A 264415-nucleotide genomic window follows, 5' to 3' on the forward strand; every position below is an offset into this window, starting at 1 on the left:
TCCAGCTCGCTCCTCCTGAGGTAACACCACTGCCTGCAGGGTGGGGCAAGCCTTCTGAAGAGGGTACTGTGCAAAAAGGTTTTTAAAGAAACCCAAATCTCAAAGCAAACAAGTAGCATGAGATAAAGGACAATAAGAAGAGGCTAAATAGCATCGCTGTAGTTGAAGTTTTAAATGAACTCTGTTAAAAAGGAAAAAGGACTCATGGACATGGACAACAGTGTGGTGATTGCTGGGGGGAGGGGGCCTAAGGGGACTAAATGGAATGGAAAAAAATACGATAAAGATTAAATCAAAATAAAAAATAAAATAAACTAATGCTGTTGAGGTGGGAACGGTGAAGAATGACTGTAAGTCAATGTAGACCTGGTAGATGGGTAGAGTGAAATTTCTGGCCTTCCGTAATGGGTTAGTGAGTTTCTAAGACTGAAACAGAGAGCATCTAGTGATTCTTTTCAGCGGGCATTTCCTTTTAAGAGTTTAGTCACATGTCCTTTTGACAATAGTCCAGTTACCTTCTGTTCATGTGCTCCAAAGGTTCCTGGGCTTGCATTTGAAGAGTCTGCCAATGCAAAAGGGAAATCTGGAAACAGTTTGTCCTCTGAGACCCAGCATCTTCCAAGAACCTCTCTTCTCCCCTGCAACGTATGCAGGAGACATTTGGCACGACCTCTAGGAAGGCTTCAAAGCCAAGGGAGGCGCACAGATGCCCTGGAGAATGGGACCTAGGATGGTCAGTGCCAGAGGCTCCTTTGTGGAACTAAAATGCAGCACAACATAGCAGAGAAGATTCCGAGTGAGGTGGGGGGGGGGATTAACTGGAAAATAGAGAGGGGGGTAATCAGGACAGAAATATAGTGTGAGTTGCCCAGGGTCACCATTGCAACCCTCAGAAAAAGGAAGTCTTCAGGCTCCAGGGACGGCCCTTCCAATTGCCAAAATGTTACAGACTGAGCATCTTTGTCTTCCAAGGAGGACAAAACAAAGATCAAATAATGGAGGGGGTGGGGAGTGGGAATCCAGACTCCTTAGCTCATTGACCTTAACATTGCAAGTGGTTTGAAAGCTTTGTTGTATCACATAGTAATCAGTCTCTTGGCCTTTTAAAAATACATGTGTTGTTATTTTATATCTTAGAACTCTTAACCTCTCCCCATAGTTAATTAATAAGTCTTAATCCTCAGGTGTTTTGATTTAAAGTTCAAAGTGTTGGAAATAATCGTGGGACATGGTTAAGAGGGTGTTTGTCTAAAGCAAAGGCTCGGCACCCTGACTGCACCTTAAAATCACCTGGAGGGTTGTAAAATATTGATACCTAGAATCCACCCTCAGAAATTCTGATTTAATTGTTCTGGTTACAGGTTATCCATATTAATTTTAGAAGTTCCCAGGTGACTTGAAAGTGTAGTAGCAGTGGTAGGTCTCTGGTCATTGGGATCCTACTAATCCCTTCCTTATGACCATCCCTTCCTATGCGGTGCACAGAGGAGAAGACAAAACAAGTAACCTTTGCCAGGAGCTTCAGTCCCCAATCTCGCTGCAGCACTGCGGTGAGTGAGGTTGGACCTAACGGAGGTGCGGCCTTCTGTACGCACCTGAAGAGCCAAAGCCAAATGAAAAGCTCACTCTTCCTCTCTATCCCCAACTCCAACCCCAAGCCTCCGTTGTTACCACTCCAACAAGGGAGGCAGCCACACAGACATACTTTGCAACTCATATTTTCAACCAAGAAAGGATGAGTATCCCCAAACAGCAGGAAATACAAATCAGTAAGAAAAAGGCAACAACCCAATGGAAAAAACGAGAAAAGGATATAAACAGTTAATGAAAGAGAAGCCTCTAAGGACCAAGAAATACATGAAAAAAAATCCCCACCTTCTCCAGCAGTCAGGAAAATGCTAATTATAAGCATAAATGAGATAGATGCCATTTCATACTTACCAGAATGATTAAAATCCAAAAGTTCGGTAATACCAATAGTTAGCAAGGATGTCGAGCAGCAAGAACTCTGATACATTACCGATGGGGTGTAAATTCGCACAGCCACTTAGAAGAGCAATTTTGCCTTATCCTCTAGTGTAGAAGGTGTGCACACCCTCCAAGGACTCGATTTCCCCTGCAGGAACTTGCCGCCCGTGCAGAAGGTGTGCGTGGCAGCATTGTCTGTAACGTGAATGGGTTGGAAAGTTTCCATCCTCCAACGGTGGAACAGATCATCGTGGTATCATCATCATACAATGAAATAGCATACTCAGTTAAAGTGTACAAAAAACAACAGCTACGTTTCCAACAGATTAACCTAAAACACACTGTTGAATGAAAAGTGCAAGTTACAAAAGTCATTTTCAGTAAGATACCTTTTATGTAAAACACACAAACAAATATGTAGGATGATTGTAAAAACATGAGCAGGAAAAATGCATATGAACAATAAGAAAAGTTATTGCCTTTAGGAAGTTATTGCCTTTAGTCTGTTGAGACTGGGGAGGCATTTCAACTGCAACTAAAATGTTTTCCTTCCTCCCTTTTTGTTGTTTTTTATCTGAAGCAAATGTTGGTCAAGTGTTAACAACTTAAAAACCTGGTCATAGGGTATTGACCTACTGGGTATAGGTCAATGTGTGTCATTATATTTTTATCTTTACCTTATTGTTCATCTGAAATACTAATTAACTTTTTAAGAGAAAAAAAAGCCATGAGCACCTCCTTCTGTAGGTGCTTCGGTGTGTTCTCTGTCTGGCTGTAATACTGAGATGGCAAACAGCTGGGGCGGAGAAGCGTGCTGCTGGGGGCCGGGATGCACTTGCCAATGGGGCGCAGACTCCAGGGGTCCCAGGTGACCCCTGCACAGCCATCAATTACATCAGGCTCCTGTAGCATCATCAAATGTGCATTCAGTCAATTCACTTTGGACCATGGGAGAGATTTAATCTGATTCCAGAGGAACACACAAATCCTGCAGTGAAGGAATTTCTTTACTTATATGATTGGTGTTTTATTTGGGATAACTATTCGAGTTATATTTAAGCTACATTTGATGTGTTTCAAATGCTCGGGCCCCTATAAAAGATCAGGTTATGAGTCATTCACGAGCAAGTCAAGGGGAAATTGGAAGCAGCTGGGGAACCAGTGCTGTGGGGCGGTCTGATCTGATGGAGGAGGAAACCCAGCGTGGGGAGGCACTGGGCTTGTGCGAGCCTGCAGCTTTGTCGTTGCTGGAGCCTCCACCGGTCTCTTGAATCCCTGCCCAGTGTTTGGTGACCCCAGGCTGCCCCGGTGTTCCTTTTCACTGACAGGTGAAACATCCTCAGGGGAGAGAACTAAAAAAAGTTTAAGCTTTTTTGCCCATCTCTTTTTTCTCTCTGTGGTGTTGTTTTATCTCTATATTTAAAAATTACAGAAACTAAGCTATCTAGGTAACCAGTTTATTTGAGGAGCCTCAACCTGAAGAAGAAAATATAAGAAAACTGCTTTATATATTTTTTTAATAGTATGTTTGCATTACTCTTATTTTTAAAAAGATTTTATTTACTTATTTTTAGAGACAGGGGAAGGGAGAAAGAGAGAGAAACATCAATGTGTGGTTGCCTCTCGCACACCCCCCCACCAGGAACCTGGCCTGCAACCTAGGCATGTGCCCTGACTGGGAATTGAACCAGTGACCCTTTGGTTTGCCAGCCAGCTCTCAATCCACTGAGCCACACCAGCTAGGGCAGAAAATGGCTTTATATATTTTTTAAATCACCACTTTCAACTTTGTCTTGTCAAATCACCCTTTCCATCCCTTAGTGTCATTTTAGGCAGATTTGACATCTCCTAGGTCACTTTTAGTAAAAGAAAAATTTTATCCAAACAAATCTCATAAGGGATTCAAAGCTCTTCTCTCCTCCAGAGTAGGCTTGGAGTATGCCGTGTGTGTGTGTGTGTGTGTGTGTGTGTGTGTGTTGTGGGGGATGGGACCTGGCTCTGACACTGCCTGCACCTTGATTCTCAGGAAGTTGTGAGAGGCTTGGAGAGGGACAGGGGAGGCTTAATCTGCTTCTGTGGCTAGGTGGCTAGTGATCCTTTGTTGGGGATCAGAGTCGCGGGTATCACACTGTTTTGCTGTGATTCTCTCTCAAACTGGAGGCTTCTGGTTAGCCTCAGAGCTACCCAGAACCCATTTGGTGTCTGGGACAGTCAAAAATTGTGTCTCCAGGGAACTCTCTGGGGTGGTAGGAATGTTTTATACCTTATACCACTCCCCCTTAAGGCATCAACAGGAATAGTCCATGATCTTCAAGCCCCTCGAGGCCAAGGGGACTGCAGAGAGCACAGAGCTGGAGAACACCAGCTGCACGGGCATGGATTTTCCAGGCTGCCTTGCCATCCAAGCTCACAGGGGCACCGGGACCACTTAGCTGCGGGAAAGAGGTTGAGTTGCTCACAGACTCAGTGAAGGCCTTGCTTTTACCCGGAGGGGAATCTGTTTTATTTTATTTAACTAAGATGCCATTGAATTGAAAGAGGACAATTTGCCTGTAACTTCATCAGTGTTCTTAGTGGAGCTAGGGAAAGAAGGAAAAGGAACAAGGGGCCTTACCCATCCAGGTGGTGGTATCTAAAGGTGAGAGAGGAAGCATGCATTCAAATAGCCATTCTGTTTGGTTGCAGGGAGGAAGGAAAAGAGTGGAGGTAAGGAAGGCAAGCCTGTTGTAATCAAAGAACTGTTTTTAAAGAATAAAGGTCACCAGGAAGTTACTTCTGGAGACACAGTAGTCTCCTTATCTGGCCACATCCACTCTCTACAGCCTTTACCTACCCCTCCCCCCGACTCACTTCTTTTCTTAAATCAGACTTTTTAAAAAATATTGTGCACAAAGAAAGCAGTACCGTTGAAAATGTTGACTATTCACAACACTACATAAAGGGAACAGATTTTAAAAAACATCTAAATATACTTATTATTTTAGTCTCAAATACTACTTTAGATTTGTTTTAATTAAAAATCTTGACTCTTTTAAAAAATATATTTTGATTATGCTATTACAGTTGTCCCATTTCCCCCCCCTTCACTCCACTCCACCCTGCACACCCCCTCCCTCCCACATTCCCCCCCTATAGTTCATGTCCATGGGTCACACTTATAAGTTCTTTGGCTTCTACATTTCCTATACTATTCTTAACCTCCCCCTGTCTATTTTCTACCTACCATTTATGCTCCTTATTCTCTGTACCTTTCCCCCCTCTCTCCCCCTCCTACTCCCCTGCTGATAACCCTCCATGTGATCTCCATTTCTGTGGTTCTGTTCCTGTTCTAGTTGTTTGCTTAGTCTGCTTTTGTTTTTGTTTTAGGTGTGGTTGTTAATAACTGTGAGTTTGCTGTCATTTTTACTGTTCATATTTTTTATCTTCTTTTTCTTAGATAAATCCCTTTAACATTTCACATAATAAGGGCTTGGTGATGATGAACTCCTTTAACTTGACCTCATCTGAGAAGCACTTTATCTGCCCTTCCATTCTAAATGAAAGCTTTGCTGGATAGAGCAATCTTGGATGTAGGTCCTTGCCTGTCATGACTTGGAATACTTCTTTCCAGGCCCTTCTTGCCTGTAAGGTCTCTTTTGAGAAATCAGCTGACAGTCTTATGGGAACTCCTTTGTAGGTAATTGTGTCCTTTTCTCTTGCTGCTTTTAGGATTCTCTCCTAATATTTAATCTTGGGTAATGTAATTATGATGTGCCTTGGTGTGTTCCTCCTTGGGTCCAGCTTCTTTGGGACTCTCTGAGCTTCTCGGACTTCCTGGAAGTCTATTTCCTTTGCCAGATTAGGGAAGTTCTCCTTCATTATTTGCTCAAGTAAGTTTTCAATTTTTTGCTCTTCCTCTTCTCCTCTGGTACCCCTATAATTCGAATGTTGAAACATTTAAAGATGTCCTGGAGGTTCCTAAGCCTCTCCTCATTTTTCTGAATTCTTGTTTCTTCATTCTTTTCTGGTTGGATGTTTCTTTCTTCCTTCTGGTCCACACTGTTGATTTGAGTCCCAGTTTCCTTCGCATCACTATTGGTTCCCTGTACATTTTCCTTTGTTTCTCTTAGCATAGCCTTCATTTTTTCATCTAATTTGTGACCAAATTCAACCAATTCTGTGAGCTTCCTGATTACCAGTGTTTTGAACTGTGCATCTGATAGGTTGGCTATCTCTTCCTCGCTTAGTTGTATTTTTTCTGGAGCTTTGACCTGTTCTTTCATTTGGGCCTTTTTTTTTTTTTTTTCGTCTTGGTGCACCTGTTAGGTAAAGGGGCAGAGCCTTAGGTGTTCACCAGGGCCGGGTAACACTCGTTGCTGCGCTGTGACACTGTATGTGGGAGAGGGGCTGAGAGGGAGCAATGGCGTTTGCTCTATTCTCTGCCAGTTTTCAGTCACTCCCTTCGCTACCCACAAGCAAATTGGGCCCTTCTGGTGCTGCTTCCCGAGTGGGTAGGTTTGTGTACGTTCTGGGACCCTGTGGGTCTCTCCAACGACCTCTCCTGTGAGGCTGGGAGTTTCTCCCACTGCCTCCTCAACACCCCACTGATTGAGGTGTTTTCAATCAGTGGTTTGAGGCTTCATTTCCCCATGCTGGAACTCTGGGTTGTGCAGTCTGTCACCTGGTCCACCAGCTGCTGCCTCACCAGCCAGCTGCACCTTTGCCCACCCTGCTCTACAATCTGCCACTTCTCTGGGTCCACCAGCCACCACCCAGCTGCGAGTCCTCTCCATCCAGCTGCCAGTCTCCACCCCTCCTACCGGTCTGGATGAGTGTTTCTTCTTTATCTCCTTGGTTGTCAGACTTATATACAGCTCGATTTTCTGTCAGTTCTGGTTGTTTTTTGTTTTAAAATTGTTGTTGTCCTTCTTTTGGTTGTGCGAGGAGTTGCAGTGTGTCTACCTACACCTCCATCTTGGCCGGAAGTAGCTAAAATTCTATTTTTGATGTTAAAAATCTTGAACCTTAGAAGGGTGACCATATATATCTCTGGATAGAAATTGACTTGAACTATATAGATTTTGAAATAGCCCATGGAATATTTGGTTAAGCACTACAGTCTGTGTATTAATATTTTTATGTTGCTGAGATGTTCAATAACTGATACATGTTTTGTGCTCTGAAGATGTTTCCAGTTTGCATGGGTCAGAAATTAACGAACTGACATACAGTCAATACAAATAACACTTACACCTAGTAAATGTAGAGAGCCAGCGTTTGTTGAACATTGAAAACAATGATCTCAGAGTCGGTAATGCAGGATATCCAGACAGAAATTTTTGTTTCTTTATCGGGTCAACAAGATGCCTATCTTTTACTAATTAAATATATATATATATTTAACACATAAATATATATATATTTCCTCTTAGTTAAAATTTTCATGGCATTAATTTCCCTTTTAAATGAGCAGTCATTATTTACATTTTGTGTCATTTTTATTAATTAAAATTCCACTCCTTTAAAATATTATTATAAAAAATATATAATGGGTCTTGGGTTTCTATTCAAGTCGTTAGGAGCAACCTGGGTTGCAATCCAGAGAGGAAAGGATGAATCACAGTCATCTTCTCAGACAAGAAGCGCGTGGATCTGAAATATTTATAACAAGGGCAGGTCACAGGCAAGTGCACTTCAGGGGTGACTGTATGTATGCAATTAGCAGGATGCACGGCCTAATGATATATAGAAAAAGTGACAGTTGCAAATAGCATAAGCCTCTGTAGTTAAATATACATCTTCCAAATGTCTCTGAAACATTTCAGAATGTCTGTTGTTAGCAGTTATCACAGTATCGGCTCTAAAGAACTGCCATATCTCTTCTTAAAAGTGAGTGGCTGGTTCATTCTACACATCTGAATGTGACTCAAGGCTCTAGTTTCCCATTAGAGAAAATTATGGGGGTTGAAAAATATGAGAGGGTGATGGGAGGGAGAGAGACTGAGAGAAAGTGTTTGTTAAGAATTCTAGGAGGCTGCCCTGGCTGGTGTGGGTCAACGTCCCACACCAGTGGTTGGAACCAGTAGTTGGAACGTCCTCCCATAACCGAAAGGTTGAGGGTTCAATTCCCGGTCAGGGCACATACCTAGGTTATAGGTTCATCCCAGTCTGGGTTTGGAAGTGTGTGCTCCTAGGTCCTCGCATGGATCCCTGTTCTGGGTGTGTACCGAGGCTATCAATCAATGCTTCCCTTGCATCTATGTCTCTCTCTTCCTCTTTCCTTTCCTCTCACTCTCTAAAAAAGCAAATGAAAATGTCCTTGGGTGAGGATTTTAAAAAAAAAGAATCCTAGGAGGCCAATCAGAAATTCACCACTGGGCCCCCCAAGCTGCTGATCATGTGATGAGACTGGCCAATCATGGATCATGGCACATTGCCTCAGCTTACCCTTTGGAGGATTTACCAGAGACACCCTCTCTAGAGACACGGATTGTTGACGAGGGGTGCTGAATCTCTTTCCTCCGTAGGGAAACTGTGAAACTATGAAGATAACTCCCTGCTTTCATCTCCTGTGCGCATATCTCTGCTCCTCACTCCAAGGGATGTGGGTAAAGACCTAAAGGTCCTCTCCCCTGGAGCTGCTGTTACTGTTGCTACTAAAGGCCCCTCAAGGAAGCTCATTCCTTCCTCAGGACCATTCAATTGCCTTTAGCACTTTTATTCTACTCAACGTATCTATTCATTTTCTCGGTATCTTTTTAATAATTTGAATAATTTATGCTGGACTTTTATAGCCCCATCTCAGATTGTTTTTGTCATGTAATGTGAAAATGCTCTCCTTTTCCCGCCCTCAATTAATCTGGCTACTTGACCGTAAAGTACATTCAGTTTTCTGTCTGGAAACACTAGCAAGATACTCATGTTTCTGCAGTCTACCCAGCTGCCTTCTTCCCCTTAGGGTGGATGTGTCGTGTGTCAATTTAGCTAAGCTGGAACTACATTTCCCAGAATTCTGCTCCGTGCACCAATGGCTTGGGTCAGAAAAGAAATTTTGTTTGAGATTCAGAAGGCAGAAATGAGGCAGCCATATTCTTTTTGTGCTCAAAGGATGCTACTGGCATGGGGTGCAGATGCCATTCATGTCATTGCAGATCTGGTGGCTCCTCTGGTTGGTGTGAGCTCCTCCAGGTCCCACCAGATTTCCTATGTCAGTCTCTCTGGCTCTGAGGCCAGGTGCCCTCTTCTCCATGGGAGAGAGTCACCAGCTTATCCTGCGGGTCACCTGCCTCATAGACCTGGAGGCTTGTAGGTAGCTGAGAGTCCAACTGGAGGCCCAGACATCCTTTCAGTTTCTGCCTCATCCTCACACATGTGTCTTCGCTTCCCCCACTTCCTTCCCAACTGCCTGCCTGCAAACTTCAAGTTCCAGAGACTGTTTCATCAGCTCCCACAAGTGAGTAAGGTCAAATCCCTAAAATAAGTTCCTTATGGTATCACCCCTACAGACTGTGTTTCTCTGGTAAAACTCTGATGGATACATTAACTTGACTTGGTTGAGTCCACTTTGGCAAATAAAGGAAAAAGAATTCAGGCTACAACTGTTAAGGTCAAGGTTACCTGTCCCTTAGTCTCACCTGGATGGGGAACCACCAAGCACACTTAAACCATTTCTATTTCAGCCAAACACCTGGAATTTGAACCAAGAGTCATCTACTTTCCTTCTTGCGCTCAGAGCAGTTTAACGTTTTTCAGCAACTTGGCTTTAGATTCTCTGATGTGAACAACCCCTGGGTGGGTTAATGAGCACTGAGTGGCCAGGGCACAACCTTCACCTTTGGGAGTGCCCGCTGCCAGTCTTCCGTTAGAGCTGGGCAGTTCAGGGCCCACCAAGGCCCCCTGATCTGCCCAGTCAGGCTCCCCACAGTACAGGACATGTTAAGAAGAAGCCTTCTTAGGAAAAACAATAATCTTGTTGGCCAGCCAAGCAGTGAGAATTTATTTGACTCTTCTGCATGGGTGGGTCTGTTGATTTTAAAGGATATGTTTTAAATTACGAGAGCTGCCCAGAAGCCGCAAAACTACATTTTGGTTACATGCGTGTTTATGCCCAGAGTTGGTGAGACCTGGAAAACACTTTAGGAAATCTCGGCATTGTTCCCGTGGCTGAACTTTTCCTGAATATAATGCCTTTTTTTTTTTTCTTTTAACATGAGAGTTTCTTTTGGATCAGACTTAGGTATACGGGTCATGACTTGTACGAGATCTTAAATAACCCCAAACTTAGATGAATAAGAGCAGTTTCCAAACACAGCTGCCTGACAAAGGAGATTGCCAATGTTCTTTTTATGAGAGGAAGGAAAAGAGATTTTTAGAAATCTTTCTTTCCTCTGCAGTTTGTTTTTCACTCAATACAAGAATGAAGACTCAGGTTTTGTTGACTCCAAATAATCCATTCTTGAAGTAATTTTGGAGTGGTCTTACTACTTGTATCATCTTTCCACTTTAGCTAAATTATGCTGCACTCACTTTGCAGAGTTCATGCACGTGGGTGGTCATGTGACACAGTTTGGCCCAATAACACATAAACAGAAATCTCTTGAATTTTTCCGCTTTCCAGATTTTAAAACTACATATAGCTAATAGTGTGGCCTGTGCTCCCAGTCCCCTCTTCCTGCCTTGGATTGGAAATGATGGAGACATAGCCATCTTGTGATCGTGAGGAGTCGAGGGTGAAAACTGGTGCATTAAGGATGGAGCAACAGACATATAGAAAGAGAGACCAGGTGCCTGGTGGTAATGTCGATCAGCTGAGCTAGTGAAGCATCAGCCTGCTCCTGGGTTTTTTGTTATGTGGGAAAACGAAAACAAAATAGAAAGACATTTGTATAAGACACTTTGAAAAGGGTTTGCTGTTCCGTGAGGATAATTGGGATCTGACCTGAGAGCAAACCTGTTTCCCCAAGCAGCTTCAGGAGGGAACTTCATGAAGCAGGAAAGGGTGAAGGAGGCTCCTCATCCTGTCTCAGTCCCCACCCTGCAGCCAACTCGAGCATCCAAATCAACACCACTGACCACAGGGATGACACATGTTGTGGTCATTTCACCCCTGCCCCCCATCATTTAATGACACTGTGGGGCAGAGCCAACTTCTTCACTCTTACCACTTATGTGCTATTTAAAATCCACTCTCACGCCTATGTCAAGCCAAGGATTCCCCACCTCAATGACAATAATCACAGAGTCCATTCTCCTGGCTTTCCTGTTTAACCTAAGAGTCAGCTAACTTGCTGTGTCATTTGCCATTTAGAAAAAATAAGATAAGTTGAGAACTGTGTTTCTAATAAAGCGTCCATTTATAACAAGCTATTTTGTCACCAACTTCTGTAGCTTTTAGGCAATCAATTCCCTTCTCAGCAAACTCAATTACTCGTTATCATCTTCAAAACCAGATTTGTATTGAGGAGAGACGGAGGATGAGTTGAAGGGACTTCTGACACCAGATCAATAGAAGAATCACATTCTCACCCCCTGGGTAGCACAGCCGCAAACCCCAGGGAGCCCCACCTGACACAGTGTAGTACCATTCCACACTGAAGAATGACGTGAGAGGCTGTCAAGAGGAAGAAAACAACGCTGCATCATGCCCTAATTGGCTGCTTCCTAACACATACACACTAAAAAAGATGTCCAGATTCTTGTCTTATTTTAATCAGAAACATTAAATATTTTTTCTACCAAGGATATTAATAGATCCAGGGAACCTTACAACAAATAAGTACTTAATGTATTTTTGGTTTTTTACTCCCTTCTGTAAAAGTGTAACATTCATTAAACTCTTGTTTATCTATTGATTTTAGAGAGGGGGGGGGAGGGAAACATCAATTTGTTGTTCCATTTATTTACACTTTCATTGTTATTTCTTGTATGTTCCCTGACTGGAGATCGAATGGACAACCTTGGTGTATAGGGACGATGCTTTAACTAACTGAGCTACCCAGCCAGGGCTAAAGTGTGACGTTCTTTTAAATTAATTTGTACATTTGTTATGATGTTTCCTGTCACTGTGTGTTCCTATACACTTGGAATAGCTCTGCGTGCTAATGAATCTTATTTTTGTCTAGCTGTATCAATTAGAATGTGTATCAGTCAGCCCTGGCTGGTGTGGCTCCGTGGATTGAGTGCTGGCCTATGAACCAAAGGGTCGCCAGTTCGATTCCCAGTCAGAGGACATGCCTGGGTTGCAGGCCAGGTCCCCAGTAGGGAGCACATGAGAGGCAATCAAACATAGATGTTTTTCTCCCTCCCTTCCCCTCTGTCTAAAAATAAATAAATAACATCTTTAAAAATAAATTAAATCTTAAAAAAAAGAATATGTATCAGTTAGAATGCAAGTTGGTTCAGTGACTCAGAGATGTTGTCTAGTATTAAGGGTCTTTTCTATCATCCCACCCAGCCCTCCTCAGAGTGCTGGTGATATTGCCAGACGGTGGCCACAGCTTCCAGAATCAGTCCTTGTAAGAACAAAGTCAGAGCAAAAAGGCAAAGGCAAAAACGATTTTGTTCACGGTCCTCACTTCTTTATCAGGGAGGAAATATTTTGCAGCAGCGCTCCAAAGGCTGACCCTTGGGTTTCACTGTCTAGGAACCGTTCGCACGGAAAGCACCAGCCACAAAGGGGGCTGGAATATCCAGTTAAGCAGTTTCGACCTTTTGTGCGGGGGACTGGCAAAGAGGGAGGGTGTTGGGCACAGTTGTCAGGCACACCACGGCCATCTATCTCTGCCACAGAGAAACCACTGATTCCATATTTTTATTTCCTCTCTGTGTCCTTGTGTAATAAAACAAAAGATATATATCAAAACAACAATAGTGGTAAATATATTCAAATAGTACCTTCTTTTTGGGGAGGGTATTGTCTTCTACTCACTTTCCATTGTCCATATTCATAAATATTTTTACCTATTTTAAAATCTGATTTTGTTTTTCATTTAATATTACATCATAATCATTTTGTATATATTTTTCATAATTTTAATTTTTAGCGGAAAAGTAATTTTCATTAAGATTTACATATCACAACTTACTTAACTATTTCTCCATTATTGAACTCGTAAATGATTTTCCATATTTTGGCTAAAATAGGTTATACTACAGTAACACCTTTTTGCCTGTAAGTTTTTTCTGCCAGTAGATTATTTTAAGTGTAAAAAAGCTATGAATATTTTTATAGGAAAATATTGTCATAGTGTCATGCAACCAGAACACTGTCCTAGTTTAAAATGTTACTAGTGATGCACAGATTAGAAAGCCACCACCTCACTAGCATGGTGCCAATCATTCTGTAGGTGCTTCTCTTTTTATTTTTGTGGATTCACCAACTATAGCACGCTTCATTGTATATTATTTCTATTATTTTCCTTTATGCTGTCTGGGAGACCAAGGGACTAAGCCAGACGGGGTGGATCTTGTATGACCATAGTTGGGGCAAGAGAGTTTCTTACTCAGAGCTGAGTTAGTCTAAAATGTTAATAGTCATTTGAAAGGTATCTCCAAAGAATGAGAGAGATTTTTATATTCTCCCTATGTTTTTTATAACTATAAATTTAAAATGTATGCCTTTAATAATGAGCATACAGCAATCACAACCTGTTATCTTACTTTTAATGTGTTGATCTTTGATAGGACTGGCACAGGGGTGTGCGTAGAGAAAAGGGCCCCACAGGTCAACAGAATGTGGAGAGCCTAAGGCAGGACTGCAGAGGACCTGCAGCCCCGGCTTGGGGGTGCACAGAGATCGGAGCGTGCAGCAGCATGCTGATCCAGCAGACAGGATGCAGGAAACATGAGCTCCTGAAGCAAGGCAGAAGGAAGAACAGATCGTTCCTTTGATTGTTATTCCAAGGTGTTTTCTTATGTTACTGTTTCTTCCTGAGTGAATTATCTATTCATGTCCTAAAATGTGCATTTGTAACTATAACATTGATTTATTCATTCCTTGCACAAACGGTTATTGGGGACCTCCTGTGTACCAAGCATTGTTGTAAGCACTGGGTGCAGCATTAAACACAACAGACCAAGTCCTAAACCAGAAAGGAAGGTTACCCATTATGAAAAAATGAGAGAATGTGTGGGAGAAGGAGCCCCTCTCTCAAATAGCAGGTCAGAGACGGCGTCTCTGATGAGGTGACATTTGAATGGAACCTGGATGAAGTGGGGAAATGAGACATGCAGATACCTGGGGGAATGGTTTTCTAGACCGAGGGAAGAGAAGGTGAAGAGGGGCTACGGCACGAGCATACTGGACGTGCTGAAAAAAGGACAAGTCCAGTGTGGCTGGAGTGAGGGAGAGAAACCTGGAAGCAGGATCCCACAGGCTCTCACAGGCCAAGGTAAGAACCTGGGATTGTGTGCCCAGTATGAGGAAAGGTAGTTGGGTTTGCAACGACTTACATTTTAAAGGAATCACAGTTGCTGTTTGGAGAATAGATTGGCTGGGGATGTTGGAGGCAAGCATGAAAGCTGAGACCAGTTGCAGGTTATTGCGATAGTCTAGGTGAGAGGTGCCAGGGGTTTGGACTAAGGTAGAGATGATGGAGCTGGAGATCAGCTGTCAGATTCTGGGTAGCTTCTCAGGCTAAAGCTGACAGAATTTGCTGATGGATGAAATGTGGCATGTAAGGAGGGTGGGGAGGAATTTAGGATGACGCCTAGATTCTTGGCTAAGTGAATCTATAGTGCCTTTTACTGCATTTTGGAACACTGAGGGAGGGGCAGACTTGGAGGAGAAAATCAGAAGTTCAGATTTCTTAAGTCTGAGATTAGTTGTTCAAGTGAAGATGTTGAGCTGGCAGCTGAATATATTAGTCTGGAATTTAGAGCAGAGAGCTGGATTGGAGGTCTAATTTTAGAATCACCAGCGTATAGATAGTAGTTAGAGCCACAAGCCTGCATGAGATCACCGAGGGAGTGCGTGCAGGTGGAGAAGAGAAGAGGCCGTTTTTCAAGGGCAGATGGGGAAGATGAGGACGATCCAGCAAAGGTCATAAGGAGGAGTGGCCAGAGAGAGGGGAAGAAAACCTAGTGAGTCCAGGGTCCTGGAAGCCAGATGAGGACATTGTCCAAGCTCTGTTTCAATTAACCAAGTCAAATGCTACCAAAATGTCTAGCAAGATGAAGACTAAGAATTGATCTGCGATTATGTGCTTGGGAAACTCCCAAATGCCTAACGTGCATAAAAAGCCACTGAAAACAATCCCAGCAGCCATCTCTCCCTGGACTATTTCAAAGTGTGACATGGACAAGATGTAGACCCGTCTTTAAGGAAGGAAGGACCAGTCGGCCAGTAGCAGGAGCTTTCACAGTTGTAATTCCTTGTCATTACACCACATGATGTTTCTTTCCCTCTCTTCCTCCCTCCCCTCCCCTCTCTCTAAAAGTAAATAAATAAACAAATAAAATATTTAGAATTAGTTACAACAAAGCTCACGGTTAGAGAACAGAGTCTCCCACGTCCGCGCACTCGTTTCAGGTACCTGAAGCTCGTTCCTTTTAATCACCAAAACTTAATGGCAATCATTATCGTCGTCATTGTATTATTATTGCTCTTTTTTTTTTAGAAAAAATGGTTTATTTTAAAGCATATGTAAAACAGTCAAAGACAAATGTTCATACATAACCAAGAATGTTAAATATTTGAAAACTGTAAATCTTCTAAAAATGTGGTAGGTACTTTCAGAGAGCTAAATATTGCAAATTATCTTACCCTATGTCTTCTCTAAGACGAACAATATTTGATATGATGAAAAATACCAAGAAGACCCAACTAATTTCAATCCAAGTCACCCAATCAAGGTTTAACTTAAGTGCAAAAGTGAGAGTTTTGTCCAAGATCTGACACATGAAGCTTCCAGTTGAATTTCAGAAATGTTAACAAAGGTATCTTCCTTTTTTACCTGTGAATGTTTGGGTATTGCTGTATTGTTGGCTTATATCTACTACAGCTACTGATTTTAGGCTAGCCCAAGGGTCTTCAGGCGTGAATAACTTTCTAACTCATTAGACATTCTTTTTTTTTCTCTACCACACCCTGATGCGAAAGGTGTAGGTGTCCTTGGAGAACCCCGAGGTTGGTCTGCTGCTGCCCTGGGTAGTAGCCAAACTGCTGCCTGGACCCCGCATGGGACCTGTTGTAGGAGCTAGGGCAGTGGAGAGCTGAACCGGCCCCTGGGAAGCTGCTGGTGTCGCAGAGTGGCTGCTCCCATAGGGCCGACACTGGCCCATATGACTCCGTGTGATGTAGGCTCCCTTACCCGTTCCAAGAGGAGGACAACTGTGGTCCACCTCTGCCCGGGGTTCCCCAGAAGCTTCTCCAGCTACCACAACTTCCTACATCCAGGCCCCAGTAAGGAGGACTTGGGTAGTCAAAACTTCCGCAGGTACACATCTGGAGACAAAAACGAAGACCTCACTGCTGTGTCCCTGGAACTGTCCCATTATCACTCTTTTTTATAAAGATTTTATTTATTTACTCTTAGAGAGAGGGAAGGGGAGGGAGAAGGACAGGGAGAGAAACATCAATGTACAAGAGATATATGAATGGGTTGCCTTTGGCACACCCCCAACCAGGGGCCTGGCCCACAACGCAAGCACGTGCCGTGACTGGGAATCAAACCAGTGACTTTTTGGTTCACAGGCCAGTGATCAATCCACTGAGCCACACCAGCCGGGGCCCATTAGCACTCTTGATTAAAATCTTCTACTACTTATGATTAAAGCACTTCTCCTGCACAATATAGTTATTTTAGTCTAGAGGATTTGAAATCCTTAAAGTCAGCTTTTCGTGTCATTTCATTTTTTCACCAGCTGCTTTAAGCTTTGAGCAGTCCCTTTGACTTGTAAAGCAAGTGACAGTATTGTCAAATTGATCACTTGTTATTTTCTCAAAAGTCGGAAATCTAGGGAGTTAAGAACAGCAACAAACACACGATTCTGCATCTAAGAGCACCCAGGATAGCACGAGTACATCTATTATGCATTATGTACATATTACATATACGTGTACATTGTAAATGAATTACTACGGGGATTTCAGTGTACAACATAGATCTGAAACTCATGGAGAAGTAATTTTAAATGGGTGTGGTCTTTCCTTCAACAATTCAGAGTGTACTTGGAGCTCCTATATACTTACCTACTAAAATAATTTGTATTTCTATAGCATTTTTCCACACAGAAATTCTGAACATCACTTCATTAAACACCCAAATATTCCTATGAGAAATGAGGAATCAGATAGTATTATTCCTATTCTATGAATGAGAAAACTAACATCTCAACATGTTAATACAAGTTCTGTCTAGAAGTTGTCCCGCCATACACTATGACAAATAGAGACATTTATTGAAGAGAACATAAGATACAAGAAACATTGTACATGGGACACTGACACCTTAGTCCCCTTCAAAGTAGGCACCTTGGGACCTCACACAGTTCTCCCAATTGCCATCAGCTGCCCCGTCATATTTTCCTGAATCTCATCGATGGTCTGAAAGCTCTTCCCTTTCAGGGGCGATTTTAGTTTCGGGAAAAGCCAGAAGTCACTGGGCACCAAATCTGGGCTGTAGGGGAGCTAAATCACCTGGGCAATTTGATGTTTTGCCAAAAAAACTGCATGAGATGTGATGCATGAGTGGACACATTGTCATGATGAAGCTGCCAATCACCAGTTGCTCACAGCTGCGGGGCCTTGCACACTCCTCTGCGGTTTCTGCAGAGGAATGTTCAAGCTTAACACAAAATTTGATGCAGATTTGTTGCTCTACTCGCTCAGCCATTTTGAATGTGATGACCACACAGTACTCATGCTCCCTCAACAGCATCTACTGTCCCCCCAACTAGTACAGTGAAGTTGTCATTGTTCACGCATGAGCATTCCAGTCCCCTCTCCTTGGCTGCCAGGTTATATCAATGTTGTGCAAACGATTGTTATATTAACAATAGCTGGACTTTTTCTGGACAGACTCTGTATACTGAGAAGACCTATATGAACAGGAACAAGGTCCCTTTTTTCTCTCCTCCCTCTCACCAGGCAATCGTTTAGACTCATCCAGGAGTCTGAATTTAGCCCTCAGTATTTTCAGCTGTTTCCAGGAATAGAGCCTGCCAGAAAGTAAAGCCTGGTTCCTGAAGCTCATAAATCCACCCTCGACTTTTCCCATCACTAGTGACCACAGGCTTAGGCCCTGTCTGCCTCTAAGGTCATGTGGTTTTCGTTGCTACAACAACCATGTATCTATCACGTTTCTTTATTGAATGTAAACTGCCAGTCACTTACATTTTATCTAATCTTGTTAGAGCAACTGTGGTGTGCATCTCTAGGGAGTGGAGTAGCAAATAACAGAGCCACAAAGGATTCTTTCTTTTCCTATGTAGATTTTGGTGCTGTGAGTGACAGCAGATATTATTGGATGGTGGGCATGGGGCATGTTCTGGAGGAGTAGCTGACATCTGGATAATTACAGGGTGGTTGGGAGGATTAAAATGAAAGGAAGTAACACAAGTGAAGTGCTTACCAAAAGGTCTTGCTCAAAGAAAATGTTCAATAAATGTTAGCTGTTGTCATTATTAGTAGTATTTGTAGGTTAGCTGGTAGAAATTGGAAAAAGGTAATAATAGTAATCGTGGTTATTAAATTAGACTTACATCTCAGAAAAGGTTACAAGGTCATTATCATTTTCCCCATTCCACTGATGATAAAATGGCACACTTAGGGTTTGAGAAAGGTTTCTCCGATTTTAGCAAGTTCATTCATTCATTCATTCATTCATTCACAAATACTTACTTAGCTGCTGTGCACTGATCACTGAGCGAGGCAAAGAGGTGAACAAGGAAGAGCTGGCCCCTGCCTTCACAGGACCCGGAGTCCAGGGAGAAGTACAAATGGGCAAAACTCAAATGTCCTGATGTCCCAAAGCCCACCCTCATTCTTGCCTTGCCACTTTGAATGCAAATCTTTGCCCTCTTTTCATCCTCCCAAAGTAAATTCACCCTCTTAGGCCAGGGAGAAAAGGATATTTTACTGAAGAATGCCCAGGGGAGGGCTTATACTCCACAACACGCAGACTTCCCCTCCAAAGGTCCCCATTAGCATCTTTGTCCTCTCCACCACCAACCTCCCAGTACTGTGACAGGCTCCTGGCCCAGCGTGTGCCCTGCAGGGCACTGTATAGCTCTTCCTTCCTTATCAGACGACTTCAGTCTTACATCTCAGATGTCAAAGGCCCTCCTATTAATGAGAAATCTCCTCCCTGGAAGATGGCCCAGGGACTATAAATACATTTTTTTTTCTTCTGGTCCCATAGGTAAACAGGCAGATCTACTGGGGTGTGATCTCTTGTGTTAGAGGAGCACATAAGAGGGACTTTGAACCTGGACTTAGGGTAGCAGGGCAGGCGTCCTGGAAAAAGTGGTGTCTGAGGCATGGCGGACCGTGTGGTTGCCTCCTCAATGTCCATTGTCCAATTCTTGGTGACTACCCTGATGTGGTGGCGGAGGTTGGAGAGGGGGGACACCCAAACCTTCTACATGAAGCTCATGTGTTTTGGGGAGATATAATACTAACCCCCCAACTCAAGTCTAAGCTAACTAGCACAATTCCATCCACCCCCTCCTACACCCCCAGCCATAGCTACTGGCTCAGAGATGAGCAGTATTGGTTCAGAGGTGAACAAGATGTGGAAAAGAAAGAGGACCAGTAGAGGGGAAGGCCTGGAAAAGAAACACTAACATTTTTTTTTTAAGATTTTATTTATTTACCTTTTTTTAGAGAGGGGGGAAGGGAAGAAGAAAGACAGGGAGAAAAAGATAAATGTGTGAGAGAAATACCCATTGGTTGCCTCACACACCCCCAACTGGGGACCTGGCCAGCCACCTGGGCATGTGCCCTGACTGGGAATCGAACTGGAGACTTTTTGGTTCACAGCCAGTGCTCAATCCACTGAGCCACACCAGCCAGGACTCACTAACTTTTCTTTAATGAACAGGAGCCACTTTGGAACCATGAGGCGATAAGCATGAGGAAAGGCCAAGAAAATTTCAGAGTCTCCAGTCCCAACATCACTAAGACACTGAAACGATGCCAGAAGCTACTATATTAATCTATAGTAATCATTAATCTGCTTTTAAATTTTTCTGTACCTTATGACATTTTTGATATCTTAAAAATCTTGCTGGCCAGGGAGAGACTGCCCTCCCAGAGCTAGCCAGCCCCTAAAGATGGTAAACTACTACTCACTTGGGAAGTGAACTTCTCACAAAAAAGCCACCACCCCCTTTACCTAGCTGTCTCACACCAATAACTCCCCTGCCCTAAATCACATCAGGGCCAGGTACCAGACAACTGGAGACTGCCCTGCAGCCCAACACCCACCAGAACTAGTCAAACTAGCCAGTGCTAAAGTGTTCATTCACACTTACCTGCCTTTGCCTTTCCCTTGGAAACACCCATCAGGACGCTGCCTAGGTTTTCCCTAACTCCAGCTCTGACCACCATGTGACGCGTCTCCGGTGGTCCCACATGGCACGGCAGGCTCTCCTCAGTCAGGGCACGTAAGCACTAAATTCTTTTTCAGTGGCATTGATCTCTCCATGTTGTCACTGTCACCCTGTAAATTAAAACCCCACAGGTACACTTCAGGACAGCTACCGACCTCTGGAACTTCTTGTACAGTGAGAAGAATAGACCCCTATTTACTTAGCCGCTGGTATTTGGAGTCACACAGTCATAACTAATACAAGGCACATTTGACAAGAGGTATCGACTTAAAAAATAGCTAAGTGCTCCATACATTCCAAATGGACTAATGAGTTAATTTTTTATTATGAGAAGTGTACAGAATATTGAATAACAGATTTAGCGGATTTGTGAGGAAGAACTCTTTTTCCTTCAAACTTTATAGGGAATCATAAGGAAAGAGATAGGTAAATACATAAATTTTTCTTCTGTACAATAAAAAACAGTAAAACATAAGAAAACAAAACATAGAATATTAAAAAATATATCAAACATGACAGACTATGGGGTCATAAAAATATAAAAGGATTTTATTCAAATTTATTAGCTATATTTCTTTACTCTGATGTAAGAATGGGCCAAGAAAATGAACAAACAATGCCCCCAAGGACGAAAAGAAACAGTAAATAAACATCTGAGAAAATGTTCGGCCCTGGGAGTGATCAAAGAAATGCAAATTAAAGCAGCCCTGAAATGTCATTGGACACCTACTAAGTTAGCATTGTTTTAAAGGATGGGCGGGCAAGCTGACAGTGATATTGGCGCATTCATTCATTTCAGAGGGGGCTACAGATTAGTGCTACCTTTGAGAGAGCACTATGGCAAGCATGGAGAAACATCCCTGCCTTTTGACCCAGTTATTCTAGTTTTTGCAATTAACACCAAGGAGAATAGTTCAACAGAAGCAAAGGGACACACTCAGCACTGTTCTTCAGAGTCTTAGCAATTCAATGAAATTCAATTAACATATATTTCACACCTTCCACCTGCCAAGCAGAGGCAACAGGGAATCAGAAATTAAAAAGACACTGTATCTGACCTCAGGGGCCTCACAGTCTGACAGAGGAGTCAGAGAGGTAAATAAATATATCACAAAATGGTGCAGTAAGTCCAGCAATAAAAACACAGATGAAGCCAGATGAGCCAGATTTTGACGATGGGGGTGGGTGAGCAGAGAGCAGGCTGGCTGAGGGGACAAGGGGAACCTAAGAAGAAAAGGCACAGAGAGTTAAAATAGGGAGAGTGTGTAGTCCAGGACTGCAGGAATGGAGATTCCCGAAGGAATTTTGTGATAACTAAGATTTGTGGCAGAGGAGAAAGAGAGCTCTATCATAGCAAAAAATGGAACATTCTTAAATCACCAACATTGGAAAGATCACCTTATGAATTGTGATACGCAGAGGACCTTTATCCCACCATGAGAATGAAAATTATGGGAAGTGTATAAGACACTTTAAAATATTTACGATATGCAGGCAGGATACCTGGGGAGGAGCAGCTGGCCTTGACAAACCTAAGCATTGCTCCACAATTCGCCTTTGCTTTTTCTTTTCCTCAAAAACTTTTTATTGAACTATAATTCACATGCTATAAAGAGCACCCATTTAAAGTATACAGGTCAATGCTTTTAATATATTTACAAAATTGTGCAACAATACCGCTCTCTAATTCCAGAACATTTTCTACCCTTTGTCAGTCACGCCCCATTCCTCCCAGCCTCTGGCAACCAGTACTCTACCTCCTGTGCCTGTAAGACTTGCCTGCCCTCCACCTTGCCCTCTGAGAAGCCTTCCTAGTCCCTGCTGTCCTCCCCAGGCCTGCATAAGCAGGGGCGACAACTATTCAACGCTCTGGCCCCAGTGCAGATACCGGCCCTCCCCAGAGTGCACGTAACTGAACACGAGGCCACACCATCCTGCCAAAGGCTCAGAGATAACACAGGGAATTAAACACAGGCTCATGTAAAATATCTGCTATTAGAACAGGTAGCTTGCTCTGCAGGGCTCTCAAGGTCACCATTCTAACTTGAACCCCCTCCCTGAGGTGGGCACCGTCTTAGCTCCCACCTCCCAGCTTCCCCCCTTGATATCTAGAGCCAAGAGAGAGGGACCAGTGAAAACCGTCACCGTGAGAGTGCAAGGGCGGGGCAGGAAGCACACCTTCCTGGACTAACGCACGCACGCAAAGGAAATCTGGAGGTGCGTTTTCATTTTCCGCTCTGGCGCTCGCAGGAGGCGTGGTTAGTGTGGTGGCTTAGTCTCTGGCCGCCTTCACCAAGTTCGTTATCTTTCTTCCTCTCCAGCCTTATCTCCCGCAGGATACTGTGTTGTTTCTTTCCCAGGGACATTGAGTGTAAAAGCTACACTTCTCTGGAAATGACCACAGAAGAGTTTCCTTGCAATTTGCCTTTGCTGTGATTTCCTGACTAGCTAAGGAGGATGCTGCGCTTTTGCTGGTGAAGCTTGACCTTTCTGTCACCGCGCCACATCCTCTTTAGCGGTCTCGGTGGTTAGAAGAATCTACCTCACTCTTCACAAACTACAGCAGTGATTCATTGCCCTGTTTCTCCCAGTCTCCTGAATCACTGTGAAGTGAGAGAGGAAGAATTATAACGTTGTGTTGAAAGCTCAGCCACAGAGGCAGCCGGGTGATGTGTTAGGGGGAGCACTGAATATGTGGGTTTGGGCGTATCTCTCTGTTCTCAGTTCTCTCATTAATAAAGTGAGAGTTGGAATAGAAAAAGGCCCCAGAAGGTTCTAAGGGGAGGGGAGAAAAGGTCTGGGAGGGGAAGAGTGGGGACAAGAGGAGGCAAGAAAGGGAACAGATGTGGGCGAGAGAAGAAAGGAAAGAAGGGAAGGGGACTGGACAGGAGGGGATGCATGGACAGGAAGAGAAAAAAGGGGAAAGGAGGGGAGGAAACAGAAATAGGGAGGGACAGGAGGAGAGAAGAATGGCAAATTATTAAGAAAATGGAAAGAAGATGGGAAGAATGGAACTAACATTCCCGAAGTCCTATTAGATATCAATATTCAAAACCACCTACAAGGTAGGTACCAATATTGCTCTTTCACCAACGAAGACCTGAAGTTTCAGATTCTTCAGGACCCTCTCCTGCATGTGGAATAAGCAATAGCCCTCTTCCCCAAGGGCTTCTGATGCAGTTGGACAGGCTTTGAGACAAGCCAGGCTAAGTAATTTACTCAAAGTCTCATCCAGTTAATCACGGTGCTGAAATTCAGGCCCAGGCCTCTCCAGTTCTGAGACCTGTGTTCTTTCCACTCTACTGGGCTGAGAAAAGAAAACACAGAGAGAGATGGGGAAAGGTTTCAGTGTGGATGCCTCTTCTCCACTCATTTAGTAAAAATGGGCTAAGAGACCGTCTCAATCCACTGTCAAAAAAAAGGAGGAAGGAAAAAGTAGGCTGAGTTAAGTAAACTACTCAATTCAATAAGAGATTTAACGTAAAATCTCAGAGGCATTCTAGGTACAACAGACTTTTTCCATAATTAACGTGTCTCCCTCTGCACTGAGCTGGCAAAACTTTTACTGCCTTACTCATTAGTAAGGATCTAGATTCAACAATTATGTTTTTTATTTTATAGCATATTCATGATCTTCATAGCATTCATTCTTCTTTCTGACCCTTAATTATAACAATTATAATAGGTAGGAGTTCAAACTAAGATTTAGGAATAAAACCCCAGTTTGATTGCCCCACTGCCACCTATGAGCTATGTGACCTTAGGCTGGTTAATTAACCATCCCAAGCTTCAATCTTCTGTCCTCTAACACGGGGGTTTAAAAAACGTGTCTACCTCATAGGGTTGTGCTGAGCATCTAAAAAGAAAATACATGTCAAGTGTTACCCAGCACATAGTAAGTGCCCAAGAAATGCTAACCAATATTATTTTCATATCTATTGTCAGAAAAATGATCTGACATTTGGCAGAAAATAAGCGCAAGAGATCACTGCACCTTCTTTTAGTCCTGTGCCAGCCTTGATTTTTTATTTACTTTACAACCCTGTAGGCGCAGAGGCTAACCTGAAAACTTTTGCCTGGTGAATAAGCAAATAATTTCTGTCCGAGAGAGTAGATAAGTGCAAAGATTACAATTGTATTGTCCTGTTTAACATTAACCAGTTTTATTTATCTAACTTGGCAAGCTTATCATTTTCTTTAAATTAAATAACACACCCACAAGCACAGAGACACAGACACACAATCGCTAATGGTCTTTGGACCGGTTTTAACATCCTAATGTTCTCCTCAATAAATAAAATCTTTGACATATATTCATATTCTATTCACCTGAGAGATATGATTTTTACCCTTTTGAAAATTATACTTTAACATATTAGAAGCTAATATATCTATTTGAGGGGCTTTGAAATTCAAGGAGATTTTGTTTTGCTCAGAGTTTGGAGCAGAATTTGGTTTTCCCAAATTCCAGTCCAGTGTTTTTTGTTCTGCCTTATGCCTTCGCTCAAATGATGTACAGAGATAGAACAACAACAATAAAGACTATAATACAGAAGAATGTAAGTCCATACTCTGCAGCGGGCTTCAGCTGTTACCAGGCCATCTCCACAGCCACCGCTCCAGCGAAGAGCCATGTAAAAATGTGCTGCTTCTCTAAATGTTTTTCAAACCCATAGAGAAAAAAAAGGGCATGCTTTGAAGACAGCAATGGTCCAAAACAGGGGTGGGTGGAATGTCTGACTGTTCACTCATGTAGTTAATGGGGAATCATTTAATTTACTCTACACTGATTAGGTAGAGGGAGACTGGGTTGAATCTATCTTGGAATTTGAGCAGACCCAGCATCTCTGAAAACTTCATGTTCTCTTTTCTCCACTGGACCTTGATTTTCAAAATTTACTTGGGGATAGTAAATGCCTTGGGATGGTGAGGAGGGCAGAGGATGGGGATGGGGGCTGGTAGGAGGGAAGTTGGCAAACACAAAAACATAAGGAAGTAGTCGCTTTTCAGATTTGAGGTTCCAATAATCCCTAAGGATCCAGAATTTGAGCAAAGAACATAATCACTTTATTTTTACTTTGTCAAGTAAAGATATTAGGGGGAAAAGTTATTATCTACTGTCACCATCACCATAGTGTCATAAAAAAGGACATTTAATTTCAAAAGAGTAAAAAATATCTTAATTTCATGGTTTTAAAAGATCAAATTAACTTGGTTTTATGGAAACTTCCTATACTGACTTTATTTCTCCCATTGCACCAAGGTCCTTTGGAGATGACAACACCGACATTGTGGGGAACCATTGACTTACGTGACTGGTTCAAGGTCAATGAGCAATTACTGTCAAGTTTCCCAAGTCTGTACTCTCTAAATGTCTATGGCCAAGTAAAGCTCTCCAATAAAATTCCCCAGTAGGTTCATGTAATGTGTAGGTGAGTAGGTGACCTCAAAAACCTGGCATTAAAATGCTGCTTAGGATTTTTCCCATACACTAACTAATTATAAGAGTAGGCATATAAAAAAGGTAAGTTATCTGAAAGAAATAAGTGTGCGTTTGTGTATATGAGTGTGTACACATACAGTACTAAGGAAGAAACTGCTGGATCAAAGGAATTTTAATATCTAAATTGGTACATACTAATGATGACAACAGCTAGTGTCATGGTTATGTTACACGGAATACAAAGTAGAATTTCCTTTTATTCTACTGTGAATTAGTTTAAAAAGAAATATTTTAAAAACATAAGATAAAGGGCACGAATAACAGAGACAATTGAAAAAAAATGTTCAGTCTACTGGAGAAACCAAAAAACAAACCCAAGTGAGGCAGATGATATCAAGCGTTACTCACTTTCACTGCCGAACCAATTCATTCGGGAATGATACCCACACGAGAAGGAAAATATAATTCGAAAATGGAAATGTGAATAATTTCCTCAGATGACTTACTTCATAGGAAGAGGAAAGTGTGGTTACAGAGAATTGGCAGGATGCAAACGCCAGTGACTGGAAGCAAAGTTGTAAAGGGAGAAGGAGACGGTCTGGGCCCAGAGGGCATGAGCCAGCGGGTGTCTGATGAAGGACGGGGAGTGGCTGGGACCTGTGTCACAGTCCACGAGATGCCATTTTAAGAAATTATTAATTTAGGGCCCAGAGGGAGCATTGGGTGACTGTCGTCATACATGTGAGTGAGTAACAATAAGGACTAAGTGTTCTGCCATTTCACTGACCTACAGGTTCCTGCAGGGCAATAAACAGGGGCTCAGTGTCTGGCTCACCAGATAAACAACAATAATAAGAGGACTCATTATGGTTCCTATTCGGAGCTCTAGCTCTGCAGGGCACAACCACATAATCCACTCAAATCAAAAAATAAGAGAACTCAATTAGCAGTGCCCCCCCCCCTGCCTGCCCCCACTCCCTCAAATGAAGGAAAGGAGTAGAATTTTCTCCTGCTCACTCCCTAAGCCATGGGGGTGTCTCTTGAGCTTTTGAACAGCAGTAGGGAAATGAGGCTTGTTCAGTAAGTTGATACTGTGAACCAGAGATCCCCTGAAGAGCTCAAGTGGAAAATAATACTAGTGGCTAGATTTGACTTCCCAATAAGAGCAAAGTTATTTTTCCTACTTAGTTCTAATAGAAATTGCCATGTTTTAAATAATATTTGTGATTTAAAACACAGATCCAAAAATCTTACCTTTTGATGCAACAAGCAGTCAAGTTTTACCTGGTACTCAGGACAAGCAAATAAAGTTGGTGTCCAGCTTCTTGGGCCAGAGGCCATCCACCCAACATGCTCCTCCTGGGCATGTCTTGAAAACAAAAAGGCTCCCAGACCCTGCCATTTCCCTCGGTTATGGCAAGCAGAGGAAAATAAACCCAGTGATCCTGATTTATTTGAATTTTAATAAAAAGGTTGCAAAGAACCCCAAAGTTTTGCTACAAGATTCATCTCAGCAGAATACATGTCAGTCTTTGGAGCAATGGAATAAGACCATCTGCCGGTGTGTGGGATGGAGTGTTTCCCGGCAAAGAATGTATGTTTCTGCTCTATCGTCCTGTGAAGCGATTTCTCTTAGAACAAGAAATGGGAGGCAGAGAATGCTTTGAACTACAGAAAAGATGTAGGACCTAAGACCAACTAAGCCTGACTCTGAGGTGTGGAGAAGTGTAGAGTTGTTGTCCTAGCAGAGGAACTGCTAATATTATGTGGAAATGGTGAATGGTAACACCAAGTTTCTGATTTAGCAGGAATATGGGGGCTGAAAAGGCAGAAAAGGGGCCAGTGTCTCGAGATGCTGGACTGAGGCAGCAATTGTGGACCTGACTAGTCTAAGAGTGAACAGCCCATTTCCGAGGCCGGAGTGGAGATCCACAGGCAGTGGTCACGTGTAAGTCAGTTGAGTGGAGTGGCGATCACAGGAGGGTGATGACAGTAGCAGTAGCAGCAGCCAAGCAACAAAATTAGAAGGTTAGAGGAGAAGAACCCAAGGGACTTTCCTGCAGCTCCAATGAGAGGCATTCCAAGACACTCTCAGAAATAACTGACGGGACACCCTGACAGGAGCTGGTTTCCAGCAAGTAGCTGCATGCAGGCTCTCTGCTGCAGGGGTTCAGGTCTACCAAGGGAGAATTGCTATGTTGTTGTCACAGCTAGGGGGCCAGGGTACTCCCTTAGGTCACTCTTATTTCCATGTACATCAAACCTTCCACCCTGACACCTCAGCCTGAAAGGGGGGAGTCGTTCTGCATTCCCTGACCTACCACGTCTGATCCATCACAAAGTCGCTTAACGGGTCCTTTGATTTATTAATCCCTTGCCCTGGACTGAGCAAAAGAATGGCTTTAAGGACATTCTCGTTCCTCCTATACTTTTCATCAGCCAAATATGGGTGAAGAAAACTGAAAGATATAATCTTGTTGTCAGCCTCAATAAAGTGCATTTTGACATTTACTAAGATACTGCCTTTAGAATAAGGTACAACCTTTATATGTATTCCACAATTATGTGTATTCACAAAGAAAATAATAGAAAGCAAGTGCTTATCAGACAAATTTTTTCATTCATGCAAGTATAATAATAAAAATAGAACATTTTAATAATAAGTTATAGCCTCTGGTTTTAACTCTAATTTTAATCAAGGCTGAATCAAATATATTTGGGGTTTATATTAATTTTTTACAAATAGGTACTTTACATGACCTCATTTAGTAACTCTAGAAGGAAGTTATTATTTTTGTTAATTCACTAATTTATAGTTGAGGTAATGGAAATTTAGTATAGTAAAATATGTAGCTCAAGGTCACACCGCTAGTAAATGATAGGGCCAGGGTTTGAATTTATGTAGTCTGACTCCAGGGCCACTCTTAGACAAAATACTAAATTGGCACTTCCCTCTCCTTTACACTCCCACATTTAATTAATCTGCTAAATCTGCCTTTTTCTTATTTATTGACCTAACCCCTTCCTTCCAACCCAACTGGCCTGAGTTTGTTCAGGCTCTCAGACTCTTGCCTAGATTATTTCTTTAGCTTTCTCATTAGTCTCCTCGTGTCTAGTCCTGATTAGTCCTTGTTTCTAGTGCAAATCTGACAACGTCCCTCTCGTGTTTAAAACACTTTGAGCAGTAACATACAAATTAAAACCACAGTGCGAGTCCACTCCATCAGTCTGCTTAGGCTGCCATAACCAACACCACAGACTGGGGGGCGGGAACAACAGACATTAATTTTCTCACAGTCTGGAGGCTGGACATTCACCATCAAGGTGCCAGGGGGGTTGGTTTCCGGTGAGGAACCTCTTTCTGACCTGCAGATGGCTGTCTTCTCCCTGTGTCTTCACATGGCCTTTCCTCTGTGTGTGTGTGGAGAGGAGGGGGAAGAGAGATATGTCTCTTCCTCTTCTTATAGAGGGTGGAGCAAAAGTAGGTTTACAGTTGTCCATATGGAAAATTATAAGTTAATAAATAAGCATATAAGAATAAATTCTGTTTCAGGTACTTACAACCATAAACCTATTTTCGCCCCATCCTGTGTGGACACCAGTTCTATCAAATTAGGGCCTCACTTTCATGACCTCATTTAACTTTAGTAACTTCCATAAAGGTTCTAACTCCGAAAGCAGTCACAGTTAGGGTTAGGGCTTCAGCATGTGAATTCGAGGTGGTGGGCAGAGTTCAGTCCGTAGCAACCACACATGCACCGGAATGGCTAGATTGAAAAAGACCAACAATGCCAAGTGTTGGAAAGTGGAACAACTGGGATGTACTCATACACCGCAGCTCAGACTCTAAATGAGTCCAACAACTTTGTGAAACTGGCAGGATCCAGTAAACTTGAACATATACGTAGCTTATGGCCCAGAGATTCCACTCCTGGGTATTTTATCCAGTGGACATGCATACATACACTCACCAGAAGACATGTAAGCGCACAACTGCACTACTTGTGATAGCCTCAAACTGGAAAGAGCCCCAATGTTGATGGAAAGGGTAAATAAATCACGGCAAATTCGTACATAGATTATACAGCCACGAGATTGAATAAACCGGATCTCCACTTGATAGAATGGATGATGCTCAGAAACGCAATGCTTGTTGATGTAAGCCAGACACAAAAGAGCGCATACTTTGAAAATCCACTTAAATAATGTAAAAAGAAAAAGAAAAAAACAACAGGCAAAACGAAGCCAGGCCGGTGGTCCCCGTTGGAGAGGGGAGTAGCAACTGGAAGGGAACAAGGCTGGGCTTTAGGGGTTCTGGTTACGTTCTGATCTAGTTTCAGGCTATGCGGCTGTGTTCAGTTCATAAAAACTCATTAAGCTGAGTATTTATCATATGTGCACGTTTCTGCATATATTTTACACTTCAATAAAAGTTTTTCTTAAAAATGAAATATTTGGAAGACTCCATATCACCCCAGAATAAAGTCTCCATACTTCAGCCTGGCCAAAAGTCCTTGGTGACCCAGAGGTATCCCAGGCCAACCTTTCCAGCCCTATCCATACTACTCCTAGCCTAAACTCCACCCCAAATAAGCCATAGTCAATACCCACAACGCATCATGCTCTTTCACACTCTCCCCGTGCCTGATCACCCTTCCCATTTTATCCATTTCATCTACCTGGTTAACTCCTTTTCAAACTTTAAAAATCAGCTCAGGCTTTATACTCCACCAGGAAGTTTTCCCTCACCCACCCAACCCAGGCTGAGTCAGGAACCCCTGATTTTCATCCCTTAACGGTCTGTACTTATCGCCCTCAGCCCACTGCACTGTCTTTTTCTGTTTATAATCCATCTTCACTGCTGGACTGCGATGTGATGGGGGAAAAGACTGTGTCCTTTATCTCAGGGTACACAGCATTAAGTGCCCCCACACAGCAAATGTGCGGTGAACAGAAAATGAAGGAAGGAATTAATGAAATTGAGCTTACATCTTGATTTCGGTGTAGAATTTTTCTTTACTCATTCTCGCAAGAAGAATTTTGAAGAAAATGAATCTAATCTGGCCGCACAGACTAAGCTGGGCCCCAAAGTGAGTTTGCAATGACTGCTTTATTCCCCTTGAACACAAGTGTCAGAGAAAGAAAATGCACATTTCTTAAAATACATAATAGTAATATTTCCATTCTCTAAAGACTGTCCAACTACACAAAACGATTGCATTCCTCTGGAATATGGGTGAAGTGTTAATGTCCTTGCTTGGCTTGAAACTCAAGAAATTCCTCTAACATCTAGATTGGCCATGTATCTTGGTGGATCTGCCAAAAATTCCTCAGATATCCCAGTCTGGGATTTATGAACTGAGAGGTTTATGATATTTCAGAGTGTAGAATAGGCTATTGTTTTACATATTAGACAAGTCAAGTAAGTGCAGTGAGAGCTGTGTTTGGGCTTGAGGCCTGAAGTGAACTAAGTTGACAATAGTCATTTTCTATGCAAGTTCCAAATAGGCTTAAACCCGGTAAAGAGCTAAGCAGTGATCATATTGGATTCTCAACGATGTTTCTTCCTATTTCTGAGTTTGGGCTTTAGGTATGGCTCCATAATAGCCAGAAAAAGGTATTAATAGGGAGAGGTAGGTTGATAAGGAAATTGCCGTGATGATGATTTCTGGTAAATGAGGGTGAACTATTTTCAACCGAACAGCACAGATGTGAAACCTGACCTCAAACTGTTCATCGTTCAAAAAAGTTAAGGCAAAGGTAAAGAGGTAATATCCTATTTTAAATATGTGTACAACCTAGGTAGTGACTAGACCTACCTTTAGGGCACTTGCCCAGCTCCTGTTGGATTAGAACCTCTCACACACTCCATCCTAAAGATCCAACCTGCAGGCTTATTTGCACTGTCACTGATTCCAACCATCCTCCTGAGCCACAGCTGATTGGATCAGACACAGACACCTGACTTAAGCTGAGCCAATCAGATGCTCTCAGCTTGGAAGCTCAGAGTTAAGCCAGTGCTCCAAATGAGAGGAACTGTAGGGCTGCCTGCCCAGACATATGGGGTGGAAGGGAGTGGGGACACAGAGAAGAGTAGATGCAGGGATGAAGAAGAGATACAATAAACTATTGTGGCTGGACAGGGGGTTGCTGTTTCTGTGTCCACTCCTCTAGAGAGAGTTGATACATTCTCTGTCCAGGCCTGGCCTGCTCTTTATGACAAGAAAGAGCTGCTTTCTTGTTCATGTTTTGTTCGTGCTGCTTTGAGTGGGTTTCTCAGGTCCCAGGTCTGGGATACAAGGTCTGCCTTTACTCCTCTGGTGCCTTGGAAAAGGATGGAAGGTGTGACTGAGCCCAGCCCTTACCGCCCTGTCCCCTGGAGTTTCAACTTGGAATGCCAGGCGCGTGTGAGCTGTTGGGTAGTGGGGATGTTACGTGGTTAAGAAAGGAAGCATGACACCGTGTATGATGACAATACAAAATTAAGCCTGTGGAAAATTTTAATTTCGATAGCTAACACAGGAAATTGCATTTATGTATGGAAACTAAATTTAGAAGCCTAGGCAGATTGACAGGATCCCTCCTAAATCCGTGTAAATAGCCCATGCCAGGTGCCAGGAAGTAACAGCAGCAGCAAGGACTGGCTAGGCAGGCAGGCCCCTCGGCTGTCCTAGAGTCTGAAGGAAGAAAAGGGCCTTTTCTCTAGGCAAGTTATTTTTCAGAAGTCTTATCTTCTAGGTTAAGAGAGATTTGACAGTTTCTGTAAGAATAATTTTCAAGGCGGTTACTATTCTCTCCCTGCTTTGTGTCCATAAACAAGGAAAGGGTGTGGCTGTGACTTGGATTCACGCTGGGCAGGGCTCTGTTTCCCCGGCTGGCAGCCAAGAGTCAGGACCCAGTGGAAAAGCGGAAATGTGGGAGTGGGTGAGGGGAACTCTCTCAGGCTCCTTCCCCTCACCCACTGCAGCCCCCACCCTTAGGGCACCCTCCCTCCTGTGGTGTTCCTCTACCACTGGAAGTTCCTGTGCCATGAAAGCTGGGGTCAGAGGCAGAGGACATTAACAGTGGCTCAGCAGGGCAGGGACGTCGGGATTGGGCAGGCACGTTAGGCTCCTGGTACTACCAGCAATGCTGCTCTCAGACCCAGGAAGGAGGGTCCTTCCCCCGGGCCATGAGCCCGGGTGGGGTGTCCTACTGCGATCCTCCTTAGACCGTGCTCCACCCCATGGAGTGAAGGGTACATCTGGTCAAAGGAACATGCCTACCTGGCCCCTCTTTCCCCCTCAAGGCCAAGCTCCAGGTACTGAGACAACAGGATTCCCTGTGGTGGCCTGGAACATGCTTCCAGGACCTGTGCAGGCCTCTTCAAAAACATGCGCTCCCAAGGGTGTGTATTCTGTAGGTTTCAGGGTGGCGTAGGGGCAGCTGTCTGCAGACAGTATGAACAAGAGCTGGACGGTGCCTACTGGGGGACAGGTATCTGAGTTTCAGGGGTGGGAAGACAGGGCACTGGGCCAGGACTGGGCCAAGACTCTCTCTGCACCACCTCTTTCTGGCTTGGCACAAGGAGTCTGAAAATTCTAAATTTGAATCTGGCCTTCCAGGATGTAATAAAGGTTTATTTTTTCAAAGCAGGAGCAGTACATACCTTACTTACCTGTTAGCACAATGTACAACTTTTGCCATGGAATATGGGTCTATATTTGTACTATTGCTCTAGGGCCCCCAATGTGAGGGATGAGCCATGCCGCCATTTTAACACTGTGTGACCTTTGAGAAGTTAATTTAGGTCTCTGAGCCGCAGTTCCTTATTTGCAAAATGAAGGCAGTAACAGTGGCTGTTGTTGTGGAAATTGTAAATGTAATTAGTTCTATTATTTTCATGTGCTCTTTGGCAAATTGCTTAATCTCTGTGCCTCGGTTTTCTCCTATGCCCAGTGGGAGGGTACCAATAGTACCTGTCTTATGGGTACTTATCAACTAATGTAAGGGTTTTAGAACAGTGTCTGGAGCGTAGTAAATGCAATGTAAGTGCTAGCTGTTGTTGTTGTTACTGTTATTATTATCCACTGCCCACCACCACCACCTGGCCGTTTGGATTGAAGAGAACAGCATATGCAGTGTGTGGGTCACAATGAGACACAACTCAGCAACATTTCTCTGTTACTCTGAGATTTGCCTCATACTCCAGATTCATCCTGTGATTTCAAAATCCCTATGAGATTTCTTAGGAAGTATGAAGTCTGTCCCTGCTTCCAACTGCGACTGTTGCTTTGGCCAAGTGTAATCCGATGAATACAAACTAAGAGTCCTGTCCTGGGATAACCCTCATTCTTGTCTGTGAAGGGCTTTGAGATCCACTCAGAAAGGTGCAAAACAAATCTTAAATCTCTGGGCAGAGACGTGGCGGTGGCAGCAAGTGAGGAGTGGGGGACGGATGTTGGCCCTTCTCCTGAGATTTACCGATTGACATTCCTTGCTAGGGAAGAGTTTCTGCAGCCCTGTGTGTTGGCAGACTCAGGGCTGGGCTGGCTTTGAGAATTAACTTGAAACAGTTCATTTTGTAACTATCTAGTGAGGGCTGATCCTTCGTAAGAGACTTGCCCACATGGGAACCTATAAGCACAGAGAGCTGTAAAAGGGTTTCCCAACAGCAAGCCCTATTGCTTTCTGCTACACAACACTACCCCTGTGGATCAGCAGCTCTTGCTTCTGCTCAGCACCCAGGCCACTCACTCCCTGTTTGCTTCAGCCTTGTGAAGGATCAGCAACTTAGATACCAGAGCTCTCCATGGGAGTGCAACTTAAGAAGGGTGCCAGGGCGGCCATTAGCAAAGCATCAAGCTCCCAGCTCTTCACCTCCGGAGCATCCTCTCCTCCAGGACCCACTGCAGGCAGGTTCTTCCTACATCCCTGTGCTCTGTGACACATTTATCTTAGGAATGTTCTATTTCTTATTCATAGTAAGGTATGAATAACTATGAACAGCATACCCTCTTTCAAATGTTTTCATTTTAAAAAGGCTTAAGGATGCTCTAAGCCAAAGAAATAAGACTATTTCAGAAAGCAGACAGCAGTGGAGAGGGTTTTTTTCAGGGCGGCGGTTCTAGGCAATGGCTGGCCTATTCCAAAGTCCTTTCCACCTCTGAACCCACTTGTTCAGCCTAAATGCTTTTTTACTTGTGCTTTCAGTTATGATATTAGCAACTGACTCTATAAGTTCATTGGCATCACTGGGATTTGGGGCGGGTTGAACAGTTCCTCCCCAGAGCCTATGAGCAGTGACCACTAAATCCTTGTGGCCGCAGTTTCCATCAGGGGCTTTGCTTTGGAGTCCCCTTCTCTTTAGGCCAACAGCTTGGAGCTCTACGGAGAGTCAGGGTGTAGTGCCCTCACTATCTTTTACTTGTGTTTGTGGTTCTGACCATGTACATGTGACATCTAACAATGGGACCACTTTAATATATAGAAAAATGCTGGAGTGAGCAAAAGCAGTACCGTGGTGTTGCCCAATGAGGGGACCTGCTTTGATGGGCATGCGTGGTGCCTTTGTTTTTAAGATCACATTTGAGGCAGGGTGAAAATATGTAAGCTGGTTTGCATGCTATGTTGAACAAGCCCAGCAATAAATTATAAACATCCCTGTGACATTTCTTAAAGGAAAGAGTTCCTATGTGTGACTACTAACCACTGTTTCAGGAGTTAAACATCTGAGCTATTTAAATGCCTCCACAAAGTATGAAAAGGATACTGAGTAATCATTCCCAATCACTCAAATCAGAAGAATGGGGAGTGCATTTTTAACTGGTAGGGTGGTAGGGGAATGGGTAATCTGATTGTCAAAATTCAGTCAAAATCTGAAGCCATTAAAAGTTTTTAGATCTTTTCACCTTGCTGAGCATCATCATTCTCTTCTCTTAAGTGGAGAAAGTAGAGTTTGAAGTTGCCTCCAGCAGTGCCTCTGACCTGCCTGTCTTCAGAAGGGGGGTAAGGGAGATTGCCAATGGGGCCCCTCATTTTAAGTAGCAGATGAGTTTCTGAAAAAGCACGTGTGTGGAAACTGTATTTTAAGCCTGCCTAAAAAGGTTGCTGCAGGAAATTTTTGGTGACTTCCTTCAAAAAGTTCTTGTCTCTAGCCTCACATCATCTGATGGATTTTGACAGCCCAACTGAATCACCTATCCGTGGTTTTGTCTATGAAATACAGAGTGAGGCAAAAGTAGGTTTACAGTTAGTTGTTCGTGTGGAAAGTAATGCAATAGTTAATAAATAATAATGCAAGAATAAACTTTTTCATGTACTCATAACTGTAAACCTACTTTTGCCCCACCCTGAATATACTTGCTTTGCCATGTGCTTGTTAAATGAAAAAAGCATCAATAAAACCCTTTATCTTAAAAAAAAAAGTTTTTAGGAGATACATAATACCCCTTACAGATGATTAGCTAGGCTGAATATTCTTGTGGTACAATCACATCAATGCGTATTTGATCACTGGCTGTTGACAGTGCACTACAGAATGAGTAAGTCCAGGGTGTGGGGAAACCATTGTGTGTTCTGGGCGTGTCCATGAAGCTGCAGAAATACTTTTCTCAATGTTCTGTTTATGAAGCCTAGTTTGTTGGACAGCTGCTGGGGAGTCAAACCAAAGAATATGATAGCCACTATTTTCATCTGTAAGAGCTAATTTAAATAAATTTACCAGTGGTACAATAATCCATATTCTATGCCAGCTCCTCTTTGCCTAAAAGAAAACAGAGATATCTCTGTTTATTTCCCATGAAGAAAAAGTTTTCATTTGCCCTGAATGTACCTTTGTTTATTTACAGAGCTGTTTCCTGTTTTTTCTTATCAAAATATTTCAGCTGTAGCTTCACAAATTAAGTAGATATAGGAGCTTCCATCCCAACCAAGGCAGATGAGTGTGTTTAATCACAGTTCTGAAGCGGATCCACAATGTTAGCAAATGAGGCACTTAAAAAAAATAAAAATGAAAAATATTTGTATTCCAGTATCTCCTTTGGGAAAAATGCAGATGGAAAGAATAGCAATGGTGAAACAAAATTATATAACATAACAACCAAAAAGGTGCCATGTCACATTTCTGTTTCCCTTCAAATAAAGTGTATGTTATTTTTTCCTCTTTAAACACTTGTTAATGCTTGAGTTGGCAGCCTTATAAGCATAGGATAGATCATAGATTTCTGTCCCTTTAAGGGGACTACATATCTCTTCACAGTGCTATTACGTGTTGACTTCATAGTTTAACATTCAGAAAATATGTTTGTTTCCCTATTTCCTATTCCTTGGCTGTGCTGGGGGCTGAGCCTTGCATTTACCCTTACAGACCACTTACACGTGTGATCAAATTCTGAGGACATATATCTCAACTTGCTTCAGCAACATATGAAAATATTTTGTTACTAGAGACTGAATGTATCCCAATTTGCTGACAAATCCACCTCTGGGGTGTCAAAAGTTGGGGACTTCCCATTTCTTTCTATAGGGGAGTCAACAATATTGAACAAGAAAGGGTTATGTTACTTTTAGGCCACAGGAGTGAAGGCAGCACTTAGGGGAGGTAAGAGAGTTAATCATGCATCCTGAATTGAGCTGGTGGCAATGTAACTAGTGCATCGGTTAACTAATCTTTAATTTTTGTACCAGGCACAGAGCCAGCGCATCCAGTTAAATGGGAGAGATGATTAAGGAGAATGTTGCAAAAATGCTGAACATAATTCACTATCACCAAATTAGGCATCTCAGAAACTGACAATTTTGCTCATATGAAATGCAATGACATGATCCAAATTATGAAAAAAGGAATCCAACTTGGTTGGGATAGGAAAAACAAAACAAAAACAGAGAAACTTTGGTCTGCGAGTCATAGTTGTTTGGGAAGATTTCTAAAGATTGAATTTAGGTTCACAGTGCACTTAAGAGTGCCATGTGCAGGCTGCCAGTGAGCAGCCATGGACTTGAACGCAGCAGTTCAAGGAGGAAGAAAAGGAAGTGGACAGAGTCCACCTTGTGAAGATACCCTTCTTATCAGAGCTTCCTGAGACCTTCCAGAGTGATGGGTTCCAAACCATGTACAGTCATATGGGAGGGAAAAAAAAGATTTGGCCAGCTGTGGACATGGGCTTTAGTCATCTATAGCCTATTTCCAACTTCAAAACAATTGCCCAGAAGTTTAAGAATTTTACCTTAAAGCCTGTTAACACAGTTTACTTTTTGAAAGAAGTTTAAGAACCTTACCTTAAAGTATATTAATACAATTTATTTTTTGAAAGAAAATTACAACAGAGAAAATATTTTTTAAAACCATTTCCCAATTATACATACAATATACACATGTATGGGTGTGAATATATAACATAATTTTTATTTACACATATGGTTTTAAATCAAGTAGGTGCCCTGGCTCTATTCGCTATATGGAAAATTCAAAAAGAAGGATCTAAAATGCTTTTTTTTCTAAGTTAGGTATATTCTTTGGAACAGTTTCATAGGATGTTACTTAGGTGCTCCAATTAACTGGACAAACTATACATACAGGAAAGAAATGGCCAACTTCTTCAATATGGAGCTGAGTCTCACAAATCAATAAGAAAGAGACAATCCTACAGGAAAATAGCCATAGGATATATACAGATAGTTCATAAAAATGAAAAGACTAGGAAATAGACATACAACGATACATTAAACTTCAGTCTTGTTTAAAAATTCAAATGATGATGAGATAGCAATTTTCACTTCCAATTGCAAAGATCAAAAAGAGCGGTAACAGCAGGTTAAGATATGAGGAAACAGTCACTCTCATAACCTGTTGGTGAGCATATTAATGGATATGGTGTTTTGTGTTGGTAATTTTACAATATCAAAGTTGACTCAGAAATTTTACTTCCAGTTACGTAGCCCATAGAAACACTCACACAAGAACACAGAGACAAATGTACGTGGGTGGCGGGTACAACACTGTTCCTCGTAGCTGAAAACTGGATGGAGGGAGAGCTGACTCGGGGTGGTGAGTACACAATAAAATATGTAGATGATGTATCATAGAATTGTACACCTGAAGCCTATACAATTTTATTAACTAATGTCACCCCAATAAATTCAATTTTAAAGAATAGCTAAACACTGGACACAAACCACTACAAAGAATGAGGTAGATGTACATATACCCACATAGAACGTGTTCCAAGATATGGCAACAAGTATTAAAAAGAGCAAGTTACAAAAATGATATGGTTTCATTTTGTTATGTGCAGAGGAAAAAAATCTAATGGCACATACGCTAAAATGTAAATACTGCTTACAGCTTTAAGTGCATCTTGGAGCACTTTCCATGTGTACCTTACGTGTTTCTGCACTATCTGATTACATGTTAAAGGTAAAATAAAAGTGGTTTTAAAGAAATAATCGTACGGACCTCATTTAAGTAGTTGTCTTGCCAAATATGTTAAACCTAAATCTCAAAATGAGGAAACAATCACATATATCCAGATTTTGTGATATTCTACAAGATAACCAGCCTGGATTCCTTAAATGTATTGATATTATTTAAAAAAAAAGAGAGAGAGACTGTTCTAGATTAAAAATAACTAATGAGGCCACGCACCCCCCTGGCCTTACGGCGTCCTCACCATGACCCACGTAGGAGGCAGTCAGCTCCATTTCACCGACTTGGAAATGGGGTCCAGCACGGGGTTGGGGGTCGGTCTGCCCGACCCGCAACCCCAGGGCGCCCTGACTGGACCCAGCTGTATCACTCCCCTGCTTCCCTCCATAGGCAGACGTGTCATCAGCGTGATTGTCAAAAATTATGATTTCTTTTTAGATTTGTAGGAAGTAAAACATGCTTATACATTTTATAATCTTTTAAACATGCCTTCTCTCGTAATATCCTATTGTTAAGCTCATCCATTTGGTTGCACAAGCTACACTTGTTTATTTCCCCTGCCACACAGCACTCCGCTGGGTGAGTACTCCATAGCTGCCTCCTTCACCTCCAGGTCGAGGGGCACCCGGCTCTGCAAGTGAGCCTAGAGGTGTTCAGATGACTCCGCCACGTGGCTCTCGCTGCGCAGTGCATTGCCGGATCAGGCCGGATGCAAAGACCCACCTTGGGCCGGCCCTGCCAAGCCTGTTTCCAAAGGACTGGCAGCACCAATCTGCTCTCCCACCTGCTATAGACAAGCCATCTGATTGGTCCACACCCCTGTCAATGATTGGTCCATGTCTAGGTCTAGGCATGGGATGCCCACCTGGCCAGTGAGAAGGAGAGGGCTGCCCGGGAATGCTGGGAAATTCACTTAATTCCAGAAATGTCTTACCCTAACCAGAGCCGGGGTCTCCTCTGCATGCAGACTCAATGCTCCAGCCACGTTGTGACCACAGGAGGGCTGGGAAAAGCAGCGAGATAGACCTGGGTCCTAGGCTTCCATCATAGAGCCCCTAAATTAATCATCCCTGTAGCTGCCTTGCCTTTGGACTTGAGCTTATTACAGGAAACAGTGAATTTCCTCGTTTTCGTCATTCTGAGTTGAGCTTGCTATTCCTTTAATGCTTGCTATTACTTTCAGCTGTTGCTTTCAACTGCCTCCCAGTCTAGTTCTCCAGCAATTCCGGGGGTGACTCATTCTCCTCTTTAGCAAATCCTTTTTCTGCTTAAATCTGCCAGAACTGATTTCGGTTATTTACTGCTTAGCACCCGATGATACAGAGGAGAGTCTAAACTCAGGCCTGTCTGCCACGGAGCAAAGGTGCCGAGACAGTAACAAGGTAGTGTGTTTGGTGAGCGACATGAGAGAGAGGGTACAGCAGGGGCTGGAGCTCCAAGAGTTACCTGCTCCCTCCTGGTGGGAACATGAAAAGTCACAGCACAAGGACACACAGATGTCAGGTCTTGGAGGGGCTTGAATGCCAAACAGAAGAATGTTGACTTTATTCTTAGAGTCAGGAGATTTTGACCAAAAGACTCACTGAAATGTATATTTTAGGGGGTATATTTAGAGACCCTGGAGAGGGGACTCTGGCATCCTTTCAGCTCCTACTGTGGGCCAGCCAAGCCCCTACCCATCTCATCTAAACCACACAGCAACCCTCTGAGAGATTATTCTTTTTCCCAGATGAGATTATTTCTCCAGGAGACCGGGAAGGGAGTGCTCATAGCCCCCAAGCTGGTCAGGGGCATAGGTTTGAAAGGAACTGGCTCCCCGGGCTTATCCCACCAAAATTATCTGCGCTGCCCCAGATACTCCCAGGAAGGGAGGAGCCTCCAGACTGAGCAGCACAATGTTTCTGTAATTCTTCAAACCCAGCGACCCGGTCGCTCGCTTTAAGGCTGTCTCGTCTGGACTGCTGAGGTTGATATGTGATGTCTTTCTGTGCCACGTTAATTTAAATAAAGCCTTTTCCAGATGATGAAAAATAATTAATAACTAAAGAGAAATGACAACTAAGTGCAATTTGTGAGCCTTGATTGAAGCCTGAATGAATTTTTAAAAAATCATTATAAAGGATATTTTTTAGGATTGCCTTTTTAGGTAAATCTAGGTGAAAGAAGAGGATTTCTAGAATTATGTATTGGGAAACGCAAGTATAGGAAATGCCCCTTTCACTGAAATGTATTGTGTCCCTCCATGCTAGATGTTCCTATGGATATATTATCTCATTTAATTTTGGTTATTTATAGGAGAGGAAGGTGACTGACTATTGAAGCAAAAACTCTAATTAGTACTATGATTGCTGAGGGATACCAATATATTCAATTTTAGAATATCTTACCTGGCTTATCATGCCTGGATGCCAACTAGGATTCATCATTAAGCTGGGGAATTTCAAAACTGGAGGGTATCTTTGAGGTTACTTGGGATCGATCCTCATTATTTTTCAGATGAGCAAAAGAGACCTACATGGGGCGCGGTGGTGTACCCATGATCATTTAGAAGGAAAACTGCTTTTGGAAATCTTGCCTTCAAATTTAGTGCTCTCACAATAAAAGCATAAAGATTTATTTAACACTTGTTAAACATCAACAATAGACGAGGCAGAATGATGGTCTGCCTGGAGATGTTCCCTTTGCGCGGAAATAGGCTTAACATTTGAGGAGCAATTGCACGACAATCAGTCTCCAGGGGCAAAGAGCCTCCAACTCCTAGTGAATCATGCAGGCCGTCTGCTGAGTCCAAGCCGAACCAAGACATGCCCTTTGCTCGTCCTTTTTATTACATAAGAAAGCACTAGACGTTCAAGCCAACACATTTTTCTACCTAATATATATATATAATATATATAATATATATATTTATCTAATTATCTAATATATATATTTCTATCATATATATACTTATATATATATAAATGAATACAAAAAAGAATTGAGTGATTACGGAAGATGAATTACAAAAATCCTAAATCCTTTATTTATCCTCCTGATAAACATTTCCTTTGTAACACGCTCCCAGCAGGCCTTATCTCATCTGACATAATGATGGGAAGGAGATTAAATCATTTTTCCTTTATAAAATGTGTGTACCTCCTTCTTGACTGGACTGAGACTCCAGGCTCACATCCCGTATTTTATATTTCCCTCAGAGAATAATCTCCTGACCCACACCATGCATTTAAGGAAATCCAAAAGCCCCTCTCCCAGAACAATTTCCTGGACTGGCTCATGCTAACTCACCAGGGGCCAGCGGAATGTCCCAAATTGGTGCTTGTGAGGGTGTGACTGCTCCTTGTTGTGGGGCAGGTACTGGGGGCTAGGGCAGGCAAAGGGCTCTAAAGGGCACAGGGGGACACAAAGCTCCCTGGGTTAGAGGTCAGCACAAGTCTAAATAGCTGGAAGAACTGTACAGTGCCAAGTCAGGAGGCTATTGAGGTTGGGGTTGCTAAGTCAAGGGTTTAGGACTGAATGGAAATGCGCTATCGCACAGAAATGTCAGGGCCAGGCGAGAAGTTCTCTTGGAAAATAGCCCCAGGTTCCAGCTTGCCAGAGTGGCTCATCCTTTACGTGTTGGCAGGGCCTGGTGTCTTGAACTGGCTGACATGGCCAGAATCAGTGGACCTGGAAGAGCCACCGGTCAGTGAACAACGGCAAAGAGCACTGCGCCTGAGTTAGGGTCTGGAATGAAAACTGGATCCTCACATTCAAGGTCAGCAGGGTGTGAAGTCAGGGACAAACCTACTGTTGGTCCAATATCAAGTCTGACCAGGGAAGAACGAGAAAGCAAGTGTGAAACCAGGAAAAACAGGCAGCCCCGGGGGTCAGCGTTGGAGGTGTGTTCAGTGCTGGGGGTGGAGTGCTGAGCGACCAAAAAGTGGGCAATACAGCCACTCTTCTCTCTGTTTCTGCTGCTCTGAATGGGATGTATCTTACGCCATTGAAAGTACCACCAGCAGTGTTGTTTATTCTGTTTCCTTGCATTTAACGGAGAGTATGAAGGTGAAAGAAATGTGTTTATGGGGAAGAAGAGTATATTTGTGTTGATTGAAAGTTTGAGTTGATAGGAACACCAGAATTTCAAATATGCAGGCATTCCTGGTGGAATATGCTAGTGCCGAAGGAATGGGGGAATATGGCCAAAAAGACTGCCCTTGATCAGCCACACTGAGTTCTCCAACTGCCTAGGTGGTGATCCATGGGTCAGGTCAACACGAGCTCCTTAGAAAAACTCTGTGAGAATGCACACATTTTGAACGAGGCAGCCCAGGTACTGGGGAAGGAGCCCTAGGGCTGCTACAGAGCCTGCTCAGAGAGGTGGGGGTCCAGCCCACTTCTTTAGCCTAACTTCTGCCACAGTAGGTCAACTTCTGTTTATTTTCACACTCGGTTTCTATGGTTTTCTTTCATTTGGCTTTAGGTCACTTGAAAACCACCACCCCATACCGATAACCCTAGGTGCTGTTCATGCTCTCAGCTCTGTGTCGGATGCTCTTGATTTTTCATGTCACAGTTTGCATTCTCTCTGGAAACCCAGGTTTGTGTTAATGGCGAAAAGGAGAGAACAATATCGGGTAGAATTTAAGTGCTGAGTGATGTGGTAGGAGCTACAAGGGACTCATGATTGCAAGAAAAAAGGAGATTCCTGGGTTTGGGGGTAAGGGTGATGGCAAGGTCATGTCAAAAAGTAAAGAAATTTCTATGAAAAAAAGCACAGTATTTGAGCTGAACCTTTAAGGAGAGGATTTGAATGAGGGGGTGGGCATATCCCAACCTGATAGAACAGCATGGACACAGGTACAGAGATAGTAACTCTCAAGGCCAGTTTGGAAAATAGTAAATAGAGAAAACACATGGATGACTGACAGTGCTTCCCATTTTTCAAATGACTTACTCAGATTGTGTCCTGGGCAAGAACAGCTTCCTGTGGTTTATAAATAGGTCCCAGTTCTTTTAGGAGAACATAACACTGATGATCATTCATGGAATGTTTCATAAAGACTTCAGTTTTCCAAGGGTCAGGGGAAATGTATAAATGTGTAAGAAATGGTCCAACACATGAAACACCATTATTAATAAAACTTAGAACATCCCTGGCCAGTGTGGCTTGGTTGGTTGGAGCGTTGTTCCATAAACCAGAAGGTGCAAGTTCGATTTCCTGGTTGTGGCACATGCCTGGGTTGCCCCAGTCCGGACGCATATGTTTCTCTCTCCCTTCTTCTCTCCCTTGCTCTCTCTCTAAAAAAGCAATGAAAAAAAAAAGGTCCTCAGGTGAGGATTAAAAAATTATAAAAAGCAGTACAAAGTTTCTGTAGAAACTTGGTGTTTCCTCCAGGGACTTGTCTGTCTGTCTCATTCTCTCTCCTGGATTTGGTCCTGATCTACCGTCCCATGCGAAATCCCTAAAGCTTCAGATGACAAGTATCTCTGGAAATAAAAGAACAAGAATAGAAATTGGAAGGTTAAAAAAAAGAAAAAACAAGCACAAGAGATGAGGTCATTTGTCTGAGCTCACAGGGAGAGTGCTGCCAAAGTTAACAATTCAGGACACCCATCTCAGGTTTCCCTCCACCCAAGGTCTTGAATACCGAATTTTGACCCACCTCTGTAACCAAAAAGCCACCAAAATTGTACAGAGTCCCAGTTCCTGTGATTCCTAAGAAGAGAACCTTTTCACTGTTTCATCGGTTGGGGATCTCAATTACCTGTACTTGAGAAACGTTCCAGTGTTTCTCAAGCCATATGTACATGTTAACAAGCATAGGTTCGTGTTATATTGTGTCTAAGGAAGACATTTATACCAATAGCTAATCAGATTAGAGATGGATCTGTATTTTGTTGCAATTAGCATCATCCTCAATTTTCCTCTACGGTTCTATTTTCCAACCTGTTCCACTAGCATTTGCATCCCTACATATTGTTCATTGGGCCTAAGAGAGATGTGAATGAACACATCTTTTTATTTGTATTTTTCTTTCGAGTTCCTCTTACTATAGGCTTATGGCAAAAATAAACTGATAAATATCCTAAATATTCTACCTTCCAGTCATAATGCAATTGGTAAAAGAAGGACCCTGGGCTTTATACTAAAAAAACAAATTTTAATAACAGTAACAGCAGCGGCAAACTAATTTATTACAAAAAAATTCTTAGGAAAAAACGTCCAGTAGTCAATCCTATCCTATACCTGAAGAGATCACTGTCAACCAACTCCAAAACTACTAGATAAGTCTATTGTGATTCTGCATGTTTTTGCAAGAATTTGGAGGTATGTCCACCTCAGCTCTGTGAATGAGAATGAGCATTATTAAGGAGCCCTCTTGTTCTTACTGTTCTGCGTCATACGAAGCAGGGACAGTTTCAGGCTGGGAACCAGGAAACCTGGGCTCTGGTCGCAAGCCAACTACCCTGTAACCTTGGGCAAGTCGCTTCACAGGATCTTTGGTTTCCTCTTTCTTAAAAGAGTGGGTTGGATTAGATCAGCTCTAAAGCCTCTGTCATCTCTACCTTCCTGCAGGTCGAGTACATGCTTCTTGGGCAGCCATATACATGTGCATGGGATTGCAAGTGACTGCAAGGAACAAAGTCGGAGCCATAAAATCTCTGATCAGAAATCTTTGATTGCACTGCTTATAAAAGCAAAAGACCGAAATAACCCAAATATATAAAGTGCGGTAAACAGTGGAATACTTTGCAGCTGGAACAAAGAAGAAGGAGGTGGAGGAGGAGGAAGCTTACATTCTATGATAAGGAAAGATCTCTAGGATGTGTTGCGGGCAAAAAAATAAATAAATAAAAGCAGGTTCAGAACTGTTTGTGGTATGCTACCTATTGTATAATAAAGGGAGAGAAGCAATAAGAGAATATATATTTGATTTTGTTTATGTGTCTAAGGAGCCACTGGGCAGGTACCCTGGAAGAATACATAAGAAATTTTAAGAAGTGTTTACCTATAGGGAATTGGGGTGAGGTATGGGGTGATGGGCACTGGGTGAGAATGAGAATTTCAATGCAAACCTTTTAGTACTGTTTTGATTTTTAAATCAATATGTGAATATATTTAATGGCCTACTCAAAGGAAAATGCTAAAATTGGAGTGAAACCTCTGATTGTGACAATGAGTATTTTTCACAAGAAAAAAAGTTTATCTTGCTTGTTTTCAGTTTTCAGTGGACCTAGGAAAGAACTAAGGAGTAGATTTACTAATTTATTGCTGCAGCTTTGTACTGGGGTATGAATCCCTGTGGCACACTTGCCATTGGAAAGGTGAAATCTTGGCAGCTAAGATGCTCCCAACGTTTTCTACTGAGGCCAGCCACACTGATTCTCCAGCTCATGCCATCTGATGCAGGCAGCTCAGAGACCAGAGGCCTCCACCCACCTGGGCTGGAGCTGGTGATCCTGTGAAAGTCGAAGGGCTACGGTATCAGCACCCCTGTTCTTTCTGGAGAATCTGGGAGAATTTGGTTGACAAAAAGGGGAGGGTCAGTCTAGCAAATTCTCATATCCTCTTGGAGGGCAAATTAACAGAGAAACACGACTGGAGAAAGCTCTGATCTTCTCGTAAGGATGGTGAAAGAGAGGAGCGCCTACATCACTGTAACATGCAATTCAGAGAAAGCTTTCAGATAGTTTTCCTAACCTTCCCATAGGATCTACTCCTCAGATCCCATAAATCTTCCCACCAAATGGGTGAAATACCAGGTTCTTCTCAAATTCAGTTAGCCTACCACCTTAAGAAACTTAGGTCTATACATATTTTTTGTTCCTACCACAGAGTCCCAAAGCAATGAGAAATCCAGTGCATGATTTTCTCAGCTTGCTGTGGTCCAAGGTCCTCTTTGGAGAGAATCCTGAGCGTGTAAATTACTTGCAGCTGAGACAGGCCCAAACTTAATCAGCATGAATTGCATCAAACCCCAGCACTCCTGCTTGGCTGCTCCTGGGAAGGCCTCAGAAGGGCTTTTCAAAAGCAGTCCTCATAAAAACAAATACCCCACCTCTACCCCCATCTCCTGTCCCCTTCAAAAAACAAATAACAATACGGCTCTGTTCACCAAACACAGGGGGATTTTCTGTTTAAAGTATTTTTTTCTTATTCCATATTGGCAGCACTTATTAAGGAGCGGATGACTTTCATGTTGGGTGAACTTTGAAACATAAGCACAAAGGAATCCAGGTGTTTAAAACTTTTTAAAACTTAGCTACATCCTTACAGCCTTCACCTAAAAATATCTTTTTAAAGTTTTATTAAAACTATTCCAGGTTTGTTTTTTTTTTAAGTCTGCCTTTGGCCACATATCTTGAGTATCTTATGTTTGCTTTAAAAGCTAGTCCTACTTTCCTTTTCAAGCTTTTGGAAACAGCTTTGGTGTCCTGGGTTTGAAATCAGTTTTTATCCCTTATTAGCTGTCAGACCTCAGGCGACCGACACAGCCTCTTGGTGCCTCGGTTTCCTCACTGGTAAAATGGGATTCATGTTGTAAGCACCACAAAGATTAGCTGTGAGGACTAAATGAGTACAGTAAATCCTCACTTCAGGACACTGACGCCCTCTTGGAACTGTGGCTACCATGACTTGAAATGAAACCAATTTTACTGTAGGCTAATTGCCGTAAACAGTAGTTAAGTTCATCAACATTATAATGAAGTGACATCGAATGAGACGATGTTATTTAAGGACCTGCTGGACAGGTGAAGTGTTTAGCAGAGTGCCTAGAGATAGATATGAGTAGTGAAAATAGTAATATTAAAACGATTACAATGATTATACCTCGTATCTTGTGTAGTGGAAATTCTTATTAACTGAAATTTAGCAAGCATTTCTTCATTTTTGTGATTCTTTAAGGGCTCCGATCTCAGTCTTAAATAAAGGCTTATGATTAAAATTTAAACCTTGCTTGCTCTAGCCCACGCATAAACGAAAGCCCAAGAGAAAAAACCAGCCTGCCAACCATGAGAAGTAAACAAGAATTTCATTGCCTCCATGGCAAATGTTCAGATGGTGTTAGTATTTTTGTCATCCTCTGAGAATGACATGTAACATTTATGCTGTGACCCTGCATCCCCACTCCTGCGACATCCACGGGCATGGAATGGGAAATGATATGTTGTACCAGCATTAGAAGTATGACAAGGGGGCAAGATCTAACCACTCAACCCAGACTGAAGGCTTTCTGCTCAGACCAGCTACATGTTAAACTTTCCTCTTGGGGAAGTGATTTTTCTTTTTCTCATTGTTCCTCACCCATCAGCCTATGAATTTCTGCAATTTCTTGAATGAATTCTAGGCATGACTCTGGCCCACTTCTGGAATCCTTTACATAGGCTAGCAAACTATGTCAAACTGGGAGGTTGGGGGTGGTAGGTAGTTTATCTTGAGGCAATGATAATCTGTCATTGCCAAGGTCATCTTCGGACTTCCAAAAGAATGACACTAGTCATGAAAATATGAGCCGTGCCTGCCTTCTGCTCACAGAAATGCACCACGGCTTCCTATCCACAGAGACCAAGGCCATTGTGATGGAGGCACTATGGGGAGCCTGGAAGTGGGAAATGACCTCACACTGGAGTCTTGCTCAGTGGCACATTCCAAATTCTAGTTGCTTTTCTTCAGTTTTCCTGAATAGTGAGGACTCCTGTTACTGAGGCTCCGGTGACAGTGTCTGGAATAAAGTTGTCCAATAGGAATACGTGAGCCACATGTATAATTTTTAAATTTTGCAATAGTAATATTTGAAAAAATTAAAATACATGGTAAAATTAATTTCAAAAATAGGTTTTATTTAATCCATTATATCCAAGATAGTATCATTGCAACATGTAAGTGATATTTTAAAAAGTGAGATATTTTACATTCCTTGTTTTAAACTAAGTCTTTGAATCTGGTTATGTATGTAGATTTTATAAAATTCACAGTTAAAACAAGTAGATTCAAAAACCCAAGTTGTTCTAAACATACTTAAAAGTTTTCTAATAGCTGAACCAATAATCAACTTTTAAATCGAAATTAAGTAAAGTTAATCCTCTTCCCTTCCTTTTCACCCAGCCCCTGGCACCCACCAATCTGTTGTCTCTCTCTATGGATTTACCTGTTGTGGATATTGTACATAAATAGAATCATGTAATGTGTGACCTCTGGTGTCTGGCTTTTTCTCATTATGCTAAGTGTATGTATGCTAAGTATACTACCGTGAGCGTACCATGTACAAATACACTGCAGTACACATCAGTGCTTGATTCCTTTTATGGCTGCACAGTATTGCATTCTATGGATATACCACACATTTTGTTGATCAATGTGACCATTGATGAACATTAGAGTTGTTTGCACCCTTTGCCTATTGTGAATAGTGCTACTATGAACATTCGTGTACAAGAGTATTTGTGTACCTGTTTTGAATTCCTTTGGACATATAGCTAGGAGTGGAATTGCTGGATCATGTGATAATTCTATATTTAACTTTTCGAGGGACTACCAAACTATTTCCCACAGCAGCTGCACCACTTTACATTCCCACCAGCATGTACCAGATTCTCACCATACTTGTTATTTTCCACCCCACCCCACCCCGTTTATTGAGATATAAGTGACATACAGCTTAAGGTATACAGCATAATGACCTGTGTACATCATGAAATGATTACACAGTAAGTTTAGTTACTATCTAGCATCTCATATGGAATAAAATAAATTTTTTCTTTGTGATGAGAGCTCTTAGGATTTACTCTTAACTACTTTCATATAAGCCCACAGCAGTGTTAACTACTGTTACCATGTTGTATCTTACATCCCTACCACTTACTCACAACTTCAGTATAGTACCTTCTGACCGTCTTTACCGAATCCCTTATCCCCACTGCAAATCTGGTCTCTTCCATTTAAAAAAATAATTGAACTATTATTGTGGGTATGAAGTGGTATCTCATAGTGGTTTTGATTTGCATTTCCCTAATGACTAATGACAGTGAACATATTTTTATGTGCTTGGTGGCCATTTGCATATCTTCTTTAGAGAAAATTTTATTCAACTCTCTTGCTCATTTTTGAATTGAGCTGTCTTTTTGCTGTTGAGTGTAGGAGTTATTTATTCTGAATACTAGACCCTTATCAAATGTATGATTTGCAAACATTTTCTCTTATTCTGTAGATTACCTTTTCACTTTCTTGATAATGTTTTTTAAGGAACAAAAGTTTTAAATTTGATGGTGTCCAATTTTTCTATCTTTTGTTGTTGTTTCTCATGCTTTGGTGTCATATCTAACAATTCATTGCCTAATCCTCAAAGCACATTTCAAAAGAAAAATGACAGCTTTATATCTGGAAAAAGACATACTTTGAAATTTTACTTTACTTGAAACTTATAAATCTATATTAACCAGCTAATCAGTTGATAAACAAAGTGTTTCTTTGAACTTATTTACTGAGTGAAAGGACAGTTCTTTTTTGCACAAGCCACAGCATTCTGATACATAATTTTTTTTTTCTTTTAAGTTGATTAAGAACTTAGAGACACTTGCAAAGCAACCTGGACGCAAAATATTTCAAGGTTTTTATGATTTGCATCCCTCTCTACTTTTTTTTAAAAAAGACTTTATTAGTTTTAGAGAGAGAGTGGAAGGGAGGGAAAGAGGGAAACATCAATGTGTGGTTGTCTCCCATGCACCCCCCACTGGAGACCTGGCCAACAACCCAGCAATGTGCCCTGACTAGGAATCGAACTGCCAACCCTGCGATTTCCAGGTTGGCGCTCAATCCACTGAGCCACACCAGCCAGGGCTGATGGCAATATTTTTAGCCTTCAGTCAGACATTTCAAGAACATGCAACTTAGTTTTCACAGAAAGAACTCTCCTTTTACACTCATAATTAATTGGTTTATGTAATGCTTAATTATAGTAAGTACACTTATAACAAGTAAAACTGGAATAAACAAATTTGGGAACCAACATACCTGACTTGGTAGATACATACCACAACTAAAGTAAGCCAGGATATACAGGTGTAGCAGAGTATAGCCTTGGGGAGTGTGTTCTGTGTGCCATGGACGTCGGTCAATATGCTTACAACACAGAGGGAGTGAACACTGTATAACCAACAAGTGGGCTAAGTGAAGAAGCATTAGGAAGAGTGCATCTACTCTATTTTTCTAAAGGTCTAAACTCAGAATTATTTTAAGAATTTTTAAAAAGTTGTGATAACATATACATAACATAAAACTTACCGTTTTAACCATTTTAAGTGTACAGCCAATTGCATTAAGTGCATTGTTGTGCACCCATCACCACCATCCATCACCGGAACTTCTTTCATCGTGCAAACAGAATTACTTTTTAATAACTAAGACGCAATGCCCAGAGACACAGTTTTGATACGCCAGCTTCTAAACAAATGTCTCTGGCTTTTAGTAGCTGTGTAACTAAACTTGGGCAACTCATCTGACCCATCGGGGTCTGTTTCCTCATCTATAAAATCAGGTTAATATGTATCCCACAGAACTGACAGAAGGAAAAATATTATATTTGCTAAAGCACTTTGAAAACCGGATAGCATTTTATAGTTGCTACTTCTGATCATTATTAACAGGTTCTTTATATCTGCAGTTTGAAGGTCCTTTATATCTGCAAAGATTTTGTAGTAAAGTACTATTTCTATGGGAAACAAAGCCATATATAATTGCATGCTTTAAAAGATGGAGAGAAGTATGTTACAGACATGAGAGTTTAGTTCCATTAAATCAACCTTGAGTCTACTTTAAGGATAATAAACTTCAGCAAAGCTGCTTCTGAGATATTGGAGAACAATCCTTTTGAGTCACCATCATTACTAAGGCTTTTTATCTTTTCTAGATTCTTGCCTTCCACAGAGATATATGTCTTCTCCAATAATCTCTCCAGAGTTAGAATGTCTTTTCTTTGACCTGTTACTTTTCTTTCTGTTCCGTGGTACACTGGGCTCTCCTGGATGACGATTTTTTTCCACCAAAAGGTAAGCATTTGAAATTGTGAGCAGGTATTTATAGTGAAACTCTGAATCCTCGTCTTTCACATTTTTGGAATACTGAACTGCCACTTCACTTGAGTACCTAGCTAAGGCTGTGTGGGCCCTTGCCTGTTGAAGGCAAAATTTTAAAAGTATGTGTGAGTGGAATGGGGTAGGGGAGGTGACTCATCCATCAAATGAATATTTATTCAAGTACTGTTATCTGTGATAAAAGCAGCACTTAGAAGTCACCATTTCAGAGTAGCACTGGGAAAATGTAAACAAGGGCATTTCCCAGTACCGTCATTGTTTTCTTTGGTATTTCATTAACATTGTGGGTGGGGAGGTGCTGGGGGCCAGGCCCCCAAATAAGTGAAAACAACTGTCCTTCCTAGTGATTTCCAGTGTTACCTAATGAGGGCAGCCACTTACATGCTGGCTCTGTTCAAGTCAATTCCACAAAAATTTTTCGAGCACTTCCTAAGTGCCTGCTACGTGCGGTACACAAAGAGCCCTGCCAGAGTTCACCTGGCTGTGTTAATCAACCTGAGAAAAATGTTCAAATTATTTGCCTTCCTCATTTTTTTCATATATATCAAATGTAAACACTGGTACAAACATTCAAACTGATAAAGAAGGCCTAAGAGGAAGAATCATCTTCCTGCATTGGTGATATAATTTAATTTAGTTTTACTTTTAAATTTTCATTTAAAAATACAGAAAGATGTAAACCCAGCAAGCCTCCGTTCCATTGATTTGAGATGTAAGCACGATCTAAACTTCGACTTTTATTTTCGTTTTTTATTCAGGCGTTGAGGGTCAGATCTTTAGGGGAAAGGCCTTGGGGCTTTCAACCAAGGGCCCTCTTCCCTCTGAAGCTGACAGTGACACCCCACTGGGCACCTACTCAGCAGGCAGAAAGTCAGTTTCTCCAGACTCTGCTTTCTAAAGAGCATTTCTAGCAGTGGTCATGACCAGACACCATCTTTTCTCCCCAGCAGTGTTGGTTCCATAATTTCTACATAGCTTGGGGGATTGATGGGGTGGGCCAGATGGTTGAGAAGGGGCGCTGGCCCATGAGGAAAACGTCCGGTGTCATCTCCTGGTATCTGGGTAAGGGGAGAACTCAAACCCTCAAGCCTTCGGCACCTCCACTGCAGCCGGGGCGTCCCCTCGCGAGGAGTGGCTCAGGAAGAGCACCCGCTGCAGCTGAAAGTGAGCGTTTGGGCCTGACGCAGGAGTTGGACGGACCACTTGTAGCATCTGTTCCCAGCTATCCCGAGGGAAGTGGTGGGAAAAAGCACTCACAAAAGAGATCTTGACTTCGCCGAGGAACAGCCCTCCTCCCCTCGTCTCCCAAGGTTTCCCACGGAGGGGACACCATCGCTCTTCATCAGGTGGGACAAAACTTACCAGGCACCACCACCTAGATCTAAACCAAAAAATCAAATGACGCTCTAATACCTCCCTCAACATTCTCTCCATCGCCTTCCAAACGTAAACGTCGCGGGCGAAGAGGCTGCACAAACCACGTAGAAAATTAGGCTGCCCCTTTCCACGGCGATAATCGAATTAGCCTCAAATTAAACGTGAAATTGCCCTTCGCCGGCTGGGCTGTGGGGACAAAGCCCCCATTGTCCTTTTGCCGGGGTAGCGGAGGCGGCGGTGCCCACCCTGTACAAGCTAGCCCGGCCGGTCCCCGCGGCACGGGCGAGGTGGGCGCTGAGCTGGGGAGAGCGTGGACGCGCCCGAGGTTCGGCTCGCTAGCGGAGCAGGCGCCGGGTGGGCGGCTGCGGGGTTCCGAGCAGACGCCGAGAGCAAGGAACAGGGAGGAACCGAGGGAGGGGGAAGCGGAGGAGAGAAGAGGGTGGAGGGTGCGCGCGAGAGAGCGAGTGCGCGCGCGCGCTCCCTCTCCCCGCCCCTCGCCCTCTCCTGGACTGCTCCCTCCCCTCCTTCCTCCGCCCAGCGCTCCAGCCCAGCCCCCGGAATCAGTGCAGCTGTTGCCGTGCAGGCTGCAGATTCCTCCAGTCCCTCCCTCGGCCGCCTCTCCGCCCGGAGCGAGCGCGCAGCCCCGCGCAGCAGCGCCCACCGGTCCCGTCCTGTGAGCCCCGGCCCCAGCCGCGGACAGCCCCGCGGAGTCGCCTCCTGGCCCACCCGCCTGGCAGCCGAGGAGCGGGAGGAGGACGGGACCCCGGCGCCCCCACCCCCCTATCCGCGGGAGGTAGGTAGGGGGCCTGAGGCAGGAAGATGCCAACTCATTGGGGCTGCCTCCCAGGCTGGCTCCTGGGCGCCTGGCGGGCGGGCGGCTGGGAGGAGGGGCGCGGGCCCAGGCCGGGAGAACGCCGCTGCCCCGCCGCTGCCCTGTGCCCGGGGAGTGGCGTGGGGGCGGGGAGGCTGCAGAGCCCGGGCAGGGGTGGCGCGGGGATCCCGGGTCTCCTGTACTTATTAGTACTCGGGTTTTGCGGGTCAGGGGCGGCAGGCCCCGCGAGAGACAGCCGCAGACCCACGGTTTGCAGCGCGGCAGCCCAGCCCCATCCCTGGCGCAGCGGCGCCAATTCCTCCTCCCTGCCTCCGCCGCCCTGTCCATCCAGCCGGACTCAGCGGCCCCTGGCGCGGGGGTGGGGCGGAGTGGGCAGCGGCGAGGTTGTATTTTCGGGTGCCCTCCTTCTACTTCTGCTGGTGGGAGCGGAGGCGGCGTTGACAGGATCGGCTCTGAGCCTAACGGTACGGAGGATGCGGCCAGGCGTGGTCCCGGCTGCGCGGTGCAGCAGCTGAACCCGAGGCGGCGGCCCTGCGCTACCCCCCCCCGCCCCCCCAACGCCTATCCTCGCGCCCGCTCCCCCCTCCACGCCCGCCCTCCCTCGGTCCCCACTCTCCTAGGGTTGGGCGTGAGCCGCTTGCGGGCGCAGAACCTCCGCTGCGCCCGCCCTTCAGCTCCTGCTACCCTCTCTTCAACAGGTTTGTACCAGCGCGGGGACCCTTCGGCCCTGTCCTTGGGGTGGTGGGCTGGGAGCTCCGCTGGTCATCACCCTTCACACCACGCCCTTGACCCTCTTTTGGGGGGGGAGCCTTCCCTTTGTTTTTGTGATAGGAAAGATGCCTAGAGCCTGCCATCCAGATGGAGAGGGGGAGTGTTGTGGGGATCAGTACATAAATCATGTCCATTATTCTTCCAGGCAAAAGCCAGGCCAGATAGTGAGAAGGCGAGTGTGAGGGTGCTTTGGCGGAGGAGAAAAATGGATTCGGTGGGTTTATTTGGGCGGGGATATGCTTTTTTTTTTTTTTTTTTGGCAAGATGGATGGCTTACGGTGTCCTCTTCGTGATGCAGCACAATGCAGCAGTATCGCAGCCTCCCTGGGTTCTTGCTGGCGGGGCTTGGCACGGCTACTCGGCGCCTGCGGCCCCCGCCCGGCCCCACCCAGGCCCGGGGCTGCTCTTGGCCGAGGCTCGTAGCTGCTTCTACCTCGTTATGCTGCTTTATCTGTACCTGGCAGCTGGAGGACCAGGTCACCTAGCTCTGAAGGGGGACTCTTTTCTTTGGCGTGCTCTCTCCCGCCCTGCCCTTTGGGCTGTGCGTGGATGAAGGGGCGCCCTGCAGCGCTAATGCGGGCAGAGGGAGCCTGCCTGCAGCTGCGGACGGGAATCTGATCTCCTACCGAGGGACCTGAGCCGTAGGGAGGGGTTGGAGGAAGGACGCTGACCAGTGATGTGCGGAGCCAGTGGTGCAGTCAATATTGGAAGTCGCAGAGTCTTTCTGTGGGTCACCCGTAATTTTTAACCACAACCCAACTATCCATCGATTTCTTAATGTATTAGAAGTTGATGTTTATTGGAGCTTCAAAGCTATGACGTTACAGTACCTCTGTCTTTGGTTAATACTAAGAATATGAATTTTGCCTACAGGAAACCATCTTTTGAAATGAAATGATTAATCTATTTTAGTTCTTAGGTCCCCGAGACATTTCTAAAAATACAAACATTCAATAGGTTGTTTTAAAAGGAACTTATATTTTTGATGGATAGTTAATGATTAACCTGCTTTGCTTTGCTTTCATCGTTTGCTTTTTCTATAAATCAAATACAATTCCATATTTGGATGTTTTATTAGGGATTATTAGGTGAATGAATGTCAAGATTATTGGTGGATTGGTGTTCAGACTTTTATAGATTCAGATAGCCAAATTAGTCATGACTAATGGGCTTATGATGATAACCGACATTTATGTTTGTTTATATGTATCTTTTATATACATATCTTTTGCGGATGTGGCCTGGGAGGGGGGTGAGAAGGGCAGACCACCAAGGCCTCTGAGGCTGGTATCTGGTCAGAAGGAGATGGTTGCCAGTGGTCTCATCTATTTAGTCTGGGCTAGCATTCAGGGAAAGGCCCTTCTAAATGCCACTTCTACAGTTCATTTATTCAGTGTGAGATGGCAAATGAGATTCATGTCACCCTGGGCTCTTCTAAAGTGTATAGGTAAAAAAGGGAATTCAGTATGCTAGTGTACTGGACGGGAAGGGCACTGTTTCAGAGGCCAGGCGTGTCTACGTTTATTTTTTTTAATCTCTAGTGAATCCAGGTTGGTGGCATTTGATTTCATGGTGGCTCTGCAAAGTAGAACTGAGTGCAGATTATGTGGTTTATGTGCATTATTTAGAGTTTTAAAGGAGGGCCATTAAAATACAGAACTCTTTGGATCTGGGCGTCATTGTTGTGCTGGTTGTATAAAATAGTGTTGCATAGGGATGTTTGGGAGTGTTGTTCCCATGGGTTATCCAGACGTTTTGGATTTACCATGTTGTAAGAAAATATCCTGTGTTGATGTCACAGGAGGTTTAGCTGTTCCGACTTAAACACCAGGTGCAGAATTCTGTTAGGTTAAGCTCTTTGTAATTTCGTCATCTCTGGACTGACCAAAACTTTCATCTGAGAGAATGAAAAGTGTTGGGACAGTGAAGAAACTGCTGTCACTTGGTCGTCTCCTGTTGTGCAGGCTTTCTGTGAAGAGGATCTCTTGGGTGAGAATAGTAACAACTGTCTGAGGTGTTGTAGGAGCCAGAGAGAAAGACCTCACGCTCTGCTTGAGGCACGTCCCTGGCAGAAACTTGGCATTGACAGCGCTTCGTTGGAAGAGTTTGTTGGAGTGGTTATTTTGCCTTGCTGTATGGGAGTATGGCTTTACATGTGGAAGGGCCGCTTTGAGATGGGAGGATTTTACTGTTACTAAACAAGCATAGATACGATGAGCAGAAATTATTCGATGTGATTTTTGTTGAAATAAACTGTTCGTTTTAAGAGCATAGTCTTAGAATTTTAAAGCCATTTTTTTTTACATGCAGTAATGTGATGGTCCTTGAATTATACTGGGCACTGACCATCACCTGCTTTATAACAGGGCTCTAATTAATGTTCTATGGATTTCCTTATGGTAGTCCTGGTTTCTTTCTGAGAGACTATTGGAAACGTCAACCATTTTTCCATAAGGAAAAAGCCAGTACTTCCTCTGGAAGTGATACATCCGTAGGTCTATGGAAGTTAGTAAAACATCTCATGGATTTTTCTTACCAGTTTTCAGTCTTTGCTGTTTCTTAAACCACCTTTTCTTTGCAAAGACCTAGTTTAGTACTCTTGATTATTCTGATAACAATTGACCTGTGTCCATGTTCACATGTAGGAACAATATCATCAATCTCTTTACTTTGGTGAGTAAAATTAAACTATCCCAATGAGATACACCCATGCTTTTACTCTTAAACATCACTGGAAAAGGCATTTTCATAATGTCCCTTGCTGTCATAATGAGATTCGTGGACCACAGACATCAGGATCTCCTGGGAGTTTATTTTAAATCAGATTCTTAGAGGCCCCAACCCAGACCTAGCCAATCTTAATTTGCATTTTAACAAGACCCCTAAGTGATTTGTATGCACATTAAATTGAGAAACTGCTCTACTTCTTCATCTAAGGGACTTCTATATCGAAAAGTTCCTTCTTGTATCTTACTTTTTGTCTTTTCCTTTGCTCAAGTATCAACAGATTTTTCCCCTTCTGTCACTAAGCGGTATTGAAGAAAGTGATTCATCCACTGTAATTTATTTAACACAGAAAGACTTATGAAGTTCTTTAATATTTCAATGGAATAGTCCTATTAATAATAGCTTTTTAGACTAATCAGTTTTGGGGGTTCCTTTCTAAAGTTGATAAATAATTCCACACCCCGTCCCCAAAGGCACTGGTTTTGAGAGAGCAGAGCTGGAGTCCAGGAAGCCCAGGGTCCCCTCTGCTCCTTCTGCTCCCCTCATGTCTTATTCTCTGCCATCAGCTGTTTCTTAGAGTATATATTCAATATCCTGCCCTTCTGTTCCCTTCTTTTCCTAAAGTTGTTCTTTATTAGGTAATCTGTGCATACAGAATAATGCACATAAAAGATATATGACAGAATCACAAGTCAGTGGACACTCAAGCATCCATTACCTAGTTCAAGAAGAACCTTACCATGCATTCAGAGACCCCTAAGTGCCCCTCTGTCATCTTATCTGAAGCAACCACTGTCCTGAATTTTGTGCTTCTTGTCCTCTGCTCTTCTTGATAGGTTTTCCTTTTAAAAATGCTTAAATTTTGTATGTTTTTGAACTTCATGTAAATGAAATTATGTTTTATTTATTTTTCTGAGACGTACACTTTTAGATTAATATTATATCCCTGAAATTCATTCATTTTGTTGTTGTAGTTCATTCATTTCCACTGCCATTCATTTTCACTGCTGTATAGTATTCCACTATGGCTTATTTATTCCATCCACTGTAGATGGCCATTTTGTTTAATTCCAATTTTTTGCTGTTAGGAAAGGACTACTATGAGTGTTTCTTAATATGTCTCTTAGTACATGTGTGGAGATAGACACACACACACAAGTTCTCTGTCTTTCACTGTGCAATGAAATTTGCTGGATCATACGTGCATCATCAACCTTACTATATAATGCCAAACTTTTCCGAAGTGATTATACCAATTGTATTCCCACTAGTAGTAGGGTATCGTGTTGCTGTTGTTCTATAACCATGGCTGCAAGTCCATCGTTTACCAAACTTCAAAATGTCCATTTGTGAAGTCAGCTCATTGTGCTTCTTATTTGCAGTTTCCCTGATTGTTGAGGTTAAGTACTTGTTTACATTATTGGCCATTTGGTTTCCTTCTTTTGTGGAGGTCCCTGTTCAGTCTTTTGCCTGTTTGCCTTTTAGATTTTTTCCTTATTGATTTGTAGGAGTTCTTTATGTAGATTGCTTACTAATCCTGTGTGGATTATATGTGTTGCAAAACTTGCCTCCCAGTTTGAGTTTCTTTTTCTTATAAAGAAACTCTTTGTGGTTTCTTTTGATGAATAGTCATTCATAATTTCAGTAAGTTATAACTAGTTTTATCCTTTAAAGCTTGTGAGAATGATTTTGACATTGCAGAAAAATTTTGCTTAGTTTGGAAACAGCATGGATTTTGGAGTCAAACAAACCTGGGCTGAGTCCTGATGCTATTGTTGTGTACTAGACATGTGGCCAGAGCTAGGGCCTAGCATTGAGCTAGTTCATTACTCTCAGAACTACAGTTTCCTCATCGGTAAAATCGAATTAATCGTACTCATACAGTTGTGAGACAGCTGTGTGTAGTGCTAAGCATATGGTAGGTGTTCAGTCGATACCCTTTCCATTACTTTCTCTTTAGACTGCTTAAACTGTATAAGCCGCTGACCCCTTTTGAAATGCTTGTAAAAGTTACCTTACTTTATTTTTTAAAAGGTTGTATTACCAGTAGAATATGTATATTGATTAACACAGGCTGAATAAGACCACTTACCGGAAACCCTTTGTCAGTTCAGGTTCCTGTTCTTGAAAGTAGTGTTAATTACAGTTCTGTTTACTAAGAAGCATTTATACTAATGTTCTCTCGTTGCTGCTACTCTAAGATTACTTTGCAATATATATGTATATATAAATTTTTTGATCCAGTAAGTAAGTGTTGGCTACCTTCTCTTGCTAGGGCTTGAAGTTGAGCTAGGATGTAGGCTAAATTAAAGTTGAATAAAAATTAGTTCCTGAATCAAGGACTTTTTAATCTCCTGTATAGATTATACTCTGTGTATGTACACAGAAGATAAAAGGTCTTTTCTGACTGGACGTGTGACTTCCGGTCTCTGATCTAAGTTGAGAAAATGAAGATCCCGGGTGAAATCATGGTCGGGGTGAAACGTGGCTCGTGGGCACCGCCCCCTCGGCCCCCGCAGACTTGGAGAGGAGTCAGGGCACTCTTTTTCTGCAGAGCTGGGTAGCGCCTCAGTAACGTCCTCAGTAGTGTTGTAGGCAGTGACTGCCAATGGACCAGATTTGGCACTTAGATTTTAAGGGCCTGTTAACTTATAAAATTCTGTGATGGTAAGATATGTAAGTAATACAACACTTCAGCCATGTTCAAAATACAGTGGCACAGGAAGAAACTAGAAGCAAGGAGACAGAAAACAGGTGATTAGGGGGTCCAGACGTTAAGCGAGCAAGTTACGGTGGTGGCCATGGGAATGAGAGGGAGAGGGTGAGGAGAGATGGGAGGAAGGTTGTGAAGGCTCAGTCCCGGGCCACCTGTCTGTGGGGTGAATGGACGAGACCCAGGGTATCTCCATGGGGAGGAGGACATGAAGTGATAAAGGTGCCAAATTTGGACGATGACAAACAGCATGGTTGGCCATCGTGAGAGATACAGACAGGTTAAGGGGAACGGTGGATATTTGGTTGGGAAGAGAATCAGTTTGTATTCAAATACATTGTTTGAGGTTCTAGCAGAGCCCTTAATGGAGTTAGAGGAGACAGGTCAGGGCTAGCGTGGCTGATGGGAGGCCTCTGGATACGGGGTCCTGAGCTGTAGGCCCTGGCCGCGCGGCCGTGGGCAAACTGCCTTGGCTCCAGCATGCCTCAGTGTCTTCATCTGCATAATGGTGATAATGGTGCTGCCTAGCAAAGAGGATTTTATTAAAGTTTCAGTTAATCCACTGCCCACCACAGGACATTTTAATTACTGTTAAAGCTGGAAATTTTGCTTTGTCTCACTTTTCTGCTTTCTTTCAAATAAATAATTTGACTTTTTCAGAAAAGATACATTCCAGTAAACAATACTAATCTATTAGATATTTAATGCTAAACTCAGTCTGTATTAAACTTGTCCCTATGTGTCTTGTCAAAATACTGTAATATGAAAGGCAAACCTGAATAACATTTATTTTTAACAAATAAAAAAATAGTGAAACCCTAGTATGTGGGGAAAGGCTAGGGACAGATGGCTCATAAAAGAAGAAACCAGTAAGTATATTAAATTGTTCAAACTCACCAGTAATGCGAAACACAAATTAAAACAATTAGGTTAATTTTTCCACTTAAGCGGGTAGGTAGATAATTCTCTCTGGGACGCTGAGATAGGAGCTCTGCAGCACCTGTTGGAAGGATATTTGGATTAATACAAACTTAGTTTGAAAAGTTAGTGTGTGTGTATATCTATATACCTGTATACAGATATAGGTATATATCTGAAACCTTAAATGTTTATTCTTTTTGAACTGAAATCTCACTTGTAGCTTTGTAACATAAAGGAAGAATTAAAAATAAGGACAGAGGATTTTAAACAAGGATTTTCTTACCAATAATAATAGTGGAAAAGCAAATGGGGCATAATGAAATAAATTATGGCACAGGCACAGGATGGAATTCAATGTAGTGCTTAAAATCATGGTTTGGAAGAATACTACTGAAATGGGAAAATACTAACAATATAGTGTTCAGTGGAAGTAATCTCTATACAAAGCTGTATAATACTCTATAGCTCCTGTTTTGTTATATTAAATAAAAGACTGGAAGGAAATGTTAATGGTTTGCTTTGGATGGTGGGTCGATGGGTGATTTCCTTTCTTATATGAAAGGAAATTCCTGTGACTTAATGTTTTTCACTTTAAGTTTTGAAATATTTCATAGATACAGAAAATAATGTCATACAGTAAATAATGTCATAGACTTCCATGAGGACTATTTTTTTAACAGTCAAAAAGCAATCAACATATCATGTTAAATTTTTAAAAAGGAAAGAAAAAAAGCAAATCTGGCAAATTGTAGGTTGTTGTTAAGGAATAGTTTAAAATTCCAAAGGATTTGTCATATGTGTCCTCTGCACTAAGCTAAAAGCAGTGAGAAGATCATTGCCGGCATCCCAAGGGTGTGGGTCTGAGACAGAAGTAGAGCATGCAGGTGTACCGGAATGCGAACTTCACTTCCCACTCCCCTGGGCCGGCTTGAGAAGGGGGAAAGACCAGGACTGTAGTGTTTCCAAACCGCACACTTGTGTGGAGAGAGGAGTGGAATTCTGTGACATGCTTGTTCTCACTTGTGGGAACCCAGACTACTGCTGGAGCTAATTTTGTAACCATTGAGACCATCACGTTTTGTTAGAATTGGTCAGAAACTTGGGTAAAATTCCAAGTGAAAAATTTTAAGTTAAAATGACTGTAGATTTAGATAACTTCCAATTAATGGTTTTTCAGTATTTGATAATATTGTAGGCTAAGAGTGAGTGGAACAAAGTTTAAAGAAATACTTGCTTTTTGTATATGAAAGGAAATTATTATGTAATGTTATATATATTTGAAAATATGATACATATTGTCTGTTCTGTCTATCACAGAGGTAAGAGAGAGGTGTGTGTGAAGGGAGGGGAAGGGGGGCAAAGAGCTATTTTAAGGCTTTTCAAGTGGGAATATTATAGAGATAACATTTTGAAGGTGAATCCCAGGAATGAACTCTGCCCTTAGCTGGTGGGAGAAATGTTTGGAGGAAAATAGTACTTTGTGTTTTTATGGTCTAAGTCCCCAACTGTATTGGCACTTTATAAAATGTGTCCTGTAAAAATGAACTAATTTACTTCCGTGAATTTTGTATGTTTTCTGCTATGAGCTTTAAGCAGTGGATTGAAGAGGGTTCAGGATTAAGTCTGCTTTTGAGATATGAAAGTAAAATGTTAGTTTTAAGATTGCTCTAAGTATGTATGTTCAGTGCTTAATTTGTGTAATTAAATATGCCCATGCTTAGAAAGTTCATTAGCCTAACAGGTTATATCTCTGGGCGATGGGATTATGGAGAAGTCCTCATTTTATCTCCATATTTTTCAAACTTTTGGAAATGCTTAACAGTAAACTGTTGGTTTTTATCAAAAATATCCTAACATCATAACAAACGTTGTTTTAGCTGGTTAAGAACAAAGTAAAATGATTAATCAGCTAAATATACCTTCTGCTGTTCAAATTTTTTCTACCATAACTTTCTGAAAAGCAGAATTAACACCAAAGGCGTAAAGAACCCTGAAACGTTAAAAAGATTTTCCCATTTCTCAGTTAAGTGTGCATTTCGTTAGAGCCTTGCCTTTAGTTACTTCCGAGGAGTGTGGGAAGAGATGCAGGAACTGGGCCCCCAGGGAGCCTCTCAGAAACATCCTCGGAGAGATCAGCCTCTGCGGCTCCTGCCTTTGGCTGTGGATGAAGTTCTTGCTGTTCCCTGCTCTCGTGGGTGGCTGTTTCTGGGATAATTTTCGTCCTAGTGTGTTTGCCTCAAGGCCAAACCTAAATGGCTAAGGGCCGCATATTTTTCTGGAACGTTCTTCACCAGCTGTTCATCGTCTTTGGAGTAGGAAAATTCATGTTCGTATCATGGTTTAGGGCCTTGCAGAGGGGGCCTTTTATCTTGTTTATTTAAAGGAGAAGGAAAGCCTAGATTTTTCCCTAAAACAGAGCTTATTTATTTTGTTATGTGATGTTTAAACATTTCCCATTATATTTTTATAACCTGGAGCATAGAAGTACTTTTTTTAGTGAGAACAATAGTTTTAAAAGTTAAAAAATTTTTTTTACCTTTTTAGAATCCCTGAATTTTTGATAACCTGCTAATATATAGAGTGTATAGTTTTACTCTGAATGGTTTCTGAAGAATATAGATTTTCATAAAGGTATAAATTAGCATACATCATAACAAAACTTTTAAAAAGATTTAAATAATATTTTTATTACAGAAATAATAAATATATATTGTAGATCATATGGAAAATAAAAATGAACACAAAGAAGAAAGTTAAAATCACTAGGTAAATTCAGTGACCCTATAAACTTGCAGTTAACATCTTGGTGTTTATCCTTTAAACCTTTTTCTCTCTGCACATATTTGTTCATTGGACAAATAAGGGTCAATTCTCAAATCTCAGGCTGAAGATGTCAAGTTTTGACAGTCTAAAGAATCACTTGATGTTTATCACTCTTCAGTTTACACATGTAGTAGCTTGACAAACATAAAATTGGATTACTGGTCATATTTAGAGCTATGGAATAATAGCTCTAAAATAGCTGTCTTTAGTGGTGGCGATATATTTTTAAAAGATTTTATTTATCTTTAGAGCGGGGAAGGGAGGAAGAAAGAGAGGGAGGGAAACATCAATGTGTGTGGTTGCCTCTCGCACACCCCCTACTGGGGACCTGGCCTGCAACCCAAGCATGTGCTCTAGACTGGGAATCAAACCAGCGATCCTTTGGTTGAAAGGCTGGCACTCAGTCCACTGAGCCACACCAGTCAGGGCAGTGGTGGTGGTGTTAAAGAAAAATGTTGAAGAATCCAAAATCTGCTTATTATAGATAATTCTCTTTTTTGCGGGGGGGGGGGGCCTTTTACAGTGGAAAAATACCAAAAATGAAGTTCTCATTAGATAATGTGTACTTTCTGTTTTGTTTTGAAAGGAATTCCCATCAGAGTTGTCTTAATTCCCTTGAGAGACATCTCCGTATGCTCCTGACAACATCTGATTTTACTTTGGTCTTCAGATTTCAGTTTTTGAAACAGCTCCCCTATAACATGTCGCAAATGGAATGGATGTGGATATTATAATCTTGGTTTTAAATGTAATAAATTTTACTGGGCTGGGTTTGGTTAAAACTGTTGAAAGCATATACCAGAGCTCAACTTTGTATTAGCTGCAGTCTTTAAAATTATATCTTTGCAGCTAGGGTCTGTTTCAAGGAGAAAAAGCAATATACGTATTTGATTCTGCATGCCGATTCGCTATGCCCTGGGACCTCTGATGGATGGAGGTGACTCACTGGCATTTCTTTGTTGCCTTAATTCTAGTGTTTGGCTTCTTCCTGAGGAAGGTGTTAAGGTGGTTTGTTCATGTGCTGAGGGGAAGAGTGGAGAAATACCCTTTCGTTGAAGAGAAGGAAAGCCTTTTCAGCAATTTCTGTGAGGTAGTTTGTGGTTGTTAAAAGTCTTGTTTGGGGTGGTGGGCCCTGAACAAAAGTGGCAAATGACCTTCTTCCCGGGCTTAAACATTGAAGACCAGTGGCAGCTCCGTTCACAGGTTAGAGGGAAAATCTGAGCTGGGCTGGGTGTTGGATGGAGCAGGGTCGGGTGATAGATGGAGCAGGGTTGGGTGATGGAGCTCAGCTACACTCGTAGACTTGTCTGTCCAAACAAGGGGTTCTTCAGAGACTCCAGCCTGATGGGCACCATTCCCTTTGAGGGTGGCTGAAACCCATCAAGGGAAATGCTTGATGGTTAATGTGCCTGGGCTGTTTGAAGCCTGGAATAGGGATCTCAACATGACCTTCAGGCAGCAGCAGATGTCGGGCCTCGCCCTCCACGCTGCATCCAGCTGAGACTGTACGCCAGGTTAGGGGAGAGCAGGATCTGGAATGTGGCCTTATCCGGACCTCTGACTGCATGAGCACACCTGTCACTATTTTAGGAGGTGAGTGGGGTGGTCAGAGGTATCAGTCGGGTGACTTCTCTGAGAGGGGCCTGGTCCTTCTCACAGCGAGGCTGACAACTCTGTGCTGCCAGCTGTCCTTAAATACCCACCTTATCTTCTGGGGCGGAGTCGGGGGGCCCCGGGGTCCTGCAGCAAAGGGGTTTGTGCGCCATTCGAGCAGGAAAGAAACCAGCGTGCACCTCCTGTTTTATTCTCTACTTTACAGGTAGGTTGTTTTGTTTTTCTCTTTGCTTGTTTTTAAATCAACACCTACTGCCAAAGGAATTTCTGAGTTTCCCTGATAATAAAGGATGATTTGTCACTTTGAAAGGCTTATTTTGCTTTTGAAGTATGTGGTCCTGACATTAACACCACCTCTTTCATCCTAGTTCTAAAAATTGTGTTTGATTCATAAATTTGATTTATAATTAAGCTGAAAATTTAATTAGAGAGAAGACTAATTTATTGTCTTCTTCCCAAGGAAGATTATTCTTGTCTCTCAGTTGAAATATACATATATGTGTGTATGTGTGTGTGTGTGTGTACACATGGATATATATTTCTAGCTCAGCAGAATTATTTTGTTAGTGTATGTTTACACAAATATTTTACTTTAAATTATAGTATGTATTTCTGTTGGACTCCACCCTTGTTACAGAAAACTTAATCACATGAACTAAATTCTGTCTTTAGTGGGTCATACTTGAGAACCGCTCAGTCTTCTCAACTTTGCAAGTAGGTATTTAATGTAAAGAGTATATGGATGGCTGGCCTATCACTGGAATGTTGTGCAGCTGTGCAGAGCAGGAGGATCAAATGTGCTAATTAAATATTTTTTTAGCAAGAATGGAATGTAGCAGCATGTGGTTAACCATTCCAGTTTGTTTTTGAAGAGAATTTTTTTTGTGTGTCCCATATTAACAATTAGAGAGAACATTGGCTTTGAGGAGGATGCATTGCTATGTTAAATTGTTCTTTCACAGAGGTAATGGGATTCATTAAATACTAAGACTGTCCTTTAAAATGCACCCCGATTAATAATCTGCTTCAAAGTGTATGCAGTGGGGGCATGACTGGGGTTTGCCATCTCTAGCTGAGGTATCCCTCCGTAAAGGTGTGATGTTGCTTTTCCCCTCCGAATCAGTTGTCCCTCCGGAGCTGGTGAGCACTGCGCCTTTCTTCGGGCAGCGAGGCACGGTGTTTCCGTCCCAGTGGGAGCAGTGGTCATTGATACTTGTTTGGGGACCAATGTGGATCATTTGGACTAAGCTGCATCCACACAGATGTGGGTTTGATTTTTTTTTCTTTTTTAGCCAGGCATTATGTGGAGTGACCTGGTGGGAATAAATGGCAGGCTGGTTGTGTAATGTGGCAACATCTTACTTGTCTTAGAGATAAGTGGGATGTGATTCCAGCAAGGCTGTGCAAAAGAAGTTGGAATGTGTTGGAGAACTGCCAAGAGATTGGGAGCAAGCTGCATGACGAGCTCTAATGCAGCTTTGGCCTGCCTGAAAATAGCTATAGTTTAACAAAATTGCTTGAACTTGTCATTTCACGGAGGCAGAATTGCTCCTCTAAATGTATTACCAAGACAGAGAGTGAGTTGCTTTCCTCCTCAGTTTAGCAAGATTTATTTTAATTTGTTTATGCTTTTGTTCCAATGGTCTTAAAAAACCTTACCAACTGTGTGTAGGAAGCTACTTCTTTGCAACTTCTTATCTTGCATGGTTTCACGTGGACTGGTTAGTAATGCATCATCCCCAAGCTTCACACTGAGGTTCCCCTGCCCCGCCTGCTCCACCCACAAAATGTGCAGTTTTGTGGTTTGAGTAAAAGTTGGGTCCCCAAAGGTCTTTAAAAAGCCCTGTATTTTATCTGTTTGATGGTCTTCCGGATATGAATTACTGGTGTTTGAACACTAAAACATTGCAGAAGCAGAGGAAAAGGCGCTTTCTGGCTTCGTATTAAGTTCATTGGCCGTTTGTAATACTTTGATTCTTGTTTGTAATCGATTTATTTTCTAACTGGTCTCAATTTAAAAAAAATAGATAGGCTGGATTTTTAAGCCAGGATGATAAAGACAAGGGGTGGGAGTGCAGTCTTACCAGGGTTGGAGCCTGATGGTGTGACGTGTGGGGGTGGTGGGAGCGAGGGAGGGGGAGGTGGGGGCCGCTGGTGGGGATAATCCAAACAACTTGTTGGTTTGGGTGCTGTGAAGATGAGATTTTAAAAAGTACAGTATTTGGATTAGTGAGTGGAAACAAGAACAGATCTTATTATATTTAGATCTTAAATGTAATATGAAAACAGTGAGTAAACTTCATCTTGAGGGGTTTAAATACAAACCAAGTTCCTATTAAGAATTTCTTAAAAGATGATATGACCAGATATCTTAATTACCCTATAACAAAGTCCATTAGAAATTTAGACTTTAACTTTATAGCTTTTTAGAGTACCCCACAAATGGGCTTGTTTCTCTTATATCTTCAGATGTGTAATTCTGCATTTTGCTTTCTCATTTTTGGTATCTTAAATATATTTCAGAGCGTGTCCCCTTGAATAGAAACATTATTTCTGGTTATATGTAGGTGCTTTATTCAGAGATTTATAGTTTATAATTATTAGACCTTTGGTGAGTAGAGTTGAGGTTACTTTTTTTGGCATGTTTTGTACTATGTAAAAAACATTTTGTGTTTTAAAACATGAAAAAATATTTTGTGGAAAACATGGAGATACTTAGCTTCTTTAGATGCATTGATCTTTTTATTATTAGATGGTGGATAAATTCTCTATAGTATTGTTGATCGTTGGAAAATACCTTTATTGAGCCTAAGATTTTTAAATTTTTAAAATTATGTGTTTGCCTCCTCTTGTAGACATTCCCTGTTTTTTTAAACACACTCTTGGATAGCCAGAATGGTAAATTGAGTTCAAAAGATATGAATTATGGGCCAGAACTATCAGTTACCTTTTTATTTCACATACTGTTAATCTTATATGCTTGTATGGTCTTGCTTTTGGATAATTGTCACCTCAGGCTGTTCATTAATTTAGAGTATACATTCATTTAATTTTGCAAGAGCATTCAATCATTCACTGCAAGATAGGCAAACAGTAAAATATTTGAATATATCCCTTTTCTTGATTATTATCTGCATTAGAAAAATCATTCGTTTTAATTTTCCATATGCATATTGGATGCTGTCTCTCTTTGTATGCCTTGTATTGGCACACGCTCATGAGACTAGGAGCATACAAGCTTAGCATTTAAAATATACCAGATATAAAAATTAATGGAATTTGGTTATGTGTGTTGGGAAATGCACAGAAGAGACCCAGGGTTATAATCGGCTCTTTGTGAAGTGTGAAGGCAGATGGAAACATGACAGAAATCTGTGTAGAAGGCAGTGGACTGGACAGGTGAGGACCACATGGAAGTTCATGCCGGGGGTAGGTGGAGTAACGAGTTGGCTGATGAAATACTAGCCATCTTAGATGTTTGTGCAGCTGTTGTCAGCTAGCCAGAAATACATCAGACTTCTTGGGATGGTAAGAGCTTTGCTGTCTGCATAGGCTTATTAGCTAAAATAGTGCTTCAGACGCCTATGAAGATGTCTAGTATAATGTTATTATAATAGAAAAAATTAGTAATAACCCAGATGTCCATCACTGGTAAGTTAGAGGGAGGCATATGATAGAGGCAGTACAAATGTAGACTCAGGGACTCACTTTGTGACCTTGGGCAAGTCATTAACCCTTCACTGTCTCAGTCTCCTCATCTGTAAGACCGGGGCAGTCATAATACAGACCTTAGAGGGTTACTCTGAGGATTACATGAGTAAAGTGATTAATGCCTGGCAAAATTTGTAGTCATTACTATCTTGATAAAATAGTATTATTGAAAATTTTCTAATAACATAGGAAGGTTTTTAATTTAAGGGAAAAAAAAGGAGAGTACAAGATTATATAAATGATGTGATCAACTACATAGAAAAAACATACAAAGAAAAAGATAAGAAGGAAATACTCCAAATGTTAATTTTTGGGGGAGAGTGGTATTTTTTGTGATTTTTGTTTTTCTGTCAATGCTTTTCTTTTTCTTTAGTGAAGGGCTTCTCAGAGCCTTTATAAGCTTAATAGGCATTCTAGTAGAGAGAGTGATATATGGTATTTCTCACACTCATCTGATCTTGGAATTCTTTTCTTTTTTCCCATAGCCTCTCCTAGACCTGGAGTTTCATAGAGTGTGCTTTGGGATGCACTAGTCTAGTCTGTTCTTGTATGAAGGAAAAATATTAGCATTGCCTTTTAATTACATACTTCGGAAGGAAACTTTTTATTGTTTGTTAGAGGACTTGATTATTTGAAGAGATTGAGTTCTACTATTATGAATCAAATTGTAGGCAATACATTTTTTTTAATTTAGTCATTATTGGTTACACGCTTGTGTTGAATCCATAGGATTTTTCTTCATTTAGTTGCTTTTATGTCCTAAATTTACTGTTGAATTTACAGTTTACCTTACTGTAGAGTAAGGTAAATAAACAAACCTTGACCACACATCTTAGTGGTTATAAAAGATTAAATTAGTTTGAACAGATGGCCCAAACACATACAACTTTTTATTGACTTCAGCATTTTTTTGTTGAGTCTCCTGGACTTTCCATAACAAATGGGTATCTGGAAGTTTTGACACTATTGAAATGAGGACTCTGGTAAGAATCAGGGTTGCCCTGGCTGGTGTGGCACAGTGGACTGAGTGCTGGCCTTTGAACCAAAAGATCGCTGGTTGGATCCCAGTCAGGGCACCTGCCTGGGTTGTGGGCCAGGTCCCCAGTAGGGGGCGCACAAGAGGCAACCACACATTGATGTTTCTCTCCCTCTTCCTCCTTTCTCCTCTCTCTATAAATAAATAAAAATCTTTAAAAAAATTAAATTTAAAAAATGAGGAAGACAACTTTAGTCAAGAGGTATTACTTATTTCTCAGCAGGTTTTGGATTTATACATGGTATTTGTTGCCAGGGATTGGATGCCTACATATGTATCAAATCTCGGTATGGAAGTTTTCATTTAAATGTGGCTTTAAACTTGATGTAGTAAAGCTTTAGGTAAGAAGGATCTCCTGTTACATAACTATGCATGAGTATAACTTTAAAATGGAACTCCCCAGACCTGAGTTCATGCCATTTTTCTCTAGTGATGAATTCACTTTCTATGTGAAATCCAAGCTCTGAATTCATTTTCATTTTCTGTTTTGTTTTTTTTTCTTTGTGAATGATTAAAGGTGAGAAGGGCAGTTGCTGTTTCTTGACTCTGTTAAATCCATCAGTTAACTCAGCAATGCCCATTCTTCCCCTACCCCAATGTCATTGTGACGAGGGCCGGAGCGGGAGTAAACTGCATCGTGAGGGCCCCTGGTAAGGATTGGAGGCATTAGAAAATCTTCTCTAGACCGTGGTTTCCAGTCTTGTCCTATTTGTAGATTTAATATCATCATAGAAAAAGCGTTCATGACCCACCACAGAAACAAACATTAAAAAAGGTTTTTTTTCCCCACATGGCCTAGGGCGGACAGGAGTGAGACTCAATATATATTAAGAGGTGCCATTGTGCAAACGTGAGAACCATCACAGTTCACCACAGGGCTGCTCCCAAGCCCGGTCACATGACCGTTGCCTGTAGCAGGCCTCCCAGGTGTCTGATGACCTCAGACACTTGTGTTGGGTTTGAGCAATGGTAGCCTTGGTGTAAGTCTGCTTTCAAGAGAGAATTGTTTGTTTCCTCACCTTCAGGGTCTTGTAGTGCGGTCCCCTCATGGACCACCTTGCTGGACCGGCGAGGAAGCGGCCTTTAGGAAGGTTTGTGATAGAGCACTGTTTTCACATTGTAGGCTGCAGCTCATGGTCAGAGGATACATAGAATTCGAAGTTGTAGAGCTGGTGGGGCCCTGTAGACCTCACGGCATCCACACCATTGTATGGAGGAGAAGACAAGCTCAGAGAGGCCAGGTGAAGTCACACAGCCTCACACAGAGTTAAGGGCTGAAACCACCATGTTAAGTCAGTGAGTGTTGTTCAGAGCCATTGGCCGATATATAAGAACAGACAGTCTCCTTGTGACAGTTTTCAAAGGGCTGAGGCTTGAAAGGCATCTGAACCTCTGCTTATTTGGGCCATTTGTGATGCTTTTCAACATATGCAAGGTGAGCCTACAAGTTAGTGCTCTTTTTCTCTGTTTTCATGCTGTCAAACTAGCATTAATGATTATTGGGAAAATAGATCATGTTTTACCAAAGATTAAGGAAGAAGAAAAATAATTTTTTTTAATAGGGAAAGAAGTATGGAACTTAAAAATCAGCACATACTGCATGTCCACCTTTGTCTTTATAAAAATAGCAAACAACTGTGCCCTGGCTGCCCCAGCCAGGCTGAAAGGAAGGTGAAGGTCATTCCAAAATAGAAAAGGATCTGGTTAAATATTACTTTGATAAGTTGAATACGTTTAAAAATTTTCAGACCCAGGGATGTGGATATAGGCTGACTGAGGAATTCTCTCTGCCCACCTATGATGTGTGCTGTGTATTATCAGTGATTTAAAAGGGGACAAAGGACAGTTCTGAAAAACATGACCCTCTTTTACCCCCATCCCCCACCCCAAGGGATTTGTAACCATGTAGGAAATCTAGGATGTGATGGATAAAAGTAAAAAAAATAATCACATCTTTCAGTGGTTGGGCTCTGTTTCTGGAGCCACACTTCCTGGATCGACCCCTCCCTCTGCTAGTTACTCTTTGTGGGTCTTTGGTAATTGACGTATAATTTATCATCCAAACTGGGTAGTTTGTGGGGAGTGAAAGGGGATACTCTAAAGAACTGTACCAGGACAGCAGGTATAAACTGGGACCCTCTGAGGCAAAGCAGGCAATGTGGTCACCTGAGTCTTATCAAATTACCTAATCTCCGTCTCAGATTCTACTTGTTACGAGATGGGTATGATAATAGCACTCACTTCTTAGGGGATTAGGGTTAAGTGCAACAAGATATGTAAAGTGTTTGAATGTTGTTTGGTACATACCTGTTCCATAGAATTAGCTCTTTAAAAAACTATTATACCCTGGTTTCTCTTCAGATTGCATAAATCTTTCGCCTTTTACTAAAAAACCTTATTATTTAGGACACTTATTTCATGTAATAGCCACTTGTAAATTCCGTTACTTTCTGTTGTTGTCATATGATTTCTTGATTGCAAATTTTGCTTTTAATTTTATTGAATGAATAATAGCATTTACTAATGCTATTCTTCTTCCTTTCATGGTATTTACTCACCCTTAATCACTTGCTTTATTTGAGCCCTTTCCTCAGGTTCAGGCCCTGAAAGTAAAATTGACTTTTACTTTGTCAGCTGTGCATGTATCTGGCACTTAGTTACGTTCTTAGCATCCGTGGTCCAGAGAAGGGCGGGCTTTGGGGCACTTGACTATCAGGTGGTAGCTAATTAGTATCCACACTAGAGACCAGAGTTTTTACACTTGACCTCCAGCTACAGGGATTGTTAGAGGGTTGAATGAGTGGGAAGTGCCACAACTAGATCTCCTCCTTGACTTTCTCAAGTTCGGGTTTTCCCAGCATAGCAATATGTCTGGGTGCCAGATTAGGAAAAAACAAAGAAACCAGAATGCCCAGTTAAATTTGACTTTCAGATAAACAGCACATCTTCTTTAGTGAAAATATATCTTGCACAATATTTGGGGCACACGTATACCAAAAATTCGTTGTTTATCTGCAGCTGAGCTTTAGCTTAGCATTCTGTGTTTACTGATAACCCATTATGTAGTCTAAAGAGGTTTTTCACCCTCTTCAGTATAACCCATATTCAGACGTGTATACAAAAGTACAGTCCAGTTCCTGTGGTGGGTATTGTGTTAACTCTAAATTAAAGTGCATGGTTTTTACCCTTAATTGGAATGGACATTGGATAAGGTTTTACTGAGTAGCTGCTGCTGAGTCTCCACTAAGGCCAAGGTGAAAAGGAATTCAGTCTGGTTTGCCACAGCGGCAGGGATTACATCTGCACTGTGAGAACTTCTTGGCTGTGAGTACGGGTGCATTTAAACCACTTCTTTCTCCTTGGAGGGGAGTCCATTGGCTAAGGTGATTTATTGAAGTCTTGGGAGTTCTCAGTTTTGAGATTGAATTACTTTAGTAATAATCCGGGGCGAGGGAGTTTAATTTTGGATCATTTATATTTCACTTGTGAATGTAGAGGGAACGACTTTTATTGTTGTTAAGAGTGACCTTGAAGTATTCCCTCCATTAAAATCCCTTCTTCCTGTTTTTGACTTTCAGTGGTACCGCCTGGAAAACACTGGTGAATTTTTTGTATCAGCCTTGGAACTCTGTCAGCATTCATCCCGAAGGGCACTGCATGCCTCTGGGAAGTGGTGATTGGAAGATTAGGGCCTGTGGAAGCCTGAGTGTCTGTTGGCATTCTTTACACCCTGGGTGTCAGAGAAAGAGCGTCACCAGGGTAGTGATACACTTGGTGAAATTAGTCGCGGCAAGTGAAGGTTGAGATTGCGCTCACTGGAGAAGAGTGAGCCAGAGCTGGGTTTTGGACCAATACTGGCTTTATAACTGCTGCCATGTTAAAAGTTTGATGTTTGCAGTGGAAAGGCACAGGTTTCAGATTATCATTTGGAGAAAAATGTGCAGTGGTTAAGAGCTTACTATCAGGTACACATAGTGTGTGGGTGGATTAGCCAAGGGGGAAAAATCCAATTAGAGCCATTTGTTCAGAGTTCCACATTTGGAGGTGTCCTTTGTTAACTGATGGCTGCCCAGAACATAAATTCGTTGTATATAAAGATTCACACCAGCCAGGTTTTGGATGCTGAAAGTTACTTTGATAAACTTTTTCCCTCCCTCTTTTATGTTCATTTCTGACCTGTCTCCTATTCTCCTCATTGCTTCCTTTAGCGGCCCATTCTCTCTGGACGTGGTTTTGCTCCTGAAGAGATTTGTCATAGTGCCGTAGGACTGATGTGCCCGATGGGTGGAATGTTTGTCCTAATTGTTTACATGTCTTAGTATGTGTCTGGTTGGACAAGGATTGGCCGTTAATGGTACTTTTTTACATAAATTAGAGCAGTGATTCTCCGTCTTGGCATATTGGCATCCCCAAGGAGCTTGTGAAAATGCAGCTGTCTGGGCCCCACCCCCAGAAAATTTGATCTAATTACCTGGGGGTATTGAATGGGCACCGGGACTTTAAGAGCTCCCTACGTGATTCTAACGCATAGCCCAGTTTGCACGTTATCCTTTGTTCTGCTCTCAGAATTACGGCCTCTGCTGTCTGGCAGGGCAGCCATGAGCCCCGTGCAGCTACTTACATTTAAATTAGTTAAAGTTAACTAAAACTGAAAATTCAGGTCCTCAGTCACAGTAACCACATTTCAAATGCTATAGAAGGCTCACGGCTGCTGTCCTGGGCAGTGCAGGTATAGGCCGTTTCCTGCACGGCAGAAAGTTCTGTCGGGCGGCCTAGACTTACGCTGTCTGTGGGGCGTTAACCACAACAGGGCAGGAGCAGTGGACATTTGAGAAATTGACACAGGAAGGGCAGGTTTGGAATGGGGCTAATCCAACAGGACCTGCCAGTACTGAGTTACTGCATGTGTTTTTAGCAGCCTTTTTCTCAATGGTCTTTTGGCACCGGAAGCCCCGCGCAGTTGGTGCAATGGATTATGTGTCGTTGTGCTGAAAGGCACCGTTCAGAGCAGGCCGGCCTGAAGGGGTGTGGTGAGGACGGAGGGCAGGACGGCTTGAACTCTGAGGAGTCCAGGGCCAGGGAGGAGAGAGTGAGCTTCGTTCCCACAGAGCTGAGGAATGCCCTTCAGGAACTGACTGAAGCATGGATACTTGGGGTGAAACCAGGTGAAGCGGATTTTCTCTCTGCTGTTGCAGAAACACTTGCCTCAGTTGTTTTTGCCTCTCCTGGCTCATTTCTAGTGTGTGGCAGCGAAGGATGGGTGCTAGCACATATATACTTCCAGTGAAATAAAGTTCCACGTGGGCCCCCATGTGCTTGAGGGGTTGGGCAGGGAGGAGTTAAGAGAATAGGATCAAACTAAGTCATTTGTATTCAGACATATCTCATACAGATCCAAGTGGGGCAGGGTCATGGAAAAGAGAAAGGGGTAAATTAAGTTTGCTGAAGGATTTTCTAAATGGTGCCTTCTCGGGTGGGTCCTCAGTCCTCAGGCTGTCGTGAGGGGCAGTCCAGGCTGGACCCTCCAGGCTCCATGCTGAGCATCCTCTCTTTCATTTCCCTGGTCATGAGCATCTCCCCAGGGACAGATTCCTGTTGCTTTTCCTGGAGCTCACCAAAAGGAAAGGCCAGGTGTTGCTGGGCCCAGCGAGCGGATAAGAAGAACTCTCACAATGCGTAAATCAAAAGGATACAAGTAGTCCAGGGGTGAGAGTCACAATGGCTTCATTGGGCCTGTGAGTCACTTGAGTTTTTCCTATTTTGTCATTGTCTGCTGTTAATCCGGGGTGAAGTTTAAGTGCCTGTTGCTCATACCCTCACTTTGTTACACTTGTCAGGTAAGTGTTTTTGATGGGGTTGTATCTAAATATCTGTACTGACAAGTGATACCCACTCGCACCGCCTGCCTCCCCCCTGAGGAATGACTGATCAGGACCTCTCCCCAATTACTTCCACTCTGCTTTTGTTTTGTTTTTGTTTTTAATTAAGACAAATTTTTTACTGTATTTTTTTCCATTACCATTTAGTCCCCTTATACCTCCTTCCCACCCTCCACCCCCCCTTTTGACCGCTGGAGAAGAGGCATGCTTCTTTCCTTTCCCATTGTCAGTAATTTTTATATATTTTGTTAAATATTTTCTATTTTTTGAATTGTGTTTAGCGCTTTTATTTTGCCTGATATGTATTCTCTTCCCTCAAGCTCAGAGAGCTGATTAGGAAATGTTAACTTCTTTTAAAAATAGGAAAATAGAAGATTGGAAAGATGAAAAAGAAATGCGAAGAAGAAGAATAGGAAAGCAAGCATTGATTAATTAATGTCTTGTATTGTGTAGGAAGTCATCCTGGTAACTCTTGAGGGCAGCCCTCTATTGCTTATGGGTTTCGAAGGTCTTTATAGAATTGAATTTTAAATGGCAATTAATAAACTTACCTCTAAGCCCTTGAAAAATTGCATTCTCAAGTACTGTGTAACATTTCAAATAAATAGGTCTTGGTTCTTAACAGAGACTTCAATTACAGTTAAAACGAAAGCATGAGGTGGTACCCTAGTGCTTATCCCATTTGGGGGTTTCTAGGCATGTACATCAGACCATTTGAGGGGCTCTTAAAAAAAATTACAGGTTCTGGCCATATCACATCCCTATGGAATAGAATTTCCAGGCACCGGGCCCAGGAATCTATATTGAAAATTCTTAGGTGATTTTGGTGAGCAGCCAAGTTTAAGAACCACTGGACTTGTTAGCTTGCCTCAATTTGCAGATGAGGAAACTGAGGACTAGGGAAGTAACTGATTTCCTTGCAGTTAAAGGTAGCCTGAGGGAAGATTAGACCATGGACCTTTCTAAGGTCCCTTCCACCCCAGAGAATTTGTGACTCTGGTTACCTTAGATGGTTGTGACGTCTGACTCATATTGTAGTCTTTCTGAAATCTACTTCTTTGCATTTGATTTTTTATTTTTGGCAGTATGTTGAATTCTCTTTTTTTATTCCCGGAGTGCTGTTTCTTGCTTTATTATAAAAGGTGGCCTGTCACAGGTCCTGCATTGTCACACAGGCTGGGTGTGATGAGCTCTCGGACCCTTTCACTCAGATTTCAGCGTTGCAGCATCCCATCCTGGGGGCTCCTTTGTGATTTCCCGTTTCCTCCCTCCCCTCACCATTGAAAAAAAAAAGTTCTATTTCTTGATATATTTTTGGCTGCAAAATAACTCCAGATGGTATGTTTTGTATGGGGAAAAAAAAATCACAGAATTTTTTATACTTTTTCGTGGATTATTTCTCTATTTTCAATTTTAATGAAGTTATTACTCTCACAAAGGACCGTTTTGTAAAAAGCCTAATCACTGAACAAACACCCTTGTACACAATATTTAATTCCTTTGGCTAAAATTGAAGAGTATTGTGACTTTTATGTCATTACATCATTTGTTGCTCTCTTCCATCGTTAGCATCACGTGCTAAAATGACGATCCAATTTTCTAGAGATAGAAAATTAAGAAAAAGAACTGATGATACTTGGAGTTAGCATTGAGAAACAAGTGCTAAAAATGGGCTCAAAACAATGTAATTGAAAGTGCTTTGAAAAATACATGGCAATATACAGATGTAAGTTACTGGCTTTTTTGAAATCATAATTCTGGCTTGAGAACTGAAATGGCTTCAAATGATTAGGCGCTTTCACAAGGAGCATGCATACAGAATGTTTTGCATAATACTACTGAGTATGTGGATTATTTATAGAAAGTGTTCTTCACTTTGAAATGGTCTTTTCTCTGTGGTTTTTCTTATTTGGATTTTTCTGGATCAAAGAGAGAGGACCTACAATCTGTTCTTTGAGCCTGAATTGTTTTGCATCCTGGCTGTGTTTTCCTGAGAGTAGGAGAGCACCTAAGATTAATCATTCATGCTGATCTCCACAGAGCCACCCCAAGAATCTGTTTAATTTTGCGGGGGGAGTTGATGCTGCAGAGGATAGAAAACAACTTTTTGGACAGTTTATAAACAGATCTTTTTCTTCAGAAAGTATTCAAGGAGTCTAGTAGTGCTTCAACTCAGGTAGGGTCACAAAACGGAAAATAGGACATTTGAACAATCTTGCCACTGAAATGGTAATGAGAGTGTTCTTTGAAAAGGCAGTTTCTCCAGAAATTTCTGATTGGGAATAAGCACTTTAAAAATAACTGGATGCTTTGATTAGTCGACTACGTCTGGATTTTCGCTCAGGAGCAGATAACGCTGGCCAAGTTGGATAACTGTCTCAGGGGCGCGCGTGGGCGTGGAGCTCGGGTCAGAAAGGGGACTGCTTCGCCTTGCTGGGCTCTGCGCCGGCTCCAGGCAGTTCTGCCCTCACAGGGCGAGAGTTCAGAGGAGGAAGCGGGGAACCAGAGACAGGTTCTTGTCATGAGTAGTGTGAACTGCAGGCACAGAATGGGCGTGTTGTAGTGCCAGGAGGGATAGGCACAGTTCCCTGAAGGAGGATAATAATGCCTGAGCCACGACTCTTGAAGAATAAGCATTGTTAGGTGGAAAGATGAGGGTGTGGGAGAGTCCTGGGCTGAGGGAACAGCACGTGCAAAGTCATGGAGGGAGGAGAAAATAATGTGTTTGGGGGAAATGTTCTTTTTCAGCTGTTGTGGAGTGAAGCGGGCTGAGGCCAGGTGAAAAGTCTCCCAGGCCCTGAGAGGAGGTTCTACCCAAAAGATGAAGGGGGAGGGTGTTGAAAGATTCTAGGCAAGTTTGTGCGTTTTTCAAAGCTCACTAGAGCTCCAGTGTGGAAGAGAATGAATTTCCGGAAGGCAAAGTGGCACAGTGGGCACTGATTCAGTCAACACACTATGACGGACTTCATTTAGGTCTAGATTACAGTTGGTAATTTTTCTTTTTGAGAAATTGTTAATAAACTTGACAGGAAAAACCCAATTCCCAAGGCATCATAATCTGTCTCCAAATCCATATTCAATGGTTTTAAAGATTGCCCACATTATTAATAGGACTTTATAATTTTCAAGTATGTTATTTTTCAATTATTCTGTAATTTTGTAGAAAAAATTTTTATTATCAACTGGATATTATGATTTGAACTGTTGTGGTCAATACTCTTGGTGAAGAATTGATTGGTAATTATTGGTCATATTATGTAAGAATTATTTTTAGAGTAATGTTCCTGAACAGTTGCATGCGATGTAAAATTTTCATCATATTTTAAGTGCCTTATAGCCATGTACCATTTAAATTAATGCTTGTGAAATGTCTGTGGTTTGAAGAGTCATTTTTAAGTGATTTAATTCTTATTTCTCTCCCTTCTAAATCCAGATTTTCCTATTAGGCTTTGCTTATAAACCCTTAAAGAAACAAACACATTCAGCATTACTGGTGAACATAGTTCTTTGGATGTCTCCAGGGGAATAATGTGGTACTTTAAGAGCTTTAAAAAAAAAAAACCCTATACAGTATTTGTTTTGATGATACATTTTAATTTTAAAGAATAAATTCTAATTAAGAAAGTAATACATTAATTAATTTTCCTGTGAGTTCAGAGATAAGCCTTGTTAACACTTTGGTATATTTCTTCTTGGTCTTTTTTAGTCACATTTGCTCACATTCTAACACCACTCTTTTTATATAATTGTGTTCACTTTGTTACATAATGATTTGTATCCATTTTTGAAGAGTTTTTTTGAAAATGTTTTTCGCAGCTGTGTGAAGTACCCATACAGTCCACTATTACTGGACCTTTAGGCTGTCTTTAGGGGGGGTTTTGTTACTATAAAAAGTGCAGTGATGAGCATCGTTGCGTTCAAATTCTTACCTGTACTCACGGTTTTCCTGTAGATTCCTGAGAGGGGTGCAGCTGGATCTAAAGAGTTAATTGTTTAGCATCCGTTTCTAAGGCTGTGCATGACCATGACCTTCTTGCGGGTGTCTGACGACCCTTGTGTTGACCGACCTACTCCTGTGGCAGATGCCTTCAAACTTAAGCAAACTGGTAGCATTTGATACGGGATTTGGTTTTTGCTACTTAAAAGATTGGCTTCCGGAACATTTATGTAAATCACAGTAGTCTTCATGCCGAGGACACATGGACATGTGTCTTATGTCTCGAGCAGATACTCCCAGCCAACAGTAGAAATGTAATTGACTGCTGGGTGGATTTCCTTTCTTTAATGTGGCATAAGAATGAGATTAATTGGCTTGTATAAACTAGAGCAGAAAAGTTAATAGAAGTAATAAAAGCTGTCACTCTGTTAAGTTCTATGATGCTTTTAAACTCAGATTCTTTTAAAACTGTGTTTAGAAAATTGTACAGTTTAATGTGTCTACAGAATATTGAATATAGTATTAGCAGAAAATCTTATACTTTGAAGTTAAGTTAGAACCAGTGAGCATACCTCAATGTTTTCAGTTTTCTTATCATTTCTTCTATGGTCTGGATAGCTCTTACTTGTGTTTTCTATAAACAGTACGCTTTTATGTGCTTGGAATTAAATAGTTTATAAAGTTGGCGGGGGGGGGGAGGATCCCAGACTAAGTTCCAGGATAGAATATTTCCACCTAGAATTGCTTTTCTGGTTTTAGCTCATGTTATATTTACTGCTGTATTACTTCTTACACAGGAAGCTCTTTAAACCATACATCTTAGTTTTGGGTGCCGATAGGATGCCTGTCTAAGACACAGAAAGCTGCCCTGGCTGGTGTGGCTCAGTGGTTGAGTGCCCGCCTGAGAATCAAAGGATCGCCGGGTCAGTTTGCAGTCAGGGCACATGCCTGAGTTGCGGGCCAGGTCCCCAGTACAGGGCGCGTGAGAGGCAACCACACATTGATGTTTCTCTCCCTCTCTTTCTCCCTCCCTTCCCCTCTGTCTAAAAATAAATAAATAAAATCTTAAAAAAAAAGAAAGTTAATATAACTTCCCCAAAGTCACATGAACGGGTTACTGTCTTTTCTTGGAACACATACAAAGAAAAGGTCCTTCTTCAAGATTGATACAAGCACAACATCACGTTCTTCCTCACAATACCACTGTAGAGAATTAAAGAGAAAGAAGCAATTAGAAATAGCGCCATCCAAATTTTGAAAAGAATGAGGCGTAATGTTGGACAGTGGACAGAGCGCAGATTTTTATATAACTGTAATTAATATAGGCATGACTCATTTGGAGTTAACTTCAGATGTGAAGATTGGATTTTAAAAGTTACAGAGAGTGATTATTCACATTATAAAATGACTCATCCCTTATAAAAAGGACGTATTATCTTTCTGTGAAGAGGATAGTCCCCTGGTGAATTTGGGCACTTGTCTGCCCATTGTTTTTTGGTTTTAGTTGAATTAGAATGCCCTATGGTACAGTTTCTTGAAAAATTGTGGTATGACCCAAGTGTTCTACTCCTAGGCATTTACCCAAGAGAAATGAAAGCACGTGTCCCCACAAAAACTTGTGCACCCATCTCCGTAGCAGCTTTATTCGTAGTAGCCCCAAACCGGAAACAGCTCAGGTGTCCGTCCCAGGTGACTGGATAAATAAACTGTGTTATAGCCATCCAGTGGAATACTACTTAGCAATTGAAAAAAAATGCTCTATTGCTATATGCAACAACATGGGTGAATCTCTAAATAATTATGCTGAATGGAGAAACCAGACAGAAAAAGAGTTTGTACGAATGAGTCCATTTATACAGAAGATATGAACTAGTCTGGAGTGACGGAAAGCAGGTCCATGGTTGTTTGGGGTGGGGGATGGGGATGTGTTGGGCTCAGAGGAACGGACTGTATAGGGGCTGGAGGGAACTTTGGAGTGATGGGTATGCCTGTTTTCTTGATTGTGATGATGATTTCACTGCATGTACATAAGTCGAAACTTATCAAATTGTGTAATTTATATATGTGCACTTCATTATTATATATCAGCTATTCCCCAGTAAGTCCTCTTTCCGCCTGTCTACTGGCTCTGCTCCGCCACTCTCTCATATCCCATCCGGTCAGCTCACACTCAAGAACGTTGGCAGGGATGGGCCAACAGTGGTAGTCCAGTGCGCAGCTGCTGTGCCAGACAAATATGGGCACATGGTGCGGCGAAGGCCTCCTTCATGCAGGAGGGGAGCTGAGCTGTGGGTAAGAGGGGTATGTCCATGGGCGCACAGCGTCTGGGGACTGCAAGGGGCTCGAGCAGCCTGGAATGAGGGTGTGTGGGGGTTTGTGGCAGGGAATGAGAGGGGGGAAGGCAGGGGCCTTGTGTGGTTATCATATAGCTTAAAGCTTCATTTTGAAAGCCCTGGAGCATTGCTGCTGGCTGGTAAGCAGGGGAAAGACAGCTCAGGACCCTTGTCCATATCAGGGGAGGATGAGGAGGCAGGAATCCTAGGTTTGGAGCTCAAGGAGTCTTTATGAGGTGCTACTCCCATTCTGTCTCGCTGGAGAGAACCTTGTTATCCACGAGGGACCTGTCTTGCTGGACAGCTCTGCTCTGTCCAAGAAACCACATACCACATTGGAATCCCACCTGTGCAAGTACTTACAATTTCTCATTTCAAAAATAAAGTGTTCTTTGTAGAAACAAAGGAAAATACAGTTTTCTTAAGAAAAGTATAGAAATTTAAATTGCCTTTAATACCACTAACCAATGCTAACTACTTTGAACACTTTGGTATATATTTATTTCAGATAAATGTATGTTTTCAAACAAAAATAGAATCATAATATACATATTTTGTTACCTGCTGTTTCATCTGAGCATCTTACCATGTTTTACATGTACACATAAAATATGAGAATCCATATATCATGTATGTCATGATTTATTCAACTAAAGCTCCCTTTTTGATTTTTTGTTACAAAATTTTGTCATAATTTTTTTAATTCTGGGAAAGTCAGACTTTTATTAATAAAAGGGTAAATCAAAGAATGTACAATTTCTTCAAACATTTTTGTATGCATTACAGAAAAATAGTCTACTTGATATAACTAATAATATCTGGATATTATAACTAAACAAAAGGGAGGGATGTCCACTTCTAGAATTACACACGGGTACGTACAGTGGTTCTTTGTTTCCCAGTGATAATTATTTCATCTGTGCTGTTCACAAAAAGTAGCCACCAATGTGAACACTATTGTTTCAAAGGGAGAGTTCTTTCTTGTCAGATATAAGTATTGATAAATTAAAAAGTATAAACAATAGAAATAAGTTTAAAAAGTACAAAAATAATGTTTTTGAATATTCTGTGTATTGTTTTAAGCATTTGACATGTATTAACTCATTTAATTCTCAAAACAATTCTGTGAGATATAGATTTAATCATTATTCCTGTTCTGTAGATAAATAAACTGAAGCACTGAGAAGTTAGTAACTTAGGCAAATAAGTGATCAATTTAGATCATTCAAACATATTCAATAGCATGTCTCTAGTAAGCAAAGCTGTGCAGATTAAAGTAGCAGAGTTATAGCCCTGGCTGGTGTGACTCAGTGGATCGAGTGTGGCCTGTGAACCAAAGGGTTGCCAGTTCGATTCCCAATTAGTGCACATACCTGGGCTGCTGTCCAGGTCCCCAGTAGGGGACGCATGAGAGGCAACTACACATTGGTGTTTCTCTCCCTCTCTTTCTCCCTCTGTTCCCCTCTGTATAAAATTAAAATAAATAAAATCTTTTAAGAAAAATAAAGTAACAGAGTCATCACTTTGGAGACCTTTGGTTGTCATAATGCTTGGTGTCGGTCCGGGTACAGGGAAAACAGGCTCTCCCTGACAGTGCTGTGGGAGGGTCCATTTCTGTGGGGCAATGGGCTTCTATTCTAGAAATTTATCCTAAGAAAATAATGGTCAAGGTTATAGTGGTATGAGCACATTCAAGAAAATACTGAGTTAGCGATCAGCTGTGTGTCTAACAGAAGGGACTTGTTCAATAAATTACGGTATATCCATACTGTAGAGTATTGCTCTGCTCCCCAAAATGAAGACTGGGACAAGTTTATGGAAGTAGTTGTTCAGGAAGTGGTAAAAGGGGATAAACATGTAGCATGGAACATGAAGATCCGACCTCTGTACACACTCCGTGCTCCCGGTTGTGGGTGCTCGGCCCCTCACGCGGGGGCCAGCATACACTGCAATGCCAGACTTCCGTCTCTTGTCCCAGGATGCCTGTCCCTCGAAGGAGTCTCTGGAGTTTCCGTGGAGAACCCTCTGGGGTCCTCTGAAAATAAGTGTCATAAAAATATGCCTGGCTTAGAACAGGGAAAGAGGGAATGAACACATTTTGTTGTAGATCTTATGTTAACTTTATTTAACAAACGCAGAAATGGGATTTTACAGCTGGGGAGTCCAGGCACAGCCAAACTAGGACTTAGTGTTTTCCCGTCTTCCTCTAAGCCCATTTGAGTCCGTTCTTCCTTCTTCCCTTGAGACTTGCCCCACTCAGTGAGTTTTCCTCTTTACCTTTTTATTATCCTGCCCCTCCAGCTAGGACTTGACTGTTTTCCCCTCAAGTCTATTTGAATTCAGATGCCTTGAACAATAACTTGGTGTGTTACCCTTCTTAGGTAATTGAACTTTCCGAACTGCCTTTTCTCAAAGGTGTAACTATTTTGGAAACTGCAGAAATCATAATCCCCTCACCCTCCCTCCATGGCCGTTCTTCATGAATTCTCCAAGACATGGCATTTAAAGGCTGCCTTGATATCAAAAGCTTGTTTCTTGTGTTACAGAAAGAACCTTGTGCCTTGTGCTTTCTGCATTTTGAAAAATGTCTGCAAATATTTTGGGAACTAAATTTTTGGGAAGGGCTACCCTCTGGCTGAACTCTGTTCGCAAAATCCATAAATACAGGGTTTGAGCCTTCACAGCAGGACAGGTGCAAGTGCGCGCCAGCGACCTGACAGCCGGAGACCATTTCTGCTAACATCCTGCCAGGAGAGGAGTAGAGAATAACAAAGGGAAAAGCAAAGGTTCTGGTTGGCTTTCCTGTTGAGGACATCCATCAAACCGCTGTTGACTTGTTTTTATATATTTTTGCTTGAAGAGTGAGTGTGAGAGAGTCTCCACTGGAAAGACCTGTGTGTTATATTTTTATTAGAATGAGGGGATGGCGTTGGAGACGGGACTTCAGGGTCTGGAACTAAACCCAAGGCGAGAGGCAACAGCAGAGTATTGCCTCCGAGCACGGACCAGTGCTTGCTTCCAGTGGGTTTCGGTGACGACGGAAATGTTCTGTTAGGTCGCCTCCACGAGCCAGCCACAGATGGCTTCTGAGTGCATAGGGCTGGTGCACTGCAGGACTGAATGTTAAATTTTATTTAATTTTAATTCATTGCACTTAAATAGCCACAGGTGGCTCGTGGCAGCCATGTTGGACAGCCCAGGATAGGTCCTAAAACTGGACCACTTGGATTTAGAGCCGCATTTCACTAACTTCGCCCCGTTGACCTTAGGCAGGTTCCTTCACCACCCTGTGCCACAATTGTCTCGTCTGTGTAAAGTGCAAAACGTAATAGTGTCAACCCCAGAAAGGTTATTTTGAGGATCAAATAAGTTAATATTTGTAAAGGGCTTAGTCCTGGCACATAGAGCTATATCTGTTTGTTGAATAATGCAAATATATGTACATATATTTATAAAATTAATGTACATTAATTTGATTTGATTTGATGATTTTATTAGTGATTATTATTTAATTAATTTTATTTAATTATATATATTTATATGTATGTACATATATAAAAAATTAAAAAGTTAAAGCCAGATCCATGTTGTGTATTTTCTTTCAAGAAACTCATACATTAATCATCAATGCATTTTCCCTAAAATCCGTTAAATGCTGTGAAGATCAGAGAAGTCATTCAGTATTTACTGAGCCTTTACTCTGTGGCGAGTGCTCTGCTGTTGCTGGGGATAACATGTCATAGGGCCTAAGAGACTTGGTTCTGATCCCTCCTCCTCATAACGTAGGTAACTTCTGGCAGAGTTTTCTCATCTAATGTTTATGGACCTTTAGAACAGGAAGGGACTTGAGAAGTGGGGTAAATGTGCAGGTTTAGACCCAGGAACCCCCAGAAACTTTGTGCCTGCTCCTGGCCAGCCAGCTGGGACCTCAGCTTTCATCTCCTGACTATCAGCTCACGTTTCCCTTTGCACCTGTGGGCCAGGTGTGTCCTGAAGCGCTTTCTGCCCACTGTCTTGATGTAAGATCACCATTTGCAAAGGATCGATCTTTCAATTCTCGGGTGATGACGATGATCGTTCCCCTATATCGGGTCTTCCTTAAAAAATAGTGGCAATACTGGATAGTAGTTTTTTACTTTAGTTTTTATTCCCTGCTTAACTAAATAAAATTTGGGAACCCATATTGGTCCCTTCATTGTCTTTGTTTAACTTTACAGGTGCATGAGATTGAAAAGTCTGTGCTGGATGGTATCACTCCATTTGGTTGTGTAAACCTTTAAAAAATGGTATGAGCCCCAACACTTATGACGTACTGTAATTTTGAACCATAATTGACTTGACCAGAGATGGACCTAATGAAGGGAGGTGATTGGCTGGTTGTCTGTTGATTTGCTTTCAGCACCTGGTAAAAAGTGGAGGGAGGGGAAGAGAATCTGCCAGTTTGCTTTACATATGAAAAATATTAAAATGTCAGCAGGGCCCAGCCACTGACATAAGAAACATTGTTTAACGTTAAGTCTCTAAATGATGCCCTAAAAACACATTTGTAATTATCTAATTAAGTTAATAAAGGCTACAGGTAATGGAAATAAGATGGGAAGCATTTTCTGGCAGATGAAGCTTCAGGAACGTTCACATCTGCACATGATTATGAAGCCCCTGTTGTTACTTTGCTTTCTCCCTTCCTTAGTCCACATTTCTCACTCTGAACTAATAGTACATAACAATAAAACCCTGGATGTCAGCCAACACAGAGCTGTGGCTGACTTTCCAAGTGTTTGTGAAAGTTGGAAAAGCGATGCAGCTGTTAAACTGGGTACTTTCCAATGGAAGATATGTTTTCCAGATGAAAGCACACATGGTAATTGAAATGTAATCAGTGTTTTTGGCATTTTGGTAAAATAAGTTTTTTCACTTTTTGTTACGTTAATTGTTCATTCCTTAAGATTTGTTTTGTGCTTTTTAAAAAAGTTTACAGCCTATAATCAACTAAAAGTTAGGGAATGAGTGAATGTTTTAGGCGGTTTTTCATTTTGTTTTAAAAAAAAGTCTCATTTGTTAGCCAAAGACATTGTAAATAGCCACATAATTTTTAAGATATTTTATTGCAAGACTCATGTTCCAGGCAGTAGAGGGAAGAAAATCTAAATCCCAAATTCAGTGTCCAAATGTTAGAGCTGACTGGAAACCTCTGGATCCTTCAGGTGGGCTACAGCCTCAGTTCAAGTGTCCTCAGGGTCAGGCTGGCTGGAGATGCCGGTAATTTTGAAGGCTGTCCTACTCAATGAGGAACTCACCTTTTCCGTCCCCATCCACCACCCTAGTGTGGGTGGGAGGGTGTGTGCAGATGATTTCATTGATATTCGGGGTTTAGGAAGTTGACTTGTTTTAAACTAGAAGGGGCTCTAGTTAATCAGTAGTTCTCAACCCTTTTAAAAATCCTGATGCCCGCCTATACCTGAGCCTAATAAAGTCACAGTATCACCAGAAGTGATTACGATGTGTGGCCACAGCTTGGGAACCACTGCCCTAGTCCAGCCCTCTGTCTTTGCAGATGAGGAAACGTGTCCCAAGTTCCCCGCTGGCACTGACCTGAATGTGGGATCATAGGGAGGGATGTCAGTCTCTTTCCAGCTTCCTGGTGACCTTCTCCCTGGAGGCTGTGACCTGCCCTGTGGCGAGTTGGGTCAGGAGGCTGCAGAGAGCAGGACCTCAGGACTGCAGGATGCAGCATTATCTCCCTGACCCTTTCACCCAAGGAGAAGCTGTCCTTGGCTCCCCTCCCCCCCCACAGCTACTGCATTCCTCAGTGAGAGGAATGGTAAACTGCCTCAGGTACTCCCCTTCCCCCCAGATAGGTTTGTAATCAGCCAACTGAGATGGCAGCTTCCAGACCAGTTTCTGTTTATCACAAAAGAGCCTTTGAATAGATGGTCCACTTCTCCACATCTTAGAAGCCTCTTTCCCCCCTAAAAGGCAACAGCAGATACCATTTAGGCACGGCGTTTTTGCTGTAACTCACAGTTTCTAATGCTGAGTGTATGCATTGAGGATAACTTAAACGGATGAAGTGCTAATCGGCTGGACAGTTCGGGTATAGGTCTGTGGTATCCAGAAAGAGGGGTTGGACCATGCAGACCAGCCTTTGTGTATCAGAGGCCTTGTCTCAAATGCCCTCCTTTCCTGCACACTTCTGTGGCCATTCCTCAGCACTGCAGCTGTGCAGTGGAGGGCAGCCCCTGGAGGGTGTGAACTGGCTTGCCCGCACTGGGCACCTTTGGGACACTCCTCCTGGGGGATGAAGCCTCTGAGGACAGGAGAGCATAAAGAAGGGGGCTGGGGAGGTGTGGCAGGAGGAGGCCAAGATGTGGAGCAACTTGTGTGCACAGAGACTTTTCCTGAGGAAAGTCTGATTACATTTTTGGTAAGTTATTTTCAGCTCCCTGAAAATTTGTACTGCAGGTGATCATTAGCATATTTTGGGAAGTTGATAGAAAAACATTTGCCTTGTAAAAAGCAAGACTAGATTAAAAGGGCTTTGGTTCTTTTCCAGACCTGCCCTTTATTTTTGTAATATGACAGCATTTGTTTCCAAATGTAAAACTCAGAGGAATGAGGTCAGTTGGAGCGTTCACTCATCCCTTACCTAAAACACACACTGGCCTCTGAAATGACTCCTTTGCCCCTGCCTCCCCCTAGTGTGAGGCTACCTCTGACTGACAGGGATGCTCATGATTTTCTGCTTTATGGCCCAGAAGGCCTCACCCCTGCTATCATCTGGATTATTCTAGTCAGGAGCCAGTTACAAGGACCTAAGGAATGCAGACCAAACTGGGCAGCCAGCATCAGTTCAGCGCTTTGGGATGATCAGGCTGATACACTGGTTTGACTTAACCTGCCCACCTGCTCCCCTGTGAGGAGTTGGTTTACATCAGAGAATGCTGCTGCTGACGTCGCTGTCTATTTCTGCAACCGAGGCGCAGCAGAGATGGAAGATGCCTCCTACCATGTAGAGGAAGTGAAATAAATACCCACTTCAGAGAATGCATTTCAAGGCTGGCCTACGTATGCCTGCGTGACAGCTCCCTGCCTGCTTTTCCTGCAAGGTTCTGTGCCCGGAGAAAGATGAACAGGCTCGGCCTCGAGTCAGACAGAGTTGTGTTAATGAAAAATCTCTCTCAATGCAAAACCAAGGGCAAACTCTGGCTTTGCTGGTTTTTTATTTTTCCCAGTTCTAGAATGTACACTGAAAATGCAGGGCAGGGTCTCCTCATTTGTAAAGTCTGTTGAGCTGGTTGGCAGGAACGTTGTGGAACTTCTCAAGGAGTTTTCTGGAGAGTGTGAGTGGTGAGCAGTCTGGCTGAAGAGGGCTGGCGCTAGTTGGCTTTGTCCTCATTAGGAGTCAAGGAGTTGCTCTGTACAGACTCCGAGCCGACACAGCACCCGCTCACCTCCGGGGGGGGGAGTGCACTTGACACCACCGCCTTGCTCCCCCTGTGGTCACGAGGAAGGGAGAGAGCTGGCAGCCCTCTGGCACAGCAGTCACTCTGGAGTTTGTGCTAGGAGGGGTTTTAACAGCGAGGTACTACATTTGTAGTCTTCTCTTCTGGTCAGTGATCTCTAATTGTAAAAAAAAAATCCATTGCTGTGTGGATCTTACTCTATTAGCTTATTAATGAAAAAAAAAAAAGACACCTTTGGATCCTGGTCATCCAGTCTCACCTGCCCCCCACACTGGAGTCTCCATTCTCACATATTATACTCAGTTTCTTTGCGTACACCATTGGGGGAGACGAGACTGATTTTGGGGGAGCCCTGGAGAAGCCAGTGGCTGCCTTCCTGTTCTCGGAAGACTAGGCTCAGTGTGAGGGGTCTCTTTGCTCTCTTGGTTTGTGCTGTTGCAGTCAGAGCAAACTAAGGAGACCAGCCCCCTCCCTGTCATCCCCCTGCAGGCCCAGTGTGGGCAAAATGGTTTTAGAGAAATCTGTTTGACATGGGCTGCCTCCTCCTTCCCCTGGAGAATCTGAGGGATTAAGCAGAATTTAAAAGCGTCCAAGGCTGCGAGGCGGGAAATCGTCACAAGCATGCAAATGACCATCCTTGTAGGTCAGCATTTTGATCCATGCTGTCATCACTGGCTGCACAAACAGGTCTTTTTTTCCTAGTTTTTGAATGTACCAACTGTTTTTGAGCAACATGGCGATATCAAAAACATGCCCATCACCAAAAAGCAAAACCCCTCAGCTAATGGCGGAGAAACTACTAAATGCTTAACTCTTCATCATCCCGTTGCTGAGTGTGGACTCAGTACATGGCTTTCCCATCCTTTTCTGATGCTTCACATGTATCCAGTCACTTTACTGTTTTCAGAATGTTGGGTGCTGCCCTGATCTGCCTCAAGCAAATGGTGAGGTGAAGGCACTGTGGGAACTGCATTAAAACCAGCCATATAACAAGACAGCCACAGCTGGATGGTGCCTTGGTTATTGGATTTGGATTGTCACCTTCTATTCTTCCAAGTGTCCCCATCATTATGTCAGGAATAGCTGCAAAATGACTGATGCTGGTAGGTGCGCGTTGACTTCCAAGTGTGCTAGGTGGGATGGATGAGTTCGGACCCTCCATTAGAGGGGCAGACTGGTCAGGAGACCTCAGAAAAGTTTCTTAGGGAGAGTACTCAGAATGCAACCCCCCAAAGTGAAGGAACAAAGCGAGGCTTTCATTTAAGCAGTGTAAGCAAAGGATGTGTGAAGTAGGGGCTGTTTTATCTTTCTGACTTTCTTAAATAATAAAAAAAAACCTTTTTGCATTTTCACACCTATTTAAGTAACAGGAATGGATCCACCTTTTGCAAAGGACAAAATTCCAGACTCAGTATTTGTCTTTCACTGCCTGTCTTCTTTCGCTTAGCATAATGCTCTCCAGTTCCATCCGGGCTGGTGCAAAGGGTAGGAGCTCCTTCTTTCTTTCTGCTGCATAGTATTCCATTGTGTAAATGTACCGTAGTTTTTTGATCCACTCATTTGATCCTAGGAAGCACCTAGGTTGCTTCCAGTACTTGGCTGTTGTAAGTTGTGCTGCTATGAACATTGGGGTGCATAGGTTCTTTTGGATTGGTGTTTCAGGGTTCTTAGGATATAATCCTAGCAGTAGAATTGAACCTAATCAACAAAACAAACAAACAAGCAAAATATAACCAAAGACACTGAAATTGAGAACAGGCTGACAGTGACCAGAGGGGAGGGAATTTCAGGGGAAAGGGTGAAGGGTTTGTAGGAACAATTATAAAGGACACATGGACAATAATGGACAGGAGCGTTGGAAAGGGGAGGTAGGTAGGGTTGGGCTAGGGTGGGGGGAAGAGGCAGAAAACTGCACTTGAACAACAATAAAAAATAAATAAAAAAAAAAAAATCCCAGACTCGGTAATATGCCCTGGGTGGCAGAGTGTCACACCAGCATAGGCAGTATTTTCTAATTAAAAGCTTTTTTGAACGAATAGATGTTTTATTTGGTACCTTATATTTTAAAAAGTGTACAGTTGCCTAATAAAATAATTGTTTTGATACATGTCACCATCAAACTGCAAAAGCGGCTTTCAAAACTTTTTGCCCATTTTTTTAGTGGGGCTGTGAAACCCAATGAAAACGTTTATAAATATCTGCGGAAGAATACTTGTGTTTTAAAGAGGATGCAAATATTTTAATATGAAAACACCCCGACAAAGAGAAGTTATGATTAAAGTAATAGAGATTCAGTTCCAAATAGGAATGGAAAAGCCATTCCTTTGAAACATCCTCTGGACCCCATCGAAGAGAGAGCATCATGCATGCCTCGGGGACCAGGTTTTGAGTCCTGTAGTAAGTAGTACTGCACTGTGCTGATCTCAAGAATGGGAAACACTTTGCGGTTAACCGAATCATAGAGGCCTGTTAGTTGGAAGGGATCTTAGAATTCCTGCAGCCCAGCTTCCTACACAGTCCTTGGTCTCCTTTGAGGCTGCCCTGTCAAATGGTACTTCCCACCCTGCAGGAATCTCGGCAATACCGTGAACGCCCTGCTGTCTGGTCAGCCCTCTGCATTTTTGGAGAGCTCTGGTTGTTAGAAAGCTCCCATCTAACCCCGAGTCTCTCTGAATTTGTTGATCCCTGCCTGCCAAGGAGTCTGTGCCAGAGCCCACATGAGAACGCCTGAGGCTACTTTAAGATTGTTGCCGAGTGTCCCTTTAAGATTTTCCCTCTGTGAGGTCCTGGCTCCTGAGCTGGAAATCCCAGGTGTCTTATGGACTGGCTGCCCCCTTCTGGACACTCTTGGGTTGGTCATCACCCTGGATTTTCTAACATGGAAGCCATCTAGGACCACACTACCTTCTGCTGGCGCTTCTGCTTGAGCTTACCACATTTTCTTCGACTACTGGCAGTTTCCACCTTCTCTAACCTTGGGGGATTTAAAATCTGCATGTAGGACTACATGGGTTCTTGAACAGTTTTGACTCTCTTCTTGGTCCAGGGCCCTCTGCTGTGTGAAGTTTACTCTCTGAGGAGGTGAGGGACAGTCTTGCTGAGGATTGTGCTGGAACCTGCCCCACCCGCTTTCATCTCCCACTTAGCCCCTGTTTGTTGAGTAGGGCTGTTCAGCCAGCAATGAGCATTTGACTTGGGAAATTAGCCTCTGTGATTTAGAAATTTGAAGTTGCCATTTGAAGTTTTTCCTTTCTCAGTGAAGGAAGTTAAACATTCTAGTGTGGTAGATAGTTAAAAAAATAAAATGTAGATAATTCTTGATCATTGAGGGGTTTATTTCAATTTTTGTTTGTTTTAAACTATTTACAGGTTTCATTTGAACAAATTTACTAGTGAACAAACTGGAAATTTTTTTTCTTCTTCATATAGCAGATTTAGTAGGGAAGTGCTTATAATACCCTTGAAAGATGAGACATTTTTAAAACATAAGCTTTATTAATTAAATGTTTACTTCTTGTCTACTGTATGCTGGGCATTGTGTCTCAGGATACAATGATTAAAGAAAGAGAGAGAGAAATGCCTGGTTCATGAAGAATATCGGATATAAGGTGAGATAGCCATTTAACAGATAATCACACAGGCGATTATTTAAAACTGTTGGTACACGCCCCGAAGGGAGGATGCCAACAAGAGCACAGAACAGACAGCCCTGGGCTGAGCTGGCGGCTTCAAAAAAAATTAACTAGGGAAAGGTTGACCTGGTTCTCACTTACCTGTTGTTCCAATCTTTTTTTTTTAAAAGATTTTATTTATTTATTGTTGGAGAAAGGGGAAGAGAGGGAGAGGGAGAGAAACATTGACGTGTGAGAGAATCATCGATGGGTTGCCTCTCGCCCACTGTGTGACCTGGCCCACAATCCAGGTGTGTGCCCTGACTGGGAATCAAACTGGCGACCTTTCAATTTGTGGGCCAGCGCGAAACCCACTGAGCCACACCAGGGCTGTTGTTCCAATCTGTAAAAGCACAGATTGTTGAGAGATAGCAGCTCCACCACTAATGAGATTTAGAAAGCTTCCTTAATTACAGGATCCTTTTTGGGTTGGGTTTGGCATTAAATGTCACAAAAGACAGCATTGGAGTTCATGCTGACACCACTAAAATACCCAGCCACCACTGGGGTGCCCCCCCCCCCCGATTGTCTCTTTACAGAATCATGGAAGGCAACAGGATTTGTTTCTCTGCAGTTCTCTAAATTGCCCTACCATCCTGCTCATTCTTCACCGTGTTGCAGAGTTTGACCAAAAGGAAGAAAAAAAGTAACTTCTTTGAAAGCACTTGGAGGCAGGAAAACAAAGTGCATAGATATTTTGGGAAGCAGAAAATGGGTTTATTAATAACATATTTCAAGGAGATGAAAGTCCAGTCTCCATTTTGGTCAGGCAAAAAGTTCAAACATACATTTTCCAAAATCACATCACCAGGGAGCTTTTAAAGAATTCGGAGCGGTCTGGATGTTCTAGTTCTTCTTGTTCTTTGTAGCCTCTTTCCCCCTGTTTGGAGAACAAGGAATGTTGCTGGTTTCCTTTGCCCTTGAACCTGACTGAGGACTTCGCCAGCTAAGACCTGTTTTCGTTTTGAAGTAGTTAGAGCAGTCAAGTGGGAGCCAAGCCAATCTGAGTTGCAGCCGCTGTCGCTTTCTCCTGTGCCTGTTGTCTGAGAAGTCTGGTGAAGTGCTGGGTTGTGGCTGGTGGTAGACGTGCTTGGGTCACCCATGATGAATACATGCTCTTAGTTACGTATCAGAGAGATCTTCCGTGATTCTAAACCTCGGGCAGTATTTTAAACACTGGCTTATTTTGCTTCTATATCAGTGTTTAAACACAGGTTGGAGTAAAAGTAGGTTTGCGATTGTTTGTATGCAAAATAATATAATAATTAGTAACACCAGAATAAACTCTGTGTTTCATGTAATCACAACAGTAAACCTACTTTTGCCCTGCCTTGTATTATGGAAAGCCAAAGTGAATCCCCACGTTTATTTACTGTAGCTGACCTTTGTTTACCAAGCTTGGTATCAGCACTGTCGGAATCAGGCTTTTAAACGGTAATGTGCAGCATTCAAATGGATTCCAGTCTGATACATTGTTAAATTGTGTCTAAAACTTTTTTTCAAATTAATCGGGCTTAAACAAATTTTAGTAATAGAGGTTTGATTGTGTTAAAATGGTGATTGTTTGAATAGTTTTTCTGGAATTGACTTCACTTCTGTTCAAGTACCACAGGCCAACCTTTACTCATTTCGTTTATTTAAAAGGTTACAGATTTCTAAGTAAGTTTGGGAAACATTTACCAGGCATACAAAGGCGGAAGGCTTGCTGCTGAACTGTTATGTTAACCCAAGCGATTGCAGTTGTTTAAACTGCCCTGTGAGAAAATTTAATAGTATTTCAATCTTCAGAAATTTGAATATTATTAAAGGTGCCTAGGATTTAGGTCATTTTGCAAAGGGGAATAATTCTTAAAATATTACATATTAAGATAAGTATGTTTATATTTATCTCCAATGATATTATGAAATTAGTAATTGCTTCATTCTTGTCCAAATATGACCTGGCTTATTTGCAGTAACCGAACATTTCTTATAAAAGTTCATCCTTTGCTAAATGGGACTGAGTGAAGAGAAGGTTGCTCCTTATATAACAATACGAATTTTACTGGGGTCCAGGATACATACTATTTAGGCAGAAAGAAGCATTGTGTTTTAGAGTTAGATTGCTCTGGAATGACAGTGCTCCTACCACCTACCGTTTTATGTCACAACTGTTTTTGAGAAGCTGCTGTGCCTTCAGTGCGGGGCTGGTGATGCGAAGATGGACAGAACGGAGAAGATCCTGGTTCTCATGGGTGTGGGAGCCTCATTCATCATTTCATAAGCATTACTTTTCATTAGTTTTTTTAAATTATATTTTATTGACTATGCTATTAAAGTTGTCCTGATTTACTCCTTTCCTCCCTCCACCAAACACCCTCCATTCCCTCAGCCAACACCCCCTCCCCATTGTTCATGTCCATGGGTCATTCGTGTAAGTTATTGGCTACTGCACCTCCTATACTGTACTTTACATCCCCATGGCTATTCTGTAACTTCCTATTTGCACTTCTTAGTCCCCTCATCTCTTCACCCGTTCTCCCGTCTGGCATCCATTAAAATGCTCGCTGTATCCATGATTCTGTCTCTGTTTGCTCAGTTTGATTTTAGATTTAGTTGTTGATAGATATGTATTTATTGCCATTTTATTGTTCATAGTTTTGATCTTCTTTTTCTGAAATAAGTCCCTTTAACATTTCATATAATAATGGTTTGGTGATGATGAACTCCTTTAGTTTTTTCTTCTCCAGGAAGCTCCTTATCTGCCCTTGGATTCTAAATGATAGCTTTGCTGGCAGAGCAGTCTTGGCTGTAGGTCCCTGTTTTTCATGACTTTGAATGTTTCTTGCCAATCCCTTCTAGACTGCAAAGTTTCTTTTGAGAAATCAGCTGACAGTCTTATGGGAACTCCCTATAGGTGACTAACTGCTTTTCTCTTGATGCTTTTAAGATTCTTTATGTTTCACCTTTGGCATTTTGATTATGATGTGTCTTGGAGTGGGCCTCTTTGCATCCATCTTATTTGGGACTCTCTGTGCTTCCTGGACTTGCATGTCTGTTTCCTTCACCAAATTAGCAAAGTTTTCTTTCATTATTTTTTCAAATAGATTTCTAATTTCTTGCTCTTTCTCTTCTCCTCCTGGCACCCCTATGATGCGGAATGGTGGACCTATTGAAGTTGTCCCAGGGGCTGCTTACACTAACCACATATTTTGGGATTCTTTTTTCTTCTTGTAGTTCTGATCGGTTGGTTTTTGCTTCCTTATGTTATCATGTCATTGATTTGATTCTGGGCTTTATTCACTCTACTGTTTTTTTTCCTGTAAATTGTTCCTTACTTCAAGTAGTGTATCCTTTATTTCTGACTGGATCATTTTAATGCTTTTGAGGTCCTCACTAAGTTCCCTGAGCATCCTTAAAACCAATGCTTTGAACTCTGCATCTGATAGATTGCTTATCACCATTTTGTTTAGTTGTTTTTCTGGAGTTTTGATCTGTTCCTTCATTTGGGCCATGTTTCTTTGTCTCCTTGTTTTGGCAGCCTCCCTGTGTTTGTTTCTATGTATTAGGTAGAGTTGCTATGACTTGGTAGGGTGGCCTAATGTGGTAGGTGCCCTGTAGGGTCCTGTGGCACAGCCTCCCCTATCACCCAAGCTGGGTACTCAAGGTGTGCTCTTTGGGTGGGCTAAGTACACCCTCTTCTAGTTGAGCCTTGGTTGCTGTTGGCAGATCAATGGGAGGGATTCATCCAGGCCAGTCAGCTGCAGGGATTGGCTATACCACTGACTGCCAACCTCTGCCCTCTGTGGAGGATCAGGGCAGGGTACAGGGTCAGGGTGGTGGTGCTCCTATGTGGTCTGTAGCTGTCCACTGGGTGCACTGGCCCTGGGGTTTCCTGGGAGGTGCAGGCCAAGGTCAGACCCTACCTGTGTTTTGCCTGGGGCCACCCTACCTGAGTTATAAAGAATTTGAGATGGCTACTACTTGTGCTGGGCTAGGAGATTCCCAGGCAAAACCAAGTTGTGAATCTAGGCTGGCTACTGCTAGTGCTGTGCCTGGGGCTCACTGAGGCCAGCTGTGGCTTTGAGAGAATTTAGGAAGCTGTGTAGCAAGAGCCAACACCAGCCAGCCAACACCAGCCATTCATATGGAAAAGCACCTTGGGTGGGTCTGTAAATTGGGTGGGACTGTAAGTTGGGTGGGGCAGAGTCTCTGGGGATCTCCAAGGCCAGTGAGTGTTAGCTAGGTTGATGGAGTCTAAGATGTGACTCCAGCTTGCTGGCTCTGTGGGGAAGGGTTTAGAAAAGGGACAATTGGCCTCTCCTTGCCTTGATGCTAGGCACTTGAGTTCCTCCCTTTATGCCACTGGTGCCTTGTAAGCTGCAACCCCAGTGCTGGAGCTGAGAGGGAGTGAGTGTGAGTAGGTTAGTCCGTGTGTAGGTTCTTTAAGAGGAGCTTCTTGGGTCTCTAGCAGTTTCTTCCACTGACTCAGGTCCTGCTTGCTTTTACAGCCAGAAGTTGTGGGGACTCATCTTCTTGGCACTGGAACCCTGGACTGGGGGGGCCTGGTATGAGGCTGGGACTCCTCACTCTCAAGATATTCCTCCCAAATTTTTATCCTCCACACCCCATTCCGCATCTGTGCCTCTCCTACCAGTCTGGATGGATATGTTTCCTTAATTCTGTAGTTGAGATTTCCATTCAACTTGAGTTTTGATGGTTCAGAGTGTTGGTTGTTCTGTATTTTAGTTGTAATTTTGATGTGGTTGTATGAAAAGGTGAACCACATTTGCCTATGCCGCCATCTTGACTAGAAGTCACAATTTTTTTTTTTCCCACATGATCATTATTCCAGGTAGTTGAGATACACATTTTTACTTGATAGATATGTGGAAAATTTAGGCACTGGGCTGCTCTAGAAGTAAAAGTTAGCTTCCAAATAGAAAACACATCATTGTTCCTCTGTTGTTTAGGCACACATGATAACTGATTTATGCAATTTTACAAAAAATAAGGCATGGAAATGCCAAACTAACTGAAAATTCAGGATTGGCACTTTGGTAGCAGTACCAGTAGACCTATATTGTAAAGTATTTTTCAACTATCAGGAAGTAAGGCTAAGACCAAAATGGTTCTATGTAGTGGCTCAGAAACCCCACATTGGCCACAGGATCATGGTGTTAGGTGAATTGAGTTAATAATTACAAGTTTAATTTCTTTTCCCTCTAAGGAAAACAAAAACAAGGATGCCTTTAATCACCAGATAATCAGTGAAGATAGCCATATACTTAGAAATATTAAAAAAAAAATTTGATTCAAGGTAGATGATTTTGAGATTTATAGACAGACATTGGAAAAGCTTATCTTTCTCTCAAAATTAGTTCTCAAAGTAAACCTAGTTTTACAATATTTTAGGGCTTACAGATTTATATTTAGAATCTAGATTTTATCATGCAGGCTGGGAAAAGAAAAAAGACACTTGGTTAAAAATTTTAATGTGCAGCCCTGGCTGGTGTGGCTCAGTGGATTGAGTGCTGGCCTGAGAACCAAAGAGTCACTGGTTCGATTCCCAGTCAGGGCACATACCTGGGTTGCAGGCCAGGTCCCCAGTAAGGGGCTCAGGAGAGGCAACCACACATTGATGTCTCCTTCCTTCTCTTTCTTCTTCCCTTCCCCTCTAAAAATAAATAGATAAAATCTTTAAAAATTGTTTTAATGTACAAGTAGTGAGGTTAAATATATATGCAAAATATTAAGAATTTTTATTTAAAGCACTAAAATAATAAATCTGTTTATAATTTTGCTGTTCTTGGTGCAGTTTTCTCTGTAAAATAGAGGAAGTTCAGGGAGGTGCCATGTTGTTCCCCCTGCATTATACTCTTTCACGTTGTGGAAGTGTACTCTTGGTTATACTGTGTAATAAAAGTTCCTAAGCCGTTGAGATGGGTTCTTTTTAACAGATTGTTTTAAAATAAAATGAATTAGGGCCAGTATATTTTTCTCTAGTGAAATCTTTAAAAATAATTGATTTCCTTTATAGTAAGCATTAATTTTGCTCCTCCAAACAATAGAGCCTGGTGTAACCCGCCCATGTTAGAAAATAGTATTTATCCCCAGAGCTTCGTTGATGAAACTAGAACCAGCCTTTCAGTGGCATCTTCCTTCTGTGTAGGAAGGAGATTATTTCTGAATATTAGGAATGAAGGTGTCTTAGTTTATTTGGGATGCTATAAGAAAAAATACATACTTTCTGACTTAAGAGCCTTGAGTCCTTTAGATATTTTTCCTGATGTGGACCACCATTAAAGTTCTGTGCCTCAAAATCTAGGCTAAGCTATTCATTTAAAGCATGGGCTTTGCAGTCCTACAAATTGGTTAAAATCCTCTTGGCTTCCTGGTTTTCTTGCTGTGTCACCACGGAAAGCCTTCGTTTATTCGTATGTAGAATAAGGCTGAAATAACATCTACCTCAGAAGTTGCTGGGGAGCACGGAATGAAAAAGCAAGGAAAGCACCATGCCCACATAAAGTAAGCCAGCAAGAAAAGTAAGTTATTTATAACATCATTAGAGTTTTCTTTGTCAGATTCATCTCTGCACTGTAAAGTTAGATGGAGTTCTTATGGTTCTGGGTTCAGGGTGATGAAGATATTACAGATGTTTGGCTCAGCGGTATGAGTTGATTCAGTTGTTTAACCCTTAGGTAGGCCCCAGTTCCCACGTTTTATTAATTAAGGTAGAAAGCAAAATAAGTTGGTTGAAACCTCAAATATGGCAGTAAATCCTAATAAATGTAAATGGATTATATTTGCCAACTAAATGACAGAGACTCTTGGACTGAATTTTAAAAATAAGAGACATACCTAAAACAAAATGGCTCAAAGATGAAATAACAGGATGGAAAAAAATATACTAGGCCAATATTACTATCAATAAAAGTAGAATTAATGTGTGCATAGGGAGAAAACAGGATATTTTAAAATGTTAACAACCTGCCAAGAAGATAAAATAATTATGATTTTGTATATATCCAGAAAAATATAAGAAAAATCTGATAAATTCATGGTCACAGTGGGAGATTTTAACATATTCTGTCCCCGCTGAGTAAAACATACAAAAGTTAGTATAGAGTATTTGAAGACCATCTTTGTTAATGAGGTTTAATTATTAAATAAGTGCGTGCCCTTCCCTCTCAGAATGGTCTGAGCCTATGAATTTTGGTTGGTGTGTACAGCTGGGTCATCCTTTTTGTGCAGCCGAGGTTCCTGTAAAACTGCAAGTACCATGGGTAATTTTCAAAGTAAATGATACTGTTAAACAATAACCCTTGAGGCCCAAAGTTTTTTCTGAAGGAGAGGGGTTATTGAACCATATGCTAGCCGGAGAAAGGACCGGGTCCTGGGGTGTGAGCCCAAACCACCAGCAGCAGGGCTGGGTGGAAAAGATTGGCACGTCCTGGGATTGATGGGCCCTTTACACAAGTTTGGGGAAGAAACATGGAAGTCGTTTTGAGAGAATTTACCTTGGCTATAGGTGAGGGGGGTGGGAGGAGGTGAAGGGGGGCTAGCTCTGGCATCGCTGTGTAGTTGGTCAGGAAGAAGTGTTTGCTACTTTTGGATTGTTTTGGGGAAATAGTTAGGAAAGTTCACGTGGAGGCATCTGGCGGTTGGCTGTTCTTTAGATAAGAGCTGAAACAGTCATGCCTTGGTGCTCGTGAGCAGAGGACTTGGCGTGTTTAGGGCGGTGCTGGGGCCTTCTTGCGGAGCTGGCTCCATGAACCTGAGGAACAGTAGGCTAGACGAGTTTAGCCATCACTGGGGTTCTCGACAGAGTTTCTCACAGAGAGTCCTCTCTACGGGCTGTTTTATACATGCTGCAGGTGGTGCGGGGGGCGGGGGGCGCACCGCAAGCAGGGTGCACCTCTCCTGCTCTCTGGGGCTGTGTAGTTGGGAGGGTTGCCGCAGAACTCTAACAGGAATCTTCTGGAAATTCTCAGGCACACAGTTTGGTCCCTCAGAAGTCCCTGGACGGACTTCTTTTGTCTTGCATTGTACACCAGCAGTCCCGTGTATGGTTTTTCAAGTTTTTTATGAGCAAAGCGGGAGGGTTTTGAGTGTTTACAGGACACTGGGGTCTGTGATTTCTGCCAAAGTAATTGTTAGCATATGGTTTTCCTTCTTAAGAGAGAACTGGCAAATGTTAGTCACCTTTGTTATTTTTATTTAATTTATTTGAGCCTTTAATTAAGATTGGGTATTAACAAAGTGTGTGTTTGTACATGGGTATTTGTGTTCTCTATCTGTTGCTTTAATCTCGGAAATCTGATTAGCTCAGACAAAAAATAAATTCTTTCCATGAATAAAAACTAAAGAGGGAAACTTAAATTTTAGTAAGTACATGGAGAAGCACCTTATTGAATGTGTGTTCATGTTGGTTAGCAGCCTCATCTGAAAATGTCACCTCCTTGAGAGCACAGTGCTTGCCAGGTCCCAGGAGCTCAGAGGACTGTGTGTTTTGGGCTTTCGGACGGATGGGGATGGTACCAGAGTGGCAGCCTGAGTTGACATCTCTACTATGGTTTCACCTTCCAGCTCTCCAGCTCTCAGTCTTTCACCTGCCCAGCCAGCCTACAAATCAATGATTAGTAAGCACTTAATGTTTCTAGGCGCACCACTTGGAGTTGAAAGATATAAAGACAGTGTGATGACCCCAAGAGTCTGTGGCCTATCAACAGTAAGTAAATAGAAGTTTTATAATTATAAAACAATCTTATAATGATAAGTGAGAGGTCAGAAGTATAGAAAGTGGACTTCCTCTTACAGGGAGCACCTCTGCAGGCTAAGGTTGTCTAATTTACACCAGGTGGTGGTGAGTGGTCAGGGGTGGCTTCCTGGAGGAGTGGCTACCTCCCATTGGATTTGTAGGAAGAGTAGAGAGCTGTTCCCAGTAGGAGGATTAGAGGTGAAACCAGGGCATGACCTTTCCCGCAGGAGTTAGCTGGGGACAGGAATACTGAGCATAGGACAGGGCCCCTATGGACAGGGCTGGGCAGGGCCCCCTCGTGAAGGGTCTCATTTCTCTTCAAAGGGCTCTGCCCTAAGTCTGAAGGCATGGGGATTTACTAATCTGAAGGCACTGGCATTAGTGGGTTTTGGTCACAGGAACGAAATGATCAGAATTACATTTGAGAAAGGTCCCTCTGGTGGCAACATAGGGGAACGGAATAGAGTTTAAAACTAGCCCTCAGGCGCACAGTAAGAAACTGTTGCTTTAGCTAACTCAGTGGATTTTCAGGAGGTACAAGCAAAGATGGGGCCTAGATAGGGGAGAAATGAGGGTGCCCTTCAGTGAGGGAGTGACGGGGGAAACTGGGCTTGCAGTGAGGAAATAGGAGTGTAGTTTTAGACACCGACTTGATCATCCGCAGGAGACAGATGCACTGAGCTGTCTAGGGAGCAGGGGTCAGCCCAGCGTAGGAGCCAAAGACAGACGGGGGCGGGTAACGTCACCCAGGGAGTTTGTGGAGTAACAGAACAGGGCGGGGGAGGGAAGCTTGGACAGAAACTACAAAGACCAAAAACCTGGGCATTGGTCAATACCTGTGTGACATGGAAAATAGATTTGGGATCTCAGAAAGTGACAGAACAGATAAAGTGTTTTCTGTCTGGGCTTTGCCAGGGATTGACTTTCAGGATTTTAATCAATAAAGAGAAGAATAGAATGCTCCAGTTTCTTTCTTGATAGTTATGACCTTGTGGTATCATGTGCCAGGGCTGTAGGAACCTCTTTGCCTTGTAGGTCTAGGCTAATCCATTTCTGTCTTGGTTTGCCAGTTTGAAGAAATACAATTATTGTGTTCTGATTTAAGCAGAAAATGATAAAGCTTTTAGAATTTCTTTTTATTCTTTTGGAAAATTCTAGTTCATTATGACATAGGATTAAAGAAGAGAAATCTGGTGGACAAGGCTTGGCTTTTTTTTTTTTAAATCCTTGCCCAAGGGCATGCTTTTGATTTTAGAGAGAGAGGAAGGGAGAGAGAGAGAGAGGGAGAGAAACATTGATCTGTTGCCTCTTGTATATACCCCCACCAGGGACTGAACCCACAGCCTAGGCATGTGTCCTGACCAGGAATCAAACCCATGACCTTCTGGTTTATGGGACAACACTCCAACCAACTGAATCACACTGACCAGGGCAAGGCTTGCCTTTTTTTTTTTTTAAACGTATTTCTTATTTTTAGCCCTGGCTGGTGTAGCTCAGTGGATTGAGCACCGGCCTGTGAACCAAAGGGTCACTGGTTCAATTCCCAGTCGGGGCACATGCCTGGGTTGTGGGCCAAGACCCCAGTTGGGGGTGTGCTAGAGGCAACCACACATTGATGTTTCTCTTCCACTCTTTCTCTCTTCCCTTCTGTCTAAAAATAAATAAAATCTTTAAAAAAAAAGAAACATTTCCTATTTTTATATACACGTACACACACGCACAAGATGAAGAGCAGTGAAGGTAGATATGTACTTTTAACCATCTTCTTAAAACCAGTCCTCAAAAAACATCAATACCACCCATATCATATCCAGCATGCTACTGAATGTTATTCACTCAGGGATTATTTAATGAATTCCTGCCTTGATGGCCAAATGACTAGCAGATAGAATCCGGGCCGTCACTGAGCCAGTAGAGGCAACGGGAACGCTTCTCTGGGAGGGGAGGTTGGGTTGTTGCATGCCAATCTTACACAGTCCTTAAGCGTTCCTAATGGTGGGCCCACCAGGCAGAATCCCACGATGGCCAGCCCTCCTCACCTCTCTCCCCTGCTCATCATACAGCCATTTAAGAAGTATGGATTACTTCACTGGGCCTTGGGATGGACACATGGCTGATAGCACCTTGGGAAAACCTAGCCCTTTATAGATGACCTCCTGGCGACACTCACATGTGGGCTACAAACTGCCATCACGGCTGGCCAGCCCCTTGTTGAAATGGGTCAGAAGGTGGTGCTGTTGTGGCGTACTGGCTTTTCTGGGCTCCCCATGCCAGGGCACGCGCACCCACCCCTGCCTGTCCTTGACTCCGTCTGCTCCTTCACCCTCAGGTCACTCTGCTGTTGCTGCTGAACACCTGGCAGCAACCTTTCAGCACTACCCACGTGGGGATGTGACATGTTTTGCTTTGCCAGAGCCCTGAAAATGAAAAAATGTCTCCGATATCCAAATTCTTAAACACTTGAGTGAAGCAATCAGATAAAAGGAATATCTTAGAGCATCAACAATTCTTTCGTACACAGACTAATAAGAACTTTTGCTTCCCACTCTCCTCTTTGTTTTAAAGCACAATGGTGTTCAGAACACCATTAAAAAGAATTCTTAGGACAAAAACGTGTTTACTTTACCTGAAGGACTTGTTTTTAGCTCATGGAAAGGATTCACACCTGCTTCTTGAGATACTTGGGGAAACTGGTTGGTGATTTGGGGGCTAAATCAGTGGCAGGAAGAGATTCAGAGAGGGGGAAAGGATTGTAGCTGGACTTACTCAAGAGTCAGATGTGGTGAAGTCCCGGCACAGGTTGGTGGTTGCTGCTCTGGAGACCAAGGTGTGGCTTGTTCTCAGTGGTCAGCAGGTGGCACCAAATAGCTGAAACGAACCCGGAGCAACGTGGTTGCATTTCACCTTGGATTGGGTGAAATCTTACTTTCTGTGCTTTGAGGAATTTGGTACTAATAACACTTTCACATTTTCCCCTCCTAGAGATGACATTCTCCAAGGCAGAATTTTATGAAAGTCTTTGGTATTGATACAGTCAAGAAAATTAGGTATCTCCAAGTTCAAATGACAGTATCAATTTTGGGGGTGGGGGAGTGTTAAAACTGAAATGTTAAGAGCAATTATAAGCTCACTCCATAGAACATATTTAACTGGCTTAGGCTTCTGAATTTTTTTGTTTTTATAAAATCTTATAAATACATTGCTTATGTAGTTGTTAAAATTATTCTACTGATAAATTTATGTTGTTGGGACTGATTATGTCTGCCTGGTGAGAATCCAGGAATTTACTCCCACCCAGGATGTTTCTGTTTGAGTGAAGATGGGTGACGTGTTAGATGTGTGGCTCAGATGTAAGGTGGACACAGTGCCTCTTAGGAATATGTAGGACAGTGTGTGAGCATGTTCTTGGATAGCTGGTGGAAAAAAACAGCTAACGACAAAAGAGGAGGCAGTTCTATGTTTGTGCTGCCAGTAATTGTACTATTTAAGGTGCGGTTCATTTGTTTCAGCTTAATTCATTTACTCTGGGAACCTGGTTGCATGGTAGAACTTGAGAAAAGCTACATTTTAAGCACAGTAAGAGAAATGTTTCTTTTCAGCATATGTGGCTTTATTGTCTTTGCATGGTAGCCTGTGTGAAGGGAAAAAATCAGCTCAAGTGATCATTTTTTGGTTGCTGGGTGGTGGCCTGGTTTTATTAGTGCACTAGCTCTAGTGATTAGGCCTGCTAACTATTCTTGGAGCACAATGAGTGAATGAAGCTTTCACTAAGTGAGCTTCCAGGTACAAAATCTGATAATGAATCATTGAATCTTAAGATGGAGGACTGGGACAGGATTGGGTGGGACATCTTCCCACCAGTGAAAGGGTGGGGCATCTTTCTGCCCCCTCCCCTTCTTAACTTATCTGGATAGCATTGTATATAAAACATGCAGGAATGTAACTGCACCAGTAGGAATTAGGAGCTCATCTTTGCCTTCTAGTATGTTTTCTTTTTTATCCTCACCTGAGAACATTTTTTCATTGCCTGGAAGCAGTGGAGGGGGAGAGAAGGAGGGAGAGAGACAGACAGACAGATCAATGTGAGAGAGAAACATTGATTGGCTGCCTTCTCACAGGCGCCTTGGCTGGGAATTGAACCCATGACCTTTTGGTCTGCACAACAACACTCCAACCAAGTGAGCCACACCGGCCAGGGCTCCTAGAATGTGTTTTCCATGCAGCACCAGGATTGATCTTTTAAAAACACGCACCCAGTGGTATCAGTTATTAACTAAAAATCCTGCAGTGCCTTCCGTCACACTTAGGTTTCCAGAGCCCTTCGTGGTCTGGCCCCCAACCTTCCAACCTCATCTCCTTGGCTCTCCCCCTGCCCACCAGACTGTCTCCAGAGACACTGACCTCTTCATTTCTCCAACAAGCCATGCTGTTTCTCACCATAGGGCCTTTATATAAGCTGTTTCTTTTGCCTGGGATGCTATTCCTTTTGACCTGTTCCTTTTAAATAAACACCTACTCAGAGGCCTTCCCTAACCATCAGATCTAAAATGTGGTCTTACTGTATCATATCACTCCACTTTTCTTTTCTTTCAACTATCTTGCCTTGACTGGTGTCTTTTGTCTGGCTTCTCCTACTAAGACATAAGCTACACTAGAGTCTGGTCCTCATCTTGTTTACTGGTATCTCTAGCATCAGGCACAGGCTGAGCACTAAGTAAGTCCTCGGTACCTTCTGGTTCAGTGACTGCATAATAGCTCTATTGAAGGGAGAAACTATATTTAAAGCTAAATGTATTTCTCTTAATCCTCTGAGGATACTGTAATAAAGTGAAGACGGCAGTGGGCCAAAAGTTGAGGCCTAGGTTCTCGTTTACCATTTATCCCTGTAAAACACTGCGACCGGACTCCTGGGGAGTGGGCATCGGTATTGGTAGTAAGGCTTTAGGAAACACAACAGTCTAAATAATTGCAGTCCTTTTTTAATTGAGTATCCACTGCGCACTGGTACTGTCCTTGGTGGTGTACATTTACTGTCTCATTTAATCTCAGACACCAGGTTTCTAATGTATAGATGAAATGATCTGTTCTCTTAGGTAACATTTTACAAAATTCTAGGGGAAGCCGAAAGATTTTAGTTTATGGTGATATACAATAGAAATAAATGAGTTCATTCAGAAGCTCCAAGTAGCTGTTCATCCAGCTCTGATAAAACTTTCAAATTGCAAAACTTGAACCGTAGAAAGAAGGAAGAAACTCATCCTTTACTGGGCATCCATCATCTATTCAGTCCTCTCAGTAACCTATAGAGTATTGTTCCTCTTTGACGGTTGGGGAAACTGAGGCTCGGAGATGTTAAGTGTCTTGGCCAAGGGCACCCACTTGTTATGAGGCAGTGGTCCAGATACCTGTTCTTAACACGTGTGAATCATTTTATCTTCTACTCACCTTTATCCCAATAATTGTATGAGGACTCGACACACTTTAAATGATTAATTAGGTTTTTCCTTTTCTTTCTCATAGAACTCTAAGAAGGAGCTGATGTGGAGGAGGAGCAGCTGAGGTAGTTCAAGATGACGACCACAGTAGCCACAGACTATGACAACATTGAGATCCAGCAGCAGTACAGTGACGTCAACAACCGCTGGGACGTGGACGACTGGGACAATGAGAACAGCTCTGCCAGGCTTTTCGAGCGGTCCCGCATCAAGGCTCTGGCAGGTGAGGCTCCTTCCCGGCCCCCCGCTGAGGCCCAGGATGCGTTACAGTGTCCTTTAAAATCATCTCCCCTGCCTCCCTTGTAAGATCGGTTCACTTCTACCTAAACATGTCCCACAGGAGCGAGCTGGCCATGTTGTAGGGTGACCAGTTCCGTGTTTGGAGAACTGTCAACCCCTCAGGCCAAAATGATTCTGAGTAGAGCGATTTCGTACAGCATTTTAAAGAGAGCTGCCCTACGATTTAAAAAATTCGTATGTTTTTAATGCATCTTACATTTGAAAGTAACGAAGCACAGATAATTAACCAGTGTACTCAGTTGATCTGACCTCTCACAGTAAAGTACTTACGCCGAGTGCCCCGGGTTAGTCAGTATCACATGCAGGGGTTTTAAATATAAAACCCAGTAGCTTAATCTCGTGAGGGCACATTTAATGCTGTAACGGCAAGTGTGCCATCGATTTACTAAAATTAGCAGGAACACATCCTTCCTTTGTGATTCCTCGCTCCTTCGTTGCTGTTGAACACCTGGAACACACTTTGACCTCGGCCTTCATTGGGGTTGGGAGTGTTTTGCCCTGAAAACCTGGAGAAGTTTCTATCACGATGAAAACTCAGTGGTATTGAATGAATATATGTAAACCAAGGGTCAGGGTGGCGTTTATACAAGGCCTTGCATCTGTACTTCGAGATTTCAAATAAAATGGTGTCCAAATGAGAAAAGTAGGTTTATGGGTTTTTTCCCTGATAGCTTTAATTATGACAAATAAATTCTAGTCAGGACTTAAACAGGTAAGTTTACAGTTCATTGTGAATGTAGCTCCCTTTTTTGTTACCTTTACAGTATAATCTAATTATGAGACATGTGTAATTTAGACTTCTCTTGATTGTAAGCAAAAGGAAACCTTAACCCAAAGTGGTTTAAAGAACAAAGAGAATTTCTTGATCAAGTAGGAGACGAATTTTAAGCAAGACTTAGTTCTGGACTTAAATGGTGTGTTCAGGACCTAATTTCTTTCTCCTAGTTTTTGGCCTTACTTATCTAGTGTGGATTGATTCTCAGGCAGGCTCTGGGGACCCTGTGGTCCCACGCCAGCTGCCCCAGGTCCCAGATATGTCTGTCTGCCTGTAAGGACATTGGGCAGGAAAAAAGCACCTCTGCTTCACCGGCCTGATTGACCATGGCCTGATTGGGTCATGTGCCCCTCTCAGAATCTCGCTCCCACTGGAGTCAGAGAAGAGGATGTGCTAACTGACCTCAGCTAATTAGGATGCACTCCTGGAGTGTTGGAGGTTTTGCCGGGTTGGAGAGGGGTCAGTCCCACACTAACAGCTTGGCTAGAAAATTCAGAATAGAGCATGAAGGAGGAAGAAGGAAAAAGACCTTGGGGAGGCTTCCAACTAAATGCTGTAGGGAAATCATTCAGCTGCCTTAGGATAACTTGTTTCTTGAGTGGAGTGATTTAAAGGTTTTTCCTGAACTTGCCTCATTTGAGGGCATAAATGAATGATTAACCAGATAGTCCCGCTAGAATTGGAGCTTTATTTTCTAGCTTATTCATTAACATGTAAGCTTATGGAAACCATGATCCTGGCTTGAGTTAGTGGATTATTGATTTGTACTTTAATCTCTAACCTCTTTTTCTTGAATCTTCATTTGAACCTTTAGTCCAGTATGATATTGGTGACCAGTTATCATTGACCATGAGACATGTACTTTCTGGTCCCAGGCCACTATGTATTATCTCTGTTTTAAGGAGACTTTTACTTGCAAACTGCAGAGTAGTGTCTTGCTCTTTGTATCCATTCTTTTCTACAATTCCAGAGGAGATGTGCAGCTGTCCTTAGTATTGATCAGGTGTCTTTACACGTACTAGGAGATCTTCCCTTCTATGTTATCTAGGTCCCTGAACTATTATAGCTATGATAATAAATTGTAAGCACTTAATGTAGTACTACTTACTGCATGCCAGGCACTGTTCTACATGCATTGCATATATTAACAGTTAATCCCATAACAACCATATGAAGGAGATTGTTATTTCTGTCTACCGTGTGTAGATGAAACTGAGGTACAGAGACGGAATAGCTTGTGCAAGGTCATACTGCTAATAAATGGCTGAAGGCAGAGTGGCTCCAAAGTCTATACTATTTTTCTATATTCAATAAAACGCAAATGAATCAAAGCTCATTGGTGTAGAGTATTGGTAATGGGTAATGTAAACACGTTAAAAATTTTCATTTGAAGGCTCAGGAATGCATCCCGAGATCTAGAAGAAGTCACGTAACTACGACATGTTACTAAAAAGGAAATTTGCTGCTTCTAGGTTAAATGATGTTCAAAAAATACTGCTTTCAGGGAATTCAGACAGTTATCAGGAAAATCTTATCAAGAAGTTTATCATTTTATCAAATGAGTTCAAAAAATACTGCTTTCAGGGAATTCAGACAATTATCAGGAAAACCTTATCAAGAAGTTTATCATCTTATCATCTGACTTCCCAATTCTGTGGAACAGAAAAATCTCTGAGCTGTCTAAGAATTTTGTGTGCTGATAACAGGAATAATTTAACAGTCCAGCAGTGTCCAGAACTGTGGTTCTAGAACTTGAGCAGGCATCAGAATCACATGGAGGTCCTAAAGCATGGATTGCTGGGCTTACTCCCAGAGTCTGATTCAGTAAGTCGAGGGTGGAGCTTGATAATTCGCATTTTTTAAGATTTTTTAAAGATTTTATTTATTTATTTATTTATTTACTTTAGAGTTGGGGGGAGGGAGGGAGAAAGAGAGAGAGAAAAACATCAATGTGAGAGAGAGAACACAAGGATTGGTTCCCCGATCGGGGAACACATTTCCTCTTGAATGTGCCCCGACCAGGGACCAAACACCCAACCGAGGCATGTGGCCTGACCAGGAATTGAACCAGTGATCTTTTGCTTCAAAGAACAACACCCAAGCAACTGAGCCACACTGGTCAGGGCGATACTTTGCATTTTTAACAGATTCCCAGGTGATGCTGAGGTGGCTGGTCTGGGGAATCATGTTTGAGGCTGGTGTAGAGTATTGATAGTTGCCTGGTCTACTTCCCTGGATGCCTGAGACCATTTCTTCTGGACCCAGCTAAAGTCTAGGGAGAATTAACTCTCAAACACAACAGATTATCTTAAAGATACACTTTAATGTGGGGTGGTGTGGAAGTCTGGTACTGGATTTTGACAAAAGGGAAAAGCACCTTCCTGTCCCCCCCAGTAGAGAAGCAGTGTGTCGATAGGTTCGGCGTCAGGGAGCGCTGCTGGGAGGCTCCTGTTGCAAACGCACGTTCAGAAGTTTGAGTTCTCGTTAGGGCGGCAGGAATGTCCACGGCAAGTTTCCTGCCCCTCTCAGGTGCTCTGCATGTTTAGTCTTGTCTGGACTTCACTCTGCATTCTGAGGAGGTTTATAGGAGACATTAGCAAGAATCTGTCTTTCAGCAGCGTGGTGCATCTTGTGTTGGTATGTACCCATCACCTTGTCTTGTGTCCTTTACTCAGGGGCTTTAAATGCCTGTCTCTAAGGGAATAAGGTGAAGGAAACTACTTGCTACTTCATCTTCAGGAATCGCTTTTAACTCTGGTACATTAAGAAATAAGTTATTGTTCCTGGCACAGAGCTCCTAAAGCCCTTGGAATTTTCCTGAGTGTCTTTTGTTATTTATAAAGAGCCTCTTTCATCATACTTGGATTTATGCTAATGAGGCGACTTAGGGTGAGACTTCTCCCCCCACCCCAGGATGTGAGTGGACAGGACTGGTCACTGGAAACACCAAGTGGTTAGAAGGTGGGAGTTTTCAGCCCTGCCAACCAATCCGCAGAGGAGGCAGAGCTGAGATTGAGTTTAATCACCAATGGCCAATGATTTCATCAATCATGCCTACATAATGAAACTTCCATAAAAACCCGTAAGTGTGGCAAAGTTTGGAGAGCTGCTGGGTTGGGGACACATCCGTGTGCTGGGAGGGTGGCGTGCCCTGGGAGGGCTGGAAGTTCTGCCCCCTGCCATACCTCACCCTGTGCGCCTCTTCCAGTGGCTGTTCCTGAGTTGGCTATATACTTGATAATAACGGGGCAGGCATAAATAAAATGCAAGTTCCTGAGTTTTGTGTGTTGTTTTAGCACATTATGGAACCCGATGAAGGGTTTTCATGGGAACCCCTGAATTTATAGCCACTTAGTCAGAAGTACAGTGGTCTTGGACAGGCGGTGGCCTGGGACAGGCGACTGGCATCCGAAGTGGTTGCAGTCCTGTGGGACAGGGCCCCGTAACCTGTGGGGTTTGCCCTGGGTACTTAGCATCAGAATTGAATTTCAGGGCGCCCACGTGGTGTCAGAGCATCAGACTCAGTAAGATGTTTCCCAGGGAAGATGGCTTCTCTGGTATAGTGTGTAACATCCATGTTTTTTTAAAATGGAGAAATCAGGCCTGCAATTACTTGTCAAGTGCCAGTTTATCATCACAAAGATGAAAGAGTCTGGAGTTGGTTCACGTCCATTGCCCAGTGAGCTTTGAATCTTTGCATTCCTCTTAAACTTTTTTGTTTGAAAGTCTGACTCATATCTCAGTCACTCATCACCCCTCCTGCTCCCCAGCACTTGGAAACATCAGAGAGAAATTCCAAGTGGAATCACAGGGAACTCAATGCTCCCGTATTCAGAATCTACCTAGAGCCTCTCCTGGTGACATTTGAAAACACCAACTTCTTTTCAAAGTAGAGAAAAGCTTCATCTGAAAGCATTCCCCTCACACAAGCTGGGTGAAGAGGGAGTCTCAAGATTCCAGCCTGTAAACGTTCAAGAAATAGAATTGATATTGACGATTGCCACATGTTCAAATATTTTACATGGACGAGGCTGGGGAGATGCATACTTATGTCTAAACTTGATTGTCGACCATTTGCAGTTCAGAAGGAAGATACGAAGAACATTGGTCCATCCTGTGGAGTAGCAAAGAGATCACAGCAAGCTAATTCAGCCTGAGGCAAAGCGCTGGGGAGTGATGTTTATGCATTCTGTAAATGATTTCCCACATCGCATGATGGCAGACCCACATTCCTGACCTCTGACCCAGTTGCCTCAGTAGTGTAGGACACGTGTGGTCACGGCAAAGTGCATCAAGATAAGCTAGACTTTCGGGAAACCAGCATTTTATTGAAATAAAACTAAAACATAAAACTATTCTTTTCAAGAAATGTAGAAGGTAAATGTTTTCTTTTTTCAAGTGATGGGTAGTAGGTTATATTTTTGTGGAATCAACACAAATTAGGGGAAGTAGGAAAAGCAGACTTTTGAGAAGTGTAACATTTAGCTTGAAAATATGGTCGAAGTAACTAGAATTAATATTTTTCCATCAACACTCATAAACAATGAATTTTAAAAATTAGGATGATATAACCAAAATATTTAGTGTTTGTTTCTGAATAATAAAATTTTTTACTTCCAAAAACATAATGGCATATAAAGGTGGTAGGAGAAAGCTTATGTATGAAAGAGCATTTTAAAAAAGATAAATTAAAAATGAGATTACTTTTGGAGTTGTCACTCATCAACATTTATGAGCTAAAATTTAATGTAAGAACCTTTCTGCTAACCTGTGGACGTGGCAAAAAACAATTGACCTTGAGTTTACATGATTATGGGTACATCAAGGACAATTGATAGCCATAGGAAAATAAGATAAAAGCACTAATTGTATCTTTCACATTACATGTATACAGTAAATAACAATTATTTGTGGCTGTATTTATCGGCCAGACTTCCTTTTAAACATGGGCATTTATCTGAGTGACCAGAATTTTGGTGGAGCATTTAATCAGCTAACGCAGTAGTTTACTTTAAGTATCCAGATCTGTACTATCCAAGAGAAACATAATACTAACCCATTGTGATTCTAAGTTACATATTTCGGTTAATCAGATTATCCAAAATATTATCCAAAATATTATCCTATCACCCCATGTAATCAGTATAAACAGTTACTTAATGAGATTCTTTACATCTTTTCTACTGACTTTGGAACCCAGCATGTTACTACCCACATGTCGCGTGGTCAGTGGTCACATGTGGCCGGTGACGACCTATTCGGACGGGGCAACTCCAGTGCCTTCCCATGACTCTTTTATTGGCTAAAACTCCGTGGTTCTTGCCAAACAAATGGACTTTAAAATACTCATCAAGTATTTAGTCTTGGGTATACTTACGAAGCAGTAAAGTAGTAGGCCTTTTGGCTAAATGTGAATTTAAATTTGGATGAGTAATTCATCAACCGAGTAGTTATTTTAAAAACAAACCCTTCTTCTTCTCGTGCTTTCCAATAGTAAACTCTCATGAAATGGATGCCAGGTGGCAACAAAGACAGACGGAGCCTCCACAACATCTGTACTTTGCTCTTTCAGGTGAAAACTTCCACACTTGTCTCAAGCGCTGTTTTTGGATGCAGAAGACAATATTACACTGTTTAAAAATGCATGTTCCCAGGTCCCCCCAGCCTCAGAAGTCGAGATTCACTACTGTGGGAGGGAGCAAAGGAATCTCCCTCCCAAAACATTGTTGGTGCCCGTGATACACTGTGAGAGAGCTTTTCAGGGAGGAGGCCTAAGTACTCTCACTTAATACTCAAGTCCTATTACCTTTGAGCGTTCCCAGCAAAGTGAAAATTAACTCTTATCTCTCCTGTACGATATTAGCCTTGCCCTGGCTGGTGTGGTATAGTTGGTTGGGCGACGTCCCACAAACAAACTGAAAGGTCGCAGATTCTGTTCCCGGTCAGGGCACGTGCCTGGGTTGTAGGTTCGGTCCTTGGTTGGCAGTCAGTGTTTCTGTCTCTCTTTCTCCCTCCCTTCCCCACTCTCTCTAAAATCAAGAAGCATGTCCTTGGGGGAGGATATAAAAAATACATATATTTTGGTCTTGTCTTTCCCTCAGTGAGTCAGTCACAATTTATGTTTCAATATCTTGACACCCGAGCAGGTTTAATGTGCTGCCCAGACTGAGTACAGAGCTGCCTGCTGACTGGGGGGAACGCACCCTTCCTGTAAGCCCTGGCCTCGCCACAGCTCCTGTCTGGGCGGGTCCTCCTTGAGGTGGAAGACACTGAGGTCCTCCCTTTTCAGCCCCTATCACTGTGTGGGCCTTTTAATTTGTAATGTCCAGGAGAGTGGAAAATTTCTTTGGGCCTAAATTAGCTCTCTCCTACTAAGTAAAATCAGTGGAGACACTTGAAAACTATATCCTAAAACAATTCTGTGGTTATAGATAAAAATATTCAGGCACAGTTTTCTCAGGAGGAAGAGAGCTGGATTCTAACTGGGAATGAGAGCGGAACACTTTCTCCCAGTGGACTGCAAATTTCAAGCTGTCGTTAAAGTTATGTGCTGAAGTTATTAATCCCCAAAGAGAGAGACTTGTACATAGATGGAGGAACACTTATTTTAAAACCACAAAAGACTTTTAAGTTTACCCTTTTTTTGAGGAATGTCAATGTTTTTTCTACCTACAATCATGAGTTTTTAATGAAATGATTTAGATACTGGCTTTATCTATTTTTATGGTCTCTTATAACATGGTAGTTTTACTTAGAAACTTTCCAGAGTAAGACTATTAATTCACTTCAACCACCCCCTGTGAAAGTAAATATGTATGAATATTATATTTGACTTTTTTCTTTTTCCCCCCAGTATTTGACTTTTTTCTAGTAAAAGTACAGAGCCAGCTTGCTATTGAATATGTAGAAGGTCTATAAAGCATGGTTTGGAATTGTCTAAATGGGAAGTTAAAAACTATTTACAGGAAACATTAATATGTATTAATGTATAATGTATTCATGTATTCAAGTGCCAAGAGAGTAGCATAGGCAATTAGTGCTGTAGTCATTGAGAGAAAAGGAGTGACCACAAGAGGAAAAAAATTTTAACAGGATGGGCCAAGTAACGTAAAGACCAAGGGAACTTGCAGAGAGATGGGGCTGGCTTGGACCGTGGAATGGCTGATTCCGTTTCCTCTGCAGCAGAACAGAAGGGGTGGGGCTCGGGTCCCTGAGGACCCTCTCTTTAAAACAAAGTCAGTTTTTGGCCTCCCAAACTGATACAGCAGCTCACGCTTGAATTCATTCCTCGAAAATTAAGCTAGAGCTTTTCTTACTTACACACCCACAGCTCAGTTCTGAGGGAACACTTTTGTGCCTCAAGGGATAGGCTTCTTGCATGGTGGAATGGATTTTTATAGTCAGGATTAACAGGGATTTAATAGCTATCCACTGTTTCCCTCATTCACTCTTGAGGCTGTTGCCCTAAATTATGCATTATTTGGGATTATTTGTAAGGGAGGTGTGGTCCCTAGTGCATGTTAAACACAGCACCCATTGTTTGTGAAATCTGAATCTGAAAGAGCATTTCATATCAAAGAGGCTCATGAAAGCTATTGAGTAGAAAGTCTGTTTAGGTCATTAAATGTAGTCCCAGATGATACCCGTAATTTATTTTCTATACACATGACTTCAGTGGTTCTCTGACCATACATAGGAATGCAGGGATTTTTTTTCTTTCTTTCTTTTTGGCTTACAATTTCCTTCCCCTCCCTTTCTCCTCACTGCAGTCATTGACCCTTTCCCCACCTTTGAAATCAGCTTGGATTCCTGCTGTTATTCCTTACATTCCACAAATTCTGTTCACACCTCAGCAATGGCTGAAATCCCAGGTGAGGCACATGACCCCCTGGCTGGGAGAACCAGCCTCTAATCCTCTCCTGCATTAAAACCTCTTAAGCACGCACAACCCCTCTTCACAGCCCAGCCCTCATTCCCGCCCTCAGTCTTCAGGAGCCCACCTTCCATTCCTCAGTCATCTTGGGAAACTCTTAAAATTTTTTTTGAATTTATTTTTTAGAGAGAAGGAGAGAAACATTAATGTGTGAGAGAAATATTGACCCATTGCCTCTCACATGCCCCCAGCTGGGGACCTGGCCTGCAACCCAGGCATGTGCCCCGACCCGGAATCGAAGCAGCAACCTTCTGGTTTGCAGACCAGCACTCACCCCACTTGAGCACCTAGGAAAACTCTTGATTCACCATTGTCCTTTGCCTTAACTCCTCTTCCCACCCGAACAAAATATTTTTCTTAAGCCACTTTCTTTTGAGGAACTCCCATCACCATTTCTATGAGAAAATCCAGTAAATGTTACTGTTGATTTATGTTTGAACTTAGGGTAAGCAAAAGAAGAAAAGCTTACGATTTTTCTCCTCTTATGCTTTTCCTGGCATTTGCACACGTGCCTATGCCCACCCCATCTGTCTGTCTCTCGTATAATAATATACATACCATAAAATTTACCCCATAAAGTATAGAATTCAGCGGTTTTTAATATACTCAGAAAGTGGTGCAAGCAGTCACCACTAATTCCAAAACATTTTTATCACCTCCCCCAAATCCCATACCCATGAGTCATCACTTCCCATTTTCTCCTCCTGCTAGCCCCAGGCAACCGCCAGTCTACATTCTGACTCTGGATTTGCCTGTTCTGGACATTTCCGTGCAAAGGGAATCGTGCAGTATGTTGTCTTTTGTGACTGGTTTCTTTTACTTGGCGAAATGTTTTCAAGGGTCATCCATCTTGTAGCATCTATCAGTACCTCATTTCTTCCTCTGCTCTCTCATATAAATAACAGTGGTAGATTAGTAAAGAAGAACAGGGAAAATTCTTTGAAAGCTACCAACATCATAATACTGTGATTTTTATTTGGCAGTTGCCTGGGAGCAGATGGCAGATCCATTGTAGGCATCTGAAAGTACTGTAGACTTAGGAATTTTTTCATTTACCTGGACATGGTCATCAAAAAGCTCACTGGTGGGTGTTTCGTATCTCATATGGTCATATTTGTTGCCTTTATTGAATTCACTACAAAGGAGTTTAACTCCTTTGTGAGTTTTCTACCAAAGTGGACTTGTGAGCAGGTACCAACATAGGGAAGATAAAAATAAAAAATATAATTTAGATACAGGGCATTTAGTAAGTGCTATACACTTAAAAAAAATAAAACATGTCATGATAAGCATGAACTGAAAACATCACCAAGTAGGTTTTATGAGGTCTGTCCAGAAAAACTCCAACCACTGTTAATAATGAGAACAGTTCGAGAGATGTCGATGTAACCTGGCAGCCAAGGAGAGTGGACTGGAAGGTAGATGCGTGAATGATGGCGACTTCACTACACTAGTCAGTGGGGGTGGTAGACCCTGTTGAGCGAGCTTGTGTGCTGTGTGGATGTTGCATTCAAAATGACTGAGCAAGTAGAGCAACAAATCTGCATCAAATTTTGCGTTAAGCTTGAACATTCTTCCATGGAAGCTATTCCGATGATCAGAAGGCCGCAGCTATGGGCAGCTGGTGATTGGCAGCTCATCACGACAATGTGCCTGCTCAGGCATCACATCTCATGCAGAGGTTTTTGGGGAAACATCAAGTCACCCAGGTGACTCAACCCCTCTACAGCCCAGATTTGGTGCCTGCAATTTACAGCTTTTCCCGAAACTTTTGAAAGGGAAGTGCTTTCAGACTGTTGATGAGATTCAGGAAAGTATGATGGGGCAGCTCATGGCTACTGGGAGAACTGTGTGAGGTCCCAAGGTGCCTACTTTGAAGGGGACTGAGGTGTCATTGTCCTATGTACAGTATTTCTTGTATCTTCTTCAATAGATGTCTCAATTTTTCATGTTACACAGTGAATACTTTCTGGACAGACCTCATATATTAACAGTGCAATTCAGATATCAGAGGTTTTATTTAACTACCATTTTCAGTACTATCATTCAATTTAAATTTCTAATTTATAGAGACAAATGATGCTGGATAGATGTTAAATAGTTTCTTAAAATACATTTTGATTTTTGACACCAACTTGATTAAAGAAGATGGTTTTGAGATTCATCAGCAGTTTGACACGATCACGTTGAATAGTAATCCGCTGGGAGGGGTCTGAGTAACAAGCATTTGTTCTGTGTCTGCTGATTGGCTTCTCTGAAAAGAATCCTGCATTCAAAATTATATTTGGTCAATCCTTTCTGGTTGTCGGGAACAGAGATTCACTGAGTCATCTGAATAAAATAAGTGTGCAGTGGGTAGGGGAGGAAGAGTGGAGGGTATGGCAAAGTTTCAGATGCACAAGCGCCAGAAATCCATTAGTGACTGAGGCTGCTGCAGGGCTGGGGGCATTCACTGCCTTTCAGACGGGCCCTGTGCCCCATTCATTGACACTGTGCCAAGGGTTCCCTCATAACTCGGCTTCCACATGGCTTTAGGGTACTCTAGTTCAAACTCTATGTCCTGCCAGTTTTTTTCTCTCTTGACCTTACAGCTAAATGACTTAATATCCTGGTTTTCTCTAGTTCACATTTCTGTGAGGTTGAGCATGGAGATAGTGAGCCTGGAGATGGGGCTCCAATTTGCCCAGGTACTCTTTTTATACCAGGTTATAAACAGCTGGATACTTACAAATGATTATTGTTGGAGGAGATAATCACAGCATTGGTGAAGAGCAGGAAGCCATGCTTGTAAGACATATCAGCTCCATCCCTCCAGAGCTCAGAGGGCGTGTGGTTGGCAGTTGGAGGCTATGATTGGCATTTCTAATGCAGAATTCTGGTGTGGTGGAGGAAGGTACTTTATATTGTTAGGGATTTTGGGGATAGATATTGAGGTGTCCTGTGTGATCAAGGAAAGATAAACACAATGTGAGGAAAAGGTAGGGTGCAGACAGGCCCTGTAGGAACAGAAATTAAGGCTTTCCGAATCTCAATTTCTTGCTTTTGTCTTTGCACCTGTATGTGATCTTCCAGATGACAGGAAATAGGGTTGCCATCTGCCCCCTGGAGTTTCTTATTCATCAGTTCCCCCATTTTTCTAGTTGCAATTGGAAACGTTGGGGCGGGGGGTTGATAGGGAGGCTGTCATGTACTAGGCTTTGGTTGGGGGCTGTTCCTGAACCAGCGAACTGTGGTGCGGGGTGTGGAGGGATGTCAGAACCTGGCAGCTCTTCCTGGAACCACGTGGAGCTATACTCGAAAATGAGGTATGTGTTGGGCAGATGGCAATAAATAACCATAAATGTTCACAACACATTTTCAGATAGATTGATGGTCTTGATTCAGACATGAAGCTATGTTCTGAAATGGCAAGGTGATGTTCACCACTGACTAATTGCTTCCTTTAAAAAAAACAGCCAAGAGCCCTGGCTGGTGTAGCTCAGTGGATTGAGTGTGGGCTGTGAACCAAAGGGTTGCTAGTTCCATTCCCAGTCAGGGCACATGCCTAGGTTGCAGGTCAAATGAGAGGCAACCACACATTGATGTTTCTCTCCCTCTCTTTCTCCTTCCTTTCCCCTCTGTCTAAAAATAAATAAATCTTTTCTTTTTTACAAGAGCAACCGATAATGTACAGCTTCCTTTAAGATCTTTGAAAGCATAAAGTTGACAAGGAGAAACAAACACTAACTTTTCCATCTTTAGAATATGCCTCTGATACGATATTCAGTTTTCACCTAAGTTAGTAACTCTTGAATTTGCTTGGCGATTTTGTGGCTTGGAATCAGTCTATCCCAGTTCTTCTTCTGGGGGCCCTTCTGGGGGCCTCAAGGACCAGCACTGTTCTTAGAGTATGACAGGTACCCAGTAGTAGAGTAGCATTCCAAGTTTTTTAGCAGTACAGTGATGTAACTACCATATTAGCATGCTCCTTACCCACGTGTAATCTGTTTTGGGGAGTTAGACTGTGTAAAACAAGCAGCGAATGCAACAGTATTACACAAAAGTATGGTGACACTTCTCAAAAGCCTGAAAAGCCTTTTCATTCTCTGGCTGATAAATGTGTCCATCTTTTAGAGTTAGTAATTTTTAAGGGAATTTGCTGAGCTCTGAGTTTTGGCCTCTCTCCTGCATACCTGTGAATTTTCAGAGCCCTAATGTAGTGACATCATTGGATGATGGGCACATGTTATTGGTTGAGGTTGATAAAAATTTGCCACACAGGTTTAAAGTTCTGCATACTCCTTTGATTGTTGAACATGCATGTTAAATTGTTTTATTAGCCACATGATTTTGTCTGTAGGCATCTTCAGAAATAGATGAACTGGAGTCAGGAAGATGCTGTGCCTTTTGCCAGGTCCCTAGGCCCTCCCTGCATCACACGGTACCTATTGGACCTCCCCGTAAGTCTTCAGGAAAACCAGGCCCACCTCACTGTCTCCAGCCTGAGCCCCCAGCTACTCCCAGGAGCCATCTTGCCTGTGTGGTCCACACTGACGTTTTCAAGAAACTTATTTAGACTTTGTTATTCTCTACCTTGCTCCCTTGAGTCTGTATTAGTTTCCTGTGTGTGCTCAAGGTGGGTGTGTCCATATTTTTTCTCTAGTTGATGCCTGAACTCCTTGAAGACAGTGGCAATGAGTAATATTTCTTTCAGCATTCCCTACAGCACCTCACCTAAGCCTGAATGCAGTTCGGTGCTTTTGCATCGTACATCACAATGCAATGCATTATTAAAAAAGAAAGATCCAAACACCACAAAGTGGACAGTGAATGTTTCCCCTTCTCCAAACCCATCCCCATCCCTAAAGATAATTCCTTTTAAAAGTTTTATACATGTCTTTTGAGATGTTTTCTATGTACGTTATTGAAAACACTCTTTTTTTCTCCAATATAGAACAGAAGCAGGACCGGGTGATTATTAGAACGTGGAGTTTAATCTTCCACCGAAGAGTGTATATTTGTCTTAGGTTTTCATTCTTGCATTATCTGGTCTCCCTACTACAGTGTGAACTTACAGAGCTGTTTTCCAAGTGTGGGACATTGTAAGCCAGTGCAAACCATTAAAAGCACATGGGACGTTCTTCACACCATCCTCAGTCTGGCCTCTGCCTCCTTTTGTGCCGCCCGTGTCTGCCCCTAGGATTTTACTGTTTTTGGCCAAAAGAGCTAAAGATTTCTTTAATTGTCCGCTCCTTCCTCAAGTCACTGCAGTGTTTCTGGACCTCTTCCCCCTTCCCCTCCCACATTTCCTGGACCCCGTAGATGCTTTCTGGGGAAGGGAGCATCTCCGAAGAGGCACCCACTCCTAGGTCAGCCTGCAGTTTCCCTGTGTGTCATCTCTAGCCTCAAGTGGGTGCCAGCAGTTGGCATGTGATAATTTAATGGGTCATTAGAAACGTATAAATGCTGGCCACCGTTTTCCTCCTGGAATCCTGTTTTGTGACTTTAAGGACATAGGGAATTTGGTGAAAGCAGCGGCCGGCCACGACCACCACAGGGAATGGAATGCTGTGGTTGTAGTTCTGATGACAGCCAACAGCCATTATCTGTCTCTCAGGCTGGGCTCCAAACAGGCTAGAGTGGTGTTGTCGTTGTTGTTTTAACTGATGCATAACTGAAGCCTTTTTTTCTGCGGTTAAGAGCAACAAAAACAATCTAGTAACTTCTTAAATCTACGGGGCCATTGCCATGCTGTTCAACCAGCTTGTCCCTGTGGTCAGTGTTCACCATTTTTCCAGCCAGGGACACGGCTTTGCCAGTTCCACGGACTGACAGTCCCAAAGGTGGTCTACACACTGATTTTGGAGAAGGAGGTTTACAGACGAGGGTCCCTGCTGTGAAAACACAAAATTGTGTACCTGGAACTGTCGCTCTGCAGAGGATTAGCACGCGCTTCCAGCCTCCGCCCTGCGCACACCATCTGCGGAGTTGCCTGCGTGCATTTAAAGGACGGCCGGTGGGAGGAGGGGTGCTTGTAAATAATGTAGAGGTATTCAAGACTGCCTTGAGAAATACAGGATGGAGGGGAGGCGAGGTTGGAGGACACACTCGATACTAATTTGAAACCCAAACCCCCAGCACTGAATTAATAGGTGTGCTTGTGCAGCTTCCTTTGTGCCTTCGATGAGCCTCAATCTTCAGGCAGGTCCATGTGTAGGTCTTGTCTTTTCTTTTTTGAAACTACCTGACATTTAGGGAGCCATTTTAATTGGCACACCCAACACCATTATCACCTAAACTGGATTTTATCGTGGGGGATAAAGTTTCTAAAGTTTTAAGAACTGGAGGACTTCAGAGGAATTGTGTTGATCTAATCTATAACTACTATTTTGAAAGAAAAAATTTCGAGCACAGTGTCAGAAATGCAGTTTACAGGGCAGCCTAGTACACACATACATTTACGTGGGGGGGTAGTTGCATGCATATCCACTTGCATTTACATTTCACAAAGCAGTGTTTACCTGTAGTACGTGAGATGTCCTGATGCTTTCTGTTCTGTTTCATCTATTTAAATACTAGTGTTGATCCACGAATTAGATTTTATAACTAATGGTGTTGGAAAACCCTGTGGTAGCAGGTACATGTTAAACAAAGTACATCTAGTAGTCTCTCTTTTTAAGCTTTGTGACTAATGATTATTAGAGTGAAGTGGTATTTGATTTTTCGTGCTTCGTTCCTTTATTAGCGAAGGAGAGTGTGACGTATTTACTGAGCACCTGCTATGCGCCAGGCACTGGGATTAGTGTCAGAAGCACACAGTTAGGGGATTAGGTGAAAACAAGTCTGTGGTCAGCGGAAGAGATTTACAGCTGTCACAGAAGAGGCAGCGTCAGCAGATGGAAGGGGGTTTTAGGCCGAGCCGGTGGCGCCGTGAACAGCATGGCGGTGCCTGGCTTTCTCAGGGAGCCTCGAGCAGGGGTGCAGAGAGCTCAAGGTGGAGCTGTTAGGAGTGGACAAGGGGGGCCTTGAATGCCATGCCAGTGAGTTTAGTTTTTATCTTTTTGGCCAGTGATTTTCGACATTTAGCGCAGGATAATTTTAATTTTCAAATAAAAGTTTATTTGTTACCTCAATGTGTAAAATGGCAAACTTGAAATCATCATGGTTGAAACAGAGTGGCCTCCCCTAGATTTCTCTGCCCAGGAGTCCTGAGGCCCCTTGTGACTTAATCTGAGACCCACTGATGTGTGTTCAGGGAATGGTAGGATCCGATTTGTGTCCCGTCAGGAGCCGGCTGGGGACACCGTGGAGGCTGCTTTAGGGAGGAGAATGGCTAGAGGGAGGGAAGCCATTGTAGGAGACTCATGATTGCCCTACAAAGATGAGGAGGAGGCCCTGACACTGAGGTGGTGGCCAAGGGCTTCAGAGAGCAAGGGATTAACTTGGCTTAATTGAAAGTTAGGACCTGCTCTTCAGTGGGCTGTGGACGGTGTGGGAAAGGCAGGAGGGAGGAGCATGAGTTTGGTTTTGGTCGTATGAACCCTCCCGCCAAGTCTGCCTTCTGGGTGCCGTATACATGGGGTAGGTGAGTTTGTTGGGTATTTTGTTGGTCACAAATCTGTAAGGCTCCATCACCTCGCCTCCAGGTTTCAGGATGGCATCACCTTTTCCTTAGTTCATATTAGCCTCTATTCTCTCCAGCCTTTGGAAACTGTATGAGCCCTGAGGCTCTCTCAGTCTGCCTGTCTGCATGCACGTTTGCAGGAATTCCTAGGCCTGAGCACCCGGTTTTTCTGGGTTTGAGGTCAGGCACTGAGGACGGTCTCTGGCAGGGCTGGTGCTGAGATAGGGAGAATGGCTTTATTTAAAGGCCTGGGGTCCCGGAGTGAATCCGTGCTGTGCTGCCTAACTGTAAGTGGGCGATTTTCTTCTACAGGCTGAGAATGATAATACCCACCTGGTCAGATAGCTGTGAGAGCTTCAAACAGTGTGGAAGGTGCCTGGCTTAGTGTGTACACACAGTCGGCCTGTGAGGCGTTACAACGTTTATTATGAAAATAAATCTTCTGAAGAGCGGGCCCCTCTCCCTTTCCGCAAGGAGCCCTTGCATACTGAGAAATACCACCTGAATGCAAGGAGGGAGGATCAGAGGTCACGGTGGAAAAGCAGGACCCCTCAAAGGGCACTTGTTCTGGTGGCTCTGATGGCCTAGAGACAGGGTCTCTGTGGCTCTGTGTGGTGTTCTAAGGGCATTTTGAGACCCCACGCCTTTTCCTGGGAGGCAGGAAAAGCTCTGAAAAAGACTCTTATTTTTTTAAAAAAGATTTTATTTATTTATTTTTGGAGAGGGGGAAGGTAGGGAGAAAGAGAGGGAGGGGAGCATCAGTGTGAGAGGGAAACGTGGATCAGTTGCCTCTTGTTCATGCCCCGACTGGGGACCAAACCCACAACCCCGGCAAGTGCCCTCACCAGGAATCGAACTGGCCACCTTTTGCCTTGTGGGATGACATCCAGCCAATGGACTGATGATCCACGCTGGTCAGGGCTTATTTTTTAATTTTAAAAACGAATAAGTTCTCTACATCTTTGCATCTTCTCTTACTGCATTTACCTCTTTTAGGTATATACTCAGTGCACATTAAAATGATTATAACCCTAACCATTTATTAAGAGGGTGATTTAGGAGGAAAGTACAATAAAATATTAAAACATTGTTTTTAGAATGGAGATTGAAAAATTGATTCACCCCCTCTCCCTCCGCAAATGGCCAAAACTGGAGTGGGGAAGGGTGGAGGTGGGCGAGGGGGACTTGCAAGGCTGGGAGGGAGAGGACGTGCTCAGTGGAGGAAATCCAAGTCAGACAGGCTGGCTGTGCTGGAAGAGGCGGGTCCTTCGTGGGGGTCATGGAGCTTTAGTGTTCTGTCCCTCTTGGTTGGGACAGCTGTGGTTTGGTATCAGGGGATAATGAAGAAGAAATACTACTAGCTTTTCAGGGGGATTATTTATAATACTCAAAATTTGTCTCTCACTTTCATCTTGGAGAAGATTATAAAAAATACTACTATCATATTAACAGCCGTCTTTGGCAGGGGGCATTAGCTGCCTTTTATAGAATTCAATCTGAGATTGTCGGAATTGGGTTATTTGCCCCAGCCTGCCTGCATTAGTGGTTCTATACATCAGAGGCCCCGGCCTTCCCGGGTGGTGATTGAAAGCCTCTGATGCCTGTCTGGGACCTGCCTTTTCTGACTCTCTTGGAAATTGCTGTCCTTCACAGAAGTACTTGTAGGTCTCTGAATGCCCTTTAATTCATCAAAGAAAAAAAAATCTTGCACCTCTCACTATAATTACTCCGTATTAGAGAATTATGAGTAAGACCTTGAGATATCTTGAGTAAACTTACAGGATTAGAACTGCTGGAGGGACAAAAATTAGAGCAAAGTTTTTTGTTTGTTTTAAGAAATAAATTCTCATTTGATGACATCAGTGGTGATTGACTTATTAAAACCTTTCCCAACAGAGTCAAACATTACTTATATTTAATAGGAAAGCTGAAAGTAAAAATCATATTTTACAGTATTCTTTCTATTTCTGACTCTCAAGAATGAGAGAAGTGTGACCTGTTTAAATAGGGAGGCCTATTGATTTATATATATTTAAAAAAAAAAAAAAGGTCGCCATGGCTGATGTGGCTCAGTGGATTGAGCACTGACCTGCAAACTGCAAGGTTGCAGGTTCGAGTCCCAGTCAGGGCACATGCCTGGGTTACGGGCCAGTTCCCCAGTTGGGGGCGTGTGAGAGGCAACTGATTGATGTTTCTCTTGCACATGGATGTTTCTCTCCTTCTCTCTCCCCCTTCCCCTCTCTCAAAAAATAAATAAATAAAATCTTTATTTAAAAAGGGTCAAACGTTTGTCTGTGTTAAGTAGAGTACTGAAAAGATAATGGCAGTATGAATTACAAGATGTAGAGATACAAAGTACATCCTAGATGTGAGTGTGGTAGGTTGTACAAACAACTTGAAAAATTGTTTTGAAAAAGTCCATGATTTTATTTAAGGGAGGATGAAATAAAATAATTGAAGGTATCCTAAGACTTTTTTTTCTGGATCACAAAGCTTTTTTATGGCCTTTCAAAAGTAGCAGCAGACAGGCGGCCATTGCAGCACTGGTACTGGGTCAGAGACCTGGGTGCCGCTGGGCTCCTCCAGCTGAGACTGTGAGAAATCACCTTGTCTCTCTCAGCCCGTTTCCTCACTTGAAAAACGAGGGAGTGGGCTGGTGAAATAGGAAGGTCCCTTAGGCCTATTTGGGTGTGGGCTCCTGGGGAGGCAGCAGGCTGACGTCCTGCGGTTCCCAGGGTGAGTTTGGCCTCTCTGCCCCGAGGTCGGTCGCAGCTGTGTACACTGGGAGGCACCGTCAGTGTGTCTTAGGTACAGGGAAGATAGCAACCTTTGTCCTTCTCCAGGAGATAATGAACACCGAGGGACTGACTCAAGTCCTAGTCTTTTGTTGATTTTTTTCTTGTTAACTTTCTGTGTTTGATGAGTCTGAATTGCAGGCTCTTGGAGAGAATTAACAAGACTTTGATTATAATCACTTCCAATTACAGGCCCCTTTCCTGTGTAATGATTTTTGCCATTTGCTCTTCCTATTCTTGAATAGGCAGGAGGACAGACAATGTTTTTAATCAGTAAGAACTTTAGTGCCTTAAAATTATCCTTAACAGAGAGCTTGGTCCGTGCCCGCACTGGCAGGACGTCAGTGTTCTCCAGGTGGAGGAGCAGGCCTGAGTCTTTCAGGATAGTGGGTGATGGGTGCCACAGAACCTCAGCAGCAAGGAAAACATGTCTGTTTAGCACCAGCCAAGGCGATCCTGTGTGCACGTGGGCCTGCACATGCATGTGTGCACACACCCACACACCCAAATTGTGTAAATATGGACCTGCCCGCCCAACCACGGCATGTTCCTACTGACTATTCCCAGACTACCAGCTGATTACTTTTGTGCTTCACGTACTGAATCCCAAAGATGGTGACTAAAAAATAAAGTTTCTGAACTATGTCTTGAAGGTCGGCCTGGTGGAGCTCATCCGGCCTGACACTGGTGGTGGCTCTGGCGGTCGATGGGGGTTTTGCTGTAGCACTGTACACAGATATGAGGCTTGGAGGCTGCTTGGAGTCCACAACTAAGTAAAAGTGAGAGTTGGCATGGTTCCCATGGAATTTTTTTTCTTAAGGGTTGTAGAGAGGACATGGAGGGATAGCATGTGAAAACACTGTGTCTGAGCTTCAGGGTCACAGATGCGGAGCACGTGGGTTTGGGGCTGCTGTGTCTTCCCATGCCCACAGGGCATTCTGCTCGAGTCTTCACTGGAGCTTTCTTTCACTTTATGTTTGATTGTGTCGGTTCCTGCATGGTGGTGTTGGGTGCTAGAAGGTGAGGCAGGAGAGGGGATGAGGAGGACCTTTCTCTGATTTGGGGCCCTGGGCCCACTTCACCGACGGAGGCAGGAGAAATGCACTCCATTTCCTTTGTCCTCGCTTTCCTGTACCTTCAGGTTTTGCTCTAGAAACAAGAGAGGCAGCAGGAATTCAGAAGTCCTGCTTTCCAGTTTCCAGTGTGCAGTAAATTATTCGGTATCACTGGGCATGCCACTCTGGGCCTTGTTTTCCTTGTCCATAAATGAGATGGTAGGTGACTTTTGAAAAGGGCCTTCCTGACACCCGTTAGGGGTTCTAGCTCTCATCTTTGCACGGTGAAGGAGTAAGGTGTGGACTTGGGTGGGATACACAGGGAGAGTAGGCTCAGCAGTTCACCACATGCCGACTCCGTCCCAGGGCCTTTGCTGCGCTTTCACACGCCTGTGCAGTGTTCAGGCTTCTGAAACGGCTAAATCACTTTGGAACAACTGCCTCAGAGAGGACACTGGGGTACGGGGTGTGAAGTAAAGATTATATAAGGCTTGTATCTATCCTAAAACAGATAACGATACACAGGGGTCCGGCACAAATAATGCCCCTTTTAAATTACAAAATCATAAGCATGTAGTTCTGTAACATAATGTCACACACTCAAGCACACCATATGACATTTTAGGTGGAATGTCCAAATTAAAACTATAAGTTATTACACCCGTATTACCCTGCCAACCACACTCAAGCAGGGGTTACTTCTGCCAGACCCAGCGTTTCCAAGTGCATTACATCCAGAGGACCATCAAGGCTTTCTGTTTCAGATCCCTTGGTTTTTAGGGAGAGCACTGGAGAAGCCAAGGGACTGGCTCAGGGTCACAAGGCCAGTCAGTGTCAAAAGCTGAGACTGGAGTCCACTTTTCACTTCTCCTGAGCATGTAACTGGTGCGCTTTCCATTATTTTAAGTAGGTAGATAACACTGGTGCACTAGAAGAGATAAGCAATACTCTAAGGCAGGGTGTGATAGGTGCCAGATGAGGGGGGCTGACAGGGTACTGGTATCGGGTTTCTGAGAAGGAGCAATCATCCCTGCTGGAATAATCTGGAAGGCCTTCCTGGAAGAGGGCGGTTGGAGCAGGGCTGGAAAGATGAGTGCACTTTAGACCAAGAGCAGAGGAGAGCACCAAGAGCAGAGGCATGGGGATGGGAAAGCCCGAGAGAGGTGGTGGGCACCGACTGGTTTGGCTGGAGCAGAGGGACAGGGAGGAGGAGGGAATCAGGACTGATGGTGATTAAGCATCCCTCTTGTGTCAGGCTCAGTGTCATCGCATCCTGACTGGGGGACTGACGTCCTGACTGTGCACTTGTATGAGGACGTCACATACTTCTCCCCACCCCATGTGTGTACTGGAGACCTGTCCTCCTGAGAGAAAAAGTCAGTTACACTTGGATCTAGTGGGAAAGTTCCTGGTTTGAAATGGGAGAAAAAGAAGGAAGGCTTTTCATTTTCTGTAAAGAAGGTGTCGGAGATGGTGGATAGTATTTAACTCTTTTACAGTGAGCCTGGAGCCTGGCTCCCACTTAATGGCTGGCAGCTGGCGGGCCTTGGTGCTCCTGAGTGACCGGGCTGACCATGAATTATTCAGAGCCTGTGCCTAGTGAGTGGCTGCCCAGCAAAGTCCTGTGGGAAGGAGGCTGTGCTATCTCTTTGAGACATTGGCAGAAGCTCAGGAGCTAAGGAGGAAGAAATGACTGCACTCTTAAAATATTTCACGTTCACACGCCAGGGCTGCACGTGCTCTCGCACGGCCCAAAACTAGGTAATTGGGACCTGGTTTTTAAAGAGCAAGGAATAGCACCTCCTACCCCCCAGTTAATAAATAGAACAACTTGTAGCCTCATGTTAGTGTGGCACATGTTGGCAGGGATTGAGACAGGAGCTATGTTAAAATTGAAGGTGAGGGGACACAGCAACGGAGAACATTTGTGTGGAAGAAACCCCACTCTGCGCTGTTCTTTTCTCAGCCAGGAAGTGAAATGCTGCTGTTGTTTCCCTCAGAATGGCACTTACTGAAACTACCACTAACCTCACTTGTTACGTGCCACCTCGTCTCTGTATCTGCGTGTTCATGCGTGTGTATTCTCTTTCCTCAACTAGGTTGAAAGTGCTTGCGAGGGGAACTGGCTCCTTCAAACCTCATGCGTCCCTCAGATGGCTTGTGTTCAGGGGTGGGGCTGAGAACACGTTGGATGGGTTGACTTTTGCTCCCAGGAGGTGTGGGGCCTGTGGCTTGATGATGAGGTTTGCCTCCCCCACTCCCTTCCTCTCCCTCCTTCCCTCTCCAGGTGCCTGTGCAACCTCCGTTTCGCCTTTTCTCATTACAGCCAGTTCTGTGATAAGCTCCTGGAAAATGTAACATGGGTGGTAATACCCGAGGGCAGAGTCCAAAGGCCTATTTACATGAGGAATAAATTTGTATTTCCTCTTTTCCCATTTCTTTCCCATGAGCTGTGCTACCAGGAAGCAGCATCTGCACTGTCCCAGCTGCCCCTGTGAAAAACACTCTGGCCCGAAGGCTCTGCACACCTGTGTGTGTCGGCCCTTTCCCTCCGTGTTGGAGGCGGGAAGCAGAGCCAGAAATCCTGGGCAAGAGCAGGCCTGGCCCTAACTGCATTCCTCGGATGTTCTTCTCCTTTGAACCACTTTACCTGGCGTGGAGGAGCCCAGCCTTGGCTCTCTGGCTGGTGTTACGTTCACAGGCGTAGCAACACCTGTTTGCTGAAGGTGGGGCCTCCAGACTGGGGCATACTTTGGCCTACCCAGGGGAGCTTTGTGTGTGTAGATAACAGACAAATAAGAATGCAGGATTAAAGTTTGCCTGCGGTAGAGCACTCAGTAAGCTGCACTCCTTCCCCAGGACCTTGGGTGTTTGTTCCTGAGTGGGACTAGTCATTTTTCTCCTTCTCGGCGGAGATGGCAGGTGCTTTGTATTTGCTTCTGCTGTGACTGGTTGGACAAGAAGCAGGAAAAGGATATGAATGGAAATAAAATTTGCCCCAGTGTTCCAGATTGAGCATATAAGTAGATGATTTTGTGGGAGGTGTGAGTGTGGAGTGACGGAGAGAAGAGAAAGGGAAGAGTGAGAGAGAGGTGGGGAACGAGCGAGAACCATCATATCCTCCACGGGACACAAATAGTAATTGCTGTAGGTGGAGAAATAACTTTAACCGTCCTTTTAATTTTTCTTCTAGTTATTCTAAGTTCTAAAGTGTCAAGTTTAATGCCTCACTTCAAATAACATTGGTCTTTCAAAAACATAGGCCCTTTATAACTTGTTCCGTAGTGAGTATTGTGCTCATGCTATCTCCGAGGTGTTACTGCTTTTACGTCTGTACAATATGATTTTGAATATGCCTTTCCAGGGCATACTGGGATTGCGGTTTGTGAGGAAGTACTTCCCAGGTGGAGGACTGGTCCTGCCATTCTACGTTGTCCTGATCCAAAAAGGCAAAGGGGTGGTGACCTCTGGTTCCCAGCCAGAGGTCAGGGATTCCATGTGAAACCTCCAGCTGGTAGCTTCCTAGGTGAAGAGAGGGCCCAAGATGGGGTAGAATTAGTTTCTGAAATCTCCTCTATGAGGAGTTTAAAGACTACTAATCATAGCTGCTAGTTTAGTGCTAAGACCTCGAAAGAGCAGTGGAGAACGGCTGAGAATTTGACAAAACATTTTATATGTGGACCTTATTGGGTTTTGTACCTTTCTGTTCCCACCACTTCTTTCTCAGCTCCTGGGGTTGGTTTTTCAAGTCCTTGAATGTATACAGATCCCATCACATGTTCGCAGTTTGGCCATCCTCTCCCAGACATTTTCAATCCTGCTAATGTTTAGATGTTCAGGAAATGAACACCCCATAGTTTACCCTGTCGAGCTTGCTGTAATGCAGGAAAAGCATTCATCTTTCTTTCTTTTTTTTTTTTAACCTCCTAGATTACATAAAGCTTCTTGGAACAAACAGTGGCTTAATGTCACCCGCTTAGCGTTCCCATTCATATGTTACCTGGTAAATCGTGCAGAATCTGGGAGTACAGGCCCACCAAGTGTGAGAAAAGGAATCGAGCTAAACCAAACAAAACCCATTCACAGTAAGAGAACCCCCAAAGCAGCAACTTCTATGTGAACTAGCAGAGAATGTGCCTGATCCTGACCCAAACTAAGTGTTGTAGAGGTTGGTGTGGAGCCTTGCTTGGGTTTTAGACTTATCTTGATACCACTTATCAAGTTGTATGGTTTTTCTGAAGAGCTTAGAGACCATCGAGTACGCTGATACTTCACTCCGAGTAAATAGGAGAAATAGCACTCTATTCACTGGTCTGGGGTCCAAGTGTGTGTCTGCCACTCACTAACCGTGGGCCCCTGGGCAAGGCACTGTATTGCTGAACCTCGGTTGCCGTGTGCCTTGTCTACAAAGTGGACACAATACCTGCCTCACAGGGTGAGTCACTTGAGAAAATGTATGTGAGAGCATTGTGCAAGCTACAAAGTGCTAAAATAATGTAATGTTGTTGTTAGGGCCATTCAGTTTATGTGGAGATGGGCCATAATTGGGACTACAACAATAATCTCCAAGAGGGGGAACCCAAATCACTAACAAATACATTCAGAACCAGAAAGAAAGTTTCATGACCGTAGATTTCAATCTGTTTGATTTGTAGGCGAGGATTGATGGGTCTAGGATGGTCAGACACGCATGCGGTTACCTAGCTTTTCGGTGGCACTCGAGTTGGAGTCCTCCTGAGCACCTGGCTCTGGACTTGGGCCTTCCCACCACACCACAGCACTTCTGCACAGAATCGCACGTGGATGGCGGATGCACGTTATTCAGTCTTCAGTTGCTATGATCCCATTGCTGACTTTGCCAGTCAGCTGCGGCTTTTATTACACCTTGGAATCTTGATGCAACTTGAAGGTGGGCACAGCCACTCATCAGAGTCGGCCACATGTTGGTATCCCTGGCGTGGGTGAGGAGCAGTAGCTTTTTAGCTTAGAAAAGATTGAGGGGATAGGCTGAAATTGCAGGGTCTGTTTCTATAGACAACTTGGTTGACTGTTGAACATCTGAAAACTGTCTCACTCCCCTTAAGGATCCCATTCATGTACTACATGTTTCTGCCAAAGGTGTCTTTAGGATTCTTCTTAGACCACTATAAATAAAACTGTAGGTAGGACCCCTGACCTCTTGCTTTAAGTTAGAGCTGGGCAAGCACCTTTAGATCCTTTCTTTCCTCCTTGGGGGTCTCTGTCCTTTTTGTGCTGCCTCTGCAGGAAAGCCTACTGCTAAGGATGACCGTTCCACCCACACTGTTGAGCCACTTTTCCACTGGCCTTTTCCTACTTATGCCAGCTCAGGGCTGAAAGCTGTGCACAGAGGACATGCTCAGCTGGACCCTTCCCCGGAACCCCCTTCCCTGGTCCTGTAGCTCCTATTCAGTACTCTTCTCTTCACTGCCTCTACCTTCCCATTCTCTTTCTCTAACTGCCTGTAACCTTACGTCAGTTTTTATTTCCTTAGTGACCTCTTGATTCACGTATGGGATCACTTTTCTCTGACTTCTAGTTCCTTGTTCTTTTTGCATCCTGTGGTGCCATCTACCCCTCTCCTGCTTGAGTACCTCTCTGCTCTCTTGGATTTTATCTGTAACTTCTTTGGTATCTCCACTGATGTTTCCTCTTCCTTCCAGACTGTGGCCTTCCCCAGGGCTCTCTGCTCAGCCTCACTCCTCCCTTCCTGCATCTAAGCTCACTACAGTCACAACCTTCACTCGGGGCATGGAACTGTGTTTTCAGCCTTGAGCTCTAGTTCCTCATCTTTGACTGCTTCTGGACATGTCCCCCCATGGTGTTGCAGGTAACTCGGGTTCAGCCTATCTAAATGGAAATGTTCAATCCTCTATACCCTATAGCCAGCTCTAAAAGCAGAAGAGTCCTCTTCAGCCCTTGCCTTTGAACCTCCCTTGTAGAGTCTGACACCAGAGTCCTGTGGCCTCTGCATCATCAGTCCATTTCTTTTGTTGCTGTTGCCACACCCTGACTAGTCCTTTGACCTACACAACTTAGACAACTGCAGGCACTACCTAAGTGACCTTGCTGCCTTCAGGCTTCTTCCTTTCTGTTCATTCTAACCTACCACTCACAAACTAATCATCCCTAGAGCCCAGACTTAGTTCCAAGCTCGCCTGCCATGGCCGACAGTCCCTTATGCTCCAGACAAAGGGTAGCACTCGCCAGAGCTGTTCCTGGGACAGTGCAGTTGGTGCCTTTACTTGTACTGCCTTCCCCAACGAGGAGAGATGGCTTCTCCCTTGTCCAAGCCCATTGATAGTCTACCTGCATAGTGGAGTCTGGTCAAATGCTGTCCCTCCTGGAGCTGGTCCTGCCTGCCTCCCTAGGCAGAGGTGTCCTTCTCATCCTCTGATTTCCCCCCCCACCCCAGCGCTTATTCTGTTCCTTTGCTATTGGACTGTTTGCATATTCGTCCCATCTTCTTTGGCCAGCAACTTTCCCAGTCATCCTTAAATCCTTCCCAAGCACTGGGCAGTGTGCCTTGCACACAGCTGGTGTCCAGTAAATAGTGCATAGAATAAAGAATGAGTGCCTCTGGCCTTCCTATACTGTCTCCCCACTGCTGAGTGGGATGGAGGTGGTCAGGTGAACCATCCAGATGGAGTGCCCTTCTTCCCTAGTACCATCACACCAAGTGGATTCCCACTTCTCACCTTGGGCCCTGGCAGGGTTAGAAACCCTTCCCACCCTCAAAACCTGTCTTTCCAATACTCTGCCTGGCTAACAGTTTGTTCTAAGTCTTCTCTTTTGGATTGAGTGTGGCTATGTTATTGTACTAGTCCCAGCCTCTACCCCCATCACAGTGTAACCTGGCTAATGAGAAAGCTTATTTCATCTACTTCCCCATACCAGAGGGAGCTGAAAGGGAGTCTCTTAAGAGTAGTGACTCATACTCTCTTCACTTAAGTGGCTTAAAGATTAAAAATAAAGGATCGTAAATTGGCAAGCACTTTGCAGTCTCAGTTTCTGTGCCTATACCTGGACATTTTGAGATTTATCACTTTACCAGTATATTGAATAGTGAAGAGGGGCCTATTACGATGTTAACTGAGAAAAATTCTCCCTTCTACAGTTTCTAGCCTTGATGTGATATGTGTGTGTGGAGGCAGGGGTTGCAAAAAGAGGTGCGTTTTGAAAACTGTACTCTGTTTTGAATAGTCTGTTCATTTTTGAGCCATTTTCACATCACCCCTTCAGTGACCTTGTAGAGGTAGACATTCATTATCCCTGTCTGACAGGGAAGGTTTAGAAAGAATCCAGGGTTTCTTCGAAGGGCATAGGTGACTAAGAGACTTGGCCAGGCCAGGACTAGAAACTCAGGTCTTGGGAATCCTAGCCCAGGGCTTCTTCCCATACCCGGCACTGTGCCGTCTTCCTGAGTTGCACTGGTCGTTAAAGGGCTTTAGAACCTTCTAATCATCTACATGATGTGAAGGTCTTCGAATCCTGGGTCTGGCTTTTACAAAGCGAGGTTGATGCACTGGGTGCGGATGCAAGGAGTGGGGGCTGTTCAGAGTTTAGTTAGCAGATAACTGGACTCTAGGATTGTTTTGTCTCGAGCGCGGGACAGGATGCGGTTGTTTGAATTACAAGTGCCCCGGGGACTACAGTAAACCTGGGGTGGAGGCCCACCACCTCTTTAGTGCCGACTGGAATCCCTCAGGAACGACGTCACCTTCTTCAGTGAGTCCAGATAGCTGCAGGGCTCCATGCCGGAAGCGCCAATTAGTGATTAGTTGCCTGCCAGTAGTTAGTGAGGAGGGGGGTGGGGGATAAACTCAAGAATATATTTTGATCACTGTTATTTTCTGTGTAGAGGATTTTATTTTTGGTTGAGTCTGGTGGGAGGAGCAGTTAGGAAGGAGTTTTAAAAATCTGAAGAACCCAAAAGTTCAGAAACCTCGTTTTACAAATCAAAGTAGGATTTGAGGTTAATTTCTGTTCTCTTACCTCCCCATTGGTTCACAGACTCTTCCAGGTCAGGGATCCTTGAGGTGTTTACCTGTGTAACTTTCTCCCACAATGCACTGTAAAGCCGGTGCTCCCATGAATCTTGCACCGAATTACTATTATGGAGCCCATGTTATCCTAGAATACTTCTGGCTGTAACGTTTTGTGAAGGCAGCAGAAGTCTGTTGAGAAGAGTCTTCCGTGATCCTCAACTTACAAGCCCTGCAGTGTCCAGAAGGACTTTTTTGTACTTTGCACGGCAGCCTCCGTTTGCCGCCGCCGCCGCGTGGTCGGCGCCCGCGCAGTGGGGACCCGTGCGCACCCAGGTGCTCGGTCCGCGTTACCTTCGCAGAAGCTTACTAGTGGAGGACCCACCCGGGCCTGGGACCTGCGGGGCTTCTTACCCTCCCCGCCACCTCCTTTTCAAGTGATAGTAATCGGAGATTTTTCCGTTACGTGAAGCTCTCAACAAAAGATTGTAATTTCAGCAGCTTTGTTTTAGGAAGGTACCACCTCTGGGCGCGGTCCTGGGCCACAGACCCTTGGGCGGAGGGGCGGCTGGTGGGTGGGGGCTGGCCGGCCAGCGGCCTTCCCCCAGCCCCTCCTGGTGGTACAGCCTGCGTTTCCTCCACAATGCTGTTATGCTAATCAGGTGACATCACCACCCAGCGCTCGGCGAGTGGCTCCTGATTAAATTACAAACCGGCGGCCGCCGCGGGCAGCCAGGAGGAGGTGTGTGCGCCGCTCCCGCGAGCTCCCGGGCTCAGCGACCCTGCCAAGCTTAAGATTGGCCATATTTAAAAAAAATTTAAGTAGGACTTGCGCCGCCCTCCCTGGATCCTCCTGCCCCTCCTGGCTAGTTTATTTCAAGCTTCTAGTCAAGGGCCACAAAAGGAAGGAAAGCAACAAGAAATTAGTTGCCCGAGTGATAATTCCTGACCGGCTTAAGGTGGACTCTTCCTGCAGTCAGCTTCCTATCAGATCACCCTGCTGGACTTTCAGACCGGAATGGGGCTTGTTTAAGGTCCAGCCCTTTTCTCTGGGAGCCGAGAGCCAAGCCGTGCGGAAGCCGCTGTGTGTTGGATGGGGATAGGAGGGGGCTGGAGCAGGATTTCTAGTGTGCAGCCCACCAGGGCGTTACGCCGGACATAATGGAATTGCAGAGGACGTCTAGCATCTCTGGTCCACTATCGCCGGCGTATACCGGGCAGGTGCCTTACAACTACAACCAGCTGGAAGGGAGATTTAAGCAGCTACAAGGTAAGCCATCCTTCCCCCAAACCGGGCCTGCCAGGGGTTCTGAGGCTTTATTTGTACCATATGGTATGTGACCCTAATCAAGACCGGCGACTGGCCGCACGGCCTGGCCCCAAAGCTTCTGGTTGGCTGCAAGCCCCCAATTCACTACTTAAAGGAGGCAGTTTCTTACTCCAGAACAGCCACCATTTGGAGTCTCCCTGGCTCTCCTGTATCCCTTTGGTTCTTTTGGTTTGTCAGGTATCTGCTGCCCACTACACACACATTTTCTGCCCTTTTAGCTATCTTTGCATCTCAATAGGTCACTGCTGATACACCAGTACTGGATTCCCAGCCCCCTCTGTCTCCCAGCCCCCAGCGTCTTATCTTTGAAAGCCTAAAGGTGTAAAGTGCATTGCTCTACACCCAGTCCTGTGGAACAATAGCAGAGGGGAGGAGGGAGTGGTCTTTTTGTTCCTAAGCCTGAGTAAATTACAGTTTTGATTCTGAAGCTTAATTTTAACTCTTTTGATGTATTGTGTTGGGGGAGAGTTTTCCCATCAATTTAGTGGGCTCTGTAATTTATAATGAAAACCAGTTATTGTCATTTCAGTGCTATGGGTTGGATTAGTTGGATTAATTATAGGTTTCCTGGAGTCTATATTAGTCTCAAATAATTGAGTGAATCCAATAATTTACCGCACATATTTTTATGAAGAGCAGTGTGTGGGGTGATGGGCCTAAAGCCTGTGGCAGGGTTGGCCCCTGCGGCCTTTGGCTGTCCCTGCCCAGCCAGCAGGCCTGGTCAGCAGTGTCTTAGAGCTTATATATGAAAAAGAATTCATAACTGAAAACAGAACTCCTCCTCATTCAAAACCCCTGGAATCAAGTAATAGGCCAGGAATGGCTCTAGTGCTGTGAAAAAGTAACCTTCGCAGGCTGTGTATGTTTCTTATTTTAACTCTTTTTGGTGCCACAAATGTGGTTCCTGTGAGGAGGAGGAAGGAAGGAAGCAGCTCAGTCCTAGAATGTTTTCATTGGAAAGGAGGGGGAGGATATATTTCATTCATAGGTTTATTTGTCTTGTGAAATAGTTGACAGTAATGACACTTTTCTGGACAACAAGAGACAGAACAGGACGTGATTTTAAACATTTGCTAGGCTGTGCTGCATTCCTTGAGCAGTTAGCTGAGAGGAAGCTCCATCCCCTCCAGGGAATAGTTGTGAGTCTTTGGTTCATTCCTCTTGCGGTCTCAGAAGGTAGAATTTGCTTTTTGCAAAACTGAGCGGGTCAGGGCTGGTGGGGAAAACTCGTGAGTAGTAAATGGGGGAATGGGGGTGTGCTCCTTGTCTTCTGGGTCTGTGTGAGAGGCCCACCACACAGTTTCAGGTTCAGGGAATTCAGAATGCCACTTCCAGTGTGGCTGGGGCCCCTTTCACTTAACTGTGTCACACTCGAAGAAGAAAGCACCCATGGGGGCTTCTCCTTTAGAAAACTTACCGCTGCAGTCTCGGACGAAGTGGAGAACCAAGGAGAAAATATGAGTGTGGAAGGAGTATACCCCTCGGCCCATCCATAACAAATAAGCTGTTGTTCTGAGAGGTTTGAGGATGGTTGCAAAGCTGTTCACTAAAAAGGGTGGAGCTTACACACAGGAAATGTCTTAAACCGTGGCTCTCTGGACAAAGTAAAATTTAAATTAAAAATCACCACGTGCTCCTGAGATGTTTTCCCTCACAACATTTTTTCAAGGAAATCCCTTCAAAAGGCGTGTGCCTCACCTTTCTCTGTGGTGGCTCTGTGTGTGTGTGACCTTTGCCCCCCCAATTTAGTTCCAGATAACTCTTATTTCTAAATAGTATTGTGGTTCGGGGGTTGCACAAGTGCAGTGTTGGTATTTCTGTAACAGAAAACCACCCATGTTGAGGAACTGAGAAAGGCTGGATTAACTTTCAAGTATGGTGGATCCCAGGAGAGTTACAAACACTTAGGACCATTCTTACTAACAAATGGAACTGACTGCATTTTAAGCATTTTAGGAGAATTTTTGATAAAACCTTTTCCCATCTCCGCTCCCCACCCCTCGTTTGGTATTTTGTTTTGTATTCGTAGGTCTTCCATCATCAACATCTTTGAGAGCTTGGAGAGTCTATGAGCTGATTTACTTTTGTACACGCCTACAAAGTACCTTTTTTTACTCTTCTAGGAATAATCTGTCCTATCACTTGAAACCCAACATTGGCAAACTGCTCTGAATTTGTATTAATTTTTTTAAAAATACCTCTTATATCAACTTAATTTAGCATCCATGTCTGAGAGTGCTGTGATTTCGTGGGAGTTAATTTCTGCATTTTTGTTGGCTTCAAGTGTTTTCACACTGGTTCTTAAAATTTCCAGGAGGGGCCATGGAATGAGATTTGGTTCAGCTAAGGAAAGTATGATATTAAAAGGAATCTGGTCTATTTAGATAAAATGATTTCTAGAAAATGTATTGGTAAGTAAATAAATGTGCTTAAGAACAAAACCTCAGTGATTTAAAGGACTGAGGTGTAGAGTGGTGTCTGTCACACTAGTACCGCTTCTGGCATAAGAGAAGGAGAGGACCTTCTACCTCTGATGGCTTCAAACGGCAGCCACAAACACCCAGCACTTAATGCACACCTCACAGACACCCCCAATGCAATCGCGCTCGCCCTGTCTCTCTCTCGCAGTCAGAATTTTCACCTGCAAAATTACCACCTTCTTCAGTCTGTTCTTGTATCTTATAAAATTGGGTTAGTTGTAGGACTACTGAGACACAACAAAACTCAGCCTTGTGTTTAGAAAAATGTGTGTAGTAACACAGAGGTTCATAATATCCTTCCTTCATTTTCCCATCAGCCAGTTTAACTCCGTACAGGAAAATATTCCTGCTGCTCTTCTCAGAAACTGTAACGTGTGCCTGTTGTGTAACTTAAATTCCAGACCAGGACCTTCCCCCAAACAGTCCCACCCCTCAATCTTTCTATTCCCACTCTTAACATTCCTGATGAAATCTTCCAAGTGGGCAGATTGGCGGGATAGGGTTACTGATTTTTAAAGAGAGAGAAACATCAATGTGAGAGTGAAACATTGATCATTTGCCTTCCTTACATGCCTGCGACCTAGGTGTGTGCCCGGATTGTGAATCAGATCCGCAGCCTTTTGGCGTACAGGACAATGCTCCAGGCGACTGAGCCACTCGCCCAGGGCTGTACATGGTGTCTCAACCTCGTCTTCATAACATACCTATGAGGTTTTAAAGATAAGATAAAAGACTTCAAATAACATGTCCAGCGTCATAGGCTTTCATGGGCTCAGGCTACACATTGTTTCCTGTACCTTTCTCTTCCTGGACTTCTTTCTTTTTAGATTTTATTTATTTTTAGAGAGAGGGAAAGGGAGGGAGAGAAACATTGTTGTGAGAGAGAAACATCCATTGGTTGCTCCTCATATTTGCCCAGACCCCCTTAACCGAGGGACTGAACCTGCAACCCAGGCATGTGCCCTGACCCGGAATTGAACCTAAGATCTTTTGCTTTGAGGAACGATGACCAATCAACTGAGCCATACTGGTCAGGGCCCAGACTTATAAATATTAATTTTTTAAAAGATTTTTATTTTTAGAGAGAGGGGAAAGGAAGGAGAAAGAGGGAGAGAAACATCAATTGGTTGCCTCTTGCACACACCCAACTGGGCACCTGCGCTGCCACCCAGGGATATACCCGGACCAGGAATCGAACCAACGACCTTTGGGTCTGCAGGCCAGAGCTCAATCCACTGAGCCACACCAGCCAGGGCTAAATATTAATACTAATATTTAATTTCTGCAAAAAAATTCTAAAAAGGTGACATTGTGAAATGCCCACTCTCGCCTACCTGTCCCCCAGAGCACTGATTCTGTTGGCTCTGGCAGTGGAGTTGTAATGGAGACAAGATCTAGTAGGAAAGTCTCAGAGTGAAGTTTTTGTGCCTTCTTTGCAGCCTGACGCTGACATGTAGCACCTGGTATTTCTGGAGAAGGTGATGTTTTCCTCTCAGCTGTTCCGACTCAGTGAGTTTACTCCACTGTTCAGAAAGAGTTTTCTGTCTTCATTGGACACAGAGCGAGACTGGAGTTTTAGGTCATGGGATGCATTAGTGTTCCCTAGTTTATTACACACCATCTCAGAGTTGTCTTGTTGGATTTCTTAATTTTTTTTTGGCTTTAATTTCTTAACCATTAGGGAAAGATTTGCTGGCTTTATGCCTGTAGATCATAAAGAAAATTTATTCTTCAGTTTTTAAGTATGTTTCAGGTATGGTACCTAGATGTTTGTCTTGCTTCGTGTCTTAAACGTGGGTTTATACCTGCTTGTCATGAAGAAAATTTTAACTTCTTAAATATAAAGTAATAGCCTTCAAATATTCCCCATTGGGACAGTGAACAGAGTTGGTGACAAATGATATTTCTATTTTTGTTTGGCGGGGCAAGATTTGCAAGATCATTTTTGGGTTTAATGAAAGCATAAAAGATTGGCTTTTTGGTTGGTTTCCCTCTGGTGCTGTGGTACTATATAGTCTTTTTTTTTTTTTTTTTTTTTTAAATATATTTCTTGATTATGCTATTACAGTTGTCCCATTTCCCCCCCCACTCCACTCCATCCTGCCCACCCCCTCCCTCCCACATTCCCCCCCCATAGTTCATGTCCATGGGTCATACTTATAAGTTCTTTGGCTTCTACATTTCCTACACTATTTTTACCCTCCCCCTGTCTATTTTCCACCTATCATCTATGCTACTTATTCTCTGTACCTTTACCCCCCTCTCCCCCTCCCACTCCCTTATTGACAACCCTCATGTTCTAGTTGTTTGCCTAGTTTGCTCTCGTTTTTGTTTTATGTGTGGTCGTTAATAACTGTGAGTTTGGTGTCATTTTTACTGTTCCTATTTTTGATCTTTTTCTTAGGTAACTCCCTTTAACATTTCATATAATAAGGGCTTGGTGATGATGAGCCTCTTCAACTTGACCTTATCTGAGAAGCACTTTATCCTCCCTTCCATTCTAAATGATAGCTTTGCTGGATATAGTAATCTTGGACGTAGGTCCTTGCGTTTAATCTTGGGTAATGTAATTATGATGTGTCTTGTTGTGTTCCTCCTTGGGTCCAGCTTCTTTGGGACTCTCTGAGCTTCCTGGACTTCCCGGAAGTCTATTTCCTTTGCCAGATCGGGGAAGTTCTCCATTATTTGTTCAAATAAGTTTTCAATTTTTTGTTCTTCCTCTTCTCCTTCTGGCACCCCTATAATTCGGATGTTGGAACGTTTCAAGGTGTCCTGGAGGTTCCTAAGCCTCTCCTCATTTTTCCAAGTTCTTGTTTCTTCATTCTTTTCTGGTTGAATGTTTGTTTCTTCCTTCTGGTCCATACCATTGATTTGAGTCCCAGTTTCCTTCTCATCACTATTGGTTCCCTGTACATTTTCCTTTGTTTCTGTTAGCATAGGCTTCATTTTTTCATCTGTTTTTCGAATAGATTCAACCAAGTCTGTGAGCATATTGATAACCAGTGCTTTGAACTGTGCATCCGATAGGTTGGCTATCTCTTCGTCGCTTAGTTGTATTTTTTCTGGAGCTTTGAAGTGTTCTGTCATTTGGGCCATTTTTTTTGTTTGTTTGTCTTGGCGGGTCTGTTACTTTAAGGGGTGAAGCCTTAGGTGTTCACCGGGGCGGGGTAATGCTGGTCGCTGCGCTGTGACGCTGTAAGTGGGGGTGGGGCCGAGAGGGGGCAATGGCGCCCGCTTCACTCTCCTCCGGATTTCAGTCTTTCACTCCGCTACCCACAATCAAACTGGGCCCCTCTGGTGCTGGTTCCCGAGTAAGTGGGCCTGTGCACACTCTAGGCCCCTGTGGGTCTCTCCAACAACCTCTCCTGTGAGGCTGGGAGTCTCTCCTGCCGCCCCAACCCCCAGGGGCGCTTTCAATCAGAGGTTTGAGGCTTTATTTCCCCGAGCTGGAGCCCTGGGTTGCGCAGCGGTCTGCTTCGCTGCCCGTTCCTCCGGTTTATCTGTGGGTGAATATGGTGCCGCAGGGTGCTACCCGCCACTCTGCCTGCCCCACTCTCCGCCACTCTGAGTCCGGCCCTCTGGGTTTATCTGCGTAAATGTGGGACCGCAGGGTCTGCTAGTGCTCGGACTGCCTGCGCCATTTGTCCCACACTCCGCCAGTCTCAGTCCCGCCACAGCCACGAGAGTCCTCTCCACCCCAGTGCCGTCTCCGCCCCTCCTACCAGTCTGGATGAATGATTATTTTCTGTTTCCTTGGTGTTGGTCCCCCTTGCTGTTCGATTCTCTGTCAGTTCTGGTTGTGCGAGGAGGCGCAGTGTGTCTACCTACGCCGCCATCTTGGTTCCCTATGGTACTATATAGTCTTGTAAGCCCAGATAAGCTTGTAGGATAAGGATGAAGTCACCAATTAAAAACAAACAAAGAAAAAATAACTTTCACCAGTTTATCAGAATTCAGCTCAAAATGTAGCAGTTCCTAATAGATTTGTGAATTAGAATCCTTTTTCAATAATGTTACAATAATTTTTATTGCGTGTAATACTTACCTTGGATGCGTATGTATCATCTTGCTAAATTAACTAAATGAGATTATTTAAAGTATCTGGCATGGGATCTAATACTTAGTAGGTTCTAAATAAATGTGCATTTCCTTAGTACTAATAATAATCCTGTTGGGTAGGTATTCCCATTTTATAAGGAGACGGGTCATTGGATTCTTCTGATCAACCAGTCTAAAGCTATCTCTTCAGAATCCAGGTTTTCTGACTCTGTATTTGATATTCCTCCTATAGGACAACAGAGTGTGAGTCAGGTAGGAACCCAGATACCCGTTACTCAGCTATCGTGAATTTATTCTGGTGTCCTGGAAAATTAATGAGCTCATAACTGCGCAGAGTTTTAGACATGTGGTACTCTTGGTTTTGGTGGGCTAGGAACACTGAAGGCAAGGGCACATCGATTCTATTAGTTTTTCTTCAGCGGTTGACTGGGATGGCCATTAAAAGGGCTCTTGGGGCCTGGCTGGTGTGGTTCGGTTGGTGGGATGGAGCATCACCTGTAACCAAAAGGTTGTGGGTTTGATATCCCCAGTCTGGGAGCATACGAGAGGCAACCAATCAACATTTCTCTCTCACATTGATTTTTTTTCGTCTCCCTTCCTCTCTCTCTCTCTAAAGCAATGAAAAAAATGTCCTCAGGTGAGCATTTAAAAAAGAGTGGGAGCCTCGTGGTGGCCAGCTAAGAAGAAGATGAAGGTGATAGATAACTAAGGAAAATCTACCACTTCAAAAAAAATTACAATTGACATAACATATCTTAATATAATCACGATCCCGTAATTAGACGTTTATATAACTTAACTGATCACCGAAATAAATCTATTACCCATCTGACATCATACATAGTTATTACAATATTATTGACTATATTACCTGAGCTGTGCTTTGCATCCCTGTGACTGTTATCTAACAACCAATCTGTACTTCTAAAACCTTCCTTTACTTACCCAGTCGCCCAGCCCCCGCCACCACCATCAGCCTGGTCTGTGTGTGTGTGTGTGAGTTTGTTTCTCTTCTGCTTTGCTCATCTGTTTTTCAGATTCCACATACAAGTGAAAGTATCTGGCATTTGTCTTACTTCACTTAGCAAAATACCCTGTGCGTCCATCCATGTTGCTGCAGATGGTGGAGTTCACTCTTTTTACGGCTGGATCACGTTCCTCTGCACCATCTTCATTATCCATTCATCTGTTGATGGACCCTTGGGTGGTTTCCATATCTTGGCTCTTCCAAATAATACATATTTAAACATAAATATTTTATATGTATATTTATAAATAAACATACTGGGTGCTGGCCTGCAAACCAAAATGTCACAGGTTCGATTCCCAGTCATGGCACATGCCTGGGTTGTGGGCCAGGCCCTCAGTTGGGGGTGTGACCGGTCAACATCAGTGTTACATCGGTGTTTCTCCCTTTTCTCCCCCCACTTTCCCTTCTCTAAAAATAAATAAATAAAGTCTTTAAAATAAAAAAAATAAACCTGTGGATGTATATGTGTTTTCTACTTAGTGCAAACTACCACTTTTCTTAGGAGAGTGAGATAGTGGGACTCTGAATTTTCTGACTGTTGAGGAAGCTTTCTGGATGCCTGTGTTCCCAATAATCTTCTCCCACACCTTGGACATGGGAAGGGGTCTGTTCACATCTCCACTACCTTGTCCTCTGCTTTAGTCTTTGCGTGGCTTTCGAAGGCCCCCCCAGTGCAGCTGCACAGCCTTCCGAAAGCCAGACCCTGATAAGAGCTGTCCTCCCTCCCAAAACTTCTGGGATTTGACTCCAGCCAGCTTTCCCATCTCCATCTCCCACTACTCTGCTCGACAATACTCACGATTTCCTAAGCCTGCCCTGCCTTTCCCACCCTTGAGACTGCTCTCCTGGTTTCCTTCCCAGGAAGTTACTTCCTGTGTCGGGATCATTCTTTTGAGCTTTGTTCAGATGCTATGTCATGCTAAGTACAGTTGTATCTTACTCGTCCACTTCAAAACTTGTCAAGCCCTGTATTCATCGCATTTTGACGAAAAAAAAAATGCTCCATCACTCGGCACTTGCTTGGGACTCCTCGAACTTGCTAGGACTTGTATGAGTCACAACGCTGCCCCGCAGGAGAAAATGCTTCATCACCCGTCATATTCGGTACTGAGTTCCAGAACAAATTAATGACGACTACCGAGGTACCGCTGTATTTCCAGAGGGGGGAGATGAGGACAGAATTTCTGCTTGGATTCCCTTCCCTCAAGGTTTAAGCACTTGGTCATTCTGTGACATTCACTAACGGGTTTTGGTGATAGTTTGAGTATTTGCCTGTTTTCCTTACATTTCACAAAGTCTGGGAGAGCAGAGACAGAAGTCCGACATAACCTGTCTGACACACAGCGGTCATAGACTCTTAAAGAATAAGTAAATGAAGTTAGTATTATGGGCTGCTGTATTGCAGCAGTTCTCCAGATGAGGTCCTTACACCAGCAGAGTCAGCATGACCTGGGAACTTGCTAGAAATGGAAGTTATCAGGCCCTGCTTCTGACCTACTGAGTCAGAAACTGGGGGGTGAGGGCCAGCAGGAGGTGTTTTCATTAGTCTGCCTAGTGACTCTGGTGCACGCCGAAGTGTCAGAATCACGCCCCAGTTGGACCGTTTGTACAATCTTTGTAATGGGTGGGGTGGGGTTGGGGGGGAGGAAGATGAGAGGAACAGACTGCTGTCATTGCTTCCAAATCGGAGTGAATGTGTGATTCCTTACTGAACAAGGAAGTCTCGTGGAAAAGTATGTTTTAGAACAGAATTGTGTCATAGTGGAAAAGGCATCGAACTAGTCAGGAATGGGCTCTATTTCGTTAAATCAGACAAGCCCTCTAACATCTGAAGGCCTCAGCCACCACCTCATATGCCAAATGGGGTCAGTTGTCTGCCCCAGTTCCCTCACTGAGGTGGCATGAAGACCAACCTAGAAAGAGATGTAAGCTTAGAAAAAAAAATAAAGATAATAGTATGTGTGGACTTTGAAGACAGTTTAGTAAGGCATCTAGTGTAGTTCCATTTAGGTTCTAAAATCTATTGGATCTGACCTTAAAAACAGAAGTCCCCGCCACTTGGCCTCTGGAAGGGTGGCAGGTAGCAAGGACCTGGCCGTGGCCCTGTCTTGGGTGTCTGAAGATTTGGGCTGCTTTCCTGCTCTGAATTTGTGTTAGGTTTACCTTCCAGGGTTGTGTTGAACCGCGAATGCCAGAAAGTCTGGGAAGTTGCTTGAAAACGTCCACGTGCTATTCAACATCATTTTCTTTTAAAGAAAACTTGTACGTACGGGTGAGCTGGAAGAGCGCCTCCAGTATTGTGCAGCAGCTCATGGACTTCAGGGTTTGTTTTCCCCCTTTTGGAAAATGACAGGCATAGTGACAGCTGGGAGTTGACAATTAATGGTGGCTTCACAGCCGTTCTTCTGTTCGCACCGGAGTGACACTTGTGCACGGTATCGAAGTCAGCCAGGCAGAGCTCGGCCATTTTTAGGTCTCGGTTGCCTTTTCTCCTCCTGGCCGGACACGTTTCTATCAGGCCTCAAGCCCCAGCCATGGAACACTGATGATGGGAGGAGTAAACGATGGGGATGTTGTATGCATTTTTCTAATTTCGGTATTCTTTGCTAGAGTGGCTTAATTATATATTTGGCAGTTAATTATATATTAACAGTTGTTAAAACATTTCATAGGTGCAGAGGGCTTGCCATTTAAATGCTCAGTAGTTGGTCACTAATACAAGAACTCTAAGAAACAAAACTGACTTTACAAAGAGAGCGCTTGCATTTTTGTTTATTCTTTTCGTTTATTAACAAATATTTATTGATTACCTGCTTTTCGATGAGCGACTGTCCTCTGATTAGGAAGTGTGTTTCAGCTATGCTGGAGATGCCGGCTGAGCTGATCAATCAGTAGAAGCAAGTGGAGAAATAAACTTGTTCCAGGTGAGGACCCAAGGTAGTGAACCAAGAGGTAAGGGACCCAGGTAGGGGAATTTGAGCAGGTTAAGGGTGGCCAGAGTTTAGAATGCAGAGCAACCTAGAGCTGGTCAGGGGTGGTTCTAGAAGGATAATGAGCAAAGGCCAGAGAGTACATGGTCCTCAAAATCAAGTTAAGGACTTTGGAAGTAAAACAGGCAGTGGGAAGCTCCTGAAGGATTTTAAATAGAGTGCCTTGTTCTGACATTTTTTTCTTTTTTAAAGAAAGGACGGTCTGACTCCTGAATATGATTGTTTTAGAGGGTAGCGGTCAAGCAAGGCCGGAAGGAGAGGAGTTGAGAGTCTGTTACCTCGGCGGGGTAAGAAACTTAGAAACAACACGGGCTCCTCATTTTGAACTGCATGGTACTTTGAAACCTCGTTACTCGGAGTGGTCTGGAGATGATCCGGCAGTTTGTTAGAAATGCAGAACCCCACACCTGCTGAGTCAGAACCTCCTTGTAACAGGCTCCCCAAGTGGATTGTATCCACATTCAGGTTTAAGAAAAAGTAATTTCTACTTGCCTCCTCTCTGCCTCTGTGTGCAGAGAAGGAAATAGTTCCAGAAAGGTTATGACCTTTCTGAGGTTTAAGTTTATGTTTTATATAGAGCCTACATTAAAAGTAGGAGTTTTGTGGGTTTTTCTCTCTTAAGTAAGTGGAATCATTTTAACTATAAAAATAATCTTGTATCCAAATGTGTAGTAGTTAATTAAAGAAAATTTAGTATTGCCCTAGGAGGTTACAGGGCTTTAAAGCATGGTTGGTTAATTCCTAGTTTTGTAAGTCTTTGTAGAATTTGGCTGGGATTTTTCTACTTGCTAATCCTGCAGTTCTAGAAATTCGTGAGGTTAAAAAAATAGTTTCTTTTCATTTACCCATTTGGTATTAATGGAGAATTACAAAAATACTCGGCCAGTTTTCTCTAAATTCTTTCAGAATTTCACCATGGTGTCCTGGGAAGTGGAGGCTTATTAAGTTCATACCTGCTTTATGACTTCAGCTTTTTATGTATTTTCAGACTTAAAAAAAAAACATTTATTTTTAGACAGAGGGGAAAGGTAGGAGAGAGGAAGAGAAACATCAATGTGTGGTTGCCTCCCACGTGGCCCCCACTGGGGACCTAGCCCACAGCTCAGGCATATGCCCTGACTGGGAATCGAACCAGGGACCCTTTGGTTCGCAGCCCGCACTCAGTCCACTGAGCTACACCATCCAGGGCTCAAACTTTTTTTAAAGCAAAAATATACCCCTCTTTGCCTGTGCTCCATCTTAGTAAAATGATGCTATGTTAAATGAATGTTGCTGTTTTTTACAGGTAGTTATAGTACAGCTTCACATAAAGCAGATTTACCTAGTGGTAAAATTGGCCTAGTGGCCTTCAAATTTTGGTGTTCAGGGTGGATTTGAAATACATTAAATACCTGTTACTTAATGTAAGTGCTCATTTCCGGTGAATCTGCAGGTGAAGCTTCTAAAATGACTGGGTATTGATTAGGCAGGGGAGAAAAAGCACCTGTGAAACTTGTTGGCTGGAAGTTTTTGCCCCTTAGAAAACGAAAGAAAAGAGGTTGTGGGAGGGGGTGGAGAAAAATGACTTCTGTTCTCGACTGGCACAGTTCCAGAACCTTCCTGACACAGGTAATGAAAGCAGTACTAGTCAGGAAGTGACTCAGATGCTGTTCTTTCAAAAGAAGTTTTGAAGGTCATCAATGGACAAAGTTAAATTTTTTAGCTGTCCTTTGTATTATTCACATTCTTTTTATAGATATGCATTATTTCACAACCATACTGACACCTTCAGAAGAAATAAAAATGTAAGGTCCTGCAATTCCGGCAGATTTTAACATCAATAGTTTTTTTCTGTGTGCATATACAATTTAACGTTATTATAATCATTGTATGGATTCAGTTTTGTCTTGTCACCCTGTTTCTGTGTTTTACCTAACGTTATAAACTTTTCGTATGTGGTTATTTCTATGCCTTGTGCCAAATTGCTTTTGAAATTAGGGCAATTTATTTACTAATCTGAGCCTTTTTTCTCATCTATGGGATAAGGGTAACAAATACTAGGTAATAAGATTGTTTTAAGAATAAGTGAGATTCTCCGTGGAAACTGTTTGGCGCAGTACCTGGTACTTAGCGGGCCCTCAGGAATCAGTGACGACCATTATGACTACAGGCCCTGGTTAAATGGCAAAGCAAGGCCCAGAAAGGGGCAAGTCTTTTCAACTTGAGTTGGAGTGTCTCAGCCCTGCCCCAACCCCTGAAACCTGTTCTGGGTGTGGTTTCCTTTAGCATGTTAGAAGAGTGTTTAGTTTGCCTGAAGATGCACCCAACTGAAACACCGATTTTTGTGTTCCCCTTCACAAAGTACACAAGGTTGATGGCAGTTCCTTGGGTCTGTGGCTTTGCATGTAGGCTGAAGGTCACAATGGTGGCGCCTCTTCCGAGTTCATAAAAAGCGTCTGGAGCAGTTACTGCTGAAGCCAAAGCATCCAGCACTTTGTCAGAACTATAGCCAAACTATTATGAACTGCCCTCCATAGATTGTTGAATGCCTCTACTGTGTTTGCTACTGAAAGGCTCATCTGAGCCCTTCTCTCTCTCTCCCAACCTTGCTTTCCAGAGGCACAGTACTTTTAAGTAGCAAATCCAGTAACCAAAGTAGCATGGAGACACAGGCCAGTCTATATCTGGTTTCACAATTGTGAAAGATCTGTCCTTCAAGTCCCTTTTCAATGCTGAAATGATGTAAGTGGAAAGTTAATTTGAGGATCAGTGAGGCACACTTCATGCATGAAGAATGAGAGCAAAACGTAAGTCTGGAGTCTCTGTTCTTCCCTGGTGGCAAGGAAATTACGTGGGCTCTGTCATTATTTGGGCGAATTTATCACCCCCCACTGAGAGTGCAGTTGTGATGGCATTTTGGAGTGACAGCTGTTGGTTTAAGCACTGACTGGTGGCAGAAGTGGGAGTGTGTGTGTTTTGCTTGAAATCCTTATACAAATTATAGACATTGTTTTGGTGACAGTGACATGCAAATGGTGGTTATCTCTTGGAATGTGCCCTTTGCATTTTGAATTAGGTGGGGTTGTTTTGTTTTGTTTTGTTTTTAAGAAAAATTTTGAAAGTCTACTTTAAAGTGTCAAGTATAAGGAGTCTGAAAGTCAGTCTGCTTCATCTGTTTGAATTGTTAAGTACCAATGAGTTTCGGTAGATTGCTAGCTTGAACATACAGTACCTGAGAGGTGGATGCAGGTTTAGTGCAAAGTGGGTTTCTGGTGCGTGAAAACAGTGCCTGAAAACAGTGCCTGATTTTCTACTGAAGGAGATGTTTATTCCTATAGAGATTTAAACTTGCTCTTTAAAAAAATCAGCCTTGCAGTGGTAGAAGGAGATTGTGCATTATCTGCGAACAACTGTCAAGCCGATGCAATCCCAGCTGCACAGTCTGGGGTGGAGAGTGGGTGGGGTGACTGGGGAGCCGAGGAGGCAAGTGCTCAGAAGCCTGTGGCCAAGGTGTGGTGAGGTGGGCTGTGGAGTCTGTGGTCAGTGTTAGGACTTTTTTTCTCTCATTTCTGAAAGCACACAGGCTGTGGAGTTCGTTCACAGAAGCCAGCATTCAAATTCTCGCTCTCCTCGTCCGTGAGGGGTTGCGAAGCTGATGTTAGAATATTGTTTTACGTGGGTGACCAGCTAATGCTGGATTGCCAGGCACTTTCCCTGTGCCAGCACTGGACGTTGCATGTCTGGGGAATCTCTCCCAAGTCCCAGACCGGTACCTGTTACTTTGTACAGAGGATGATGTCTGTGTGTGTTCATCCTTGTATTCCTTTCCAGTGCTTGGCACATGAATAAATGTTTCATAAAAAAAGGAATGAATGAATGAGTAAAATAATGAAGGCACTCATCCATATAGAGTGGTTTTAAAGTGAGTCCGTTGCACCTCCTCCCTTTGCCTCTGCTCCCCTAAGAGGTGGCCTCATAATAATGTGTTGATGAAAGAATGAATCACGTGGTAATGGTTTTGGCTCCATGATGTGGCTAAACTGTAACTTCTGGAATGGCTTTTCTGGGTGTCTACTTTTTTGATAAGATGAAATTTTGGTAGGACCCTAGGGACCTCCCTCACATAGCTCCTCTACTCTGCAGGGCGCTGGGGAGTTGCCTCCGGTGGGGAGGAGAGGAGAGGGACTAAAGTACTTGGAGAGACAGAAACTGTTCCCTGGAAATTAGTTAGGCATCATGTTGTCTCTTCTATTTTTTATTTTTTTCTTCATCCTTTGAATGGGATGGGGCAAGAATCCTGGGCCAGGGGAAAGTTTAAGGATTATGCTGATGTAATGTAGTCACACAGCAAAAGAGGTAGAGGTGTAGCCCGTGAAACTGGAATCCATTCTTCTAGGTGTGGTAGCCATTCAGACTTTTATATTGTGTAACTGTAAAATGAGTGTGGCTTTTCTAACTGCAAACATGCCTTCGCTCACTGTGATAGGGCATGAGTAATGCTTTCCTAGGAGCCAAGCAGTTAATAATACTCTGAGCAAATAGAGGCAGGGCCTCAGAGATTTGGATACCAGATTAACGTGCAAACTTGGCCTTTTAAACGGAAGGAATATCCATGACAAAAGTAATCTTGGCCCGAGAGCTTCTTCCCAGCCCTCAGTGCTTCCCAGTCCCTGCCACCCCTTTAAAAAAAAAAAATCTTTGGTTTTCCTCTGCAGATATATATGATTTCAATTTTGAGATGGGAGGTTATTTTTTACTTGAAACACAAGGAAGCAATTTTTAAAAGTCATACTCATTCAGTAGTGGGCTTGACAACAGCCAAACTTGGCGAGGAGTTCTGGGCCATGGAACCACATAACAGTCTCTGTCAGGGGCGTAAATTCAGATGGCACTGGGAGGGAGAGGGCTGGGGCTGAGGGACGGGCCGCAGAGCAGCAACCTGCTGTGCTTGGGGCTCTGGTGCTGCGGCCCGCTGAGAGTATTTGCCGTCAGTGGGCTGGGCGGGCCCAGATCCTCAGTTTGGTCATCGTTGTCATCCAGGGATTCTGGAATGACCTTCCTTTCCTCACTTTCCTGTGAGCTCGTAGCTGTCTGTGGACATAAATTATGTCCTGGATCCTTGCTCGCTCTTTGTTTGGTAAGGAGCTGCAGAGCGCTCCTGCTGTTTTGGAAGAGGAAAGTGAGGCACAGGTCACTGATTCAGCGGCTGATTTGGGAATCCTCTCTGTGGTTCCCTCTCCCCCAGTGCGAGTTAACAATGTATTTGATTTGCTGAGGTTCCAGCCTGCACTGGGAACCGACAACCAAAACTGTTGCAGTAGGAGGCTTGATTGTTAGGGTAGTTATTGGTATTACTACCTGCCCCCCTGCTCTACCCCCGGTTGAGTATTCTGCCTTAAGGAGCGCCTCTCTTTTCCAGACTTTGGGGTAGAATTTCTCTCCCTACCCTCAGAAAGCTCACAAACAAGAGACAGTAAAACATACAGTTTTGGAATGGGTGAATATAATAAGGAAGGGAGGCGGTTCTTTATATACCTGCAAAATGGAGACCACCTGCCCTCCCCAACTCCTCAGAGGTTGCTGTGAGAATCAATTACAATAATGTGTGTGAATTCCCTATGAAAAATACCGATTCATAATCAAAAAAGAAGTTTTTGTGGGGGGAAACAAGTGGGGAAGCCGTATTGTTCTCAGGTCTACTCAGTTGGTCTGGTGTCCAGTTATGAAGGAAACAGACCTTTTCAACAATAATGGCCAGCATTTACTGAACGCCTGTGTACCTGGCTCTGTGCTATTTATTCTGTGCATGACCTCACTGCATGCTCAGAAGAATGCTAGCGATGGGCACAGACCTTATCTCTGTTTACCGATGAGGAAACCAAGCTTGGAGAGATGAAGGAACTTGCTCAGTGTCTTACAGCTAGTCGCTGGAGCCCTACTCCGCACTGCCTCGCCAGAGATAGTTATCTTCCTGGGAGCATCTATCTACTGTGGCTGGGCGTGGAGGGAGCGGTTCCACCAGGTCGACTAGCAGCCTACGCAGTTTCTTGCATCTGCTTTGAAGCAGCTTCCTCAGCCCTAGCTCCTCAGAAAGCATTGTCCCTCTGGGTTTGGGATGTATGATGTGGTTTCCTCCCTCCTGTCTCTGGAGGTTAGCTCTTCTCCAGAGTCAGAAAGCTCGTTACCGGTAATCTGCTGTGCTGGAGTCACGTGGTGCCTGCCCTGCATTCAGGAGGGGACATGCCGGTGTCACCACGTGGTAGCCAGTGGTGCTGCGAGGCCCTGCTCAGTGTGCAGTCTGGTTTGGAATGCAGGTCATGCCCTTTCTGCCACGTCCCTCACGAGTCCCCTGACTCCTGTGTTGTAGAAGTTCAACAAGTTTCTTTCTCCTGCACTGATCGTAACTTTACAGAAAAGTTTCTACGTGCTTTCCGGCACGAGGCAGGCCTGAACCAGGTGCCTTCACATACACACTGTTTATCCTTCCAGTAGCCCTGTGAGGTAGGTGGTGTCTGTGGCTTGAGAAATCTAAGGATCAGAAAGGTGAAATGAAGTGGCTTAACCAGCAAGGGAGAAAATGGGTGACGCTGTGAAATCCTGCAGTGAGAAGGGGCTGTTTTCAACATTTCTTTGAACTTAAAGTGTGTGCTTTTTCTATTTAAATAGCAAGGTACGGTGTACATGTCTACCAGCACATGGGTAGACTGTATTTAAATTTCATTTTAAATTTTGCTTAAAACGTGTATTTAATCATTCTTAGTGGGGATCCCGCCAAATTCATAATTGTGTAAACAAAGTGTCACACTCAGCCTAGCAACTGATTGAATACACAGTTTAAAAATGGAATGCTCATCTGTCACTTGCTGATAAAACTGTTGGTATTGATGAGTCAATCCTCCCACTAAAAACAATGCAGTCTACTCATTTGCTTATCGTTGGTGATGTGAGGGGCAAAACACTGCCGGGAGGGTAATGCATGTGCACATCTTGAAGAACCGAGCTGACATCCACCCACGTGTGGATACACTGGTTGCTTGGTAAATGCAGTTAGGGTATGTCAGTGGGCTGTTGAGCCAGGGAGTATAAATTCAGGTGATAACTGAGCCTTGATGTATCAGGATCCCTTTGCTACAGGGAAGCATGTAGGGGGACCCACTGCTAGTATTGCGAAGGCTCTGGATTTTGTTAGAGATGAACTACCTGTAGTCAAAGATCTCTCATGATGGCAAGATGATGGTGACTCATTGGTGGCCAGCCGGTGTGACGGCTCAGCCTCAGGGTATTCAAGGACTCACCCAAATCTATCCACAAACCTCTTAACCAAGAGGAGAGGGGTGTTTATGCTTTCGGAAAGCTGGGTCCTAACATGCCTCTGCCTAGGCAGTCTCGAAAACCTTGTCTTTCTTCCTTTCTCCTGGGTGAGACAGGAGTTAACCTGTAGCACAAAAGAAACATGTTTGGGTGGGTGCGCAGAGCAGCTTCCAGAGCCTGGTTCAGCTTAGGTTATGGCAGCAGAGTTAGGGCGACGGTGACAGTCCCTTTCTGCTGCTGCCTTGCTCAGTTAATGACTGGAAGCTAGAACCTTGGTGGCAGGTGTGCCTGGGCCCGACAAAATAGCCGTTGGCTCTAGTGGTTGCTTCCGTTTCTTTACTTTAGTAATGAGGTATGTTATCCAGAACTTGCCCTCAAAAGTCAGCTTGCAGAAAACCTGGAAGTCAGTTGCTTATCATGTGTTCTAGTTGATGCATCCTTGCAGACTGGCTGTTGGAATGAATAGAGTAGCCTGTGTGTGCCTTCTGAATAACGAAGAATAAGTGCTGTTCATGAAGGCAGGGCAAGTTTTTGGAACACATTACAGCTCTGAGGTCGCTGGAGGAGCCATGAAGCCCACCCAGCAAGCGAGGGTCGTGGTGAGCATGTTGCAGTACTAGGCACACTAGAAGCACAGGTGTGAAAGAGACAGCCGGACCTGAAATTACATTCCACCAGAGAATACTAGGTAGAAAGTGGCAGGTGTTTTAAGACATGCAAAAACAACACCTCTTGGTTGTGGGATGAAACAGAGAGGGGGCCTTTCGGAGTGGACGTTCGAGCTGCAGCTTTGGCTGGGGTCAGGTAATGAGATGGTGGGTGCTTGGGGGTGGGGACGCAATATGACCAGAGGGAATGCCTAGACATCTGCCCGGGGTATGATTTATATTTTTTCCTTCCATTTCAGTTTTTAGTGCTTGTTATTATTAAGTCGGAATTTTTGCCTCCTTTTTGTTGGCACAGGTACGGGGAATTGGACGCTCAGCAGCTGATGTTGGTAAAATACCTTGCACAAGTGACTTGCACGTCGTTTCTCTCACTGGTTAGAAAGGGTTGTTGGTCACCATCTGATAGAGATTTGAAGGCCCCTGCAAATAAACCATGGAGGTAGTACCAGTAACCAGCAGTAACTTTCATTTTACCAGATCTTCTCAGGGTTCTGTCGGGTAAGGTGCCCACTGCTTCAGAACGAAATGAAACGACGGTGCCTTTGTGTCCTCTGAGCTCACAGAGTCAGGCTTGTCGGGAAGCAGGCCATTGAGCAGAGGGAAGACAAAAGCAAAGCTACAGCTCATGCAGAGAGAAAGAAAAGTAGGTCCCAGGAGTGGAGTGGTGGGTAGCTAGTGGTAAACTTGTTACTGGCCAGCACGGTTTTAAGTGTTGATTCTTTGCATGTCTTGATTCCTGTGCTCCTTGCAGCATCCCTATTAAGAATTATCTCCATTTTGGAGGTCAGGAGACTGGGGTACAAAGGACGCTTTGCCCAAGGACACTTAGCTACCAAGTGGTAGAGAATCTGGACGCCAAACCAGCAGTCTGCTTCTGGATTCTGAATCCTTAACCACTTTGCTGTGCTGCTTCTCAAGAGCGTTTCCCCCCATGATAATTGAGGCCTGTGCTTTTGTAAATCTGAGATTAGCATTTCCGGGACCTTGAAACCTGGATTTGGTGAGAGCAGTTGCTGAGAAGTGGAAATTCCTGATCCTATTCCAACTGTAAAGGATTTGCTGAGACTTTCACTCTTAGTTGGTGGTGGTAGTGAAGGGCGGCTTGCTAAGTACGGTGTAAAAATCCAGCCTTGCCTAATCTTGGAGGACTCCGGTTCCTTTTTTGTGAGAAGAGGGGACTTGGGCTGACAGGGCAGACCCTTTTTTAAGTGGGACACCATTTCTGTTCTAGCAGAAAGGAATTTTTGTTGTTTAGACATTTTGGTTTTGGTAGTGGTGTTTTTTCATTTTGCCTTGTGTTTTACCAGTAAACAGAACTATTTTAAAGGGACTTTGAGAACCCAGAATGAAGGGCAACAATAGTATGGAAGTATAATTTTGTAGTTAAAGATGATGTTCAGTCTTGAGAACAGACTACACAGAAGGTAACCTTGGAGCAGCATCAGTGGTGATGGCATTGCCTAGGAGCACAGAGTTGGGCCAAAACCCACGTTTTTCAGCCCAAATTCTTGGACTTGGCTGGTTTTTCTTGCCTTTAAACATTTTCACTGCTGGAGTGTTAGGTGCGTTCAGGCCAAGTGGCCGTTTCTCCTATGATGTCCATGTGTGAATCACGTCGATAATACCCATTTCTGCTTCCACTGTGGCTGCCAGGCATACGTGAGGACCTCCAGCTGCTCGCTGCATTGTTTCCAGGCCCCCTTTTGAGTTTCCCCATAGCAGATAGAAAACCAGTTTTTAAGAGGGGCGCCTTGCTTGTCAAACCGAAGACAGCAGACTTGGTTGTGCTTGTCATCCAGTGTGTGATAAATTCAGCGTAACGAAGCAGGTAGCTTGCGTGCATTGTTGGTACCCACCTCGTTCCAGAACTGGTTTGACTTGGCCTTGGTAAGTGTCTCCTGATGATCTTTTTTTTCCTCTCTCTTTCTTTCTTTTTTAAATGTGTGTGTGACGATAATTCTGCTGCCAGGGAGTCTGGAATCATAAGACTCATCATAGGATTGCCAGGTTGGTGAACGCTGGCTTTGTTCTCTTCTTTGGCCTCCCTCTCTAGAAGAATTTGAAAATCTTTTTTAGGAAGGCCCCACATTGCTAGACTAAAGGTGCCACATCTCTGCTATATGTCTGTTTTTCCCAAAAAACATTTTTTAAGGGTACTTTAGGGAAAACCCTCTTATATGACTGCATATGTGGTGAGCTCCCATTTTGATCTCTTTTGAGAATAAGGCTTATGTCATGCATTTATATAGTTCAAGTGATCTTTTTACCTTTTCTTTGAAATGCAGAATATGTAAAATGCAGACAGAGCGATGACAAGCAGGAGTCAGGAAGGAAATGTAACAGTTTGCATCCCCACAGGTGTAAGAGTGCCACCCAGGAGAGATGCTGCAGGACCAGATTATGAGCTACCACCAGCATGTGGCCATTATGTGGGTAAACCATGTAATATCACAACCAAACATTTCCATAAAAAAACTAACTCCCCATCTTTCACACTTACATGTGGGTACCACAGCAGCCAGGGAGGGTTGCTCCTTGGCTGATAATAGGAACAGCACAGCTACCTTAATACCATAGCGGAGGGCAGAGCAGGTCCTCACTTGGCTGGAGCGGCTGGCTGAAGACGGGCACATCGGGGGAGTTGAGTGTTGCTGTTCGGTCCTGCTTTTGAATTGGAAAGGTGCACCTGCTCCTGAAAAGGACCTTGGTGTCCCAGTAACTCCTGTGGACCTTTGGATTTAGGTATAATGTAAGCCTGAGAGAGTCGATGAGAGTGGAGGAGCTGGCTCTAGTGGGTGCACTAGGACTGAAACGACTGTATTGTTTGGCAGGTCTTGCGAGAAGGTACAGAGTGACAGGTGGAGCCTAAAAACTGTAAAAGCAAACGCCGTGCAGCAGTTAACCGTATTTACTTTGGACACAGGTTGTAAACCAAAGTCTCTAGGCTGAACTTGAATGAGTGATTCTTCTTTCGGAGTAAAAGCTGCAGATGAGAACTGCTCTCGGGTGTTGGTAGGACCGACCTGTGTGGCCTTTATGTAAATTGTGAACGGGAATATTTTCATTTACTTCAAAGCCATGTGTGAAAGAGGTCCCGAGGCTAGTTCTGATAGCTTCTGGCCCCTGTGGGAAAAGAAGCTAATGCTGGAAAAAATTCAAGCTTCCAAATGGTCAGGTGGAGCCCCAGAATGTCGTCCTGTCAGCCACGGCTGCAGGACTGGTTTCCTTAGAAGTTCAACTCTGGTGGAGGTTCTTCTAGAATGACTGTTGTCACGGAAGGATTGGATTCTGATGCTTGCTGCTGTGGTAGGTGGCGGGGGTGCAAGGCAGGACTGTAAGGGCATGCCTTGGAGGTACTGCAGGTTCCATTTCAGACCACTCTGCAGTAAAACGAGTGTTACAATTGGAATCTTTTTGCTTGCCTTGAACTTGTAAAAAGTGCAACACCTGTGAAGTGCAATAAAGTGAGCATCTGAAACTTGTGGGAAACCAACAACATTTAAACGCATCTGGCTCACTTAGCTGGGCGTTTTTCTTTTCTTTCTTTCTTTCTTTTTTTTTTTTTTTTTGTATGTTCTATGTATTTTTTAAAATTATTTTGTTGTTGTTGAATTACAGTTGTCTGCATTTTTCATTTTCAGTGCCCACATTGGCTCTTCACAGCCTGTTTCCTGAATGCATGAAGGGCAGATTTTGGTGATTAGGAGAGCAATTTGAAGCACAGGCCTTGTGACCTGGGGGGAGGATCAGTAGTATTGCCATCATCTGTTTATTTGGGGGGGGTTATAATCATATGATAGTATTGTCAGATTGCCACTCATTTAATTTAAAAACCAAACAAACCAACCTTCCCTCCTTCATAGTTTCTTGCCAGTAACTACTTAATTCTGAAAGGCTTTGGGTTCCTATTATGCAGTTGCAAAAGTATTGATACCAGGCCTGGGAGGCAGTCAAGATGAAATAAACCCATAACAAGTTTAATAACACTTACTAATTTTTAAGTATATTTATTGATTGTGCTGTTGCAATTGTCCCATTTTTTTCTCCCCTCTATTCCCCTCCACCCCACCTCCCACCAGCACCAGCATTCCCCCACTCCTTAGTTCATGTCCGTGGGTCATACATACAATACAAGTTCTTTGGCTTCTCCATTTCCTATCCTGTTCTTAACCTCCCCCTCTCTATTTTGTACCTACCATTTATGCTGCTTATTCTCTGTACCTTTTCCCCGTTCTCTGCCCTTCCCTCCCCGCTGATAACCTCCACATGATCTCCATTTCTGTGATTCTGTTCCTGTTCTAGTTTGCTTAGTTCGTGTTTGTTTTTTAAGTTTAGTTGTTGATAGTTGTGAGTTTGTTGTCATTTTACTGTTCATAGTTTTGATCTTTTTCTTAGATAAGTCCCTTTAACATTTCAAATAATAAGGCCTTGGTGGTCATGAACTCCTTTCACTTGACCTTATCTGGGAAGCAGCACTTCATCTGCCCTTCCATTCCAAATGATAGCTTTGCTGGTTTAACCCCTTGGTTGTCAGACTTCCATACAGTTTGATTTTCTGGCAGTTCTCGTTGTTTATTTGTTTCTAAATTTGGTGTTGTCCTTCTTTAGGTTGTGTGAGGAAGCAAAGCGTATCTACCTACACCTCCATCTTCGCTGGAAGTCTAGTAACAAACTTCATGATAATACAAGTACAGGTTGGAGAGCACGGGAGTTAACCATAGTCATTAAGTGCCTCTCCTTCGGGAGTGCTAACCCTTTTGATATCTTAGTGCTGGGGAGGAAAGGATGCTCTGAATTGAGAGTTCTCAACAAGGGCTTCAGTGAGACACAAGATGACTGTCCAGTTTGCACAGGATGTGGGTGTCCTAGGTGTTGCTCTGGAATCCATGCTGGTATGGAGCTGCCATTGCCTTTGGGCTCTCAGAGTACTTTGCCTTTTGTGTTTTTTAATCCTCATCTGGGGGTATGTTTATTAAGTTGAGAGAGGGAGGGAGGAATGGAAGGTGGTGGGGAGAGAGTGGGGGGGCGGGGGGAGAGCGAGAGAGAAAGATGTGGGAGAAGAGTATTGATCAATTGCTTCCCATATGCTTCTCCACCAGAAATCAAACCCACAACCTTTTGGTGCACAGGATGGTGCTCCAACCAACTGAACCACCTGGCCAAGGCCCCCTTTTCCTTTCTTTAACCCTTTATTTGCTGTGAGACCACTTTGAGGCTCTTCAGGGATTTTCTTGGGGGTACCTGCCCCACAACCCTTTTTCCTTTGTCATTACTGCTTCCTTCTACTGACTAATTAGCAGCTGCTGCAGGTCTCATTAAACTTCATTAATCCTGAGCATCTGTCTATAGGAACTGCCTCAAGATAAAAAGAGGAAACTCAGCTAAACATTTCAGTTGCTGCTGCTAATTACCCCCAGGCTATACTTTTGATTAATTAATTGCTCTGCTTGCTTCCAAATCTGAATGAGGATTTCCGCGCCTCCCCCTCCCCCCCGCCGACCCCCACTGCTGCCAGACGGTAGGCCTTTCAGTCTCCCCTGGCTGCAGATGCACTCTCTGTGGCTTGGTTCCTGGGATACCTGCAATTACAGCACCAAGAATAGGATGGCTCTGGAAACCCAGGTAAAAGGAAAACACACCTGGAAGTCTGGTTGTGCGTACCCTCGGCTTGTTCAAAGCCTTCAATCGATACCAGTGCTTTTTTAAAAACAGATGTAATCTTAAATTATCTCATCTGTTTGTTAAAATACATGATGGCAAAACAATTACAAAGCTAGTTTTCGTGCCTCGCTGGTTCCAGACTCTTGAGGAGGAATTTTAATGGGAGCTGGGGTGGGAGACTAGTGGGTGTTTCTGTGCTGTGGCTAAAGGTGACCTTTGAAAAGGAGAGGGTCCTCTGGATTTGGGTGGAAGTGGTGGTGACGGAGAGCACTTCGGTGCTGCTAGGAGAATCATGCCCCTCCCCAGGCTCGGCCAGGGGAGAGGAGCACACTGGCTTGATGGGACTTGAGGAGTCATGCTGATGGAATTGAAAGAACAGTCGACAATGTGACGGATTCTTTCCGATGTGGGCTTCTGCACGGAATTCTAAGTAAAACCTCCAGTGTTGGAACTGTCAGGAATTAAGGTTACCCTAAGAGGGTTAGGCCCGTGTGCTCCCTTTGGGTGGGGAAAATTACCTGCTCAGCATTCAGGCCGGAACCCTGTTTCATCTCGGTGGCAGCGTGGCATGTCCGTGTACGGCTCTGGTTAGAGTAGTGGGGCCGTTCAGACTCCAGGGACTCTGCTTGCTTTATGACTGTGGGCAAGTCACAGAGCCTCTCTGAGCCTTCCTTAGCTCTTGTGCAAAATGTATGTGATGATGAGAGTATCTACTTCACATGGTGCTTTGAGAATTCAGTAGTTTTAGTGAAGTGCTTAGAAGAGTGCCTAGCCCTTCGAGTGAGCGGCAAACCTGAGTATGGGGGTGGGGCAGGTATGGGAGATGACAGTTGAAATTCCCTCCTCATTTAGGATTCTGTCCCTGGAGCCTCCATAGCTGAAGCACTGGTAGATCAACCCCATTGGGCTCTGATCTTATCCCCGCTGTTGATTGGTGATGTCACCTCAACTATGAAGCTTTGACCCCCTGATTCCCCTCTGGTCAGTTGATCCCACAGTACTTTGCTCCTTCCTCTCGTCACCAATTACCTTGCAGTATAAATTACCTGTCAGTGAGTCTGGTGCATCGTGAAACTGGAAACTCCCCCAGCGTCTGTCCATCTATCTGTCCGTATATCCCTTTGCCTAGTCAGGCAGTTTACAAATACTTTAAAACACCGGGATTTGTTTATCCTGCAGACGATATCTGAGGAGGAGCCCCAGTAGGTAAAGGGTATAAAATGGGAGCTCTTCTGACCGAAGTGCCAAGTGAGAGAGCCAAGTGAGAAGGTACGCGGAGCCTGACCTCTAGGCTTTGCTTTTTTGGTTAGTTTGGCGCCCCGTGCTGGGAAACTCACTCCCCTGGCATGCTGTGGACCTCAGTGCTCCCTCAGTGGATGTCACTTATTTTTGCATTAATATCCTCAGTGTCCTATCTATTAAAAGGAAGTGTTAATATTTTTACCTTATGTTACTTACAAATGTCGTGTAAGGTTAAATGCTGAATTGCTGCTCCCCAGAAGAAAGATACGAAAATTCGGAGTGTCGTTTAATTTGGAGTACTCACTGCAGACAGCATTTCACTTGTGACCTTTTGCGGGGCCTTGGGAGAATTTGTTGTTCTCTAGTGAGCGCCGTTTATTTCTGCTCTTCAATCTCAGACCCACTGGTGAACCTCAGTTCTTTTACAAGGTAAAAATGAATTGTATTATTTTCCCCTCAAGTGGAAATGCCTTTTAAATATTTCAAAAGCAGTATGTGCTTATTTTATTTTTAAAAAATCCAACAAGCGGTACAAAAAAATACAGAAGTGGAAATGTCTGCTGCCTCTGGTTCTGGCTTAAGATAATTGCAATTTTGGGGTTTGCCAAAAAGCCCATTTAGTTTTTTCTGTAAAACAAAAGACATTTTTCATTTTCACCAATAACTTTATTGATTTGGATATTTTGAGTGTGTTGGCTATCTCCTGCTATTGGCTTCTAGTGGGTAGAGGCCAGGGGTGCTGCTAAACATCTTCCAATGCGTAAGACAGCCCTACAGCAAAGAATTATTTGGCCAAAATGTCAATAGTACCAAGAAACCTCACAAACCACTTTTGACACGTTCGATCAGTCACAGCACCTTCTCCATACACTACATGAATCTTTTTTTGTGTTTCAGTTGTGTTCTTACCTTTTTTGAAAGGTAATAATAAAACACAATACACCAAAAATGTTACATATTTTCTTCCATCAGTATTAAAATAATTACACAAAAAGTGTAAACACCAATTTTGACGATTTCTGTTTAAATGCACGCTGATATGACAGCTGTCACAACACAATCTAACAAAATTGTTTCTAATGAAGTTAAAGACAGCTAAGCACTACTAGGGCCATCATATGGAAGAAATTATACAAACTTTTTGGCCAACCCAATAGTTTTGAAAGTATCCTTCCTTACCTTTCTATGTAATTACACTTAAATATTTATATATTCATCAGATTAAACTAAATATATACACTGTTCTGTGACAGATTTCATGTCATCTTCCTCATCTTCCTAAATGTGTACGCTGCAGATTTCCCTTCCTCTTTTTAATGCATGCACAGTATTATTTTATATGGATGCATCATGTTTTAATTCATGACCTGTTCATATATGTTTAGTTGTTTTGGGCCTCTTGTTCTGTTGTTATCTCTGTTTTAAAATTACTTTAAAAACCTGCAGTCCATATCCTACACAACTTTGTGAGCTTGCACCAGGTAATCCTAGAAAGTAAGTGTCTACAGGTGTGATTGGTAGGTGGAAGAGGTGCGTATTTAAAATTTTAGTATTGCCCAGTGGCCCTCCCAGCAAACACATACCAATATGCCATTTCCTCCATGTTTTCAATAAGTGAACGGATTTGTTTTTCAAGTCCAAGGAATAGAGTTCATTTGTTTTTGCTTATTTTCACCTAGTCCTGAGAGAGGAACTACGCTATCTGCCACCCCAGTGGAGCTTCAATGGGCCTCCAGCCCTTCCCATCCAGTTTCAAGATTATCATCTTTATAGAGGCTTATTGAGGAGAAACAGCCAAGTCTACATTAAGCAATAAAGTGCCCCTGAATAACTCAGCTATAGCAGTAGGCTTCCCAGGCCACGGCTAGGTAACTAGCAGTAATAGTCCTCTTGGGACAGGGTTGCTTTATTCTCTCCCGCCTCCCCCATAAACTGACAAAACTAGGAACAGCCAGGTCCCCACACCTGTCATAAAGTGCTTGACTTTGTGGAGTGGGAGATAAAGCCTTGCTTGTCAGGGATGGGAAGGACATGGGGTGGGGGGGGGGGGCTGCCTGTGGTGTGCACTCTGGGACGTTGTAAAGATCTGTGTTCTATTTTGTGGGAAGAGATTTGCATGTAGTAAGCAACACTGAGCATCAGGTTTTAGTTTCCAAAACAAATAGAATGACAGAAAAACTGATCTCCCTCTTTATGTCCCCCTTTTGTTGCTTTCTTTTTTCATTTGAAAAAATTATAGTAGATGACTAGTCCTAAACTAAGAAGATTCTCTGTGATCCAGGTCACATCCTGTGCATTGTCTTTTTATAAAACTGCACTTAGAGCTTTGGTTAGTGTTCCTATTCCTGAAAAGTGGGTGAGGTGTTTGGTTTTTTTTTTTTAACTAGTATAAACCGTTAATGGTCCTGCCCACCTTTGATTGGTGTGAGGGATCCGTTGGTGCCATGTGTTGACTGGGTCATCATGGGGGCTGAACCTGAGGTCATTTCCTCCTCCAGCTTTTCTGTCCTCCTTTATTGCAGCCGGGCAGCGTACATTGTGCACTCACAGGGTCTGCCCACCAGAGCGCCGTCCTAGTTTGCTATGAAAGAAATCTTGTGTAACCATTTATCATTTGGGTGAGGTTGAGAAAAGCCACAAAGGAAGTTAGCAGAATTGTTTTTCAGGGGTTGACCTTGTGAGTGATAACTTTCTCTTTTTAATTTGATCTTAAAATAACTAAATGGTAATTGAATATAGGCATCATTTATCTGTTGCTGTGAATTCTCAAGAAATTGAGACTTGGATTGCTAACTTTTTAAGTAGAGAACTCAATGCTTTTAGGTGCCCTTCACATTTAGTTATTCAAGAAATGGCTGCTGATTGGTTGATTGACCCAAGATGGGTAAAGAAAAGATGATGGTAGGCTTGTATGGCTGAATGGTGGGTACTACTGTGTACGTCATTTGCTGTTCTACATGGAATAATTTTTCAGATAGTGAAGTAGTTGGCTAAGGTAAATATATAGTCGAGGATTGAGTTGGAGCTTTCATTCAATAAATTACTTCCTGAATGAAGAGTACTTGGTGAAAAGTGGAGTTTTGGTTTGATGCACTGGGATATCACTTAGAAAACGGTGCTAAGTTCTAAAATTCCTTAGTTCAGTTCAAGGAGCAACTCATCTTTATAACATTATGCATTTTTTTAAAGATTTTATTTATTTATTTTTACAGAGGGGAATGGAGGAATAGAGAGAGGAGGAGAAACATTAATGTGTGGTTGCCTCTTGAGCGCCCCCTGTTGGGGACCTGGCCTGCAACCCAGGCATGTGCCCTGACTGGGAATCTAACCAGTGACCCTTTGGTTCGCAGGCTGGTGCTCCATCCACTGAGCAGCACCAGCCAGGGCACATTATGCATTTTGTTTTTGAATCTTGTCGCAACTGTTATTTCTGAAATCCAAATGTAGTTTGAATACCTTCCCCCCGCACATACATGAAGTCTCTGAGGGCTTACTTGCATATACAACTCTAATTTTGGAGTTTTGCCATGGAAGTTGAGACAGTCTTACTTAATTTACCAACCTGATTATTTCCTCCCTGATAGTTTTTACAGAGGGTCGTGGTCGCTGGCCAGAAGGGGTTTAGGTGGCTAATTGGTAATGTTCTTTAGGACAGAAGCTAGTTTTTAAATTCTCTCTTTTGTTTTTAAATGTGATTTCTCTTCTTGTTAAATGGAACCTTGTCACAATTCTATAGTTCCAAGTGATAATTCACTGTCACTGCAGCTTTCGTTGTCCCAAAATGCTAGCCCTGTGCGGATTAAATTCACATGTGTACCCCTCTGTGGAGGATTTCCATGGTACCTCATATTGTCCTACACAGGCGGTTCCATAAGTCACTCAGGAACTGATGACTTCAGTCAGTCAGTGCTGTGCTGTCCACGAAAAGCGGGCAGCTTTATGGTGACCGTTAGGCCTTTGACCCTTCTTATCTGTGTGTCTCTGGTTTTAAAAAAGCCCCTTCCGGTCTTAGCTTTTTGGACTCCATAAAATACTACAGTCAACTTTGGGCACCCTCATTTCACAGGAGAGCTGTCAGAAACTGACTCGAGTTGCAGGGCTGCCCGTTAACTTGTTGGCAGCCTCAGCCTCTCTGAAAACATGCAGGAGTATCCTCTTGGGTCTCGAGTGTCTGACCATAGTGTGACTCTGGTGTGTGACAGAGAGTTCTGTTTTCTTCCCCGCACTGTTGACCCTGAGAATTGTGGAAAACTGGAGGAGATAGGAAAGTCATGAGCAAGGGCCAGGGTGTACACCACTTGAATTTTAATACGCCGGCTTAGACCAGCTACGTGGTCCCCAGAACAGGACAGCTGCCATTTCTGTGCACTGCGTGGCAAAAGGAAATTGAGATTCTGTCTCACCACTTCCACTTTGTCCCAAGACTTCTGTAACAGAAACCTGCCTTTAGCCCTTGAAAATGAAGTTCAGGGTTTTATCTTTACCAGTGAATTTGTGTGCCCCATGACAGACTGACTTACATACATGTACTGCTTTAGGTATTGCCCAGAGAAAGTTATATACAGACACAAACCCTCACCATCCTCCTCAATATATTGCAATTAAATTACCTTCATAAAATCTTATCTCTAGTGTACCCATTATGGATATTGCCCTTTAAAAGGTGCTCTCCTAATTAGTCTGTATTAACGTTACCATTCTTCCATCTAAGTGTAATAAATAAGGATATGATATCTGTTTAGTTCCAAGCTTTTCCCATCTTTTGGGGATATTACAGGTTACCCTCGGTCCACCTTGGACTTAATGTTTTTTAGTCTCCTTTCAGGGAGGACAGGGCGGGGGGTTGCAGGGAGAGAGATGCCGCCAAGGTGTCTGTCAGAGTAAGAACTGAGGACTGGGAGCTTGTGAGAAGAGGCAGTGGGGGACGCTGGGGAATCTGGCCTCAAGCCACAGGGCTCTTCCTCATCCTTTGAACATGGAGGTGTGGCCTTGAGTTCCAGCCCTGCTTTGTCCCTCCTGACCACGGGGCACACTGAATCCTGTGTGTCAGGTAACCCCTCCGCTGGGGAGGGGAGAGGGCCCTGGGTTCACCTCCTGACTGACCTGACAGCAGCACAATTAAAAAAAATACACGTGGCTACTGCTTGTTTAACAACGAAATTAAAAACGGCCCCCAGTGGGGTGCCTTGTTCTCACAGCAAGCACTCCCGGCATATTGCTAAACTGATTTTGGCTTGAAAATGGAAGCTAACAAATGGGATATGGCACCAATGTGACATTATAAAAATGTTTTAAACCAGGAATTGGCCAACTTCCTGCAGAGGGCCAAGTAGTAACTACAGTAGGCTTCGAGACCACATAGGGTAACTGTCTCGCTCCTCATCCTCCTCCAATGCCCCCTCCCCTACCCAACAAAATGGAAACTGTTCTGGCTCCCGGGCTGTACCAAAACCGGCTGCAGGTTGAAGATTGCTGTTGCCTATTTTGATGGGATCTTTTCTGTTAAGAAGGACTTGACCTGGGGTGTTAGCTGTGATTTTTCTCCCTGTTGTTTGGGGGAGGTAACATCTCGTTTTCCTTAGGCAGTGTGGGATGGTGTTGGTGGGTGGGGAGCTTTGGATTCATCAGAGTTCAGATGGATGAGGGTTCTCATCCTGGATAGGATGTGCCTTCGCTACCCATATGCCCCTCCGCAAATAACCAAAACTGTTCTGTGCCTCTGCTAGTTAGAACTGATGGCTTATAATAAACAAGGTCAAGATAGGGAAGACCCTCACACTGTATCCACCAGCGCATAGGAGCAGAGTGGGATGTACTTCATCCCTTGTTCCGATCGTCCCTGGCCGCAGTTTCAGGCCCTTTCCTGCTGGACCGCCTGCCCCACGGAGATGGAGAATGGCACGTTAGCAAGCTCGTGGCATGGTTTCCTGCATACGAAGGCAATTTTAAGTGTGCCACCCATTTTCAGGCAAATTTCATGAATGGTTTCTTAATATTTCTTCATAATGTCCTGCTGCTATATTTTTTTAAGGCACTTCCCTTATCCCCTGTGGCTTTAGCATTTTTTTCACTATTTATTCACCCTAGTTCTCAAGCTAGCTCTCATCCTGAAAGAGTTGGTGTTACTCTGCCCATCTGCTTTCAGAATTGGTCCCCACCATAACCTTAGCCTCCACACGCTTGGTTTTTTGTGGATCGTGATTTTAAGGGGCTCACCTTGAAGTGACAACCATGACAGGCAGGCAGGACCCCTGGAGACAGGCCTGCTGTCCCAGTTCATTATTACAGGCGTCCTCTTAGGTTCCCCTGCGGTGCCTTGGTTTCCACTTTGGCAGAATCGGGACTGTGTTGCTCATAAGAAAGACCCTCAGTAAGCTGCATGCTGGGCTAGCTTCGCTGATGTAAACCATAGGTTCAAGGTTATAGAGAGTTTATTGTTGTTTTATAGTCTGCATATCAGACTGTTAAGTATTAGCAGAAAATTGCATATTTGCTACACATGCATTTAGAACAGATGCTTACATGTGTTTTGTCCATAAAGTGGGTTAAACTGTTAGGAAAAGCATTTTAACTCAAGTTCTATTTATATACAAATCAGCAAACATAAAGGCCTCCAGACGAATCCAGCACAGGGAGGCCTTCAGTCAAAAGATTAGTTTCCTTCCTTTTGCTGCCTCAAGATAACAGTTTGATTCTCTGTTATCAATACAGCCAGTTGCCTGTTTCCGGTTTCCTGTTCTGTATATTTTGCATGTTGCTCATGGGAAATGATTTATTTATTTTTTCAACTTAAGGCACATATGGGAACTCCACCCTACTGTAATCTTTTGTTTCGAATTAGAATTTTTTTTAACGACTCAAGAATTGAGCTTTTGATGGATACATTTTTAAAATTAGTATAAATTAAGTCTTGTGACTGTTGGCCTGTTTGGGTCATGTTAAAGAATTGCTATAATTGTTACACCCTTACATGTTTTGCAGCTTCACTCTGCTCTCTGCAAATGTGTGGTGGCAATTACCCAGAAGCAAAACAAAACAAACAAATAAAATTTTGTCATACTTAATATGTTCACTTTGAGCCCCTTTTAATCTGAAAGACAGGACCACAAAATGGCAATTTTATCATTTATCGGAACAGTTGCAAGAAACAGTTCAGTTGTGAAAGATTTTTAGTGTTGTACATTGGTAACAGTTAACTACTTAGGGCCCGTCTATGCAATTTGGCATTTCTTTCCTCAACAAGTTCAGTGGAACAGCCAGCAGCAGTGGGATTTATTGAGAGCCTATTTCTTGGCCACTGAAAGTTTGCTGATTGCTTCAACAAATGTTTATTGTGCACCCACTCTGCCAGGCACATGCTGAGGCTCTAAACAGATACAGTTAGGTTCTTGGAGGCAGGTATAGGCTAGTTGAAGAGGTAGGATGCGGGATACATAATAAAAAGATAAGAGACCACATCCTATCAAGTGAAGGCTTATTGGAGAGCTGATCTTGACCTCGGTCTCAAAGGAAGGATAATAGAAGAGGAATTACCTTCCAGGTGAGAAGACTGGTGTAAGGAAAGGTGGGAAAGAAAAACGAATGCAGGGATGTTCAACCTTTTGGCATCTCTGGGCCACACTGGAAGAAGAAGAGTTGTCTTAGGCCACACATTAAATACATTACAGCACATAATCACAAAAAAATCTCATCATGTTTTAAGTAAATTTATGATTTTGTGTTGGGCTGCATTCACAGCCACCCTGGGACACATGGGCCCGCTGGCCTCAGGTTGGACACCCCTGGTGTAAAGTGAGAGTTCAGAACATAATGAATAAGAAGACCTGTTGGATTGGAATGCAAAGATGGTATGTTGGGAGAGATCCCAGAGGAAGCAGGTGCCCACAGAAAGGCTGCTCAGGACCCCTGAAGGCCAGGCTCAGAGATCTGGGCTGTCTCGTGGCTGGCTGGAGGCCATTGAAGGATTGAAAGCTTTGGTACAGTGGTGTAACTTTGAAAACCCATTGTTTGAAGAAGATGAGTATGCCAGTGACATTTCAGGTGGGTAAGAATGGGCAAGGCACCAGGCAGGGGACGCGGGTAATTGTTGGAGGGTGGGGCCTGAAACCGTGCTAGTTGTAGTGAGCTTTTTCTTCCAAACACCCCAAAATAAACTGTTGAAATCATTCTCTTGGCAACAGATCCTGTACTACTTTGTAATCTTTTATTTCGTAACTTCCCATTTGGTTTCCCCAGCCAGCCTTGTAGTTCGTCAAGGGCAAGCGACCTTGTCTTAGACGTAGTTCTGCATACAGTATGCGCTTCGTGCATATTGGAGCTTACAAATGCTCTCGATTTAAGGTTAGGATGAGTCCTTACCATCTGGCTGTACAGAACTGTCGATTTACGTGGCCCACTGTGGCGTGTCCATGGGATGGCTGCTGCTTTGTCTCCTTTTGGTTCCCCTCAGCCCCCACCCTCGCACACCTTTCCTACCATGAACCCAAGTCCAGACCTAACTTAGCCGTGTGTCTCCACCCAGAAATTGCACAGGACTGCTTAGGATAGGCCATGGTCGTCAGCACAACTGAAGACTGTCCTGGTAGAAAATATTCTTGGGTTACACCAACAGGCTCAGGCTATTTGAAAAGTCGGAGAAAGATTTGCTCTTTTAAGCCAGGTATGAATTCAGTCACTGGGGGAACAATGAATGTTTCTGTATTTCCCTTATTTTCCATCCAGAAATGTTCCATGCTCGCAGACGTTCCCTCGTCCCTGGCTTCCACCCCTTTGGGAGCCAGAGCTGTGGCGCGTGGCGAATATGATTGGGTTTAGCAGTCTGTGTGGAAGGCACTGGAGAAAGGTGCCGTACGATCACTTCCGCAACGCGGTGCCTCCTGTCCATCAGAGCAGTGTCTATATCCTGCCGCTTAACTCAGGCTAACACAGCGTTCATTTTTCCAGTTACAGCAAGCTCTTCAGGGTCATTCATGAATATCAAAGCACCATAGTCTTCCAGTATTGGTAATGTAGTCCTTCCCTAAAGAGAGGAAGTTAACTGTGTACTTCTAGGAAGGGATGATGGAGAGAAGATATTCAAAGCACTTTGGTTAAGATTAAGCTAATATGTTTCTCTGTTCTAAATGTCTCATCCTCTTTTTCTAAGAAATCCTGTGAAAATTTCGAGGTATTTATCAGAGACATAAGACATTGAATCTAGAGGCTTAGATGAGAAAGTGTAGCCAAGCATCGCAATCCCTCTTAATCTGACAGAGCCGTGGAGAAGGCGGAGCGACCCCCAGGGACAGCCAGCACCTGCAGCCCTGACACGACACTGAGCAGCCCGTCCCCTTGCCAACTCTTGTGTCCACCTCCCCTCCCCACGAGAGTTGCTGTGCAGATCTCCTGAGCTTTAAGGAGGTGTTAACTTTCGTTCAGATGCATGATGGTGTGGTTGCAGGCGTGCCATCTTACGGAATTCTGTGTTTAGGAAAGAATGCCGTAACAGAGTTTTACTTATAATTCACTCCTTCCATGGATCAGAAGCCGACATAGGTGCTGACGTAGGTGTTTCCACTCACTCGAAGTTGGGTTTTACTCACCTACTTCTCCAGAATTCTCATTTTCCAGGCAGTTGACTAGAAATTCATCTGTGGGCCTGTGGAACTAAAGACTCAGCTGGCTGGATCTTAGAACCGCTTAGAAACACTCTGGTTCTCAGGGTTCTGGGGACATTTGGGTAGAGTTCAAGGTTGTGGGAAACTTGTTTTGGGAGGAGCCAAGCCTAGGAAGCCAGGTCCTTCCTGACTCCCACCCACCCCTGCACTGAAACGGGACGCCTCACCAAGCCCCCTCCCACAGAGGGCTGCTGGTTCTTCTGGCCCTTTCTTCTCCTGGTTGCCGTCTTTTCCGCCCTTGGACTGCTGGTGCTGCAACCACCTCACGCCCTGGCTTGGATAGCAGTTGCGCGGTACTGTCCCGGCTGCCGAGAGGCAGCAGAGTCCTCAGGGGCTGTCTTGTATTCCCCTCTGCCCACCACACGGTGACAGTCATTGCAGAGAGTGGTCCCTGAGCAGGGTTTAAACCTGAACATCTTTTTACATGGAGGAATGAGGAGACCTGGTCTCTGTGGAGTGAGCCTCTGTGGGCCAGAGATGGATCTGGTCTTGAAGGAGAGACCTTCCCAACAGTTGGAGTCACCCAAGGACTGGAGTAGACCTTTTGACAAAAAAACAGGATTTGGGTGATTCTGTATCTTGTATCATTGAAACATGGGCTTTTTTTTTTTTTTTTCTTTTTAATGTGTGCTAGCGGCGTTATTGCATAGTGGTTGAGAACCAGGCTTTGGAGCCAGCCAACACTAGTAACCAGAGGTACTAGTTCCTGCCTCATGGAATAGTGGTGAGGATTGTGAAGCCCATATATTGGTACCTGGGGCATAGTAAGTGCTTGGTGCATCCTATTATTAATTTAACAAAAAAAGGAAGAAGAGGTCATTTTCTTTTTATACAACTATTAACCTCCTGCCATACACATGTAGTTTCCCCCTCTCTGGGGTTTTTAAATAGCTGGCCCAGGGGCGGTAGAAGGGATTTTTTTTTCCTTTTTAAAGGAAGGTGAGTCAGATGACTTCTTAAGGCTTGTTCCACCCTGAGATTATATGAGACCATGATGCCTGATAAATTTCCCAAATGCTTTGAACTGATGAGAGTGCTGCCTTGCTGGGGAAAAGGAGAAGGAGCTAATTTAATGAGCAGGTTCAAGGTGGGCACTTTGATGTGCACTTCACCCCCTCTCCTTTAATGCCAGAGCAACCTTTAGGTGAGTCCCTTTAAATAAATTTAATTTGGGGTGGGGGCCAAGTGCAGCTGAGAGAGACACTCACAGGAAGCAGGCCTGCGAGGTGCCCTGCTCCTTGGCGCGCCACCTACTGAGTTTTGGGCAGGGCTGGGCGAGAAACTGCCCCAGTGTGAGGCTCAGCCATATCAGCTTCTTTGGAGGAGATGCCACTATGATTTAGCTTGATTAACAGCACTATGAGGCCCTGACAAGAAAGGTAAAAGGAGAATGGAAATGGTGTGGGGGGGACAGAAAAGTCCACTGCCACACTAGCCCAGACAGAACCCGCCGGAGGTTCTGGCTGCTCCTGCTGAGGCTCCTCTGCCTTGTGGGGGAGCAGCAAGCCCTCTGTGCAGCTTGGGCCTGAGGGCAGGGCCTTTCTGCTGCCTCCAGCCAGCACTGCAAACCAGCAGGATCAAAAGCCCTTTGATGTGGGTAAAGAGAATAATGAGTAACACCCCATTTCGGCTGTCCCCTTCTGGGGTGTCCTCCTCTGCCAAGTGCAGCCTGAGACACTGTGAATGCCAGCCGCAGTCAGTGTGTAAGCCCAGAATGTCTAAACCAGGGTTTCACAACCCAGCCTGGCACTCCGGACATTCGGGGCTGGATGGTTCTTCTTGGGGTCTGTCCTGGGCACTGTGAGATGTTTAGCAGCATCCCTGACTACTACACACTAGACTGCCCCCAGTCCTGACAGTCAGCAGTGTCTCCAGGCATTGCCAAATGTTGCCCAGGGAGCAAAAATTGCCCCCAGTTGAGAACCACTGATCTGAACAACCAAATCAGCATGGAGCTTGTGAGGGCTCCCCTTTCAGTCACCAGATTTGCTCATACTTGTAGAAGTGGTTTCTCTTCCTTCTGCTACTCCCACCCCCTCCTCACTGAGCTCAGGCACAGTGACAGCAGCTTGAGCCTGGAAACAGCCTCTGGACTGTCTTTCTTTGTCTGTGCCAAGGCTTCTGCTCCTCCTCAGGCGGGCGGCTGGCCTAATCTGCCCCAGCCTGGCTGGGTTGGGACTGCAGGCGTGATGTCATTGTGCCTTCCCAGGAAGGGAGGAACAAAGGACGGAGTCCCCAAGGACGTGCAGCCTCATCCTCAGTTGGGTTACTGGGTAGATTTTTTTCCCCTTCCGGCTTCAGAAGTGTTTGTTGTTCACCAAGCTATCCATTGTAAGAGGACAGACCAAGCTGGCCGGGCTCTGTGTCTCCGGCTGAGCCCGTTTCCTGCCCCTCGTGTGTCACAAGGGTGTTGGTTCTGGTCCAGTCCCCGGATGGAATCTTCCATGCCTTTTCCAGTGTGATAGTGTGAGCCCAAGGAACTTGGACCCTCTGTGATTTCTCTAGCATGCTCATGCTACCTAGAGCCGGCTCCTGAAACTGTGAGGAGTAGACAAGTGGGGAGCAGGAGAGAGGGCTAAAAAGCAAGCCTTCTTTTATTTTGTTTAATTTATAAACTTCTCTTTCTCCTCTTCCTACCTTCCTGGAGTTTCTGAGGACCACAGCAGCCCTGGGGAGAGCCCTCTTTGTACAGATCTTCAGCCCGTTCTTTTTCCACTCAGTTCTCTCTGCTCCCCCATGACCTCTCTGTGTGCCTCCGCATGGGGTGGGGGTGGGGTAACTCTTCAGGACGCGTGCTGTGGCAGTGCTTTTACTGTCTTTTGAAGCAAATCCTCAGAATCTCCTCATAAAGGAACCTGTTAATTCAGAACCTGAACGAAGCCCGGGTATTTCTGTAATGTGAGATTCGTCCAAGGAGGGACAACTGGCTGAGTAACACATCGTGTGCTTGTTTATTTAGAAATACCTTAATCCAAGCAGGTTTTCATTTTGATCCTGTTCCCGTGATAGGCTGGGTGTGGTAGTGACTTTGAGCCCCAGAAACTTTAATAACAGCCTAGGATACCCATCAAGGACTTAATGAAAGACATTTACAATTCTAGTGTAGCACATAAAAGGTATTTTAAAAGATTAGTTGACCCTAAATACACGTGAACCGTACCTAGGAGAAACCTAATGTATCTGTGTATTCCGATCTGGACTTGCTCTTTCATAATAGCCAACCTTAGGCAGAAAAAGAAAGAAAGAGAGAAATACATCTCCCCGTGTCGGCGTCGTAAAGTTACCATCCATCAGGATGATTGTGTGGTTAATAATGCATGTGATCTTTTCTGTGTGACCTATCATGATGTTATTGGTGCAGCTCCTTTTTCAGTCTGCAGCGTGCCCCTCGCTGCCTTTTTCTACCCCCCCCCCCCCCCCAATTCTGTCCTTTCTGATCCTTTGTCTGTTTTTGGTTGGCCTTTGTTCCTGGGGAAAGGCCCTTTTTCCCTCTGGATGGGCTGTTTCTTTAGGGAAAGGTTGGACCGGGAGGAGCTGCTGGCTGCAGCAGGTGGCCAGCTGTCTTGGCAGAGGCCCCTGGCTGCCTCACCTGCCAGGTTGGCAGCAGTAAAGGCTCATCCCACGTCATCTCTGCCTCCCTCCCGCCCTCCCTCCGTGCAGTGGGGGGAATGGAGACCTCGGCAAAACCATCTGGGCAGACCTTCCCAGGATGCTCTGGCCGGCCTGGAACCCAGTACATCCAGGCCCCCTAGTACATGCCGCATCAGCAAGGGTGACTTTTTAGTTGTCACCCAGTGGTGTTGAAATACATAAAAGATTGTTGGGGTTTACCCCCTTTTTGTAGATTAATGTGTGAACATCTTGGTGGGTTTGGGCTTGCACTGGAAGGATTAGGACTCGGGTCCTTTTGGGGCCAGTTCATGCTCATGGAACTAGAAATGGGCAAGTAACTGACAGAAGGTAACTGTAGAAAACCGGAAGTATGAGTTGGGTGGGTCCAGGCCCCATTCTAGGGATTCCCATTGAAAGCCTTCAGCAGCCTGCATTCAGAACGTTCTTCAGAGGCAAGAAGATTGGAAGGAAGCCTGTTTGTACGGGGTGTAAAGGGCCAGTTGTGAGCAGATGTGTCTGTAGTGTGTTATGCTTTGAGTTGGACAGGACTTCAGCACTGAGGCTTGAAGAACTTAACACTGTTCGCGAGATGACTTGGACATGCAGCTACTACCCTTTAAGAGCATAAACTAACAGTTGCCTTCTCAATGACTGGTTGAAGTTTGGAGATGATAGTAGTCCACTCATCTTAGAGAAGGGGACACTGAATCCAGTATCTCAGTGCATTTTTGGCAAAACCTTGGGCTGAGGCCCTACTCTTCCAATGCCTGACCAAATCTCTTTGAACTCCATCATGTTGCCTGTCATTTTCTGTGTTGTAAACGAGGCCTGGGACTTAGCAGGTGAAAGGGTCATTGCAGATCAAAGTCACGAGTGAATTTATCTTACTAGGTGATACCTGATAATTTGTACAGGGAAACTATTTCTGAATGTCTTCTGAGCTTCTCTGCCCCACATCTTTCCATATTCCGTGTGCTTCCCCCACACTCGCACTCGCTTTTTGAAGAACGATAGCTATAAGATACACATTAGAGACTTTATCAGTCAGATGTTATGGTATTGGACTATTGGGCAGACTTGAAAAGGACCTTGCTGTAATTTACTGTGCCCTGCTGCCTGTTCAGTGGAAATGGGAGAAATGAAATGAATGAGAGCAAAGGATATTCTGCTGGTGGTATGCTTAGGGGCCATGGAGTGCACAAGGAGTGCACAATTCTATATTCCCGAAGAGCTGATCTTGCTTGAGAGGAGGTGAGTAGAGGTTTCATTAGAGTTCGGTTTTGCTTTCTTCCTTTGGCTGGGGTCCCATGACCCTCCTGACACAGAGCCCATTCTGCTGCCCATTCTGTGGTTGGTGGTAAAGCCAGCTCTCCTCTGCTTACAGATGAGCGTGAAGCTGTGCAGAAGAAAACCTTCACCAAGTGGGTCAATTCTCACCTCGCCCGAGTGTCCTGCCGGATCACAGACCTGTACACTGACCTTCGAGATGGACGGATGCTCATCAAGCTGCTGGAGGTTCTCTCTGGAGAGAGGCTGGTAAGTGTTGGGATGTTAAGTGTTTTGCACCATTGATGGGGAAATATATTTTGAAAAATGTAGTGTGGACGTTTCCTCCTGCTAAATTATACAATTAATGGTTGGTATTTTTGAGAAGAATCACCTTGATGAGTGAGGTGCGCACACCGGGGAGAGGTCCTGTACAAACATTCTGAGTCTGGGTGCTGTTCTTGGACCTGTAATGGAATGGCCTCATTCTGCTAATTTTCGAGGCTGCTGCCTTCGGTCAGAGGGACCTCGGCTGGTGCGTCCCATCAAGTGGCCTGGTGCTGGTGATCGAAGGGCCAGGCTGCGGCACTGGCTCCAGGAGGAATTGGTAGCCTGCGAGATCATGGAATAATTTTAAATGTGTGTTTTATTGATTCTCTGGAAAATCTGAGCTGCTGTGTTAAAGTGGCAAGAATTGAATTCAGTAGTCTGATGTTTTTTTGCTTTCTTTCCTACACACTTTTTATTTTGGGGGTGGAGGGAGAGAGGCTGGTGTTTTGTCGTCTCCTTGGAAACTCACAGCTTCTGATGAATTCACCATTTCTTTTTGGGCAAAGGCGTTTTCAGCCCACAGTGACAATCTTTATCCCCATTTTGTTTCCCAGAGCTACTGCTGCTCTCTCTGATGTTACTTTTTTTATGAATCTTGAACCCAAGGAAGCTTAAACCGGTCCCTGTAACTGACCCGACAGGTTTAGTCTCATCTTGGTTTGAAACGGAAGCTGTATCCTACCAGAGCACAGGCAGTTCCATAGGTGGTGGGTGGGACCCAGCCGAAAGCTGACGCCCAGGGATGGAGCCCCACATCTGTAGTGACATCACCAGGAAAATATGCTGGTGGTTGGCAGGGATGCCAGAAAACCTTATTTTTAACTTGATCTCCACCCTGTAACTTGACAGCCACATGGTTTTGTGTGCAGATCGACCCACACACCTCTGACCACAGGCAAGGGCCTGAGGTTGTTCCCTGCCCTATTATTAGCCCACAGACAGAATTGCGCGGTGGAGCCTGTAAGACACAGTCAGTTTTCTCCCTCCCTGCCCCTTCATTCAAGAACGGGGTCCGCTAAAAGAGAGGAAAGCCCCATTGCATCTGTAGTGGGTTTTGTCCATGGTCTTTGTTCCTCTCGCACGCGGGTGGTGTTGCCTGATTTTCTTTGGAATTGTGGGGCACACTAACAAACTAGGTAAATAAAGGAGGCTTCTGTCTAAGACTGTGGCGGCTGCCTGAAGGGTTTTGTAGGGTGATAGTGGGGGCAGTGGGCCCACATGTAGAAGGCAAAGGCCGGTCATTGATGGCATTTTAATTTGTTTTTTGAAGTGAGTCGTCTTTGAGAGCCTAGGCTGGAATTATTGTACTCTCCCCGTTTAAATATAATTTGTGTGACCAGACTTTCTCCCCTACCTCTTAACCATTTTTCTTTGTTAACGTTTAACCTAGTATGATTGTTTATTGATTTTGGGGGGAATGATGTTTTGGAAGTAGCTTTTTAAAATAATCATTAAAGGTCTTATGGCTAGTAATTAGTTTGAACATTTATTTTTGTTCCAATATGGTCCAGTCTTGCCGACTGTAGGGAGTAAGTGTTCGCCTCTGAAGGTCCATAATTCTTTTATACCAGGAAGATGGTGTCCTTGATAATGTCCACATAACAAATGGGATCAGGCCCATTGCCCTTTTTTTCCGAACATGGCAACAAAAATATTCACAGGGAGAAAAATGCAACCAACAAAGCATAATTCTTAGTTGCGTGTGGGTACTGCCCACTCCTCCCTTTATGTGCTGCTGGCTCACTCTCTCTCTCTATACACACACACACACACACACACACACATCTTTTTTGTTGTTGTTTTTGTGTTTGCAGTAACCCATTGACCTAGGGGAGTATACGGGGAAGAGCATGAGGCTGCACCTCCTCCAGCCTCTCAGGCAGTCCCTACCAGAAATCGTGTTTAGCAATGACATACCACTTTGTAAAAACCCCACGTGTCGTCTTTTATTACCCATTCCTCACAGCCAGCCTTGATTATAGGCTGGGTGGCCTGATTAGTCTTTTTATTCCAAAAATAAGGATATCACAGAGAGTGAGCTAAAGCCCTTGTTCATTTGAACTGGAGATTTTCAGCCTTTTTGGCCCTGTGGCTTATTTGGAACTTTCTGAAGGGGACACAAATCGCTCTCCACTGTTGGCTGCCGCGGCTGCCAGGGACTCGAGTCAGAGACCCCCATATAGGCCAGGACCTCCGTGCGGGCTTGCCCCAGAGGATCCTAGCTGTATCAGATTCCAAAACTAACAAGGTGATTAGAGCTTCCAGGCCTGGGTAAATTAATGTCCACAGCTAAGCATGTGTCATCCGATAACATTTAGTCAGCACTGGGCTTTCTGCGCCAGTGATCCGAAATCCTGGGTGACATAAACATTGGCTCCCCATTGCAGCCTGTGTCTCTTGGCATTTTAGCCTCAGCATTTAACCACCAGCTTGGCAGTACGTAGTAGATAAGTTTGAGGGCCCAGAGTATCTAAATTCACTTTGTTAATAGATTCTTGGAGCCAGCTCATCCCTCGGTACACAGGAGGAAATTTGTCTGGTTTTCACTGAGTGAAATTCGAAGAAACGTTAGTTTAACGATCCAGACTGTTCCAGTGTAACCCCAGCCTGCATTTTGGCTCAGTGAATTTCAGTTAAATCTGAACAGGTTTTAGGTCGGCATTTGGGTTATGAGGGCACTTGATTCGGATGTCCTGGGAAACCTCAGAGGGCAGAGGTCCCAACCTTCAGTTCTGGCTTGGGCAGGACCCGTGTCTGGAGCAATGAGGAAACTGAGGCTGGGCCAGGAAGCTACTGCTAAGTGGGATTGGGTTGATGACAAAGAAAACCATTCCTTTTCAATATGTCACTCTGAAGTTACTGTAACTCTTTATTAAGGCCTTGCTTTAAAATTCCCTAATAAATATGGACCCATCCTTGACAACAGCATCCACTGAGTGGGTAAAAAGTGAGCGCAGAACCTGTACGGGTCACTTTGTCATTGATCCCAGGGCCAGATGAGAGTGAGACCTCAGGGGGTGAAGCTTTGTCCCCTGGCAACACTGACATTTGGAGGGAGGGGGCAGGGCCTCTGGCATCATGTCGTCAGGCCGGGGCTTCGGTGACAGAGTGGAGCCCATAGGTCATAACCTAGGCTTGAAGCTCGCCTGTGCCTGTGCCTGTGCCCTTCCCTCCCTGGGCCTCAGCAGCGAGGAATGGTTCTTAGTAGGAAGGCCCGTTTCCTGCCTTGCTCCTGCCGGACTGAGCCCCGGCCTCTGACTGAAGGAGGGCCAGGTTTTTCTGGACACCTCTGCCCTCCCCCCAGCCCTCGCTGTTTCCAAAGGCAGATACCACTAGTTTTCGCTTGACTGTTGTTTTCCTGGTATTCTGTCTTACTCTGTTAATCCATCCTAAAGAAGAGGGAGGGGGGAACAGTTTTTTGTTTTGGGTTTTGTTTTATTTCGTTTTTTTCTGCCACCGATAGTTCCAAAACAGGCTGAGCTAGATGGAAAAGATAGATTTACTATGAGATTTACTAAGCCTTAAATCCCACTTTGAACTGCCCTGACTGAGTTTTACATAAAGCCTTTGTTAGCAGAACTGTACTGGTCTGTACTATTGTTGAAATGGGTTTTGTGGACTGGCCACAGAACCTACCAGTTACGTGTAACATCGCCTGTGTGGGAGAATTTGCTTTTGTTCTCAGTAACCAGCCACTGAAGAATGTCCCCATCAAATTGCAAAAAGTGAATTAACAGTAGTGGGTATCATATTGTAGAGTACCAAATGAATGGCCCTAAAGCCCTGCAGTTCAGACGGGGAAACGTGCCTTCTGGGTGGGGTGTTAAGAAACACTAGTGAGTGAGTGTGGTCCCAGCTGGACCCAGGAGGAGAGGTTCAGGAATGGATTAGGGGCTGAGCGTCAGCAGCGATGCAGAGTGGAGAGAGCGTTTGGGACGGGTATTGCGGAAGAACTGGTGTAGGGAAAGCAGCCTGGCTAAGTGGGAGTTTGTTTTTGGGAGGAGCAGTGATGGTGACTTCAGTAGGTATCGCTTTTGGTGTTTACTGTCGCACATTATCTCCTTTAGTTCTCATAGTTTAATGAAGTGGACAGTTCATGTTTTAGAGAACAACACAGGCAGAGTAACCAGGGTCTTGCCCAAGGCCGGTGTTGCTAGTGAAGTAATATAACTTGGACTCCAGCCCACTCTCCTGTTAGTCCCCTCCTTTCCCAGCATGCCCTGCTAAGGGAGAAGATGCTCATTGGCAGTGGGTCCCAACCAGTGAGGAGCCAGGCAGGAATTAATGGAACACAGGGTATTGTTCCCTCATTAATTTTAATTGAGCAAGGATCATTCATGCCCTTCTAAAGGTTAGAGTTTGATGTGTAGGGAAGTGTTTGGGGACTTACTGTGAAATGAGTTTGGCTATATGTCATATTAGAGATTTTGGAAATTAGTGCTTCTCGTTCTGTCTTCTATTAAGTAGAGGAGTGTGTGTGTGTGTGTGTGTGTGTGTGTGTGTATGCACACGCATGTGTGTTTATGTAGGGAAAACCGTTTTGTGATTAAAGAACAAAAGCATAAGCAAGTGTTTGTCACACTGGTGTACTGAGGCCAGTTAGTGTCTTTTCTCTATTTCTTCTTTATCTGAACAATAAAGTCGGCAGGCACTTTAGAATTTACCTTGCCTGCTGGTAAGTCTTACGTCCTAGACTGTATTTTATAGCTGGAGGTGACTTTAAAAGGCCACCTAGTCAGACCCTTCATTGCATCGGTACTGTAACTCTGTGGAGTAAGCAGCATGCAGGGCCATGCCGCTGGTGTGTGGCAGATCTAGGCCTAGAGCCAGCCACTCCCAACACCCAGGGCTGGTGTTCTGTCCACCCTGCAACCCTTGGAGAGCTGTCGCTCCATGGCGTCACGGTTGCTTTGGACACTCATGGAGAAAGTCCTGAGAGAGTGGGGTTACTGGGGTAAAATAGTGTGGCCCAGTTCCCCAGTGGCCTCCCAAAACACCCTGCCAGGAATCCTCCCTTCTGTCTTCCTCGTCTACTCAAGGAGACTGAGTCTGCTCCAGGAAACATTTATTTTCTCCTTTCCACCTGATAGAAACTCCGCCATTGTGATTGTACCAGAGTTCTGCAAGTCCTGAGCCCCACATGATGTAACTGACCCGAACTCAAGGCTGGGCGGGCAGCTGAGGCAAAGCCATGGACCAGGAAGGGGCCACCCAGCTCCCGTGCAGCTCCCTCGTTCCTTTCCAAGGGCATTTGCTGGAGGCGGTTTATTGAGCCCTGCAATTCCCACTCCTTTGGAGTCAGAAAGAAGATGGGTCTGGAGCAAGGCCTGGGGTGGAGCTCTGGTTGGTACAGATTTGGGGCCAGAAGGGACCTTGGGGAGGGTAGACAGGAAAAGTGCCTGCAGAACACAGGAACACTGGCCGTGGTGTGAGAAGCTTGTTAACATTATTTAAAGGCGAGTCGGTAAAAATAGGCATTTGCTCAGAGGAACTGCCTTCCTGCCTGCAGAGCCCCCCTTGTTTCAGAGTCACAAGAGAGTCTGGTATTGGTGTTGGTCATTGCCTCCACATTAACGACACTTCAGACTGCCCCATCAGAAGTGACACACAGGACAGAAAGGCACAAGTTGCCGTGGGGACAAACCTGTGTCACACTGGGAATGTGACAGTAATGAATGGAGGCAAGACAGGGAATGCTCCTTTTCTTGGCAGAATTAGCCACTCTCGGGGCGAGGCTTAGGCACGTGTTTATTACAGAGAGAGGCACCCTCCCCCTAGTTCCATTATGCTTAGGTTTCTCCATTGTTCTCTCTCCTTCCTTTTGAGAAGATGGAAGTTTAGTGATATAAAAATAGCTCTTTAGAAAAGAATTTAAACTATCTGCCAGATGGAAACCGATTCTACTTTCTTTGATGTGGAAACCTGCACCCTCTTGGTTCTTGGTGTGGCATGAAGAGAGCAAGCTTTGGAATCCTGGCCCACCACAGGCTAGCTAGCCGCACACACCATGTCATCTCTTAACCAGTGTGTTCTCATCTGTAAAATTACAACAGCAGTTTTTATTTTACAGTGTTATTATGAGGATTAAACATGATAGCAGATATAAACCACCTAACAGAGGTTAACACACTTGCTCAGTAAATGGCAGCTATGAGTTTTTAGCTTTTGCGGGCTATGCAGCTTATACGACCCGTGTGCTTCACTGTATAGCTCTGTGAGGTCATTAATACTTCCTAGAATTAATTTCCTGTAATAATTGCTCCCTAAACTTACCAAGTATTGTGCCTTAAAGCATCTTAGAAGCCCTCTGGAGCAAACAGAACACAAGACTCGGTGGTCGGTATCCTTGAGTTTCAGTGGCTTTTACTCCTCCGTATTGTGCCACCAGTGCCTCGTCTAACCTCAGCATGTCTTGTGTGTTCTTTGGGTTTACAGGCGGTTGATGTGCCGCTGCGGATGAGTGAGCTTCAAGTGTGATGAAATGTGGGGGCGTGCCTTTATGGAGGTGGGATAGTGAGGTGGTGATGCAAATCTCCTAATGCCGTCTACTGTACAGCAGTTAACCTAGTTTGAGTTACTAGCTACAGAGCAGTAATAATACTTAAAATATCTCTGGAAAACCAGGATATTCAGGCTTGTTTCCCAGTCAGCTTTGAATCACAGAGTTCTTACTATGTGTATAAGCTCCGAGCATCAGCTGTATTTTCGTGTCCTCCCCTCTCTCATCTCATCTGTCCCTTCCTTGGCCACCAGCCAGCCACGTTTTTCTCTGCCACCTTTTCTTGTCATTCTGGTCCAGAATTTAATTTGAGGTATGAGGCTTCGAAGAATAAGAGCATCATCATTTGGGGGCACAATTCGCTTCTTGTTTTAGCCTTTCAGCTGGTATGTATCAACTTCTCTAGACCCTAAACATTTCCCATTGTCTGCAGAAAGTGTGTTATTGAAGCAGTTTGAAGCCCAAGGGGTGTCCGGAGAGGGAGCACCCCCTTCTTTAAGTAGAATTAATTGCCGAAAGGAAAATACGTGGTGTCTTTGGCCGATAGAGACACGTTGTGGGTTTGAGAACAGCATGATGATTAGTTTACCAATTCATTTATGTGACAGCCCTCGAGATAGTCATTGATGTTATCCCCATTGCATGAGTAAGCAGTTGAAAAGTAAGGCACTAATTTGCTGAAAAGTGGGGAGATCGTAGCACCAACGTGGCCGTTTTAACATCAGAATCGGTGTCTTCTCCACTGAATTGCCCATCAAAACTGCTGTGTTTACCATGTAGAATGTGCTCCTGTGTATAACGCACACCCATGGTTTGGGCCCAAACTTTCAGGGAAAAAAATCTATCCTTGTAATTTTTTAATGCAATTTTTAATTTATTTATATTTAGAAACAAAACCAATTATCCTATTCCAAGGTATTATTTTGCATACAGATATTGGTATTGCTTTCTAGAGTTACACTTCCAATGCGTAAACATAAATAAATGAATTAAAAACATTTATATAGATGCAGCATTAGTACTACCCATGTATAAATCTCATACTTCTTTTTCCCTCAAAAATTTGTGGGAAACAGCGCACATTATACACAGCAAAATATAGCATATTGTGTATACCTGGGGCAGTCCTCCTCCCGGCTCCAATTCCCCTGGCCTTTGCCAGTTAGTGAGATTTGTTTGTTAACCATTTATACAGGAGCCTCGTCATTTACCTGAAGAGGTCTGTCTGCCATTTGTACTTCAGTTTGTCCCTTTGTCCCGTGTTCCAGCATCTCTGAGGCCGGTGCTGGCTGGGACCTGAGTTGCATGTGGGTCTGTCGTAACACCCCGAGCCCATCTGGCCTGGCCAGGCAGCGTCCCCACAGTGCCCCTGTGGCTTCGCCACCCACACCCTCGCACCCCGTATTCACGTGGGGATGTGCACACTTTCCGCTGAGGTTTTGTAGAGAGAGTAGAGGTTTGAATGTCTCGTGTACGTTTGGGGTCAAGTTCTTCAAGGAAGGGTCTGAAGGATCAGCGCCTATGCCTCAGGGAGCTGGGAAGATACTGACAGCCCCCATCTAGTCTTTGTTCTCCTCCTCCCAAGCTCCTTCTGTAATTCCCTCACATCTTTGCTCTCACCCTCGGTTGGGAAATAACCTCGTCAGTCTCGTCGTGAGGGCACTTTCTTGGTGAGGGGAGCCGCACTTGGAGGCGGACCGTCACACTGGCAGGTAGCCGTGTGCACTGTTGCCCAGGGGAGGTGGGAGGCAGAGGCCGCAGCGGCAGGGAAACGCCAGGGCCGTGTCAGAACTCACACACCTTCTCCTCGGAGGCAGTTAATCCCCTCTCTCAGCGTGGGGCAGAGTTCTGACTGGGGGCCACGTGCATCCCAGAGCCACCCGGGGAATGAGAACACGAGGCCGCTGTGAACAGTCACTTTGCCAGCTGAGAGAAGGGGCCGCTGATCAGAGGAGATCAGAGGAACTGCAGGCGCACCCAGAACCAGATGCAGGGCTATGGGACTTCTTTCCTCAGGGGCCGCCGCCTCGTCGGGGCTGTCACTGACCCTACTCCCTTCTCTCCCTCTGAGGAGGGGAGCATGACAGTGCCCTGCCCGGTGGCCAACAGGAGGCGGCTGTCGGGTGTTCCTTGGAAAGAGGGTGCGCCAGTGCCGGCCGCAAACAGCATCTGCAGCTCAGTCCTAGACGTAACTCACCTCCTTTTGTTTTGATGTAATATTATCACTTGACCTACATAAGCAACAAATCCTAGCATTTCCCACATACCTGAAATAAATTAGTTGTGAAGTTTCGGAGAGAAGATGCCTTTTTTGGCGGGCAGGGCGGGGGTGATGGAGGGTTTGTAAGGAAAGTTATCATAATAGTGTGAAAAGCTTCACTTACAGAAACATTTCTTTTTCCATTGCTATTATTTTAAAATAGAATCTACCACTGTGGTTAGATTAGGCCTCTTATTTTCTCTGGGTCAGGCATGTTCTTCTCTGCTCGCTGGGTTTGTTTTTGTGTTTGTTTGTTTGTTTTTGTAGGAGAAGAGAAAGTCAGGGAAAAACAAACGGCAGTCTGAGACTGGGTACTTAAAAATGGCCACCTGTTACCCAGGTCGTCCTCCCTTCAGATATTTCCCATCTGACCAATAACTGAGGATCTCAGCTACAGAGGGAAAGTGGAGAACCAGGCGCAAGGCATTACCGTAGGAGTGGCTGCTGCCCTTCCCTGGGTGTGCCAGGTTTTGCACACCGGCCACCTTTCCCCGAGAGGCCAGCTCATCCGGCACAGAGCACATCTGCATTTGTCACTGTGTGGCCTTGTGCTCTGGACCGAACCAGAAGCCACTGAGAATACAGCAGAATTGTAAAGCATCATTCCTACTGTCAGGAAGCCAGTAGTCTAGTTGGAAGTAGTAAGAGCAGTAGTGAAACAACAGCAAAAATATAAGGTAGATTATGACTAGTTTCTGAACTGTTCACCGGTGTCAAATTCATTTTCACAGGGGGCCACATCAGCCTCGCAGTTGCCTTCAAAGGGTTGAATGTAATTTCGACTCCTTAACAGTTAAGGAGTAGATACATTTATACAGTCCTAAAATTATTTAGGTCTTGGGCCACACAGTAAATACACAGACACCAACCAAAACTGATGAGCAAAAAAAAGGTTTTAAGTGAATTTATGATTTGTGTTGGGCCGCCTTCATAGCTGTCCAAGGCACGGGGCAGACGCCCCTGGTACATGATGTAGGCCTGTTGAATGTTTCCTCTGTGTGTGTGTGTGTGTGTGTGTGTGTGTGTGTGTCTTTTGCTCTGAAATGGTTGCCTTCAAAGGACCTCTTTTGGATTTTGATGCAACTGGGTAAAAGCAAGAGGTATTTGGAGTATTCAAATTAGACTCCCTTTATCCTTTAAGGGAGTCTAATTTTTTTTTTCCCCTTTATCCTTTCTTTTCAGTAAGAAACACCTTTTACTGATCCCCTTCCCTCACCAAACCACCTGATTCCCCTGATTAGCTGTGTGTCCTCTTTTTTCATTTTGAGCCACCCTTAGGAAACATCCAAATCAGCAGGCAACAAACCCATGTTTGGTTTAAAGCAGCCAGAAGCCAGCTGCTCAGAGGTGTGTTGCAGACTGCATGGATGGCAGCAGTAGCTTTGAAAGTCTATGAAAACTGGGTCTGGTTTTCTTTAAACTTACAGTTTCCACACACATTTGTGCACTGTGTAGCTTCCATGATCAAACCTTAAAGAGTGATCAGTTACCATCCCTTAAGTCAACTTTTCAGAGGCTTTTAGGTAAATACTGTCCTTGGACTGAATGAGCGAGCACACGTGGGTTTAGTGTTTTGGTTGGGAGGGAGAGTGTGCCACTGAAGGGGCAGCAGGACCTCTGGCAATAGCTCTGGCCTGTGTCTGCCCCGTTGGGTGATGTTTCCACCTCCTGCTCACCCACTTCCAGCCTAAACCCACCAAGGGACGAATGCGCATCCACTGTCTGGAGAATGTGGACAAGGCCCTGCAGTTCCTGAAGGAGCAGAGAGTCCATCTTGAGAACATGGGGTCCCACGACATCGTGGACGGGAACCACCGGCTGACTCTTGGCCTCATCTGGACCATCATCCTGCGTTTCCAGGTAAGGGACTTGGGCAGGGGATTTGCCTTCCTCTCGGGTACGAGCATCTTGTGAAGCTGGCTTTGCTGGCCACATTGAGATGGCGTCTCCGAGTCAGGTGTGCAGGCTGTGTGTCAATCCAGCTGTCCTGGAGGCACAGCTATGGCACCCTTCTTCAGTTTCGCTGGCCCCTGAGAGCCCTGGCTCTCCTGTCAGATGAAAGGGTTCTGGACTGCGTCCCAGCCCACCACTCCACTGGTACCTACTCCAAACATCTGGGGTCTGCTGCTTGGCTCTCAGGAGCCAAGGTAAAAGATGTGGTTGATGTGGTTGCTGCTCAGTTATTAGCACTGGGCTGTCTGAGTGTCACCAGATTGTGGCAATATCAGAATTTTTAGGAGAAGCTGTTTAGGATTATGACACGTGTGTGGGCGCTGTTCTTACCTTCTCCGTTGTCCTCTGGATGTGAGGTAACGGTGTCCAGGGGGAAATGTGCAAACAGCCTGAGGCCTGTGTGAATTGTACTGATGCTGCAGGCTTGTCGCAGTGAGGGGAAGGCTCTCAGTAGAGAAGTGCTCCGAGCCAGCAGGCACTCTGAAGGTCGTCTGGTCCGGTTCCTTCACTTTGTGAGGAAAGGGAGGAGCCTTGCCAGGGATCACAGGGCCCAGACAGGCAGGGCTGCATCACGCGCTTCTGACCCCTTGGGAAGGAGCTCTCAGCCTCTCAGGACTGGTTCTTCCTCCAGGAGAATGCTGCATGCTCCTGCTTTTCAATTAAACATTGAAATGGCAGGAAACACTTCTTACCCTAGTGTCAGGTTACTCCGCAAACAAATGTCCTAACAGGCTTGTCTCCTAGGTGGCTGTGTTCTCTGCGCCTTTCCTTCCTGTTCTGCCCCTTTGATAGAGTCTGATTGATTTTTCTGGGTAAATGAAAATCTCACCAAAAAAGGGCAAAAACAGAAATCAAACTGTAGCTGTCTTTGTATTCTTAAAAAACTGAGATCGCCCATTTCCTTCTCGTTTCCCCTGGGATCGGGTCTGCGCTGACAGTGTTCTGGATGTGTCTGTGGGAGGAGAGTGGGGGCTGAGCCATACAAAGAAGCTGCCTGCTTGGGTGGTTCCCCAGCCTGGCTGATCATCTGACTCCTTAGGAAAGCTTTTTACTAATTCAGATTCCCTGTCCCTGCTGTGGTGATTCTAATTAAGTACCTCTAAGGAGGGAACCCTTGTTGAAGATGACATCATTAATGGAATTAATTACAGCAGTCAGCGACTTCATTTTCAAACAGAGCTCTTATGTAGGTTTCTGTCGTTTAGTTTCTGAATGATTTAAAAATGGGTGAATGTCATTAAATTCATAACCCTCACTCTTGGTTTTAGGCCAACAGAGATGAAATTAGCAGGGCGCTCCTTGAGCCTCACCTCGGTTTTGCGGAGTGAAAGAGTTCGTTTCTGTTGCTTTTGGCCTGTGGTAATCAGAGCGTGGAAGGGCATCCTGGTGGTGGCCTCGCTCCACATCGGGTCAGTGCCCACATTGGTGAGCTGGCAAACACAGCCCTTTCCAGGATTCTCAGCATGAATTGGGTTGAGTCATTGCCTAATTAGCTTCCTGACAGCTTGCCTTTTTCTCTACTTGAACTTGTAAATGCTGATAGGTACTTTCTCTCTTTCCTTTGAGGCGAGAAATAGAGGCTGCTGATGTCACTGCATGGCCTGCATTGTTGGTGTCTTAAGTGACCCAACCTGACTAAGTCATCATCCATTCCACACACAGCACATCGGCCAGGGCCCAGCTTGCATTCTGACTCCTCTGTGAAGCTCCCGTGTGTTTACAGAGATCTCTCTTTCCCAGCTCCTGAATATACATTCTTGTCCTGTGTTCCGTGTGTGTGTGTGTGTGTGTGTGTGTGTGTGTGTGTGTCCCTGTTCCTGTCCCCAGAGCTCCCAGGATGTGGCCTGCCCTGTCTGTCTGTATCAGGTACCCACGAAATACTGACGGTGACGCACAGGTGTTACGCTGCTGCCCCTGTAAAAGAGACTGAAAGATGGTGTGGGAAGCCGGAGTGAAAGTCTTTGAGTTTGCCTCGTCTAAAGAGTCGGCTGTCTTCACTTCAGAAGGATAGACTGTGTTTCTAAACTAACAAGTCTGGAAACAGATTCTCTTCACGTAGAAGCATAGGAGAGTTTACGGGTTAATGTGTAGAACTGCATCTGCCTTTCCTGTTAAGTGTATGTCTTACCCCGTAAGTGTGGGTTAGTGCTCTCTCACACTTACTTTCTGCACGTGAACTAAGGACCCTAATAATAGAGGTGGGAGTTTATGCAGACTTGGACTTCACATACTTATGACAGTTAACAGTGGAGAATCTTTTTTAGAAGTATAGTTATTTCAATACCTAGGTGTTTTTCTTGTTGAAAGTTTTTAACTTTTTAATCTTGTATTTACATGATTTATTCTCCTTGGAATGGTTAGAGCCAAAAAACGATGGATGGCCTCCTAGGCCAACCCCATTCACCCGCAGCCCCCACCCCACATTTTATTATTATGGGCAAGACACTAAAGACAAAAGGGTATTTTGAGCATTTGTCTAAAAATTACATAACTGCTAGGCAGCCCTAATCCAAAGAGCTAGCATTTATGGGCTTCCTACCATGAGCTCAGGACATCACGTTCCTTCTGTAAGCGCACAGCAGTGCAGAGAGACAGCCACTGCTAGAGCTGCCTCTCCTCGGACGGCAGGCCGAGGATCTCGCCCCAGGACACACAGTGGCTGGTGGAGACTGGTTTCAGACCCAGGCAGTCTGACTTTGGTGCCAGTGAGTTGGGTTCTGTGTGAAGGTTGAGAACATGCTGCCTGTGAGTGGCTCATGAAGCCACACTGTCTTGACCGTTGGGGCTGCTATAACAAGACACCATGGACTTGTAGCTTAGAGACAACAGAAATGTATTTCTCACAGTGAAGTCTGGGATCAGGATGCCAACGTGGTTGGGCGAGGGCCCTATTCCAGACCGCAAACTTCTTGTCCTCGTGTGGTGGAAGGCGCTAAGGGTCGCTAGTCTTTTTTATGTGGCAGTAATCCCATTCACGAGGCTTCCGCTCTCATGACTTAAGCACCTCCCAAAGGCGTCCCCCCTAATAATACCATCACCTTTGAGGGTTATGATTTCAACATAAGAATTCGGAGGGGACACAGACATTCAGACCTCAGCACGGACCACGGAAGCATAGCATTAAAGTACAGGCTTTCTCTGACAGTGTGGGTCAGCGTGCAGGTACCGGTGCACACAGTCCTCCCCTTTGAAGGACATGCCCTGGTGTGAAAAATGTTTGGTTATGAAAAGCTTAACGTAATCGTTTTCTGGAGTCTGATGGCATGCAAGGTGTACCACATGAATCCCTGTGCTAGCTCGTAGTTGGAAAGATGGGCTAGCTTGAGGGTAGCAGTGACCCCTAATGGGTTCTGGGAAGTCGCAAAGGTAACTTGTCCTCGCTTCCATCCTACCTCTGTCCTAGTTCTGGTTGGTGTTTGAGGTGAACCCTGCCTTCAGAAAGCAGTTTTCATTGCCACTCAGAGGAGAGGGTCTGCAGGGCTGGGCTTTGATCTAAAGTTTATTCGTTATATATACAGAACAGTTCTTCTGTGGCTGTCGTTTGGCAGCGGACCCGTTTATTGGTCTAATGTTTCTTTGTAAATCGTAGATCCAGGATATCAGTGTGGAAACTGAAGACAACAAAGAGAAGAAATCTGCCAAGGACGCGTTGCTGTTATGGTGCCAGATGAAGACAGCTGGGTGAGTATGAACTCAGAGGATTGGGGCGCGCACCTCCCAGGACAGAGTTCCACTGTGGTCATCACTTCCACGGTGCTGACGAGTAACTCTTCCACTGCTTCCACTGGGAAGCCGCGTTAACTCCCAAGCAGTTGATAGGCTGACCTTTCAGCCAGCTCTCAGAATGGAAGGAGTTCTGATTTGTATTCTGGGCCCCTCATCGCCACAGCCTGTTTTTCCCTGTCTTTATTAAGGAAGCTCCAGAGAGCCATATATCTTGAATTTTAAAGCCCTGAAACCATATTTAGGAATCACAACCATGATATTAAAATAATAACAGTTGGTGGGCTTTTTCCTCCTTTCATTTCTGCTGCTTCAGGGGAGCTTCTTGCAGTAACTGTGAGAGTGCTTTTTGTACATTATCTGTGTCGGTTTTCCTTCCTTTTATTCTTTCATTGACATTTCAGTGAAGATATTTTTAGAGAACTGCATCTTTCTGTTGCTCACTGGAATTGCCGGGGCTCATGGGTCCTTACTGAGAACTGATGGTGCACCAGGGTAATTGGAGAGTTACTGCGGGAGCTGTTTGGAGGACAGGTGTAACAGTAATGGCCATGATCGGTCAATGATAAGTATAGAAACCATAAATGGGATCAAGTTAGATGTGAACCTTTAATCAACCACAGATAACAAAGTTATTAATAATCAGAGCGGTGTAGCATGGCTGATTGATTGGGGGTAGGTTTCAAACACTGGGAAAGTTTTCAGGGAGGTAATTCCGTTGTTTTCTCTTGTGCTTCGTCTTCGCCAGGTACCCCAACGTCAACATTCACAATTTCACCACCAGCTGGAGGGACGGCATGGCCTTCAACGCGCTGATACACAAACACCGGTAAACCGTTCTGGGGGAGAATGTTTACGTTCTTCTGTAGCAGGTCTGGGGGGCTTGTGATCCTCATATCCACTGCCTTAGATGTTGCACCACAGTGGAGATTTCTGCATTCTGTGTGAGGAGAAAGTGAGAGAATGTGTAAAGTCTCCCCAGCCAAGTAAACTTCTCCTATTCTCCTCAGTTCTCTTAATAAACTTCGGAGTGTGTACTCAAAAATCAGGCTTCATTCATTGATGATTAAATCACGTAAGAGTTTTACTCTACTAAATGGTGACTTTAACCCTTGGGGAGTAATAATTGTGTCTAACTGGCCACAGGATGTGTTTTCAAGCCGCAGTTCTTGCTGTGTTCCCTTGTTTCACATAGGCCTGACCTGATAGATTTTGACAAGCTAAAGAAATCCAATGCCCACTACAATCTGCAGAATGCATTTAACCTGGCAGAGCAGCACCTGGGCCTCACTAAACTGTTGGACCCCGAAGGTAAGGCCTCAGGGTAACAGGTGGGACCTTCAGTGCCTGTAGCACTGATGGGTTAATATAAGATCTGCTTTGTATCTGTTTTATTTGTACAATGTGCTTTGGGAATAACCCAAGGAAGAGGAGCTTGCTTTTGGTGTGAGAATTACTTGAGGATTTGTGCAAAGGATTACATTTGAAAAGGCCTCGAAAGATGAGTGTGATTTAAACACGTTCTGAAGGAGATACATGCCAGGCAGAGGAACTTGCGTGAGCACGGGGTGAGGAAGGCTTTTTGGAGACTGACAGTTCACTGGGAACGGTGTTTAGAGTGATAATAGGAATTACCAGTGGAAAGGTGGGTAGGGGCCCAACAGATTACATTTTTTAGAGTTTATTCAGCAGGCAGTATGGAGTCATTGAAAGTTCTTAGGAGCTCCACTCAAGGCAGAGCACCTGCCATGGGCTCTCATTGAATGGTGGTTGTCTGGCTTTCGCCGCCAGGCATGGAGCGGGTGGAGCTTGAGAGCAGGGGCCTCGCTAGAAGGCTGCGCAGTGTTTGCTTGTGAGCAAGAGCATAAATGACGAAGGTGTACCAGGAAAAAGTGGGGAGCGTGTGGGTGGAAGAGGGTGTAACACTCACAGTTCCTTCTTACGGCTTGCTGTGGGGAGGCACGGGATCACATTCTCTGCGTGGACTTGATCTCTTTCTACTCCGTGAGTCCCTGCACCAGGGCGCCAAAGACCGACTGCAGGTGGCAGGGAGTTCCCCTGTGGGGGGGCACTTCCCTGCTTGTAGCTCCCTTACCTAACAAGATGCTAATTCAAGGCTTCTTGTCAGATGAGTTATCATAGGCACTTTTTTCCAGTTTTGAGGAACATAAAGGGATTTTTTTTTTGTAGTGTTGAAGCTTTGTAGAACCTCTTCACTGTGAGCAAGTGTTAAAGACAGAAAGAAAACTGTATGTGAGTGAAAGTTTAAAGTTCTTATAAATACAGAACAGGAAGTTTAACTCCCCAAGGGCAGATTGAGGTCATGAGGCTGACAAGCTGGCTTCTTGCCTTTTTCCAATGCATCAGATTCACTGATATGTTCACTTCAGGAAGCTGAGATAAAATTATCTTTGCACTAAGCCAGTAAATGATTTCTCAGTATAAACAGAAAACTAAACTTCCTTGGGCTGTGATACGTCTTCATACTTAACCCCTACCTTGCTATGGGAAGGCATTCTTCCTTAGCTCTGGCTCTTTTGTAAAGAACCTTTGATTTTCTTCAATCACTGTGACAAAGTCTTTTTAATAACTTGCCCATTAGTTAATCTTTCTAATCACTACCCAGTATAAAAAGGGGAGTGTGTTCCCTGGATCATGAGACAAGGAACTAAAAATGGCAGTTGATGTTACGTCACTTACCCTGTGGGTTTGATATTGATTTTTAGTTGTCCTTAACTATTATTAGTTGTCCCAGAGAGACATCAGTTAAAATATAATTAGTAGACAAGTTTAAAGAAGGTTTTGCTGATCACTCCTTCTCAGTTACGTCAGTGTTTTGTGTTTATTGGATTGCATACAAGACTGACATTTTTCTGTGGTCTTCCTCCAGTTTGCTCTTTCCATGGGGCACACTTGAATGGGGCTGAGCAGACTGAGGAGCAGGCCACGGGCAGCCCTGGTCGGACGGTGGGGGGAACAATAGTTGTGTTTCTGGCCCCCACTGTCAGTGGCTGCCTGGGCAGGGGGATTTCCAGCCCTGTGTCCCTATGTTTTCATCCTTAAAATAAGAGAAACACCCCTGCCTCGCACGGGGCTGACTGCCAGGAGGACTGAAGTGAGGGTGCACGTGTGAGTGCACGTTGAAAAAGAGCCTCATCAGTCCAGGGTTATCCTGTGTGTTCTCTTGTTGATCCGTCCTGGGTCGAGTAGGTCACTCAGCAACGCCAAACCGAGGAGACTTACTCATTGCCGTCTCCACTCATTTGCTCATTTGCTCCCTCTCTCAGCACTATTGACCGGCCACCCAGTTGGCGCAAAACAGCACACTAGAAATTTGGGAGGTGGGGGAGCACAGGGCTTACCACGACAGGGTTCCTGTCCTCAGGAACTTGGTCTTGCAAGACAAATAGAATGTTCGTAATTACAGTACCTGTCAGAAAGTAGACCGTGTGTCCCTGTAAACGAAGTCCTTGAGGGAAAAGGAGAGAGACAGTGATTCTGGCTGTAGGGACCAGAAATACGGTGTGTTGGGGGTAACTTTTCAGTTGGACCTTGACGGATAGGAAGGTGATGGAGTGTGGAAAACCATTTTAGGCAAAGGAGGATTGTGAGTAAAAGGAAGGATTGTTGGGAATTCTGGGGTGTGTATGGGGAATGGTGAAGAGTCCAGTTGGGTGTAGATATATAGTGCCTGAGAAGAATTGATAAGCTACAGAATTAGAAATGTCTAGAATAGTGCTCGGCACTTAGGGGAAGCCTGAGGAATATTCAATGGATGGAAGGAAGGTTATGGCAAATTCTGGCAGACTAAGGGGCTTACGCTTTATTTTTCAGACTGGGGGCACTTGCAAGTAATTTTGAGCTGGGAGGAAGTATGTTCCCAACTGTGCTTCTGGAAGATCAACTGGGTGCCTGGTACAAAGTGAACTGGGTATTAGGGAAGCCCAGTGAGGAGGACATTGCTTCAGGCCTGGTGATGTGGCACAAAGAGTCTGGACCACAGGGGACAGACAGGGTTCCATATGTGGAATCTCCCAGACCTCAGTCTCAGTGACCAAGTGGATGTGGGTAACAAGGTGATAAAGATGCATCCACAGACTGAGTGACTGGGAGGAGGTTCGGTGCTGTCTGCCGAAATGAGGACTCAATAAGCAGGAACCTGGGTGGGGGTGGGCAGGGAGGTGAACATGGTGTGTCTGGGTAGTGGCTACATTGCTAAGAATTCAGGCAGAATTCTTACTATGTTCTTCAGTTCTCTGTAGGGGTTTTGCATATATTTTTGTCTTGCTGACCTGAGATCCTTGATAGAAGGGGTCGTATCTCTTAAGACTTTCTGTCCGAATTACAGTAGTAGGAGGACTTTATGAATAATGAAAGAGACAGTGAGGTGGTTTCATCTTCATCCGCCTTATAATTGGTGCAGTGATGGCATGACTCTCGAGCACAAAAAACAAAGACGCTGACCTGTTCAGCGTTTGACAGTTGTTCCAGAGTGTGCTTGCTGCCTGAGCACACCACTGAAGGAAGTCTTCTCTGCATTACAGATATCAGTGTGGACCACCCTGACGAGAAGTCCATTATCACTTACGTGGTGACTTACTACCACTACTTCTCTAAGATGAAGGCCTTGGCTGTTGAAGGAAAACGAATTGGAAAGGTGAGCTCACACCAACTTTATAAGTTGTGAGACATAATTAAGGTTCACTTCTTAATGGACTGCCACTGAGCCCCTGCCCTCCCTTGAACTCAGAACTTTATCCAGTACAGTCTGGGGTAGACTCTGCAAATGGCAGGGAAGTCGGCAGAAGCTTCTTTCATCCCAAGGAGTCATGGAGGCAGGAGTGGCGGCTAAAATACTTAGGACGGATGTGAGGTGGATCTCAGACCCAGGAACACACCTGCTGTCAACCCCACCAGAAAGTCGGGTGTTGAAAATCTGAGCCGGCTAATGTCAAGGGCATGAACTACTCCCCACAGCCGAAAGGGCCTCGGCATTCATTATCTTTCTATTTCTCATTTGCCTGAGGTTTGCCCACCATGTGCCACCGTGTGTTTCAGAACAAACACCTCAGACCGGATGACTCTGTCTTCCCAGTGTAATAGGGATGGAAAATTCATGGGCATTCATGGGACAGGACCAAGCCAAATAGAGCCTTTTTGTTTCTCTAGCGATTTTGGAGCTTAGGCAGCGGGAGTCATTCAGACTCTTAAACCCTTTGCCTGGGGGTTGGGAGGCTCCAAAGCCAGTTCCAGTTGAGCTAAGCTGTCACTGCTCACAAATAATGGCCCCAGCCTGAGTGCCTATTCACAAACGGTTCCTCCAGCTGTTCCTCCAGCTGAAAATGCTTGCGCCAGAGCAGCGAGAACCGTCATCAAGTGTGCCTGTGCTCGTGGAGGGCTGTGGCCACACTTTCCTTGTCATGACACGGTCCTTTCCATTTTTCTAACTCCTGTTCACAGGTGCTTGACAATGCTATTGAAACAGAAAAAATGATTGAGAAGTATGAATCACTTGCCTCTGACCTTCTGGAGTGGATTGAACAAACCATCATTATTTTGAATAATCGCAAATTTGCCAATTCACTGGTTGGGGTTCAACAGCAGCTTCAGGCATTCAACACTTACCGCACTGTGGAAAAACCACCCAAGTAAGACGCGAACTGTACTGCATTCCGTTAATAAGGGAAGGGAGACCATTGCGGTCACAGACCCCTGCTTCTGGCTTGCATGACCTCATCGCATAATGAATGCCTGTCACCAGTGGCCCGTCTTCCCCTTTTCCTCTGATCCTGTGTCGCTGAGCTTTATTACACATCATGCCCTCTGCGAGCTCCTTCCCATAATAGGTGTGCGCCTGATGGATGAGAATCTGAAGAAATTGTGCAGGTCCCCAATCCCTTCCCCAAAACTCTTGTGCCTAATAGATTTCAGAATTCCTTTTTTTTTTTTTTTTTTTTTTTTTTTTTTTTAGTTTTAGCGAAATAGCAGTTGAGTGAATGCTGTGTGCTATGACTCCGGCTGGGTCTGAGGAAGCAACCCAGAATCAGGCCCACTAACACAGCTGTAGCAAAATGCGTAAATATCCAGTTGTGTTGTAGAGAGACAGACAATAAATAGTTTTGGTACTCCCAAAAGTTTGAGTTTCACACCTTTAAAAATTTCCTAATTGTGGAATAAGGGTTGTGGGCCCTATCTCTTACTGTCGTGTGAAAGTTGTTCCTCCTCTTTCTGCAACTCCACTCAGGTGTGAATGCCTTGTTGAGGTCTCTGAAACTCATTGAAAGTTACATTCGGTGCTCGCTTGAAATTATTCTTGCTGAACACATTCAGCCGTGCTCTCTGAGTCAAGTCCATTGCCCAGGACTTATGACCTAAACCTTGAACGAGGTGATAATAAAAGAATGCTGTTGTGTGCCCCCAAATATAAATCTCAGTAACAACAACCAACCAACCACAGAAAATTTCCACAGTTGGGCACATTTCGAGTTTGCAGTACCCCAAAACTAACATGCCCCAGCTTCTCTAATATGCGTTTCACATAAATCAGACCAGAGATAAATGGCTTTTTAAATGGCATGGCTGTGTGAAATGTGTTATTTTGCCAGAAGCAAATTAATGTTTCCCCTTGAAGGAACAAAAATATAATAAACAATGTTTATGGTGGTTCTTTTTTTGCGCTTAGATTTACCGAGAAGGGGAACTTGGAAGTGCTGCTTTTCACCATTCAAAGCAAGATGAGGGCCAACAACCAGAAGGTCTACATGCCCCGGGAAGGGAAGCTCATCTCTGATATTAACAAGGTAAAACTGATCTGTCTGGCTGCTGGGCCCCATCCTCCCGGAGGCCTCAGATCCTGTCACTGGGTCTTGGCTGCCAAGAGGACAGGAGACTGAGAGGGTCCCTCCCAGCCTGCTGGATTAAGGGGCAGCTGTGGCCTGAGTATTGCAGATGGTCAAGGTAATACTTGCTGCAGGCTGGTCTATTGAAGTTTTGGGGACAGTGTTAGATTTTATCAAACCAGCTTGGGTTCTGCCTGTTTACCTTGTTACTTTCATCTGTCAGAGGCAATTGACTCAAACATCTTTAAGTTGCAGAAGGGAAAATGCAAAAACCTTAATATCATGTACCTGGAATCTAGGGGTGTCCATCCTCTTGGCATCTCTGGGCCACACTGGAAGAAGAGTTGTCTTGGCCCACATATTTAAATACATTGTGACACATAATCACAAAAAAAATCTTACAGTGTTTTAAGTAAACTTACGGATTTGTGTTGGGCCACATTCCCAGCCATCTTGGGTTGCATGCTGCCTGGGGGCTGCAGGTTGGACACCCTGCCAGTTGGGGCTTGGGATTTTTGTCTCCGCCTGTCTGAGAACAATTTCCATTTTCATGCCTGTTATGTCTGCAGTTGCAGGATTTCACAGTGGGCATGATTTCCAAGTACAAATGTGAAAAATCTAGAACTTTGGTCAGTTGTACCCATTTAGATTCTTTTAAATGGAATTTTTAAAAATGTCATGAAGTGTGTCAGATATAGTTCCTAGAAATGAATTTAATGCGTACAGTCAGTCGGTAAGGATTTAAAAAAAACCCTCAGATACATGAATTAAAAACAAGTGGCTCAGGATGGAGTGAATAAGAAAGACATGTTTTTTCTGGGAAAAATCATTTATCTTTTTTATATGATCAGAGCTGTTGAAAATAATTACTTTGTTTTCTTTCAGTTAAAGAGATTTATAATTTAGTTATATCACTCCATCTCTACGCTGTTTTGTTTTCCAAGCACAACACAGGATCTTTAGATCTTGACGGGAGTGTTCCCATGAGGCTAAACCGGGAAAACTTTTTTCTCAAGACCTAAAAGTCCGTGAGGATGGAACGGGACTTCCCTTCTAAGTTCTTGAGTCTTTTTGAGAAATACTAGCTGTTGAATGTAGCGGATGAAAGTTCCTCGAACATTGCAGGAAACTGTTCTTTTTCACTCCTGTAGGCCTGGGAAAGACTGGAAAAAGCGGAACACGAGAGAGAACTGGCTCTGCGGAACGAGCTCATAAGACAGGAGAAACTGGAACAGCTCGCCCGCAGATTTGATCGCAAGGCAGCTATGAGAGAGACGTGGCTGAGCGAGAACCAGCGTCTGGTGTCTCAGGTTCTGCTCTAGACACTATTCGGGAAACCACTCCCGGGGTCATCTAGAAATGTCGTCTGTGCCCCGGGGCCACAGGACAGCTGCTTATCAGCAACCATATTCTGTATTCTGAAGTAACTGTCGTCGAGTATCTGCCCACTTCCAGAAAGAGGATGTTTATAGTTCCTAATACACTGTCTCTTCTATTTATGTAACTTTTTATAGATTTGGAAGCAGCTCAAGCAGAGTTTGTTTAGAGCTAGTGAGTGTGTGTGAACTGTTCACATTTATGTAATTTAAAATTTTTTTCTCTTCCTCAATCTTTGACCAGCCAGTTCTTTAAGGCAGTTAGACTGGTCATGAAATAAATAAAAATAGTGTTCTTTTCTGCTTGGCTTAATATAAGCTGTCACCTGCTCCAGTCTTATTAAGTCAGGTGCTGGATATGAGTGGGACCCCTTTGGAAAGTGAGAAGTCGCTGATTTGCTTTGGGTAAGGGGGGCATCTGAACTGAAGCACAGAGTTCTTAGGGTCCTCTAGAAGGCAGACAGCAGCCCCAGGGGGTGGGGGGCGAATCTCAGGGGGCAGTGTTTGGCTTTAAGACCCCCAAAGACTAAGGTGTGTGCAGGATTCCACATCTGTTCTATTTCTTTGTTCCCAATGGATGGCTTTTTTCATTCGGTTTCTCTGTAGGACAACTTTGGATTTGACCTTCCTGCAGTTGAGGCTGCCACGAAAAAGCATGAGGCCATTGAGACAGACATTGCCGCGTACGAGGAGCGCGTGCAGGCCGTGGTTGCCGTGGCCCGGGAGCTCGAGGCGGAGAACTACCATGACATCAAGCGCATCACGGCGAGGAAGGACAATGTCATCCGGCTCTGGGAATACCTGCTGGAACTGCTCCGGGCCCGGAGGCAGCGTCTCGAGATGAACCTGGGGCTGCAGAAGATTTTCCAGGAAATGCTCTACATTATGGACTGGATGGACGAGATGAAGGTACGACGTGACTTGAAGGGGACCAGAGCTGATCCAAAGAGGCCTCTCGTTTCTGGGACCCACGCACTGTACATCGTGCCCCTAGTCTAACTGCCCATTCCGCAAAGCCAGAGAAGGGCCACTCCACCCATGGGAAGGTTGTTAGCTCACAAGTTAAATGCGATGTGAAGTGTGAAAAAGTTGTGAGGAAGACCAGTTTTGTAGCTAGGTCTCTGCTACTGTGATTGAGATTTAATTTATTTATATTCCATGGTAGGAATCAATCAAATTGGGGCTTTCCACATTTTTAATTCTTTAGAGTTGACCTAAGTTTCCATCTCATTGATGTACGTGTGAGTGGCTCTGGTGTGGGGCGGGGCCTAGGCAGGTGGTGGGGGCAGGTGGGAGAGTGGTAGGCAGTGTGACAGAGTGCAGGTCGGAACCAGGCAGCCAGAGCTGCCTAGTCTCCTGGGCCGCCTTCCTTCATCTTCAACTGGAGGTTGTCCTCACCAGCCACCTCACCCAGGCATAGCAAGGGTGAGTGCGGTGACGTGTGCTGCTCATAGAACGGGGCTGGCTTGGGCTTCCCCTTCCACTGACAGCGCTGAGCATAGATTTCAAGCTTCGCCCCACCCAGGAAGAGACCTGCTGTTCTGCCGGAGCCTTGTGTCCACTCGTGTCCCCTGGTGCAGGCATGGAGAGCTCGTCCATTTCAGGCAGTTCCCCAGCTGAAAGGCGATTAGCCTCGTAGTGGGGACAGAACAGACAGAACAGGGCAGTGTTGGGGTCATACCATGAAGCCTCCATTACCTCAGTACACTGTGTTCCATTCCCAAACTTGACCTTCTACAAGGGGCTTCCTTTGTGGGGTGTGGGCCCTCACCTTTGCTTACCTCTTGAATTGTTCCTGGCAGCAGGCCAGGGTCACCTGACACCATCAGTCTTCCCTCTTTAACTGTCCCAGATTTATGACGTTCTCATGTATGGTCTGTCTTGACTTCTTAAAATAGCAATGTTCATAAAATCTAGCAGAGAGGTGCTTTTCATTTTATAAATCATGGTACACAATTGAATTCAGATTGGGCCAGAGGCTTCCTCAGAAGTAAGCATGAAGCAGACGTTTTACCTGGAGAGGATGTGGGATAAGGCCTCCAAACTGGGCTGATGGGAGAAACAAAAGAAAATGTTAGTGAACTCAGACTAAAACCAAAGCTGTTTGGGGCCTGCACAGCCACCCAACCCTGTTCTTCTTTGGTCAAAGATGTGGCTGGTAAGCTTTTCAACTAGATTCTCCTCCTGTTGATTGTATGTGCATTGCGCAGGCATACCAGTAAGCTCTTCACTGGGGAAGGCAGCCCTTTCAGGGGTCAGCAGCTTCTGAGAGAGTTCCGTAAACGTTGAAGTGAAACAGCTTTATTACCTTTTTCTTCCTCGATAGTTGCTGCTGCAGCAATTTCCTCTTGGAGCCCCAGGTTATGTTTCATACTGGTTCCTCCTGTCCCCCTTTTTTTTCCTTTCCTGTGCTTTTTAGTGTGAAATGGGCTTGCTTATTACAAGGTAGACGACCCTTAGTTCATGATGTGTCTCCTGATGCGGGCTCTCAGGTTCAGTTTGCTGCATTCTGGTTTGCTCGTCGTCGTCTTCCCCTAAAGATATGGGCAGGACAGCTGGCTGCAAGGAGGGTACAGCTTGGTTGCTAGCTCTCAGCATGTCTGAAGATTATAAGATGCTGAAGTCAGGCATGTGTCCACAGATGTCCTTTCTGCTACCTCTCGTGCACAGGTGCTATTACTGTCTCAAGACTACGGCAAACACTTGCTGGGCGTGGAAGACCTGTTGCAGAAGCACGCCTTGGTGGAAGCAGACATCGGCATCCAGGCAGAGCGGGTCAGAGGTGTCAACGCCTCTGCCCAGAAGTTTGCGACGGATGGGGAAGGTAAGGTGGAGCACTCCCGGCGTTACCTCCTGGTCACCAGAGCGCTGTCTCGGTAGAAGTGGAGAAGTTGTGTGTGCTTTGACGTTCCTGTGCCAGCGAAGGTTCCCAGGGGCTGGGTCTACCTCCCTGTTGTGGTACATGAGATTCAGCGGGGTGGCCTCCTGAGCTCTTTAACTGTGTCTTGCTTTTCTCAGACGCACATGTCTTTTCCTTAAATACTCAAGTGCCGCTTGGTTCTGAATGCCTTGATGTTTGGCAGTGCCAGTTTGCGGGCCCACACTTGGTCTGGCTGTGCACCGGCAGCCTGGTGCGCGTGCTTAGGCAGCTCCTGGCTTTTCCACCTGGCAGTGTGCGTCTTTCTGTAAAGGGTATTGGGAAGGATTGGGTTTCCTTTCTTATATTTTATACACAGTTAGATGTAGCTGCCTTTTTCTTACAACTTACATGCTTTTTTTGGTTTATAAGTGATCCCAAACAATAACACTTAGGGCAAAAAAATAATAGTACTTATCATTGCCCCCTCTCCCCTTCCAGTCAAGATCCTAGAAGGTACTCTGTTGCCTCATAACATGGCCCTGCACTTAGAATTGACCTTAGTAATCTGGTAGTAAGGACACGGGGTATAGCTTACTGCCTGCAAACGAGCAGGAACCTGTGCTAAATTCTGTCACACACTCATCCTTTCCTTGGCGTTCAACAGGTTACAAGCCCTGCGACCCCCAGGTGATCCGAGACCGCGTGGCCCACATGGAGTTCTGTTACCAAGAGCTTTGCCAGCTGGCGGCTGAGCGCCGGGCCCGCCTGGAAGAGTCTCGTCGCCTCTGGAAGTTCTTCTGGGAGATGGCAGAAGAGGAGGGCTGGATACGGGAGAAGGAGAAGATCCTGTCCTCTGACGATTACGGGAAAGACCTGACCAGCGTCATGCGCCTGCTCAGCAAACACCGGGCCTTCGAGGACGAGATGAGCGGCCGCAGTGGCCACTTTGAGCAGGCCATCAAAGAAGGTGAAGACATGATCGCGGAGGAGCATTTCGGGTCAGAGAAGATCCGAGAGAGGATCATCTACATCCGGGAGCAGTGGGCCAACCTGGAGCAACTCTCCGCCATTCGGAAGAAGCGCCTGGAGGAGGCCTTGCTCCTGCACCAGTTCCAGGCGGATGCCGACGACATCGACGCGTGGATGCTGGACATCCTCAAGATTGTCTCCAGCAACGACGTGGGCCACGACGAGTACTCCACCCAGTCTCTGGTCAAGAAGCACAAAGATGTGGCGGAGGAGATCGCCAACTACAGGCCCACCCTCGACACGCTGCACGAGCAGGCCGGTGCCCTCCCACGGGAACACGCAGAGTCCCCGGAGGTCAGAGGCAGGCTGTCGGGCATTGAGGAGCGGTACAAGGAGGTGGCCGAGCTGACACGGCTGAGGAAGCAGGCGCTGCAGGACACCCTGGCCCTGTACAAGATGTTCAGTGAGGCTGACGCCTGTGAGCTCTGGATTGATGAGAAGGAGCAGTGGCTCAACAACATGCAGATCCCAGAAAAGCTGGAGGACCTGGAGGTCATCCAGCATAGGTGAGGCGCGGGGCGGGGGTGCCAGTAGGGAGGGGCACCAGCCTGCCTCTCGTTACCAGTCGTGACCAAGGAGGTGATTGCCCTGTCAAATCGCCTTTTCAGGTTTGAGAGCCTGGAACCAGAAATGAACAACCAGGCTTCCCGCGTCGCAGTGGTAAACCAGATTGCACGACAGCTGATGCACAGTGGCCACCCGAGCGAGAAGGAAATCAAAGCCCAGCAGGACAAACTGAACACGAGGTGAGCGTGAGGCCAGCGTCGAGTGGCTTCTCTGTGCGGCTCCCGAGAGGGTGAGGTCCCTTCCTGCGCCCCGCTCTCAGGAATCCCCTGCACCGTGGCGCATTGTGGTGCTGAGGTCATGGCACTGGCTTTCGACATACCCTCATTTTGCAATAACCGTCTTTTGGGATGATGTCATTCCTAGCAGCCTGGCACCTGCCCCTGGCCACATCAGAAGTTAGGGCCCTAGTGACACATCAAGGTGGCTCCTGTACCATCCTTTTTAATGAAATGATTTCTGGAATAGGGTTTAGGCATGTTTGAGACATAATTGGCTAACAAAAGTCCTGGTTATCAAGGTAGACCGCTGGCTCGCTTTAATCTTTCTGTTGAGTAAACGCATTCAAATAGGTTGCGGTGACAGGATGGCCTCAGTTCTGAAGGTTACTGTCAGGTACTGGGTTTGGATAGTGTTAATTAGGTGCAGCTCGGAGTTGAGTAGATGCATATGGCAGGTGTGAATGAATTGACTCTTCGGGGGACAGATATGTTGTCATGGTTCATGGTGGAGATCTTTAACAAGTCCCTCTTCCTGTCAGGCTTTTTTCAGATCATATTGCATCCCTGAGTTATTTTGATAACACTTGATGTCCATATACTGAATGAGATGATTTTCCCAAAAGGATGTAGTTGTAGGAGCAGAGGTGGAGGGAAAAGTGCAGCTTTGACCGTGACTGTTAATTTTGTTACTCAGCCATGAGCTGCCAGCCTCCTTTTCACACTGCTCGCTCTCTGCCACCCCCGCCCCTGCAGGTGGAGTCAGTTCAGAGAACTGGTCGACAGGAAGAAGGACGCCCTTCTCTCTGCCCTGAGCATACAGAACTACCACCTCGAGTGCAATGAAACCAAATCCTGGATTCGGGAAAAGACCAAGGTTATCGAATCCACTCAGGACCTGGGCAACGACCTGGCCGGCGTCATGGCCCTGCAGCGCAAGCTGACTGGCATGGAGCGGGACCTAGTGGCCATCGAGGCGAAGCTGAGCGACCTGCAGAAGGAGGCGGAGAAGCTCGAGTCCGAGCACCCTGACCAGGCCCAGGCCATCCTGTCTCGGCTGGCCGAGATCAGTGACGTGTGGGAGGAGATGAAGACCACCCTGAAGAACCGCGAGGCCTCCCTGGGCGAGGCCAGCAAGCTGCAGCAGTTCCTCCGGGACCTGGACGACTTCCAGTCCTGGCTCTCCAGGACCCAGACGGCCATCGCGTCAGAAGACATGCCCAACACCCTGACCGAAGCAGAGAAGCTTCTCACGCAGCACGAGAACATCAAAAACGAGATCGACAACTACGAGGAGGACTACCAGAAGATGCGGGACATGGGCGAGATGGTCACCCAGGGGCAGACCGATGCCCAGTACATGTTTCTGCGGCAGCGGCTGCAGGCCTTGGACACTGGATGGAACGAGCTGCACAAAATGTGGGAAAACAGGCAAAATCTCCTCTCCCAGTCCCACGCCTACCAGCAGTTCCTTAGGGACACCAAGCAAGCCGAAGCCTTCCTTAACAACCAGGTAATGCGTGTCGTTACACCTGGTTGCCTTTCAGAACATTTTGGCCAAAGCTGCTGGTTTAAACCCATCTATATGAAATTAGAATGGTTTACAGACCTTTTTTCCCTGACTCCTGAGGCATGGAGTCCCATCACAGTGTAGAGGACAGGAATTGACGGTTTCCACACGAGCTGTCCTGCCTTGAAAAGTGTGGTTCAGTTTTAACCACTGCTGAGGACTTCTTATGTTCATAGTGTGTCCTCATAGGACCTCATTAAATTGGCCTTTTTAAACTATTTTTGAATGAATAGTTGTCTTCCCTGTGCTAGAAGAGTGGAGGACTTCACCTGTGACACGCAACGCAGAGGTTAGAGAAGGGAAACTGGCTGAGGATGGTCAGCAGCATCAGGGTGTTAATCTGCTGTACGAGATGATGTGGAGGGTGGGTGTTGCCCTTGTCTTCGTGGCCACATGAGAGGACCCTTGCAGCTGGTGCACAAAGCTTTGCTTCCTTCCTCACTCACTCTGGGACCAAATTTAGAGCATTTAACCATTTAACCACTTAGGAAAACCCAGTCACTTACGGTGTCCCACTGGGTCTTTCTCCCCTCCCAACTTTTTCTTTTATCAGATTCCATGGATAACTTGCTAGTGTAATGAGCCATGAAGCAAGTCTGGTGGAGTATGTTGCATGGAAATGTAGGGCATAGGAAAGAGTGTTTTCGTTATGCTGAAAGTGAGCCACTTCGTGAGCTCTCGTTCTTCTGTGACTTTTTCTTTTCTCTTTTTAAATAAGGAATATGTTTTGGCCCATACCGAAATGCCCACCACCTTGGAAGGAGCTGAAGCAGCTATTAAAAAACAAGAGGACTTCATGACCACCATGGACGCCAACGAGGAGAAGATCAACGCTGTTGTGGAGACTGGCCGGAGGCTGGTGAGCGACGGGAACATCAACTCGGATCGCATCCAGGAGAAGGTGGACTCTATCGATGACAGGTACAGTGTTCTGAGGTTCTTCAGGGAGTCTTGCACTCTGGGACTCTCAAGCGTCTTAGTCCCTGGCCAGAAGTCCAATGGACAGGTTGTGGGCACCTAGCAGAGTTTAATCCACCTATCCCAGAAAATCAGTGCACAACAAATGGCTGCCTGAAATTGTGGTTCTCACTGTAAGACACGCACAAGTAGCCAGAAGAGAAATCCGGCCTGAGACCCCAAACTCATCTTTGCCCAAAGACTTAATGACAGCAGGAATGCTGAGTAGCCATTGGGCGTAAGCCACGCCATTCCAAAGTTGGCGCAAGCATGTCGCCCGCTGCGACCCTGCGAGCCAGATACTTCCCCAGCCAAGCCCACATTCTCCTGCGTCCGCACAAGACGACTCTGAAGCCTGTCAGGAGGGAGAGCGGGGCGGATGGGTGAGGTTAGCTTGTCCCAAGTACCTGGCAGAGCTACCAAGGAATGTTATCAGGCCTTTCTCAGAAAATTGGCTTGTGTAATGATATAATAGGATCTTTTTCACGATGAGAGAAAGGATCTTTTCCTCTTTTGCCAAGGCATCTCTGAGATCGGGTGCTCTTTTTGTTTGTTTGCTTATTTATCCATCCATCTATCTACAGTTCTAAAATATTTTTCTTCCTGACTGAAGGACAGTGTGCTCTGTTTGGCCCTCACCCCTAGTTCTCACACCACCTTTGTTATTCCTGAAGTGGGAGGTCAGGGCAGGTCCAGGTTTGGATGCCCCAGCGTGGGCTGGTTCTGGGCTGGCCACTTCCAGCGTGGCCTGGCCCATCCAGTGGGTCACTAGCCTCTGTTCCAGCTGCTCTTCTCTGGTCCCAGATTGGGCTGCATTTAAGGGCTTATTGAGAGACTGATGTCATCAAGAAACAAACTTTTCCTCCAGACCTCTCCTCTGGCCTCCAAGTGCATTGGACAGGAGCACTTCTTGCTGAGGACGTGTCCTTGCTTCCCATATCCAAGGGTCTCTTGGGGCCCTGGGACCTTGGGCCAGGTTAATTTGTTGCGACTTGGGGTGGAAAGGAGAGTTCTCTTTCCGTAAAGTTCCCCGCAGTCTGTCCTTCGCACTGCCTCAGGGCCTAGACCGTGTGTTCGTTCTGAAGGTGCTGCTGTGCAGTAGGGTGTAGCATAGAGTAATTACTGTTTCGTGGCTGCTGCCTTTAAAACAGCAACAAGAAAGAAAAAAAACCCATCCACCAAACCCATCTTAAATGGTGGGTTGTTTGAGTGTGAGAAGCAAGGATTTTGGGTAAAGAGAAAAAGAATTTCCGTTTTTCCTAATGTTAAATCACTCATTATTTTGTGAATATGATACCCCATACTCCTCTGTGTTAGGTGCACGCAGCTGGCTCCTGAGGGCGGGCTTGGCTGTTAGGGGCACGGGCATGCAGGCTGGCCGGCAGCTGCCTTGCAGCTTCCGTGGTGTGTTTATTCATCCTCTGGTGCTGCAGCTGCAGCTGCAAGGGGTCACTGGAAACAGGTGATGTTGTCGAGACCAGAGATCCCTGGAGGTGAGAGCGTTGCAGCAGCGTTCAGTTGTGGCTTAGTCTTCCTTTTGTCCTTGACTGAGAGCCTGGCCTCGTGGAGTTCCAGAGCATCCTTAAGATTTCAGGTTTTAAAAAGAAATGGAAAGAGGATCCTCTGCCATGTATAAGAAGCATAAGGTAGATGGGGGAGGGGCTTGCCATTGATCTGCACGCCAGAGGACTCTTGTTTTCTTATTTTCCTCGCTGGTGTTAACTGAACTCTGGTTTCACTTCAATGTCCCCAGAGGCCTCAAATCTGAAACTGAACCCAGAGGATACTTGTCTGTCATAAAAATAGACATATCTGAGTTCCAGGTGCTCTGAGTTAGGTACATGCTAAGAAGTACCTGACCTTCAGATCTAATCCCCTGTCCAGAAGCATTCTGAGTCCCTTATGAAGCTATTCGCATAGAATGCAAAATCATTACAATGCACTTACGTTTTGGAAATCTTGTCAGTTACCACTGAGTTTGTGAAAGTTCCAGAACAAAACCCTGACTCTTTTAACAGCTGTGGGTGGGGCGCGAGTGGCTTTTCAAGTGCTTGTGACTGGGTGAGAAGGGGGCTGCTGTCCTGCCTGCCCCCGGCTGCGCTTCCGGCCCAAATGAAAATTGCAGCCCCGAGGAAATCCTGGGAGAGCAAGGAGCAGTGTCCAGCTTCATCAAGGCAGACCCTGTCTCACAGGGGACAAAAACCTAAAAAATTCCCAGCCCACTTTACTCAGGCGCCTGTGGCTCTTTGGCAAGAACCACAGTTTAACCCAGCATCTGCCTCTTGTGATGAGGGGAGTTCTGGAGTCACATGAATGGGGTTGGGAGATGAGCAATGGAAATGAAGCAAGAGATTCAACGTTGCCCCCAAACAAAGAGCACTCTGAGGACTGTGGGGAAACTACGGCCAGGTTTTATAGCAGGTCCTTCCCTATAATTAAATCCACCATCCGGCTTTGAAAGACCATCCTGAGTTTCACTTCCCGTGAACGATTTCGGTTGCCAAAAGTAAACAGTGGGGCCACACGCCCTTCTCTCTCGAGGGTTTTCTGAGTCGACAGCAGTCTCCACCGCTTGCCTAGCTGCTGTTCCGGTCTGCAGAGCACATCACTCAAAGGCCAGCATCTTGCCCTCCCATAGATCTGTGTCGTTCAGACTCGGGACCCTAAGTCACTGTTTAGCTGTTTTCCTCCACGGTCTCACTACAGGAGAAGATTGCCCAGGCAGGTACCTGACGGGCACACGTGAGACTTAACTAAGAAATGCATTCAGGATTCTGCCTGGTTGTCTTTCTCCCCTAAGTGAGTCTTTGCGGAGTGTGAAGTTGTTTTTATGTCCCTGTCCCGTTGATCTGCCAGTGTCTGTGACTCTTCTTGCCACCTCAGTGCTTTCGTGGGATACTGCAGGCGGGAGGGAGGTCTTTCATTCGAGGCCTTTGACGAAAGGCAGGATTCTTGCGTTTTGTCACCAAGTCCAACTCAAATTTCTTCCTTCCGGACAATTTGCTTTATTATCTTAAAACCTCCTACAAATAGTGACTGGAATTTGAGGGTAGGGCACTCAAAGACCTTTTGACATTCCTTCCCCTTCCACATTTTTAGATGACTAATTCCTTTAGCTGAAACTCACCAACATTAAAATTTTTTTATTTTTAATTTTCAGTCTTTGAGAAAGGATAGCAGTGAATAAAAGGGAGTGGCCTTTACTTATTTATTGTAGTTATAAAAGCAACAGAACGTCTAAAAGTTGTGGCGGGGGCGGAGGGGTGCGGACTGCTGTCTTTAATTTCATCCCGAGCACGTGCCATTTTAGTTTTCTTCTAAATCTTCTAATCTGTGCCTTAGAGTTTTATATCATTGAATTATACATACGCTCTTTTCATTTAGTGTTACATCAGAAATATGTCTCCATTTTCACATTTTGCCTACATGGTATAAGCATATTAAGATTCCTTTTTCTGAAGCTGTGGAGCCCCTTTCAACTATTAAAAAACGCATCAGTCATTATATGTGTCTGGCATACACCTGAGAGTGTTACTTCCGTTCACATTTCTCCTGTTGTTCTGGGTCGCTGGTGCCTGCAGGTGCCGAGGCCGTCTTCCTGTGGTTCCCCAGGCGATGATGATCGTGGCAGTGCTGCCACTGCCACATGTTTGCCAGCACTCGCTGAGGACCCGAGTGACACACGGCGTTGCTCTGAGGCCTTTCTTGCTCCTCCCCGAGGAGGGTTCTGTCTAAGTCAGTCAGCAGCAGGCACTCCGCATGCTGTTCTTCACTGTCACTGTGCAGAGCCAGAGTTTGTGTTCTTTCCCATCCCCGGCACGGGACCACGACATTGCTCTGAGAATCAGAATGAAAAACTCAGACCTGCCCATCTGCATTCGGTTTCTTTGCCTCTCTTAGTGCTCTACCTTGAGGCTGGCCAGCTTGGATTACACAGAAGATCAGAGGAGCTGTATTTTGTGGCACTGCTGGGTGATTTTGGGTTTGGGGCAGCTCTTCACAGTCTCTGGTGCAGAAACTGAGCCACTGGGTGTGTGACGGAAGTGTGCCGATGAACTCACTTACCTATCAGTAGAGAGTGGGATTGAATAAATAGATAATCTCACTGGTCTAAAAGTTTTCATTCCTGTTTATTACTGGTTTTGGTGAGTTTTCCTCAAGCTGGGAGTCAGTTTATCAGAAAACATTAATTATCTGTATTTTCTTAGCCATGCGCATGTCCTGTCACCCAGTTAGAAGGTTACGGAAGATAAGTTTCCAGTTTTTTCCCAGTACCTGGAATGGGGGTTTGTGCACACGGCAAGCTCAGGTTCCCCCCCCCCCCCCCCCCAGCGCTCGATTAGGAAGCGCCGCGTTCGTGCAGCTCCCTTGACTGCTTCCTCGCCCGCTGTGCGGCTTAGACAGGTGCTTTGCTCTCTGTGGCGCCATGCCTCCCTCACTCGCTTGGAGGATGCTGAGCCCTCTCGTTTATTGTGACGCCCTGACTTGGTTAAGAACTGTAAGCAGACTGTTTTCAGCTTGCGTAGAAACCCAGGGAAGAGACTGGATTGTGAAGTCTGTAAATCACAGACTTACAGGAAATCTGGAATCTTGAAGTCTCAAAATTCTCTAATTCCTGTTTTCAAAAAATGTTCTTTTTATCATCATAATAGGCATAGGAAGAACCGTGAGGCAGCCAGTGAGCTTCTGATGAGACTGAAGGACAACCGGGATCTCCAGAAATTCCTGCAAGATTGTCAGGAGGTATGTCTCCCTTCAACCTCTCCCTACTGGTCTCTGGCCAGAGCCGGCCAGCATCTGGCAGCAGAGCCCCTGGCATAAAATTGAGGCCAGAAATTTACACCACGTGATTTTCAGGTGAGGCACTATGGTCCCATGTCAGTGCTCCAGCCTACGAGTCACCACTTCGTGTGACTAGATAATTTCAATCCGGAGGATGATAGTCTGGAGCCGTGCTGTCCGTTACGGTAGACACTAGCCACATGTGCTGCTTCATTTGAAGTCAATTAAAATGAAATTAAATGCAGAGGGTAGTTCTTCCAGCTGAATTTTAAGTGCTCCGTAGCCACCTGTGACTGGTGGCCACCATATTCGACAGTGCATGTGTAGAATATGTCCATTGTCTAAGAATAGTGTGTAACCTGAAAGCATTTTGATATTTTAACTGTTCAAAGAAATGTCCATTCTTTCCAATGGAAGGGAAGGAAAGAACTAAAACTGGAATTGGCTGCCCAGGTAGGAAGCGGAAATATGAAGAATACATACTGAGCTCTTGTGCACTGAAGCTCTTAAAATACCCACCTTTCTGCCTCCTTAGATTCATGTCTTCATATGCCAACAGCAATAATCCTGATTTCAGACTCTGAGTTTTAACATGTGGTGTTAATCTGGTGGTTCTCATACTACTTTATGCTCCTTGGAACAAGCATAAACAAACTTGGAAAACTAAAGTTAGCCAGAAAAATGCGGTCTGTCTGCAAGCTTAGCTGGAGAAAAGCATCCGGCTGACTTCACGTGTGTGAGTTCCTGAGCACACCACGTTTCTCTCGGCCCTGGAGAACGGCGGTGTGACGCGGTCCTCTCTGGTTTTCTTAGACTAGATTCCCTCGGAGGCAGGAATGGGATGAAGATCCTCCAGGTGAAGCTGTAGGGCCCTGGGTGGGGGTGGAGTCAGGTTGCTTGCTGAGGACCGACTCAGATCGTCATAACGCCTTTCATGCAAACGCACGGCTGTGTGTTAAAAGAAATAACGGCTCAAATAACAGTCGTGTTACATCGTCTGTGACAAAAGCAATATTTTGTGTCCATCAAACGGTTGTCTTACTGTGAATCCCAAGATAAACTCCAGCAGCTAAACCTTGAGAAGGGAAGCCCCTGAACTGTGTAGTTTAGAGTCTGGCGCTTTCAGCGCCACATCGATGGATCTGGGTCTCCGGGGAATTTGCCGGGAGCCAGGCAGGCTGAAGACAGGAGTGCCTCTTCAAGTGACATGCGGGCATTAATAATCCATTTGAATAGGATGCTCACTTAAAGAGGCATTCCTGTCCCAAGGCGGCACAGAGGAGAGTAATGGGATCTAAAGCTAGCTGTGTGGCTTCGCATCTTGCGGTGCAGTGAAAACCAGGTGGCCCTGCAGCACTGGAGGGAGGAAAAGGCTTCAGATGTTTGCAGCCTGGTCTGTGCCTTCCACAGATTGGGAGTCCCTGTGTGACCTTGCCGTTTCTCTTGAAGCACCATCGATGAATGACTTGTTTTAACCTCAGATCATATTCGGGGTGGATAGGGAATCAGTGGGCTCCCACACTCTTGCCTAAAGGGCGAGTTAATGAGATGAAATTCCTCGGCCTGACCATGGTGAGACCTGGGCTGAATTTGAGAGGATGAATTCCAGGAAACAAGCAGGAGGTTGAGAGGGCAAAAGGGACCCTTGGAGAAACCCATTTGAAATTTCCAGCCCCTGTTTCCCATTTACGTAAGTGTGCATTCATAAGTAGAAATGTGTAGGAAGAGCAGATAAAATGAGTCTTTCCCAGTAGAATCACAGCCAACAGTCTTAGGAAGTCTTGAGGTCTTCCTTAACACTTGTTTTGAATTGGCGTCCTTGGTTGCAGGGAGTCCACCCTTACACAACAGTGGCTGTTAGGCACGCCCAGCGGCCTCAGTCCTGCCTGGTTTCCCTTAAAGAATGCAAAAAGGTATCAGCTGGGCTTCTGTGTCCCGGAGATGATGTGCAGGTCTCCTTGTGACTGCTTGGCACGTCTCTGGGTTTATCTTTTCTTTTCCTTGAGTCTCATTAACTTCGTATAAGCATAGTATCTGCTGGGGGGGTGTCAGATGTCCCACATCGGTGGGTACATTTTGTACATAGTGATGAAATGTAGGTCAGGTGTGGGGCTTTCAAAACCCTTGGAATTTGAACTACAAGCGAAGGGGTGATATGTATTATTCTATCATTCGGCCTCATTAAAACACTCCTCTCTCAAGTCATAATTTCTGAGAATGGAGTTTGTGTAGACCAGCCCTACACTGAAAACTACACGTTATCCTGGTGGATGTTTACATAACGCCCAGAGGTCAGATTTACTGCCGTTGCTGGCTGTTGGTATTGTTCAAGGTCTGGGCACTCCCACGTTGTCTCTTTGTCACACTCCGTCCCCATGGGTGCTTTGGCATGAGGAAGCCTGGGTTGTGAAATCCGCTGTTGTCGCCCCTCCCCACAGACACTGCCTGGGTGGGGACATTTATTGCAGCAGTGATAAGCAATGTGGTAGGAATGGGCAGGGGCCCGCCGATCCCAGTTACAGGTGGGGGTACAAAGAGCTTCAGAATTCTGGTGTTGTTTTAATATGACATCCTGAAGAAGGAATGATTTCACAAGTTCTTCTTTTCTGTTTTATTCCTTCACAGTGTACCTCCTGCTTTTTTAGGGCGGGCAGTATAACGGGGTGGGTGTGGCACAGGGATGGCAAGTTCCGTGCTTTGCTTTTAGCTTATTAGTTGATCAGAGCATTTCCCCAGTCTGCACAGTGTTCTTCTCCGCGGAGAACGAGTATATTCTTAAATGACCTTTACAAATGCCCGCAAGTGATAACTACAGCTCTGATTCCCAAGTGCTGATGAAGGGCTGATGCACTGGTGAGTCCCACAGACCTGTTTCACTGTGCTTCATCGCATGAGGCTCTATCTGTAGGACGGTGTGTTCAGCAAAGAGCAGATTTGTTTATAAGCCTCTGATTTTTATGTAGCTAGCTCTTTTTTTTAATCTCTCTCAGGTAGGTGCTTATGAATAGCGAAAATATGTGAATGTCCTTGGTACTTCAGAGAAATACTTTCTATTGTGTTTAATATTTTTCTCTCTCTTGTGTGTGTGTACAAAATACAGGGGGAAATCTTACTATTTAGCTTCCTTTTAACTTCTTTTCCCCCCTTAGATTGAATGAATGCCGGTAGTATTTCAGATCGTAGCTGCTCAGGTGACTGGAAAATAGGTAATTCTTTGGAAGTAGGAAATTTACTGCCTCGATTGTCGTGTAGCAGATCTGTGGTCCTTGCTTATAAAGCGCTTTATAAGATTTACTGGGTTTTGTGCTCCATAGAGAGTAACGTCAAAGATCTCTGTACCTTCTGCTTTCAACCCCCAGCCCCTCTTGCGTGGTGGTTGAGCAGCCTGCGAAGGTAGAGATGGTGTTAGGGGTGCTGGGAGCTGCCATGGCCAAGGCCAGGCGTCCTCCTATGACCCGCATTGCCCCCCTTGACATTGTTTCCAAAGAACAGGCTTTCTATTGTTGAAGCAAATTTACAGGGAAGCCTTTCCCAGCAGCAGCCCAGTGTTCAAGTGAATGGCCTTGGGAATGTTGCTCCTGTGAGGGTTTCTGTTGGCTTTATATGCCATTTCTAAACCTCTGGCGACAGGGTCACGAAGGCGTTCAGGTGCAAATTTGTTGTGGTAGCAACTCGTGTAAAAGTGAGCTTCTCATGGTCATGCAGGAGAAGGGACACACTGTCCCTGTAGACATGTGCTGCTCCTCCTGGGCTGACACTACATTCCTTGTGTGTCTTCCTCCCGGGCCAACAGAAAGCTCTCCCTGGGTTCGCACTGTGCATGGGATGGGATCTAGGACCCTGGCATGGCTAGCTACAGGCAGGCAGTGAGGAGCCGGAGGATCGGGATGAGAGCCAGCAAGAGACGTGTGTCCCGGGCCCAGGGTTGGGCTGACTCCCAGCCTGAGCCTCAGGAGAGAACCCTCTTCTCAGATCTGTCAGCGGCTGGCAGGCTCTGTGAGGCTTTCCAGATTCCAGATCCGAGTTGACACATCGGGTCTCCAAATGCAGTCCTGTGAAGTGTTCTTGGTCTGAACAGAAGGCCCTCTAGAGAAACAGTGGCAGTAGAAAAGGGGGTGAAGTGACGCAGACATGGAGGAGCGGGCGGCACTGTTGCCTGACCCCTGCACTGAGTGAGCCATTTGTGCTTCTGGACGTTTCCATAGATGCCCCGTGAGGGGGTGGGTGGGTAAGAGAGTAGAAGTTTTGGTTGTTTTATAACAATTAAGAGTAAAAAGAAACCAAGTGGCGTGAAAGACAGTTAATCGTGGTTCACATGGCACAGCTGGCGCGGGCGTGTGTTCGGAAGAGAAAGGAGGTTGTGACTTGGGCTGGTCAGGGCAGAGCTTTAACACAAGCCCTTGGCGGGGAAGCTGGTTAAAGTGCCAGACAGTTGGAAAGCTGGCTCAGAGAGTTTTGTACTTCTGGGTCTAATGTTAGATGTATGGATTGGAGCAAGGCTCAGGTCCAGCCTCCATACAGTGGAGATGCCTGTGGTGACAGGTCAGAGTTGTAAAGTCAATATTTGCTTGTCTGTTGACTTGGAAACAGGTGCAGTATGCCTAGTAAGGCATAACGCAGCTCTTTCCAGGCAGAAAAAGGGCTGATGTCCATGATCGCAACCTCTGAAACCTTCCTGGTTCGTTTTCTCTTTTCCTAGCTGTCTCTCTGGATCAATGAAAAGATGCTTACGGCCCAGGATATGTCTTATGATGAAGCCAGAAATCTGCACAGTAAATGGTTAAAGCATCAAGCATTTACAGCAGAGCTCGCATCCAACAAAGAATGGCTCGACAAAATTGAGAAGGTGAGTTAAAATGTTGGGTGAGGCTGGTGTGGCCATGGTGAGAAAATGGACTGGGTGGAAATGAGTCCCTTCTGAGTCACACTTGATCACCTACAAAAGTTACATAGTCGGTAGTCATCCCATGCCCACTCACCAGTTCCGGACCTCAGCCCGAAAAAACCCAGCCGGCTGGTGCACGACGTTCCGTGTATCTTTCCGGGAGTCCTGGGTGTGTGGTTGCTGCTGTGCGTCTCACCTGCTGCACGTGATGGGCTGGGAGCCCCTGGGCAGCGTCCCCACTGTCCTCATCGTGCTCCCTGTGTAGGACCGTGATAGAGACTGATGGGGTCCAGTTGCACAGAATTTAGAAGAAGTATTCTGTATTCTTAAAGTTCCCTACTTTTCTTGTGTGACGACTGGATTTTAGTCACTATAATAACTTAAAGTGTGCTGATTCAGCAAGGGGGATTCTGTGCAGCACAAGCCCGACCGAATGTGAATGTGATGAAGTTCCCCGCCTCCCTTCTCTTCCTTGACACTTTCTATATTGTTTTAGATTCTTCACAGTTAAAATAGTGTTTTCTGGTCTTTTGCGGTTGGCTGGGAGGAGATGAAGTCTGTCTTAGGTTACTGTCACTAAATGTTCCACTCCCCCGGTTGAAACCATTACAGCATGCAGTAAGTCACTTCTTGCTTGACTCGCCTGAAAGCTGGTGCATAGTCTGGGCTGTTGGGAACTGTATCGAGCAGCAACTTCGAGCGGAAGGCGTGTGTGTGTGTGCGCGCGCGCACGCATGCATGTGGACCGGGTGAATCACAGCTCACATAATCTCAGGTTTGTTTTTCACAGCGACGTCTGTTCTCCAGCAGACTATTTGTTTATAACTACAGTGGTTTATGTTTTCTAGGAAGGAATGCAGCTCATTTCAGAAAAGCCTGAGACAGAAGCTGTGGTGAAGGAGAAACTCACCGGTTTACATAGAATGTGGGAAGTCCTTGAATCCACCACCCAGACCAAGGCCCAGCGGCTCTTCGACGCAAACAAGGCTGAACTCTTCACCCAGAGCTGTGCAGATCTGGACAAATGGCTGCACGGCCTGGAGAGTCAGATCCAGTCCGACGACTACGGCAAGGATCTGACCAGCGTCAACATCCTGCTGAAGAAGCAGCAGGCAAGTGGGCGAGGCAGCCCCCTACTGGGTCCTGTTTCTGTTTTACTGCCACGGCCCAGACTCACCCACTGAGTCCTCAGCCATCCAGCTATGCGAAGGGGTTTTGACCCAGCCAAGTGCTCCGGTAGCATCATGGGACATTCCCAGAACCAACTGGAAAGAAACAGTATTGCTAGAAGTATTGGGTGCTGGTGCGTGGGAATACTTGTTTTGTCATCATCATCTTAGGAGGTGGATGATACCATTATTTAATGGGTGAATAAGTCCTCATTTTCTTTGGTTCTGCAGTTCACGTGGAGGAATCCTGTTCACATACTTTGTTACATAATGTCTAGATACGTGAGCATTGTTCAGGGTTCAAGAAATTTGATTTTTTAAAAAATATCACAATAGAGCGTTGTATGGGCAAATGAAGTTACTTCAGATTTATGAGAAAATAGCTGCAGTGAGCTTGAGAAAGCAAGTGGGTGGCAGAATCTTCTGGTGCATCCCCTGGCTGGGTTTGCACTGTGTGGCCAGATCCGGGCCCAGCAGCTCTGCAAAAGCATCTCGTTCAAGTACCTGGGCCTGCTGCTTCAGCGACATCTACCCTTCCTTTTGCTGAAAGATTTGGGTACTCTGCTCTTTAAGTCGTGAAGAATTCAGTAGTTTTTCTCAAGGGCAGTGTGTAGCCGCAGCTATTTACGTCCCCAGCCCACAGAGGGAGTCGGTTTGTCCCCAGATTCAGTCCCCTTGTCTCTAAGCTGACTGCCAGAGTGTGCAGTCGTCCCAGTGTGGTGTTTCCCGAGTGACACCAGCACCTCTGCTTTCAATTTTGCTAATTTTTTCCACATAAATAAACAATGTGTTTTCAGCCAATTACCCAAGTATATAAAAAAATAAAAATAAAAAGTCAGCTTTCTGACTGAGGAAGTTGAGGGGAGGATGAAGTCCTAGGAAGGGATTTTTTTTTTTAATCAGCCTACAGAGTGGAATGCTAATTGATAGTTTGATACACGTTAGGGACCATTTCTTGGTCTGTCCACTGTATACATTTATATTCTTCAGTCTTCATTTTGGCCAATGCCCAAAGCAACTGTTTTAGAGGACCATCTCTGTTGCCTTGTCTCTGGTGTGAAGTTGGGTCTATTTTCTGGCCACAGATGCTGGAGAATCAGATGGAGGTGCGGAAGAAGGAGATCGAAGAGCTGCAGAGCCAGGCCCAGGCCCTGAGTCAGGAGGGGAAGAGCACTGACGAGGTGGACAGCAAGCGCCTCACCGTGCAGACCAAGTTCATGGAATTGCTGGAGCCCCTCAATGAACGGAAGCATAACCTGCTGGCCTCCAAAGAGATCCATCAGTTCAACAGGGATGTGGAGGACGAGATCGTGAGTAGACCCTTTCTGCATGAGTAGCCTTTCCATAACCCTCCTGACCCATCCTCTGTCGCTCTCACCTTGGGCCACGTTGGCGAACCGGGCTGTCAAAGCCAGTGAATACTATGTGCCTTCTAAGGGTTCTTTCCCCTCTCACATGAACTGCAACCCCATACTTTTTTTCTGGTTCTCTAGAACAGTAATTTTAACAATAAATGAAAAAGGAGGACTCAGAGTACGTTTGGTGTTGAGGATGAAGTAAGGTCTGAGAGACTGGTGCCTGCCCCGTGTCAGAGAAGGCTGGCTCCTTGGCCACCCTTCCCAAGGGGAGTGAACACACTTTCTCTCAAGCTGGCTTTCCGGCTATCCCCTCCTCTGCTTGCTTGTTTGTTCTTCTGGAGCAGTCCTGACCACTTCTTTGCAATTCTCTCCAGTTGTGGGTTGGAGAGAGGATGCCCTTGGCAACTTCCACGGACCATGGCCACAACCTCCAGACCGTGCAGCTGTTGATAAAGAAAAATCAGGTAGGCGTTTCTGTTGGGGCTAGCACAGTCTGATGAACAACTGCTGCAAGTTAGGAGGCAGAGAGGGTGAGAGAGCTTTGGAGGCTTGCGATCTCTCCTTGGCCCTCACAGCTTGGCGTAAACAGCATGCCGTTGCTATTTAGCAAACTCTTGGTGTGTGTTCCCCGCTCCCACAGACCCTCCAGAAAGAAATCCAGGGGCACCAGCCTCGCATCGATGACATCTTTGAGAGGAGCCAGAACATCGTCACCGACAGCAGCAGCCTGAATGCCGAGGCCATCCGGCAGAGGCTCGCCGACCTGAAGCAGCTGTGGGGCCTCCTCATCGAGGAGACGGAGAAGCGGCACAGGCGGCTGGAGGAGGCGCACAGGGCCCAGCAGTACTACTTCGACGCGGCCGAGGCAGAGGCGTGGATGAGCGAGCAGGAGCTGTACATGATGTCCGAGGAGAAGGCCAAGGTGAGAGAGGGTTCCGGCCCCTCCTGAGAGGAGGCTGGGCGCATCCCAGCCCCAGAAGAGCCTCCGATTTGGCCCTGAGTGTTTTTGCCAATGGCTGTGTCTTTGTGAAACATTTCATTGCTGCTTTTTACTGTCACGGGGCACTGTGGTGCATAAAGGTTGCTGGAATTTTATTGTCTGAATCCCAGCATGTCATTGCCAGTGGTCATCTTGTTGTTTTTCTTTGTTTTTATTTAAGTAGCAATTTGTCAGAGTCCTTCTTGCTCTCTCTAGTTCTAGGGTTACCTAAATTTTACTATGTAAACAATACTTTTAAGACAATTTGCAAGCATTTTCAGGTTCCAAACTGCCAATAGACCCACATTCTATTACACTGAGGGGAGTTCCGGCCAGCCAGTACCCACTGGGTGTGCCCGGGCCTCGCTCCATGCCACAGCGCGGTCTCGGTCATTCTGCGTTGTCCTTAAGCTGGTCTTCCTCACGGTCCAGTCCATTGGCTCGACGCTCTTGAAATGCTTCTGAGTTCTGCTGCCCATGTCACATTTCCGGGGTTTTTTCTTTCTCAGAGTCCTTCCTCTTGCGCAGTCTGTCTCCCTTTCAGGTGGCACTGGGCCTGGGGGCGGCTGTGGTGTGACACTCCCCGCTCTTTGCAGGATGAGCAGAGCGCTGTCTCCATGCTGAAGAAGCACCAGATTTTGGAACAGGCCGTGGAGGACTACGCAGAGACGGTGCACCAGCTCTCCAAGACCAGCCGGGCCCTGGTGGCCGACAGCCACCCTGAAAGGTGAGTGCCGTGTCGTACAGATGAGACCAGGCTGTCAGCTCCTCCCGGTGAGGGTCTCTCGCTTCCCGTGCACAAATAAATGGCTGCACTCCCTCCAGTAGCTGGTAACGTAGGTCTTTGTGAAGCATGTGTAAAACATACCCAGTAGGCCTGTGCTGAATAGGAAGGGTGAATTGTTATATAGGGAATTGCTCTTGTCATTTAAATACCTCCTCTGGTTGAGGCCCTGTTGAAAGATGATTGGTGACCCGAGTCAGAAGTGCAGATTGATTTACCCAGATGCAGGTTATCAAAGCACCTGCCCCTTGTGTTGAGAAAGTCATCCAGTTTAAGAAAGTTACTTCTAGTCTTTAAGAGGAGTGGGATAGTTTAATTACTAGTCATTCCTAGTAATCAGGAGTGGAAAGTGGACACGTGGACCTTATCAAATAAAAGGGCTCCTAGGAGGAACAAAAGGATGCCACCTCCTACCTCTCACACATCAATCCTAGAATGCCTTAGGAATAAAAAGATAGAAGAGGCGAGTGTGTGGTACTCCCGACTATAGACCAGGCTCCTGTATTAACTTCAGTGGCAGTCATTTTAGGCTTTCTGTGTTTGTAACTGCCTTTTATGACTCAGACAGGAAAGGAATTGGCTTTGTACGTTATTCAAGGCAAGTTGGAGATGGGGTCTTTCGGGAGTTCATGGTCAGGATTCCCAGGAAAGTGACCTTGCTTCCCAGTTTCCAGGAACAAGCATCAGGTCATCTCTTTGCTTTCCTGTTACAAGACAGTCATTCTGGGGAGAAGTTGGAGAGAGGGATAGGGGTACAGTTCACCCAGGGCCCATGAAATGGGAGCAGCAGGCCCCGCCTTCCTGGCAGAGCAGAGCCTACAGCCAGAGCAGGTACAGGTGTGTGCCACATGGGGGTATCATCTGTCCCTTTGGCAGCGTGGTACCCGAGAATGTAAGGCAGCTCCTGGATTTGGCATTAACTTTTAACGTCAAAGGAAATCCTGACCTCCGGAGTCAGCGATGCTGTTAGAGTCGTCCCCCCCCCCCCCCCACCTCCCGCCATCATGTCCAGGCGGCCTTCCGCCTTAATTATTGTGTTTATGTCTTGACTCTTCACTTGCATCAAACTTTAGAGTTTTATTTTTTAGGCTAAATAGGGTAACCAGACTTTTTTTTCAAGAAATTTTACAGAACATGTTCTCTTGGCATTTCCACCTCATTTGTTTTTTCCCTGAAGGGAATTCAAGAGTTAAAGGTCTTTCTCCCCCCACCCTCCCCGCTTTCAGTGAGCGCATCAGCATGCGGCAGTCCAAGGTGGATAAGCTGTACGCAGGTCTGAAAGACCTCGCGGAGGAGAGGAGGGGCAAGCTGGATGAGAGGCACCGGCTGTTCCAGCTCAACCGGGAGGTGGACGACCTGGAGCAGTGGATCGCTGAGAGGGAGGTGGTCGCAGGGTCTCATGAATTGGGGCAGGACTACGAGCACGTCACGGCAAGTACTCCGGGCAGAGCCTGAGTGGTTGAGCGGTGAGCTGTGGGTAAGGTCGGCCCGTGGCATTCTTTGTCTGTGAGCAGGTGAAACACCCTGGATACAAAGGTCATGGGATTTAATTTCAACTCATGACTGTATCACTGGGCAACTTTGACTTGGGTTGTGTGACCTCTCTGTGCCCCCTTCTGTGGTAAAAAGACGAGGAGCCAGTGCCTCCCTCGGATACAGTGAGTGAGAAGGAAGCCTGATTGATTGGAGGCATGAGAGCTAAGATCTGCTGTCAGGTCATGCACGCTACTCGTTTCTTTCCAGAGGACGTTCATGTGATCGAGGGATGAAACATTCACAATAGCCTCTCTGATTTCTTTACGCTCATCTCTGTTTCAGATGTTACAAGAACGATTCCGGGAATTTGCTCGAGACACAGGGAACATTGGGCAGGAGCGTGTGGACACGGTCAATCACATGGCCGATGAGCTCATCAACTCTGGACATTCGGATGCCGCCACCATTGCCGAGTGGAAGGACGGGCTCAACGAAGCCTGGGCTGACCTGCTGGAGCTCATTGACACGAGAACACAGATTCTCGCCGCCTCCTACGAACTGCACAAGTTTTACCACGACGCCAAGGAGATCTTCGGGCGCATACAGGACAAGCACAAGAAACTCCCCGAGGAGCTGGGGAGAGACCAGAACACGGTGGAGACCTTGCAGAGGATGCACACCACGTTTGAGCACGACATCCAGGCTCTGGGCACGCAGGTGGGTGGGCGCTGCCTGGGGCGGCAGCCGTTTTTCTTTCCGGAGAGAGTCTCTGTGCGTCTCTGGGCATCTCTCGCCACCCTCACAGCACGCCTCGGAGAACGGCCTAAATTGAGTCCTGTATGTGTGTGCAGACACGTAAACACACGCCATTTATTTGGGAGAATCTGTCAGTCCAGAAAGTTCTACAGTTGCCACATTTGCAGACGTTGTCAGAGGAATGTCCTCCTGATTAAAATAAGTGAACCAGATGCACGCAAAACATTTGCAAGTGAGAGGCCTTCTCAACAAGGACATGTGATATTAGCATATCCGTCTAGAATAATTTCCAAAATAATGCCTTATTATTTCTCTCACCCAGGGTCTGAGTTATGTATCCAGAAAGGGGGAAAACAAGATTCTAACATTTTAATACACCTGCTGTTCCCCCCCCCGCTTGTGCAATGGTTAACACTAAGACTTTGTTTAAAAGTTGTTTGACCAAATGATGACAGTATAACAGTAAGAATCTACAGTATACTCACTGTCTAGGCTGCTCTTTAATCTCTGCATGGTTTCTTGTTTAGTCTTACGTCTTTTAGATAAAATAGAAATTGTATCCTTCCCCCCATCTCGACCACCAGACTTTACGGTCCTAGAGAAGAAGTCAGTTTTATTATGGATACCAGCCCTCAGTATATTGGGGTTTTGTTCTTGTCTGTTAAGAGCACCTGACAATCTAGTGTAGGGTTTAGCAAATTTCTGTAGAATCCCAGAGAGGAAATATGTTCAGCTTTGTGGGACATGCCGTTCCTGTTGCAGCTGCTCAGCTCTGCCGTTGCCGCGTGCAGCAGCCACAGACAATAAGAAAATAAGGGGGTGTGGCTGTATGCTAGTGAACCTGTATTTACTTATAGAAACAGGCAGCCCAGATTCAGCCATGGGGTGACCCCTTGATCTGGTACATCAGCCTTACCATTCTTTTGTGGGCTTTGGGGTTTGCTCTGTGGAAGGACCACCTTCACTTCCATTGTCACCTCACCTTTGATTTGCCCCCTTCTAGAAGCAGAGGGGGTTACAGCTGGGGCTCCATTCAGATCAGTGCTGCAGCTTTTCCACCAAGGAGGTGGACGGTGTCGAGGGAATATTTAAAACAGACACATGGAGAGGTCGAAGGTCTGTTCCACATCACACAGAATTTAAAAGGGCCCACCGTGCATCAGGAGGGGTTCGCAGCTGGCGGACTCCCAGCTCTTGTCGGTGTCATGTTATGAGGCTCCCATTGCACATAGGTCCTGGAGCGCGATGTGACTGGTGCTAAGGATGCCCGGTTAGAGCAAGGGCCAACCCTGGTGTCAGTGGGGCCTCCGCTCTTTATCACTGCAGCTTAATTTACCTCTCAAAACTCAAGCACTGAAGTGTTGAAGATTGAGGCGAAGCTTACAAAACGTATGCCATAGCAAGAGCTCTGTGAACGTCCTCTGTTACCACATAGCAGGAGCTGCGGGGACCTTCAGAGTGCCTACAGATGAAGTTACAGCAAACAGCCCGGCAGCAGGGCTCTCCTCTGCTCCTGCAAAAGCGGTTGCTTTTAGAGACTCCGAGATGGCGGAGTTGTCCCTCATTTTGTCATTAACTCTCTTCACCTTGTGGGGCCCAGAGAGATGAGGGAGCCCATCAAGCGTCCAGTAACATCCGGGGCTGGAGTCCACTCCCCTGAGCCTGGTGGTCCTTGTCTCACCGTACTCAGCGCACAGAGCCCCCCTGATTTGCCTTCATGACCACCCGGGCGCCTCTCATATGGAGGTGCCGTCATTATTTAGCCAGTGTCTCACTCAGGGACATTTGCTTTTTTTTTTTTTTTTTTTTCAGTGTTTTTGCTTTTGCAGACAATGCTGCAGTAGAGGAAAGGCATACAATAAATAACCTGGTATGCCTTTCATTTCCTAAATGTGCAAGAGTAAGGGTAGGGCAGGTTCCTCGAGGTGAGATCGTAAAATCGAAAGGACGTGCATTTGTAATTTTGATAGATACTGCCCATGTGCCTCTGTAGGAGCTGTGGCCTGCTGTCCTACCAGCAGTGAATTAGCTTCACTGGCAGGTAAATCATCCAGCCTGAATTTTGCCAACTGACAGATGACAAGTTACAGTATCTCTGGTTAGCGTCTTTCCATAAGACACACTTGCACTTTGAAATTTGCCTCGTTAAAATTTTACCTTCTTTGACATCGGTCTTTTTTTCCAACTGTATTGGATGCCGCACATTTATGGTTTTCAAGTTGAGATGTCCCGCTGTGAGAGCCTTACCAGTGACGCGCACGTCGTTTTCAGCAGCATCACTGGGCACTAGAAGGGGCATTTTCACAACAGTTCTTCCTGGCCGTTTCTCATTCCTGATAAAAACATCGTGTTTATCTTCTTAATACCCTGTGTTTTCTGAATCATCCTTATATCCCAGGCCACCTCCAGGGAACCACTCCTGACCCAAAGTCCCCCTCCTGCATTGCTGTAGAATTTCATTTCTTTTATCGTTTATGCATAACTTCATATTGTACTTCAGTACATTTATAGTAAACTTGGGTTTCTGTGGCTTGGGTCTCCCCGATGAAGTCGTGAGCTTCCTGGTGTCAGGGGGAGCCCATTACGGCTTGGTGCTCCCATCAGTCTATAAGCAGAACACTGTGTGGTGTGTGTGTAAAGGGAATGGTGGGCGATGGAGCAGAGGCCCAGCCCTCTGACCTGGCTGTCTCCCCCGTGGCTCACAGGTGAGACAGCTGCAGGAGGATGCGGCCCGCCTGCAGGCAGCCTACGCAGGTGATAAAGCCGATGACATCCAGAAGCGGGAGAACGAGGTCCTGGAAGCCTGGAAGGCCCTACTGGACGCCTGTGAGGGCCGCAGGGTGCGGCTGGTGGACACGGGGGACAAGTTCCGCTTCTTCAGCATGGTGCGTGACCTCATGCTGTGGATGGAGGATGTCATCCGGCAGATTGAAGCTCAGGAGAAGCCAAGGTAAGGCGCCCAGCCTCTGGGCGGGGAATCCAAGAGCTGACCCCGGGTAATATTGAGACAGTGTCTTCCAGAGAGAACTGGGGGCCAGAGCAGGAGGGTGGGCATGCGGGGAGGCTGCCACTGCTTCACTTGTCCGCTTACACATGCTTGCAGTGGCACGAGGGGCCCAGTGCTGGTGAGCCCTCCTGTGTCTGCCCCAACCTGCCCCCGATCCACCCTCACCTAGGCCCTCCTGCCCTTGGGCTCTCTGCCTCATCCTTGGAATGAGGTGACTTTTCTGAGTTCTTTCTCTATGTCTGATAGACTAAAAAAAACCATCTGTCCCTTTTCATAGACATTACTGAAGGTGTCTCTTAACCCTAAACAGTACTAGATGGGTATTTACTAGTTGTTCGGTGTCTTCCCTTTGGCTGCGTTTCATGCAAAGTGGTGAAGAGAAGCTGGTAGATGAACAAGCAGGCACACAGACAGCTTCCAGGTCACCCTGTCCCTGCCGCCACTGACAAATGAACTGTGTCCCAAGAGAAGATATATTACATGCGTTATGTATCTACTGTATTTCCAGATCAGGACTTCCCCATCGTAGGTTTTGATTCATGGAAACCTCCCTCAGCTCCCCCAGGCGTTGATTTCTAAGCGGGTTCCCGCTCTGTGTGTCTCTGGCCTGTCTAAGTAAGGAGAGGGGAGGCATCACAAGCTGCTCCCTGGACACACATGTCCTGAACCTGGGGTACGATTGGGAACACGTGTTGTTGCTTCTGTACCTTCGTAAAGAGAGTCTCAGTTGCACTTCAAAGTGAGTGTGAACTGAAATACAGTGGGTTTTCCGGCATTTGCCTAGCAGCCATGTTGAACTCCATGTTACACACAAATGGGAGTAACTAACTCAGAACGTTAGGTGACATGGCTGGTCCTGAGTTGTACTGTCATTGTACTTCAGCTCCTGTGACTGAGACTGAGTCAGACCTTAAAGGTAAATTGTGCTGTCAAACAGCTTCCTTCAAATTAATAACGTGTTTTGAAACCAGCGCATTCATTTGAAAAGCTTGGTGTCCTAAAGGAGGTACTGTTTGTCTCATTTTAGGGATGTATCATCTGTTGAACTGTTAATGAACAATCATCAAGGTATCAAAGCTGAAATTGATGCTCGTAATGACAGTTTCACCATCTGCATTGAACTCGGGAAATCTCTCTTGGCGAGAAAGCACTACGCATCTGAGGAGGTAGGGGTGCTGCTTTGCTCTGGGGCCACAGGGTGACTGCCTGCTCCTGGTGTTACGATGTAAAATGACTTTTTGTGAGTGTGTGTGTGTGTACCCACAGAAAAATGTATATTTACATTCCTGTATACATATGCACATTCTCATATACGAGAACTCCTTGCTTCTTTCCTGTGTGTAGAAAAAGGTAATTACTCAGACTCTGGGCAGAGCCAGTAAGTCCAAATCCGTGGCACTGCAGACCATTTTGAAGGCCCGAGCTGAGGTTTCATCCTCCCTCGCCTTTGTCAGTGTTCTTCCTGGTAACACCGCTTCTCCACCACATATGCCCCGGATCCGTTTACTCTTTGGTGGGTGGTTGCCACTTCAGTTAGGGTGATGGTAATAAAGAGTTAGGGTGATGGTAAACAGGTTAGTCTGTGTGTGGCCCCTTTCAAGGGACTGGATGTTCTCAGAGGTCAGGGCTTTTTCCCCTCCTGCTGTCTCTCTTTCCCTCCCTGGGTGTTTGCCATAGGGACCCCCAGAGTCTGCAGGGGCTTGGTGCATTCTTGACCGCCTAGTGCCCAAGCAGCTGTGGATGTGAGGACCTTGTTCTCAGCCCCTTCTGCTTTTCTCTGCTCTCCAGTGCGCAGGTGGGCTGCGCAGTCCTTAGTTCCTGGCTTAGTGGTGGTCTCTACAGAAAGTGTATTTTTCTTGTGTGAAGTGGCCAATCAAGGGGAAGATAGGAGGATGCAGTACATACTATTAAGATATTCCTGTGATACCTCTTTCCTCACAGATCAAAGAAAAGTTACTTCAATTGACGGAAAAGAGAAAAGAAATGATTGACAAGTGGGAAGACCGATGGGAGTGGTTGAGACTGAGTAAGGACATGCTTGTTTTTCTCTTTGCTCTTTTTGGGTGCCCCATGAAAGCATGCGAATGTATTTTCCTGCTTTTTGTTAATTAGATATGGTGTTATTACTTAATGATGTTTGTAATTCTAAATGCTTCCTTTTTTAATGCTCTATTTCACCATTTCACGCTAAGAATTTGTAAGTGGTTCCCAGTGGCATATCTATTACTTTTTATTTTTCATCTTATGGTTGGTCTCAGTGTTGTATGTGGGTTTGGGGGTTCTTTAGGAACAGTGTGGGGATGACAGAATTGGGTGTCTCTCTGGGAGAGGGCAGAAGCCCCCTCCTCCTCCACTATCTTTAAGAAGAATTATTACTGCAGAGTCAAGAAGGAGGAAAGTTGGCCTGATTAGGTCTCATGCTTAGAAGGACGAAAACAAAAGAAAATAAAGGCTAACAATCATAAACACCTTACAGAAAACTGGGCATTATCCCAAGTCTTACGTATTTTTCTGTATTTACTCCCCACAATGACCCTCTGAGGTGGATTCTACTTTTATTCTCTTATTATAAAGGAATATATGAAATAACAGAGTTTATAGTATAGTTTGGGAATAACATTTTCATAATTGGTATGAACCCTGGAAGTAGCCCTGTTCGTGTGCTCCTCCCTGCTGTGTGTGGGGCTCTGTCCTTGCATCGTACCTCACTCTCAGACACCAAGGTTGCTTACTAGAAACGGAAGCCAAGGGCCTTTTCTGAAAGGTGTGTGAAAGACCCTGTGAAGGCATCTCATCCAGTTTGCCCAGAACCCTCTTTACACACACACACACACACACACACACACACACACACACACACACACACACACAAAATCCCACTTTTTTCCATTCTTCAGATGAGGGGGTGGATGAGGGTCTGAGAATTCCAAGGGCAGGTTCAGTTTAGTTCAGCAAAGTCCATATTACACCCCACTGTGAACTAAGCACCAGCTTGTCTGCTGGGCAAGTCCCTAGTGCAGTGGTGGCATCTTCTCCTTGCGGCCGGGTCAGGGGCTGCCGGGATGACCAGGCAGATAGCCAGCAGACCCTGGGTCCCTGGTGGTCCCTGCAGTCCCCGGAATGGTCTCAAGCATTATGGCTGGAGGTGTGTGAAAATTAATGTAAACACAGCACAGCCCAGTGCTAACATGTCTTCTCATAGCTGCCCTGCCTCCTCTTAGCTGCGGTGGGCAGCATGCAGTCTCCTCAAGAGCAGAGGAAGAGGATGAATGAAGTAAAAGCCTTAGCCCATGTCATCCCAATTTTGTATGGTGTGCCCCCCATAACCTTCTCTCCCTCCCTCCCTCAAAGAACTGCAGTCCCAAGAAGGGTAATTTTTGAATGTCTGCTCCATCAGCATAACCTGGTTGGTTGGTTGTCGGTAGGTTGTGGCTTCCTGCAGGCATACCCGAGGCTTATCTCACTCAGTAGGGCCAGTGAGCAGAGTACGCTTTCTAGGCTTGGGCTGCGCCGAGTGGTAGCCACTGCCCACACGTAGCTCTTGAGAACTTGAAATGTGACTGATGCACATTGAGATGTGCTGGACCTATAAAATACACATCACATTTCAAACACGAGAAAATGTAACATCAATAATTTTTTACACTGATTGCATGGTGGAGATGATAATAGTTTGATATATGAACTTGTCTAAAGTATGCTTTTAAAACTTTTTCACCTGTTTTCTTTTATACGTGGCTATTGGAAAAGTTTCGGTTGCATACGTAGCTCACATATTACATTCTTGTTAGCGCTGCTCTGGACTATAAAACTCACTGTGCAGGCAGCTGCCACCAGAGGGCAGTGCCATCGCTGACCGCCAAGTCACCCTGCTCCTCAGTACTCACTTTTGGTACCCTGTGCAGTTTTGGAGGTCCATCAGTTCTCAAGGGACGCCAGTGTGGCCGAGGCCTGGCTGCTCGGACAGGAGCCATACTTATCCAGCCGAGAAATAGGCCAGAGTGTGGACGAGGTGGAGAAGCTCATCAAACGCCACGAGGCTTTTGAGAAGTCTGCAGCGACTTGGGACGAGAGGTTCTCCGCCCTGGAAAGGCTGACAACGGTGAGTGGCTGCTGGGTGCCCAGTGCTTGGCCTGTTGGTTCTCCCGGGCAGCTTCTTCTTCCTGCTTGCCTCCTGCACTGAGGGTTCATGTTATTACCTGCTTTTAAAAGCATTAAGGATCTTCCTGAAATCGGTGGCTCTTGGTACAGGACCTGGGGAGGCTCTCCAGGGCCACTACCCCTCAGTCATTTCCTGGGCACCTAGATTTATGATCACTTATAATACCTTTCTGCCTGGGACTTGATTGATTGGTGTGTGCTTTTCCCTTTTGATATTTTGTCCTGCGTTTCATAGAAGCTTTGGTTTCCAGGGAGTATACATGGCCTTACGATTTTGTTCAGAATTTCAGAATTAGAATTCCCACTATCATAGACTGATCCTAGACCACTGAAAATCTCACCGTTCCTGACCATCACTTCTGTCAACATAAAGGCCTTTGGGGGCTGTTCATTGGTATTTCCTCTCCTAAGACTTGCACTCTTGGTAAAAAGCTGATTCTTCGTGGCTTACAAAAATGGTGTCCTCTCCAATTTCTCCAGTTCTGGGGGCTTAAAATATCCTTGTGCCAAAATGGAATACTTACAGTGCATGCGTATTGCTCGTGAAGTGGCTTGGTTCCAGTTAGACTGTTCTGTGGCTTTTTGTATGTGTTGTTTGGGTTTTGGCTGAACACAAATCCCTGCCACAGTACAAGAAGCCTCCTGGAACCACTGCAGCTCTCTCTCAGTGGCTTTTGTCAGGGCTCCGCTGGCAAGTCCCGCAGGGCCCCTCGTGCTCAGGTAACTCTCCTCCTACTCCCAGTTGAGAGCTGCACAGTTCATGTGGGAATTAAACCCAGCATCCGGGGCACAGGGACGACTCACAGGAACTCTGCCAGTTGGGAAAGAGACATGTTTGGTCACTCGGATCTCTGTTCCTTGTCATCTTGACTGGTAGCTGCAGTTCCTGTGAGCCTAATACCATTTTGCTTAGGATGTCAGAGCCTCTGGTTGGCCAGTGTGCCCCAGTGTAGAAAACGCAGGCTAGAGGATTTCCAGAGTTCCTCTAGAGCCCTTCCCTTACAAGAGGCAGGGTGTGGGGCTATGCTGAACATCCCCATGTTCTCCCTCAGTTGGAGTTACTGGAAGTGCGCAGACAGCAGGAGGAAGAGGAGAGGAAAAGGCGGCCACCCTCACCGGAGCCGAGCACGAAGGTTTCTGAGGAGACCGAGTCCCAGCAGCAGTGGTGAGTCACGGCACCGCCACCAGAGGCTGAGCTCCAGTGGCTAGTGAGGTTTAGGGAGCGTGTTGTCGGAGCCTGTGCTGTGCTAGGCCTAACCACACGTCCTTTCTACTGATTACTTCTGCAGACTTTTTCGAGTCTGTACAGGCACCCCTGGATAGCATTTGAGACACCGATTTGTCCACAGTCACATTGCTGTGTAGGTGGCAGAAGTGGGATGTAGATGGTGCCCTCTACTGCACACGTGTGCTCACGCATGCGTGTGCAGACATGCTGAGTTTCTTCGTGATTAAATGGAGGGAGTGAACCACCCACATGCCAAGCCAGTGATTTTGTGGGGATGCTTTTTAAGAGTTGTGGGCGGCTTCACATGAAGGCCAGAAATTACTCCCTACTTTTGAAGGGCTGATTATTTGGCTGTGGTAAGAGTTCCATGATAAACCCTAATGCTGCCTTTATGGGGGGCGGGGGTCTCTGCAGTCCTACCTCACTCGAGTTGGTTTGAAATGCTTTGAAAGTTATTAAAAAGAAATTAAATTGTGTGAAAGAGGGTTGCAGGTTTTTTTCCTAAGAGAAAACCTATATTAAAATAGACTGATGTTCTCTCCAATTTTCTTACTGTTTTTCTCTCCCCATCTTCTCCTTCTCTTCTTCCTCCCCTGTCCTCTTTCCCCCTGCACCTAACAGGGATACTTCGAAAGGAGAGCAAGTTTCCCAGAATGGTTTGCCAGCTGAACAGGGATCTCCACGGGTTAGTTACCGCTCTCAAACCTACCAAAACTACAAAAACTTTAATAGCAGACGGACAGCCAGTGACCAGCCATGGTCCGGACTGTGAAGTTCACTACTATTTGTCAAGAACCACTCTTTCCAAATCCTGATGGTTTGACCCTTTGGCTTCTACTTCACCCACAGTGTTACAATTTTACTTAATTCATAGCCTTCCTTGGTTTCATATTTGTTTGTGTTTAATTCATGTTTATTTGAGTCTTTTAACTGATGGATGCTCAGTTGCCTTAAAGCAGCATACTTATTTTTTATTTATGTGAGCTTTTTACTTTATCGAGATTTTACAGCGAAAGCCTTACATGAGTAATTGCAATTTAATGAGATTACAGCAAAGTGAAGAAGAAAACTAGAATCCGACAGGTATGATGTATCCAGTTATACTAACAGGGTGCAGTATTGCACTATATGTAGTCTCATTTACAGATGTTATTAACCTGTAATAGTTTACTCATAACTGGGAAGACTGGTTGGTATATGTGGAAGGAGACTTTAAGTACTAAGATTGAAACCTAAAGTCAGCTGTGTGACATTCCATGAAGGGTGCAATTCCATTCATTTATTGAGAATGACAAGGAAAGAAAGAAGGAAGTTGGATCTCCTTGGGAAGCTGTGTGAATTTTTAGGTGCAGGATCTCAAATGTTTTGAGGTCCTCGGATCATTTATTACTTTTTACAAACCAGTTTCTCTCTTACTTTTTTCCGCCAAGTCCTGAATTGGGAATTCTAGGCTTACTGGCAGGAGATAATGCAGCCTGGCCCAGGAGTAAAGTGCCCACCCACGGCTGCTGCACCCTTGCCTTGGTCACTGTCGGCACCGCCAGGTCGCTGCAGGTGACAGCAGTTCCCAGCATGTTTCGGAAGCCTGCCTCCTGGACTTCCAGGCTGTCCATTCAGCCGACGACTTCAGGGTGTCAAACTGTTTAAGTTTTTCAAACATGGAGCAAAAGCCATCCCGGTTCACCCTGATTACTTGAACAGCGCACGCGGTGGACCACCCCTTAGGAGCAGTTGCATGCCTCCTGGCTTCAGAAGTAAAGTTTAGCATCTCTGTAGACTGAAACTCCGTTGTATGTCTGGTTGTAGATCTTCTGGTTCATTTTTCATTTTCTTATGAAAATGAAGTTCTTCCATGGAGTTCTCTAATAAGAAGTCTTTCAGGATGGCATTTGTCAAACCACCAGCAGGGATTGAAAATGTTTTAACAGGAATTCTGTTCCTTAGGAATAAAAGCTAATGAAAGAGGTGATTTCCTGGTACTGATAAAGACAAACCCAAACCCATGTTACATCAAAGCCTCGTGAGACATTCATTTGCTCATTTGCCATATTTAGGTGTTAGTGGAATCAGAAACCTGTTTGATATGTGTTCTCCATGAGTTAAGTCTAATTTGTCTTTTCATTTCATGATGCATGTCTTTTTTTTTCTTTTGTCAGGATAACATCATGTAGCATCTTGTTTGTTTTTCCTTATTTCTATGTACATATCTATCTACTCGCGATGGTAGATGGGTATATAGATAGATGCCAAGCTGCTTACGTTCAGGGGAAGTGTGCACCACCGTTGGGTCTCTGCCTTAAAACACCAAATTCCATGTTCAGGTCTTCAAGGAGCCCTGGCATGTGTTTTTGGCTCCAGATTAGATGTCATTGATCTATATGTATAATGTGACGTTTCCATATATATGTTTAAATTTTGTATCACCAGGACTGATACCCAATTTTATGCTTTTTGTATTCAAAAAACCAAAAAAAAAAAAAAATACTACAACCACATAAGCACACAAGAAAGAAGTGCTATAATGTTTTTGGCATTTGTTCTCATGCCTATTTTTATCTAGATTTTTAAATTGTAACTTGCCAGAACAAATTTTTAATTGCAATTGGGTTGTATTGGAAGAAGAAAAGTCTTTTCATTCTTTTGAGTTATGGTGCAGAGACTCAGGTTAATGAACTTGAAAATAGTGTTGCTTCATGCACTTCGAAAACCAATCGGGTGTTTCTTGTGCTACTAGTTGTCATGTTGCATTTGTGTTCACCTTCCCATTTAAATATCTCAGGTGTACCCAGCCACTAAAGCACTGTGGACTAATCGCTAAAGAAAAGCAACATGGGTGGGGAGAGGGTGTATTCACATGAACCCACTGTTCGGTCACAGCACTATGATTTGCTTTTGATGTTTGTCTCTAGTGGTGTGTTGTCTGTTGGCATGCTTAAGCACATGTCCATTAAAAGTCATTTTGTTCCTTTTATTTTCCTTGTTTTCTTGGTTAGTGATTCATTTGCATAAACATTAATTGTCTCTGCATACTGGTTTGGGGTTTTCTCTTTCCTCCTAACTCCAAAGAAAAAAATTTTTGCTGCAGAATTTCCCCCAGAAGAGGCTTCCCCGGCCTTCACCTACCCTTGAAGTCTGACCAAGTACGATAAATTTTAGCCTTTTTTAAGTCAACATTTCTCGTCCAGGTTATTGCCGTCACTAGCAGTTTTCGAGTCACACCTGCAGCACTAATTTTTTTTTAACCTGATTTCTGTACACACTAACCCCATGTCTCCCTGGACTCATGCTTGGCACAGGCCTTCCACACCAAACTCACACTTCCCACCAGAAATTTCCCGAAATCTCCCACTAGAACAGATTTGTCAACTTATTTAAAATCCACTCATTTCCTTTTGACTCCGGGTTTTTTTGGTTTTTTGTTATTTCCCCTCCTGCATCTCTCCTTTAAAAATGGAGAGAAATATTAAAATAGCCTGTTGCTCGTGAGCACGGGTCTGCAGGCTGCCACTTGCAAGGCCAGGGCAATCACCATGCCTCTCCCCTCCCCCATGCCTTTCTGCCCTAAGAATCCATTTTCCATGTTGCTCTGTGGGTAAAGGGTTCCCATCAAAAACGTCCTTGAATTGCGTAGCCACTGATCTCACCCTAAGCCCTGATGCTAACCATGATAGTGTGTTTAGACGGGGTGTAAATTTGTGACTCCCGTCCAGTCACTTAGATAAGACCCAAACGAGAGATCCAGTTCCCGAGAGTTGACATATCTGAGTGTTCAAGCAGTGGTGGCCAGTCTACCGTTTATGCTGTTGAGGTTGTTGCTGCTGATTTGGTGTCCTTTTGGTTCTGGGCAGCAGTGGTGGGGGATATAGCTAATGATCTTTGCCATTGACACCTCCGTGTTTGTTCGTGTATGAGGGGAGCCAGGTTGTCTGTAATCCACTAAAGTGTCAGCCACACCCAGCTTTAGTAACTCGCTAATCCCACGCCCTGGGTGTGTCAGCCGGGGGCTGCTACAGTTAATGGTACACAGTTGATGGTACACAGGCTGAAAGCGATAATGAATCCAGACCCTACTGCATTTCCCAAGCCGCAAAGCCATGAGGGTTACACTATAAATGAGCTTGGGAAGGAACAGCTCCCGAAGACGTCTCCAGCCTGAAGGGTCAGAGCCGCTGGAAGCCTGGCTGTCTCTGGGCTTTCTCGTCTCAGTGCAGCAAGGCACCGTGATCAACCAACACGTGATGGGGAAGGCCCTGGTTCTGTCTTTGTTTGGGGGTAAATAGCCGTGTGGTGTTGAGTGACTGTGATTGGCTTTTCCAGCTCCTTTAACACAAACTACAACCCACTCACGATACAACTTCGGCAGATGTGGTTAAATTGATGTTTGTTGACTTGCCTCATTTCCTTCCAGCTCTTAAGTTCCAAAGTCTAACTGGGATGGTAGATGTGAAGTGCATGATTGTCGTCCTAATTTCTGCATGTGTTTATGACGATGTGTGGAGGGGAGGGGGAGGAGAGCCAGGGAGCATTTTCAGAAATCGAAGGTCTTTCCTTGTCTTACTCTGGGGGAATGCTGTGTAGTTCTGATAGAGTTGTCTATCGATCTGTTTGTGAATGCCCTTTCGCTTAAACTTCCAGCCCTTCTGGTGGCGTCCTTGGTTGTAAGGTGGCTGCTGTATAACGTCCACTCTCTCATATTTAATATGTGTGATTGTTACCGTTGTCCTTTTGTTTTTAAAGTAACCCTAAGAGGAAATGATCTGAGTTACATTAGAGAAAATGGATTGATCAGAGGAGCAGAGTGCAGTAAAACTCATACTGGCATTTCGCTTTTCTCATTTCCCCGTAAACGGGCGGGCATTAATCCCTTCCCACCTTCTAATGTCCTTGGTGTCCAGCTGGCTTTGTGGGATGTGCAATGGTTTTACTGTACTGCCTCGATCTGTGCCAGGCATTTATACACAGCCACGTGTGCGAGTCAGAGCGTATGTGGTCACGGCCCTGAATCACGGGGTTAGCTGAATAGCCTCTCCACTGTCCCTAGATGGCAGAAACGGTGGATACAAGCGAAATGGTCAATGGCGCTGCAGAGCAGAGGACAAGTTCCAAAGAGTCCAGTCCCATCCCCTCCCCCACCTCCGATCGCAAAGCCAAGACTGCTCTCCCGGCCCAGAGTGCCACCACCTTGCCGGCCAGAACCCAGGAGATGCCTTCGGCCCAGATGGAAGGCTTTCTCAATCGGAAGCACGAGTGGGAGGCCCACAATAAGAAAGCCTCAAGCAGGTAACGGCAGCAAAGGCTGAGGCAGTGACATGGGAAGTCAGCCCATGAGGGTCAAGGCGTGTTGATCTTCAGTTGAACCGGAAGTGTGTGTTCATGTAGTTGATTTGTTTGTAGTTTTCTGGGCATTACATTCTTTGGACTGACATTGGAAGGGGCGGGTAGCGTTCCTTGAGAGGAAGAAGGGTTACATATGGGTGGAAATAGCAAAGATAGGCCTCAGTAGTTCGTCCTGAGAAGGAATGCTGCTATACTAGATTGTGGTTGAGTCTTCCCTAAAGGGAAATAATTCGCTGTTTTTTCCTTCCCCGTGGGGTTTTTACAGACTTTGGCCATTTCCCTTGCCTTAACTCCGTATTCGTCTTTGTATATGTTATCTCCCAAATGCCCCACTTTTAGTATCTTTTCTTTACAGATGAGGAAACCGGGGCCCTGACGGGTTAGGAAAGCTTACATTCTGTAAAAAGTTAGTGGTATCGCGGGAGTGAAACTCAAGTCTGACTTCACGGCCTGCGTGCCTAGCCCGTGAACCAGACGGCCTGGAGCTGCCACGTACACTTGTACAAGGCATATGTTGTTCAAGGAGATCCCATCTCAGAGCTGCGAACATCAGTTTCATACACACAGGTCTCGTTCCAGTAAAATGGATATATTCTGACAGTTTGCCACATCGCGGCACAAAGGCCATCTTTTTCTAATTCATCCAAAGGCTCCATATGTACTGGTGGCCCTGGATCTGCCTCCCTGTAGAGTCGCCAGCCACATACAGAATGGAGCTGCGTTGGAAGCTGCCTAAGGACGGCATGTTTCCGTGACCTTGGCCTGTGCCCCCTACCACAGAGGTGTTACAACCTAAAAAAATCTGTCTGTCAGAGCCAAGAGTACCTTTAGTGAGTAGAAGAAAGCACCCTGTTTCCCCTCAAATCCAGAGAGGGAAGTCATCTTCAAAAACCTACCACTGTAGCAACATGTGCCCTGTCCCAGGAACCCCCAGAGGCATTTTCTTCCATTGTTTAGTTTGAGCAGAATTCAGGAAGGGCTTTTAACAAGAGGTCGCAGTCCATTGCATGGGGATCATTGTCACATTAATCAATTCTCAGAGTTCCAAGGGAGTGCGGTGTGGAGCCTTGACGTTCCTTTCTCGACTGCTCAGGTCCTGGCACAATGTTTACTGTGTCATAAATAACCAAGAAATGGGTTTCTACAAGGACGCGAAGACAGCTGCTTCCGGGATCCCTTACCACAGCGAGGTCCCTGTGAGTTTGAAAGAAGCCGTCTGTGAAGTGGCCCTTGACTACAAAAAGAAGAAGCACGTGTTCAAGCTCAGGTGAGAGTCGCTGTGCCTCATGGCTCCTGGGAGAGTGGGTGTGTGTTTATTTCCACTCTGGGGGGTGGTTTTCCTAGACAGATACTGCGATCAGTTGGTTTTTCTCCTCTGCCACTTAAAAAGCACCAAGAAAGCGACAGACAGGTTTGGCACGCGTCTTGGTTAGGATGTCCGGGGACTGGCCAGTCACCAACTTCCCTGTGGTTAATGGCACACTAAACATTGAGATAAAGGCGCTTTTGTTTTTATAAGCTGGAACTCAGTTGTTCCCTGCTTGTTCCCTGAGAGGAGGTGAGCTATCCCATAGAATGCCTACACATCTCCACAGAGTAGGTCCCAGCTTAGAAGTTCTGCTTGTTACATGGAAATGGGCAGAAATACCACTTTATTTTTAATTTTTTAGTGTAAAAAGTGGTCAGGATGTTACTTCATTTAATGCTTCTTTGATCTGTTGCTTTGGGATCTGAAAAGCTCTGGACTTCAGTTACACGTGTCTTGTGCCAGTTGGACTAGGCCACAGCCTGCAAATGAGAGTGTCGGGTGGTGTGATTTACTGAGCTCTGTTGACGAGCATTGGAGGGCTCTTAAGACTTGGAACACTTGACGCTCTGTAAGACAAGGCGCAGACAGCCTGGCTCCCTGGCTGCCTCCTTGTTGCAGATTCAGGGGGTAGGGTCCTGGCGGAGGACACGTACCCTCCTCCCCACTGGCAACGCCCTCTTCCTCTTGCCGGCAGTGGAGTGAAGGAGGGTCACAGTGGGTGACCTTGCAAGGACACTTGCTTTCATTCTGAGACATACATAAGTGAAGTCTAAGAGGCTGCTTCTGTATGTTTATTCAGAAACTGGTATTTGTAAATGTGGGCGATGCAAGCTTAGTGGCAGAATTTCAAAAGGGCTTATAAATTTTAAAGACCTTTCTCTTGAATTCAATTTAGAGCAGTGGTCAGGCGTCCAAGTGTTCTTTGCCACAACAAAGCCAGATGTTAATTCATTTGGGACTTTTTTAAAATCCTCCCAGTGGGTTGAAACACCAAGTTGCCTGTGTATATTATATTGGCCCAGTTATGTGGCTCCTCGATGTCTAGGGGGCCCCTGCTGGGCCAGTGCACGTCCAGGCATGGCTGGTGGTGTAGGAACAGGCGTTTCTGGTATGACTCCCATGGCCTCCTTGTACACCACAAAGGATGTGGGAGTTGGGGGACTTTGTTTTCTGAAGTTATATTGTGACTTCCTTTCTTCCTTCAAATCACAGACTAAATGATGGAAATGAGTACCTCTTCCAAGCCAAAGACGATGTAAGTCTCTACGATTCTTTTCTCTCGATTGCTTAAGCACTTGCAAGTGTCTGTGGCAGGCGGGATAAGCTTTATTTGTAACGTTCTTCATAGAAGTAGTGATCAGTGACGGCTGGCTTCTGTCATCTGGTCTCCACAGTCACTGACACTGGAAGGGGTTTGGTTCTCCATATGCTTCTAGGAGGCAGTGAATGTCACGTGTCTCCCAGTGGGTGAGGCACAGTGAGGTGGTCCCAGGACTGGACGTGGATCTTGATGCCCAGTCAGGAGCCTCCCCGCTGCACCCCACTGCCTTTAACCACCCATTTCATGGTTGTGCTCCACCTTGAGGGGAGAGAGAAAATAGCATATGCAGTGCTTTAAATTTGTAAAAGCTTCTGTTAAATTTACAGTCTTAACATGTCAAATATATTACAGTTTTTTAAAAGCCAGAGGGGGGAGCAACTTCTGGGGTGGGAGCTGCTGCTCCACAGGTGGCGACAAGTCTTCAGCTCTTCCAGCGTCCTAGGACCACATGCTAGATTGATGCCCTTCAGGTACTGTAAACAGATTCCTGTGAGAGTTGAACCGTGTTCACTCTACTGTCCTGGTAGAGCAGAGAGAGGTTCGTTTGGGAACTGCTTACCCCCGAGTGAGCGCTATTCCCAAGCCTTCCGACTGGCAGTCTTGGGCGGTCTTGCAATTGGAGCGAGAGCGTTTTGTGCCCGTCCCTCTTAGCCAGGTCTCACCCACGCCTCCTCCTTTGTCCAGGAGGAAATGAACACATGGATCCAGGCCATCTCCTCCGCCATCTCCTCTGATAAACACGAGGTGTCTGCCAGCACCCAGAGCACGCCAGCATCCAGTCGGGCACAGACCTTGCCCACCAGTGTCGTCACCATCACCAGCGAGTCCAGTCCCGGGAAACGGGAGAAGGACAAAGAGAAAGACAAAGAGAAGCGGTTCAGCCTTTTTGGCAAAAAGAAATGAACTCCTTTCTTTCACCTCCTGCCCTTCTCTTACGTTTTCAGTGAAATTCCAGCATGCAAGCTCAGAACCAACACATTATTCTCTGTGCCTAACGTTCCTCAATGTGGTTGATTTTTTTTTTTTTTTTTTTAATTTATAGAGCATTTCTGGGGATGGGGTCGGGGAAAATACACCTAAACACTTTATCTCCAAGTTACAAAAGTTTGAGGTGCAGAGGGAAGACCAGATTTTTTTAAGTGAAATTATATAGGTTAGATCTCAATATTTAAACTGTTCCTCAATTTTGTGAGGCTGTGTTGGAAATAACTCGCCTCTAGTGCTGTTGGTATGCAGGGCAGCGGTGCTTAAAACAATATTTCCTGTGCTCACCAGAGACAAAATGTACCAATTTCCTGACACCATTCTCTGCCATTCACTTCTAGTGGTTACCTTGAGTTTTGACTATTAGAGGTGCCCGTGGTGGGACTCTCCTTGATTAAACAGATCGTGTATTAGGATCTCGCTGCAGCCATAGTGCAGCTCCATGTTAACTGTACAGACCAAATGTCCATATCAACAGCACTTACTAACACATGACATGTGGCTTTTCTGCATCAGCTGGGACGACGGTCAAGAATGTCGGTATACAAGAAGGAATAGAAAACTGATACTGTTTTAAATAATCTGTAATTTCAATTTTTTTTTTGCTGAAATACATTATATTGTATGTTTGAGATAATTCTAGTACAAAGTATAATAAAACTAGATGTATAATAAACCCTTTAAATCATTGGTAAGTGTACAAGTGGAACTGAAGCATTTACTGGACAAAGTAATGTTACTCTAATGGTTACTTGCTCGTGCGTTGCCACACTGTGTTATAATTTGCTTCATTACCTTGCTATTTGATACATAGTGTGCATTTCTCTGTCACTGTAACAATTGTTATGACAAATTTTCATCTTACTGCACAATCAAAATGGCATTGATAAGAATGAACCCGGGAGGCTGGGCCTGAGCAGGAAAGTGGTCGGTCACTCAGGCCCTGTGCTCAGTTGTATGACCTGTACCTCTCAACTCTATCCCTATCTGTTAAATATATGCGATGTCATTAAATGCTTTTAAATCTAGCACAGCGGGTAATTGTTATTTTTCCTCTTCCGTGCGCACGCCACACAGGGGAATTGCAAAGCAGGAGAGAGTAAACGGGACGAATTAGATAGTCCGTCAGTTTTGTGTTCCTGTGCGTGACTGGCGTACCAGCTTGGAAAGCTACAGTGAACAGAGGATCTGTGTAATGTTTGGAAGCTACGCATCCACGCTTTATCTTTTATTTATAAAGAAGTTATCAGAGAGCTTGCTAAACCCAAGCTCTGAGACAGGTTGTTAAATTTTTTCTGTAAAGATCCAGAGAGAGTAAATATTTTAGGTTTTGTGGTCCATACTCTGTTGAAACTCCGCTGTGGTATAATACAGAGGCAGCTGTTGACAATATGCGAGTGACTGGGCATGGCTGTGTTGAATTAAAACTCTGGACACAAATTCGAGTTTCATCTATTTTACAGAGATCACACAAAGACAGATGATAGGGCAGATTTGGCCCGTGGGCGTGTTTGCTGCTGCCAGCATAGAGTTACGAGTAAGATGTGTGTGTTACACTTCTCCTATTTTTATCTTTCCTATTGATTCCATATCATGGGTTTTCAGTACATTTTTCTACAGAGGCCGTCCCTAATGCAACATCAAGCCTGGGCTCCACAGCTGAACTGCACTGGCGCTTCCTGTGACCCGCTGGTGAACTGAGACCTCACCAGCTTCTCCCCCACCTCTCACATGCACCAAAGGTCATTTATCTCACCATGACATTCCCTCGTCCTTGCCTTAGGATTAGACTCAAGTCGCTCACTTCTCAACAGATGAAATTGTGACCCAAATGTTAAGCCTGCTCATGACAAAGCCAGGCAGGTGGCAGGCGGGCCACACTCAACCAGCAATCCCAGAATCCCGTAAAAAAGTAACATAACACGGGACATTTTGCACATAATTCCAGAGGCTCACTGACCCCTGACTTTGAGGCCAGGTTTGGTGATGCTTGTGCTCCTTGCTGAGGACCCACTGAGGCCTGAGGGTGGAAGGTGGTGGGTGAAGGGAAGAGAAACGGCGGCAGAAGACTGGGATCTGTGGGTTAGGAGCAGATGTCAGCAGATGTGATCAAGCTTGTTCGCTGGCAGAAGTTACAGGCCACAAAGGATCGGGAACTTCAATCCCTGTCGGGGCAAATAATGGACTTTTTTAAATTGTACATGATTTAATATTTTGAGGATTTTCACATTGATCTTTATTGCTATAATGTGCTGCTTTACTCTAATTTTTAGTGATACAGGATGGGCAATAATACTGGTTTCTAAACTTCTGAAACGTGAGCAGCAGTAAAATAAGACTATCAGGATAGTCACTGATGAAAAGCCACTTTTGTCAGAGATGTGAACATCTCTGAAGTTGGAATGTATCCTCGATTGACAGCCCCTCAGTGTTACGTCTTCTTCCAGGTACTTAGAGTGGTGATGCTTCTTACAGTCCATGGCATCTTCAGCCAATGAAATGGAGTGGGTCACTTTAGGTATTGGACATGTGATCTCACCAAGTTTTGGGCACTTTTAGGATTGGTTATGAATGAGGATCCTGTATTTCCCTCTGGATATTCTTTCATTTGTTAGTTGGAATACTTAAATATTTCCTTCACTTAGTGGAATTCGTGTAGAAAAGACAAAATACTTGAGTTCCATTATTTGAGCTGAGCTTTCTAAGCATGACGCCCACCCTTAAGATAAAGGTAAAACTTGTGTCCATCAAAGGTCCAGACTTCTCTAACCATCGACGAAATTAGTCCTTTATGAAACTTGAAAATGTCCCATCATTGTCTAGGGGAAGCCCTTTCAGGTTGGGTTTTGAGGGCTTTTTTATATAACTCTAGTAATCTGATACTTTCCTCCCTACCTGGGATGACAGGTGTCCCAGGTTCATCCGGGACATTTCTTGACCCCAGACCTTCAATTAAGTTTCTCTAAGAAACTGATTTCTTTCAGTAGAAAATGGTATTCTAAAACCGTAATTGGTGTGCTAGCAGTGCTCCTTGTTTCTTACTGGCCTGGTCCTGGTTTCCAGGCATATCAGTAGGTAGAGCAAAGAAAAACTCATGAGTCCATACTCATGTTCAGAATTTCAGGGATTTTTCAACCGAACATTTCCCATGTTGTAATCATGTTCACTCAGAGAATTGTGGTTCTAGAGGACACGGGGGCACCGAATTAAAAGATCTTACAATTACTCATGTGCTTTATCCCATGTCACACATCAACTCCGAACAGCAATACTAATACCACCACCAACATAATTACTGAGAACAGTTTTGGTTTTTTTAATTTACCTTTGTGTGACAATGTGGATTCCCAAGTGTGTGTAAGAAATATGAGTAATTCCCCCAATGGTAACATCTTACAAAACTATAGCACAGTATCACAGCCAGATTATTGTCATTGATTCCGTCCCGATACAGAAGAACATTTCCATCTCCACAAGGATCCTTCTTGTTGCCCTTTTATACACCTGCTTCCCAAGCCCACCCTTGTTAACCTCTGGCAACCACCAGTCTGTTCTCCCTTGCTGTAAGATTGTCAACTCAAGAACTTTGTGTGAGTAGAGTGGCACACGAGTAACTGTTTTCAATTGGCATAATTCTCTGGAGACTAATCCAGGTTTTTCTACGTATCAGTACTTTTGTTGCTGAGTCGTGAGTGGTCCACGGTATGGTTGTACCAATTTGTTTAACCATTCACTTACCGAAGGACATCTGGGTACTTTCTAATTTTTGTCTATTAGGAATAGAGCTGCTATTAACATTTATGTGCGGGTCTTTGTGTGAAGGTAAATCTTCATTTCTCTAGAACAAAAAATGCCCAGGAGTGCTGAGAAGAATTTCTAAAAACATTTTTGTATGTTCTGTCTCCATTCTCCCCTTCACCCCACTTTTATGTCATTTTACTGTATCTACAATGTCTGAGCAAATGGTTCTTCCTTCTCTTCCTCTTAATCCTCATTTAGTCTTAGTACTACACATAAGTGTATATTTAATGCTCCTCGATCCTTACGTGGGGGGTTCCTAGTTGTTTCGGTTTTCTGAAGCTCATTCCTTGGTAGTGTGTGTGTGTGTGTGTGTGTGTGTGTGTGTGTGTATATATATATATATATATATATATATATATATATATATATATATATATATATATATATATATATATTCTTAAATTACTTGTTTCTTGCTATCCCCAAAACATACTCCCCAGCCCCCTTATTTTCAGCGTGTTCTCTAGATCAAGCACTCACAGTGAAGTGCTCATTTGTTGCTTTCAGGACTGAATAAAGATTTCCCAAGGGAGAAATAAATGAACTTCAAAGTTTTTCAAGGTTTAGACCCAACTTTCAGAGCACAAGCTGCCCTAGAAAAATGAGTTTCTCAACTTTGAAAAAAATAAAACGGTCTGTGAGAGAGAACATTACATCCTGTTTGGAGCTTTGTGTCGTAAAAACGCAGCCCCCTTCTGGAAGAAGAGATTCGGGAAATGGAACTGGAAGGACCCACTCTCACCCCTTCGTTAGGGGTCAAGACGGGTGAGAAACTGCCGGGTCCCTTCTGCGGGGTTCAGGCGATTTGCACCCAAGTTGAAGCAGCAGCACCAGCCTGTGAGAGTCCCGCGCAGTGGGCCGACTTGGGAAAGGTGGTGGGTAGAATTCAAGAGCACCATTTGACTCTTTTCTCCGCGGGGACCTTGGAGACACGCTGCCTCGGGAGTGCCCGGTGTGCAAGGCGCCCGGCTGGGTCGCCCGAGCTGCCGTCGTAGTCCCTTTTGCACCTCACGTTGGCTGTCGGGGCTTCTGTTACGGTCCCGTCGGCGCCACCGAAGGAAGGAGGGCACCCGGCCACAAGCTGGAAGGGCCTCCCTGGCTCTGCTGCCCGCCCTGCACCCTCCAAGCCTGCGGCTGCGCCAGGGGGCGCCCGTCCTCCCCTGCGGCGGCCGGCGCGGCACCCGCGGGGCGTCCAGGTCCAGCGGGGTGGGGGGCAGGGGTGCGCAAGCTCCCACTCGGCCTTCACTCCGCCCTCCATGTACTCCTCGCCCTTCGGGGACCGTCGCGTCCCGGAGTGGGGATGGAGGCGGCGGGGCGGCGGTGGGGTTCCCTGAACCGACTCTAGGGGAAGAGGGAAGGTTCCCGGAGCGAGCCCGCGGGCTCTGTCTCCGCGCGATGGGGCGCCCGCCCGGCGTCTGGTCTCCGGGGCGTCCATCGGTGCCCGCTCCGGGGAATTACGCGCTAGGCGGCCGTCCTTCCAGCTTTGCTGCTGTGAGCGAGGCAGTCTCTCGGGGTGATAACCTCGCGCCCGGCGCCTCTGCTCCCACAGCCGCGGGTAAAACGGCCAGCGTGCGCGGGAAGCCGAGTTTGCTGGGGTGCGGGCCAGCCCTCTCCGGCGGCCGTCTGCGGCACGTCTGTCACCGCTCTCCGCTGTCTTCCCCGGGCGCCTGCAACTGCTACGCCGGCTGATCGGCCTCTTCTGGGAGCGAGCGTGGGGCTCCGCGCCCAGACTGGCCGGGACCCTGGCCTCTTCCCCACCCGCTCGGCAAGGCTCCCACCGAGCGGCCGCCGCGGGAAGCAGCCCCGTGGCGCTGCGCCCGCGCTGGACTCCGTACGCAGGCCTGCTCCGTCCGAGCCTGGGTCTCGTTGTCTCTAGAGAGTGATCGAAGAGAGGAGGTGATGGACGCGCACCCCGAGAATCGGTTCCCTCCCTCCCGCTGCCCGGAGGCTCTCTGCATTCTTTCCCCCAGCGCTGATTTTATTAGAGTCTTCACAGTTCGGTAACAACGGAAAAAACCCACGTCCGAATGGTGCAAACAACAGCGCATTGGTTCACACGACTAAAACATGCCGAGGTGGGACGGTTTAAACGTTGATTTGCCGCAGAAGTTCCCCGTCTCGTCAGGGCTGCGGGTGCGGCGTCTGCGTCCTCGCCGCCGGCCCTCCTCCCCCGGTCAGCTGGCCCCCTCCGGGGTGGTGCCGCGTCCTGGTCTAGGAGGGGGAGAGGGGCCCTTCCCTCCCGAAGCATAGAACAAAGCCCTGAGCTCCACTCTGAATGGATTAATTTAGGTTTCGCAGCCCCGAACCACGTCAACAGAGAAATCACCTCGGGTAACCCGGGTGCCCTTGTCCATCCAAACCACAGGCCGTTACAGGGTGGACGGGGTGCGTGATGGGCCTAAGACTGAGAAAACCACATCAAAGCATATCAACATCAAGGCCTGGCCTCCCTGGGGGGGATAAAGCCCTCGCCCGTGTGTGTGTGTGTGTGTGTGTGTGTGTGTGTGTGTGTGTGTGTGTGTGTTGGGTGTGTTGGGTGTGGGGAGGCTCAAATGTGTATTTGGCTTGAAAAGTGCTGGCCCAGATGAGGGGTAGGGTTTGAGAAATAGGGGAGGGGACTTTTCTGAAAGAGCCACTTTTTCTTTGAAAAAACGAGAAATGGTGGTTCGAAAGGACCTCCTCTTGGAGTCCGGCTTGAAGCTGTTTACATTTTAAAGCACATTTGCTAACGTATTCAAGGTTGTCCCTGGGGTCTCCCTCCCAGGTGCTGTTCGGAGAACAGCCGCAGGTTCAGGGGAAGGAAGGGCGTCTGCGCCTGGCCCCTGTGGCTTCCTTCTGCAGGGCTCCCTTCTCTATCTAGCAGATAGCAGGCCTGTGGGGTGGGGCTTCAGACACTGGTACACTCCCCAGCCAAAGGAGCTCGTGTGGGGAGGCTGTAAACTAATGAATTAAGCAAATGCTTGTCTAAGGAATTGAATTTTTTTTTTGAAATAAAGCCCTCCAACAGGTGCTAATATCTGTTTCTTTGGGGAAGTCCTGAGCGCCTGAGTTAATGGTCTGAACATTATTTGACCAAGAGACAACCTGTGTGATGCCCAGTGCCCCGTCCCATGAGGGAGCAGCTCCCTCTTCACTCAGTACCCTGTTTCTTACAAAGCCTCCATCACTGGCAGGAGGTAAAATTACCCAGAGTAGTAATGACTTAAAAGGCCCATGGTGTCCTGTGTGACTGGGCTGGGGTGCTGAGGCAGGGTCCTGGGGAAGCCATTTGCTTAAGTAAAGAAGGCTTCATGGAAGAGGGCGCCACTGGTCTTTGGAAAAGGAGCAGAGCAGGCGGAATGTCTGGCATTCCTCAGCTAGGAGGGGAAAGATTTAAATTCCATAGACCAGTTTGCAAATATGAACCTGTCCTTACGTTATTTATTTTAGCTGTGACACTTGGCATTGACGTCATTTCTTCATCCCAGTTGCCTCACAGGGGCACAGCCCTGCTGTGGGCACATACCCACTGGGATGCCCTCCTGACTCAGATCCTTGGGAGCTGGGACCAGAGGAGGACCTGGGTGCCACTCCAGGGTGGTCCTCATAGCACTTGGGGCCCAACCAAGAGCAATGCCAGGTCTGCAGTGGCTGTGGCTGAGCCAGCATTTGCTGAGTTCTTACTGTATGCATCAGGTGCCACCCTTAGCACTTCATACTTGATACCACATCGATCCTCAAGGTGACCCTGTGAAGTAGACACTTGTTACAGGGGTATTGTTATAGCTGAGGGCAGAACTGTCACTTCAGGGAACAGAAGACAGTGAGCCAAGCTGGAGCTACTAGAACTGAGATCACAGCATCTTAGAGTTCTGAAGCTCTGACAAGGTCTGGCCTGCCCCCTGCATCACCCCCATTCAGCTGTGCTATCTTCAGCTTGTAAGAAGAGTGTGTGCCCAGGACCCTCCTGGCACCTGGCCTCTGTGTAAGTGGGTGTGTGGGTGTGAACACACCCGTGGGAAAAGGAGGAGAGAGGGCCTTTCTGGAGAAATGAGGAGCAAAGCTGGATCTGAACATGCCAGAACGGCTGGTTGGCAAGAACCAGCAGTGATTTCCATATGAAACTGCACAACTGGTTTGACGTGTTCCCACCGTTTGTTCTTCTTCGGGTGGAATGGCTATCTTGCCAACACCAACAGCTAACGTTGGGTAGAACGTTGTGCCAGGCAGGGTGCTAAGCGCTTGAGTTGCATTATCTCATCGAATCGTCATGGTAACTCTGTGAGGTAACGTTGGCTGTCTTGATGGCGTCAAGGAAGAAACCAAGGCTGAGACAGTTAAGCACTCAGTGTCTGTTGAGATAATCACATGTTCTTTTTCTTTTATTTTGTTGGAAAATGAATTGAATCAGTAATATTACTTAGCCAAACTCGCACTCCTAATATGAACTCAACCTGGTCATGATATATTATTTTGTCTGTTTTAACGTTGCTAGGTTTGGTTTAGAAGTTTTGCAGTCCTGTTCATGAGTGAGACTAGCATAATTTTCCTTTCTTGTACTGTCCCTTTACATTTGTGGTCTCAAGGTTATGACAGCTTCATTCAATGAGTTGGGGAGCATTCTATCCATTTTGCTTTATGTCATTTCAAGCTTCATTATTAAGCCTATACAAGTTTAGAATTTTTTTATCTTTCTGATGAATTAAAGTTTTAAAATATTATCTAGTCACCTTATTTTGTCTAGTGATGATTTTACCTTAAACTTTGTTTTGTCTGAAAATAGTTTTATTTAATTTGGCTACTAAAGAAATTTTACTTGGCCCATGTATATATTTTCATTCTCCACCCCCCAGTCGTTCTATTATTTAATGTTTTAGATGTATCTCCATATACCTAAATTATTTAAAATTTAGTCTGGTGATATCTGTTTTTTAATTGGAAAGTTTAATCCCTTTATGTTTGTTTTAGTTATATATTGGATCTATTTCTACCATCTTACTATTTGTCTTTAAAAAAATTCTTTGTGTGGCAAAAGAAACTTGGTGACTAAATGCAATATGTGATTCTAAACACGCCCCCCACCCCGAATAAGCTATGAAGGACATTAAGACAATGATGAAATTTGAATATAGATTGAGGATTAGATAATAGGTTTGCACTGATCTTGAATTTTCTGTTTTTAGTATTGATACTGTTCTTCTGTAGGAAAATGTCCTTATTCTTAGAAGAAAAAAGCTCCGGGATATTTAGTGGAGGATTCTTGTGCCGGAATCTGACTATGTCCTATCGTCAGAATATTGTCACATTTGCATCTAGTTCACCTTCCATGCACAGAACAGACCTGGGACTTCACTGAGTTCCCAGAATGGGTTGTAGGCTTGCTCTGTGCTTGCTTGCCAATCGACATTTATACGGGTGGCAGCATTCAATTTAAGGCTTTCTCTCATTATAACTTGGTGGTGAGGTTGGCAGGGAGGCCATAGTTATTCATGTTGTAAATAACCAAATCATTTTAGATGAGTTTGCAACAGCTGCTAAGCCTGTGTTTAGCCAGGGGTATGGCTCTCCTGGGAAGATCAGCACCCCATCAGGAGGTAAACTAGCCGCTGTTTCTTTGGGGTGTTCTCTAGACTCCTAGTGGGCAGCAGAGGGGGATTTGTCACAAAACTAAACCTCTCTCACTTAGGCCCCTTTCGTGGTCCTATACCTAATTTTTGTATTCAACATTTTATGTTCTCTTTTCCTTAAACATCTCCTTCCTGCAAATTGTGTAAACTTTAGGCCTCCAAAAATCTGCTGGGTAATTTAGGTTCTCCTTGCAGAAGGCTCTGAGGCGCGTCAGACCACCCTTTAAGCTCCGAGCTTACTCTACGCAAAGCTAGAAATTCACTCCCCATTCTGTTTCTGACCCTGGTTTAAGTCCAGGCACATTGTCTATCCCCAGAGATTCTTCGGTAGGAGAAAGTGACAACATTAAGACAGTCCCAAAATAAAATGCATTATAAAGAGGCCCCAGATGTGAATGTAAACCCCTCTACCATTACAAATTCTCAGGGAGAAATGAAAGTTTAAAGATTAGACCTACTCGCATGTTCAAATCCAAGATAGCAAAGTCCAAAAGGAATTCGATTTCCAAACCAAATTACCTTGCCCTGTGAGTTAAAGTTCAAATAAATGAAAGTCTAAAATTGATAAAATCCATCTTCCACCCACCCCCAATTTCCGATGGCTCTGTCTCAGGTAGAGGGGTCTCTAGCCCTAGGCAGAGTAGTGGCCCTGTGGCAGCTGTAGCCTGGGACATCTCTTCCAGGAACAACGGTGGTTCCTTAAGGCACAGACTTGGTGCTCACCAAACTGAGAAAATGAATGCATCTCTAGTCCCTGGATCAATTTTATCAGGAAAAAAGTAAATATATGTTTTTAGTGTTGCCAGAGGTCACAGCGGAGACTTAATATCTAAAGAAAGGAGTGGAGCCCTGGCTGGTGAGGCTCAGTGGGTTGAGCACCGGCCCACGTGCGAACCAAGAGGTCGCCAGTTTGATTCCTGGTCTGGGCACATGCCTGGGTTGCAGGGTGGATCCCTGGTTGGGGACCGATGTTTCCCTCGGTTCTTTTTCCCTCTCTCTTCCCCTTTCCCTAAAAATAAATAAAGTCTTTAAGTATAAAAAAAGTCTATTAAAGAAAGGAGGGTAGAAGAAAAAGTCCCTTCTTCCTTTGTAGTGAACCCCAGGTTTGAAACAGTGTTCTGAAAAACAGATACGGGCTGAAAAGATAGAAGGGCAGAAATACAGATTGGCCTCCATTTGATACATTTATTATGTGTCCATCCGTGGTGAGCAAGGCAAGCAAAGCCCTATCCCGAGTAGATGGGGCCTGTGCACCCCCAAATGTAGTAAGGTCAGAGTTTGCTCACAGCTTGGAGGAAGAACAGATATGCCAGGACAGGTTAGTTTGGATTTATTTTTCCCCAGGTGAATGGGAAGAAATTTATACCAAAGCAAGCCGTGAAGAGAGCACCTCTAGGAGAAGGGGGTGGAGTGGGGGAAGGGGCCGCTGGTTCAGATGCACAGACAAGATGTGAAGTTCAACACTTGTTTCCTCTTGCCTTCCAGACAGTGAGCTGTCTGGGCCTGAGGGGGCTTCTCCTCAGAGCCATGTGCCAATGTACCTCCTGACACTTGCTGTCAGGGCAGCGGTCCTTCGCCCTAGATCTTACCCCAATGTAGTTTTACTTTACTATTGTGAAAAAATGACCCTTTTCTATCATCCTCCTGCTGCTTCTTAGGGCACAAGTCATTGTTCTTAGTTCTTTACTAGCTGTACTATATTGCTTTGAAACTCCCAGTATTTTCCTGGCATTGCCCAGTGGAAATAACCGTGCTAGAGCATGTACCACTCGAACATTCATCCACTGCTGAATTACTACTCCATCCTGACTTTTCAGTCCTCTGTCTTGACTGAGAAATGGGAGCTTCAGATAAATACAGCTGTTCACGTGTTATGATCCTTGCTCTTCACCTTTGTTCAGAGAGTGGAGATTTTGTGTTACTTAGGGATTCCTTCAGACACTATGAGTCCACAGCAAGACTTTCTCAATTTTCCCGCCCTCTTCTGCCCCTTTTAATAGTCCTCTCAGTGTTTTCCTCCCCTGCCCTCCCTGCAGGTCTTCATCAGAGTAGAACACCCTGCTACCATCTCCCTTCAGCCTTGTGGTCAGGGGCTTGGGCAAGGTGGCCTCTCCCATCAGAGGCAGCTCTGTTGACCATATTGGCTTCTGGGATAAAACAAAGAGAACCAGAGCCTACTTCCACATGTATCTAGAGGAGACTTGAAATAATGAGGACAAAGAAGGACCTCATTTCTTGGCTGAGATGAAAGGAAGTCAATGTGGGTTTCTGTGTAGCACGCTAAGCGACAAATCTCCGTGAAGCCAATTGCTGTGTAACAAGCCCCCCCCAAATGAAGTAGCTAAACAACAATGTATTATTATTATTCAGTGGGTTGACTGAGCTGCAGTGGGAGGAACTTCCGCTCCATGTTGTGTGCCTGAGGTTATTCATGTTGTTGCATTCGGTTGGTAGCTTGGTTGGAGCTGGAATGCCTAAATGGCCTCCAGGGTCTCCTTCCACTTGATCTTTCACCCTTCAGAGATCTAGCTCCAAGATCAAGCATTCCAAGATGCTATGCCCCCTATGCAAGTGCTCATTAAGCCTCTGCTTGCACCACACCTGCTAATGTCCCATTGGTCAAAGCAAGTCACATGGCCAAGACTGGAATCAAGGCCATGAATACCAGGAAGTGTGTTTCATTGGCACCAAAGTAACAGCCACACAGTGTTTTTCCTCTAATATTTTGTTTGAAAGAATGGGCTTACTTCCCTCTGATAAAGTTCCTAGTAACTAAGTGAAACACTGAAATCAGTGCCGGAGATCACACAGGTGAAGTTTATCTAATTTCAAAAAACAGCTCTCAAAAATCGCAGAGTGCAGCTGAGTAATGCTGATTACAAGGGTAAAATGTGTAGACTGCAGCATGATTTTAGAAAGTATCATCTTATCCAGCTAATGGGAGACAAGCTTTACTGTGTTGATGGGTCCTTTTGACTCTCCTTGCCCAGAGTTCTTAGGAGGATCTCTGCGTGTGGCCCAGATTTCTCTGCAGTCCCTGCCATCCAGCTGACGCAGGGAGACGTTGGATGTGGACGGATGGTGCAGTGCCAGCCCGCATTGCTGCCAAAGGACTGGAGTCTCACTGACAGTAAGTAGACCGAAATGAGAAATGATTCCATCAAGAGCAAAGCATTCAAATTCAAAAGACAACTATGTGTAGAGGATAAATAATTCATTAGCTGAGGGATGCTAGCAAGAAAATTGGGATTTTGTAGATAAATCAAACAATTTAGAAGGAAAAACAAAACAGACCAACCAAATCAACAGACTAACTGAATCTCGACCATCTGGGAGCAGGCAGATTAGTTGTTAATATGGAAAATTAGTTTGACAATTAAAAAAATGAATGACAGTGGAAAGGATGAATGTTGAAAGAATTGTTCCAACCCTATGATAATTAACAATATCAGGAAGGAAAAGCAGATGAAGGCAGTAGTAAAATGAAACCAGCATCTCCTGCAAATACAAGGAGGTTGAACTTGCTCATTAATGCTGTGTAATCGGGAAAATGGTGTATATTTTATTCTCTTTTTTTCTAATAATAAGTGTAAGTGCTGAAATAGGAACATGTATTGGAGCATGCAAAAATGTATTGAAAATAAGAAATAGGTGGTAAAAATGTGGCCTTCTGCATAAATTTGCTTTATGCAATTTTTAGTTAAAGCAAAAACTATAAAGGTTCTAAATGGCAATTAAATGGAATAGAGTGAGTCATTAATCATATTATTGAATTGCATAAAAAACCCTAAACAATTGGACATTTTAGCAATGAGTCGAAGACATGCATATTATATTATACTGTTCATCCCTAAAGGTATTTTTTTTCCTCTTGCCTGGGATTGGCCAATCCCATGCTCCTCCCTAAAATATGATGAAAGACATGTTTCGTTGAGTCTTACTAGGTAGCGTAGACAACGCCGTGATGGTGATGATTACAGATTTATTTTGTCAAGTGAGTGCTAGGAACTGTGCTAAATGTTTTACATGCTTATTATCAGTTAAACATTATCCCTACTCTCCAGTTGTGGAAACTGAGACACAAAGATAGATATTAAATTGCTTGTCGAGAGTCACATGCTTAGTAAATGGTGGAGATGGGATTTGAACCAAGTAATCTGACTGCAGATCCAATATTGTACTAATTTCAGAGCTGTATTAAAACAAGGGTTTGGGGGTGAATGCTATGGAGTTACCATAGCAACAAAAGAAAGGATCCTAAAGAGTGATTGACATACTCAGCCTCGTATCTATCTGCTACCCCAATTTTCTTTCTACTCAACTCCTTTTTTATTTTATTGCTACCTTTACAAAGCAAACCAGCTATCCAAATAGTCACCCTTCAAGCTAACAGGAGCCTAGAAAAATCTAGTCCTGTAAATATCATTTATTTATACTTTTTTTTCTTAATAGACTAAATAAGGATATAATTTCTGTATTTTCCAGTTAATTTAAATAGCACAGATTTGTCTCTTGGGACCTGAGATCCCTGTTTTAAAGACACAGCTCTATGTTGCCATCTGGTGGAAGAGATATAAAATCTCCTTTGTCTTGGGCTGTCAATTTTTAGCACTTTCAGGATTCAACCAGACTATTTATTATGTAGTAAGAGATAAATGCAGAATTAAAAAACAAATTTTGTACTGCACTTTGAAACACCCCAGTATTTCAAGAGGATCTAAAAACTAGACCACAGTTTAGAGAAAGAAGTATACATATGATTCTTACACTTTAAAGGAAAATTTGGGTTCCTCATCAAGTTCTAATGCATTGAACTATTTTTTTTTGTAAAATATACCTGTAAGCACAGCCCTTACTTTCTAAAGGTTTATGTTCAAGAAGGAAAGGACGACCTGCCTCTTTCTCAGGTTGTCTCTGCTGGTGTGGGGCCTCCTCTCCTCCCTTAGACCAGACTTAGCTCGCGCTGGCAGGCCCTGTCGATCGTGCTCACTCTGTGCCCGGGAAACAGCAAGCTTTCTGGCCCAGCACAGACACTCAGGAAACACTTGTCGAGTGCGTGTTTTCCTTCTTGTGTCCTACAACTAATCAGCCTGTGCTCCATAACTATGCAGATAACCTGGAATACACCAAAAATTCCAGTCAGGCCCAGAGAGCTTGTTTTATCAGTGAGTGAAATGAGATTTCTCCAAGACAAGTCAATCTCCAGGATTTAAAAAAAAAAAAAAGTCCCTTGATTTTCACAGGGCCTAAAATTCCATTATGAACAACTCCTTTTTGAGTGTTACCCTTTAAGAATATCCGATTACGCAGGAAGGACACAAGGACAAAATCAAGGGGGAGGGAGGTGGGATTGGCTGAGGTGGGGTGGAGGGATGGGGAGAAAATGCAGACAATTGTAACTGAATAACAATAAAAAATAAAAACATTTAAAAATTTTTAAAAAATTAAAAAGAAAAAGAATATCCTATTATGCCCTGACGGGTGCGGCTCAGTTGGTTAGGCACGGTCTTGCAAAGGTCATGGGTTGGATTCCTGGTCAGGGCACACTCCTGGGTTGTGGGTTTGGTCCCTGGTCGGGGTGCGTACGAGAGGCAACTAATCAATGTTTCTCTCATAACTGATCGATGTTTCTCTCCCTCTCTTTTTCCCTCCCTTCCCCTCTCTCTAAAAATAAATAAAATCTTTAAAAAAGAATATCCTATTAAGATATTCACACTTCATAGGAAAATTAATATCTTATGTCCTGTTAAGTCTAAATTTGACTGCATCAAGGGCAGCCTAAACGCTTGGGCACTGCGGGGATCTTGGAAGGTGATTGGCTGACGTCTCCGAAGAAATTACAATTACTATTTATGACATCTTTTAAATGTTTTTGTTTTACATGAATTACAAGATACAGAGTTTAGTAATATAGTAATATATGAATGCAATTTATGGCTGCATGTTTACACATACCCCAGATTATTCATTCAAAATTTTCACTAATACGTTTGAAGACCACTGGCGAAAATGTGACTTTGGACTCAGGCCTAAGTTGAGTTCTGTCATTTACAGGCTGTGAGAACTTGGAGAAATCTTTAACCTCTCTCTGCCTTTATTTCCTTTTTCATAAAATGGGGATTTTAATATTACTTTTGCAAGGTTATGGTGAAAATTGAATGAATTATCTGGAAAGCGTGCAGCCCTGGGCCTAGAAGACGTGAGCAGCTGTGTAAACACAGACTAGTCCTTGGGTGTGTGGCCTGCCCAGTCGCACGGGGTCCCACGCTCAGAACGGGCTTGAGTTTGGTGTAATGCTCTGCTGTGACTGTCTTGAAATTCTTGATAATTTTTAAACATGGGCCTTGCGTTTTTATTTTGCCCTCAGCCATGGAGATTATGTTCACAGTCTTGGTAAAGGTAGTTTTTACTGTTGGTCTAGCTAAACTTGCCTTCCAAGTTTTCTACTTCAGTTATAACGGTTCATGCTCTGGCCCACATCACTATTTAAGCTTCTTTAGGCCACTGAAGAGAGTCCCTGGAGGATGAGCGATCTTTTTATTTTTAAATCTTTCTTGAGATATTTACATGTGAGACTTCACATTTATAGTGTATAATTCTGTTGTTTTAAGCGCCCCCCCCCCATTTTACTGAGATATGATTGGCTACATTATTTTAAGTATATTGGTAAGATTACCCAGCCTCTTCTAAGAGCCCTAGCTTGGCATAGCACTGATTCTGCCTTGTTTTCACCAGTCTTTCAAGCAGAATCTCCTTAAGTATGTGGTTAGATTGGACTATTTCCCTGAAAAAACATATTGCCAATAACAAACTAATGCTGTTAACTAACCAGAACATTTAGAGGTGGGAGAGGTCCTACAGGTCATTGGGTCTAACCCTTCATTTTAGAGTTTAAGTAAAACAAAACCTGAAGAGACTCAGTGCCTTGTTCAAGCCGCACACGGAGCCATCAGGGCTGGACCCCGCGTCTGCTTTCACTCCCTGTGCCACCGGCTCCATGGTTCTGTCCTCTCTTCAGACTGTCCACCTTTTGTCAACGGAACCGAAAGCGCGCCAGTACAGAAGAGTAGGTGTTGTGGGTACCAGCAGCAACACATCCGTTTTCTGCTTTGGGTCCTTAGGGGTATCCTTGGGAATGTATAGTCAATCTTCCATGTTTAAAAGTCAATGTAGTTTCAATTGGCATTTCTCTTATTTTCAGCATTTCTTTTTTCATATGATTAAGGGCCAACTTTTATTTCATCTTATGTGAACTGCCTATTCACATTTTTCCATAGAGTTAATAGTCTTATTTTTATCAAAAGAAGCTCTATATTAGAGATATTTATCCTATGTGATATATTGATTACAAATATTTTACCCAGTTAATCATTTTTCTTTTCATTTTCTTATGATATTCTCTGCCATGCAAAGGATTTGTAATTTTTTTTGGTAATGGAATGTACTGATTTTTGCTTATATTACTTGTGTTTTTTGCATCATAGTTATAAATGTTTTTCTAGGTTATAAGTGAATTAGCTCATTTTTTCCTTTTGTACTTGATGATTTTATTTTTACATTTATACTTCTGATGCATTTGAAATTTATTTAGGTGTTGGGTGTAAAGAATGAATCAAATTCTTTCTTCTTCGGAGAAGGTTTTAAGATTCAGGACTTTATAAAAGAACAAAGGGATCTGTTCAGAATGTCTGGACTCACATTTTCTGATGTAATCCCAGCAGAGTAGTAAAGGACAACTGTGGGGTTCTGCTCTCCACTTCCAGCTGCACCTGGCAAACAGCCGGCGCCCACACCTAGCACCGAAGGTCACGAGAACAACCACACCCTGGTCTGTTCAGGTCTGGCTTCCTCTTCTCCTAAATCTGGTCATCGTCTCATCCGAAGGGCTCTTACCCCATGCAACTCTGTGCTGAGAAACCTCCCTGAAGATTTCTATTCTTCATCTTTATAAACGCTGATGCTGAGTTCATGTTTAGTGTGGAATCTCTCTCAGTTGCTCTTTGCGGAGGGTTTTGCTTAGCTCCCTGTCATAGTCCCTAATCTGAAAAGTGGTTTGGCCTCTGCTTGGATCTTTAGAAGTCTCTAACCTGACTGCTTGTTCATCAGTGTTCTCTTGGCAGGTGGTGTTCTCTGTGGTCAGTGAGGGAAAAGAAAGATTTCATCTTGCTACCTTTTGTGAGAAAAGTCACTTTCTTATAGCAAAACCAATGATAGTAATAGTTACACATATTGAATGCTTGATGTGTAGAAGGCACCAGCCTTACCGCTACACTCATGGGGGCAGGGCAAGAATACTAAAGGAGGCTATTCTATATGTCTACATATTTATAAGTTAGATGTCGAGCAAACTATCTATTAATACTATGTTCTTTCCTTGTACCTTGTCAAACATGCTTTCATAAAAACCTGGAAGAACAGATTCAAATGTAGAATTCTTAGATTCCCTTGAGTTCTGTGCCAGAATGTGTCAGTGGGAGAAGTGCCCCCCGCCCCCGAATAGCTGTCCCTTCAGGTCATCTTCTAACCTAGAAGAGCACACTCCCGCAAACAGCCAGAGGACAGCCAGGGCCATTTGTGCAGGTAATTCCAGGGTCTCAGATACCTGGATTATGGCCTAAAAAGGAGGGAGGGGGATGGGTTCTGAGTGGGCTGGTCTCTCTGACCCTGCAAAGTCTTCACTCCATAAGAAAAAGGAAAGTCCCTATGGGGCCCTGGGTTACTTTATATGTATTTAACTTCTTCGGTCTTTACAACAAGTCTGTGAGATAGGCACCATTGGACAGATGAGGATACTGAGGCTTAGGGAGATTAGGTGACCTGCCCAAGGCCAAAAGACTACTGTGTTCTACACAGAACTACAGTTCCACAGTTCTGCTGTGGGGAGTGGCAGAGCAAGGATTACAACGTGGGCAGTCTGGCTGCAGAGCCTTGCTTCCTAAACTGAAACGATTTCCCCATCACACCAGCCCTTTCTGTGATACTTTCTGTGCCAAACTATGAGCCCCTCCCCAGAGCAGAACTCGGGAGTGACCTGTTTGACTACACAAGCACTCCATAAAGTTGTTGTTACAGGCTCTGCATTCTTGGCATCACCTGAGCCTCCTTTAGTAGGAAGATTAAGGTGTCTCTAGGATATTCCAGCTCCAGAATCCTGTGATTCTTAGGTGGAGATAATTACAATTTGCTAAGCTTGAACAGTGCTTTAGAAAGTATATCTGAAGGTAACACAAAACTACTGAAAATTAACAATAAGTAGTAATGACGATTTTTAAGTTATTATTACAAGAACCTACCAGTGAGATGAGATTGCTGCACATCTTGAATGTTTTAAAACATAAATTAACATCTTCTGTAGGAAACTCACATTGCTCTTACTAGGAAACACTGCAAACATTTTAGAGAAGGCGCATTATTCTACCTGTAGGATCCACTTAGGGGAAGAACATGTAATGACGTTAGATTTCAGGGACCCAGACCTAACAACTAGATGTCACCCCTATTTAATGGACCTAAAACATCTAAAATGTACAAAAAGTATAGCACATGATGTTAGCTATGTGACTAATTTTTCTTTTTCTTTTTTTTATAAATCATGTTTCATTTATTTCTATTAGCTTCTCAGGTATGCTGGTCTAAATTTGTTTTTGATTGCTATAGCCAAACCTCCAAATGTGATTTTAGAACTTCATAGAATATCCTCTTTTCACTAGTTACATGTATATGTGATTATAATGTGTGTGTACACATATGTGCATTATATTTATATTACATGGCATGATAATTACATGCCAGATTACATTATATTATAATTACATTACATGGATGCTAACAGAAATCTGAAATAGGTAAATAAATTTCTAACATTTTTATTGTTGGCAAATGATATACATACTTCACTCTCTTCAGCATTCTATTTATCAGAGATTATCAACAGTCACTAATTTCTTTGCTGTTACATTAAAAACCTTTTCTTAGATGTTCCTGTCTGGTCTAATTAGGAAGTGAACTAGGATAAAGGGAAATTACTCACAATGTTTAGTTTCAATGCTAACTTACTCTTCTTTAAGTAACAGGCTACTTAAGAGATCTAGAGTTAATTGAAAATCACCATTATCAAGAGTCTCCTTTCAATTAGCAATCAGAGAGGAAGAATATATCATTGTGTTTGAAGACCACAGGTCTCATTGCCAGCCCTAGGTTCCAGTGAGAATTAACAGAACAGAAACTAACACTTCGCACTTCCTTAAACAGATTCAATTTGCATCGATTCCTTAACAGAGGATCCACGTTATAAAGCTTCTTCAGCTTGAATTATTTTTACAATAGATAAATTTCAATCTGGAGCATAAAATTAATATGACATTTTCTAATTATTTGAAGGAATTTTTTTCTTAATTGTTGTTCGAGTACAGTTTTCTCCATTTTCACCCCACCATGACACCCCGCCCCACCCATCCCCACCTCCTACCCTCAAACCTACACCCTTTGGCTTTGAGCTATGTGACTAATTTTTCATATTCTCTCTTTGAGATTAGAGATCTCATTCAAGAGTTTTAATAGGGACTTTATTATAAAGCCCCACTATGACAGAATTATTTCCAGGAGCAGAAAATTATTACCAGGGCTAATGTTTGGACTAGGAAATATCAAAGGCATGCTGAAGTGGGAGATGTCTGTACGTTGCAAGTTGGTCTTCAGGTAAACTAGACTTTGCGTAGAGTCATAGCTAGTTACATTTGAAACACACTCTCTGGGCACCTAGAAATGCTTTAGAATGGGTCCTTTTCAAACATGGGTTAAAGAGGCCTTTTCTTACTTGTCTGACCCGGTTATTTTATCTTTATTGAATAGAGAATAGAGAGGAACTCTATCTTCAATTAAAAAATCATGGAAACTTGTCATTGTTTTGATCTTCTCTTAGACTGTAGTGTCTCGTACAGCTCAGTAGACAGAACCTCTTTACCCTTTGTTAAAAATGTTTGAAAAGAGAGGGGGGAAGAACTTAAAAAGTTCTTTTCTCCACAGTCACTGATAATTGCCCATTCCCTTTAGCCTTGCTGTTTTATATCTTCCAGTGTGACTGGTATAGTTTACCCAAAATGTTTAATATTACTGTAAAAACATTAAACTTAGGATATCTTCTGTATGATAGATTAAAACCATGAACTTGAATTTAAAAGTCAATTGTTCCCTCTATGAATATGAAATAATTTCGGCTTTAAAAATGATTGGCACATAAAAAATCAAATAGAAAGAAACGATTAGTATGTATGATACACAGGAAATCAAGTAAAATGAGTCAAACTTTGTGTTTATTTAAAATGGCTTTATTGAGATAAAATTTACATATTATAAATTCACCCATTTTTTACTGTCATCGTTTTTCTATTAAATGTGTTGGGATGACATTGGTTAATGGTCCCAAGATTATATAGGTTTCAAGTGTACATTTCTATGATCCATGATCTGTATATTGCACTGTGTATGGTCTGACCCAAAGTCAGATCATCTTCCATTACCATACATTTAGCCCCCTTTACTACCTCCTCAATCCTATTCCATCTGGTTAAATTCATACACTTTTAGAGTATTCTGTTTAATGGTTTACTCAGACTGGTGGGACCATCATCATGATCTAATTTTAGAACATTTTACCACCCCCACGAAATCCCACATCCATTAGTAGTCACTCACATTTCCCCCATCTGTATAACCTCTGCTCTGAAGAACCACTGGTCCACTTTCTATCCATACAGATTTGGTTCCGAACATTCCGTCTGGAAATGGAATCATACGATATGTGGGGTTTTGGTGACTGCCTTCTTTCCTCTAGAATAATATTTTCAAGGTTCTAAGTGGTAGCTTGTGTCAGTAAATACTTCATTTCCTATCATTGAGGAATAAGGTTCCATTATATCAACATATAAATATATATGTATATACATATTTCATTGACCTATTTATTAATTGATGGAAATTTGGGTTATTTTCACTTTTTGGCTATTGTAAGTAATACTATGAACATGTATGTACAAATTTTGTATGTATGTTATTTCTCTTGGGTATATATCTAGAAGTGGAATTGCTACATAGTGTGTGTTTAACCTTTTGAGAGAACTGCCAGGTAATTTTCTGAAGCAGCCACATTTTACATACCCACCTCAGTGTATGCGGGTTCCATTTTCACCACATTCTCTCTAATGCTTGTGATCGTCTTTTTGATTATAGCCAATCCATCAAGTGTGAAGTGGCATCTCATTGTGGTTTTGATTTGTATTTCCTTGGTGGCTAATAATGTTGAACATCTTTTCATGTACTATTTGTAAAGTCTCTGACTTGATTAAAAATGTGTATTCTAACCCCATTAATTGATAGCTGCTGAAATATCATTGTCAGTTTTTAGTAGTTAAATGGTATTTAAGGTGTGATGCTAATGAGAGCAAGGTTACGGGGTCTATACAGGGTCTGAATAAATTGGTTAGCTTTTATAGGGAGAATAGTGGTTTAATAGCTAAATTCACATGGCTAGCTCTGTTCAGTGATCTGACAGGCTCTTGATCTTGCCAGTTGACAGGGGGTGGACAAATCACCCAAAGGGCATTCCTAATGACACCAAATATCATTTCAACAAAAATGCAATTTATCATCAGTATATATATTTAAGGGCAATTATTCATTGTTTTAACAAAATGCCCAGTTCAAACATGTTACACCATTGAAAAGATACAAATAAGGAACAGATTGTTGTAAACGTCACTGCTCCAGAACTAATCAGGTTATGTGTTGGTGAACTATATTACAATATCTCTAGGCAGATACAATTAGATGCATGGACAAATGGTTGATAGAAATAATTTCATGAAAAGGACATACCAGCTTTTTAGAAATAAAAAAGGTTTCAACTAATTTTACTCGCACTGACAAAAAAGAAAAAAAATACTTAAGCGAAACTGAAGAATGAGTGGAGAGAACTGTTTCCTGTTAAACTGATTCAACACTCATTCCCATCTCTTTACTGTGACTTCTCCATTTCTGGTTCTTTTGTTCATTTCTTGAGTGGCTGAATGTCATTGTCAGGT

At 44.5% G+C, this 264415-nt stretch overlaps 1 protein-coding gene and 1 pseudogene across 2 annotated transcripts; one reads left to right on the plus strand and one right to left on the minus strand.

Moving 5' to 3' along the window:
- Positions 1-15873: 15873 nt before the first annotated feature.
- LOC128780920 (M-phase-specific PLK1-interacting protein pseudogene) lies at positions 15874-16390 on the minus strand (annotated as a pseudogene).
- Positions 16391-54366: 37976 nt separating this feature from the next.
- Positions 54367-242957, plus strand: SPTBN1 (spectrin beta, non-erythrocytic 1). 2 transcript variants are annotated; one of them, XM_053924713.1, is made up of 36 exons: positions 54367-54594; positions 108493-108690; positions 178334-178485; positions 188991-189164; positions 192847-192938; positions 193729-193809; positions 194176-194291; positions 197525-197637; positions 198441-198628; positions 199663-199780; positions 200971-201129; positions 201802-202104; positions 203866-204019; positions 204720-205590; positions 205693-205830; positions 206623-207379; positions 208155-208357; positions 213046-213136; positions 217875-218021; positions 218909-219172; positions 220315-220539; positions 220962-221051; positions 221228-221509; positions 222163-222293; positions 223577-223781; positions 224169-224543; positions 227288-227532; positions 228617-228755; positions 229531-229615; positions 231495-231691; positions 232803-232915; positions 233600-233663; positions 238020-238258; positions 239409-239582; positions 240837-240879; positions 241630-242957. In XM_053924713.1, exons 2-36 carry the CDS (start codon positions 108543-108545, stop codon positions 241846-241848), a joined length of 7095 nt encoding a protein of 2364 aa, XP_053780688.1. In that variant the 5' UTR covers positions 54367-54594; positions 108493-108542; the 3' UTR covers positions 241849-242957. The 2 variants fall into 2 exon arrangements, with proteins under 2 accessions (XP_053780688.1, XP_024408562.2); XM_024552794.4 differs by lacking the exons at positions 54367-54594; positions 108493-108690 and adding an exon at positions 137648-138201.
- Positions 242958-264415: the final 21458 nt, after the last annotated feature.

This window comes from Desmodus rotundus, chromosome 5 (assembly GCF_022682495.2).
Source record: "Desmodus rotundus isolate HL8 chromosome 5, HLdesRot8A.1, whole genome shotgun sequence".
In the NCBI taxonomy this organism is placed as follows: domain Eukaryota; kingdom Metazoa; phylum Chordata; class Mammalia; order Chiroptera; family Phyllostomidae; genus Desmodus; species Desmodus rotundus.

What these genes read in the sequence shown, in the direction of transcription:
- SPTBN1 (XM_053924713.1), top strand. Translation starts at nt 108,543, where the DNA reads ATGACGACCACAGTAGCCACAGACTATGACAACATTGAGATCCAGCAG. An exon ending in GTGGACTCTATCGATGACAG is followed by an intron (nt 208,358 to 213,045) that starts GTACAGTGTTCT and finishes TCATCATAATAG; the next exon opens with GCATAGGAAGAACCGTGAGG. An exon ending in TCCTGCTGAAGAAGCAGCAG is followed by an intron (nt 219,173 to 220,314) that starts GCAAGTGGGCGA and finishes TTCTGGCCACAG; the next exon opens with ATGCTGGAGAATCAGATGGA.